The sequence below is a fragment of the Epinephelus lanceolatus genome, chromosome 2 (genome assembly GCF_041903045.1).
Source record: "Epinephelus lanceolatus isolate andai-2023 chromosome 2, ASM4190304v1, whole genome shotgun sequence".
In the NCBI taxonomy this organism is placed as follows: Eukaryota; Metazoa; Chordata; class Actinopteri; order Perciformes; family Serranidae; genus Epinephelus; species Epinephelus lanceolatus.
The window spans coordinates 9,183,644-9,427,436 of record NC_135735.1 but is presented as its reverse complement, the minus strand read 5'-3'; the positions used below and the strand labels follow the sequence as shown (position 1 = coordinate 9,427,436).

The 243,793-nt window shown below is 40.9% G+C and overlaps 4 protein-coding genes across 4 annotated transcripts; 2 read left to right on the top strand and 2 right to left on the bottom strand.

Annotated features, from left to right (window-relative positions):
• Positions 1 to 10,484: 10,484 nt before the first annotated feature.
• On the bottom strand, positions 10,485 to 90,184 carry ddb1 (damage-specific DNA binding protein 1). Its single transcript, XM_033626371.2, has 27 exons — positions 90,013 to 90,184; positions 85,636 to 85,784; positions 82,709 to 82,825; positions 81,079 to 81,300; positions 80,273 to 80,387; positions 79,373 to 79,470; positions 72,752 to 72,910; positions 70,999 to 71,082; positions 68,893 to 69,009; positions 60,233 to 60,335; positions 59,433 to 59,508; positions 59,236 to 59,344; positions 53,701 to 53,879; positions 48,616 to 48,779; positions 45,249 to 45,356; positions 41,724 to 41,931; positions 41,358 to 41,453; positions 40,848 to 40,959; positions 38,684 to 38,807; positions 35,064 to 35,228; positions 34,433 to 34,527; positions 25,173 to 25,343; positions 22,857 to 22,966; positions 21,872 to 22,041; positions 16,865 to 16,967; positions 13,854 to 13,977; positions 10,485 to 11,155 (listed from the first exon to the last, which is right to left on the bottom strand). Exons 1-27 carry the CDS (start codon positions 90,071 to 90,073, stop codon positions 11,072 to 11,074), a joined length of 3,423 nt encoding a protein of 1,140 aa, XP_033482262.1. The 5' UTR covers positions 90,074 to 90,184; the 3' UTR covers positions 10,485 to 11,071.
• Positions 90,185 to 92,779: 2,595 nt separating this feature from the next.
• On the top strand, positions 92,780 to 109,921 carry LOC117249930 (cilia- and flagella-associated protein 70). Its single transcript, XM_033615847.2, has 26 exons — positions 92,780 to 92,987; positions 94,161 to 94,347; positions 95,210 to 95,311; positions 95,494 to 95,579; positions 96,938 to 97,129; positions 97,434 to 97,616; positions 98,284 to 98,378; positions 98,849 to 98,939; positions 100,175 to 100,312; positions 100,927 to 101,082; positions 101,316 to 101,405; positions 101,993 to 102,084; positions 102,613 to 102,673; positions 102,773 to 102,955; positions 103,525 to 103,656; positions 103,724 to 103,852; positions 104,179 to 104,312; positions 105,073 to 105,188; positions 106,069 to 106,290; positions 106,861 to 107,003; positions 107,319 to 107,471; positions 107,718 to 107,879; positions 108,203 to 108,292; positions 108,675 to 108,776; positions 109,161 to 109,208; positions 109,334 to 109,921. Exons 1-26 carry the CDS (start codon positions 92,913 to 92,915, stop codon positions 109,430 to 109,432), a joined length of 3,261 nt encoding a protein of 1,086 aa, XP_033471738.2. The 5' UTR covers positions 92,780 to 92,912; the 3' UTR covers positions 109,433 to 109,921.
• Positions 109,922 to 109,938: 17 nt separating this feature from the next.
• On the bottom strand, positions 109,939 to 119,780 carry LOC117249873 (transmembrane protein 138-like). The gene is made up of 5 exons (XM_078173646.1): positions 119,682 to 119,780; positions 114,967 to 115,474; positions 114,551 to 114,722; positions 112,541 to 112,616; positions 109,939 to 110,713 (listed from the first exon to the last, which is right to left on the bottom strand). Exons 3-5 carry the CDS (start codon positions 114,674 to 114,676, stop codon positions 110,601 to 110,603), a joined length of 315 nt encoding a protein of 104 aa, XP_078029772.1. The 5' UTR covers positions 114,677 to 114,722; positions 114,967 to 115,474; positions 119,682 to 119,780; the 3' UTR covers positions 109,939 to 110,600.
• A 4,048-nt stretch (positions 119,781 to 123,828) lies between these two features.
• On the top strand, positions 123,829 to 162,193 carry LOC117261372 (CD151 antigen-like). Its single transcript, XM_033633811.2, has 8 exons — positions 123,829 to 124,034; positions 130,085 to 130,169; positions 137,393 to 137,584; positions 153,562 to 153,636; positions 158,792 to 158,896; positions 160,250 to 160,408; positions 160,652 to 160,738; positions 160,831 to 162,193. Exons 2-8 carry the CDS (start codon positions 130,086 to 130,088, stop codon positions 160,888 to 160,890), a joined length of 762 nt encoding a protein of 253 aa, XP_033489702.1. The 5' UTR covers positions 123,829 to 124,034; position 130,085; the 3' UTR covers positions 160,891 to 162,193.
• The last annotated feature ends 81,600 nt before the right edge of the window (positions 162,194 to 243,793 follow it).

Below are 243,793 nucleotides of genomic sequence, written 5' to 3'. Positions count from 1 at the left end.
CAACAAAAACACGTGGTTAGGTTTAGGCAACAAAAACACGTGGTTAGGTTTAGGCAACAAAAGCACCTGGTTGGGTTTAGGCAACAAAAGCACATGGTAGGTTTAGGCAACAAAAGCACATGGTTAGATTTAGGCAACAAAAGCACCTGGTTAGGTTTAGGCAACAAAAGCACATGGTTAGATTTAGGCAACAAAAGCACCTGGTTAGGTTTAGGCAACAAAAGCACATGGTAGGTTTAGGCAACAAAAGCACCTGGTTAGGTTTAGGCAACAAAAGCACATGGTTAGATTTAGGCAACAAAAGCACCTGGTTAGGTTTAGGCAACAAAAGCACATGGTAGGTTTAGGCAACAAAAGCACATGGTTAGATTTAGGCAACAAAAGCACCTGGTTAGGTTTAGGCAACAAAAGCACATGGTAGGTTTAGGCAACAAAAGCACCTGGTTAGGTTTAGGCAACAAAAGCACATGGTAGGTTTAGGCAACAAAAGCACCTGGTTGGGTTTAGGCAACAAAAGCACCTGGTTAGGTTTAGGCAACAAAAGCACATGGTAGGTTTAGGCAACAAAAGCACATGGTTAGATTTAGGCAACAAAAGCACCTGGTTAGGTTTAGGCAACAAAAGCACATGGTAGGTTTAGGCAACAAAAGCACCTGGTTGGGTTTAGGCAACAAAAGCACCTGGTTAGGTTTAGGCAACAAAAACACCTGGTTAGGTTTTGGCAACAAAAGCACCTGGTTAGGTTTAGGCAACAAAAGCACCTGGTTAGGTTTAGGCAACAAAAACACCTGGTTAGGTTTAGGCAACAAAAGCACCTGGTTAGGTTTAGGCAACAAAAACACCTGGTTAGGTTTATGCAACAAAAGCACCTGGTTGGGTTTAGGCAACAAAAGCATGTGGTTGGGTTTAGGTAACAAAAGCACATGGTTAGAATCTTACGGGACGCAAACACCGCTCTTTCGGGTGAAAGTCAGTGTTTGTTGGACTCATCCACCACCTCTCTTGCCCACCTCATTCTGCCTTTTGTCACCTTAACTTTCCTCCATGTCCCGCCGCATTTCCCCCTGACGTCGCTGGGCACCATTAAATTATAATGGTAACAGAACATGTATCCTGCCGATATTAAAGGACATCTGGTTTCTGATGCTGCAAGTCACTACCCAAGCACCGGATTTCGACGATTTCGGAGTGAGACCAGGCTTTCGAGGCAGAGGTAGACCAGTAGCTCCTGTGTTCACTGTTTTTCTCAGTGGAGTCCGGCTTCGAAGAGAGCGATATAACAGTTTAAGTACCCCATCAGAAATGAGTCTGATGGTAAAGTAAAGCAGTGAACATATTATAAATATTGTGTACACTTAAACTGATATAGATTTTTTAAGGTGGCTAAAATACATTTTGTTGCTGAACCCGGCGACAGCAGTACATTTATTAGCTTCCGTGTTGGACTCCAGCCTGCTTCTCCAAAGTGTGGGCTTGCCGACTGATATCTAATACACTGACTATAGGTATATACTTCATACAGCCCCACTTCAAAAGATTCGAACTATCTACTACTTATCTAGCTCCACCAGTCTCACTTATTCTTAGTAGTTACATCAGAAAACCTTTCACAACATTCTCTGATCTAGTGCACCTTTAAAGCGTCCTTGAATCCTTAACCTAAATTTGATCAAACTACCCCAACACAGCGCTAATGAAGCAGATTTGCTGAGTTTTTGGGTTTAAGACTCAAAACACTAAAAATAATACATGGGGGTGTTTATTTCCTGACCTTTAACTTCGATTTCTGCTTTTTGAGTCATGAATATTTAATGTTAGAGTAATATTTTACATTTGAAGCCAAGGTTTTAGTAGCTTAATATCTGTAAGAGCACCAGAGTAGGAACCAGCAGCAGTATATGGGGTTTAAATATAAATTCTGGGTTAACCCTGGCCTGTTGTTTTTTTTGTGAAATGAAGCGTGGCCTCATGTGCCCACATTAAGGCACAAATATTCAGGTGCCTGACAAAAAACTACTTGACTGCAGGGCAGATATTGTAGATCAAAACACTGCCTTGAAAAGAGAAAATAGAAAATGAACTATTTATTTGAAGCCGAACTGTGTGCCGACGTCCTTTGTGCCCTGCAAAGAAAGTGTGAAATGGCCTTATGATTGTTGATTTGAGCAAAATAATAGATCAAGACTCCAGGAATCTAAAACCTATTTTAAATCTGAATCAAATCTCTCATTGCCTGCGAACATGAGTGTTCGTCTTTCTGTGTTGAGGATAAATGCGTGTCCTTGTTGGAGCATCACTGCAGAGTGTGAATAAACACAACAGATTTACTGCATTTAGTTCACATAAATCCTTAAAATGAGAAAATCACAGCAGCATGTTTTCCCTTTGACTTTCAATAACAGAATATGTCCAAATCAAAAAATGAATAGAGGATGACTTTAGTGTTTAATTCATTCATACATTCATTTATTCTGTCAGTCAAAGTCACATTATCTTATTTTAGGTATGAGAAAATTTTCTGAGTGGTAGAGAGCACTCTCACCAAGATAAGAAAAAATATCTAATTTTCACAGTCCACAAATTCATGTCCAACCAAAGAAACATAACTTTAAATCTAAGAAACATGAAAAAAAACACATGAATATCATATCATCAAAATTACACTCACCAGCCACTTTATTAGGTACACCTTGCTAGTACTGGGTTGCCTTCAGAACTGTCTTAATTCTTGGTGTCACAGATTCAACAAGGTGCTGGAAACATTCCTCAGAGATTTTGGTCCATACTGACATGATAGCATTACACAGTTGCTGCAGATTTGTCGGCTGCACGTCCATGATATGAATCTCCAGTTCCACCACATCCCAAATGTGCTCTATTGGACTGAGATCTGGTGACTGTGGAGGCCATTGGAATACAGTGAACTCATTGTCATGTTCAAGAAACCAGTTTGAGATGATTTGAGCTTTGTGACATGGTGCGTTATCCTGCTGGAAGTAGCCATCAGAAGATGGGTACACTGTGGTCATAAAGGGATGGACACGGTCAGCAACAATACTCAGGTAGGCTGTGGTGTTTAAACCATGCTCAGTTGGTACTAAGAAAATCTCCCCCACACCATTACACCACCAGCAGCAGCCTGAACCGTTGATACAAGGCAGGATGGATCCATGCTGTCATGTTGTTTACACCAAATTCTGACCCTACCATCTGAATGTTGCAGCAGAAATCCAGACTCATCAGACCAGGCAACGTTTTTCCAATCTTCTATTGTCCAGTTTTGGTGAGCCTGTGTGAATTGTAGCCTCAGTTTCCTGTTGTTAGCTGACAGGGGTGGCACCTGGTGTGGTCTTCTGCTGCTGTAGCCCATCTGCTTCAAGGTTGGACGTGTTGTTGCTTCAGAGATGGTCTTCTGCAGACCTTGGTTGTAACCAGTGGTTATTTGAGTTACTGTTGCCTTTCTATCATCTTGAACCAGCCTGGCCATTCTCCTCTGACCTCTGGTATCAACAAGGCATTTTGGCTCACTGGATATTTTCTCAATTTGGGACCATCCTCTGTAAACCCTAGAGATGGTTGTGTGTGAAAAACCCAGTAAATACTCAGACCAGCCCGTCTGGCACCAACAACCATGCCACATTCAAAGTCACTTAAATCATCTTTCTTCCTCATTCTGATGGTCGGTTTGAACTTCAGCAGGTCGTCTTGACCATGTCTACATGCCTAAATGAATTGAGTTGCTGCCACATGATGATGGCTGATTAGCTATTTGCGTGGACGAGCAGTTGAACAGGTGTACCTAATAAAGCAGCTGTTGAGTGTAGATTATGATTAGAGTAATTATAATGATTGGATTATTAAATCTGACACAGCAATTGTTTTGTCATTGCTGGGTTTTTTATTTCCCTGTAACACCAGTAAAAACACTGGAAAATCAAATTTACTTTGTCTGAGTTTTGTCTTCCTCTTGGAGGCATCTCTCTAATTCTCTGGCTCATGTGTCAGAGTCTTTGCACACAACACAACACCCACCCTTATGTAGTGTTTAGAAGGTGTTACCTATGCTAATCTTATGATCAAGTGGGATTCCACACTGAGCACACCTGGGTAAGAGCAGATCTGGATGGTTAAGAACATTTGGTGCACCTGGAGGTGATTCACCTATATTTTCTCTTAACAGAAAGTTAAAAGAAATGAGAAATTTAAGAGAAGCTGTTTATTCCTTTTACCTTTTCTCAGTGTAATATTTGCAGAACAGAATGACGGCGCCTGTTCCATATATGCCTGTTTAATATATTTAAATTGAGAGAATGGGTGTAAATAAAAGGATGGACTGAGGGTGCAAACAATCTAGTGTGACTAGGGGAAACAGGTAAAGAAACACCAGAGCAGCACAAAGGCCTGTGTGCCTCAGGATGGTGACAGGAGGACAAAAATAGCTCCGGAGAACTGGCAGAGGACGTCCACTGCCAGTCTCTGACCAGTTTGTTTCAAAAACCTCAGTTAAAAAATGCAACCATGCAGAGACTTCTCACTGAGGCTGGTTTGCACTGTCACACTGCCAGCATTTCAGTCTGTAAGACCTGTGATATCTTCAACTGAAAGAGCTGGCATCTTCCATTTCCACAGTGTTAACTGCAGATGAAAATAAATATGCACACAACAGAAATAATGAGGTGCTTGAGGAAACAACGCAAAGTAAAACCTAACGCTTTTTGCAGGTCTGGCCGAGAGAGGAGAGGGAGACGTGTTTAATATCCACACAAACTGATCTACTGATGCCTAATATTTATAATGGCTGTGTGGGCTGCAAGTAGCAAGGCTGCATTAACTGTAAACCAGACCCAAGATCATGTTTAATTTGATAAACGAGGTCAACGACAGCAACTGCCGACGGCCTCTTATTCAGGAGCATTAACAACTCTATACAAATCAGGGTTCCCACACCTTCTTCAGCATCCAAATCAAGGGCTTTTTTTAAAGACTTTCCAGGCCTCATTCTCTCAAATTCAAGGGCTCAACACTGCACTGAGACACAGATCAAGGTTAATTACTCTTACAACACTGAGAATTTTCATGAGAGCGAGCAGGCTTTACAGAAGCTCAGACAGACAACTAAAAAGACGTGAACACTTCTCAGTTGTGCTGTGTAGGCGGTGGCAGGTGGCGAGTGAAACAGTGATGCAATTGCAGGAGACACATGCAGACAGTGGAACACGGCCTACTTACTAATGTGACAGTGACAGGAAGAAAAGAACGATAAAGAAGCAACATGTTGGATTTAGTGGCATCTAGCTGTGAAGATCACAGTCAGATTACAAGCATCTGAAACTTGTCTCATGTGCCAAGCCTGAACTCCCAGTTAGAATTTCTTAAGTATTCATTGTTCAAGAGGTTTTTACTGGGAGCCAAATTATCCACACACGTCTTCTCATCTCCAAAACAAACTGGCCAGATGATTAAAACTGGTAAAAATGCTGAATAAAGTAGTTTCACGTTAAAACAATCAGTGTTTCTCTGACAGTGTTCGGCTTGTCACAGACAGGCTGCTAGCCCAGCACCTGGTAATGTGTGTACCCTCACCTAAGTTTTTACTGGGAGCCAAATTATTCAGAGGTCTTTTTCTCTCCAAACAAACAAACCAGGTGAAAAACATGTCAATCAAATCACCAGCACTGCCTTCTTCCCTTCTTCCACCTAAAAAACGCAGCTCGTCTCCACCCATCACTCTCCCCCTCTGCCGCTGAAACTCTCATCCATGCCTTCATCACATCCAGAATTGACTACTGTAACAGAATCTTTATGGTAGTCCTGAATAAACTCCAGTACATCCAGACCTGCACTTCTGCTCACCCACTCCCACTCCCGAGACCACATCACCCGTCTTCCAGAACCTCCACTGACTCCCTGTCCAACAAGGCGTCCGATTGAAAGTCCTTCTCCTCACTTACAAAGCCCTCCATAACCAGCCCCCCTCCTACCTCACCGCCACACACCTCCCCATAGCCTCTGCTCTTCTAATGCCAACCTCCTGACTTCACCACTCAGGACCAAGCACTGGACCTGGGGTGACAGAACCTTCTGCATAGCCGCACCTCCCTCTGGGACTCTCCCTCAAAACACATTCGAGACTGCACTGACCTCTCCCTGTTCATAACCCTCATCAAAATAACCTTTTAATGTGTGAATGATGCTGTGTGTATTTTACTGTATTCTATTTTCTGATCATTTTTAACTAATCTAAAGTGTCTTTGAGCACTAATAAAAAACGCTCTATTCGAATTCTGCTGGGGTCGACGTCAGCAATGCGGTTGCAAGAAGCTCCCCCGAATCAAGGGCGCATCTCAAGCCTGTTGTACACGGGAAGCTCCAGACATAAAAGCAGATTCATTCAACATTAAAAATCTGCCATTTTCTAATGCTGTTTGTCTCGTCATGGAGGGGCTGCTAACTATGATAGCTAACATGAAAACACAAATGGCCCTATGTAGAGCCACTGTTTGATTTTTTCCATCTGGACTACCATAGAAACATTGTGGTGCAACACGGAGGACTCGCTGGATGGGAACCCGCTCCCAATGTACACTGAATGACAAAACATTAAAACCACTGACAGGTGAAGTGAATAACATTGATCATATTGTTCCAGTGCATTGTTCTGCTGGGAAAGCTTTGGTTCTGGCATTCATGTGGATGCCACCTGACATGTTCCACCCACTCAAACACTGTTGCAGACCAAGTACCCCCCCTCATGGCAATAGTACTCCCCAATGGCAGTGGCCCCCCAGCAGGATAACGCACCATGCCACACTGCAAACATGGCTCAGGAATGGCTCAAGGAATGTGACAAAGACCTCAAAGTGTCAACCTGGCCTCCAAATTCCCCAGATCCCAATCTGAATGAGCATCTGTGGCACGTGCCATTAACCCACCTCACAACCCACTGCACTAAATGGATCTGCCGCCAACGCACTGGTGCCAGACACCGCAGGACACTCCCAGAGATCCTGTGTCCATGCCTCGACAGGTCAGACCAAGAGCCTAATCCTTGGATTAGGGGTACATCTGGGGTACCGGCACATCACAAGAATCCTTGAGCAGATTGGGACCTGGGAAATTTAGAAGCCGAGTCGACAACTTGAGCGTTTTGTCACGCTCCACAGGTCATTTCTAAACAGTTTTTGCAGTGTGGCATGGTGCATTATCCTGCTGGGGGGCCACTGCCATTGGGGAGTACTGTTGCCATGAGGGGGGGTACTTGGTCTGCATCGTTGTTTGAGTGGGTGGAACATGTCAGGTGGTATCCACATGAATGCCAGAACCAAAAGTTTCCCAGCAGAACAATGCATTGGAACAAAATAATCAAAGTTATGCACTTCACCCGTCAGTGGTTTTAATGTTTTGGCTGATCGGTGTATATGGCTCATTCTGAGGTATTTTCAGATGATTATACACTAAAGAAAACATACTTACTATATTTAATTTCTGCCAATATATCCTGCTAAATCCTACACACTGGACCTTTAAGTGAAAATGCATCAACTTCAATATCTATTCTTGTACAAACAAACAAAAAGCCTCAAAATAACACTTTCAAGGACCGATGGGAACCCTGATAAATGTGGAAAATGATTAAAATCTGCAGTCTACATACAAACAGTTGAGTCTGAATAAAGAGACTTTACATTTAGCTCTTTCTAAGGAAAGAGCTAGAAATGACTGCTTTGCCCATGGTCAACATACCTCAAATACCAGGAGCAGTTTACATCAAACTTGGGCTGCAAGTAATTATTTTCACTATCAAAAGATGTCACTGTACATTAAAAATGCCAATCACAGTTTCCAAAGATGATTGCTTGCTTTAAATACCCAAAGATATTTAGCTGAAGCAAATATTCACATTGCAATGCTGATTTAATAGGCGGATGGGAATGTCTCACATCTTGCAGGTATTTTATCATAAATAAAAGTATAGTGACAAAACAAACACATGATGGTGCCAGATGAAAGATCAGAGGATAATCACAATTCATCCTCTGGGGACCCTGAATGTCTGCACCAAATTTTACAGCAATAAAATCCAATAATTGTGGAGACATCTAATTAAAAACCACAAATGTCAACCTCGCAGTGGTGCTGGAGGAAAAGTCAAGGGATCACCACAGTCATTAGTCTCTGTCCTCGAGGGACTGGGGATAGGAATCGTTTCGAATGGTTGTGCATTGCAAAGCAGTGACATGAAGTCTACACTGCTGTACCTTTGCAAAAAGAAGGAGTGAACCCCTAGATTAATGACTTCAGCAAAAGCTAATTGGAGTCAGCAGTTAGCAAACCCTGAGTCCAATCAATGAAACGACTCTGGAGGAGTGGGTCGGAGCGACTTTGACTCATAAAAACCATTCAAACATTTTCAGTTTGCTATTTACAGGAAGCCTCTGCTGATGTGAACGACGCCTCGTAAAAGGAGATCTCAGAAGACCTACGATCAAGAGGCGTTAATTTGCATAAAGCTGGATAGGGTTACAAATTTGCATGTTCATCAGTCCACATTTAGACAAACTGTCTGTAAATGGAGACGATTTGGCACTGTGGCTAGTCTCCCTGGACGTGGGCGCCCAGCCAAGATGACTCCAAAGGCACAAGGCAGACTCCTCAGTGAGGTAAAGAACCCTTGAATAACAGCTTAAGACTTGAAGGAATCATTAGAACTGGCTAACATCTCTGTTTATGAGTCAACCTAACACAGAACACTGAACAGGCAGGGTGTCCATGACGGGACACCATGAAGAAAGCCACTGCTCTCCAAAAATAAAAAGTTGCTCATGCCTTAAGTTTGCCAAAAAGCACCCTCACACTTCACAACACTACTGGGAAATGTTTTGTGGACTATTAAAACCAAGATCGAATTGTTTGTGAAGAACATGGAGCACTATGTATGGCTTAAAAAAGCTCTGAAGTACAGTGGAGGGAGCATCATGATTTTGGGGCTGCTTTGCTGGCTCAGGGCCCGGACAGCTTGTTGTCATTGAGGGGGAAATTAATTCCAAGTTTATCAAGACAGGATAATGTCAGGGTGGCTGTCCGCCAGCTGAAGCTCAAGCTGAAGTTGGATGATGCAGCAGGACAATGACCCTTGACACTGAAGTAAAGCTGCTGCAGAACGGCTGAAAAAAAGAAAAAACACCTTTTGGAGAGCCCGGACATTAACCCAATAGATAGGATATGAAATGACCTGAAGCCATTCACACCAGGCATCTTAAAGATATGGCAGAGCTGAAGCAGCTGTGTGAAGAGGAATGGTCCTCAAGAACTTTGTGCAGGTCTGATCTGCAGCTATCGGAAGTGCTACCTTGAGGTTACTGCTGCCAAAGGAGGTTCAACCACTGTGGGAGGAAGCTGGAGTACCTGGAGAAAACCCACGCTGACACGGGGAGAACATACAGACTCTGCACAGGAGAGCTTCCCCACCCCAGGTTCAAACCAGGAACCCTCTTGCTGTGAGGCAACAATGCTTAACACTGTACCACCGTGCTGCCTGATAAATATCAATAATAAAGACATGAAAAATTAAAATTGTATGTGTGTTATTAGCTCATGCACATTATGTTTGTCTATACGTCTGACTTAAAGATCAGATTACATTTTAAGACCAATAAATGCAGAAAAAGCAACTGATTCCAAAGGATTCACGTACTTTTTCTTGCCACTGCATATAAACCTATATCATAAGTGTGTTATAATAACATTAGCACCAGGCAGGCAGGAACAGCATTTTTTTTATTTGGCTAAGAAAATCTAAATAACAGCAAGTGCTGTACAATTATTTTCTCATTTAACCCCTTTTAAATGATGACAAAACAGTTGTGCTGATACTACAAACCTTTGAGGGCCTACTCTTTTTCCTCACAGAAAACTGGAATCAGTAATCAATAAGGGAATGGACCGATATGCAGAGTGGTGATAATGGCACTGAGTCCATCCTGAACAGGGACCCTGAATATCTGTGGCATCGAAATTTCATGGCAATCCATTAGTAGTCGTTGAGATATTCAGTCTGGACCACAGTCGTGGACCGACCAACTGACTAGTTTCAAACAACAACATATGACGTGACAGTGGAGGAAGACACGATATTGCACCTTTAAACGCAGGCAGTGGTGTACATGGCATTGCACCTGTGCGAGCATTATATGCATCCCGACATGTGGAAGGAGAATACCTTTCAATACTTTCACTTTATAAGCACACAATATTATATATTACCAATCTGTTCTGCTCTGCCATTATATGAATGTCTTTGTCACACATGCACAAATATGGACAAAATGAAACCACAGTGGGCATAAATGAGCCCTAAGGCAACAGCATGGCTAAAAATAGCATTTAATTATTGAAAATAATTGCTGATTATTTGTAAAAACAGAGGAGGAACCTGATTTTAAGAGTATTAAATGTCAGAATAGAGACAAACTGAGACAGAGGAGTTAACAGTACTAAAGCAAAGTTTATTAGAATAAACAAAGAAAACATCACAAAGACAAAATAGCTATAAATCTATCATCTTCCTCATTTTATTTTTCATACAGCGTGGTAACTCCAGACTTCAGTATTAAACTTGAAAAGTGTGAATCAGTCAGATTTAAACTGAACAGTGTCAAGGATCTGCTAACTGCTTTCGCCTGCCTGTTAACGGTCACAAATATCCCAGAGAACGTTTTTGGTGAGGAAAATCTCTGGTTTTTCCTATTTATAGTCACACATTATTCCACACGGACGCAATCACACATGCGCGCACACACACTCAAACACACTCTGACCAATGTCTTTACTTTGGTCTTTTTGTTGTCCAAACAGGATGCTACGCACTTCGCCCAGAGACTCTTGTCTAACTGACAACTGCCTCAACGGTTGACATATCATTGAAGTCTGAAGGACGAACATGCACGCATTGTTTATTTATAACTATTTACAATTCTGCAAAGCCCAAACCATTCCCTTGCTCGCCGTTTTGCTCATCGCTCCTTATAAGGACCCTCCAATAACTCAGCGGGGGTCCGGATGGCGGCTGGGGTTAGTGGATCCTCGTCAGCTCTTCCACAATCTTAATGACCTCGTCCACTGTGGCTTCACGCTTCATGCCGCTGCCGTCATCGATCTGGAATTGAAGGACAACTAAACAGTGAGCCTCCACGGCACAGACGAACCCCACCACTCACTTGCGTCACACATGAGATGAAGATAAACAGGTACATGTACAGAGAGAGAGAGGCACGTTCCTCAGTTTTCAATTTCAAAATCCTTTTTTTTTGGCATTTTTGCTTCAGTTGTTTTGAGATAAGATGAATTCATGAGCTCCTGGGAATCTCTTATGTTGCATGGACTGACCACTGTTTGCTTAATTTATTTTATCAGTGTACTTTTGTATCAGTTTTCTTCTGACTATGTTTACATGCACATTAATATTATTAATATTCCACTACTATTATGAATTTGACACAGGTCATGTAAACAGCATATTCTGTTTGGATATTCCGAGTTAGTTTTCTGAATGTAGCATTTTCCAGTAAAAACATTTTGGATACGCTTGTATTATTTTGACATGTGTACAGTGCATCATGAATATGCGTCTCATTTGGGGTTTTCAGCACAGTCTGCGAAACACGGCCTCCTGACTGTTGACAGTCGGCTCTGTACACTGTCATGGATACGTTGTGCACAAACCCTCTAGCCAACAGGTTGAAAGACTGCTGTAGAGATGCATGCCCAAAAGAAAAGCCGACATTTCTGGTAAGAAGATGAAGAAACGCACCTAATTTCAAACATTATGAAAGACTTGGATATCAACAGGTTTTGGGATATGTGCCAATGGCGCAACGCCAACCTTTCAAAGTAGGTAGCTGACGGAATGGAAGAACAAGTCGAACAAGTTGCCACAGCAGGAAAACTTTGAGAAAATCCTGTTTTGATGCAGAGAAGCAAAATGGCACGAGCAACAGCCGTTCCATGTTTTTATATTTTGAAATGATAAACAACATGTTAGGGCAGGAGTTCCCAACTGGTTCAGCCAGGGTGTCCAGATTTCTACTTAGTAATCAGTTCAAGGTCCACATAGTTTAACATATTCAGCGTCATACTTTCATTTGGCCATGTCGTCAAGCTAGTTTGCTGTCTCTGTTAAGTAGCTGTTCATTATTCACTTGCTCTACAGCAGGAAATGGCACTTAAAAATAGAAGCTCTGTGCCCGATATTTGCTGTAATTCAAAATAAAGTGTGTTTTTTACAAAGCTGATACATTAGCAAGTCACTTGTGGTCCATTCAAAGTGGACCCACCAGCTAGGAACCACTGTGTTAGGTCCCATTAATCGCAGTATGCACGGCTGCATTTAAACAGGAGAATTAATGGAATGATAATTTTCATTAGCAATGTAAACAGCACTGTGGGAATATTCAGTCAGTGTGATGCTGAACTCAAAAGAGAGAGAAAAACCGGACTATCATCTGGTTGTTATTGGCTTTTCTCAGGGAAGCTGCAAAGATTAAAGAATTAACTTACCAGTCTGTTGACAGAATTAATTATAATTAGCAGTTACTTTGATAATCCATTAACAGTTAAAGCCATTTCTTATGCAAATAAAAAATAACAAAGGTATTAGTCAGACGACAGGATTTTGAAAACAATCAGAAAAATATTACGATACCAGCACCAATACCAGAAAGCTCAAAGTGACCAGATGTCACAGGCGTGTAGTACAGCCATGCTTTCAAATGCTTTGATGGCATCTTGGCACGCTTAACTGCCAATTCCATCAAATACACGCACTTGACTTCACCACATCATCGACTGTACGAACTGTAGCTGCTGTGGTGGTCGGCTGATCACATGTTGCACAAAATCGAAGACCACTTGTGTTGATTGGCTGCAAGCAACCTGACAAATAGTCAATTTTTTCTTCATCTAGGTACAAAAAGGATCAAATGCAGGTATTGTTTGTCCAAAGAAGTTTTGATCAACTTGGTACTGGGCTATTTCGGTTGACACCTTAAAGGTATCGAATTTCCAGATCAAGTCTACAATTATTCATCTTAAAAGGTGCCTATTTTCAGCCGTACAAGGGTGCAAGTGAGCAACTGATGCTGCAACACATTTTATTCCAAAGCTAATCTTCCATCTGAAGTAGAACTTTGGCTTTCAACAGAAATTTCCTGGCAAAAAAAACCTTATCTAAATACTACGGACTATCTTTATCATCTGGTCTTGAAGAGGCAAACAGGGAATATTCTTTGTTTATGAGCTAAAAGTGTGATTTGTTTTTAACACCATGAGAGTAAAGAGAGACACAAAGCAGAATATGTTTATTTGTTTATCTGCCAAATGTAATCTTGCCACCTGTTCCTGCCATGAAAATTATTCCCAGTTTGCTCTCACACAGCACAGGAGCAACTAATAAAACTGTCTTCGAGGGTCTCTCAAAGTTCAACACAGCTTCAAGCCAAATACACAAATGACAACAGTTTCAGTTTGCTTCCTCACCAGATAAGCTTGTTATTAGAGCAGAGGTTCAGGCTCTAAAGACAAGATTATGCCTCCATGTTTTTAAACTTGTGCTCGTACTTGGGTCTATTAACAGGTCACCACAAGCTGTGCTGGCAATGAGAGAGCTGTTGAGTAAGCTTAGTGCTTAATGCCCCTCAAATTAATTCACTGCGCTCACAATATTGGAAAAAGTCCCGTTTTTTTTTTTTATTTAAATGTGGGATAAAAAAAAAAGCACAGAAAAAGAGAGGCTCACATTTCGACTGCTTCAAAATACAGTGTATAAGCAGTGGCAGTGGATGAACAAGAGCTCGTACCTGTAGAGTACTGACGACCTCCTGCATCTTGGCTCGACCGAGATCCAGGAAGCTCTCGATCAGATCCCCGTCGATGAATCCTGTGGCCTGCTCGGTCTTTCGCTCCGTGTGGAAGGACCTCCAGGTGATGCGGAGTCAAGGTAAATCAATAAGAAGATGCTGCTTTGCCTGTGGGTCGCACTTTAGGTACAATATCACATATTTTACCTGAGGCACAGTCAACAAATACTTAGCGGTGATGTGTAGAAATCTAATAAAAACAGCACTGCTCAGACAATCAGACAGCTGGTGTTGTCAGTCAATCAAGATCGAGCTGTGGTACGGCTGATCCTATAGAGAGCTGGTTTTTACACTGCAGCTTCAATAGATCTGATCTGAAACATACATTTCTTTAAGGTATTCTAATAGGAGATGTACAATACAAAACCTCCAGTTTATCTGGGTTGTAGGTACAATCACCCTTAAATCTCCAAAGTCTCAATTCTTTAGGTTACACAACAATCCTTAAAATGACAGAAATTATCTGCAACAAAACACTTTGGAAGGAGTTTCTTTGATTTGATGACAACTGCCATCATACTACTCTGTATTACAACAGTTATTTTCATTATTTTCATTTATCATTATCATTTTATTCTGACAATTATTTTCTTGATGAATTGATTAATCGTAAGTCAAAAATATTTCAGAAAAGGGACAAAAACGCCCCTCACACTGACCCATGTACTCAAAAGTACTGCTTTGCTCGACCAGTGGTCTAAAACCCTGCGTATATTTAGTTGATTAATGTAAAAGACTAAAGAAACCTACAAAAATTTCACTCTGGAGAAGCTGGAACTTGTGGCATTTTTGCTTAAAGGGGTGGTAAGCTAAAGCCCATCAAACCAAAGATTTGCAATGAGACAAGATGACACATGTGACTACCTGCAATGCACAGTTCTGCAATGTTCTAAAACCCTGCTGGTTCACACCAATGCAACTAGACAAGACGGTGTATCATCTCTATGCAACAACTCTCTGTACTTCCGTTCTGATTTGCAGCTTTTCAGGCTTATTTTGTGGCTGAATATAATTTGTAGCTTCTTAAGATATGAATGAGGATAGTGATAGTGAGATACTGGCTACAGCTGCATCTGTAGTAGTGATGAAACAGCGAAAAACAAACAATACAAAACCAGCATCAGATGGGCTGTATTCATAATAAATACGCCACAGTAATATAAATAACCATCACCAATTAATCAGTCAATTAGAATGTGTGTGTGTGAGGGGGCATATGTCTATAATTCATCTATACATTTATGGGGCACACCATGAGGACGGAACCAGAGTGCTCAGCGGGGACAGAGCACCTGCTGCAGCAAGCTAACATGCCATCTGCAGTCATTTTGACTTGACCAGCTGACTTCACTACAAATTGATTGGCTATACAAACAGGTGACGTGCTTGATGTTCTAAAACCAGCAATTTGACCTGAGTTGCAGGTGACACCATCAGCCGGCTTGAGTCGAGCTCAGACAGCCAGTTCACACCTCCGCAACTTCTGTCTGTTCTTAATGTTTTCGTCTTGTTGCGAATCTTTGGTCTGAACTGAGCTTTAGTGGGGAGGGCAGCTAAGGCCAACTAGGTTTGCAGTCAATAAAACCAATAGCTGAATTAAAGCGATGTGAAAACGGAAAACACAGAGGCTCTGTGCACTGAACCAGCATGAACCATGGCAGCAACACTCTTAATTATTTTTCATACTGTGAAAGCAGTGCATTACCATTTCACTCCTTTCCACAATAAAAACAACTTAAAAACACTCAGAGAGTTTTGGTAAGAATCACTCAACGAAATAGCTTACACCATCACAAGTATGTATTTTCAGAACTAACCAGGTAGTCCTATGGCTTTGCTCACTCATCTCAGAGGCCTCTCCTTTTTTGATCTGTCTCTGTGCTGAACTGACGTTGAGTGGTAGAGCTGTTAATGCACACAGACAGCCACAATGTTTGTCCTCCATCCCGGTAACATCAAGAGAATCCCAACTAGGTCTCTACTCTTCTGTGAAGCACTGTCACACAAATTTCTTGCCTAGGTTGAAAAATTTCAGCGCAGATTTCATGTCTATGTGTCACTTGTGTTTCCCAGCACAATTTGTGTCTATTTGCGTCTTTGCATGTCATCTCGATGTGTGAAATGCTCGCATCGTATTCGGTGTGAACATACCAAAACAATGTGGGTAGTATGGAATGTATGTAAATGAACTTTGTTAAACTTGCCCACATCTTACCAGCGTCAAGATCTCCCTACTCTGGGGCTGTTGCTTGAACTTCAGAATGTACTTCCTTTTTGTATAACTGCCGCTAACACAATCACAGTGTAACCTGCCCCGCTCTCTTTCTCCAGCAAACTCAGATCAAACTGTAAATCTAGGCAGTGCTGATCAAATATCAACCAAGGTTATGTTACTGTGTTGCTTGGCTGTAATAGGAGAGTTTGTGAACAGGAAGTGGGTGCTATACTGTTTCCTGTATTTTGAAAACAGAGGCTGGAAAAACTTGAAACATTTTGTAACTAACAGCGTAAACGTTATACGAGGTCAATAAGGCAGCCATCATATTTTTATCGATTTTACCAATGAGAGCGTTTACGTCTGGTGCGGCGCAGGGCATTGCGTAAGTTGTGCAAAAGCAAATGCCACAGTCCTTTTTCTCTGTTTCCTCAGGTCATGTAGCACCAATTTCAAAAGTATTTCTTCTAAATAGACAACCCAGTTTACAGAAAAGATAAACTTTCCAGCAGTGAAATACTTATTTAAAAAATACCTAATTTCTGCTCTATGCACAAACCATATCATCATGCATAAAACTACTAATGTTTAATGCATGCCATCTCTACTCAAAACCTTTGGAAGTCAGTTTAAACAAGCATCAGCCCTCCACTCTCCTGGTTTACTGCTTCCAGCTACGCCTGTCAGTGCAGGTTGTAACAGATGGCGAGTCTGACTATAAATATAAGAAGGATATAAGCTGTGCTCGATCTTGCCCACACTCTTGATGACCTTGTTGAGGCGGTTCTGCAGGTCCAGGAGGAGGCTGTACCAACCTTCAGACAGGGACGTCACCAGACCTAACACACACACACAAAAACACATTGGTGAGCAACACAACTCTTTTTAAAGGTGGAAAATACAAAACAGATTTACACCTCACTGCAGCAGATGGTAAAGAAGGAGGACAGAGGACATTTTAAGGCTAGATTACAGGACTCAAGAAAGCTTTATAATAAATAAATAAAAAGATAATTAGTTTGACTGCGCTCCTCCTTATTCAAGTTTCATGCTTGTATTCTGCGACGATGTTGGGAGTAACGTAGTATGATTTCAATACTTCAATAATTCACGACCGCTCCAAAATGTTTTATTTTGAGACTGATTTCTCTGTAAATCTGAAGCGTCGCAGAGCTTTGAGGGAGTAACTTGCTTTCTTCTGTGATAAATATTCAAGTACTGTGACAGTGAGTGCATTATTGTGATGCTCGGGGGAAATAATCTGCACTGACATTGACAGTGTGCAGAAAATAGGCAAACTTGAGAACAAAGGGTGATTTGTAATGTAGAGCTTGATTCTTTGCACACGAGGCCATCAGAGTGTTGGAGTGTTGTTTTTGATTCATGGATTTAATTGTTTTGTTGATGAAATGTCAGAAAAAATGTGAGAAGGGCCTTCACGGTATTTGGGTCTTTTTCCTTCCTTTCCATATTTTAACATCTTTAATAACTTGTTTAGTCCAAGAAGTCACCAACCAAGAGATGTTGACTCAAAGCAGCCAATCATCCCGTTTTAAAAGCTGGTTTGGTATTTTTGCTTCAAATAAAACGCTTGACAATTAACTGATGCTCAAACTTGTGATCAATCTTCTGATGAAAATATGAGACCATTACAAACGAGATGTAATCAACCACTCGCTGAGTCCATTCATCTCCATCTCACTGTGTCATCAGTCAAAGCTATCGACAGTATGTAAAGATGAAAATAATGTGATAGTTTCATCAGGATGGATTCAAGACAGATTTCTTTAAGGTTTTACAGTTAAATATGAATCCAACTGAACATCTACAGAGTCCTGAAGACAACCAGCAGCCAACAGAGTTTTGAGTTTGGATAAAATAATCTGACATTACATGAGATTTCCTCACACACTCATCTCCTTCACCTCTAATGTCCATCACACAACAGGTGCATTTACACTTGTAATCAGATTTATAGCCCAATCAAAATAAAATACCCCATGTTAACACCGTTATTGGAAGAGACTGGCCTGATTCCAGTCTAACTGGAAGGAATATTTAATCTGCTTGAGAGGGGCAGTGTAAACCTTTGATGATCTGTTCAAAAGGGAAACATTAACCATGTTAAATCGCAGGCTCTGTGTGGCTATAGGTACAGCATTGAACTGTACTGTAACCACACACTACTGGACATCCTGACATTCGCCTCCCCAGAAATCTAACTACACACTGCAGTGACGCAGACCTCCTGTAAGCTGAGCCCATTTCCCTCAGTGGAAACAAAGCTTTTATTTACTTTAATTTACCAGATAAGAAACAATAAATTGTGAAGACAATAAAGCCTCCACAAAATGGCATTTTAAGTCTTGTGTGTGATTTATCCTGACTTCATATGAGCAGAGGAAATCTCTGCTTGTTGCTAGGCTAATTTATACAATGTAAAATGCCATAGGCTTGTGCTACAAACATTAGCATGTTGTATTTGTTTGGAAAACGTGTTTAGTATAAGACAGTTGTTTTGTAGGTGAACCTTGTGAGTTGGAATGGAGCCAAATTATGTAACGTTACCTTTGTTAAATATTGCTGTTGTCCCTGGCTTTATATGAGTAGTGGAAATCTTTGATAGCCTCTAGGCTGATTTATACAATGTAAAATGCCATAGGCCTGTGCTAATAACATTAGCAAGTTGTATTTGTGGAAAAAGTGTGTGCAGCAAAAGACAAGTGTTTGTCTGTGAACACTGTGAGTTACAGTGAAGCTAATTTGTGTGTTTGTGTTTGAAACCATCGTCACCACCATTAAGCCATGTTTAATGTGTGTCTTGAATCAACTAAAATTTATAGCACTTCTTCAAATCAAATTAAAAGCTCTGTGCTGGATATTCACTGCCCTTAAAAATAAAGTGTGTTTTTTTTACTAACTTGACACATTTGTCATCTGCGGCCCATTCAAAATGGACCTACCAGTTAGGAACCACTGGTTTATAGAACTACTGATTGTCTGTGTGTGATGTGTTTAGGGAACATCTGTACTTTGTAGCTATAGAAAATAACCTGGGTTACACTTACTTACTACTAAGTTGTATGAAAAGGCAGAAGCACCTCTCCTTCTGTACTATATTTACTGAATGGATTTAATTTTCTCAATAAAGTTGACAAAAAAACAACAACCTGTTTTTATATTTCTGGCAGATTAGACGCCTCACAGCAGGCAGAACCACTTTGCCCAAGCCAAAAAAAAAGTTAAATAAATGCTTTGGGACATGTAAACGCACACTATCAGATCTCATTATGTAGACTCCATGTGGACAGTTGAGTTGGAATCTCCGATCAGAATGATTTCAGAAGCACTGAAGAAATATTGTTGAAGTAACTGCAACAAATGTCCAGATTTTCAAGAACAGACCAAAACAAGTTTTTCAGAAGTTTGTCCACTTGTTGTTTGGCAGAATAATCGTGTGACCTGCAGCTCCTTCCCAGAAACATCTTTCATATCACACCATCTCCAGGAGAGATAAGACACTCTGAAGCCCAGTTTGCTTTGCTGCAGACAGATTTTACTCGGATGTACAATGGTGGTTCTCATTTCCTGTTAAACTTTCCTCAGAGTCTTTTTAGAGAACTGCAGAAGGTGTTGAGATGAAATAATGTGTTGTTGGTTCTGTGAGAGTGCGGGGTGTAAATTACCGCTGTGTCCAAATGATGTGCGCTGCCTATTTTTCAACTCTGCCGTCATTACAGCCAGACTCAAAGTTACTAGTTTAGATCTGAGTAATGAGGTGTGCAACCATGATTTCTTCTCCCTTTCTCTTTTTCTTTCTGAAATGAAAACATTAACTCTGAATAAATGGTTTCGACAAAAGTTTGTGTACACCCTAATTGGACTGAGGTCTCCTTACTGCAGTCTGCTGATTACTGGAAATACTGGAAATAAGACACGTCTCCTCGCTGCTGCCACAAACTGACAGCCAGCCGTGAACTCTTGATCTACTAAAACGTAATGCTCATGCTGATTTTTCTTTTGCTGCGTTTGCTGACTGAAAATCACATTTTTCATGAGATTTTACAACTTAATATGACAAATTATTAAAATTGGTGATTGGGAACTGTTCAGTGTGTTTACTGATGTCACTGTGGAATACATTTTACCAAAAAGAAAACAAAACTGCTCAGAGATGTCCGTGGATGATCCTGAGGAACAGGGACACTGTGTGTAAAAAGACAAGCTGCTGTTGAGCTTTTAAAATGTAATTTTTCAGCGCTGTGAGATCCTCAAACTAGATTCTTTTCATCTCCATTGAATCAAGGTGAAGGCAGAAGTCTCAGCAGTGGATATCACAAAATCTCAGCAAATAAATCCACAGCTGTCTGTAAGGCTCAATACTACCAGAGGTAAAGTGGGAAAATATACTGTTTCTGTGATGTGAGTGACGTAAACCTTTAGGAGGAAATTCAAGGGTAGAATTCCACATTTAAAAGGAATGGTTTGACATTTTTTGGGGGGAAAAATTTGTTACCGGTACCCAACTGTACCCTTTTCTGTACTTTAGTCTTTTAGTGGGCTTATAATAAAAATAAAAATTTTCAACAAGCTGCATTCATTAAACGATTCTGCTCCTCTGCTCCTTTCTAATCACACACAGAGCATCTCTTTCTGCTTGCTTGTGTGTGTATGTGTGTACCTACTCGCATCTTTTGCTCTGTGTCAATGCAACTGCCAAATATGTGAAATGAGTATGTAATTTAAAAAACTCAATCACAAACAACAGTGTTACTAGAAACAGAAAATAAACCAGATAGGCCAAAACTATCAGTGCTGCAGCGATAGTTTTGGCGTGCTAGGAAGCCGGCGGAGTTCCTTGGCTGGCCTCCTGGCTTCAAGGCACTTTGCGGGGCCTCTGCCTCTTTGCCCAAACCAGCAGCACTGCAGAGCTCCACTGTCTCTGCTGCAAAGCACCCCAAAGCCAGCCATGGAGCTCTGCAAGTGGCTTCCTGGCTTCAGGGTGCTTTGGTTGGGACGTTTGAAAGTACAGAGTTTAGTATCCAGCCCTGGCAGCATGTAAACTCTTTGGCTTCATGTGTCACAAAGCAACTTTCATAGGAATGAAACACTGTATCCTATTCTCTTTATACATCCATGCTGGAAACTGTGGCAAACAGTGAGTCTGGCTCTGACAGAATCCACCGACCAACACCACCAAAGCTCACGAATTAACAAGTTAAATCTTGTTTGTTTAAGCGTTACAAATTGAGGTTTTATGGAAGGTTATGTGCTGGACCGTTTCTTGGCAGTGACCAGTTACCAGGCAACCAGAGGGGACTTCAGGAAGTGACTGCATCCAGCCAAGAAATATTCCAAAAGGAACCAAAGCCATAAAAGCCCAAAATCTCATTTGTACACTTTGTGCAGATTAAACAAACAAGATACAACATGATAATCAGTGAGCTTTAGGGGAGCTAGGAGGAGGATTTTGTAACTCTTGGGCAGAGCCAGCCTAACTGTCCAACAAAGCAAAAAATCGTATTCCCAAAATATTGAAATATTCCTTTGAGAGGTTAATATGAACACCTGAGGTCAAATTAAACCCTTTAAAGACTCAAAAAGGCATGATAAAAATGTCTTTTGTGGTTCATGAGAAATAGATGTTTAATACAGCAGGGGTGTTACCTGCAGCAATATTCTTGTGTGTGTGTGTGTGTGTGTGTAAATGCTTCTGCAAGTGTGAAATTGTCCGTGTGCCTACCAATCATGCCGTTAACGGTGCCGAAGAGCACGGAGCCCTGGGTGGGCGTGGAGCTCTCGCCCAGGTTCTGCAGCACCAGCGAGCCGTGGCAGAAGACATTTACAAACTCCCCGAGGTGGAAGACCCCCACCTCCTGCAGGTGCTGCCGCTCCTCGTCTGTGGTGGCCGCACTGACGGCGGGAAGAACAATGGGAGAGAAATACAAAGAGGGTAGAGGGAGGCATTACAAACATTGGAGGAAGGAACGTGGGAGGTAGAAGGGTCACAAAAGGAGCAAATAGAAAGAGGAGCGATCAAATGAAAGCGTAAAAACAAGGAGAAAAAGATGTCAAAGGCAGAGTGAGAGTTTTGGGGGCAAGAGTGATCGATTAAGCAAAAGAAAAAAACAACAGAGAGGGGCAGAGTCATCAGAGGCGTTGGAAAAGGTCAGAGGATGATAGAGCAGTAATGGATAAAAGGGTGAGGAAAAGCGCAGAGAGCAACGTGAAGAGAGATGCGATACAAAAATAAAGGTCAAAAGCATTGAGTGGTCTGACCTGATGTATTAGGTGGATAATAAGCGGTGGCATTAATGTAACACACTCACTTTCAGACCACATCTTTCTTCCTTTTGCATGAAATCAACACTTGTCTAATAGAAAATGACTAAAGTGGGAAATGAAGCTGAGCAGCTAAAAGCTCAGTGGCGAGATGACTCTTAATTTCAAAAACAAATGGGATGACAATGCTGTTAAACCACATTTGTATCAGTGATGTTGCTCTGAGAGGCATCACGGGACTCAGTGCAGAAAGAGCAGCCTCCTAATGACATAGTGTAGAATTCAGAGGATTAATATCGGAGATGATTTAGAAATTTTTTGTCATTTTGGCCACAGAGGAGCAGCTCAGGGCACTGTAATGATTACTGGAAAGGTTGAAATTCATGTGCAGAAAATCTCACTACATGTCAGTATTAATATACAATCAGATTTGATGTTTTTCTCACCTGTCCTTCTGACAGACAAACAGATTGAATGCGTTCTCCGCTCCCAGGAAATTGTCATCGTCCAGGATTTCCACTGCACTCATCCAGTTAGGATTGAAGTCACGTGCAATCTGACACAAAAAAGAAAGAAACATGAGATGTGTCTGATAAAACTGTAAACAACACAGCGGTGTTTGGCTGAAACCTGTGTGGTTCTTGCCTTCAAGTAAACACTGTATTATCTATGAGCAAGAAGTGCTGACTCCACACGAGTGCTGAAACCCAAACACAGTCACTTTGTTTCAGTACAAGGGCGATAGACTTTTTAAATACCCTTGAAGACACTTGCATACCAAACAATGAAGATAATCCAGAAATGCCTGCAACATCTGTTCTACCTTTGCTGGCCTGCTTTTTCTGAGCACCATGATCAGAACTTGTGACAACTGCTCAACCAAAGAAAGTTTTGTAAGGAAAAAACAAACACCAATTTGTTCAGTTACACTATTTGAAAAGAGAGTGCAGAGTGTTAATGTTCGCAGCTTATTGCCTCACATCACTTTAATTAGGTAGTGACATATGTGCCAGACAGTAATTGGATCATTTGACATGTTTGCTTATTTGCTTTATTGCTCAGAGTTACTTCAGAAGGTCGATACTGCTCAAAGGAACAGGAGAGACTGAAGAGCAGAGAGGAAAGTTGAGGGAGCAAACTTCTTAACAAACAGTTGTCTAGAATTTTGGGAAGTTAGGTTCTTGGCCACGTCTCTTGTAGCTTTGTTTTTGGTCTCTGCCAACTCCTGAGGGAAATATCTGACTCTCTAGCTGGTGAACAAAGTGAAGCGTTGAACAGCTAGTGTCTAACTGTGTCTGTTTGCAGTTTGGGGCAGAACAGGGGGCATACAGGGTTGGGTACTATTCACATTTGAGCCGGTACTGGTACCTGGCATTCAGAACAGGTACCCAATGATAACTTTTTCAGTACTTTGCCTTTTTGTCTGCTCCTCTGCTCTTTTCTAATCACACACAGAGCTTATCTTCTGCCTCTGTCTGTCTTTCTGCTTACGTCTGTGTATGTGTGTGCACATGTGTGTCTGTGTATGCTTGTCTAGCAGTGATACTAGGCTATTACTAAAAAAATATAGAAAAGAAAAATGCTGCGCTGCTAGTTTTTGTTCTTGGTAGTTGTAGTTTACTTTGAGACATGGAGACAGCGCTTGGATGCAGGCAACAGATCTGAGCAACACAGACATTTCATATACAAGACGTATATAACAAGGACAAAATGTTTCTCACTCCTTCCCTCCCTTGGCCTCTCTGTTGATGTTCTCTGCATAAATAAATATTTTAATCATTTTCCAGCACCTACTTTCATTTGAAAGGCCAACAGATGGAAAACGACTTTTTAACTCCCCCCCACAAAGATTTGTAATTATTTCAAACTACAATGGATTTGGACCTACTACATACTTTTATACTCATGTTATAGTTTAGTGTCCTGTGCTGCAAATCTTTAAACCTCTGTAGCTCCAGTGCTGTGTGCAAAAACGTTAACGTACAGCCCTGCTATTTATTTTATATCATTTCACATTTACATGTTGTGTAGCTGTATATTTTCAAACAGGGAATAAAATCTCTGTCTTTGCATTTTATTTTGATCACAGTCTGTTTTATAAAAGTGCTTGTGACATCTCAAACATTGCCCATTTTGTAGAAAATACCAAGATGTATATTGTGTATCACCACTCAGCCTGTAAATACTGAGATTTGAATTTCTGTCCGTATCATCCAGCCTTAGTTGTAGGTGAACAAATGTACATGGTGTGATAAGTGTCAACTTTTATATCACGGTATACCTTGAAACAGGTATATCTACAAATTTCTACATTCAATCTAAATTTTTGAAGCTTTCTGCGGTGCATTCTGTCTCTGAATGAAGTCCTTTTCCAAGTCTCTCACGCTTATTACACTGAGCACTGCACCACAGCATGCCTACACACCAGTGTGCATGACTCGTCCTCAAATCTCTTCATCTTTCTGCCCAAATCAATTTGAACATTTTGCTCATCAAAAGGAGGTATGTCAGCTGCAAGGCTTGGCAGAGAGAGAAGACTCATTTATACACCAAAGACAAGTTGAAATGTGCAACTGTGAATAAACAGACACCAACCAAATATCTGTCTGATGTGTGATGGTATCAGAGTATTTACCACTTAGTTTCTAAAACCAGCAGCCTTGGCTGAAAGAGAAAATCTTGGTTTGTGATTTGCTACAGAGCAACAGCGTACAGTCTGCAGCTTGTTTGCCCTTTAGAGTTCTTGTGTTATTTTTCCTCACCTCTTCAAAGTTGCCCTCCATGGGTTTGTACGCCAGGAGCAGGACAGACCTCATTAGGTCTCCCACCAGGATGAAATCTCCTTTGGTCTTCAGGTAGAGAGCCATGATGTTGTTGTAATGGTTACACTCTGTCCTCAGCTCCTTCTCAGCCGTCCACTCGTACAGACGGACCTGAAACAAACAGTCAAGGTGAGTAACTGTCAAAAGGTGGAGGATCATCAATTAGTTATGTAATAAAGGAATATAATGTGCCTCAGTGAGTGCTGATTAACAGCAACTTCCTCTAATTCACAAGGCCTTGTTTCAAGTGTTCTGGAAAACTGATTAACTCTAAGTTGATGACAAAAGTATTCATCAGATACGTGTTAAAATAGGGCTGGCCTCTAATAGTCGACCAACTTCACTTGACCAGAAAGGTCATTAGTCGGCATGATTTCATTGGTCGCTCTGTCGCAGAAAAAAAAACAAACAAACATGAAACTATCAGGAGCTGCGCCTTGTCAAAATAAATCAAAACCTATATGATTGGACCATGTTGGAATTAAATTTGAAAGGACAGACACAGGAAGTGGCCACGCTCAGCAGTCAGACAGGAGTCAGGTTACAAACTAATCACAGCCAACAGATATCTTTCCCTTCTTCTGTAAATATTCAGTCTGATAAACATGGAAAAGTTGGTCATGTTAGTGCAGGGCTACCCAGAGCTTTACATCTGTCCCACAGATGATAGGCCTACACACTTATATTATTATATTATAGGCTATACGGTGCTTGATATGGTTGCACAACCTCAGACGCAACCTACCTCTGCGCTCTTGAGAGCTGGCACAAAAAAGGCACAAGAGTAACGACCAGCGCCCGACCTTGCTTTTTCCAGGTGGTTAAAGACGCATCATGTGTACGGCCCCTAATCTCCAGGGCTGGTACCTGCGGTTATTCCATAGGCTAGTTAATAACATGTCGGGCAGGAAATCCAAAGTGTGGGATCATTTTGAGAAGGTGAAGGACGAACCCAAGGTGATATGTAAACTCATCTTCATTGGTCGACTACAAACATGACGTATCATCTGAAACATGGAAGTAGCTACATGCCCATTAGCCACTTAGCACAATCATTACCGCTTTGCAGGCAACTAGTCGACTAACGGCCCTAAATGGTGACTGTTGGTCGACGAGAAAAATTCCCAGTCTGGGGCAGCCTTGATATATACATAAATACTTTTTCCCCTCCTTTTTTCTGCACTGTTTTTTATGTATTTCTTTGTTTTTATGGGATTGTTTGCCACTGTTTGGTTAGTTTGTCATTTATCTTTTGCTCTATTTTTCTGAGATATTTTAGTTTAGTTTTTTACTTTGTCTTTCTCCTTAAGTTAAGTTGTATAATTATGTGGCTTCCCGTCCTCTCCTGACACATTTCTCATTTTCACGATCTGGATTTTTAATGTGTGCGAGTGAGTTAACAGCTGCCACATAACACGATCAGTTAACAGCTAATTTTACTCACTGTTTCACACAATATGCACCTTCTGACATTTTTGTAACACTGGTTTTGAAGTGACTGGGGGATGGAGGAGTGTCTCTGGATCTAATTGAAGTTCACTTGATGCCAGCCTGATGTCCAAAACACATCCAAGAGGGTACTGTGACATCAGAGATTTGGTACAAATGTAAGTCGTCCACTCAATCTTAGAAGGAGAAGCTCAGTTTGCAGTTTTAGGAGAAAATCAATTGTGCAATGTTTTTACTGTGGCATTTTATCCAATGAAATGTGGCTTTCATATTTTCTTCACGTGGCTCTCACAGTTTTATTTGATTTTCTCACCACTTTTTCCACCATTTTTATTTCACTTTATTGTCTTCCTGTTTACTTTTGTGTCCATTGTTTTGTTCTAATATTCTGTTCAACTTTGTTTCTTCATTTTAATCCTTTCATGTGCAATACTTTAGGCTGGATCTTGGTATGAATGATGCTGCACATGATGATTTTTTAATACTTTAAGAGGAAAATTCTCCTAATTTCACTGACTTATTTAGTTATTTCTTAAGTTTATTTTTTATTGTATTGGTTGCCCAGCAGGAAACCTCATCCTCATTATCTAAAAGGAAAGGAAAAACCCTGCATGCTTATTGATTTTTGCTCAGATCCTCACTTCTTTTTGTAGTCATAAATAATGCCAATGTGTTTTTTTAACGTATCATTAATAGTCTTTTTTACCAAAAGAAAAAAAAAGCTCTATGAGAAATGCTCTCTTTCAGCTAAATCAGGTGAAGGAGCTTGTCAGTGTTTGATTAACAGCAGCTGGAAGGCTGCCAGTGTCGACGTTACAACGTAGGGAATGCGAGGTAAAGTAAAGAAGCTTTCACTGTAGTCTTCATGTTATGGGCAGACAGCGTGTTGTTAGTGGTAGTGACGCGTAAGGACCACCAGACCAGAGTGACATTTGCAGGTACGTTTACGTGCTGCTTAATGTGCTCGTTCAACGCGCTATAGTGAAGAACAAGACAAGTGTTCATGTCTGTAAGTAAGATAAGGACACGTAGGTCAGATTAGGAGAGCTAATGTGGGTTGTTATTCAGAGTCTGTGGCTCTTGTGTTGTGTAGCTGCTGTCTGCTTCAGTGTCAGTGTGACCTGTCTGCTCTGGTGACTGGCTGAATCAAAATAAGTTCTCCATCGATGTAGTCAGTTGCTGGAACAGTGCTCCACTAAATTAATGCAAAACTAGGGGGCGTCATCATGAAACTGAAAATATGATATTAATTACATATTGAAGTGTCCTTAGGGAAGATACTGAGCACGACACTGCTCCTGATGGCTGTGCCAATGGTGTGTGAGGGCATGTGAATGTTTATCTGATGAGCAGGTGGCACTTTGTACGGTTGCTTCTGGCCATCAGTGCATCAATGTGTGTAAATGGGTGAATGGTGCTTGTGTTTTGTAAAGCACTTTGAGTGGTTGCAAAGACTAGAAATGCACCATGTGAATACAGTCCATTTACAGTTTACCACAGACAGAAAAATGTAATTAATTTCAGTTGGCTTTAAAGGTGAGAGTATAAATGTTGGTGTTTGATCCTGTCTGGACTTAAAAGCTAATCAGCACTTGCTGGTAATAAGGCCACACCTTTTGATCACTGATAAATTTAAACAACTGAGAGAACTGTAATACTTTTAAGTCAACATATGCAAATACCCCTGATTTCAATTTGTATTTTCCAAATTGTTTATCTTGTATCGACCACAAAACGTACATACACCAAGAAAGTTAGTGTGCCCTGCAGAGAAATAGCTCCTAATAAGAAACAAACAACCCAGATATAACGTGTTAATTAGCTTTAACACCTGGATATACCAAACCGAAATCAAAGAACCAGTGGTGATGAATGCCGACTGTTGCATCACCTGTGTCTCGGCCAAAAAGTTGCACCTGAACACACCACAAACACTACAGCCATTGGCCAACCAGTGCAGCTGACGACTGACAAGGGCTGACTAGTGCCAGCTGTGCACAACGCACCACAAAAACTAGGGCGACAGATGCTCACTGTCGACCAGATATTAAGCAACGACCCAACTGTCAGCTTGGTGTGTCAGGGTCCTTAGAGCTGTTAGTAGGCAAATTTTGTTTTACCTAGCGAGTCAGGCTAGCTATCCCTCTGCTTCAAGTTCTAATGCGAAGCTAAGCTAACCATCTGTTGGCTGTAGCTGCATATTTACCATACAGACATGAGAGTGGCACCAATATTCTTGTCTCCTTGGCAAGACAGCAAATAAGATTATTACTTTAATGGTTTTCACATTTACATGCACTTTATATACCAAATATATAAAATAATGTGACATTAAATTGATGTATCACCTTGCTTCATTTTTATTACCCTCCCCTCAAAATTTTATAACCTTTATATTAAGGGGTACTTAAGAAAATATGAAGTTTCTGCAAGTGACAATGACGAAGAGTTCACCATTTTCAGCCAAGAAAATGTCAGAGAAAAGAGAACAATGGACCAGTGTGCTGTGATAACTTGATGAAATTATTAAAAAGGTAATTTAAGAGGGCATTTCACAAGCAACTAATGTCAGATCTTGTCACTATGTTGTATTATATTCTACGGAGGCTGCTGTCAAAGGGGAAAGTGATGAATTAGTCCTTAATGACTGTTTTAACCTTGGTGTGTAACAGTGGGTTTAGAGGAAATCATTTGTTCTCTTATTCAGACAAGCTGAAACAAAATAAAAGAAAGTTTGTGACAAGTATTTGAAATTTAATTACTTTCTGTGATTAAACTCTGTTGTAGCTGCATCAAGAAATGCAAGGTTCTGTCACTAATAGCTATTTTAAAATGTAAGTAATTTTGAGAGAAACAATTTCTGTAAAGTCCAATTTGATGAAGAAAATATTAAGAAAAGGAAGTGGTAGGAAGTGAGCTATTGTACTGTGTGATGAGCTCCAGAAATCTGCAACCCATCACTATTTAATTCTCGATATCTTAAGATAAATCTTCCTTTTCAAGTGTTTAATCCTTTTAATCTATCTATAGCTCAGTGTGGATGAGCGTGGTATTACAGGACAGTACGGGGGAAGCTGTTTTCTTTCACACTGTATGTCAAGCGATTTCACAGAGCAATGCATATGGGATAAATCTATTTAGATATTGCACTTTGAAATGACTGAGGAGGCACTTCTCTTCCCGAACAGATCACATGCTTCTTAAACAAATCAAAGAAAGGAAAGTCTAAACACACAAGTCATCCAGAGGCTGACCCGCTGGTGAGAAAAACATAAAGCCTCACAAAAAGTGAAGTTTTCAGATGAACACGGTAAAGGACTGTGACTGTTTTATAATCTAGAAAATGATAAAATATACTATCTCTTTGAATTAAACCTCAGCCAGACTGTGTCAAAGGCATCTGATTGTGACTTTTATGGCTCTGTATTAAACATCAACACTTTAATCTAGACATGCCATCAAAAGGTTCTAAGTCTCTGTCTTGTTAAGTTTTTTATGATAAGATACTTTTATACTAACGTCTTAAAAATTTTCTTTCATTTAGATCTTGTATGCTTTTTTGTTTCTTTTTTCAAAACATATAGGACTGGGTAATATGGCTTAAAAAATATATTGCTATACCACGATAATCACAACATACATTGCGATATTTTGAAATCTCTTCCAAAGTAATGTAGACTACTTGAATACAAAATTATTCAATGAACTACAATAAAGTTAAATAAAGAAGCCACTGTCATAATAAAGCTAAATAAAGTATTGTTGTAATAAGGTTTATTAAATGCCGTTATAACACAGTTAAATAAAGTACTCTTATAATAAAGTTGAATAAAATATTGTTAGAATCAAATAAATCAAAGCAGAACTACTTGTGCTTTTTGAAGCTCCCAGCTCATCTCTGCTCAGAAGTGTGGATGTTTTTTCTGTGAGCTTTAAGTGTCTGTTCAGCAGTTGTTGTTAGCAGTTCGCACAAAGTTAAACTGTTGCCACTGTGCCTGTAAACGTGAGGATTTATTCACTGTGAGCTGAAAACAAACTCACACCTCTCCAATTCATATACTGACAGTATTCGCAAGTTTCCCTGGTGCTCCATGGTCACAAAATGTGACTAAACAGGAGCTCTCTGGAGCCCTGCAGATGAGAAACGTACAGTACAGGCCAAAAGTTTGGACACACCTTCTCATTCAATGCGTTTTCTTTATTTTCATGACTATTTACATTGTAGATTCTCACTGAAGGCATCAAAACTATGAATGAACACATGTGGAGTTATGTACTTAACAAAAAAAGGTGAAATAACTGAAAACATGTTTTATATTCTAGTTTCTTCAAAATAGCCACCCTTTGCTCTGATTACTGCTTTGCACACTCTTGGCATTCTCTCCATGAGCTTCAAGAGGTAGTCACCTGAAATGGTTTTCCAACAGTCTTGAAGGAGTTCCCAGAGGTGTTTAGCACTTGTTGGCCCCTTTGCCTTCACTCTGCGGTCCAGCTCACCCCAAACCATCTGGATTGGGTTCAGGTCCGGTGACTGTGGAGGCCAGGTCATCTGCCGCAGCACTCCATCACTCTCCTTCTTGGTCAAATAGCCCTTACACAGCCTGGAGGTGTGTTTGGGGTCATTGTCCTGTTGAAAAATAAATGATCGTCCAACTAAACGCAAACCGGATGGGATGGCATGTCGCTGCAGGATGCTGTGGTAGCCATGCTGGTTCAGTGTGCCTTCAATTTTGAATAAATCCCCAACAGTGTCACCAGCAAAACACCCCCACACCATCACACCTCCTCCTCCATGCTTCACAGTGGGAACCAGGCATGTGGAATCCATCCGTTCACCTTTTCTGCGTCTCACAAAGACACGGCGGTTGGAACCAAAGATCTCAAATTTGGACTCATCAGACCAAAGCACAGATTTCCACTGGTCTAATGTCCATTCCTTGTGTTTCTTGGCCCAAACAAATCTCTTCTGCTTGTTGCCTCTCCTTAGCAGTGGTTTCCTAGCAGCTATTTGACCATGAAGGCCTGATTGGCGCAGTCTCCTCTTAACAGTTGTTCTAGAGATGGGTCTGCTGCTAGAACTCTGTGTGGCATTCATCTGGTCTCTGATCTGAGCTGCTGTTAACTTGTGATTTCTGAGGCTGGTGACTCGGATGACTATGGTGACTATTTTGAAGAAACTAGAATATAAAACATGTTTTCAGTTATTTCACCTTTTTTTGTTAAGTACATAACTCCACATGTGTTCATTCATAGTTTTGATGCCTTCAGTGAGAATCTACAATGTAAATAGTCATGAAAATAAAGAAAACGCATTGAATGAGAAGGTGTGTCCAAACTTTTGGCCTGTACTGTACTTCACCTGCTATTGCTCAGCAGAAAGTGATCTGGATGGGCAGAGGAGCATGTGTGACCAATCATGTTGGTAAGTCTTTCTTGTTGTGTGTATGTGTCTGTGAGAGGGAGAGAACTCCTGGAATCATATGTTGGCAGCAAAAAAAAAAAAAAGACATTACCATTTATACTCAATGTTCGCGATACAGTCATTCCTCAACTCTTCAGTTAACGTTTGTAAAGTTGTAAGTTGAAGCCAACTCCAGATTCACTTCTGTTTTGGAATGACCTTTGTCCGCTTGGCGTTTTGCCTCATTATAATTCTGTTTTTCAGCGCTGTGTCCACAAATTTCTTTTTGCTTCCTCTTGGATGTGTGCTGCTTACAGTCTGGCATTGGTTGCTGCCTTTTTAAAAAAGTCCTGTCCTCACCTGAGCACTGTGCCCAGGAACATTCAGAGCACAGCAAATCTAGGGGGTCATAAGTGATGATTGCAAGGGATTATTTTGCATGAGTCTATCAGTCACCGTTTTTTAGAAAAATACTGCATTTGAGTACTCTCAGGTTTTTCTAACAGAGGAGCACTCGATAAGGATTACTAATTTTCATCGCCAGCAGACGAGGTCTGGCTTTGCAGTAGGCGATAAGACATCTGTTTACTGGTGTGTCACGTATGAAGTCACAGATGGGCCGTAAAATGGGTTAGTGAAGAGTAAAGCAGCATCAAGGCCAGGGAAAATGTTACAGTGGTTACTTCTTTTTTATATCTCTTACTAATTCAGTCTCTCCTTCAAACTGTGCCGACTAAATCTGGATTGATATTTGAGCTCTGCTGGGGCGGAGACAGACAGCATTTTGTGGCGGCCAGTCATTGCATCTCGCTAGTAAAGGGGCTTAAATTGTTGTGTTCACCTGGGCGTTGTATTTCCATCGCTGCTGTTCAGAGTTGATCAGAGTTGGGGCCGATAAATATCTGAGACTACTACAGAGTCATCTGACCCTAGTGTGAATGCTGATTGTAAACTTTCCTATTAATACAAAAGCCAAAGTAGGTTTTTACATGTAGCATTGACATATTCTCACATTATCTGAGGGAATATGCAGTTTGTCCTCCTGTTGGGGTAAAAAGTGACTTGAGTTATAGCCTCCGAATAAAGAAACTGTACTTTAGCAACTGAAAAGTCTGGCCAGTTATTTCTATCAACCTCCAGTGAAAACAGAGTTATATTACAACAGACAGTTTTCTTGACATATGGGCAGAAAACAGAAGCAGAATCGAGAAGTGGTGATTTTAATCCCTGGACCAGGTGGTGAATTATGATGTGGGAAGTGAATAAGCAACTACTATTAGGGTGGACTTGAAAGGGGCACTTGGTCAGCACTATGCCTGCTGATTACATTACTTGCCCACCGCCCACACGACCGTTTTGCTTTCTTTTTCCCCTCAGTACTAACTCGGAATATGGATGCTATAAGCTGAAAGTGTCCGCTCTGTACAGCAGCAGCAGCAGCAGAGCAGCAGCAATCAGATTTCACTTGAAGTCACCAGAGCTGACTGAAAAGACGAGTGCAGAGGATTTGATGTCAAAGCAAAAAGGAAAAGCGCCCATTCTGCAATATGTCTGATTTAAACTCGATGCTAATGGGAAACTTGATAACGTTATAATAAGGGGAGAGGAGGTGGTTATATCGCTAAGAAGTTGGAGGAGTGCAGTCTGTTGCCTGCAGCTCTTCATCTAGCAGCTCCTGACTGTTCCATTACTCCCTGCTATATTTAAAACCAATCTGCTGTCAACAAATGCCCAAAATGACCGCTGTCTTGTTGTGTACTGACATATTGATGAATAATAGTGAAAACGCTAATACCACAAACAAACATAGCATTTCCTGTGACAGCTACATAATCAAAGTCAACTTGTGTTTCGCCAGTTTAATGCTTGTAATGTGAAGCTGCAGCAGTGGGAAACGTCCGGTTTGCATTACCAGTAACTTAAAGGAATACTTCACCCACAAAATGACCATTTGTATATGAATTGGCCTTTTGCTAAGCCCTGCCATGTCTTTGGAAAAATGAAAGAGTGATTCCAGAGAGAAGCCACCACATCATTGCTGATCGCCACACAAGACAATGAATATAAAGGGAAACTTTGCTGATATTGAACCAGCTGTGTGGCATCACAGTGTGTGCAGATGAACGTTGTTTGGCGTCAGACTTTTTAACAGTTAGTGAATAAAAAATATATAATCAGAGACATGAATTTAATTCAAAGTGTACCTTGAAGCAAAGTTAATGTTCGAGCTACTTTTTTCCTCAACTCTCCAAAGGTATTGAACATGAACACTGAGTGCAGCTCTGCAACGAAAAAGTCAAGTGCTCTGTATGTCTTGCTGAAAAGTCCAACACCTTGAAGCACAACTTACTGTGCTATTGATGCTGGCCAGCAGTTTGCCATTGAACTCCACCATAGAATAGACAGCTCCTTTCACCTCCTTCTCAGCCACGGTTTGCAGCTTACCTGCAAGAGAGAGCACAATGTCTGTCAGTCAGACTGAAGTTAACATTAAAAGTGTTACACGCTCAATGCCAACCTGAATTAGCACCTACAAGATCTTGGTGAGGCGGAGGATAAACCGCTCGACAACTATGAGAGAGATATGTGGAGAAAAAGTGAATAAAAGCGGACGAGGCTCTCACAATGAGGACGATGGTAGAATGAGAAGGAGGATAAATGAAAGGCGAGCAATGCACCTTGAGAGGGACAGAGTATGAAAGAAAATGAGGGGGAATCAGTAGTGGTGAGAGGAGAAAAGTCTGATAAGAAGAGATAAGAAAATGATTAAGTGAGGAGGGAAACAAGAGCACGGTATAGGACAAAGTGTCCGTGGGTGGAAAACAGGACAGAGGGCGGGGAGGAGAAAATTAAACTGTGTGAAGGATAAAGAGAACAAAATGGATGAGAAGACAAACAGGATAAGGTTGACGAACAAGACAAGAAAAGTGGCTTTGTGTTTGTTTTCTGGAAACAGAGAAAGCGATAGAAGAGCTACTGACCGTCGGTGTAGTGGAAGACAATGATGCGTCCCTGCTTGGGCTCAGCCTCCTCTGGGTACACCATGGCGGTGCCGACGATGAAGTACACTGACGGGTCTTTTCCCAGACGACATGACACCATGCTGAGGGCATACTCACTGGGGAGGAACTGATGGGCATGGAGGACTGATAGAGATACAGAACACGGAACTGAGTGTGAGAGCAGAATAATACATCAACAACAACAATACGTTTCTCTGTTTGAGGATTTTACATTCATCTATTCTTTTTTTCACAACTGTCCTTCGATATTCAGTTTGAACCGAAGCTACTACTTTATTCCAACTTACGTTCTGAAGACACACGAGTGGTCAGATACACAGACAGGTTTTTAAAGAAGGCAAGTTTATCCTAGTCTCTATATACAGACTCTACATTCAGTGAATGTGGAGTCCGGAAGAAGAGCGGAAGAGCCCTGGTTTCCAGTTGTAGGCTGTTTGTAGTCCGCGTGATATTGACCAATCACATTTGAGCCGGCTGCAGTTGTTTCCAGGTTAAACGGTCCGTGCGGTGAACTAACAAGGCAGAACATAATTGGCGTCACTGCAAACTCTGAATCCATCGCAATGGTTCAGCATATTTACTTATATATAAACGGAAGTTGGAAACGGAAATTCGCCTCCTCCGCCCAAATCAAACCGGAATGCCAAAAAATCGGGGTCTGCCTCCAGAGGCTGTATTGCCGTCTGCCGGAAGTCAGACGCCGAATACAGTCGATGGGTTCCGAGAATGGGTTTATCCATACTGTCTAAATCCCTTTATTTGCCAGTAAAAACCAAGGTGAACCCACGTCCGTCACAATCACTCATCGCACAGGAAAACTGTGTGAATACACAACTCTAGCAAGTACGGGATGTGAGAGTTGAACCAACTCTGTCTGTGACCAGTTTCCTCTTTCAAATAAGTTATGGTTAACACGGGGGGTTTGTTTACAACTTGTACTAGGTCACATCTTAATTTGTTTTTATTTTAAAATGGTGTGTAAAAACAAAAATGACCTCGTACAGTCTTCGTACACACAAGCCTTTTAAATACAAAGATCTCTAAAAAAATCTCCGTCCATACTAACATGCCTGAAAACACCTATCACATGACCATTCAAATACACTGGGCAGCCGTGCCGATGTAAATGGAAAGACTGTCTAGTCTGCCGTTGGCTGCACGATTACATAAAATACTACGGAAATGGTTAAAGGTAAGACCAGAGATTTCTTTGCCTGGACCGACAAAGAGGTGGAACTGTTACTGAAAGCTACATGTGAGTATAAGGCAGCAGAAAACAGACTGGGAAGAGCTGCAAAGCAAATACGGCGACATATCAGAGTGGTGCCAGAGGCATTATGCATCGACAGAAGAAGCCATAGTGATGAGAAAGGAGTCATTTTACCCAAATTAGGAGAAAATCCCAAAAGGTATGTAGCCCTAGCTGCAGTGTTTTATCTTGACACATCGTAATTGACAAGACCCTATTGGGAAGTGAACGTGGGTCTCTGCATCATTGTTTTCAAACGTCTCTGTTTCCGCCCATCCAGACAAGAATCTAACCCCAGACTTCTCAAACTGAAACAGGTTCAGCATCGTTTTCAAAGGTCTCTGATTTAAGGGTTTCCAAAATGCTGGAGTATTGTAGACACTCAGCATAAACAAGGGTTGGAAATAAGCACTGGCCACCAGCCAAATGTTTGTAAAATATCCAAGTAGCTGCTAGATTTGCTGAGTGGCTGGTCGATTCTGAAGTCCACCAACCACAGTGGCAGGTGGACAAGCCTTAGTGTCTGACTACTGTTTGAGTTTCTATTTTTTGGAGCTGGACTGTTCATTAAGAGCGCTGTGGTTATTCTGAGCACAGAGTTACTACTGGCACAGATGGAGCAGCAGAATGCCAGGCACAGTGAAAGTGAAACTGAACCGTTCATTAATCCATACAGAAAGAGAATGGCATTCTTAAAACAACATCGCTCTCATTGTAATGTTGTCTACAGTTTTTCCAGCCTACTTTAAATGAAAAAGGCTGTGTTCCCATGGAAACTGTGCACCCCGCGGTCCAGTGCTGGGTCTAAAAGTTCGCTTTCACTTGCCTCTGAAGCAGCTGCTTCTCTAATCCATCGAGCTAATCTGATCAGCTCTTATCGCTCTCAACACAAACTGATCAACTGATAAATTATCTACGACTGAAACTCAAGAAACTCCTGCTGAGGAAAAATAAAACTTATGAAGAGTATCGATTTTGCTGCATTCATGGGCCTTCCTCCAAATTCAGACAAGGTACACAGGGACACACAAAAGTTTTGCTAACAAGCCCGTCGTCAGCTACCACCACACATCGATTCCAAGAGATTAAGATCAAGATTAATTATCAAACTGGAATTATCCATGTGCTTTATTCATGGTGCAGAGACACAGGTGTTTTCTGGTACTGTATTTTACCTAAATAGATCCGTACAGTCATTATTTATTGATCTATCTCCCTAACTCCTGTGAGTTTGATTGCTTCTGTCACGGAAGGACATCTTTCATTTTTATCACTGGTATTGCTCATTCTTTTTTTATCCCTGGTACCTGGGGATTAACCTTGCCAGCAAGTGCAGAGCTACTTGGAAAAAAAACATGTTATCCGGGGAAAGGTATAGCAATGGATTACATGTTTAATAACATCAAGACATGCAGATAATTATGGATCCATTAGGATGAAAATTACACAGCTAATGTTGATTATGCAGCAGCTAAAGAACACAAGGCGTCTAAGTGGTGTGTGAGTGAGACAGCAGCACTCATTATAGACAAACCTTATTAGAAATAATAAGTGCTGATTTCAGTGGTGTAATAGGCGCTGAATAACTGATTACACTATGCATATGAACTCCACATTTCCTCACAAATAAGCACCAGTGCAGTTATATACATAAATGTGCATCTATAGTGCCTTTACCCGACACCATGCTGCATAAGAACATCTCCACGTCTGACTGATGAAGACCTCACAACAATCAAAATGAGCATTTCTCCGATTGCACACTGATAAATTGAAGTCAGCTGTGGACACAACGTGCTGAACCAGCCCCTCATTTACATATAACATACCCTAATGTATGCGGGTGTGGTAACTCTTGGATGTTTTAAAAGGGGAGGCTTGGCGCAGCAAAATTTGCATTGCAAAACAGAATGGAGCGAAAACCACGTTCAGTGGGCTTCAGCACGAAAATGATCTGCATGACGCCCATCATGTTTCATCGTTAATTTATACCATGAAGAGACAGATACTGAGTTATAGTAAAAAGCATCATGGAGCACCTTCCTACACACTATAAGAGAGTAACAGGTGAATATTCAAGTGGGAAATAAGAGTAAATTAAGGATGACAACAATGCTGAAACAGATAAATCCAAAATTAACTGGTAAAATGAGTGTGAGCCCATTTTAAGATGAGATACAAGCATCAAAAACTGAGTGTTGGGACCAGGCTGTGGAGTTCTCTCACCTGGTTATTCCCCAAGCTGAGCACAATGTTTTACCATCTGAAGCTCCATATGAAAGCACCAGCTTTGTGAGATCAAATGGAAATGCACATCCGGCTGTCTCACCTTCAAAGGTGTGCTGATCCACGACTAGCAGGCTGTGAACCTCCACCTCTTCGCCGAAGGAGGTCTCGTGGGGAGAAGTGCTGCTGGGGAAGAGCTTGCTGGAGCTCACGCTGCTGGAGAGGGCCTGGAAGGATGTAGATTTATTAAGGGCAGGACACGCAGAGAGGTAGACATAAGATAAACCTAATAAAAACTGTGAAGCGATTCAAATCTCTATTTTAATGTGTGAGCTCGACAGCACTTGTAGGCACCATCTGCAGCACCAGATGTGCAGCGTTTAGAATCAGGTAAACATCTTTCTTGTCATCATGTGTGAGAGGCTCTGGCTCTGCTCTTGTTTCCACAAAGTTGTGCACTGCAGCAATAAATACAAACACAAATAAAGTGCACACGTGTCCCCTTGGGGAAGCTTTAGAGCCAAGCCGAGTGGACATCACACATGCTGTCACTGTAAATCTGGCTGGGCTGGAAGGACTTTTTGATTAGTGCTCTGAGTACAAATCTCTCTAAAATGTTGATCCTACTTTTCTTTCTTGGCAGCTGAAACATCACTGTCAGTATTCATTGACAACACATCAAACAAAAGATTGTTATGTTTAATGTAGGTTGAACTTTTTTTGAACTCTTGCAGCAGCTAAATTTAGAGTGCACTCAACCTCTTTCCTCCACCCCTCCCTGCCACAGACCCATTTTGGTCTTTTTTAGAGGGGACAGCGGATATTTATGGAAGATAGCAAGTTAACAGTATATGCTACATAGAAATGGTATACATCACCTGAAAGCTTGGAACCTAAGGAACATTACATATATGATGGCCATTTCCATGCTCAATTACGTCGCATAAGTTGTTAGGGCAATTATTTGGTTGATACCATTCGTTGCACAGATTTGGTGCTAAATTTAAGCATTGTTGACTACTTGAGAATTTATTAAAATGCTCAAAGATCCCTCCAAAATACCACATTAAGACACCAAGACCTGACGAACACCATCAGAAAACCCATGCAGAAATATTTAAATAGGCAAAAAAAAACACACATTTGTATTGCATGATAAAAACAATGGCCATGCCTGTTTTTTTTTTGCCAAAATTTAGCCCAACTTCAGAGTGTTATTTAGCCCCCTTGCAGACTTGCTAGCATGACCTTGTTGGATTCCTTAGGTCTTCTAGTTTTATATGATACTAAGGCTGGGTGATGTGAACAAAATCAAATATCAAAATACTTTTGACTAAATACCTCAATATTGATATTGTAGGGCTGACTCTGATGCTTTTACATATTATTTACACACCTTTTCAAGCTGGTGCATAGCTGCATATTCCGTCTGATTTAACGGTGACACACATATTGAGACTTGCACTGATGAGGATTTTAAAATGATGATTTTATACCTAATACCTAATTATAATTTCTGTCAAGTCATTTTATCAACTTGTATTGTATATTACAGAACTGTTCGATTTTATGATCTATGGACACATTACTGCTTGTTTTTTTTTTTTTTCTAACTTTGTCATGTAAGGTGTCCTTGACTGCTTTGAAAGTTGTCTATAAATAAAATGCATTATCATTATTATTATTATTATAAGATATGCAAAATCTCAGAAGATACCCAATCTTGTGTCACGATATCGATACTATAACAATATACTGCCCAGCCCTATATGATACCTATCTACACTCTGGGCCACTGCAGCCTCTTAAAGACAGCTGGCCGAGGAGAGTAGAGAGGGTTAGAAAAAAGAGGCTTACTGTCTTTATTTTGACTCCCTACACGTACCTACCTACAAAACCAAGAAAATATATTGTAGAATTTATCATAATAACATTTTTATAACAAATAACCTTTGGGACAATTATAAAGTAGAAACAGAAAAACAACCTGCAGATAACAGCTTCAGTTTTGGTGTTACAATTCTTCGACTTTAAAAGTAAATGACCAATCACAACACATCATCATTAAGATTTAAATCCTGGTTTAGAAAATCTAGCTCCAGTAGACCTGTTAAGTGACTAACAGGACAAGACATTTGTTGTCCTGACAAGCTCCCAGTCCCACGATATAAATAATGTTCTTAGTCAGCACGCCTAGTTAGATAAGAGTGCAAAACAAACAAGCCCTTGGGTGTTTATTAGCCGAACATAACATGGAGCTACAGTACCTGAGTGCTCGCACTGGGGCGCACGGCAGATGTGGTGCCGCTCACATCCTGAATCTCCACCCTGCTGGATAGAACCCCGAAACACTGGGAAACCTCCTGGTAACAGATCCGCCTGGTGGGGCGTTAACAGAGGGGGAGAGAGCGGAGGGGAGTGAGAAAAATCAAAGGGAAGACGCTGGCTGGTAAACATGAAAAGAGCACACAGGGGTAAGCTGAACAAAAGAAGGTGCCCTGAGAGACGGCTTTCTGTTTTCTGACTGGATAATTCAGCAGTCAACCTTTTAATAACTTATTTAACAACCATGAGTCACTGCTGTCTTAAACGTTTGAGCACAAAAACAGGGAACTGAAACGTTTTCAGCACACGTGGAAAAAAACTACAGGAGACTGTCTCTTGAATCAGAGCAAACAGGCAAAGTCACAGAACACACAGCGTATTTGTAAAGATGACGGGTCTGAAATGTTCGTTGGGGGTTCAGTACTAACTCAATATTTGACAGTGGGACTCACCTGGGAGACTCGTAGAGAGGAACAGTACGAATGTGGAGTTTCTGAATTTCGTCGATGGTACCGATGGTCAGGGTGCTGTTGTTGGCCAGAGCCAGACTATAAAAAGACAAACACAGCAACACGCAGCATTAGTGTTGAGGAAAGAAAAAAAAAGTAATACACCCACTTCCCACAAATCAAAACAAAGTTTGACTGGATACATTTCTGTAGTCAACAGAGAACACGTCTGAGCCCACTGTGTCTGCTCCAGGATCAAAACAAAAGAAACTCTTCAAAGCACAGAGGAAGAAACATAAAACAACAACAGTTTCCAACGACGATGCAGACCCATAAAAATACACCAGTTGTGCGAGTTCTGCTGCTGACCTGTCGGGGTATCCCTCGGAGTTGAGTGGGCACATGTAATTGACCTCCTTGAGGTTGACGTTGGAGAAGACCAGCTTGTGGTTGGAGGAGTAGATGACAGTGGGTCGGTCGGAGCAGGCGAAGACGTTGGAAGTGGACAGGGATCTGAAGGTCCTCAGCACAGTGGGCTGGGTGCCGAGGGTGACCTTCTTACGCTCACTCAGGGCACCTGGGGGAAGGACGGGGACACAACTGTAAGTCCAGTTTAAAAGGTGGGTCATCATCGTTTGGAGTCACTCGCTGAGCGTCTTTAGACAATAAAGTTTGTCCTTGTGTGCAGAATATTCATTACCCTTTCTGTGCTCGTAAAACCTTTCAGTGAGCCCTGCATGGAAGCACCTGCCTTCTTTGTGTTTCTCTACGCCTTTATTCAGATTTTCCCTTCAAGAAAAATGTGAAAATAGTTTTTTCGGGGAGCCGTCAATTCTGTTCTTTTGTCAAACTAGTGAAGTGAAAAGAAAACACCAAAAACACATATGTAGGTGTTTAATTCAGCTCAGATCCATGTTCTGGAAATTTATGTAAAAAATGCGTATTTATTTAAATAATGTTTAATTTGCATATCCGAACATAAAATTGAAGAAAACTTGTAATCTAACAATAATTGTCTTATTATAAATCAACTTGGGAAGTGTCACTTACTTGGAATTTATTATTTATTTACCTGATGTCTGTTGTTTTTTGTCTATAAATGTGTGGAATACATTTCTTTAAAGGTCCAATGTGTCGGACTTTGAAGCATCTATTGGCAGAAATTGTACATACTATTCATAATTACGTTTTCTTAAGTTTATAATCACCTGAAAATAAAACTTGACAAACAACTTGATGGTTGGCAACAGGCACAAAATAAACACCTTTATTGTACTGTGTTGTTTAGGATCCCATGTTTCCCAGAATTATCTGTCACTGTCTCTCACTTTTTTCTTACTTCACTTGCCCCAAACTGACTTCCTCCACAGTGTCAATCTGCCTGCTGTGCTCAGATTATGTAAAATAATCATTAATTAGGGATCCTACATACTCAAAGAGCATTATAATCTCATAAAAACAATGGCATGAAAAGTGATTTATATTATGAATTTAAAAAAACAGTAATTTATTTTTCACTACAAACACCTGACGGGCCTAATTGAACCTTATGGCTGGCTAGCTTTGGCCAGTGAGCCTAACTTTGGGCAACTCTGCCTAAGATTGAGCACTTTATATCTTTATGAGGATCGGGTTCTCTTCCACAGAGTCCACTATGATGTTCTACTCTAGCCTAGAATGGACAAATTGAACGCTCACCCTAGATAGGGCCTTCTGCGTCCATGGGGTAAAGAGCTGGCAACACTGGCCCTATGTAACATTGTTGCTAGAGGCTGAATTGTGAAGCCACTGAACATAACTGTCTATCCTTACAAGCAGCCTGATTATGAGACGTTTAGACCAGCGGTTCCCAACTGGTCGAGCCACGGAGCCAGATTTATCCTTAGTCATTAGTTCAAGATCCACACAGTTTAATACATTTAGCATCATAGTTGCGTTTGGCCATGTCGTCAAGCTAGTTTGCTGTCTCTGTTAAGTAGCTGTCCGTTATTCACTCACTCTACAGCAGGAAACGGCACTTAAAAATAAAAGCTCTGTGCTGGATATTCACTGTACCTCAAACTAAAGTGTATTTTTTATAAACTTGTCACATTCGTCATTTGCAGTCCATTCAGAATGGACCTGTGACCCACCATTTGGGAACCACTGTGCTAGACGATGATAGGCCATTTTCTCAAAATCAGTTTTTTCTGTGAGCCAGAAGTCTCCACTTCAGCAGCACTCACGCACCAAACTTTCCAGTTTTATTCCTATTTGTATTCTTCAGTTTTTACTGAGGGGTTTGATCATATATCATTCATAGCGTGATTTATTCAACATTTTATTCCTAAAACATGGAGAAAACTTTTTTTTTTTTAACAGCTACTGACTTTGTTTTCATTATTCATGGAGTGATAGAAACAGATTTTTAAAAATTCCCTCTGTAAAAACCTTTGACCCTAAAATGTCCACAAAATGAAACAAGAATTTTGAACCTGGATTTAACATGTTTAGATATCTGTTCTGGAAATATAGGCAACATGGTGCATATTTAACTGGATGATGCCTCATTTGCATATTTAAACATAACAGTTTGAAAAACCTGTAATACAAAAAATAATGGTCTTAATGTAAGTAATCAACAGAGGGAAGGTACATGGTGATATCTCTTAGTCAAAACTTTTGTCCTACTTACCTACAACTAAGTCTTTATAGCAGTATGTGTAGTTTGCATAGGCTTTAGCTCTAGATAACCTTGTATGTGTCTCTTCAGATCATAGTCATAATGTGTGTGGTGATCAGATCAGATCAAAATCAATGAATACATTGGTATGCATGCTAATATGCTGGGTATTCAATTCAGAGCAAGATGTTTACAAGGAACATTAAATAACCTGATTACACTGATATCCCAGCGTACATGTTAATAACATCCAGGTTTATTATTACTGCAGGGTTTTCTTTGACTGCCTGGACACTGGAAATGATTTGTCAATTGATCGATTAGTCAGTCAACATGTAATTACTCTGCATATTTTTTGATAATTGACTGAATTCAAATATACTATCAACAGAAAGAAGACATTAACAGAGACTGCTGAAACATATAGCCTCATGAGGCTGAATAAACAAGATGTTTTCCCATCTGTGCATCTATTTAAAGGTCAAAAGAGAGATCTGACAGTCAGCTTTAGTTCAAACAGACAGCCATTCAATGATGCAGTAATTGCAAGGCTCTTCACAGAGAGCACTGGTACTCAGCCTGTAAATACAGTCGAATGATGCTTTCTGTGTCTCTTAATGCACTATTTTTAATTTCTGAAATGATATCACCTGGATTTTTTGACCAGATGTCATTTCAGTGATGTTACCCAGCCTTGAGTTTGGAGACTACACATTTTTAACAGCATGCCTTCATCCCAAAGTGGGGGGTGTAGAGTCTGAAACCATTACCAGGCAAGGAGCGTCTCATGATAGGCACTACTGTGCTATAATAGAGAAAGTGAAGGATCAAGTGTTTTGGAGCTTGACCCATACTTGGGAATAAAAGTGTATCAGCCTCTGCTGCTTCCATTTTTACCAGAAATACGAGACTAAAAGAAAAGAAAGGAAGTGAACACTGGATTTACGTTCTGCAGGTGGCAACAAACACGACTCCAGATGAATGATGATGTTGCTCTGTAACAGCTGGATATGTAAATATAAGCAACTGTTTGCCAACGAGTTTGCTGCAAAGTTTCTCCACTACTACATCCAAATATAGTGCTGGGATTTATGCAACTCACCATGAAATAATATTCTAAAAATATTTTCAGACAGCCGCCGGTGGCCCTGCCTGGAGGACTTTATCAGTCTGGGAAGTTTAAGAAGCTCTTATGTTAACAGATGTAGGGATGTTTGGTGTGAGAGACCTACCAGTCTGCAGGTCCAGACCAAAGTAGAAGAGCGCACCATCTCCCAGTGCACACAACAGGTAGTAGCTGCCTTCAAAGGTGGTCATTAGGATTGAGCGAGGGATGATCTCTGAGGACACACACACAGTCAGATGATTTATCCTTCCTGCACACTGGAGTCACAGGCTCATGGATGAACACCAAAGTGATGAATGTCTGCTAAAATGTCTTTGTCAGAAAAATCAATATGGGTTACCGGCCAGACTGGCTGGTAACTTTTAGGGGGGGAAAAATACCATTTGAATGCTGCAGGGTAAATATAAAGTCTTCTGTCTTTTCCGTTTACCAAACATAAGTTTCTCTGACTGAGAGCCAATTACATCAAATCCGTATTGGCTCTGATTAAACGCTTGTTGGCTGACTCACCAAGCAGCAACATTAAAAAAGTCTGCCAAATGTGGCTACTTGAGAGGTTGCATGTTTCCATAGTTACGTACATCAATTATTTTAAGTAAGGGAGCCAAAATATTAAAACAAACATAGGGCTGTGTTCAATTCAGAAAAACAAATCTTTGTAAACATAGTTCATGTTAGCAAAACAAACACAGCGACTGTGTAGTTTTAAAACTCTGCTTCCAAAGACAGAGCTAAAAATATGAACAATTAAAACAGCACATTAGGTTTTAATTTGAAGGTTTACTGTTTATAATGACTTAAGACTGCAGACAGACTGTCCTTGTTAGAGGAGTCAGCAAGAGAACACAGTTTGCAGAGTTTGTGCATCGAGCAGCTGTCAATCAAGCGCACTTGAAAAATAAATTGTGACACTGTGGTAAAGAGTGTGGAAATATTCTTCATGGGTGAAGCAGTCTAATTGGAAAGTAAGAGTCCTGTCTGTGTCAGTTCACCATGTTATGAAACTTTGTCTCCAGTGACTGCTGACTTTTTGATAAGTTTAACCAAAAAAGTAGTCAAGTCCTCTCTTGCATATTTAAACACTCTAAGTTTAAATTCTCCTCAAGCGTCTAAATGCTGCACTAAATGCATTTGGGCTGGGAGCACAGTTAATGCTCAAGTACGTACTAAAAAATGAAGTACTTAATGGGATATACCATTTTCATCTATTAATGAAACTGAAGATACTCTATTTAAGCTACTACTACACTATAAAAGACTCATTCCTTGGACTTCTTTATTGGACTTATTAAGGGAATAGCTCCACATTCTGTCCCCTTAAAAAGGTAACAAAATCTGCCTATCATCACCTCTAAATCTCACAAATTAACACTTTACATCTCATTTAACGTACACAAAAAAACTCCTAAATGTCTCAGGGGTATAACATGCTAATTTGTGAGCTTTAGAGGTGTTGGTAGGTGGACTTTGTCACCTTTTAACAGAGCCATGCAAATTGTTTCCCTCTATTTTCAGGCTTTATGCAAAGTTAAGCTACCCAGCTGCTGGCTCCAGCTTCAGGGTTCCTGCAGCTTAATGCGAGTGGGATTTAAGACTTTGCAAGACTTTTTAAACACCCCCCTGGGATGAAATTTAGGACATTTTTTCAAAAATCTAAACTGAAGAAGAAAAAAACATGAACTGACATCAATGACTTAAATCGAGTTTTGGTTCTACAGGAACCCTGAGCATTTTGTGCACAAACGCAAACATTACACCCCCAAAATAAAATGGTTATGGTTCTTAAATCTTGTTTTATCTAAAGTCATGATCTTCATATTTTTTAATTATCAGTGCCAGACCAATGTCTCCCCTTCTGCTCCTGAGATATGATGATGAATAATGACAAGAAATGTATTTTTGCTGAACATTATGATGTCACAGTCAGGTTGACCTTTGGGCTTATGGATATAAAATGTCATCACTTCATCATTTTATCCTATTAGGCATTTGTGTGAACTCAATTGTCATACTGGCATATGAATTCCTGAGTTACGCCCAAAACCATGTTTTCTGAGGTCACGGTAGTCTCGCTCACCAGACCTTTCTAAACAAAAGAAAGGTCTGGCTGGGCCGACTCTCACTGTGAGATTGGAGGAAAAAAGCCCCGGCTGCTTGTATTTCTTTCAACCAATCACAATCGTTCTGGGCGGTGCCACAGCAATGGTGCGCTTGCAAAAATATTGCCGGGGGGAAACAGGTTTTGGTGTAACACGCCCACAGAAATATCGCCTACAGGATGCAAACCATGGCAGAAAAATGGCTACATCCCCGCAAGATCAAACACCACAAAAGTTAGTAAAGGACGTGTTGAAAACGGTTGAAAACTGCTACACAACCGGAGGTGGTAGGGCGGGACTTCAGCAGGTGGCTTGTTCCACCCATGAGAGGCTGATCTATACAGCGAACTTCCGCCCACTCAGACTAGGTCATGGTGACCTTGACCTTTGACAGTTCAATTAAACTTTGACTAAAAGTGGCTGTTTGCGGCACATTTGAAAAAATTCCCCAAAGGTGTTCTTGAGATACTGCGTTCTCGAGAATGTGATGGACAAGGTCACAGTGACCTTGACCTTTGACCACCAAATTATAATCAATTCATCGTGACGTTCCAAGTAAACATTGGTGCCAAAATTGGAAAAATTCACTCAAGGCATTCTTCAAGTATTGTGTTCACGACAATGACACAGACAAGGTCACAGTGACCTTGACCTTGGACCAAAACGATCACCAAAATCTAATCAGTTCATTGTTCAGTCAAAGTGGACGTTTGTTCTAAATTCCCTCAAGGGGTTCTGGAGATTTCGCGTTCACAAGAATGGGACGTACATACTAACATCCTGAAAACAATGCCTCCGGCCACGGCAATTTATTGAGGCAAAAACATGGTAAAAATGTAATTTTGTTTCTGGCCTTTTGGTTTTGTTTGAAAATTTTACTGTTGGTTTATCATTATTACCAAATAAGCAGCTGTCGGTGCAGCAATACTGAGACTCAAATTACTCACACAGATTGAGCTGTGATGATTTGTGCTTCTCAAACATATAGTTCGTCAAGGTTGAGTGTGGATTCAACAGTACGCCCAAATAAGGTAACAAAACACTCACCTGGCCTGTATTCAGTCTGTGGCTTGTGAAGGCATAATAAGCACTGAACAACAAAAAACATTTCACCCTCCTCCATTTTTTTCTTTTCATTTTCCCCTTTCTATGTGAAGATTTTTCTCTTGCTCTCTGATAGAGCATGAGTTAAGTTAGCAACCACTGCTTTTGTGTATCTGTGAAACCCACTGAGACATTGTATGTGCTACTGAGCTACAGAGGAAAAAAAAGCCTCACTTGACTTGAGCTTATCAGCATCTACCCGTCTCTCTCCACATACAGTAACAGCTTTCCTTTTCTCCCATCAGCTGCACCCTATCTCTTTTCTCTCACCTCCGCCCAGCATTTCCTTGTGCAGGGCTGTGAAGCAGGGCAGTTTGAGCACGCGGGCTGAGATGTCGGTCCAGAGTCCTACGGCGCAGAGCGGTGACTCACCGCCACCCTCCCCCAGAGGCGTGATGTCCAGGCAGGCCACCTCGTGCTCCATCTCCGTTGTACTGAGGAGGGTGTAGAGAACGTGTGAAAAACAGAAGCAAGCTGCCCCGCACATTGTGTGAATGTGGACGACAAAGTTTGACAAGAGTATAAGTTTAAGATAAAAATGTGTTTCTCATGTGAAATGCAAATGGTCATCTGGTGAGCTGAGCTGTGAGATCACACTAAAGCTGCCACACAACAATAATTTCCTATAAAGCTGTGGTGGGATGTCAAGCAATGTGTGGCCAGGCAACAAGATTTTTGTCTCAAAGGTCAGTTGGCCACGAGTGGATTTTTGCTCATTACACAGGAACATCAGGTTTTTGCTCTTCCTTGTTCAGACTCTGTTGTCAGCAGGAAGATCGAGTTTTATGAACAATTCTGTGAAATAGTGATCAGATCTCTTTCAAGGTTCTGTATACGACACTCACAGTAATGATATAGCATCAAAGCTACAGCGTCCTGAGCTGAGAATGAAGTCACACTACCTCTGCGTGTGTTATAATCTGACCTTATATGTTCTTGTTGTGGTGGCTGGTTGGCTGTGCATGCATGTTGTTGGTGGTACATGTGAGTCCCTGTCTGTGAATCCCACTGGCGAGCTGAACGGCTCTACTCTGTACTGCACTCATATGTTAACCATTGATCATGACGTCCCAACTCAAAGTGCGGGGATGGGGATCATCGTGGAAGCGTAATGTCCACCCTCCAAACTCCCCACTGTTAGCACTGTTCATACTGTTAGCTTCATTAGCTGCTAGCTGCTGGCTCAGCCATGAATCATAGGTACGCTCTGAATGTCTGATACAGCTCCTTTAATATTCTGGCTATCTGTCATAACTCATCAAGGTGATGATGTGACAAGAAGTACAAAAGCAGCAAAAACATTTTGTCGAGTGATAATTCATAATGACTCTACTCCAGTGCACCCAATGCCTTGATATTTAAAATCTAATTTGTGGGTGCTTGTCTGGGAGACCCCAAAGGACACACCTTTACAATATCAAAAAGGATACTCATTATACTGAATATAAATGTCTAATAACCACTTAATATGCATTTTCTTCGAGTTGGATGCTATCCTTTAATATCTCTTGTTGTATAAGTCCATTGTGAGCAATGCTGCAAATCATAGACCAAGAATCATTTATAGTATTACTGGATTTTTTTGACATTAATGTGATGAACTATTTTTATATATCAGGTATTTAAACAATAGTCATCAATCCACTTTAAGAGGTATTCTCTCCGACCTCCTTAGAAAATCAATAACAATTTTCATAAATTGGTGAACTACAGTATGTTATTAAGCTGTCAGTGTTCATTTTTAAATCTATAAAACATATTTTGTATATATTTATGAGCATAATTTTTTACTTGTTTAAAAGTAAAAACAAAAATTAACATGAAAAAATATATATTATTTCGCAATTTAATAATTTATGCATGAGGAGATAAAGCTATGATGAAAATGAGCATAAACTTAATTTAAAAAAGGCCCAAAATTCTGTGTTGTAGTAAAACTTGGCTCCTCAATCATGCAAATATAATATAGGGATAATCACTGTGGAGTGTGTTGAGTTCTTACTTTTTAATTGCATTGCAGAGGAGCATTTCCTCCATGTAAACATCTTTTATCCAGCTATGACTATCTAGTATTTGCAGAATTTCAGGACTCACAAAGCAAACCAGCAGCATATTGATGTAAGCCAAACATTATTTCACAGCCCTGGTGAGACACTTCACTCTGTCTCTTTCATTGTTTCATCAGTTACGAAAACTCTCAAGGCCGCAAACAAACACTTTGTGCTTCAAGCGGGCCTGGTGGCCATTTTTACAAGCTGTGTGTCTTTCTCTGCGAAAAAAAAAATACATTTTTGTGTATCTTTCACTTTTTTAAAACAACTACTGTAAAAAAAAAAAAGTGGCTCAAAGCAGTTATATTGCAATAGTGGCACGAAGACAGCCACGAGGGTAAACCACAGCAGCAGTGTGAAAGAAATATAATAAAATCTAAGACTCTACAGTTCTGCTGCAGCATTTGCTTAAAAAATGAGATGCAAATCCCTCATCTCAAACTTTCCCACAGATCAGGAGAGAGGAAATAAAAGTGAAGGTAGTGCAGGATAATAATAATAACACAACTGTGAGTCAGAGACAAAGTTCTTGAACTCTTGGGAATATAAATCACTGTTTGATTAATTAAACTTTCATACAACAGCTGTGTTGGTATTGTGTATCCAACATACATACATACATATATATATATATATATATATATATATATATATATATATACATATACATATATATATATATATATATATATATATATATATATATATACATATATATACATATATATATATATATATATATATATATATATATATGCATATATATATATATATACATATATATATATATATATATATATATACATATATATATATATATATATATACATATATATATATATATATATATATATATATATATATGTGTGTGTGTAAGATTCTTCCCTGCTGTTGTATCATATTAACTATTCAATTAACCTGCAATTCTATTACTCAGATGACTCAGACTAATTTGTTAACAAAAGTAAGTTGGATTGATGAAGAGTCTCTGCAGTCGACTTTATTACCTGAAAAATTAAGTGACTTGGCTATGTGATGAGCTAAAGGGCATCTCTTTTAAGATCACTGCCACGGGATAACTGAAGGGTGTTTTTTTGTTTTTTTTTATCACTCTTAAGCTTTTCTGAACTTGCAAGCTGACCCAGTTTGGAGGCGCCTCACCATCAAACCCACAGACAGATGTGGCAGGGTTTATGTGAATTGTTTGACATTTTGGGGAATAGGCTTATTCACTTTCCTGCCAGGAGTTAGATAAGAAGATTGATAGCCCTCTCATGAATGTAAGGTAAATATGTAAGGTGTATACGGTGACCGGCTGCTGGCCTCAATCTTCTTATCTAACTTTTGCCAAGAAGGTGAAAAAGTGTGTTAAAACGGTTCCTTTAAAGCACGTTTGATCCCTTTTTGTAATGTCGTACCGGGTTAATATAGGTTTATATATAATGTGGTGTATTTATCACAAACAAGAAGCTCTGGGCATGATTCAAAATGCTTATAGCATGACCATGATCAGCTGCATATGTAGTAGAGGAGATTATTGGCAGGTAAATCCAGAGTTCATCAGTAAGTACACTGTAAAATCTAACAAGTTGATGTTACTTAAAAAAAGGAGAAATCTAGAAAACTGATTGCCTTGAAGAGGTAAGTAATTATGACTATTTATTTCAGTTATGTTTACTTTATATCTAATTGTTAAGTTCACTGAAAATGTAGTTGTACTTACTTATCTTTGTGAAGTTGTTGCAGTTGTCTAAAAGTGTAAACCAAGTTAGTCTGACTTAAGTTGATGATGACAAAGAGGATTTTGTTTTGTAACATGTTTTAGAATCTATAAGTGTGAATGACTAGTTTGCAACCAGCAGAATACAGATATATGGCACAATGCAGAACCTACAGTGTTGTTTTGTTAATTACAGTATGCAGCATATATGCTTAATATGCATAATTAAATAAAGTTGCTCTTTCAAAGTGTTAGCACCTTCAGTAAACAAAGTCAGTCTGACTTAATTGAACAGTTGTGTTTACTCAGTGGAATCTAGGAAACTGAATGCCATAGATGAAGTAAGCAAAACCAAGAATGATTAATTTGCAGACTTATTTTTAATTTGAACAAAATTACATTCTTTGTGGAGAGAGCTAAAATTATACTTTCATAACAAATCCACCTTCAAGCCTTAAAAATATGAGCTTTAAAAATGAACTCTAGAAATATTCAGACTCAATCTTTCCCTCTGACTTTACTTGAGATTTCAACAGGGCTCAATTAATCACAAATACTAATATTGTAATATTCTATGCCACGAAAATTCAACTGTTCAATTAAGTCAGACTTATTTTGTTTATTGAAGGTGCTAACAACTTAATTTCATTATGCATATTAAGCATATATGCTATCCTAACTCCACAACACGCAAAATCCTCTTTGTCATGATCAAGTCAGACTCACTTGGTTTACCCAAGCTGCAAACTCCAATGCAGAAAATGAAGCCAATGCGGAAGTGCATTCATGGCCACTCCAACACAGGGTAAAACCCCACAGGCCGCCACGTTAAAATGCAACTTTACAGCATAAATAAACATGTTTACAGCCCGGAACAAAAACGGTTTTGGTCTCTGTATCTAATTTCAACATTCATGACAACTCTACAGGGGGTGAGTTTTTATATAACTTACCCATTCACATTTTATTAAAGCACACAGTTAAGCATAATTAAGGGTGGGCAGCTTTGGGTGACTGGGTGTCTCCTAGTACATTTACAAGACATTAGCAAAAACTGATTCATTGTGTTAGTCAGACTAAAACCGGCCTTTTAAAATACAGTCAGACTTAATCGATGCCCCTCCTGGGCTTGTATACTGGGACAAGGACAGTAGTCCAATTAAATGGCCTGGTTGAGCTTTAACTGTAACTCGATTTATCTGTGCATGTAAACGTATTGAGTGTCCTCGGCTTCTCCATCAGGTCAACCCCTTCCTCCTCCTCCTCCTGGCTCCAAAAAATGCTCCAAAAATGCTCCAAAATGCCACACTCGAGGCTTCACAATGGGAGTCCACAAACCAGTGGGTGACACTACTCATTATTTATACAGTCTGTGGGTTTACCTAAGTTGCTAACACTTTCAACTTTCATTTTAAAGTTGCAATGACTTCACAGACTTAAATGACCTTTTTCAAGGCAATCAGTTTCCTAGATTCTTTTAAAGTAAGATGATCTTAGCAGATTTTACAGTGTGCCGCCTGAAAATATCAGTGAACAGACAATGGGTCTATCATTTGATCCCTTGTGTCTGTATCCATGTCCTACCTGATCTGTTTGAGCTCTCCAGCCAGGATCTGCAGGTAGTAGAGGGCTCGTCCCACGGCGAGCACCACCTGAGTGTGGTTGCAGGCAGCCACGCTGATGTTCCTGCCCTGTGGCTCTTTCCATTCGCTCACTAATGCCTTGCTCTCCTGAAGCACCAGGCGCACAGATCCCGACGTGATCTGCAGGCACACACACAGTTTTTCCCTTTTAAAAAATCTTATTTTGCACAGTATTTCCTAGGAGTGACAGGGAGGATGATGTAGAGACTGGGAGCTAAAATGTGGAGTCATTTCAAAGCAAATCCCACTGTTTCTATGTGGTTCTGTGCCAGGATTGTTGTTGCTCTTTTTTGAATGACTGAAAGGAAATTATGATTAACTGCAAAGAGAACATATGGTGCTTGTACCAGATTCTTGAGTCCTGATATATTGTTTCAAAACAACAAGGACACTTGCAGCAATCCAGGAGCTTATAAAGCTACAATGACAGTTTGCTAACTAGAAACCCTTGAAGAATTGTAATGTATTAAGGGAAAATACAGCAGTTTGATGGCAACACAACTGTTAAGAAATATGGCTTGATACAGAGTAAAGGTCGAATGTCCAGCATTCGTTTGATGCCAAAAAAACCGTTTATGAAACATTAGAACAAGATGTTTGGTTTTCTAGACCTATTACTTTGACAGTACTTGTATTGCATGTACCAAAGAGGCTTGTGAATGCCAGGTAAGAGCCCCTCAGGTTAAGGAGAAATACAAATGTAATATTGAAATTTGAATAATGTCATGGAGAGAGCCACTGAAGGAGGTAGGACAAAGGAAAAAAAGGAGAGCTGACGACGCCTCAGTAACAGACGGCAGCAGGTTCAAACTAGTCAAACTATAAATGGAGCTGTTGCACTGTTAGGGAGCGCACAAAATATGGCGGTGTAATGAGATATGAAAACACAGCCTGTACTCAAGATTCAAGAATCCTACAGTCCTTGAGAGCACTTATGAGGATCACATTGTTCCGCCTCTGCAGTTTGTTTACCTTTGCAGTGTAGTGCAAATCACAGCACATTTGACGAGACCAAAACAGTTTAAATTTAAGTTTTATGTCACAACACATTGTAGGAAAACAGCAAGTTTCCAGAGAAGTGGGAATTTATTTTGTCAGACAAGACAAAGAGTCCACAGCCACACTTGCAGCTCTGCAAGGCTGCACTTAGGCACAGTGGTGCTTTGAGCTGAATACAAACATCAGTGTGCTAACATGCTCACAATGAAACTGCTGCCATGCTGTTCAGCAGGTATAGGGTTTACCATGTAGGTCGACAGTTTCAAACGTTACCATGCAGTTCGTTAATCATAATAACATGTTCACATATGCAAATCAGCACTACACACAAGGTAGAGCTGGGGCTGATGGGAAACACATTATTTTTGCAGGTAACTGGTAACCAAACAATTGGACAAATTAAGATGTTGACTTGCATGTTCTCTCCATATGAGCGCAGGTTTTCTTGACGCTCTCCAGCCTCCTCCCACAGTCCAAAGACATGCAGGTTAATTGGTGACTCTAAATTGTCCGTAGGTGTGAATGTGAGTGTGAATGGTTGTCTGTCTCTATGTGTCAGCCCTGTGATAGTCTGGTGACCTGTCCAGGATGTCAGCTGGAATAGGCTCCATGCTTACAGGAACCCTGAACAGAACAAACAGTTATGGGTACTAAATGAATGAAGATTTTGACCTGATGATGCCACTAGAGAACAAGTCGGGACCTCACCAAAGAAATTGCTGTTTACCCAGTGGCGATTGTGAATGTCTGTACAAAATTCCATGGCAATTCCCCAAGAGACATTTCACTTAAAAAAAATGAAATATCAACATTATAGTGGAGCAAGAGGAGAAGTCAGGGGATTACCAAAGTCATTAGGATTCATCCTCTGTGCATGCTCTTCTTTTGTTAATAGCACCATTGGAGTCCCACAGGGATCAATTTTAGGACCAATTTTATTTAGTTTATATATTAATGACCTGCCCCTGATTTGCCCAGACGTCCATACCCAAATGTATGCGGACGATACAGTCATCTATACACATGCAAAAAATAGAGAACAGGCTGCATCAAAACTCACTGCAGTGCTACACAAAGTCTCAGACTGGCTAACTAGCAGCTGTCTGACTCTCAATGTAAGTAAAACTGTTGGCATGTATTTCTCCAACAAGAGAAATGCACAGCAACAACCTGATATCTTTGACAAAGGAGAGGTGATTAAAACTGTTGACAACTTTAAATACCTGGGCATAACCATTGATTCTAACCTAACTTTTAAAAAGCATATTAGAAAGATATCCAAAAATGTCAGAACTAGTTTAATTAATTTTAGACATATTAGACATCAATTACCCATACATGCTGCTAAATTATTTATGCATTCAGTGATCCTTTCACACCTATCCTAGGCAGGTGTGACTACGCTGAAACCTTTGTAATCTCTTTACAAACAGGCTGTGAAAGTTTTTGATAAAAAAACAAGAAATCACCAGCGCTGTACCATTATAAAAAACATAACCTGTTAACCTTTGACAGTTTTCTTTGGTTTTCTGACATGTGCTTGATGTACAAATTGATTCATGACCTTGCACCACCACCACCACTCAAGCAATGTGTGTCATTCTGCAGGGACAATGTAGGGGTATCCAGGGCCTCAATGAGAGGCGATTGTTTCACCAAATTTAGGAAGACCACTTTTGGGCAATCAGCATTCTCATTCCAAGCAACTGGAAAATGGAACTCAATCCCATTCCATATTAGAGACTGTGCAAGTCTTAACAGTTTTAAAAAGTCTCTGAAGACATGGCTAAAACAGAATCAATCATGCGATCATTGATCTTTGTATATAGAACACCAAATGTATTATGTATTTTGTATAATGTTTACTCTGTAATGTTGTTGCTGTTGTTTTGTTTTTGATATTGTCTGTAATGTTTAGAACGTGTTTTATTGTCCTTTTAACTTCCTGCCCAGGGACCTCAGATGCAATTTAGCTATTCAGCTAACTCTGGTATAGAACCTGTTCTGTACATGGTCCCTGTCAACTAAACCAATAAACTAAACTAAACTAAACTAAACTATGGACTAGGAATGTCCCATCAGGAGTTGTTGATGCTGCAGTTGCTGCATTAAGCAAATTGTGACCAAAGAACAAATTCACCAAAACAAACTACTGTATGTTAAGGCCAACTGTCCAAAGGTCTTTCAGCTCTGGCTTGGTCTCCCAACTCCCCATGACAAGAATACCTGGGGCCTTCTAGATGTCTAGCATCATTTACGGGGCACTTCTTTTGATTTTTGCAATTCGTGCTGGGCAGGTAATACAGAGTCAACTTTCAGAGCTTGTTTGCTGGAAACTGCTGCCTACAGTTTTTTTTAACCATTATTATTATTATTGAAGGGTTTATTAGAAGAGCATAGCTTAAGCAAACACTGTGCAGGATGCAGGGCCAAAATAATGAGGTAAAACAAGGCTAAAGTCCCTTCAGAATTTTGCAGGTTTTTGGAAATGTGGCTGTCTAAATTGTCTGATTTCGCGGCAGCTTTTGTAAAGTAATTGCAGAGCATGTTGCAACGTTTTTATGCGTTTTTTACAATGAAATTGTGGAAGCAAATGAAAACTACAAAAACAGTTTTTTTTGTATAATTCATTAAATATCAAAGGCAACTTGTTCTAGTGAGAAGAAAACTGCACTGTTCTGAGTGTGATGTATACTACACTAACATTACCATTAACCTTATATATTTAGCCTAGCTCACCTTGATTGTTTCAGCACAACAGACCTGGATGCAACAGCCTGCGTCGTAATGATTTGTCTTGACTGTTTCAGCAATTCGACAGGTGTGTTTTGCAGTAGAATGGTATTCGTCAAATGATGACTTCTGTTTGCGTTCCACCACATTACACACTCTGTAAAACAGTTTACACCCACTACTGCAGAACATCAGGGAACTGCCTTGCTCAGTCTTTAGCAGAACATTTTGTTGGTAAATGTGAGATGTTCATGTCACAAATGTCTGCATCCTCACAGCCAGAAACAAGGAAGTGAGATTGGTGACATTATGCAGAGGTATGCTATGACAGGGGAAACTTATGGGAAACTGCTCTGCTTAGTCAAATTTGAGGAGAGGTTGCGGTGAGTGGATCAAATTGCAATGTTGTGCAGAAGTGAGATTGGTTGGCAGAGATTGGTTGAATTATCCTGAACTGTTGTGAAGAGGGATTTCTAAGTCATGATACAATATAACTGTGATTTTAAACGTTTTACAATGTGCTGAGTACTGCAGTAACACATATTGGGATATAATGTGACTTGCTGCCTTTTTTCAACTGGAAATCATGTTCCCCAAAAATTATTTTGTCAACATTTGTTTTATCAAATAGGATAAAGTTTTCAGTCTGTTCATCTGACTTCTGAATCTTTTTTACTGCAGCAAAAATGTACTTATTGCAATTGATTTTAATATTCTAGCCAATGGTTTAATTTGTATTTGCAATATTAATCATTTCTATCATAAAAAAATCAATAATTTGTGTCCATGTATTGATACAATACTGCCACACAAAATATCGCAATGCTCAGCTGTATCAATTTTTCACAACCCCTAAGAGTCAGGCATTCATTTGTGTTGGGTTTAACACTGTGTGCAATCCTTTCATGTTACAGAGTCACTTGCTTTATATTGCTATGTGGTTACTTGGTATGTGATAACAGCATGGAGAAATAATTGTTTAAAAAAAAAAGGGGGAAAGATGTTGCTGAAAATTGGCACAATCTGTGCTGCCTTCAAGTGTCCAACACTGTCCACCACAATGTGTTTTCTGATAAGACCACTGAAGGCCAAAGTAATAAAACTTTAAAGCTAGTGGCCTCAATCCAAGTTTAAGTGCAACTAGCAACTTTTACCATTTGAAGTGAGTTCGTCTTTGCCACAAAGAATGTTTTGTGTCACACTAACGCAAATGTGAAAATGTGCAGTGTAAGTATAGCAACTGTGAGAGGCGAGAGCGTTAGTGAAAATGTTCCTGCCTTAAAACACAAGCAGTGTTGTCATAACAACCTAAAGATTTATGGTTGAGGGTCTAAGAGCTGGCAGAATTCCCAGCAGGTTTCATCCTCATTTCAAGAAGGCAGGCTAAAACTTGAATTTAAATGAAGTGCAATATTCATCTCAGCCATGTGTAAAATACATGAAGTCCTTTTGCGCCGCTCATATTCACAACTCCCCTTTCAATCATGTATGACTCAGCGCCGGCAGAGTATATCTTATTAAATGGGGAAAGGCCGCAGTTGAATAAGTTATTTCTATAATTAATTTAGAATTTGTGAAATTAGATGGTTTTCCTGCACTGAACAAGGATGTACAAATACTCTAAGTTGGCTAATTCTAGACATCAAATGAGTGTCAGTGTTAATCTAACTGAAGCATGCTCTGGTGAAGCATTCTGACAGCAAATGAACTTATGACAGAAGTGTGTGTGTGTGTGTGTACGCACTTGAATGAGTTGCTGGTGCGCCACGTTGCCACAGTAAAACGTCTGCTGGTTGTCCACAAAGCCAGGAAGTTCAGTCTCCTCCACTTCCTCACCACTCAGCATCAACACTCTGGGGGGAAAACACACTCTAAAGATGAGATAAAGGCATTCGGAATTGACTTTACACTTATCTGGCATGCTGCACGGCAAGCACTCACCGTGTTTGACCCACGAAAGACAGCACCAGCATGTCATCTGTCTCTCTGCCTGCCTCGGAGCGGAGCGGCCACAAACCTTGAAGGGGATTCGAGAGAGGGTGTTGGAAAGAAAAGTCACTCTCTGCACCATTCTGCAGAGCAGGAGAAATACAATATCCAACCAGTTTCTGAGCCGATCTTTAACTATTCCAGCTGTCAAATGCCAACATGTTGGAAGATGTACAGGTCACAGACACCTCTCAGAGAGCCATCGATTGGCTTAGTGAATAATTGTCTCTCATCAAGAGGCCAGGGGCAGCAGGCAGCTGCCGAGGCTTTCAGGGCAGAGATGGTCAATAAACAGCTGAAGCCTAACAAGTGCAAGCAGCCCTCACCTGACCTGTGTGTCTCATTTAAGCATCAGAGAACAGTCTTAAGAGAGGAACCTCATTTTCTAGAATTAAGAGGTGTCTGCCACTGTTACACCTGACGGGATTCCCCAACTTGACACTTTGCTCCCGCAGACACTGCAGCGCTCATTGGTTCGCTAAATGAAAACAAATGCTTCCAAAACTAACCTTGGCAATCTTCCTGTTCTTTTGAAAGTACAGAGCCAAGACCTATGACATCTGCGCCATCTGCTCGCGCTCGCATGCGGAGCTTGGACGTACAGCAGCTGGCGTCTTGGCCAGGTGAGGCAAACAGATGTGAGGGTTGAAATGACTCTAGTGTCAAGTCAGTAAAGGAATAAGGTCCAGATAATGTCAAGGCTTGAGAGGGAGGTGTTGGAAGCGACACAAACACATACAGAACACACAAACCTTTGATTCCCGGCAGGTCAATGCTGGCATGCTCATGAATCCCAATGCCGTTGCGAATAATCCGAAGAGAGCCCTCCTTGAATGCACCTGAGCATGTCACCAGCTGAAAGCAGCACAAAGAGACAAAGACGTGGATTGAGATATGAAGGGTGTGATTTTTATTTCTACCTGTCAATGACAATAATGCTGTCTTAATATATAACTCCAGTTTTATACGACCTGGGTCTTACTTAGTTGTCTGGGCATGGTTCTCAACATGAAGGTGGCTAAAGCCTAGTTTACATTACACGATTTTCACCGTGATTTTGAGACCCACATTGGGTCGGAAGAAATGTGAGGAGGGCAAGCGGCAGGGTTGCCACTTGCCACGTCCGCTTATTAGCCGCGACTTTGGGCTTGTTTCTAAAGTGGAGTTGCTTATTTGGGCTTGCTCTCTAAACGTCTCCTTCCTCTATATACAGTCAGGTCCATAATTATTTGGACAATGATACAGTTGTCATCATTTTGGCTCTGTACACCACCACAATGGGTTTTAAATGAAACAATGAATACCTGCTTAAAGTGCAGACTCTCAGCTTTCATTTAAGGCTTTTTTCAAAAATGTAGTATGAACCGTGTAGGAATTACAACCATTTCTTCACACAGTCCCCCAACTTTAAGGGCTCATAAGTATTTGGACAAACTAACATAATCATCAATTAAACAGTCAGTTTTAATACTTGGTTGCAAATCCTTTACAGTCAATGACTGCCTGAAGTGTTGGACACATAAGCATCACCAGATGCTGGGTTTCTTCCCTGATGATGCTCTGCCAGCCCTTTACTGTATCTGTCTGCACTTCCTGCTTGTGTTTTGGGTGTTTTGCCCTCAGTTTTGGCTTCAGCAAGAGAAACGCATGCTCAGTTGGATTCAGGTCAGATGATATGACTTGGCCATTGCAGAACATTCCACTTCTTTGCCTTAAAAATGTCTTTGGTTGCTTTTGCAGTATGCTTCAGGTCAATGTCCAACTGCACTGTGAAGCATCGTCCAATGAGTTTTGAAGCATTTGGTTGAATCTGAGCAGATAATGGTGCCCCAAACACTTCAGCTTTCATCCTGCTGCTCTTGTCAGCAAGACAAGACTTTACTAGAATAAATACAGAGGGTTTATCACAAGATGCAAACCATTGGTTAGCCTTAAAAATGGAAGGCCAGATTAGAGTTTGTCAAAAACCATCAAAAAAGCCTGTACAGTTGTGGAACAGCATACTATGGACAGATAAAACAAAGATCAACTACCAGAATGATGGGAAGACAAGAGAAGGAAGAAGGGAAGGAACTGCTCATGATCCAAAGCACACACCTCATCAGTGAAGCATGGTGGAGGTACTGTTATGTCATGGCCATGTATGGCTGCCAGTGGAACTGGTTCTCTTGTATTTATTGATGATGTGACTGCTGACAAGAGCAGCAGGATGAAAGCTGAAGTGTTTGGGGCACCATTACCTGCTCAGATTCAACCAAATGCTTCAAAACTCATTGGACGATGCTTCACAGTGCAGTTGGACATTGACCTGAAGCATACTGCAAAAGCAACCAAAGACATTTTTAAGGCAAAGAAGTGGAATGTTCTGCAATGGCCAAGTCATATCATCTGACCTGAATCCAATTGAGCATGCGTTTCTCTTGCTGAAGCCAAAACTGAGGGCAAAACACCCAAAACACAAGCAGGAAGTGCAGACGGCTGCAGTAAAGGGCTGGCAGAGCATCATCAGGGAAGAAACCCAGCATCTGGTGATGCTTATGTGTCCAACACTTCAGGCAGTCATTGACTGTAAAGGATTTGCAACCAAGTATTAAAACTGACTGTTTAATTGATGATTATGTTAGTTTGTCCAAATACTTATGAGCCCTTAAAGTCGGGGGACTGTGTGAAGAAATGGTTGTCATTCCTACACGGTTCATACTACATTTTTGAAAAAAGCCTTAAATGAAAGCTGAGAGTCTGCACTTTAAGCAGGTATTCATTGTTTCATTAAAAACCCATTGTGGTGGTGTACAGAGCCAAAATGACGACAACTGTATCATTGTCCAAATAATTATGGACCTGACTGTATATCCGTGTAATAAGTTATTTAAATGCATGATTGTATGTTGGACTGCAGTCCCTTCTTTTGGGCTTGTTTCCATAGCCCTAGCTGCTTGTTTCTCTCCCAAGATCTGGCGACACTGACAAGCCGGCCAGCATGCAACAACAACAATGGCGGCGTCCACAGGATCACAGGGAGTGCGTTGCGTTTGGACCCAGGATAATAAAGAATATCCATGTCTTTACAATGTGTCGTCTCCAAGTTTGGTGACGTCACCGCGTTATCTGGGGCTCTGTCGGCAAGGGCTCTGTGGAGAAATCTTGTGGTGTGCACATACAGGTCGTAACGCAGTTGGCGAGACTCCCACTAACAGAAACACATGTCGCCAGGTATGAACACTCAAAAGATTATGATAGTCTCTGCGACGCAAAATCAGGGTGAAAATCGTGTAATGTGAACTAGGCTTAAAGCGCAAACAGTGCTAACTCCATTTAAAAGCTCTAAACAATGGAAATGGTGCAAGGAGGTGATGATGAGCTAACCAGTGGGTTCATCTTTGGCCTGCAATTATTATTTCAGGTGCACTCGCTTTCTGTTTTACCTTCAAATTAAAGGGTTTAAACCATGATCTGGGTGAATATTAAATTCTGACTGACTGCAGGGTGTTCATTAATTCCTGATATAGGACACTGACTAAGTAGTTCCAGTGAAGCTGTCTGTTCATTGTTATAATTTAATGCGTTGGCCACATAATATCAGCCTGTATCTAAAATTGAATAACCATAGCAATAGGGATGCAGTCAAAGCCTCCGTTTACAACTTATTTCCAACAGTGAGTGCAGCTGTCAGTGCCTCATCCTCTGAACACAACAGAATGGCCCAACTATAACACACAAGCTGCAGGAAGTTTGCTGGCTCTCTGAACTTCCTGATACATGTATCACATCACTGAGTGTCTCACATCTTGTTCGTTATTTCACTCACTATAGCAAACAGAAACATAACACATGGCATATCATTTGTTCATAAAAATGTTGATATTGATTTGGAGACAATGACATGACCAGATGGCTGACTGGTCTTGCTGTAAAACACATGACTGTTAAACACATGACTTTAACAGACCAAAAATAGATAACATCAAAAGAGTTGCCATTTAATTTTCTTTTGAATGACTGCTTCAGCTTTTTGTTATTGTCATTTGCAGCAGTAATAGTAGTTGCAGACATCGCAGGTCGAAGCTCAGTTCTCAGTGGTCAAAGTTCTGGTGGTAAATATCATCCAAAGTACACGTTACGAGAGAAGTGGAGGCTGTGGCTCTATTAGCACTTTGAAAACCAGCTAAACAAGTCTGTTAAAAGCTGCTCAGCTCTGAACTCACAGACCTTGCATTCTATCCTCGGGTCTTCATGACTCTCTTTTATTTGACATGCATACACTTATGATGTGCTGTTACGTGTAGCTTTGCACTGTGTGTCTTCTGTGCTCTTTTTAGTATAACTTTGTTTTATGTTTTTACCCTGTACTGTGTTATTTTGCTGCTGAGGGACTACAGGTGAGAATTAGCTTCAAGCGATCATCTGCTGTGTTGGCTCAAATGGTGACATCTGTGTTTTAAACTGTGCATGGTTCTTCTTAAATAGAATAAATAGAAGTGAGTGTCAAAGCACTGAGGGGTATAGTAATGAAGGATTTGAGAGTCTGTATCAGTTTATAGAAAAGCCTCTCTGAGATTGCCAGTTCAAACATGGTAACAGCGCTGAGTTCCAACACCCTGAAGGTAAATATTTCTGGTGCCTGTACAGTCAGACTGGAGAGCATCCGAATGTTACTTATTCATCCAGTCACGGTACACTAACAGGATTAATACCAGAGCCCATATAATCTCAGCTCCTACCACCTGCCACCAACAGCTTCATCCTAATGGAAATACCCGCTGTGAACCTGGCAACCCACCTAACCCCTCCGAGTGTGTTCTCAAATGCCCTCACACTCTCACGGGACTGTCTAAATTCTCATAATCTGCACATAATATATTATGTTTGTGTATTTGTTTGTCATTTTATTTCATCCTTCATAAACCCCAATCTGGTTTGCGGTCGCACATCTGTGAATACAATCATTTTTCGTGCTTTCTCTGAGAGGGGCCCCGTTATTATTTTTGCCCCGCAGCTTGTGCACCACTCCTGTCTTTACTGTCTTGGAGCGTGTCAGCACCAATTAACCAGGTCAAATGTGCTGTGGATTTACTGCAAATGGCAAATTAAAACAATTATTTTATTTAGTTCTGGGCCTCAGCAGACTAAAATGACCTCGAGTGTGTGGATGAATGCAGTCAGTGGCTGTCTGATTGTGTGCTGGTATGTACCCAGAGAGTGGCTCTGTGCTCTGGTGGACCGCTGCCTTTGGAACAACATCAAGTACCCTGAGGCCTGGTGTCAAACCCTGCCACAAATCCTTCTGTACTGTATCTCTCGCTGCTTCACCGTTTCATCTCTCTAAGCCTCACTGATTTGATACCAAGAAGGACAAATGTTCAAATCAAGAAATGTGTTTTTTTTCCAACTATTATATTAGGAATATGTCAAATAATGTGCCAGACATTCATCATCTGGTTTCATTTAGCATAAAAAGAATTTATATTTTAATAGGAACAAGAAGGAAATTAATTCAAATTAAAGCTGCAAGCAGTGATGAACAGGCCTTCGCACCTTCTCACCTAAGGGGGGGCCAGTGGGACACCAGTTATCACGGCTGTGCATTCCTATGACCGTTGGACACTGTGAGCATTGCACTGAAAATGACATATTAAAAATTGTGTTCTACTTCCTGTGCCTTCTTTGTGCCTTCTTTCCCGTCTTCCGCATATATCAGTCCGTGGTATATATGTAGGAGAAGTAGATGATTTTTGTGTTGGGCTACCCAGAGCTTTACATCTGTCCCATGGACAATATTTTAGGCCAAATACACTGCAATGCCTCGAGGAAGATCAGCTCTGCTCTCAGGACTTTTGGTAAGTAGGCTATGATAAGGTGCTGGTTATGGTCACTTAGCCACCTCAGATGCACCTGCTTCCGTGCTCTTGACGGTTGGTACAAAGTAGACACAAGAATACCATCTAGCACATGACTTTGTGTTTTCCAGGCGGTTAAAGATGTGCCATGTGTACAGACCCTAAAGTGAACTTCCTGTTGTCAATCGCTGGCGTTATGAGTACGAGTCACTACGGGGTTGTTAGGGTTGGGTACCGTTGATAATTGAACCGATACGGTACCAGTACCGGTACTGGTATCTGGAATTCGGTACCGGTACCAAAAGGTATCTTATTTCGGTACCTTTTAACCCTATGGGCCCTAGGCGTTTTTGGGGTATTTTTACTGCCTTTACTTTTAAGCTCATATCACAGTCATTATAAAGGCTACATACACATATGCTATATCTTGTTTTTTTCAGGACAATCTGGGCTAACCAGATTTGCCATCATTTTATGTTCTTCTATGTGCCTGTATTTTATATTAATTTTTATATCAATGAAAAAAACAAATCTGTGTGCCTAAATTGTTACATTTTTACATGTATCTCAGCATAGCAAGTTGGAAAAAGACATATTCTACCATATATGAAGAGGGCAGACTCTCTGGAATCTGGCAATATAAGAACCATGATGCTGGGACATTCTGTCACTTCACAGTTGTCCAAAACATGTGGTTTGTGCCAGGCGGACATGATTGCCAGTATTTTTTCATTATTGCAAGAAATTCCATTGACTCATTCACAAGTCAAAAATGTGTTTTATCTGAAAGAAACATGCAATATTTACATCTAAGATCATAGAAAAATAGTCGACCAAGTGCAATGATGTCCTCCAAGATAATATTTGTTTTTCAGTTTCAGTTATATATTGGGGGGACATTTTGGGCATTGGTGGGGGGGCACGTGTCCCCCTCAATGTATATGGTGACTACGGCCCTGTCAGCATGCATAATTAGGCTACAGTTGTCTGGGTGCGCAAAGGTGAAGTGGCTGGTCTTGTCATACAAAGTTTGATGGAGTGTCAACTGGACAATATGGAGATATTTGCATCTTGAAAGCTGGACTACAAATGTGGATAGACAGGGAGAAACACACACAAGTCTAAGACGTGGTAAGATACGATATTCCTCACTATATGAAGTGACTGATAACAAGATCTGTATAATGGATTGTAAAGAAATCCGTCAAGTTTTTATTTTGTAGACAATTGATCTGTATTTAGAGCGTGATGGGATGACAGCACAATGATGTGTGTGGTCCTGCGCTTTCATGTGATATGTGTGGCATTTCTGTGCGAGCCTGCGTTCGCGAGTAATCCATCCAAGAGTAATGTGTGTGCAAAGCTGTATGAAAGCTCTGTTATACATCAATTTATTGTAATTTTTCACTGTGAAAACATTGGATTTCCAGACAAGTGCTTGGTCTTGTTGGAAAGCTACAATTCTGCTGTTTCCGCTGATATGCGTGGCTTCTCGCTAGGACGCGCGGTCACGGAGAAAATCCACAGAGAAGAACGGGTGTGAATTTGGACGCACTATGCGTCGTTCGGGCCCAAAGTCTAAACTTCTCAGTTTCAACATTTTATTGAGAACATTTAGGAACAGTGCTGCACGTTAACTTTTGTCTGCACATTGTTTTTGTCGCCATTGTTGCTGAGTCTGAGGTGCGAGTCATGCGCTCTCGCTCCGCCTCCACCTCAGGTACCGAAATTTGGCACCGTTTCATTTTAAGTGAATCGGTACTCGGTAGTACCGACGTGAATCGGTACCAAGTACAAAAAGTACCGAGTTTCGGTACCCAACCCTCGGGGTTGTACATGTCTCGAGGCCTGGCCTGTGTAAAAACAAGTTACAACAGCTTCATGTGTCATGTCAAAACAGGGTAATTTGCTGCATCACCATGGTAATGCTGTTAAAAAAAAAAAAAAAAAAGTATAATCAAGGTCTTGAGGCTTTTCTGCCCAAATTTGAGGTGAATCCGGTCAACTTGCTGGGAGCAGTACATCCAAGTTTAAAACATGTGATTGCCTGTTTTGCCAGTAGGTGGCATTATGTACGGTAGAGTTGCAAACTAATTCCTGTTCCATGGTGAAACATGGAAATTCGACGCCTCTCCAAGGCCATGCTGCTATAGGATAACACAAAAGCTTCGCCATTTAGCATTGCCAAGGTGTTTTGACTGTGCAGCCTGAATCTGAAGTCAATCCAGTAAAAATCTCTGGGAGGAGTCTGTTAAAGTACAACGTCTGGTAGTGGCAAAAAATGCCCTGAAAATGAGAGGTTAATTCAAAATGGCTGACTTCCTGTTGGGTTTAGGGTATGACTCCAAGAGACTTTTTTTGTAAGTCTTTGAATGTTACTTGTGCCTCTCCAATTTCAAACCTCTAGGTCAAACATTCTGCGGCGGGCTGCTTTATTTTAAATTTTCTAGGGGGCGCTGTCAAGCCATTTTGTCAAACTCACGCAAAAAAAAACAAACAAAAACCCCATAAAATATCCATATTTTTCATCTGTTCTGATGCACATGTAAATTTTTTGAGCATCTTAAGCTCCTCAAAAATGCAATTACATTTGTGAAATAATTAAAAAAAGAGCAATTTCAATAGGGTCCTCACACTGACCGGTGCTCGGGCCCTCATTACTGGGTAGAAAGATGAAATATTGTCTTGTTCTTGCCTTTTAAACCTGGAGCTGCAGCATGGGTTGAATTATATTATACTCCGAATACAAACTGGTAAACAACTGTTGAAGGTAAACAACCTTAAGTACACAGAAGTGCAAAAGATGATGGATGGTTCGGATACACGCAGTCAGGGAGTGACTGAAACAAGGTCTTCACTGTCAGATTTAAAAGGTGTAAATATTATTAGAGGAAATAACATGCACAGCAATCAGCCTTCTTTTGCGACGGAACCAAAAAGCCAATTTGAGTTTGTGTACCAGAGATGCATTTTAACATCAGGTGCAACTGCAGTGCAGCTAAATCATATCTAGATGCAAATGGGATACCGGGCGCACGGTAATGCCAGGTGTACAGGGAGCACTGTCAACAAAAAAAAAATAGACTAGACAAAAGAAGAACACCCAGACTGCCTATAAAAAGGCTCAGGAAGCTGTTTTTTTTGATGTCAGCAAGAATCTCCTGAATACTTTCACCCTGGTATTCTGGCCAGTGGCAGGTTTGTGCTGTAGAACGTTGCATGCTTAATTCTGCTGACAAAAACACTGTTAACACGACTCAAGAAGGCGGCTGCATTGGCGGTGTGAGCCCAGGCTCCCTGAAGGCTGTGACAAAGAGGATGATAAAGAGGAAAACACAGCTGAAGACTCACCAAAAGCTATAAAGTGCACCCAGTGACTGTTAAGAGAGTATTTGGTAATCACCATGTCATGTCTGCATCCTCTGGCAAATGCCCCAAGAAACCTTTTATTCTATCTGACTGATTTGCTTTCAATATGTAACATGCGTTAGGGCTTTCCCACTTCGCTGGTTGCAACAATAAAACATATTTTTCACTTCACACAGAAACATAAGGATTCAGGTCCTGGGTCTTACCTGGCCCTGGCCTTGCCTCTCCAGGTCTACCACACACATGTCCACAATGGGCCCCAGATTGGTGAATGTCTCCATCACCGCCACATACGAGCCCTGGTCATTGCTGTCCACGTTGAGCTGCGGAGAGACAAACAAGCCTTTTTACAAATCAAGAGAAAGGATGAGAGTACACGGTAAACAGAGGTGATACAGGTGTCATTTTGTACAGATTCCTGTTTTTTTTTTAGGGTTTTATGTCAATCTGTAGCTTTCCAGTCGTGTTCCTAATGTATTCAAACCCAAAAATTCAGCTTTAAGTATGTATGTTTTAGTATCATAATGCTGTTTTCCAAAGCCCTTCAAAAACTTTATTCCACTTGACCTTATGTAGATTTCTGCGTGATGATGTTGCTCAATAAACCCACGTACTGCTGTGGATGTCATGTTAGCTTGGTTCTGAAAGTCACATAACAACAAAAGTCAGCGGGAGACCAGCAATTCTTGTGTGATGTTAGGTAAAATTACTGCTTCTGTCAATGGAGTTTGGTGGCTTTGAAGAGGGCAAATAATAGCTTCACTTCCCCGTCGGAAAGGGTTGTCTGACAGCAACGTAAAGCGGTAACAATAATCTAAATATAGCAAACACTTAAACTGATATTAATTTAGTTAGATGGTCTGTTTTTAGGAGGCTAAAATAGTTCTTGCTGCCACCAGAGTCCTTTGACAGAAACAGTCATTTTACCTTGCAGAACACAAGGAGTTGCTGGTCTACCGCTGCCTCTGATCGATTATTTAGTTTGTGTTATTGTGTGACTTTTGGAACCAAACTAACGTGGCGTCCACTGCAGTATATTGCTTAGTTTATGTGGCTGCCAACTACAACTGCCAACTACTGTAGGTATTACACAGACTATGGATCTATAAATGTGTCTATACAGGGCAAATGCAGTATTTCATTATATTGAATCTTAACGTGTCTTCACCCGTTTAAATAAAGGTTTAATAATAATGAAACTGCACCATTTTCCACCTCCAAGTAATTACTCTACATGTTTACACTGTCAGTGAACTGTGTGTGTGTGGGGGTTGGGACAGAAGGGAGGGCATCAGCACTGTAGTCTACATTCCCGCTCCCGCGATTAAGTGAGCATTTTTATTTGAAAAAACTGAATTTGTTTTTTAAAAGAACGCAGATAAACATCCCTTTAAAGACTACAAAGATGAAAAGTCTTATATTAAGATATTAAAATGCAAATGTAAAAAGGTACTTGAAAAAATGTCAAAACAAGACCGTCCAAAGGAGGGACAAAATACAGCCATACTCCATCCTGTTTCACAATGTTATTCATTACCCGCAGCAAACAATTTTACTGATGCAACAAGTTTATGGAACATTTCAAGGTTATAAAATTCTGGGGCTGTACTTGAGAGTTTGAAGTCTTATTCATAACGTTCACATTCAATTTCTAAACCAACATTTGAATGGTGCACAGCTTCTTTTTGCATGTCTATTCATTCTGTTTAAACCCAGTATTTCTGCACGGTTGAGGATAAAGATTAAGTTACACTAATATTATTGGTATCATACGACTTGTTAAATTAGACTCAAGTGGTGGCTGCGCAGGACTGTGTGATCCAAACAATTCAAACAACTCCAGAGTGTCGCAAAGTAAAAAAAAAAAAAAAAAGAGTAAAACATTTATTGAAAGAAGATAGATGGAATAATTTCCTAAGTACTCAATATTTCTTATCTTATGAAATATTCTGCTTGAATCCAAAAGTTTTGGCGTTTAGCTTTTCAAAAACAACATTTGCTCTCCCGCATCAGTCAACTGTATTAATGGGGCTGTCTGGCACCATTATTTACTTGTATTGATTAAAGATGTTGATTAATAAAAATGTCTCACTCACTTAATCTAATGAATCAATTTTATTCAAATTAGGAATTTTGTTTGATGATTTTTTTTTGGGGGGGGGGGGGGGGGGGGTGATGAAGTCATAAATTATAACAACAAACATTTCAAACTTCATACAAGAAGCTTAATAGAAGCTTTGAATGTAAAAGACATTCAGTACAGCCCTTAATTAATGATTGCAGAAGGTGTTAAACTGTCTCTTGCTGCTTACCTTCACTAACTGGGAGTCACCCAGTCTGGAGCCCACAAAGACCACACCATTATCCAAGTAGGTCAAACACTCGGCGATTGATGTCTGTCATCGGAGAAACACACAAAAATATCTCAGCCTCTGAGGCCATTTCCACAGTGAGGCTGCAACTACTGATTATTGCATTTTTAAGCTACGCTAGCAGCATGGCTCAAGGGATGTCACAGTCCATCAGTCAGTCGGAAGAGAAAAATGGAAATCGCAATTTCCCAGAGCCCGAGGTGATGTCTTAAAATTGCTTGTTTTGTCCGACCAGCAGTCAAAAACTTAAATATATTCAGTTTACCAGCATGTGAGAGAAAGAAAAGCAGCAGGTCCTCACACTGGAGAGGCTGGCACCAGGAATATTTTGCATTTTAGCTTGAAAAATGACTGAGGCGATTAATCAATCATCAAAATAGATGCTAATAATTTCCTGACTATTGATTTATTCAATGTTTCAGCTTCAGTCAACACTAATGCAGACACATTTTAAAAATACACACTTTTAACTTTCTACTTGGACCTTCAATCCCATCAATTCAGCATTTGCAAAGTTTTGTGTACCACAGTTTTGTACTTATGCGCAGTGCTTAAATGAAATGATTCATCAATCAACAATAATTCAATAAATTACCAATTTCATCAGAGATTAGTTAAGATGATCAATTCTTCTGCTTTTGTTTTTCTGTTGGACAAACAAAACCAGATACATGAGACGTCACTTTAGGCTCTGGTAAATTCAGATGGGAAGTTATTATTGCTGTCTTTAACACACTAAACCATTAATCATAAAATAAAATAAAAATCGGCAAATTACTTCATCAAGAGCAAAATGACTATCTGCAGCCCAACTTGAGCGATCGTCTGACAGCGACAATAGAAATGTCACTGAGGACATCTCTGTTCAGATATAATGAAATACAAATTAAGTCATAAAAACGATGACAGATAAAAGGTATTAATGCACCATTTTGTTGTTGCCAAATGGAAGAGATGGAAGCTCAAAACCATTCCTCTTGTTTTGAAATATCACTATTAGGTGTTTTACATATTTTTTTTTAGAGAACTAAAAACAGACAGAGCTCTGTTTGACACATAAATGATGTTTTTAAATTCACCCTCATCAGTGTGAACACAGTCTAATGACATACAATAAAGATGAGTTTCTCTGTCTGATATTTTAATGACGCCTGCTGCCGCCTGTTGACTGAGCAGACTGGTCCCAAGAATAAAGTTAAGAATGATTTGAGAAGCAATCTGTCTCCAGTTCAGCACTCCGACTCTCCTTGATTGTTTCTAGCTCCAGCATCTCTCAACCACACACCTTTCCAAACTCCTTGGCGAGCCATTAGAGGAAGGTGTCACAAGCCAAATGCTGTGCGCTTTTAACATGAGATTTAGCTCCGAAAGCAGTATTGACATACAGTCGTTGTCTAAATCAACTTAAAAGGGATAAGTGACGCTGTGGCAAGCCAGCAACAAAGAGGTGGGATCATTTTTTCCTCATCTTCTGTACAAGTGTAGACTGATCCATTAGCTCCTGTCAGGGCTATAAACCATTAAAGAGTCAATCGTAACAAAGAGGGTATTAAAAGGAAAAGGCAGCGGGAGAAGCAGTGGCCGAGCCAGGTAGACAGAAACAGACGGGAGAAGTGCCAGAGGAAAGGCAGGTGGATAAACACAGGGGAGAGAGATTGAGATAGAGGCATAGGGAACAAGATAGATAGTGGACCTCTCCAAGCAGCTCTACGTGCAGGTCTTTGAGCGCCACTGTGCCGTCCATGAGCTCCTCCTTCTCCAGCAGCAGCATGAACAAACGTCCCTCCATGTCCCCCAGCAGGTAGCGAGAGCCGTTGGGGTCCACCCGGTTGTGACAGACAATGGTGCTTTGCTGCAAACGAGAGTGGAACACAAACAAATCGTTAAAACAACACTCACAATGAAGAAGCTGCAGGAGCTCCAAGAATTACATCAGTGCAAAAGAAGTCTTCATCCTCGCCTCATGCATTATCTATATATATAAGCATGTCCAAGCACAGCCGCAGAGACCTGTCTTCACAATGTTTGTTTTGTTCTTTCTCGTTATGAAAACACACTCCTAAGAGTTTCCCTAAAGTACATCTTAAATCGGACTCCGAGAGCTACACACTGTTCAGGTTGTGCCTGACAAGAAAAGCAAAGATTAAACAAGTCTGAGATCCACAAACATTTTCTGCTCCATGTTTGAGAGACTACAGTTTGAAAGGGGCAGCTGTGGCTCAGGAGGTAGAGTGGGTCGTCCAGTAGTCACAACATTTCAGTTTGACTCCCGGCTTCTCCAGTCCGCATGTAAAAGTATCCTTGGGCAAGATACTGAACCCCAAGGTGAGTGAGCACGTATGTTCACTGACGGAGCAGGTGGCACCTTGTTGGGTAGCTTCGGCCGCCAGTGTATGAATGTTTGTGTGAATGTGGCATAGAGAGCCAAAATTTCACTGGTACTGTTTTTTAAACCTGGGTAAGCCCGCTAAAATAAACCATAGACTCCTTTCCCATTGCCAGTAGACCAGAGTTGTATATATGGCTCTGCTGCAGATGAGAATGCCTTTCTGTGTGTGGGCTTTTTGTTTTTTTTGTGTGTCACATTCCACATCACGGACAGGCTGGAAAACAGGTTTTTTTAACAGTAGAAAGCAACGTGGAGGCCTGTGAAAATGTGACAGTGGCTATTTCTTTTCTTTAAACTGAACTTATTCAGAGTGTCTTTTAAACGCGGTGCAGAATAATTTGGATCGATGTTTGAGCGCTGTTTTGTTGGAGCGCGTCAGTTAGGGGGCTAACATTAGCACGTTCACCCAGGTGTTGCATTTCCATTAATGTCAATCAGAGCCGGAGCCGATAAATTCCCCTGACTGCTGCAGAGTAATTTTACCCAGGTGTGAGTTGTGAGTGCAACTGAAATATGAGTTAGAGTTTGATTTGGAATTTTGAGGCCAATACATGTTTTGAAAAAGAGAGACGACTGGTTGCTCTGTAGATACAAACGTAGATCAATATCTTGTGTCAGGTGATTGTGGCGAACAGGAACAACAGGATCAACAGGAAGTGATCCAGGCACTCCAAAAAATATAGAAAAACAAGGAAGGAAATATTAAAAAGCCCTTATTGTAGTGGCTAAATTATTAAAAGAGCCAACATGTTTTGACCACTGCAGGTCTTTGTCTGGGCTTTCACAGCATACAACCCAGGTATGACCCCCACCTAAATAGTGACAGCAACCAATCAGGGGCCATCTCATGACCCATATAATGACATGACAGGTTAAACAAATAGACAATAATAAAAAAATAACAAGTTAATATAAAGCACAGAGTGACATATCTTAACCCATAGGCTGTGGGAAAAATGCAAAGCTTGTAGAGAATAATGACAAATCACAAAAAACGTGATGTCTAGATCCTCATTGAGAGAATATATCACATGTTTTGAACCTGAAATATGTGATGAGCAAACATTTTATAGTTGAAAAATAACTTGTCAGTGCTCTCTGGAGGACAAAACATGCAACACTGTTTCTTAGTTAGCTGAAACATAACTTCAGTATTTCTCTACTGGAGTATCTTGTGACTTACCAGCTGATATGTGCTGATACCGATACACTCGTGATAAGCTAACATTGGCTGATGATATCAACCTGGCTATTTATAGGATTTCAGACATTTGTGGTCTGACCAATGCAAGATGGAACATTTAAATCTGCAGACACAAACAGAGTTAAAGTAGGGTAGTTAGATAAACTCGACTGATGCAAACTGTAACAGGACGAGACGTCTTTCCATGTGAACAAAACTCCCCTGGGATATTTTCAGAGTCACTCTCAGATTTTGGCTGCCTCACACAACATGAGTCTAGCCAGACTTGGCTTCCCCAAAATATGTTTGGGAGAAAAAAAAAACATCTTAGGAGCTTTGAACCGGAGTTATTGTAGAGCCAAAGTCTCCTGTCTCACTATAAGCTGGTTAGAACAGTAGCCACGATTGGAATTGGCATTAAAATCACAGAGTGTGACTGAGCTTCTTCCACTTTTCCTTCAATAGAGGCTATTGTTATTGTCGATGTCTACAGTACAAGCTGAGCCAATTTCTCACTTGATCGAACCTTTACAAAACTTATTTTCACAATCCTCCAGCCTGTGGTATTGTTTACACCTTCTGTCAAACCGTGGATCCACTTTTATTGTCACAAACCTCGAGCATCCCTCTCCACTGAATGGCAGGTAATTAGTTTGTTGGATTCTACGAGCGAAACCAGTCGACTATCCTACTGTAGACCAGTATTATATGAGTTCAGACACATTCTGCAGACTTCCACACAGGCAGAATCTCTGGTGTCTCACACTTGTTTTTCACGTCTGCGCTCATGAATGACAATTTATTAATTAGCTGCCAAAAATGTTGTTACACATCAAAGGATAAGCTTCTTCAGTGTTTCCTTGAGACTGATGAAAGGTTTGTGGGTGTGATGTTACATTAAATACAAAATTGAGATTTTCTAAAAAACCTTCAACTTCATTTAGAGTGGGGTTTCATTGGTCACATAGCAACAACAGATGCCCACTACCTCTTCTTTCCAACATCTGCTGAGCAATGCTACTGTGAAAACAGAGTAGTAACAGAGATACGACAGCTTGCAAAGCAACTGTGAGCTGGTGAGCGTGCAGGCTGTTTGGAGCTTTTAAAGAGTGAACCAATCAGCAGGACACAGATATGAGCCAGGAGACAACAATGGGACAACAGCAGGCTTGGCAGGATTTTAAGCTACACTTGTGTTGCATTTTGTCTCTCTGTAAGGACGACTTTGATGTGCAGCTAAACAACACTCGGCGAAAAACTAAGGCCCCAGTCAGACTGAGCGAGTTCTGCAGGTTGCAAAACGTAAGGCACACTGCACTGCCTTCTCTTGTTTAACCCTGCCCCAATTAAACAGAACGCGTTTGCAGCTTCCTGTGTCTTTTTTTTTAAATTGTTGCTAAGCAACCACTGCATCAACTGTCCTTAGTTCAACCTGCTATTTTGCTGTGAAGTAAACTCACTGTCTGTAAATCTGTACCTTCAAACTTGCATAAATAGACAGGTGGAGGGCACTTGCTGTGGCTCTGAATGAGGGTGAGAGGTTGCTCCCAAACAGTATTTTGTTCACAGTGTGGGAACATGACCCTCAGAAAGACATGAAATCACACAGAGTACCACCAGCTGGTCCAGGAGCCTCACCTGGACAATGGTCAGCTCCAGGCTTATTGTAAGATGAGTCAGGGAAAGTTTGACAACCTGCTGTGAGTCTTCAGGCCTACTTATGGTTGGTAAAATGCTATGAAGTAGTTGAGGAAATTACCTGTTTAGATACGTCAAGGGCCAACACTGAAAGTTAGCTAATGTTAGCTCTACACAAGCTTCTGCAAAATGCACAAAACAAGCATCAGCAACATGAAAGCAGCAAGCAAAACACTTCACTCTCATTAAAAACTATTACAAAAATGCCACCCAGGCGGCTAAAACATGCTCTGATTGATCATGTCGCCACAAGGTAGAGTAGGTAGAGTATTTGCTTTGGATGAGAGGCAGGGCTAAAGTATGCCGGGAGAGAGGACAAACCCGTCAGTCTGTGTGGGCGCCTTGTCGCACTGCTGGTGTTTTTTAACTCAGCAAAACTATTCGGTGCTCCCACTTTAAAGCATTAAAAAAAAAATTATGGTCTCACGGACCCTCAGGCTACGTTTAAACTGCAAGCCTTAGTGCTCAATTTCGATTTTTGGAAATTCTCATTGTCTTTTTTTTTTTTCTTTTTGTTAATGTGACCAACATTAGGTTCCACTGTGAACTGACCAGCATGCACAAAAAACATTAACAATAACGTCACACACAGCACGCTGTTATATGGAAGTAAACACGGAGGCCACTCAAAAGTCAGAGTTTACATTTTCATTTATAAATTGATGTGCAGAGGAAGCCAGTGAATTCAGGAGTAGATAATAACGAGGATGAGGAGAGAGACAATTCATTTATATGGCTTTTTGTGGAACAATGAACACTACTTCTGTACAGAGGTGTGTGTGTGTGTGTGTGTGTGGATGCAAAGTCGGAGCCAACAGTGGTGGGATTTTGATTCATGAGGTCTAACACCTCACTGTCATAAGGGCAGAAGTGCAATCCTGCCGCTGCCCTCAACATCCAAAAGAAGATGATGTTATTTGTAAACTTTCCTTATCCATATTGCTGGAACAGTAAAGAGACTAACCGAGATGGCTTTGCAGAGTTTAATTTTGTTTCTGTTCAGGGACTGGACGGGGCACACGACAGTATTTGGGCAGACAAGCGCCAGTTAGACATTTTTAGCATATTGCCCAATCTTATTATCAACAAAGCCAATAACTCTGGCAAAGACATCTTTTTTTTCATCATGAACACAAACCAAAGTTGTGTAACTATGATTTAGAAGCAACTTCATCTGAACAACTTAAAATGTCCCTTCCAAAATTTATGAGACCATGGTACCAAAAAGCAGCGAGATAACATTCTCTAATTATAGAAGCGGGATGCTGTTGAGGAGCTCCTTTGGGCCTTGGGCTTTGTTAAATGTGAGCAGAGCAGTACAGACTGCAACTTAATCTTGATAAGATAAAACTAAAAGCAGTGGTGTACTGGGAGCTAAAGTCATCATCACAGCAGTTATAAAGTTGCCTTTAAATGCCCCTTCAACATCAATCACAACGTTCATAACAAATAAACTCTAACGCCTGGACCTCGGGGTCTCCTAAACGTAGAAAAATATTATTAATATCTGCATGTAATACAGATTCTGATGACTACTACCACCATTTTATTTCATTTCATTATATTAAAGAGCTGTGCACCTGGGACATTTCCTGCAAAACCTCTTTTTAACTTGACGAGACTTAGCTGGAGCTTCTCCCATCCTCTGGATACTAACTGAACTTTGCTTTATATTAAAAACGATAACAGTTTGATCCTAATGACTATTAGGAAATCGGGCAATACAGGTAAGAATACAAACTTGTGTCGGTGCATTACATGAACTCTGCGAATGACTTTGTTCCTGCAAATTTTACCTTCTTGCTAGGATGTAGAGCCAGGGAAACACTTGCTTTTACAGCACACGCTAATCAGAAAAAATACTATTAACCACTCCTTCAACGAGAACACAACTTGGTAAAACAGCTTTGTCTTCATATGCACCCTACGCCTGGAATGAACTCCAAAACACCTTAAATCTGGAGTCACTTCCACCTTTCAACATATTTAAAAACCTTTTAAAATCAACCATTACTGAACAGTGCCACTGCTTCTAACTTGGTGCCTTTCAATTGTATGTCTGTTTTACCTTGTTATGTGTTACTGAGTGTAATGTGTTCTCATTGACTTTGTGTTCTAGTGGTTTTAGTGTGTGTCCATTGTCTTGTCTTTTGTGTACTTGTAACTTTTGCCACCAGTCTTGGTCAGGACTCCCTGGAAGAAGAGTTACTGCAACTCAATGGGACCCTTCCTGGTTAAATAAAATAAATAAAATAAAAATAAAAACCATGTGTTTGCGTGTGCATGATGGCTGCATCTCAGATCTTGGGCCCGTTTGGAGCGTTGGTTGTACACGTCCTCAGAAAATAACACAACATGTCCACGAACAGTAGGGGCAGCGTGAGGAACACACTTTCCATTGTCATGACGTGCTTGTTTTAGGGGCCTTACGTAACCTCTATGACGGCACCGCTGTTGCTTTTTGCCATGATCTCAGAATTAACAATATAGTAACCTCTTCAGGTGTCGCTGTTTATTGTTTGTATCATGCGTGTGCCTTCTATTAGAATCCTCCAACACGTGTACTCCATAGTCAAGTATGTGAACAACTCCATTCACGATTCAGTCGGTTGTCTATGCAAACGTGGTAAAAAAAAACAAGTATGTCAATACTTTTACATAACGGAAATGTTTATGGCTTATAAAAACCCTTTAATGATCAATGCCTTTAAACATGCTTTGTTTTAAATGAAGCTCATGTCCTTGTCTCTCTGCAGCCTTCCTTACAGAGTTAATAGCTTCAAATGAAAAAGGACTTTAAGATCTGTCATTTGTTTCACCTCCCAATTACCAAAGTCATCGTTCACATACTGTAAAAACAACATTATTCCCGGTGTGCGACCAAAGACAATGTAAATCTACTCCACAGAAATATAGTGCGACCCAATGACTGCTGAATGGTTATTAATGAGCAGAGGGATTTAGAAAGAACAGCAAAACATTCTCCTTCGTAATGAGCCAGGTGACAAACACACATATCAATACACATTATTTGATGTCTTTACCTTGATAGTCGGTGGTGCAATGGCCAAGTATTTGTCTCCATTGTGGTAGGTGATGGACTCTTGTCCTATGATTATAGCTCCACCAAATGGCTCTGGCACTATAATACAAGCACAAAGGCAGAGATGGAGAGTCAGTGTGCATTTGTAACATGTTGTGAAGAAGGGCTGAAACTAATGATATTTTCAGTATCAATTAATAAACTAAATTATTCAGGCCTAATTATGTATGTTGAATAGTTCAAAAGGGGTTTAGAGAGGAAAATCAAAGTATTTAATATGTATTACAGAAGTTTTTTTTACTGTGGATGATTGCTGTGCTGGTGCTTCAAATGTTTTTAATAACTTTTAGACTTTGTCTGAAAAGCTGCTGACCTGTTGAAGATGAAAAGTGTGAGCTCATGTTGACACACTGATGTCACTACTATCTAATAACTCAAACGTAAACTAAACCATCCATTAAAACAGCTTCTTTTTGTTTGATTAATGTGTAAGACTCAATGTTATCTTTATTCTGAACTTTTAAAAACTGGTAGGAAACAATTCTATTAGTAAAATCCAGGTAAAGATCAGATGAGGTGCGCTTTTAAGTTTTCTGTCATAATGTACTTGTACTCCTATTGTTACTCTATCAGGCACTGTTTTTTGCTTTTGCTCCTTGAAAACACTTCTATCTTGTATATTAATATATTCTTCCAGATATTTAATTCTCTATTGTTCTAAAACTGGACCCAGTGAGTGACCCTGACCCGGAGAACCCACTGGTTGTCTGGTTGTGAATCGTTAAAATTGTGGTTACTGTAATTTGAAGCATTCTCTGGTACAGGAATTTCCTTTGGGATAAATAAAGTTCTTCTGAATTGAACTGAACTGAATAAAACACGCAGTATGAGCTCTGATTACCTGGGATGACCATCGATGCCTCAGCCTCCACGTTCTCCTGTTTCCAGGGTCCCTTGTTGAACTCCTTCTCCCTCAGAGAAACCTCGTAGGTCTTCACATGGCGCCCCTGGGGGTCCTACGACACAACAGGATACATTTTTTTAATGTCTAAAATGAGCACAATCTTACATTAAAAGAATACCTCACCTGCAAAATGACCATCTGTATATCAATTGCTAACCGTCTGTTACTTGACTTCATGAAGAGGACGTATTTCTCGCATGCCTCCACGGTATACGGAGAATTCAGAGAAGGCAGATATTCTCCATCCAACAACGGCAAAACTGCATCTACACATCTGCTTACAAACTCTCACACAAGAGTCCAGTGCAGCCGTGTGCTCAGTGCTTCTCAGACACATGCATTCTACTAAAACACTACAATATAAAACACTTCTGTCTACAGTATCGCGCCATGAGCACGTCTGAGCACTGGTATGCATAAAAGCTCCACTTGAGCAGAGCTCAAACACAGGTGTGTGCATTTCTTTCCTCAAATGTTTTATGAGGAAGGAAATACACTCAAGATATTTGTTAGACCTCGAGGTTACACATGATACGTTTCGGTGAATACAACTGAATGTTAACATAACTTTTGGTTGTTTACAGGAAAACTCCTGCAGGAGCACCTCCATCATCAAACTGCTTGAAAAAGTCAGACAACAAATGCAAAAGTCCCACTTGTATTAATTCACCAACATGGCCATACCTATGCCCTTAAACACACACATACACTCCCACATCAAAGTAATACTCCTCCTCTAGTACCTGGTAGATGAAGCAGACGGTTGGGGCCTGGCAGCCGTACAGGAAGTGAACATCGATGACCTGGAGCTCCTCCAGTCTGATGTTGAAGGCCTTGAGCTCACGGTTATCCCGGTCCAGTGGGATCACCTTGAACAACCCATCATACAGCCGCAGGCCAATCATACGGCATTCTGGGTCTACAATTCCGATAATACCTGTCTCTGATGGACGCCCAATACGATCCTGCAAAACAGCGTTTGGTTGAGGAGAGTTTAAGGTCAGCAGCATGCTTCAGACAAAAATCCCGTTGGCGTTTTCTCAGACTGCTGCTGAATCTTTTTCAGCTTTCATACTTGAAAATGAGACCTAAGAATTCCACAACATTACAGATATAGACACTAAGAAAATAACAACTCCAAAATTCTAGATAAAACATTCCTCTTGATTTTAAAGGTCCAGTGTGTCGGATTTAGGGTAGACATGAAATACAGTATTCGGGACTATGTTTACATTAGTTGATAATCATATGAAAATAAGAATCGTTACGTTTTTGTTGCCTTCTGATGAGGCGGCCCTCTTCCACGGAGTCGGCCATGTTGCCTCTCAGTAGCCCGTAACTGACAAATCAAAAACTGGAGCTGCATCCAAATGTCCACCCTGAGCCCAGTCGAACATATTTTAACGAGTTCACTGTCATCATGTAAAGTCTGTGAGGGCAGAGACTGCAAGCTGCTGATAGACGGCCCTCGAGACTGTTTTACTTATTGTCATCATTACAATAATTGTTACATTCTGTCTGCTCGTCTGTCCCTGTAGATAACAAGATATAAATCCAATGTATAGTGGTGTTTTGTGAGTCAACAAAATAAATTTCAGTATAACATACTGCAGACATTCAAATACAGAGATGATTGTAAATAAGGACTGGGCTCTGACTAAATAAATCGGGTAGGCCTATTAGTTACATCCGCAGATCTTCTTAGCCTATATTTCTACATATTTCTTTATCATGATGTTGCTGTTGAATATTATTTCTGGCCTACATGACTCAAGAATTGTTTAACATCCATATTGCAATGAATTGTGGACAAATAAGTCAGTGAAGTCTGCTGAAGTTGGCACCCCAAGTGGACTCTCTAGAAGTCTGCAGAGTCAGCTTGCGGCCCTTTGTAGACTGGATGAATTGAAGATTTGGACGGGCCTAACCACTCCCAGAGTTCCCAGGAGAGCGCCCGCAAAGTCCATGAGTGTGCAAGTGCAGTGAAGTCAGGAGATTTGGATTCAGCCTGGCTCTACACGCTTGGCACAACTTTTAATTGTGCATCGTCACCCCTAGATGCCACTAAGTCCTACACACTGGACCTTTAAATTACACCATATTCTTCTAACATATGCCGTAAGTGCACACTGAGACTCTGCACAGCATTTGGATGAATTCATACAGTAGTTTAAGTTTGATTAATGATGGTTTTGCACATAAATCAAGAGTGAACTGAGGTATTAAATCAAGGTTAATGAGAGAAGGTCAAAACACATTTGAACTCAAACTGTTGGTCATATAAACCATAAAAAAATGTACAAATTGCCTGAAATTCATGTTTCTTGAATAATGAAGTGAATTTTAATAATCATATTTGTATGTCTCACTCACCTGGACATTGCCGTGGGCACGGGTGATGATGTCAATGCTCTCCCCATTCTGTTTGTATTCTAGGATGCAGGCGTTGTACTTGGATGTGAGGATGAACAGAAGGTCTTTGCTCTCACCCTGAACAAACGGGGGGAAAAGACACCAAAGTCATCAAAGACCCAGAGGCACTGCTTTTCATCTAATTCCACCAGCCTAATCTGGGACAGACTTGTAACAGCTCAGTAACGGCAACTATTTTAGTCAAGTCAAGTCATGCGGAACTTTTCTGTAGAGCCCATTTAAAAACAACCACATTTGACCAAAGTGCTGAACAGGCACAAAATACCAATAGAGAACAAAGGAACAGAAGAACAATACACATAATAGAGAGCAAATTGCAGCACAACAGAGGATTAAGTCAATTACAGTGTCTGGCTCAAATCAATTGTACACCAAAAGGAAGAGATGGGTCTTCAGCTGCGACTTAAAGGTTTCTGTAGTCTGGGCAGTTTTTATTTCAATAGGTAAGCTCTTCTATAGTTCAGAGGCAGGCACTATTTTTGTGTCTGGGAACATCTAGGAGCGACTAATCGTTTCACCTCTTACTGGAATATCAAGACACAAAAGTTTTGCTAGATAAGGTGGCGCCAGATTTAACATATTAAACAAGCACTAAAAAATTAAAATCAATCCGAAAAACGGACAGAAAGCCCGTGGAGGGAGGCTAATGCTGGTATTATGTGATCCCATTATCGTTTTCCAGTTAGAAGACAAGCGGCTGCATAATGTACCAACTGCAGATGAAGTCTTAACTGGAAAAGACTAGTTTTGAAAACTGAACTTATTCTTCTCGAGTTATTGTCTATTTTCATAACCAAGATTCATAATAACCACTAATATTCAGGACATGTCTGATCTTGTTCCCTTTTCAAACTTCCTTTTATTACGCTAACTGCTTTCATCTGACAGCCCCAAACAACAGAGGAATATTTTAGGAGAGCCAATCTAATCAAAATGATGACTGAGGAACAAAATAGACCAGATATACAGTCAGGTCCATAATTATTTGGACAATGATACAGCTGTCATCATTTTGGCTCTGTACACCACCACAATGGGTTTTAAATGAAACAATGAATACCTGCTTAAAGTGCAGACTCTCAGCTTTCATTTAAGGCTTTTTTCAAAAATGTAGTATGAACCGTGTAGGAATGACAACCATTTCTTCACACAGTCCCCCAACTTTAAGGGCTCATAAGTATTTGGACAAACTAACATAATCATCAATTAAACAGTCAGTTTTAATACTTGGTTGCAAATCCTTTACAGTCAATGACTGCCTGAAGTGTTGGACACATAAGCATCATCAGATGCTGGGTTTCTTCCCTGGTGATGCTCTGCCAGCCCTTTACTGCAGCCGTCTGCACTTCCTGCTTGTGTTTTGGGTGTTTTGCCCTCAGTTTTGGCTTCAGCAAGAGAAACGCATGCTCAGTTGGATTCAGGTCAGATGATATGACTTGGCCATTGCAGAACATTCCACTTCTTTGCCTTAAAAATGTCTTTGGTTGCTTTTGCAGTATGCTTCAGGTCAATGTCCAACTGCACTGTGAAGCATCGTCCAATGAGTTTTGAAGCATTTGGTTGAATCTGAGCAGATAATGGTGCCCCAAACACTTCAGCTTTCATCCTGCTGCTCTTGTCAGCAGTCACATCATCAATAAATACAAGAGAACCAGTTCCACTGGCAGCCATACATGGCCATGACATAACAGTACCTCCACCATGCTTCACTGATGAGGTGGTGTGCTTTGGATCATGAGCAGTTCCTTCCCTTCTTCCTTCTCTTGTCTTCCCATCATTCTGGTAGTTGATCTTTGTTTTATCTGTCCATAGTATGCTGTTCCACAACTGTACAGGCTTTTTAGATGGTTTTTGACAAACTCTAATCTGGCCTTCCATTTTTAAGGCTAACCAATGGTTTGCATCTTGTGATAAACCCTCTGTATTTATTCTAGTGAAGTCTTGTCTTGCTTACAAGAGCAGCAGTAAACTTTTTGCTTTGTTTTATGGAAGGAAATCGATGTGCATTCTCTCTCAAATGACAATACTCATTACAAAGTGGGTCAAGAAACTAGTGCACGATGCAACCATGCATACACATCTTCAGTGAGACCGACCAAGGCCCTGATCAAACAGAAAGCGTTTTGCAAGTTGGATATTGCAAGGCACATTGCACTGTCTTTTTTTTTTTTTTTTTGTAATTGAATGCCAGTAGTAAAAAACCATGCCATCACCTCCTTACCCTAAAGTTCCCGTACAATCAATCAGTAATCAGTATCTAGTTCCTAAAATGTTGAGGCAGAGGGTACTTGCTGTAGCTCTGGTTGAGGGTGAGAGGCTGTCAGCAGATAAACAAAGATCTATGTGGGTACATGAGACCCTAAAAAAGATGGTGGATCATGGGGAGTACCACCAGTTGGTCCAGGAGCTTCTCCTGCATGATGGATGTTTCCAGGCATATTTAAGGATGATTTAGGGGCAGTTTGACAACCTGCTGTCTATCATCGGGCTGTATAGCTCTGGGTATCCAGCAACCGCTACCACCAGTTTTTCCTCCATTGTTTACCAACTGTAAACTTCTTGTGTCCACCACAGAAGGCCCGCCTCTCAAATCATCCGATTGGAGAATGGGTAAAAAGCAGAGCTGAGGTGGGGTGCTTTCTGCTCTGAGTTGAAGTTTTTTCAACTCGAGGAGTTCACAGTGCTCAGACAAAAACACCAGGTGCCTAGAGCACAGAAATGCCCTCTAGGCGTCTCCAGCTGCTAAAACACTTTCTGTGTCATCGGGGCCTAACTGACCTTTTTTTTTTCCCCAACAGCCCACCAACTAGTTAATTTTAAAAAATTTTTACACATTGCTACCACCCGCACACATCCTCCACACTTACCTTTGGCCTGAAGAGCTCCATGACAGCAATCTTTCCATACATGCCCACCTCCTTGACGGGCCGCAGCCCCTCTGCTGTGACCACATAGATCTCCAACCGTGTGTTTTTAGCTATGAGCAGATTGAGGTCTTCCGCAGAGGTGAAGTGACCTGTAGACATGTCAGCATTTATATTGTGTTATTTACGCTGTGGTTTAGGTGAGAGGAAGAGAGGAAATGACGACTGACAAAGGTGCACACATAGCAAAGAGCAATGTTGACAACATCAAAAATCCCAATGTTCTTGAGCAAATATTTGTATTTATAGTGTGGTGATATTTGGAGAATAACTCTTATCCATGCCTCTAAAAGATATTTAGATGATGTCTTTGTCACAGAAACCTTTTGCATATTCTGTTGCACTCTGCTCAGAAATGTATCTTAGTCATGTGGATCGCTGATAAAGCTCCCACTCTAAGTCAGTGGCTGCGCACAGTATCAAATATTATCCTGTTTGAAGCTTTCCTCACAGCCTTCAAGGACAAACCCTTTTATACTGCTGGATCTGGGAGCCCTTTGTTAAATATCTGGGTACCACTAAATAGATACAGGTTCCCTGGACTCCCATTTTTAATCTCTTTATGTTTTTATTATTATAAAACAATTTTTAGCGTGGCTTGTTTCTTTTGTTTTACTGGGCTGTCCGTACTCGGTGTTTATTTGTTATGTCTGCATTTAGCTGTGTCTTTTTTTCCTGTTTTGTAAAACAAGTTTAACAAAATATCTTCAGGAAAAAAAAAAAAAAAATACTCAGACTAGAACTGCGACCAATAAGACGTCTCTTTGTAGGCAAGGCAAGGCAAGGCAATTTTATTTGTATAGCACCATTCATACACAAGGCAATTCAATGTGCTTTACAAGAGAAATACGTTAAGATAAAACATTAAAGGAACAATAGATCATTAAAAACAAAAGCTAAAAGCAAGAAAAACAGTGAAGAAAATGCATTTAAAAAGCAAACATAAAGCAAAAGCAACAGCAGACAAATATAAAAACAATAGCTACAGATTATTCTAACAATAAGTTACATATCTAGTTCACTGGTAAGCTGCAGTAAATAGTAATGTTTTAATCCCTGATTTAAATGAGTTGACAGTTTCAGCCGACCTCAGATATTCTGGAAGTTTGTTCCACAGGCGGGGAGCATAGAAACTAAAGGCTGCTTCACCTTGTTTGGTTTTGATCCTGGGAACACTGAGTAAACCTGTTCCAGATGATCTGAGGGGTGTGGATGCTTCATAACGTACAAGTATATCAGAGATGTATTTAGGCCCGAGACCATTTAGTGCTTTATAGACAAGTAACAAGATTTTAAAGTCTATCCTTTGACACACAGGAAGCCAGTGCAGTGACTTAAGCACTGGTGTAATGTGCTCCACTCTCTTGGTGCTGGTGAGGACTCTGGCAGCAGCGTTCTGGATGAGCTGCAGTTGTCTGATTGATTTTTTACTCAGGCCTGTGAAGACAATAGTCAGCAATAGTCCAATAGTCCAGCCTGCTGAAAATGAACGCATGGACAAGTTTTTCTGTATCTTGTTTAGACAGAAATTCTTTTATTCTTGCTATGTTTTTAAGGTGGTAGTAGGCTGATTTAGTAATTGTCTTAATGTGACTATTGAAATTTAGGTCTGAGTCCAGAACTACACCAAGATTTCTGGCTTGATTTGTAGGTTTTAGTGTCATGTTGCAAGGTGAGCACTGACTATTGATCTTTGTTCTTTGGGGCCAAAAACAGCTATCTCAGTTTTTTCTGTGTTTAGTTGTAGAAAATTCTGGCACATCCACGTATTGATTTCGTCAATGCACTTATTTAGTAGATATAGGGGACTGTAGTCATCTGGTGACACTGTTATGTAAAGTTGTGTGTCATCTGCATAAGTATGGTAGGATATGTTATGATATTCCATAATCTGAGCAAGAGGGAGCATGGACCCTTGAAGAACTCCACATGTAATCTTTGTTCGCACAGATTCATAATTGCCAAGTGACACAAAGAAATCCCTGTCTTGTAAATAAGATTTAAACCAATTTAGCACAGTACCAGAAAGTCCCACAAACTTTTCTAGTCTGTCGAGCAGTATGTTATGGTCAACTGTGTCGAATGCAGCACTGAGGTCCAGTAATACCGAAATCTTTGATGCATCACTGCTCAGATGAATGTCATTTAAAACTTTTACAAGTGCAGTCTCAGTGCTGTGATGTGCTCGAAATCCAAACTGAAAGGCATCAAAGGAATTGTTTTGCTCCAAGAAGGTGTTAAGTTGCTGAAAAACAACCTTTTCAACGATCTTTCCTAAAAATGGTAGGTTTGATATGGGCCTGTAGTTATTTATTACTGAGGCATCCAGATTAGGCTTTTTTAAGAGAGGTTTAATGACTGCAGTCTTCGGGGCCATTGGAAAAAGGCCTGACTGAAGAGAACAGTTGGCTATCTGTAGAATATCTGATGCTATGGAGTTAAAAACATCTTTAAAAAAGCTTGTAGGCAGAGTATCAAGGCAGCAGGTAGTGGACCTAAGGTTTCTAACTATGTCTGTCAAAGTAGCATAATTTAATGGGTGAAAAAGTGCCAAATTAACTGGAGTAGCCTTATGAGGCACAGGTGAAATAGCCACTGTGTTGGAGTTACAGACTGTCTGTTTTATCTTTGAAATCTTGTCTGTGAAAAAAGAAGCAAAGTCATTGCATGCCTTGGTGGATAGCAGTTCAGGAGGGACTGACGCTGATGGGTTTGTCGGTCTGTCAACAACAGTAAATAAAGTCCGTGCATTGTTGTTATTTTTGTTGATAATCTCAGAGAAAAAGGACTGCTTTGATTGTACTTTGATTAAGGTTGCAATGATACGAGATTTTCACAGTACGAAAACCGTCTCTGAAAATATCGCAGTTTCACAGTATTACAGAATTTATATTATTATCAGACAGAATGACCCTGAAAGGAATGAAAACAGACTGCTTACTGTTGGTAGAACAAACAATGTATTACTATAATTAAAATGTATTAACCTAGATATATCACAATCTAGAACCAGTAGTCTGTTTAACAGCTTCCTCCCACAGGCTGTTAGGATGCTAAACAGTTAATTCAATGCACCATATACATATTGCACAGCACTGCACATGGTCACTTTAAATGCCAATTGTCACCTTCCTGAAAGTAGTCATTGCTGGTGTGTCATACTGGACTTTTAGTTTGTGATTTATTGTTGGATAGTTAGGGATTTATTATATTTTATTGATGTCTATTTTATGGTATTAGTATTTATTAATTTAGTATTAGAACAACCCACTGCAAACACTTTCGTTTTACCTGCATTACTGTTGTATACCTGATTTGATTTGATATACCTTGACACTGCTATATTGCTGCAGTGCAGTCTTAGTTTTGATGACTAATGGGCATGTCCTATTTCTTCAGCAGCGTTTCTTGACACTCCAGTTGATCAGTAATTTAAGAAATCATTTGAACACTGAATCTTGAAATGATTTGCAGGTTGTATATCTGTATATTGCCCATATCTGACCCCTTAACATTTAAATCCACATCCCTATAATGACATTATGTGTTGAACTATGAGGGAGGCTTACAGAGATATGGTGTCATGAGAGCATGCAACTTGTTAGAATCATATTATTAATATTAAAGGGAATATTATTAAAAGGGAAAAGGAAGTTAGGACAGTCGTTAGTTTGATGTTACATAGGAGTTAAATGCGTTTAACAGTAATGGGGCAGTGACGTGCTCAGCTTCACGTCGCGTGATTCATGGCAGACGTGATAAGATTCAATAACGCCAACTATATGTTGTTATCAGCAACAGTATCTTCACGTATCTTGTATTTTATAACCTATGTACGTGATATTAAACGACAGCACCAGCCTTCCTGTCATGTTTTCAAGGGGGGCAAATTATCTGTCACATGTAACGCACATCTCCCCGCATGTTTCACGCACTTTGAAGCAGCTGTGCGGTTATTTGACATGTTTGTAACCAAGAGAAAACGCATTTAGATCTGTGGTAACCAAACAAGACACGACCGCAGCTAATGTGTGAAAAAGAAGAAGAGCCAACGACAGCTTCACCGGATCGTATGTGCCTTTGAACATACGTGACATAACCAGATACGAAGACGTGTGTGTCATGACTTGTAACGTTACACACACAAGTGTGCCAAGACGAGCTGGTAAACATTTGACTTAGCAAAACAAGAGCTAGCGGCTGGTACAGGCCCGTCTGGAGCACTTTACTTGCAGCGCGGGAGCTCAGCTAGCACGCAGGTGGCAAATCTCCAACCGCTGCACAACTAAAAGAGAAAAACAACAAACAGCGGGTGTTTACCTGTGATGCAGGCGTTGACTGCCGTCGGCTTCTGGGCTGTCACCACGTAGTTGTACGACATTTTTGACAACAACAAAAGACAAACAACAACGTAGTGTTTTAATCTCACACAAGTGACAAAATCATTGATAATAAAATTTCCGGAAGTAGTTAGCTGAGCCGTTTAGGATCGCGAGGTAACGGCAGCGGAGAAGTGGTGACTCTGAGTGAGAGCGCCCCCTCGTGTCGCGGAGGCCTTATAGTCTCAATAGTTACAGTGGTGGAGAGGAAAATTACTGCACTTAACCCTTTGAATCCTGGAGCGACGTCTCTTTGCTTGTGCTGCTTTCAGTCACCTTTCACAAGTATTTAAACCTTTGATACCTGAGCAAATTGGTTTGATTTCTGTACAAAATTCTGCAAATTACAAGGAATGACTAAAAAGTGACAAGAAAATTACCTGAAAATTAACTTAAAGACTGAGACGGAAAGAGAGAATTATTAGACAATTATATATATAAAAAAAAAGCAAGGGAAAAATGCCCACAAAATTATATTTAGAATTATCATAATTATGTATTTATAATTATTATAATTATACATTTAAAATTAGGTAATGGAATATATATACATTTATATACACTGTATGTTTGTTATTATTATTTTTTATTATTTTATTTAATTTATTATTAAATATTAATATTATTATTTCTTATTATTTTTTTATTTTGGCTCCTTTTAAAAATGATTCCCTGTTTTCATTGTTTTAATTTTCTTTTATGTGATCATTCACCTTTTTGGTAACTTCTCATTTATACAGTATCATGCTGATATTTCGGTCATTTCTCATTAAGTTGCTCATTGCCTCCGTTCCATGTTTTTGAAAGAAACTGTGGTACTTCTTATCTTTTAGTGTTTCTGTTTCTTGCAACTTTATCCTTCTCCTCCACTACTACTCAGAGAGAAATACTGTACTCCACTAAATTCAGCAGTGAAGTACTCACACAGTTTACTTAGGTAAAAGTAGCAAAACTGCAAAATGCACTTTAGTTCTTGTTGCACAGAATAGTAAATATAATAGAGTTATATCAAAAGTCATATTATGAATAAACGACTCTATATACTGTTTAATATATAGCACAGTGTCATATTCATATACATTTTTCATGTATTTTGTTTATAACATTTCAGTCTGTATTAATTTTTATTCTGTTTTATTTAATCCTATTTTATTTTTATTTTATTTGCACAGACATGCATAAAATCCAAATAGTAAAAAAAAAAAAGAAAGAAAGAAAGATATGTGTCAGGAGAGGTCAAGAAGCCACAGGCTTATACAAACATACCTCCCCTCAATTTAAGGAGAAAAACAGACTAAAAAGGGAGACAAATAACTAAACTAACATTATACAGAAAAATTCAACAAAAGATAAATGACAGCAGGAAGCACTCTGAGCAGTCAGTGAAAAATAACCCAATAAAAACCAAGACACACAGAGTGCAGAGAAAATAATTATATATATTATATACAAGTCAAGAAATAATCAGCCAGCAAGAATTAAATGTAATGATAATTTCCTTTTAAAATATTCAAAGGATAAAGAGCTATTGACAACATGTACACTGGTGTTCCAAATCTGTACACTACAATATCTGAGGTGGAGCTGATTGACCTGTCTGGGATTATATGAATATATATGGGAATTAAATTTGAAGAAATTGCTAACGATGATGGTAGAGAGCAAGGTAAGGACATATATTTATGTATATAGTAAACACACATATCATCACTCTACTGAGAGTAGTGGTATAGAAGAATAAGTAGCATAAAGCATAAATAAAATTTTGAATGGAGGACTTTGGCTCGTAACAGAGTAGCCTATTCATGCACTGATGTATTGATACCTTTACCTAAGAATAATATCTGTGTCACCTCAGTTGAAATAACCAAATGTGCTCTAATTTTGGGATGAAGGTTTGCCTGTATATGCACTGCAGGACCCATGACTCATAGTAAGAAACTGACTGAGGAAAAAAGGGCGTCAGAGCTTTGAGAAACACTGGTCCCTATTTAGGAATGACACAACAGGCTACTGTGAACTGCTGCACCTCCAGCAAGGTCTGCTTTGAGAGCAGTGACCTCTGCTGCTCCACCAACTCTACTACAGAGCCAGACAGCTAGATTTCCCCCTTCTTTATTGAGAACTTGATAAGTACAAAGAAACAAGCCACACTCTCATGTCTTATCAGCAAATAACTTCTGTCTCAGGTTGAACAAGAACAAAATTAGAAACAAATGGTAGAAAGAAAACATAATAAAATACAAAACTAAATTGTAAATAAAAAATAAAACAGTGCTAAAGAGAAACATCACCTATATTAAGAATTCCAATATGTTATTTTCATGGCCTGGGAAATTTTGATTGATATTTCTTAACATGAGCCACTCAGCGCTGAACATGACATGTATAGATTTTGAAAATGGGCATTTTTCCTCTCTTACAATATCTATTAATAGCTCGGTATCTAATTTCCCTTAATACAATGACAGTAGCAAAAACAAACAAAAACAAAAAATAATGTAACAAGAATGTAACAATAGAAGCAAAAATAATGTATAATGTTATTTTTGTTGTTGTTGTTGTTGTTTTACTCTATTCAGGGGAGTCTGGTGTGTTTTTATTGTTTATTTATTTATTTTTTTTTATCTTTTTTTCGTTTATGAAAAACCCTTTGTAAATTACGTCAGAGTTGAAGTCATCTATCGCTGCTGTGTGTGTCAAACCGCTGGTATTTCAAATTGTAAGTGAACGCACCACCATGTGCAGTGTCGTTGCCGTGGAAACGGGACTGTATCCAACGTATATAGAAACAAGGCTCGTGATAGTTAGCAAACATTAACGTTAATCTAACTTTACATAATGGAGACGCCTGAAAACGCCGCAGAAACAGATTATAAAATTATAAATATAACCGTCACCCGCGCTAATAACCTGGTAAGCTCCTTCAACGTTACTTAAAGTGTAATGAAAGTGACGAACTTCACCGTATGCTTATGAGCTAACGTTAACTAACTTAGCTTAAGCTTAACTTAAACTACGTAGTAAGCTAACCAACGGCTAACTTAGCTTAGCATAACTGACTAACGTTCAAACTACTGTCTGAAGCAACGGTCAGGAGGGCGAGTACAGACTGTGTTGGTTAGTCAACCACACAGTTTCAGTTGCCTTTATCTCCTGGTTCAGTTTTGAGCAGAAGAGCTTGACTTATTTTTTTCTTTTAACTAATTATTTATTGATTAAAAGACAATTAGCACAGTCCAATTAAGACCAACATACCAATAGTCAGACAATACAACTTAACGTTACACTGTCCATAAATGACAGATAAAAGGGAAATATTAAAAAAGGAAGGAAAAGGAATAAGAAATAAATAAATGAAGAAATAGTAATAATGTTTCCAGTTTCTTCAGGGATAACTCTTAGTGAAGCAAACAATGACTCTTGGGGCATCTGTAATGGAGATCAATGTAAATTTCATCCCAGAATGGCTTCAGTTTGTTACATAGATACAATTAGATTAATGGCGGGGTTTCAGGTGTTTCATTTCCCCTTGTTTACAACTTAGCATTCATCTTATTAAAACAGTCATCATCAGCTTGGGGAAAAGCATTCGCAAACTTAGTAAATGTGAAGTGATGCATTCAAGATTTTACTCTGTAACATGTAAAGCACCAGTCTCAAATTTGCAAAATGTTAGGGTAAACTTACGTGTGTTCACCCAGATCACCTTCCTCCATATTTTTCTTCAAAGCAGTTTTTTTTTTCATTTAGTGGCAAACACCATGCAATTTTCAACTTTATGTCACTCTGGGATCAAACCAGACAACTGATCAAAGAGCCTCCTCTGCTCAGCTACAGGTCCTGTGAGTGTTTGGCACACTCATGGGAAATGCTTTTGACATTATTTCAAGCACATGTTACATAAACTGGATTGGTTTTACTAACTTCAATATGATTGAAACTTTATTGTGTAGTTTAATATAAACTGGACTGGAATTTAAATGTCTTGGGCAAACAGAACAACGTTAGAAGACTAGCTAGGGTAAGAATCTGTGTGGATGACAGTATCCACCTGATGCTACATATTCTGTTTCCTCTTCTTTTCAGCAAGGAAATAAGGCAGATGGCTTCCAGAGCTTTCTACAGGTTGAATTGGATGGAAATGTGCTGGGAGAGTCGGACAAGAAGCAGGTCAATCCAGTGGAGCAGTGTGTTGACTATGACTTTACCTGCAGCTTCCACTGCCCCAATAACAATCAGGCTTTCAGTGACATAGCCCATAAACCCGTCATATGTAAGTTGAGTTTGTTGATATCTGACACTGATGTCGGTCTGTTTCTTCTTTCAACTTTCGTCAATTCTTGTTGCTGCTGTTACTCTCTGCATGTTGACCAGCAGCATCTCTTTGATGCCCACACTTTGCTGGTTATGTCCACATGATACCGCAACTGAAAATGTCACACATTCTAAAAAAACAAAACACCTTCATCATGGGCATAGGCTTTAACACATGCTGATGCTTTAGAAATTATAATGCTGATATATGTTATTTTAAAACCTGTTCCAGCCAGCAGTTTGTGCGCTCATATTTTGAGCAGTCCTACTAGTTTTATTAACCTGACAGTTGTGCCCTAAATTCAAACCTCGTAAACTTAAATGAGTGCTTACATTAAGTGTAGTCACTCAATATTTACCACCAGTAGATGCAACTCCAGCTACAGTAAAATCCCAATATGTGGTCTTATTGTGAGTTCATTGTCACATTAGCTAACTATTTTAATTTATTGTTGCTGTTACGTTTCACTTAATTGTGGGGAAAAACCCTTCAACCTTTAAAATCACCAGATTTTTTTCTGCAATTTTGTTGTCAACCGATGGCGACATTGACGACAGAATAATTGGTAGGTTTGTCAACCATGCAGGACCTATTCTATGCAGATATGCTGCCTTGACACAGCAGTCCCCTAAACCAATCCCAAAATAGTTGAGCATATCAACAAGTAAACTGCAGCTTAGACTGAAACAGTTACCACTAATTATTGCAATAACACTGGTAGTAATCTTCTCACTGGTAAACAAACGCAGAGTAAGGCCTGGCCTCTATTACGGCTCTCAGTTTTCACAGCATAGTTTCTTGGTTTTGTTGTTTTGATCAGTAACAGTGAGAGAGTTCCTGCCTGAGAAGACGAGGACATCGGTGCCAGCGAAGACACCGGTGCTGGGCCAGGCTGTGATTGACCTGCTGCCTCTGCTGCAAGGTACAGCTGTACCTGTCAGAAGTGATGTGTTGTTACTGTAATAAAACAAACCGGTGTATGTCTGTGTCTATATGTACCGAATGCCAGTTTCTTCATGTGGAGGTCTGATCAAAGTGCCTTCAAAGAGTTTTTCTTACAGGACAACTTGTTGACTGTTGGAGTGATTCTCTCTTCTGTTTCAGGTCAGTGCAGCTTCTCGTCCTCAGTTCCACTGAATGCAGCGACCAGCTCTTCAGCCAAAGAGTCCCCCCCAGACCTCTGCAGCCAGGTCAGATGGTTACTGACCACTTATTATTAGGGGCAGGGTCATGGCTACATTAGATAACAGAAACGTTTATTCCAGATTAATATTTTTTTTGTTTTTGCAAAGTTCTGCCTTAAAAATTTGTATACTTATTATGTGTATCTTGCCTGAAAGGTATTTTAACTATACCTGTAATCAAGCCTGGATTAGCAAGCAGACTAAAGGCCAAAACACACCGGCAGCAAACACAGCGCATCAAAAAATAAGACTCCATTATTTTCAATGAACAACCCTACACCGGCGGCGGCTAGACACGTGTTGGTGCTCCTGGAAGCACCATCCTGCAGCACTTCACGCCACTGTTTCCAGCCTCATTGCCCCTGGAATTAAATGCATTTTTCCCCCACTCGCTCTCTGCTTGTACATACCAGCTCCCACAGCGGCTCGAACTCTGTAGCTGTTGCTGTGTCTCGTGTGTGGCAAAGAATGGATGAGGAGAGACCCATTGTTGAGGTTGAGAAATATTCTGAGCTAAACGACCCACAATCCCATCGTTATAAAGACATTGGCCAAGAACATGTTGCCTTGCTTGTCATAGCTCTGGAGATTGGCTCCTCAGGTGAAAAATCAAGTTTAATTAGGGGCTGTCCACACATGACTTTAAGCTAATGCAGAGGTGGAGGATGTACAGATCTTCCAATAAAAGTAGTAATAACTTTGTTTTTTCATCTGTTGATGTGCTGCAGCGCGATGTGTCCAGTGTGTATTGGGGTGGCACCTGACGTGCTTCACATGAGGCACCAGTGTGTTTTCAGCTTAACTGGGCAACTGCCCTGGTGGCTTCGATCCTCCAAAGGCCCCAAAAACCCCAAACTCTCATTGTGTCAGTTGTTTGTTTTTTTTGTTTTTTTGGTAATTTGATTAATTGTATATTTGTTAATAAGTTTGGAGCACTGACTACAACAGAAACACAATATCAACTGAGGCAGACTCTGCAGTATTAGCTTATTTGTAGCCTTGTCATGCAGAGAGGCTGGTCTGATACAAAGGTGAAAATATGGGTTATGACAATATTTAGAGTGATACAATAGAGATTTGTCAATCTGTGGACATTTTGGTATAATTCATCCAGAATTTGAAGGCAGGAGTTGAGGCCAGACAGGAGCAGTTGGCAGCCCAAGGCATTTTCAAGTGGAAGAGGAAGGTAATCCCACAGCCAGTTTTTAGGCCAAATAAGAAAATTCCCAACCAGTGTTTGGCAACCAGCACTTTGAACCTCAGGAAGGAAAACTGAGACACATCACAGCCATTAACTCACTAATACTATGATGTAAAAGTTTATAAATAAAACATGAATGTGCTTCACGATTTTACCCCTTTAGAGGTCGACACTGGATGTGTGTGTCAGTATGTCGGAGCCAATACTGTCTGAGGCTGAACTTTCAGCCTCCAATCTGCTGAAGGTAACCATGGAGACAGCCTACTCCATCCCTGAGTCATGGGTTCTGCAATCTGGCCCTGCCACTACTCCCTGCTCATACACTGCTGCCCTGGAGGTCCCCCTTAGTGCAGAGGTGAGTGTTACTCTGTGCTTTTTATGTAGCTTATTTAAGATACATAATTTATGTACATATAAATGGGTCATTTGGAAACACAACCATTTATTTTTTCACGTGATTGTAGACTAGTGAAAACATACCTACTGTATTATATTCCATTTCTGCCAGTATATCCCCCTAAATCCTACACACTGGACCTTTAAATCAAAATGAAACATGGAAAAAAAACATGCTACCCTGTTCAGACTAACATCAAATCTGGATTTAACCAGGGTGAAGGATTTTAACAGTGTGGCTGTATGATTCCTCTGACCCCTAGAAAGATCAGGTGCTGGTGTTCTGTGAGGGGCACCTGAAGGCGGGGGGGCAGAGGGAGAAAAAGGGCCGACAGAGGAAGAGGCCCCATCAGGCCCTGCTGGTCACAGGGAACCACTTCCTACCTGATACTTCTTTTCAGGCAGAGCCCATCGAACAGGAGGATGGCCAGCTGACTGGCTTAGAGGTAACTGCAACTGTGGCCTGCACTTGCTGCGAAATGCCTGGGTGCACTGATAGATGTCATATAAATGCCTTTCATTTGATAGACATGACCAGATTTAAAGGGGAACACCATATAACTTAAGATTTCCAGTATATTCTATCCACGGCAGAGGAAAGTTCAATCAATAATCGTGAACATGTTCTCCTCTCTCTCAAAGACAGAAACCAGAGTCCAAAACCAAATTCTAGAGTATAAAGTAGGGGTGATGACAATTAATCGATTAATCGTTTGTTTAGAATTTGATCAAACAAATAAAATTTGATTGATCAATTGATAGGCTATAAAGTGCTGTCAGAGTATATGTAAAATGTTGTTGTGAGCTCTGATTAAGTAAAAAATGTAGAAGCAAAGTTTTCACGTTTCTTTAAAAATCAAAATGAAGCAATTAATCAGTCGTTAATTTTACCAATAATTGATAAAGGAAAGTGCTTACAACTCCTATAAACCCCTTGCATAAAGTCTGAAGCTGCTTCATAGGCAGTGAATGGGAGCCTGATATTGTGGACCGAATGAATGTTTTTAGCGCTCTAGTTTTTGGATTTGGTAGAGAATGGTTCATGTTTACTTAAATTATTGGTCAGTCTTTGATCATAAAAATAGCGTATGAATTTTGAAATTGTTATTACAGGACCGGAAGTTTCGTACTGAAGCAGAGATCACAAAGCATAGGGTGAGCTGGGACACAGAGATGCGCTGCTTCCTGGATGCAGGAGGAACTACCAGGTCAGCTACGTGCACAGCTCACTCCTCCTCCTGTCTGACCATCATGCTACCTGTAGGCCAAAAGGGACAGTCTTATGTTTCTTGTCACGATGTCTGTATTTTTTTTTTTACAAAATAAATTTCAGGATTATAACAGTGTATTTGAAAACTTGGTTCCCTCATTCAATAAATTTCAGGCCAAAAGATCAGGAAATCATTGAGAAATAATTCAGGGCCATGCAAAGTAAACAAGTTAACAGGTTTAATGCTTTGAATAAATGTCAAATCCCTATGAAGAAAACTGCTTGGGAAATATTGTAGCAAAACCAAAAAAGAGAAAATAATATATTAGGTCAACATCAGAATGTATATGATGTGAACTAAGGCATTGGATGGGTAAATACCAAGTAGAGATTGCAGAAAGAGAGATACAGATACAGATGCAGAAAAAGATGTGAAAATATGTCTATCAGTGTTGACTGCAATTTCAGGCTGCGGCAGAAGATCACTGAGAGCAGACTGTGGCCAGTGGAGATAATGAGGTCGTCGGCTGTGCTCACTAAGGCAGCAGAAACCAAGCTGGTGAGCCGACTTCGTTATCAAAGAATAGGATCAGAAATATGCCCCGTGACCACCAAACACTTTCAGTATGGTACCTTTGGAACCAAAAGTAGCCCTTCAGACATGGTACCTAGACCCTAGCGTTTCCACCGCAAACAGTACCCTTAAATGTGAGCAGGGTTGTTGTCACTCACTGCTCCGTCCAACACTTACTGTATTTCCTTATTACAAGTGACACAGATGGAAATCTGCACCCTGTCTTTTGTTCACAGAACGAGGCTGCACGTCGACATTTTCAGAACAAAACAGAACAGGCTGCAGTGAGAGTCTCTCTCCATGGGATATTTAAAAATAGCGGCTTTGTGCATTTAGTCCTTCTCAGGCAAGCTCAGGGGTTTAGTGTTGACGTAGCCCACAGGAACGCTGCTCTGCAACGTTTTTTTTTTTTCTCTGAGTAAGGATTAGAATATATGCGGAATATATGGATGACGATCCACTCATTACTTTAAGTGTCTGTCATATAGAAACTTAAGCAATCGTCAAAGTTGTCACAGTGAAATTTAAGGTGTGCTGATGGATTCAAGTCATCAACTCATGCATTGAGTAACATTACAAGTTAACGGTCCACCTAAAAAATCATCGACAGCCCAGTGAATTAAGTTATTTTTTACTACAGCTGGTGTGAGAGGCAGCGAAACATCCTTTCATTTTATAGTTACAGTTTACTAATAAAACTCTCCACGGTATGAACAGTGGTTACATGAGCCTCAAAACCAGCCACAACTCTGAGCAGAGTGACCGTACTCTATTGACCAATCAGACTGCAGTGTTCACAGCTCCACCTTTTAGTACTAGATCTGTGTGCTAGGTACCCCAACAGAGGGGGGACCAAAAGTGGGGATGATATGGAACAGTTCCATTGGTACCATCCACAACTTTTCACAGTGCCGTACCGTACTGCCTGCTGGAAACGGGGGCTATATTATAATGTATTGACCCTTCGGCATTAGCCCTCTAGTCTGAACCAAATGTAAGAAATGAAGGACAACATGCACAATCATTTCAGGCAAAACTGCATTTTAGTTTAATCAAAGCTGATGTTGATGTGTGATGTGCTAATAGGGTCTCTAGTGGATAGTTTAAATGAAACATTTTGAGGGTCTATACCATGATTCCTGTTTTAAAAGCTTAAGCAAAGTTCAGTGACAGATAAGCAAATTCATCCAGTCAAACTGTGTGTGTGTGTGTGTGTGTAGCCCGCTGACAAGAACCCAGAGATCCCCTTCCATGGCGTGGCGTTTGTGGACATGGGTCGGCTGCTGTATCCTGGAGTCAGCCGCATCCGAGGAGCATACAGCATTCAGCCCTTCTCTGAGGCTGAGTTACTAAACAAGGTCACACAGATACACACATATAACTTATTTGCTTTAATTTTTGTTGATGTATTCATCATATAATGTCTAGTAGAAATGATCTGTTCAAATAGAATTCCATTAACACTTTCTAGCTTTCTTAACCAGAGCCAGTGTGGACAGAGAGAGACACTTGCTGTTAGGACACGGTATTAGGCCAACATATGACCGGAAAGATTTAAATATGTCTTGACTTAAACAGATTTTCCTGGTCAAAAGCCAGATAACGGGAAGCCTGAGCACAGCAGCTCTGGTGATGAAGCTGCTTGTTGTGTGAGAGTGACAGAGAGAGGGGAAGAGAAGGTGGAAGTTAAATTATTGCACAAGGTTTCTATACGTTATAATAATTCACTCAGAATGCTGCTTTGTCACTTTATGACCCGCCTGAAGCCTGTGATATTTTTTAACAAGCTTACCCAAACCGCCCGACCCACGCATCACTACTGCACAATCCTGCTGTGTCATGCGTTATACATGAATTAAATAAAGACTTGACTCAATATAATCTACTGAATAATATAATAACACTGTTCCCATTGGGTGTGCACTGTAAAGCCTCTATTAAAGTGAGATTGTCTCTGATCATGTACTTAAAGGCCAAGCGGAGTGTCAGTGTGTTAAAGGAGCAGGCCAAGACTGCAGCCAAACAGGTCAAAGTTCGTGCTGGCTCAGCTACAGGCTCTCACAAGGGGAAGGCAGGGAAGAACATGGATGGAAGGGGAACGAAGGAATCCAAGGAGGCAGCCAAAAAGGTCAGCAAGGTTGTGATGGTCAGCTGAGATTCATTTTTACATCAAAGTTTAATTAAGATCACTTCCAAGGGCTTGGAAAATCATATAAGACAAAAACAAGTCCTTGAAAGGCTTTGAAACCTTTCTAACAAGCAAAACCAGCAATTGATTCTATACTTCTAAAGTCTCTACATTTTGTATTTGTTGTGAATATGGGGATTGGAGTCAATTGTACGCTGTTTTTATTATGACAGCAACCTGGCAGTCAGAGCAGGCTGTCTGTAGCCGACAGCGTGGCCGATGCCCTGGCTGAAACTGAGCCGCACCTCAGTACGGAGCAAAATGTAAGCTTCCACTACACAGCAACACAACTCTGCAATCACAAACACAGTAGGCCTCATTTACTGGAAGCTATGGTTGTAGTTACAGTTTAATACAGACACAGTGAGCGCAGCAGCAACATTTTAACTGTCCCACTATCGAAGCTAGTTGGTAAAGGAGATCGTGGTTTTACGGTGGCTGCTCCAGAACTCAGGAATAGCCTCACACTTGTAATCAAATGTTCTCGCTCCACTGACACTTAAGACATAGGCCTACATGTTTTCAATGGCCTTTGGTTGCTCTTAGTGGTTTTAATATTTTAGTATTTTGTAACTTTCTATGTACGTAATCAAGATTTCCAGTTTTATTTGGTTGATGTTACTTTCTAATTTCGACTGCCATTTATTGTTGTTATTGTTATTTCAATTTTAACTTCAATTTTGGTCGACTGCGGTTGTTTTTAAACATGCTGCATTGATAAAATTTATTTTATTTGATTTGATAAGCTTGAACTGCTACTATACATCCTACTGTAAACCTATATCCAGTTTACATGCCTGTTGTTTGTAAAGCCTTCAGCATATTAACCCCTCATTCCTGTTAATGGCAGACATATGTGGAGGCCAGAACCTATATTATCATTGAGATAGCCTTGGAGAAACCGCTGGTACCCAAAACATCTCCAGAGGAGCTGGCCAGAAGGTAACGTGCAGACCCAGACAGAATCTCCATAATTTTTTTAAACAGTTTTCAGTGGTGATCCAGAACGAAAACCTGCAGAATTTAGTGGAATGTTTTTTTGCTTGTAATGTGAAAGATAATATTCATTTAAGATATGCTAATTGTCTTTTTTATTTGTGGAAAATCTGTGGATGTTCATTCTGCTGTTCTCTGCTACTTGTCAGGAAATGAAAAGTAGTAGTTGTCATGTTACAGCCTTGTTATAGTTTAATTTGTCTGCCCTCATTTTCAAAAATTGCTCTTTTTCCGGTTATTGTGTCGACGTTAGAAATACCAGGGTAGTGACAGCACAACTGTGGGTGCTGATTCTGTGTGGGCCTGTTATGTGGTATATGTGGTATATTCTGTGAGCACTAAGTTGTACCTGGGTGTATTGATTTCACTGTCTCTCTAGATTGGGGACATTTGGTCATTGCCCCTTGGTTTTCTGACTGACTGTGGAGCACAAATGAGTGTGAATGTACTGAGATGTGTCTCTATTTCCTGCAGGGTGAAGGCACTGATCCTTCCCAGGTGTCCACATCCAGCAGGTCCTAGCAGAGCAGAAAGTGTAAAACAGATATATATATATACATAAACGGACCCACAGATACACACACACAACACACATCAGTGGATTGTTGCTCACTTGCTGAATTCTCTCCTTCAGGCGGTGCTGGAATACCACAGGCAGATAGGCAACACAGTGGCCCTAATTTCAGACCAATATAAGGAATTGTTTGGAGCAGGAGCCAAGGCGTCTGAAGACTGCAGCCGGGAACAGATGAAGACTGAGCTAATGGGAGCACTTAATGTCTCTGGGAAATACTTCACCTTCAAGGAACAGATAAAGGTCAGAACAACTGCACAAATCCCTGGTGGATGGATAAAACTTGCAGGAACCCTGAAGGAGTTTTTTGGAGTAGATCTGCAGCAAGTGACAACCTCCGGGGGCCGAAAAATAAGGCCAATATGGAATTTCCAAAAACTGAGTCTATAGCCCCTTTTACACTGTCTCTTCTACCTCATGGTTCTGTATGAAGAGGGACAGAGGAAGTAACAACACCAAAATGACGTCTTTGTAAAAGGGACAGTCGGCAGGATGGGTCTATGGACGGGGAAGGTGTGTTGTTTTGACGACGTGTTATGCGTGTGACCCACCTCCAGGAAATTTTTAAAGTAGCTACTAGCAGTTAGCAGCTAACTCAAAGACAGAAAACAGTGGCTCCAAGATGGCAATGGTCAAAATGTCAAACTTCAGGCTTCATAACAGGAGTCCACAAACCGATGGGTGACATCACAGTAGCTAAATCCATTGTTTTATACACTCTATGATCTGTAACCTGTTAGGTGTTTTTTGTACTGGTGGTGGCTTTTCTGTTGTTATTTGACCGCATAAATATGTGTGTTCCTGGTGTGTAGCATGCAGTGGCAGGGATCGTACGTGACAAGATGCAGCGGACAGAGCCATTCACTGACCCTCAGGAGCATAGGGCATTTATCAGCAAGCTCTATGTCTACCTGGTGGACGAGATGCGCTTAGCTCTCAACAAGGTAACACACACACATACTTAGCATGTGTGATATATTCTGTATTTATGTTAATTTTTATCATCACCAGGTTTATTCAGATGACGTTGACGATGACTCCGCAGACGAGATCCAGTTGAGTTCTTCTCAGCTCCGAAATTTTGCCAGAGAGGCTCAGCTTACTGGGGATTATCAGCAGGCTGTTCAGTACTACCAAGAGGTGCGTCACCATGCTTCTGCTCTTCACCCAAAATAAATGAGGAAAAGAACAGAGCAGGGTTGATTTCTGTTTATCCACTCTTTTCAGACCTATAAATCAAGATGCATGCCTAAAACTGATTTAGTCATCAGTTATTGATTTGTCGACATAAAGACATCTTGTACTTCTTCTTCATCTGTACCTCTGTTGTTCTGTTATTCTCAGAGCATATCAGTGTTTATTGTATCAGGTGGCTACAAATCATGTTACAGCAGTGCTTAATGATCTTTATGCAGACAATGACACCGGCTGGTTAAATTTTTCATTGTGAATTTGTTTTCGTGCAGCTGGTGGTGAGGCACCCCAATGAGCCCTCCCACAAGTTTGAGTGGGGAAGCCTCTACATGCGAACTGGAGACTACACGAAGGCTCATGAGTGTTTCCGTGATGCTGTGTCTGTCCAGCAGGCACACCTACCCAGGTTAGAAATGCTTAAAATATCTGTAGAATATTAAACTAAGAGCAAATTATTGGTTTTCAAGAGAGGAGAAACAGAGGCCTGTACTACGAAGCCAGTTCAACTTACCCAGGATATCGGCTCATTACCTGGTTTGACTAACCTGTCACGTTGGCCATCTGGATAACCAATACTACAAAGCTGGTTATCATCCAGCTCAGTCAACTCTGAGTTTTCCTATCTAGCCATGAGCGCAGGGGTATTAATTATGAGTGACATCATCAGAACCATGAATGAAGTAGGCTGCTTCATATCATATGAGATGAAACGGTACCAAAAGTGTCTGCGACTGCGAGACAGCAACATGTCAGTGGCGTGGGATGGAAACGATTGCCCTGTCTCACAAAGCCTAATCATACCTTCAGTCTCTTATCTTGTCGTTGACATGTAAACATTACCTATGTCTCCCATTCCTCTTGACATTGCTCCTCTTGAGCTCTTATCCTATGAGTTAACAATTCTGTATCAAATATTTCGTTCACAATTTTCAGCCATTCATCTTGTGTTGGTGGTTCTGCTTTGTACCATCTTCTCGACACAGTTCCTCCTGTTACATTGCAAAGTACAATACCATGCATGATCTAGGTTTGTCATAGCCCAGAATTTTGATAATGACCATATGAACATTAACCCGAAATGAAATTTCAGTCAATTAATTTGACGTCAGCAACAAAAACACATGAACCGGGAAGTTAACCTTGAGTGTCTGTATCCACTTGTTTAGCCTGATGATGTGTGGGGTCTTGGCGGCAATGTTTGAGCAACATAAGGAGGCCCAGACCTTCCTGGAGAGAGCCATCAGCTTAGACCCGGCCAGTGTGGTGGCCTGGACACTGCTGGGTGAGATAAGTTTGTATTTCTATTCACTGCTGCCAACACAACACATAAGACTGCTAATACTGACACTCTTTTGTCAATAACAGCCAGTCAGTGATGTCTATCCCTCAACAGATAGGAGATATGTTGAAACTTTACTTTTCTATACATTTCAACAAAGCTGTGGTTAATGTGTGGATAGGTTTAGGCATAAAAACACTTAGTTATGGTTAGGAAAAGATTGAGTTAAGGCTTAAAATACCTGGTTTGGGGGCCCAATCCTAGAAGACAAATGTGATGTCTCATTAAAAAAAACCCCACTCTTCATGGCACTTTCTCCGTTGGCAAATCGGGTCACAATAACAACCGGTTTTGTTGTTTGTTGGTGTTGAAGAGTGGACTACAGCTTTGCAGGTGTGTGGCCTAGGTGTCACACCATACACCGTTCCCTCATCCTCCTCCCGATTACGCTGTCAACTCATATACTACATCACTTTAGAAGGATTGATATGATAGGTATGAAACATGCAAATGTAACGTGTTCATGGATTTCAGAAAACATACATACAATGCCAGCATTGTCTTCTGGCGACTTTTACAAGCTGGTAACTTTAAATTTATAAGTCAGGTTTCAGTACAGAGTTTTTTTTTTTTTTAAATGCTGTTTCAGAGGCTTTTTGTGAAGATAAAAGAGGAAAATCGAAAGAAAATACCTCAGAATAAAAATACACAATAATGGTAAATATCAAAGAAACAAAGAAATCAGCACATGTTTAAACACTAAGAAACTTTGTTTGAAAAATATTCATACCACCTGACCCAAAATAACCCAAAGCAGTAAACAGAAGAGATGCATGCTTGGAATTGTATAGTTTCATTTCATGTCTCTGAGTCTGCTGTCCAGGTTTGCTCCATGAGAGCCAGAGCGAATCCATCCTGGCTGAGAGGGCTTTCCTGGAGGCCAGAAGGCAGCTGAGGGCAAAGGAAGCAAAGAAGCAAACACAGGGGGAGGAGGAGAAGATGAAGAGGGAGAATGGCAAGGAGGAGAAAAATAAGCAGGAGAAAGAGCAGCAAGAAAAGGAAGTGATGGCCACGGCAACACGTCAGTCTCCCACTGTTAAACAAGGTGAGCTGAAGTAAACTGTGTCTTCATCTGACTGCAGTGATGTGTTAGTTTTCTCTTAATGCCATCCATGGAGAGAAAAGCTGAATTGCTAGAGCTGACTCTGGTGTTATGTCTGTGCCTGTGGTGACTGAGAAAGGGTATTTTGGGGTTTGGCTTGTACCTGAAGTGTTTCTGGTTCCAGTTCTCCTACGTTCTAATGAATCTGTAATATTGAAACTCTGCTCATATCTTTAATACATCAGGTAAATGATGAAGCACACTGAGATCTGTTAACAGTCACATCCAAAACATTTTTCAAACTGATAGTAATTTTTATTTGTCCATTTCTACAAGGACAAAAAACCTAAAATCCAGATAAAAATATGCATATACAACATAGTCTGTAGGTAATACCTGCTTATACACTGTTTAGATGCACTCTGGCAACAATCACCAAAAAATAAGACTTGTCTCATCTCCCCTGTCTATCATACACTCTCACTGCACTTCAATCTGAAGACCTGTGGCTTTGAGTATGTTTTCCCAGAGCAGCCAGTGCTGCCTAACTATGTTAACCCCATTGTCTTTCAGACCCAGAGTATGGAGCCCAGGACTCAGAGATGCAAAGAGAGCCCCCAGTGCCTAGTGTTCACTCCAGATCAGCTACATGTAAACTCTCCTCCACCATTTTCACAGAGACGGTTCAGTTCCTGCTGCAGAACGTTGCACTGCAGGTAAAAACACAGAGTGTCTGGTGGTTTGGCCATCTGAGCAGCCAGCTGGACTCACACAGGTCACATATGAATCAAACTAACCTACATTGTATAGTACAAATGCAGTGCTATTTTGTGACCCTGGCTTTTGTATGTTATGAGGCAAATGTTTTTTATGTCCATTATTGATGCGCCAACGTCTGTGAACTGACAGTTGGCTGTGGAAAAGTCGTGTATTGTAGAAGTCTTTTCTTAGGAAGTCAAAACACACTAACTTTAATTGTCAGCTGTGAAAGTTTCAACAAAGATTATCAGCGGTCTCTGTCTTGTTGTCAGATGGCGGAGCATGCTCTGTCCCTGGAGCTGCTGTGTTCAGATGGTGGTCGCAGTGTCTCCTATCTTCTTCATCTGGCCCAGTTGCAGCTGCTTAGAGCTGACTACTGCAGTGCTGCCGCCAGCCTGAGGGAGGCGCTGTTTCACAGTAACCAGGTACTCACACTGACCACTGGCTGTAGCACTGAGTAAGGACTGAGTGGAGAATATGACATACAGTATGGTTCACTGCTTCTGTACTGCTCTGCTAGTCTGAGCTGTCCACAGTCTGTGATTTATAACATTTAAACTGCAGAAAATATTTATGTTTAGTTTTGGATTTATGAACATCTTTCACCTCAGTTTCTCACTTGCATCTCTTCTGAACTCTGACCTGAGAAGTGTTGTCCACCTTGTGAGCAGGATGCAGATGCCTGGGCTCTGAATGGTCACTGTCACTACCTGCGGGGGGCGCTCAGTGATGCCCAAGAGAGCTACGAGTGGAGCCTGATCCTTCTGCAGCAACCATCAGACTCTCACCTTGTCCGCCTCCGCTTGGGATCCATCTACCTCCAGCAGGGGAAGGTCGGATATTGAGACAAGCTTCACTGCTGTCTGATCAGTCGGACAGTTTATCGATGTGTGCTGTATCTGCTGATGAATCAACCTGGTGCATTTCCAGGAAGAACTAGGAACTAAAATATTGTAATAAAGTATTCCAGTCTTAGGATGTTTTTTAAAATAATAAAGTCATGAGGAACAATGGGATTATGGGTCAAGTTTCTACATAGTAACCAGACAGAAATCAGTTATTACTGAATTTACACTAAAGCACATCTCAAACATCTTGTATGAAGCAACGAACCACAGTGTAACTAATCTCTTACTTTTGTGTTTTTAACTTTCAGTTTAAGGAAGCCAAGGTTACCTATCTGCAGGCCTGTGAGCAGTCTCCGTCCTGCCTGACCTGGCTAGGCCTGGGTGCCGCCTGTTACCGGGTAAAATCCACCTCCCCCTCCAGAAAAATGATAGAAACCTGAACATATATTTAAATCTGATTTAATTCTGATTTTGATCTTATTCTTATGATATGCCTTGTGACATTCAGGAGTTAAAAGCAGTTAACATTGGGGTTATTCATCACCCCAAAGCTGCTGGGCTCTGTGATTTCAGATAGCATCTTAAACACTAAATACAAAACCAAAGCTGACTGTGAAAAGGGAAGTGATTAACTTATGGATGGAAAAGAACTGTGATCTCTGAGGTCGGAGGTGAAGGTCACGTTACTGTGGAATTGTAAATAAAGTTTATAAAAATGGTTTGGACAGCTGTGGAGTTGTTTTGAAGTGAGCCTGCTTGTGGTTGTGTGTGTCTGTGTAGCTGGAGGAGCTGCGTGTAGCTGAGGAGGCTTTGACTGAGGCCAATCATTTGAACAACCAGAACGCAGAGGTGTGGGCTTACCTGTCTCTGATCTGCCTCAGGGTGAGTGATGATAACTCTTTGAAAACACACTAGACGTGTCCCAGTTTGAGCTTTGCTTCCCCTGAAGTCCATACTTCAGGACAGAATATAACACAATAGGTCAACACTTCGTCCTGGTATCCCACGGTCCTTTGCTTATTGATCGCATGACCTTGTCATATTGTTCAGTGAGATTAGATTGCATTAGAGGAGGAAAACCAAGTCTAGCTGAACACACAGGTCCAACGAAGGACACACCTTTGTGACCTATGTGCCCTCAGGAATGCAGCCTCAGAACTGGGACACATTTCAGCAGAGATTCACTTTTTCAATGTTTGCAAACTCATTTTTCAAGACAGGCTGCAGGGACCTGAACTAACCATGAAATGAACCTTTTGTTTTCAGAATGGCAGACGAGAGGAGGCAGAGCAGTTTTATAAATATGCAACACATGTAAGTTAGTTCAGTGTTTTTATCAATCATTTAAAGTAGGGCTGGGATCAGTTATAGTTATATAGTTTTCATTTCACATAAAGAAACTCTAATATAAAACACTTTTGTCTCTTCCTGGTGTCCAGTTCAAGCTGCAGAAAGAGTCACTCCTCAAAGAGTTCAGTGACCTGAAGGATCAGCTGCGTTTCAGCCATCTGGAGTCCTGCTTTGGAACAAGCTCATGAATCAGATGACCAAGTACATGTCATACAAACACACACATACAGCAGTGTCTAAAGGGGCCGTACACATGCTGCATCTTTAAACGTGAAGTCAGGCACAGGGCACTACTCTTTTGCCTTTTCTGTGCCAGCTGTCAAGAGCACGACGGCAGGTTGCGCCTGACGTTGCTAAGCAACATTAACAAGCACGGTATCATAGCCTGCTTACCTGAAATCCTGAGTGCAGAGCTGATCTTCTTCCAGGACTGTTTGTGTGTAGGCCTGTTGTCTGTGGGGCAGCCATGCACTAAAATGATCAACTTCTCCTCCATATTTACCACAGACTGAAATTAACGGAAGAAGGCAAAGATATCCGTCAACTGTAATTGGACGGCGTCACTCTGCCTGCCACGTGTCTACATTAACAACAGTAAATCTGAAGGTGCAAAAATCGTGGCATGTGTAAGGCCCTTAAATGACCACCATTTCAAATTTTTTATTGTTTATCGTATTTTATTGTATTTTAAGCATTTAACACTTTTGAAAATGAAACACAGCCAGCTTAGATCCACATGATGGGTCAGATGTTACAGACAGTGGAGTTCAGTAACTGTTCAAGTTCCATGATAAAGCTAAACCCTGTTCAATATCAACATAACAAACAAGAATTCAAAGCAACACAAAAGGTGTCAAATGTGTATAAAACAACTGCAATAGCATTAACAAAAAAGAAAAAGAAATAGGGCATGTGGTGACTGGTATTTTGAATCATTATTTCACTTTTCACGTCATTTTAAAATCTGAACAGCAAAACTAGCCTGATGAGACGTCGTTGTTCTAAAACGACTTACCAGATTTTGGCACAGTCCCTCCTGCATTGGAAGGAAATCTTCTGTGGATTAAATTTATTGGCTACGATTCCTCTCAGACAGATTTGGTAGTTCTTGTGTTGCAAGAAATGCATTTTAGATTTGAAAGTATGTCTTATTTTGCATTTGAAAATGAATGTTTCTCAAATGTAATTGTTATTGTTATACATCTCAGAAACCTTTCAAATAAGTTGCATTAAATTATTTATCCATTGTATGGATTTTTATACGCATATGTCATTGTAACATAAGTGGACAATTTCTTTCTTGTGCAATCTACACGTGTTCTGGCCTCAGTGGCTTCATGCTCTGTTGCAGTGGGATCACTGTCTGACCCGAGCAAAGAGTTCTCGCAGCCACGGTGAATCCTCATAGAGGCGAGGGTCGCCTAGATACTCTGAGGTCCTCTTGTACAAGTAGTAGTACAACACAGAGGCTGTGAACAGAAAAATTTGTGAGGAGGTTTTATCATAAAAAAAGCACCACAACATACAGAACATGCACTTGTTTCACCGCATCATGGTCCTGTAGCCAAAAAAATGACTAAGGGGTTTGAAAGATCTGTTGATAAGTACTGATGGCTCAAGGTGCTGCTGACATATCTGCCTTCAAATATATTTTCTGTCCTGAGCTCATTTTTATCATAAAAAAATTCCACCCATCCCACAAATTCTTTGAACTAATGGAGGGCAGTGCTTTCAGTAAACAGGCAGCTGCACAACACATCTGAAACACTCAATGATAAACCAGTTTGTAGTTTGGGGTTTGTACTTTCTGTTGAATCTCTAATAAGATGGTTTAATTGTTCTGTATTGTTGTTTATTATTCTGAGTGTCTGACAACATTATAGGACTCTACTCTAGAGACATGAAACATTTTTCCTCATCTTTCACTGATCTGGTCTGTTTGTTATTGTGTGTAAGTCTCTTTCTGAAATCTTTCCCACACTAGAAACATCAGCTAAATACTCAGCCATGACATAAAAATCTCTAAAATAACCCTAAACTGCACTTTCTGTTCTTGAGCACAACAACAAACTCTTTACACTTCTCTCTCTGACTCTCACTAATGTTTCCATAATGTTTGTGTCTGGTTTTGAGGCTCATGTAACCACTGTTCATACTGTGGAGAGTTTTATTCTCAGTTTGGATGATTAATCAGCCGCTTCAGGTGGGTGGCTCCTGTGTTATGACTTTACACAATAATTACAAGTACTTGAGAAATAATTTGTGATTGTACAGCGACAAAGAAATTGGAAATCCCCGCCAGCATTAACAACTCAGCCCAGCAGAGTTTACAGTGTCTTAAGGAAGGTTCAGAATGAAAGAGAATTTGTGAACAGGTGATGCAACACTGAATCACACACTGAGTAAGCGTCTGGGTGGGTCTTAAGTAGCAGACAAAACAGAGAGACAAATATGGCTCCAGTCCGTTCTCATACTTAATATGGGATCACCTGCAGAGAAGAACAATAACAAGACAATAAATCCTTTTATCCACTTATGAGCTTATATGTGTATGAAAATCACACCCACATGGCGCTGTGAGATCACTGCCTGGAGCCAGAGAAGAGCAAAGACTAACACACTCAGACAAAAAAAAACAATGAGAACTATGAGCTTTCTGTCGCTTCAGAGAATAAAAACTTAAACTGAAATGTCATTTTGTTCTGTTTGAACCATCAATCAAATTAGAGATGTGCACAGTGGTTCAGAGGTCTGAAACCAGGTGACATAAAAAAAGCTCTGATGTATTCCGATAATTTATTTCTCACTTGCACTCTTCATTCCCAAATATAAAAGATAATTTGTAGACATAGTACTGCCTTGATTGCTTCTCTTGTTTCATTCAAACTTTAAATGAAACAGGAGAAGCAATCAAGGCTTGTAGATTTTAAATTTTAAGTTTAAAGGAATGCTTAACTCACAAATGACCATTCATAAATCAGTTAGCGAGGCCGTGTTACCTTGAATTCCTCTTCAGAAAATGGCGAACATACTGATTTATTTATTGACTGGGGACCGTGTTTAACAACAGCAAAACTACATCAAAATATTCATTTACAAACTTGTGCAGAATATCCGAATCTCATTCATCCATTCATATGCTCATAAAGTTTTCTGTACCAACTCAAGGTATTATGGCATGGCCAACTCCCTTTTCTGACAGAAGACAGATTTTGATAAACACAACAGATGCTCTAGGCATTAAAATAAATAGATTCGTATGGCATGATAAAGAAGGTAATAATATGTCGTCTTACCAGCTCTTTGGAAGACAAACAGCACCTGAAGGCCGTCTGTCCAAATAAATCTGTTGGTATTTAGCCAACGCAGATTCTGCAAAGATTACAGAGAAATAATTAATAATCATTTTGATGTCACAGCTTTAAGATAAGACCTTATTAGACTCATAAGATATAACAAGACTTTATCAATCCCACACAGAGGAAATTAACACGTTATTCACGTTACAGCAGCTTAATGTTCCCCTTCAAAAAAGTTACATCCAAATTAAAAGGTCACAGGGGGGTGATTTTTTTGCATGGGGTGTCATTCTGGGTGAAATTTCAAAATCCCAACTTTCAGCATGAAAATCCATTATTTGACCCTGTAATGTATTTTATCCCATCCATGAACCTTCAAGTGGACAAAAATGTCCACCTGTCATTTAGCCATTTGTTATTGTTGCTGGGATAAAAATGCATTACAGGGTCAAATAACGGATTTTCATGCTGAAAGTTAGGATTTTGAAATTTCACCCAGAATGACACCCCCATGCAAAAAATCACCCCCCTGTGACCTTTTGTTGGACACTTTCTAGAAAATGGACATTTTTGTCCACTTGAAGGGTCATGGATAGGATAAAATGCATTACAGGGTCAAATAATGGATTTTCATGCTGAAAGTTGAGATTTTGAAATTTCACCCAGAATGACACCCCATGCAAAAAATCACCCCACTGTGACCTTTTAATTTGTCTGTGAGCGAGTTTTGAATTTTGGAAATGGACAAAAATGTCCAGGGGTAACACAAGGGTTAAGAGTTAGAAGAAAGACAAAAAGTCATTAATTTACATTAAGTTAAGTTAAGTTAAGTTAAGTTAAGTTACACTATATACCCCTTTCACATATAAAGGACTGTACACCCAGATTCATAGTTGCACAGGATGATCATAATAATCAGAAAAGTATAGAAGTACATAAACATTATTGCACAGTAAGTGGTGAAATATTGCATAGTAGGAAATTGTAAAGGAATGTTAAACTTTATGACGTAGAATACCGTGATAGATATAAGAACAATTACACAGTACAAGTATGTGTAATGTGTTTATAATATAAATGATAAAATATGCATATATTACATATTTCATAAGAAATATACAATGTACAAAAGACTGTATGTTCAAATTTAACTCACTCAAATTAGACTAATATTTCTGTATGTGTGTGTGAGTATGTATATATATATATATATATATATGTATATTTACAGAGTTTGACAAAGCAAAACATACCTGTCATGACTCGATAAGGATACAAAGATGAGATTATTTTGTTAAATAGGGTATATATATATATATATATATATGTATATATATATATATATATATATACAGTACAGGCCAAAAGTTTGGACACACCTTCTCATTCAATGCGTTTTCTTTATTTTCATGACTATTTACATTGTAGATTCTCACTGAAGGCATCAAAACTATGAATGAACACATGTGGAGTAGCTCATGGAGAGAATGCCAAGAGTGTGCAAAGCAGTAATCAGAGCAAAGGGTGGCTATTTTGAAGAAACTAGAATATAAAACATGTTTTCAGTTATTTCACCTTTTTTTGTTAAGTACATAACTCCACATGTGTTCATTCATAGTTTTGATGCCTTCAGTGAGAATCTACAATGTAAATAGTCATGAAAATAAAGAAAACGCATTGAATGAGAAGGTGTGTCCAAACTTTTGGCCTGTACTGTATATATATATGAATTTTTAATCTGTAATTATTTTTGTAATTATTTATATCTTGCTGTAAGACAAATTAATTGTAAAATAAATAAATAATTTGATATATTAGAATAGTTACATGTTTGAAATAAACTGCTAAAATGACTACTACTGCCCCCTCATCTATCTTTAAACAATATAATTTTAGCATTTTCATAAATGTAGCAGAAACAAATTGACAATTGAAATGATAAAAAAAATATCCTTAGGACTTAGATTCTTATTTATCTCTGACCATGTGCGCACGTAGAGAACGTACCATGAGCCAGGAATGGAGTATGATACTGAAGGTCAGATAGAGAGCAGAGAGCATTAGCAGAGCTCTAAATCGCTCCAGCAATATGGCCACCAGGCCGATCTGGAACACGTAGGTGTTAAATAGCATCAACAGAATGATGATCAGGTTGAACAGGATGGCAATGTCCTGGATTCTTTTGAAGAAAAGCACACAGGGAAGGAAAAGACAAGAGAGAGGGAAATGTGTGACCAGCAGAAACAAAAGGGACAGAAACAGAAAGATTTACCAGCTTACTGTCTTTACACAGAGCCCTTTCATTTCATTCCAGCATCCCAATGACTCAGTGTAAACAACTGAAGTGTACTATTTTTAGCTTTTCCCCCTCAAGTCAGAGATAATGTCTTGGCTGCTGTAACCGTGAGGAAACTCTAACTTACATGAAAAGTACCAGCTGTACAGCCGGTTCAGTCCTCAGCAGCTCGCTGAAGGAGTTTACGAACAGGTCGAAGGAGAGCAGGCTGAGCTGAATCAGTAACACCAGAGAGTAATTGCTGGTTTGGAGCGTCTCCGGCCCGAAGGCTGGGCGCCCGGGCGGACCGTGGTGGTTCCACGATGGATCCAAGGCTGCACTGCGCTCGCACACACACTACATAGAAACATTAATCCACACACAGCAACAGTCCTGACTGTTTGGGGGTCTCAGTGAGGCATACAAGTGACTCCACTCTGACGCCTGCTTGATGCATTAGGGCTCCATTTTCTTTTGTCAAAATTAGACTGTTCACTTGAGAAAAACAGAAGTCCCTTCAAAATAGGAAACAGCGTCAGGCTTTGGGATGAGCTGCATGGAAATCACTGATGTCAACATGTTGATTTTTATAGCTCCATGAACAGATGTGGTAGCACAGTACAGTCCACAATCCATCCAAGTAACTCCAGCAGAGACTGTGTGGAAAGAGACAGAGGAAACACATTAGTATTCTGCTGGAACACAGCATGCTGAAAAAGTGTATTTACTGCACAGCACAGCTCTCAGTCTGCTGCAGATTTACGAGCACTGAAACCAGAGACTTGATTTGAAAGAGAGACAAAAATCAGATAATGTGAGCTCCCTTCCAAATGTAACCAGAGACGTTCACATAGAATGAACTGATTTAACTGACTGATGCTGATACTTCTCTGAGGTGGTGCATTCACGCTCTCTCTGGTACAATAAGCTTAATGTCTAGTCGTGTGATGCAACATTATTTTCAAATATTGTTGTGTGTGCATGTTTGAGATCAGAGAGAACAAGTGAGAGGTTATTCCGTATGTGCGTGACGCAACCCGATTTCAGAATCAGTTTTAGAGCTCCTGTAGTCTGAGCCTAGGACTTGAAAGGGTTGGTTCTCATACACACTCATTCATTCATTTTCCATAACTGCTTATCCTGTTGGGGGTCACGGGGAGCTGGAGCCTATTCCAGCTGACATTGGGCAAGAGGCAGAGTACACCCTGGACAGGTCGCCAGACTATCACAGGGCTGACACATAGAGACAGACAACCATTCACACTCACATTCACACCTACAGACAATGGGAAGAAGCTGGAGCACTTGGAGAAAACCCACACTGACACTAGGAGAACATGTAAACTCCGCACACAGAAGGCCTCCCCCACCCAGGGTTCAAACCCTCTACCTTGGATTTGAGCCAGGAACCCTTTTGTGAGTTGACATCATCTGCATCACTGTGCCTTTTTGACCTTGTGAACACAGGCTGCTAAAAAGCATCAATAGAGGTCATCTTCAAAAGCATTAAGAGGAACAGGATGACCGAATAAACCATCACCTGGCGGGTCACACACCTGGTCCATTTGTTTTGGAGAGGAGGAAGCGTTTAATTTGGCTCGTGGTAAAAACCTTGTGAATCACTGGGGCCAGTTGCACAAAACCCCTTGAGTTAAGATTTTCCTTAAAGTCCTAGCTAAGGTTTCCTCCAATTAAAATTGGTTGCACAAAACACCCTTAAGTCTTCTCCTTAAGGTTTCTTTAAAATGTTCACTTAAGTTTTTATGTTTTTCTCTTTTCGTCTTTGGTCTTTGGTCTTATACTCAAGGAATCCCTTGATTGTTGCACAAAAGACGTTTGCAACCAAAGCAAAGTAAAAAAAATGAAGGTCCGTCTGACTCTGACTCTTAACTGCAACATGATGGAGTTTGTGGTGATAAAAGAAAAAACTTACAAACCCTGAGAGGAGTGTTCTGAGACCAGGAGAACCCAGTGGATATGCTTTTTATTTTACACCATAAGTTTGACTGAATTCATTTTTCATTCATTTCTTACAGTCAGTTTCTGTTTTCTGGTATTTTGGAATCAAATGTACTTTGCAGTTTGTGCTTTATGTGATTGTATTCCTGCAGGAGTATAATCTTTTCCTCCTCTGACCAGTATGGTTTTCTTGTCTTCTTTTCTTCTGCCATTTTTTTTCACCATGTAACTATACACCAACTTTGTGAGAGATAACAGGCGTCACAAGAATGAGTCCAAGCAAACAAACAATCTCCATGGAAACTTTTACCGCTGTAAAATCTCTTTCAGCCCAGTTAATGAATTAACATTTTTCCTTAACTAAGGGAATCTTTTAAGGGATTCTGTGCAACTTTGCAAGTCCTTTAGCTTAGGAATAATTAAGCCTTAAGTGTCATACTTGAGGTGTTTTGTGCAACCGGTCCCTGAATCTTTGAAAGGGAGGGACATCCCTGCTTCTAGCAGCAACTCATACAGCAGTGACTGAAGTATGAGTAACCTGGGCTGCTCTGAGGCCATGAGTTTAACATTTACTGGCATGTTGATGACTGGATACATTCCATTAAGGAGAGGTCGTACCTGCCAAATGATTAGGACTGGCCTGCTTGGTCATTTTAGTTTAAATTTTTTTATTGAGTAGAAATAAAAAGATATATCCTCTTATCTCTAGTGGTATCGATCCATGCAGATAGTTTTTTTGCTCACATTTTGAGATATCCATCTCAGATTTGAGTCTCTCCTTCACTTTCTTAGTTTTTGTTGGAACAACCTCCTACTAAAAGAAATAGTCCCTCTGGAGATGGTGTTTTCTGTGAGTAAGCCAGACTGGGGCACTGATTCTGGAGAGAGAAGTGTTGTTGAAATGTTATTTTGTCAACAAGCCTACATCTCTGCGTGAACCCAGGGGTCATGTCCCTCTCACTATTTAGAATATGAAAGTAGCAGATGACTTATTTTGATTAAATTTAAGACATTTCCACCTTAATTTGATCAGAAAATGCACAATGTTTTGACTGAAGATGCACAATAATATCAGCACGTCATCAGTATCAGCTGATACTGGCTTTAAAATCAACTACCGGAATCGGCCAAAAATGCTTTTTTAAAGTTGCACAATGAATGAATATTACATACATTAAAACACATTGTATTTCATGTCTCCATCTGCTGATGGGCCATCATGATAAGAGTATGCATCCATAATGTGATGTTAATTCCAGTACAGAAGAAACTTGATCACTAAAATTATTGGGGGAAAAAGTGGATATATCGGTATTGGTTATCAGCCAAATAAGTTGTTATATGTCAGCGTATCGGATATTGGCATAAAATCCAATATCATGCCCTACTTACAACTTATTTAAATATCATTGGTAGATATCTCCCAGGACAATGAAGGCTGCTTGTATTTATTGCTTTGTTGTTGATAAATGTGTCCATTATATCATGAAGGAGGGGTCATGTAAATGATAAGACACAAAAATACAAATATTAATCAGTTCAATTATTCCTCATTTTAATTCACAAAGAGTTGTATGATCTAGGAATATTATCATATGTTAGATTAATTTGCAAATGTTTCTTGTTCACAAGTTAGTATTAATCTTGTTATTACATTAATCAGTAGGGGAAAAGCATTCACAAACTTTACTGAGTAAATGTTGATAGTGGTATCGGTTATTGTTTAAATGCGTTGTTACAAGTCGGCACATTGGATATCGGCAAAAAATCCAATATCGTGCATCCCTAGTTTTGACGCTGAAAATTTCCTGGAGGAGGACCCCAAAACCTCGCCATTTCATAAGGGTCCACCCCCCCATTTTGAAAAGGAAACCTACGCCCTTGATTTTGTCAGAACTGAGAGCACCAAAAATGAAACTCACTGTATTGGCCTGTATATGTCTCAACACCTGGACGAATAAAACCAAAACTATCTGCATGGAAAATATCTTTTAATAATTTCGGTGAACCAAACCTTTCAGCACAACAAAATTTAACCAGAAATCAATGATACTTGGGGTAGTTTTTTTGCAAATATCTTGACATAGCTACTCACATTTTAACCTTTAAAACAAGCCCCAACACTTATTTAATTGAAATGCAGCTAACTCTACATCAAGACATTTAAAACATTAAACATCACTTTAGAAAAGCAGCTTCTCTCTCAAAGGAGCATTAAAACTATTTCTTCACTAGTTTGTTGTGGATTACAGAAACACATCCCCTCCTTTCACTACTGTTGCCACCACTAGTGAAGCAGGTACTGTAACTCTGTGCCTTGGCTCCTCTGGCATCCTGTGAGCCAGGATCACTCTCCAACATGGCTCCTTCATACTGACACCATGCAGGTGGATCCTCTTACAAACCCCGTGCTTATACCGTGACACGGCTGTGGCAGGTGTGAGGAAGATTAGGGCTACTTCTAGACAGTGGAGCATCAACCTGAGGACTACTTATTCGTGAAAGCCGTCCCACTGAAATTGTGGGTTAGCAGAACGACTACAGTAGCTCTTTGGCGAAACATCTTTGTACGTGAACAAAGAAAAGATTACACCAGGCAGAAGTGTTGCAGGAGAAACAAGGCCTTCCAAAGACATAAATGTCTCTTCTCTTTTCTTATAAAATATAATCAACAATTTATCAGTTTGTTAGATATTTCCTTCTCCTTCGACAAGAATAGTGGCACAATTTAAAAAGCCTTTGTTGTTGTTCATGTGCTTCCATCTTGTAGTTCTTAGTACTGTTTAATCTTCTTAGGAAACTCCATAACAGCTTGTTGCTTTACACAGAAGCAACACATCCTCCCTTTTACTATTTCAGAATATAAACTACCACCATAAAACCAAAAAACAAAAGTGTGTGTACCTGTAAATGAAGGTTGATGTCAGAGGCTGGAGTCGTATCTTTCCAAATGATGCATGTGGTCACAAACAACTCAAGTGTGCAGCACAGAGTGACAGCTTGTCTTTCCTAGTCACAGGGTTTATCCCCCACCACACACACACACACGCACACACACACACACACACACACACACCTCTCTAATAGACAGGCACGGGATTTCCGCCATGACATTGTGGTTAGATTGTTTACATGCACCTTAATGACAGCATACTGCAGCTTTTGACTAATGTAGGATTTAAGAGATAGCGTTGAAAGATTGAGAAGATGTCATCAATACTCAATAGATTAAAAAGTTTCTGGGACCTTTTTTGGACCTTAATAAAGATCAATAGGATTGCCTGTTTCGATGCCACGCATAGCAACAGCTTTCCTGTAACATTGTCTTTTTATTTTACTGTGACAGAATTTCTCACCTGACATGAGTTTTCATTAACCAGAAAAAAGTTAAATGACAAAAAATAATGTTGTAAAATCCATTTCTTTTTGTACTTTGTTCGGTAAAGTTGTTTTTTTCTCACTATGGACTGACTTTTATTACAACAGGTTAAGGTTGTGTGCGTATGAGCAGCTGATGAGGTGTTATAAATGGATGCTGTGTGAGCTTTCTCTGGCTTTTTCAGTCACATTTCCATGGGTAATGCTTCTAGGAAGGGTATCTGGAGTCAAGCCAGAATAAACCACTGTCATCTAGTGGTGAGTGTGCATCACTACACACACAAACACAGACAAAGCTGCACTGTTTTTCATGGTGAAGGACTGTAATAATGGACAGAGTGGGCAACTGCCCCACAGTCATAAACCATAAGGAGCCAGCAGTGTCAGTTGTTTTTAATAATTAGATTAAATCTAATGTAGTTTAGGTAGGCCTGTAAATTTAATTGTCATGACAGCCTATAGGGGTACATAATGTGTGTCACCATGTCACCAGATTAATTCAGATTATTTAACTTCAACTATTACCTTTATTTATGATTTATTTATTTATGACTTAATTTACTGATGTACTTTATTACTTCTGTTTTACTCCAAGTATTTGAATTGCTGAAATAAAAAATCAGATTTGAGATTTAGACAGCAGTTCAGAGGTCTGGAACGGGGAAGAATCTAACTTATATAATTTCTAGTTTTAGTTTTATTCTTCATTAGGCATGGTCACTACCTGGAGCTCGCATAAACGGAGCCTTGGTCCACGCTTTTGTTACCTCAAGGCTGGATTACCGTAACTCTCTATTATCAGGTAGCTCTAGTAAGTCCTTAAAAACTCTCCAGCTAATTCAGAATGCAGCAGCACGTGTACTAACTGGAACTAAGAAACGAGATCATATTTCTCCTGTTTTAGCTTCTCTGCACTGGCTCCCTGTAAAATCCAGAATAGAATTTAAAATCCTACTGTTAACTTATAAAGCTCTAAATGGTCAAGCTCCGTCATATCTTAGAGAGCTCATAGTGCCATATTATCCCACCAGAACACTGCGCTCTGAGAACGCAGGGTTACTCGTGGTCCCTAAAGTCTCCAAAAGCAGATCAGGAGCCAGAGCCTTCAGCTATCAGGCTCCTCTCCTGTGGAATCATCTTCCTGTTACGGTCTGGGAGGCAGACACCATCTCCACATTTAAGACTAGACTTAAGACTTTCCTCTTTGATAAAGCTTATAGTTAGGGCTGGCTCAGGCTTGCCCTGTACCAGCCCCTAGTTAGGCTGACTTAGGCCTAGTCTGCCAGAGGACCCCCCTATAATACACCGGGCACCTTCTCTCCTTCTCTCTCTCTCTCTCTCTCTCTCTCTCGTGTCCTATTACTGCATCTTGCTAACTCGGCCATTCTGGATGTCACTAACTCGGCTTCTTCTCCGGAGCCTTTGTGCTCTACTACTTAACTCGTATTGCAGCGGTGCCTGGATAGCATGACGTGTGTGGTTGTGCTGCTGCCGTGGTCCTGCCAGATGCCTCCTGCTGCTGCTGTTATCATTAGTCATATTTCTACTGTTATTATACACATATGATTATTGTCACACATGTATACTATCAGATATTAATATATTATTATTAATTATAATATTATTACTTTCAATAATGTTGTTGTAAGCTACTGTCATTACTGTCTGTCCTGTCTCTCTCTCTCTGTCTCTCTCTCTGTCTCATTGTGTCATACGGTTTACTGTTAATTTATTATGTTGATCTGTTCTGTACGACATCTATTGCACGTCTGTCCGTCCTGGAGGAGGGATCCCTCCTCAGTTGCTCTTCCTGAGGTTTCTACTGTTTTTTTTTCCCTGTTAAAGGGTTTTTTGGGGATCTTTTCCTTATCCGCTGTGAGGGTCCAAAGGACAGAGGGATGTTGTATGCTGTAAAGCCCTGTGAGGCAAATTGTGATTTGTGATATTGGGCTTTATAAATAAAATTGATTGATTGAATTGAAGTAAGGTAAAGGAAGTCATTGGGTCGGTGCAGGGAGCAGTGAGAGCTGGCATTAGGGGAGTGTCTCTGGGACGCCAGAGATCACTGTCTAGCCTCCTGGAGGTGTCGTGGGACCAACTAGACGAAACACTGGTGAAAGGAGGTTCCCACCTGATGACCCCAAAGACATGTTAGTTATCACTGCTCACTGGTCTGTATAGTTAAGCCTTGCCATAATAGCTTATCATAGGGCTTAGGAGGTTATTCACTGAGTGCTGATCCTTTTCTAGAGCACAAACTTCTTGTGTTTATTTGAACTGAACTGGTGAATGTTGCAGCTGTAGTTTTTTTAATGGATGATTTCTTTACTAGAGCAATAACTAGCTGCAGTCCACTGCAGACTATGGTTTAAGACCAACAAACAACAAAACCGGTTTTGAAACCTAACCACACATTAACTTGTTGGTTGCTTTAGTGAACTGGGGCAGCAGGGTGAAGGCAACTGATGCTAACAGACTCAATAAGCTCATCGGGAAAGCTGGTTGTGTCCTGGGAGTGGAACTGGAGTCTTCAGTGAAGGTGTCAGAGAGGAGGTTGCTGAGAAAACTACTCAGTATTCTGGATAACGCCTCTCTTGCTGCTCTGGAGTCCTATCAGAGCACATTCAGCCATAGACAGAGACCACTGAGGAGCACTACAGAACGCTTGCTGTTGACTCTTGTTTGGTGTTGTTTGGTGGATTGGATGAGTGAAGTCTGAAGAAACAAGACATATTGGCAATTTAACAATTTCTTCATTTAACAAACAGGTGCCTCAGTAGCATGTGGATGAACCATACACAGCCACAACAGCCTGGCACCTCCTCCTCATGCTGGTCACCAGCGTGGTCACACACTGCTGTAGGATGTCATCCCATTCTTCAAACACCATTTGTCGCAAGTCAGCCAACGTGGTTGGATTAGTCACTCTGGCATGAGCAGCACGCCCAAGCTGATCCCACAAGTGTTCAATGGGGTTGAGGTCAGGACTGCTGGCAGGCCATTCCATCCTCTCCACTCCCAAATTCTGGAGATAGTCTCTGATGAACCCCGCTCTGTGGGGGCGAGCGTAGTCATCTTGGAGGATTGAGTTTGGTCCCAGACTGTGGAGATATGGGATTGCCACTGGTTGTAGAATTTGGGGCACCTGATTGTCAGCACCTGGTGGTACCAGAAGCTCAAAACAAGAGTCAATAGCAACAGCAAAAAAAAAGCTGTTTGGCACTGGCAGGGGAGATTTGGCAAATTTTTCATGGGTGCAACCCACATACCCAGCTCTGCTGCTCATCCCACAAATGTATGTTCCTTACAATGTGGCACCATTTAAAAGGGAAATAAACAGGCCTTCCAGTGTTATAATAAGGCTTATTGCCAAGAAGCATTGTTACATCAAAAATAATCTGCCAAACACAAATTTCTACCTCTTCCAGCACTGTCTCAGCCTTTTGAAAACGTTTGAGCTATAATTTAATAGATATTAGTTGACTTTCTTGGGACCGTATTAAACATCTGTAGATGCTGTAATATGCTGGTAATAATATTATGAACTGCTAGATTGGAAGATTTTAAAAAATGCATATAAATCCCTCAAAACTTACTTACTTTTCCTCTTCTCTCCGTCTGTATCTGCCTGCATCACAAAGCATCGCCCCGGGACAGAAAAAAAGCAGCCACAGTAAGGTGGCCCGGGGTGGAGTCAGCGCCAGCTCCTGCCTCAATCACTGCCTCAGCTCAGCACTTTGATTCCTGTGGCCTCCAGATCCACTCTGCTGACGGACAGGCCTCTATCAGAGGAAACTGGAATGAAAACAGACTCCTTGTAGGAATATTTCAAACGCATTTGATCGCTTTACATCGGCAGAGAATCAAAGAAAACGGCAGGTAAGTGGAAACAGGAAGTGCTCGGTGATGTTAGCTCCACACTGCGGTGTCGCATTGAGACGAGGCAGCGTTGTCGTCTTTTTCCCAAACAACCGAAACGTTTAGGAGCTTTCTATAAATGCTCAGGTATCAGACAGGTTTTTATCACGCTGCTGCTGTCTTTAAAAGTAGCCAGCCTTCATAAAATAGGTGTTTGTATGTCCGCACAGCAGCTCAGACGTCAGTGAAAGACCTAACAGTTAACTTTAGCGTTAGCTTACACCGGCGAAGAGATGCGCTGCAGCGTCAGTTTAAAATCACATACAAACTATGTTTTTATGTAGCTGTGTGGTAATTTAGATTAATACACAATAGAGGCTACCCTTCGTTTTTAGTATGAGGTTTATAGATAGTTATTGTGAGCTCAAACGTTTCAGAAAAACCACAAGAAGACGTTACTTTCCAGTGGTTTTTCAGTTGAGCCGTTGAAATGTTGAGCTAACTTCTAGGCAGTGCTAGCTAGGTAACATTCAGGTAACACTAGTACACCAAGGCTGCTAATAATAAGCTAATTTTAGTTATGTTCAGTGTAACTTTTACATGGCAGCTACCCAAACAACTGGTTACTATGCTACTGGTGTTTTCCAGGTTACTGCAGGTTAAATCCAGGAGGAAAGGTGTGATTAATATGGCTTTTAAATGACTCATTTTTACCATAACTTCACCTCTGTTTCTCAGGGCAGATGAAAGGTTGTGTTCAGACTGGCAGCATAAATCTGACACTCACTTTGAAACCAGATCATTTGTTTTTCCTGTCTTGACCACAGACTGTGGACTGACAAAAGAAGCCCGCGCCAACTTAAAAAAAAAAATAATGATAATAAAAGATTAAACTTTAAATGGAAACCTATTTAAAACTATGACTTGTGTTTATGACTTTTATTTAGGCCTTAGTCTGTTACCTAAACTGACCAGGAGGGCATCTGTGTGATTATCACCTCAACTTCAGGGATATATTAAAAAAGGGTTTTGTAAATTTTAATAGAGGTGGGTGTACTGCTAGGTAGACGGGAAGGTAACTGAGGAGGTAATGTGTATACTCTCCTATATATTCCAATGGCTTTTTGGCTGATAGGTGCTGATACCTGCGTATTTTGTCTATTTGTTTAACCCATTTTTAATCAAACAACTGTTTTCCGTGCTGCTGTGTTTTTCCAGTTAACTGTTGGTTAAATGTAGGAGATACAGTGTGATTAATATGGCTTTAAAAGTGACTCATTTTAACTAGAACCTTTCAGGACAGATGAACGGTTGTGTTCAGACTGGTAGCACAAATCTGACACACTCACATTTTAATCAGATCATTTGTTTCTCCAAGTCTGGACCACAGACTGTGAACTGACAGAATTAAGTTTTTACAGCAGAGATAGCCCACCTCAACTTAAAAAATGCTAATAATAAAATATTAAGTTTTAAAGGGAAATATATTTCAAACATTAGACCTAGACTTTGGTTTGTGACTTTTATTTAGGCCTTTGATTATTATTGATTTGATCAGGAGGGGATCTGTTTGTTCACCACCTTAGCTCAAATGATGTATTAGGGATATATAAGGGTTTTCTAAGTTTTAATACCTCAGAACAGTGGTGAGGTTGGTGTACTACTGGGTAGATAACTAAGGAGGAAATGAGTATACTATTCTAATGGCTTTTTGGCTGATAGGTGTGTATACTATAAATAGAAGAGGTGGGTATACCTGTGTATTTTTTATTTACTTAACCCATTTTTAACCAAACAACTGGTTACTATGCTACTGGTGTTTTCCAGGTAACTGCAGGTTAAATCCAGGAGGAAAGGTGTGATTAATATGGCTTTTAAATGACTCATTTTTACCATAACTTCACCTCTGTTTCTCAGGGCAGATGAAAGGTTGTGTTCAGACTGGTGGCACAAATCTGACACTCACATTGAAACCAGATCATTTGTTTTTCCAAGTCTGGACCACAGACTGTGTGGACTGACAGAGGAAGCCCACCTCTTTAAACCCAGACAGAGAGACCAGTTCACAAAGCTTCAACTCTTTTTTTTGAAGGTTAATCTGTATACCCTCCACTGCACCACTGGCTCAGATCTAAAGAAGATCCTTGTTGACTCTGATTAAAATGTTGTAGTGCAGGATGCTACTTACATTTTGTTTACCGCACTGGATTTCCAACACAGTCGTTCTCCAAGACTTCAGTGCAGAAGTGACATTATGGCAAATCAGATGATCCAGTTGCAGATGTTGTACATAGTGCAATTTAAATGAAATATTGAGCGTCTTGTCTCTGTATGGCTGCTCAAATTAAACGCAAACATAAGTGTGTGGACACACATTGTATTACATCTCAAGTCAAAATATAGGATTTGCCTGTAGTCTGAAGATATTGAAATTATTTAAAGTAGGGAAGCAACTAAAATTGTTTCCATTAAAAATTACTCTTTGGATTATTGTCTCAAATTAATTGCTTTGTCTATAATATGAAAGAAGGCAGTGAATAATGTCCACAGTTTTCCAGAGTCCAAGATAACATCCTCAGATGTCTCCATTTCTGCAACCAGTGATCCCATACCCCAAAATATTCAGTTTACAATTAAAGAGAAACAAGAAAACCAGCAATTAATTATGCAGAAGCTAGAACCAGACTCAAAATGATTAATTGGTTATCAAAATAGTTGCCAATTAATTATGAGCATCCTGGAAATGCTTCAAGCATCAGTACACTGCTTCTGGTGATGTCTCATTTTAAAGGTCCAGTGTGTAGGATTTAGGGGGATATAATCACAGAAATGGAATAAAATATAATAAGTCTGTTTTCTTTATTGGATTATCACCTTCAAAATAAGAATCATTATGTGTTTACTTAAAATGAATGGTTTATATCTACATAAGGAGCATCACCATGTTTCATCGGACAAATGAGACATTGGCTTGAGACAGGGCCGTTCGCATTTTTGCGTTGGCCAACATTATTAGCAGCCCATCTACGATAAGATGAACAGCATAGGAAAAACACAGATTTTTATTGTGAAACTGCTGTGTTCTGTGTTCTTATAGTTTAAAATCACAGGGTCTGTTTGTTTTGGGGAGAAAGAGACCTCTGCGGATAATTTGGCTCCCTGTAAAAATCTACTGAACAATGAACACTGAAGGAAACTGAACAGGGAGTTCATGCTTGGCACATCAGAGAAACTTCAGCTGGTTGTAATATGTAATCCTCACCGCTAATGCCACTAAATCCAGCATCACACTGCTCCTTTAAACTCAAGGTGTATTGCCAATATTACGTAAAACAATGACAATGTGTAGACTCAGGTGATTTGAATAAACATTCTAGCCCTCTTCCAAGTTATTTCACCGCTGTAGTCTCCTAGACGAGACAGTCATTTTCTTATGAAATGCAGTTTGTGGTGAGTGTGTCAGACAGGTGACATACATCAGCTTTATTTACCAGGCAACAGTAAACTTTAATGTGCCCTTGAGTAAAGATAACACGTCCTGAAACAAACAAAAGCTAATAAGATGCATAATTTTGAAACTCAGCCGTTCTCCAAAGCTAGACCCTCCACACAGAAGGGACATTTCTTTTGTACTGTAAAAGACTTTAAACAGTAAACTCTCTGTATTGACTCAGTTGTTTCTGAACCAGCTCTAAACTGAAATTAAGGAGTTGTCAGTTCAGCCTTGTTTGAATTTAATTAACAAGATCACGTTAAGTGGTCCCACGATAACAGATGGTCACCAGACAGAGCCCAGACACACTCGCTCATTCATGCAGTGCACTCGTGCATTGACAGTGGTGGATGTGGGTGTGGGGGGAGCGGGAGGGGAAGGCAAGCTTGATAAGAGGCAGTCAGAGGAGGGCGAGTCTGGGCTTGACTGGCAAGTAAGCCAAGAAAATTGTGGGGTTAAAAAAAAAAAGGATGTGAGACTTGGGGAACAAAGATTACATGAAGGCAGCAAGTGGTAAGTCTTGTTCTGTGATTGGAATCTATAAATCTTGCAAACATCACAATCCACAGTCGTGTTTAGCATTAAAACATTGTCAGATTTTAAAACGGTATCAATTACAGCGGTTTAAATACAGAGATCGTTTGGATAAGTTTCAATCTGATTTAACTGTGACATTTTTAACCTTTCAACGCAAGTACAAGTAATCATTTTTACTAAATTTATTGATTGATGAAACACACCCTGCTGAAAATATTAATTTGCCGTTACAAGAAGACGCTTTTGCTTCTCGAAGCATTGGATGTTGGGAGCAGGCACCAGGGAAGCGGGTGGTTATAATTTCCAGCCTTTGGCCGACTCTCGTCTCCCACTCAGTGCTTAGTCATGGATCTCTCTGCATACATATGTAATAACTCAGCTCACTGATTCTGCCTACACTGCTGATCTAATGCTTACTCCCCCATGCTCTGCATTAGCCTTGTAACATCTCATTTGTTAAAAGCACCTCGCCATAAAAAGGAAGGTTGGCTTTTATTTCAAGATCTAATTCTGTATCCTCTGTGCCAACTACTAGCCTGCATTGTACTTTAATTATTTGTTTTAGAGTTGTGGGGGGGTATAATTGAGCTATCATTCAATTCAGAGTTGCATCAATTAGTGAATGAACTGATTAAATTTGCAACCATTTTCTTAATTGATTAGAAGTTTTGGTTATTTTTAAGCAAAAATGCCAAATGTTCTCTGGTTTCAGCTTCTCACATATGAGGGGTTTGTTGCTTCTCTTTGTCATATGATAATAAATTGAATATATTTGGGTTTTGGAGTGTCGGTCGGACAAATAAAGCAAAATGAGGCCATCACCATGGACTCTGAGAAGTTATCACTACCACTTTTCACTGTTTTATGCCTCCACAACAACAATGGCCATGTCCGGAGGCATTGTTTATCTATTTTTCCCATTCTTGTGAATGCGATGTGTCAAGAATGCCTTATGGGAGTTTCTTAAAGTTTGGCACAAATGTCCACTTGGACTCAAGGACAAACTGATGAGATTTTGGTGGTCAAAAGTCACTATGACCTCAGCCAGCATATTTTGAACATAACTCAAGAATTCATATGCTACTTATGACAACATTTTACACAAATGTCTAATGAAATAAAATGATCAAGTGATGGAAGTCAAAGGTCAGCTTTACTGTGACATCATGTTTTGTAAGGACACGTTTTGGATTCACCTTGAAACTGTGGTGATTGTATAGATCTTGTGTACTGCTGGGTTGAAGATGTGCGTGAAACGTCCATGTTTTCTCTGCAGCAACATTTATATTTCAAGCATTGTCCACTGTTTTTGCTGCATATAGGTCTGGACAATAGTGGATGTAAACTGTACCTGTAACTTGACTGGTTGTTGAAGGCATACAACTGTGAGGTGGTAATTCTAGTTTTGTAAACATTTCATAATAAAATAATCATTAGTTGCAGCCCTAGTTCAGTTTGATATCTTGACTTTATGACCTTCAAGAAACTAGTTACTTTGAAACATAACCAGTTATCTGGCAATTAAACGTCAATACTTTTTAATACCGACCAAAACGTGTCAATTGCACTGGGTATCAAAAACCAATGAGGGCTGTAAGCTGGCATCAAATGCTCTCTGTGATTAGCACTTCATTTTTTTCATCAATTTTTGTTAAGCTAATTTTACAAATTTTATGAAGTGTTGTATGTAGGCAATATTTTTGTGCAGCTTCTCGTGTTTAGATAGTTATTTTTACTTCCTGTGTTGAATTAAAAAAAGAAAACATTCTCAAAGTAAGGTTTCAAAGAAAGTTTTCAATCTTCATATTGGGACTGGCCTTAAACAAATTACAACCATACCTAATGCTAACACAAATGAATACAAGACACAGATCCAGCCAGCAAGAGAGTCATGTTTGTCACAGTCATTTTTACCAACACATTTCTCTGTGAGAAAGCTGAAGATTTAAGTTTTTGATCACAGATTGTATCGGCTGTGTTGACTGAAAATGGCTCATACTGTAATTGTCATAACTGACTTAAAATCTGCTGTCTTTTGCAGCATGGGGGTCTACGAGGAGAAAAAGGAAACATGTGGGACCATCTGCCTGAAATACCTCCTGTTTACTTTCAACTTTCTCTTTTGGGTAAGTTTCCATTCTGGCGCAGTTGAGCCGGCACAAGGGATTTAATTACACATGTGCTTGTGTTGGTCTGAAGTGGCTCTCAAGCACCTGCATGCTTTCCAAAACACAGGCGTGTCTTAAGACATTTATGATCAGGATGTGTAACTCATCATACAGTCTCTTTTGTCTGTTGATTTGGACATCATTTTTATTGGTTGTAATAAAATTATACTCACCAACAGTAAAATAATTTACCAGTGAGTGTGAGTATGCATGACGGCTTAGAGACCTGGTATAACTTTGACCTTTTGTACTTGCTGCTGTAGTTTTACTCTCATACAGATTTCCTGTGGCATTTCAGAAGCACTCGCTCCGAGTTTTACTTCCAAATAAAGTGGTTTAGATGTTCAGCAAAGTTTTTTACAAAAACTTTGTTTTATCCGTGTTTACACCCATTCATTTATCTCAGGGGTTGAATAGTGAAGCCAATGTGGACGTGCCTTAAACCTGCATTCTTTCTATTGGCCAGCAGGGGCAACTCCCCTGGTTGCAAGAAGAAGTCAGATCGTATAAATATAGAAAATGACCCTACTTCGCTCTTGATTTATTATCTCAGTAAACATTTTCCTCATGAGGTCATGGGCTCAGTTTCTAGTTTCAAATCTTCTTCAATACAGTATGATGTTCAGTTTGTAAATTGATAAAGCAGGGGATGCTTCAGGGTTGGACTAAGCGATATGGCTCTAAAATAATATCACGATATTTCAGGGTATTTTTGCGATAATAATATTCTTGACGATATGACAAATTAGTAAAAAATAATAATAATAATTTAAGAACATAGAATTGCAACAAAATAAGTTATATAGTTATAGTAGGCAGTTTGCCTTCACATATTCAGTTTTTGTTGAGCTGTGAGCGTCACGTAGGTTTACATTACCAACGGTTTATGACAAAATCACTTGACGACACAGACTCTCACGAGAGAGGAGAGGGAGAGACGCTGTGCTGCTGCCAGAGGAGCCGCTGAATGAGTTCCCTCTGAGCAGTAAGTTACTAAAAGAGTCTGAGAAGTCCGGGGCTGTTCATAAAATATTCAGGATGCCACAGTTTATTCCACACTACTGAAGCTGCTCCTTTTTTTGGAACCACTGCGGAGTCAGTAATAATTTTGCTTTCAGCCATGCTTGTTGTTGCCATGGGCGTCAATATGTCAACAGGTCGAAATATGGCAAGTATATATTAAAAATTATACCAGTGTTATCATGAACGAGATGATATGGCAACACCCCTACTTAGGGTCTGGTTACCGTGTTATTGACAAGCTGCTTCCACAATGGCGTCCTCAGGTTCTCAGTCAGATGCCCCACCCTCTTTTTGAAATATGCTCACTTCTGGTCCCAAAATAACAAGATGGCAGCGGCCTAAATGCCAAACTCAAAGCCTCAAAACTGTAGTCTGCACGGTGGCTATGTCCACGTCTTTTATATAGTCTGTGTTTACAACCTTTCTGTAATCTGTTGACTGGGTGTCAAATTATTATAGTGATTTTGTTGTGATTCCACATCTCAGCAGTTGCTTTGGGTGTTTTATTATACCGGACAACTGAATGATGGTCAAAACTATCAAAGTAAAACACAAATGATAAACCAGATTTTCCCTTTTAACTGTGTGGTATCTGCCATCGAGGTGGGTCAGATTGGTTTTGAGTCTAAAATTAGCCCCCCTCATTTGATTGGCATGAAATTATTAATTTTTCAGGCACTTTTCCTCTCAACTTTCCATTTGTATGATTTCACAAAGACATACCTAACCAATAATATTTCATGAATGTAGATCATAGATGAAGTTTATGGATTGTCTGAGATGTTGACTGTGTTGAAAATATTATCTAGAAAAACATTTTTTACCTCGTTTCCATACCTGTTTGTCTGTGTTGATGTGAGGTGTCTGCAGTACTCTACAGTGTTGGCAGTGATTCTGATGTGTCAATTGCTTAAATCCATAAAAACAAATCCGTCTAACTGGTGTTAAAAGAAAGAAGCCAGGGGGATCAACACAGAGGTCTTGATCATTTATCAGAGCCTAAACAAGCCAAACTGTGATATTGATTCAAGTAGTGCGCTGGGCTATTTATGCCTAAATGGTCTGGTTATTGTTGTTCTTATCTAGTATTCTTATCTGCACTATGGTCCTGCAACTGATTTAATATAATTTTAACTGGTTTACTGGTGTTTTTATTTGACCTCTGTATTTGTTTGTTTTATATGCACTCACTTGCACTTTGAGATAGGCCAGTGCAATACCTGTAGTTCCCTTGTTTGTAACCTTACAAACAAGGCAAATGGTTGCACTACTCTTGCAACAGTAGTCTGCAACTGTAACACACTCAGCGCACTATGTTGGCAAATTGTCTGTGTTGATTGTGTGTATGTATGTGAATATTGCAGCTGTTTGCACTATACTGCCCAAGACAAATTTCCCTTGCGGGACAGTAAAGTTTATCTTATCTTAGAAACTATTCAGACAACACATCCAAACCAAATCCTGATAAAGATAAGGAGATAATATTTCTAGTTATAAAATGAAGTGTTTTTCTTTTACAACAGTAATACACATGCTTGCAATAATGTCCTTGTGATGACATGAGAAGTGTTCTTTTTACGTGGCGTAAATAGGAAGAATTAGCAGATGAAATTCTTTCTGAACCTTTCTACAAAGCCTTCCTTTTTCAGGCTGCAGATGAATGCCTGCTGCTATTTCAGTTCATGGAATCAAAGCCAAGTTGCATACTTTTACAGAGGACACAGAAGATGCATTCAAAGCCTTATTCCCCCAAAACTTTCAAATATCAAGAACGTGGTGTTCCGGGAGAAAAGCACTACAAATCAGCGCTTCTGTAATTTGGATGTGCTTTGTGAAAGAAAAAAAACAGAGTCAAACATCAGCGCAGCACCTAAGGAAGAGTTTCTCACGCATTCTCACTCGCAGTTCTGCCCATATGTGATAATCATCTGTCTGCCAAAGAATCGGATCCCTCTCAAATTGGCAGACAAACAACACTGAGCCAGTGTTACAAGCCTATGGATATTTCAGGATATTGTAGTTATTTCCTTGTGATTATTAAATTTTAAAAAATCCTTGAGTGAAGCTACATGAATCACAGTTATTGAAAGTAGAGAGAATTTCTGAACTCCAGATGCCGAAATGAACACACCTCAGCACTATATTAAAAATGTTTTGTTGAATGGCAGCTGTCCATTTACCTCAGGAGTACCATATGTCCCTTTTTCTATTGATGTTCTGTTGGTGTGATTGAATTTTGAATCAAGACACCAAATTGAGTAAAAAAAGAATCAGTGCTGAGGCATTACAGGTGTTACAGCAGGATGAGATGGATTTTTGTTTGTCTGCCTTTTGTGTCTGCAGCTTATGTCGGCAGCGACAAGGATGTTTTTCTTTGTGTTAGCTGGCTCGACAATCCCTAAAAACCTTGGTCAGACATAACAAGTGGCACAAAGGTGGTCATCAACTCCCTGCGTTAATCCAGGTTTTCTTCTTCAGGCTTGATGCACGTTCCAATAAAGCGAGTCAAGTAACACATTCACCATCATTTGACCCTTAAAGTGATCGATGCCTGTGCTGCATCCTTTTACCTTAAAGAATATTTTAAAATTCTTACAGTAAAAAGCAACACTGTTGCTTCAAGTAAGGCCAGACAGTAGCACTCACGAAATTAGTAATTGTGTGAATTCACAAGTTGCACCCTGTTAATTTTACCACTCCCTTTATTTCTAACATGACACTCTAACATTATAGCCTGCACCTCTTAAACTTTAAACTTGATGCAACAGATGTGTTTGCACAATGAAGTTTTTGACCACATCAAAGTAAAATGAATGTTATTGATTGAATATTATCTGTGGGAAATACATCAGTTTTCTAATTGGTGTAATATACTAGCAGTGTAAAAGTCCAAGCTCAAAACCTACTTTTATGGTGTCTCTTAATGTGTGAGTTGTGTACCTGACAGTTATGTTGCCTCTCGTGTGTGTTTTTAGCGTTTTATTCCCTTTGTACAGCACTTTGGTCAGCGTGAGTTGTTCTTAATTGTGCTTCATAAAAAAAGTTTTGTTCAGTTGAGTAAAATGGATTTCAGCAAATCAGGACAAAGCATAAAAACATAATGTAAAGAATCTATATTGCTCATATATCAACTATTGACTATATAGTGACACTGTTTCCAAAGGAGTTGATTAAAAAGGCCATTGTTAGCTGATTTTAAGTTGAAACTCGGAACAAAAACTGGTCCCAACGCGGTTAGCCATGCAGCATAGCTAAGTGAAAAGAGAGCCACCTTTGTGACACAGAAAACTCTGGCTTAACAATCAACATACCTCACTAACCCACTGATCTTGCTTTGCGTACGCCCCTCTGGTGATGCATTTAAAAGCACAGTCAAGGATTTGTTAGGCCATGTTGACTTTGGGTTCATGAACTTATCAACACTAATAAGTAAAACGCTATTGTAAAAATGTAGTTTGGGTTCTTTCAGTGTTTTCATTTGAAGTAGGTCATTAGATATTCCTCTGTTTGAGGTTTTAGGTTGAAATAATATACTGTGTTGGGATTAATGAAACATTTTCAGACCACAGTCTACATCTCTGACGTTTCACCAACAGCTACGTTCAAGATAAGGTTGACTTGAAGATGGAAAATAAACATGACTGGCAATCGGACCTCAAAGCCCTATCTGCGTAAACAAACCTTGTAATCTGGAAGGCCAAGGAGATAGCTTTATGTTAACATTGCACAGCACAAAGCATTCATACTGGCAGCAATGGTTTTGATAATGGATATCATTGTGGCGCCAATTACAATGCATCAAAAGTTTAGAATAAAATGCAAAAAAAATGAAATGCAAATGTGTATTTGTGCATGAAGGCACAGATGTCATGCATTCACTGTATTTTTTCTAATTCATTTCAGTAGCTCTTGTGAATGGGCATATATGCCGAGACAACATCACACATACACCTCAGGGTCCATTAGATCTATTTGTGTCTCAGTTTTTACCTGTTGAAGCCACTAGAGGTCGCCAAAGTTTGTACTTCTGTTGTGCAGCTTTCAATTAGACTTGGACAAGATTCACTAATTCCTGTGGTTTATTGAGTTTTAACAGCAGGTGAAGCTACAGCAAGTATCATGTTCAACACATGGAGTGATTACTGCAAAGACAAAAACCCAATTCTGCTTCTTATGTTTGTGGTTTACTGGGATGGGATCTTTTCTGTGGGTAGCAAGATGATTTTTGAAAAGTTGTGAGATGCTTTGCTCTATGTATGCTTGTGAAAATATATTGTTTATATTGTTTTATGTGGGTAAAATAATGAATATTCTCTTGAAAGCATCCTGAAAGGAAACATATATTTTGATCTCACTAGCAACTGGTTACATGAGGCCTTATGTAGCTTTTGATTCAAGTGGTCATGAGCAAAAACATTGAGAATCCCTGACTCGTATTATTAGGTAGTGTTCTGAACTGCACTTATAAACTGCACCTGTAAGGACTGAAAGAAAAATACTGAAATAAATAGCATATAAAGCATTGGTACAGAAGGTACTGCAGCTAATTCCTGCCAATTAAAAAAAGCACTATGGTTACTTTTTAAAATAGTAATGGTAAGTAAAGAGTGTTGATTAAAGCATCTTGTTTAGCCCTGTTGTGTGTGTTTACCAGCCACACTGTCTCTGGGTGTGGTACAGTCTGAAGCCATCGTCTTCCCTTCTTGTAAATTAAATCTAAATTAGGCCGGCTGTTAGATTGAAGGCTTTGGCACAGTGACAGATCTCTGTTGCAGTGCTGCTCCATCTGCTGACTCGGCACAGTGATATCTTACTGATTTAATTTTCCCCATGTTTTCATCAACCATTATCTTTGATAACGCTGAAGATGTCAGACTGTGACAGTCGTTATTTTCTGGATGGAAGCACTGGTTTTTATGCTGGTTTAGTCCATCCTGTGGGTTTAAGGATTCTGTTGATTTTCATAGTTCCTCAGACTTTAAACTCAGAACCTTTTTAAAAATGCCTATTCCTCAACCAAAAATTAGAAAAAGAGTACTGTTCAGGGCCGCAGTTAACAATCATGTAATTTATAGAAATGAATCTGCCAGTTATTGAGTATGAAATGTAAAAGAAACATTTAAAAATTTGTGAGAAAAAAAATGCTTTTGAGGTGAAATGCTCAGTATATTCACGCTTATTATCAGATCCTTATTATCCTGTCACCTGCCACAGCCTGGCATCATTCAGCTGTGCGTGGTGCTCTCCACAGCTGACCACGAGTGTCAGCAGCACACAGTCCAGCCTCGACCCCTTCCTCTGCACTCCGGTGGTGGGGAATGTGATAATGAGCCAGCTCTAATGAAATACTGAGTGGAATTTGATTTGAGATTTAAGGTGACAAATCTTTCACAATTAAAAGGTGCTTATGGAAAAGTTATGGCACACTGGCACAAACAAAATATCACTGCTGTGTTTAATTATTTATGAAGTGGATCTATAGAAACGTGTGAGATAAATTTAAACGTGTGAGAGGTTATTATACATATAATGATTCCTCTCACATCTAATCTTCGCAATCTGGCTTCAGTTCACCACCTCACCGTCTGTCTTGCCTGTTTCCCCTGTCTCCAGTATATCCCCCTAAATTCTACACAAGACCTTTAAAATTACTGTAATATTTGACAAAGAAAAGCATCTCATATTAGAAGCTAAAACCAGAGAATATTTGGCATTTTTGCTTGAAAAATAACTGAAACAATTAAGTAATTATCATGACAGTTGATTACATTTCTGTCAACTGACTAATTGCTGCAGCTAAATTTCATGTTTTCATCAAACGTGTCACAGGAGTAGTGACAGCCCTGGATTACTGACCTGAGCAGCTCCATTCAGCTCATTCACTAATATCTGCCAGCACAGACTGATTCAAGATTAGATTATCTTGTGTGGCAGCGATGGCTCGTTTGTATCAGGTCACAATCAACTCCTGGCAGGCATTTACTTCTTCTTCATCACGTTGAAGCCGACTCGGGTGATAAATAAGTCAAACCTCTTTGTCACTCTCAGGTTTTGTCTCCTCGGTGTTGTACTTTGTGCCGTTTTGTGGGCCAGAGTCTCAGTCCTTTTGTACCAGTCACCGCCTGAGATCAGACTCTAACCATGTAATCTTCTCCCAGTTGGCAGGGGGCGTTGTGATGGCAGTGGGCGTTTGGACCTTGGTGGAGAAGAGCGACTACATCAGCCTTCTCTCCTCCAAGACCTACGCTGCCTCCGCCTACATACTGGTCCTGGCTGGAGCCATCGTCATGGTAACAGGCGTGCTGGGCTGCTGTGCCACCTTCAGGGAGCAGAGGAAGCTACTGCGAGTGGTAAGAGATCACGTCAGGCAAGAGATATAATAGAAGCTGCACACTTTGGCAAAATGTTAAAGTGTGTGAAACAGAAATCACTTGTTCTCTGCAACCTGAACACAAACAGTGGGATAATAAGAGTGTGTTACATATGCATATTTGGTTTTCTGATTTTTAAAAAAAAAAAATTTCCTGCGACCACCACCCCTCTTTGGAGGACAACTTTATTTTCATGACCAATTGTATTTTCAAATATAGTTGGAAATGAACCAAAAAATAATGTTGGAAGATAAAAATAAAAGATGTAACAACATACTCACTATTCATGAAAATGAACAGCAGTCTTTAGATTTTGATTGGTGTGAGTTAACTTAATTGCCATTAATTACAATTATACGAACTTGCCTTGGTGAACGGACAGTCTGGGCAACATTCAAGACAGCACACTAAATACTAAAACCATTATACAAAAAAATACATTTTAAAATCCACAAAATACCAAATTAAGCTGGAGATAAAGAGCCCTTAAAGATATACTAGGCAGGATTTACCGGTTTAAAACAGTATATGGTTATAGTTATACAGAGGGGATCTTAGGCTGCTTTCGCACCTTGAGTTGTCTCCTTTGGTCCAAATCAGGGACTTATTTTGTTCCAAAGTTGTATAACTAGAGTTGGTTCGTGTTCGCACGGCAGCAAGTGGACCAGATCAAATACTTTGTGTGAGAAAGCTGCTCTTGATTGGTCAGAATTTCCATGTGGGAAAAATCCAGGAAGTAAACAAAACGTTGAAGAAGAGTACACTTGCAAGATAAATGTGACACTTTCTAATGTCACAATGGAGGGACAACTACGCAGGTTGATTTTAGCGCTGCTCATCGTGGACTATATTGCTGTCATTGTTCATTTTAGTCAAACCATACAGTTTGAAAACGAGGCGCGGCTCCAACTAGAAAACAATGTTTTGATGCATTGGATGTGCTGAATGTGCATATTAAGGCAGTACAGGAGGAGGTGCACATTAATAATCCTCCAGGACTGTAACATGCTCATGTTGAACCCAAACAATGTGTCATGTGACTGCAGTTGGTTCAGATCCAGGTCGGACCAGTTCTCACCACAAACAAACTGCACCAGAGTTCATTTGTAACTGGACTGAGACCACCTCTCCAAGAAGGTCTTGTTTCGGTTGTTTTGGTGCACACCCGAATGCCATTGCTGTGTTCACACCTGCCCGAACGAACTGCACTCAGGGGGCAAACAAACTTGAGTTCGATTGAACCAAACAGGTCAGGTGTGAAAGCACCCTTAATTTCATTATGAGTGGCATTAAAATAGTCTTAGAAGCCCTAAATCTAACTTGCCTTCGGCTGTAGGGAACCTGAAAAGATAGCGGCCAGGGCTAGACTGTAAGCACCAACCATCCAAAAGACACAGCGCCAAAAGAATGTAAATTTAGAAAGGCAAAACGCCAAACAAGAGTGAATCTGGGGTTGGCTTTTACTTTCAGTTTCACTGGCAAGCGTGTTTATGAACAGTAGCCAACAATCCTGTGTAGTTTACCTTAAAAATGCCAAAGTTGTACCATTTAAGAGTTGAACAGCCTTGGGGAATGTGCTCTCTTTAAATTCTGTCCCTGCTGGCCCCCCATAGACCACCCCATGTCCAGGTACAACACAAAGGAAAACACGGGTTCTGTATCACACAGGCTTTTTATTTGCTGCCTGTTATTGTGTTCGACATGAAGCAGTAACTCGCACACTGGCAGTCTTTCTGTCCTGTCTTCAGCCAGATGGCTAGCTCGCACATTGTTGGAAGACAAAGCAATTTTCTCATGTGGTGATAATACGCAGATGTGAAGCCTCAAAAGACTTACAAATTAACATCCATTGTGAAGTAAATGAGGGAATTTCTAGATAAAGACTCAACTCAGTGCACTCAGACACAAAACAGGTTTGAATATTCCTTAGTAGGATGAACATCAATTTATTTGGGCACTGACATCTTTCTTTGCACGTGAATAGATTTTGCTTTTCCACCCTAGAATAAGCCAAAAGGTAAATATAGGACACTGTATAACACTTCCAGAAGTAATAGGTCGTTAGAAGGACACCGTGGTGCCACACACACCACGGCCAAGGTGTCAACCTCGGTTGGGTTCAGTTCAGACAAAACAAAAACTTTCAAACATTCAGTTGGAGCCTGTGCCCATATTTGATTTGGCACACTCTGTACACAGCACAGTGTTTTGCCAACAGAGACCTGCATGGCACTAAATATGCACCCAGAAACACTGTACTATTCGCACACCGCTCAGACTCCATCCACACATTTCAGTATGGTACATTTATGCACATACTCATGCGTCATCTTTGGCATTATCCACTCTTCACCGGTGATGAGTCCACAAGAATTCGGCAGAGCCAGTTATTTTCAGCTTGAGACGAGGCAGATGCCAAAATATAGCCAGTTCCCACCAGGTGTATTTATTTGTAGCATTCATGAAGTAGCAAGAACTCTCTAGATGACAAGGATGGCAACCAAAAAAAAGTTATGACACATACTTTTTAAGTTTTCACACAAACAAACGAGAAAGGTGTTGATATTTGTGTTTTTGGTTAGTTACGTTCAAATTATGCAACAACTGTCTCATCTGTCAGTGCTCGTTTTAGTATTTGTAACAACAAAAAATAAACTTGTAATTGTGTACTCCATTTAAGTTTGGTACACCTACACTGGTATCTGTATATATATCTTTTAAACATTAAAACATAGACAGAAAATGAATAAATAATCAGTCAAGGACAAATACAATTGCTGTTTTATTCTTAGAGGCACTGTTCACCCTAAAATCAAAATTACATATAGGTATTTTTCCTCCTACCTGAAGTGCTGTTTATCAGTCTGGATTGTTTTGGTGTGAGTTACTGAATATTGGAGATGTCAGCTGTAGAGATGTCTGCCTTCTCTCCAATATAATGGAACTAGATGCCACTCAGCTTGTGGTGCTCAAAGTGCCAAAAATGCTTTTGAAAAACTCAACAGCAATGTCTCTTTCCAGAAATCATGACCCAGTTACTCAAGACAGTCCACAGACTGTTGTGAGCAGTTTCATGTGGGAACTCTTCTTTCCCTCAACCATGTCACTGCGCAGAAGGAAGTGTGCATCTACTCATGGACAAGAGGCTTGTGCTCGTGACATTGCAAGAAGTTAACATTAATGGTGTCCTCCTTGGCTGAGCTGTAAGGTTAGCTAGCCCAGTGGGGCTAGGTGCGCCAGCAATAGGTGCACATTCCCCTGTGCAGTGTTATGTTTGATGGGTGTAGTCTGGTAGATAGCAAATAGTGCCTACATAAATTTTTGCGATGCTGGTCAGCTAGGAATGAACTAGCAGCCAGTACAGTACAGTCCTCTCTCGGCTGGCTAACATTTAGCCGTGTTACTTACTGATCCATTAGAAAGAAAGCTAGCAGGACACCGGTGTTGAAGCCTCTTTGGTCACGGAGCTCCCTCCATCTCTTGAACGCCTGACTGAGGTTTACTCTTGTTTTTCCTCTTCTTTTATCACTCTGCTTTTTGTGCATCCTCGCCTCCTCAGACAGAGGAGCTCGTTTTCTTGTGGCAGGCCGTTTTTCACTTATCTCCAAACTTTGTCCGTCTGCCATTGTGCTCCTGACTCAACTATTTCATGCCCCGGCCAGTTCCTCATAAGGACCAGCTCAAGTCCCTGATTGGCTGACCGACCAGTTTGGCAATACATGACGCATTTCCTGCCGTAAAGCAGATTTTTTTCCGTGAAAATTCGTCCCCGGTGGCAGAAGCTTATTGCAAAGATTGCAAAGCCATTAAGTAACCTATGTAAACGCTGATAGTCTGATTTTACTGTGTATACTACCCTGTGCAACCCACATTATTTTCATAATGATATATATAGTCAAAAATGCTGTCTGTTGCTACTTTAAAGGTGTATGAGATTTAGGGGGATTTAGTGACCTCTTGTGGTGAGGATCATAGATTGCAACCAGCAACTTCTCCTGGTTAGAATTTATTTTGTGTTTGTTCAGGAGGTTTTTACCAGGAGTGGAATTATCCACAGAGGTCTCTTCCTGTCCATAACAAACAGATTCCGGTGATTTAAACTGGTAAAAACGCTGAATCAAGTAATTTCTATTACTAATAGGTGACGTTGTTTTGCCTATTGGAGACGGGCCATTAGTCCAGCACCTTCTAATATGTGCTCACCTTTTGTCATTGATAAAGTAAGATCCAGACGTTCAAGACGTTTTTACCAGGACCTGAATTATCTGCAGAGAAGTCCTCCTCTCCAAGACAAATGAACCTGGTGATTTAAACTGGTAAAAATACTGAATAAAATAGTGTCAGAGTTTTCAAAATCAGCGTCGCATCACTATGGTGGCCAACGCAAAAATGCAAAGCTGGGCTGCTGTAGAAACATGGTGGTGCAACATGGCAATCTGGGATGACGACCTGTTCCCTATGTAGATATAAACGGCGCATTCTAAAGTAGCGAAAACATGATGATTCTTATTTTCAGGTGATTATTCACTCAATAAAACATGCTAATTATATCATATTCCATTTCTGCCAATATATCCCCCTAAATCTTACACACTGGACCTTTAAAACCAGATATTTTGCTTCCTAGTTGAGTGGAAGTCTTCAAAGACAGTAGTTGAAAGGGTATGCTGATGATACTGTAATATGACACACATAAACAAGCCAAGATTGCTTTAAATTTTATGATTTTTAAGGAAGTTTCTGTTGCTTTTGTCCACATTGAATATTGAAGAAACCAGGGCAGCTAGTCTGGGGATTTTTTTACATTTTATTTATTTATTTTTTGAGGCTTTAAAACATAATTGAAACGTCTGTAGATAGAGCGGTAGACAATAAATTTAGTCCCCACTCTGTCCAGATTATTTGATTTATAACTCGGTACTTGTGTGTAAATTGAGGTGTGTTCGCCACCTCTTGTCCTGTGTGTTGTGTAGTTTTGAAACGCTCTGTGCATCCGGAAGAGTTGAGATTAGGTCGATGAATCACAGTGAAGGAATGAACTTGTCGGCAAGGAGAGATGCTATCGAGATTGTAAAAGAGGGCAAACATAAGGGCAGATTGGTGGTTGGGGGAGAGAGGTAGAGTAATTGTTCTCCTGTATGTGGAGAGTGCCCGGTACCTGCTGAGAGTACATGAGAGCAGCAGTGATTGGCTACACTGTGCTGTAACCTAAAGGTCACAAGTTCTGCAGCAGTAAGGCTTAAATAAACCAGCTGCAGCTGCCTTTAGATTAAAGGGGAGGCCATATCAGACTGTCTGTGAGGCTGTTAGTGATGTTTGTACGGTACAAAGTATGAGAGAGGTCACCGAGATGAAGAGAAAAAGAAGAAAACTCTCCCATGGGAAGAGGGGTGTGGTGTGTGTCTGCAAACACAAAGCTTCATTGTTTTGTAGGAGAAAAGCGACAGAACAGTGTAATGACTCAGGGAGAGGAGGGAGAAACTTTCCCTCCAAATGACAGAGCCAAATGGAAAGCAGTCCGAACAGACGCTGGATCCACCTGTGGAGAAACTGACTTCATGCAGTTTGACCGGACATAATACAAGTCTGAGTGTGTCACTCTGCCTTTCTCTTTAGTTCTCCCTCATTCTCTCATGTCTCTTTCTGTCTGTCTCACTTGATCTGTTCCTGTTTTCCTTCTTCTCTTTTCGTCTCTTCCATCTTATCAGCAATGATTTATCTAAAGTTACAAATTGTATTTATTCTAATTATAACTTGTGGTATTTATTTAGAGAGCTTTCACATCAGGGACTCTGGCCTGGATCTGAGTACACTTGACCCCAAAGTCCAGTTTGTGTGATTCTTTTGAACACTGTGTACCATATCCATGCCCGAGCCCGCTTGAAAGTACAAGTACACCGGTACAGTTTGCATCAGGTGTGAACACCAGCTGTACCAAAGCAGAGACGTGGACTGTTATTCAATGTGACCACAAGGAGTTTTTAACCCGCTATGAAACAGTCTCAGTTTAATACTGATGTCTCTGTAGCAGATGGCAGGGCAGGCCGTTGCCGACACACCCAGATCTGGCTTTATCGGACCTGTAACGTACTAGTTTTGACTTTCTGAAGATGACCTTTAATTATAGCACCCTCTCACACTGATAAGAGTTATAATTCTTGAGCAGAAACTTCCAATAATTGGGGTAAAATGTCATGTGTCTATGATGTACCATCTTTTTGAATCATTTTTGAAGAAAACCGATAAACCAGCACAAACACAATAGACTTCAGCTCTTCTGGCTTAAACCCCTAAAAATGTGACGTCATCTGCTTATTTTTTTAATCAATCAAGCAGTTGAAAAGGACAGATGCTCCATGGGAGCACTTATTCCACTCTCTGTCTCACTGTCTGTCTTTCACCGCCTCTATTTTCTCTCCATTTCGTTTTGTATTTGCTTTTTCTTATCTAACTATATTTGGTGTTTCGCTGTTTCAATTGAATTTTATTTATACGAGGCAACAAGCTGGCAGAGCTGCAAGCAGAAGCAAAGGTTAAAGAGGGCGCTGCTTCAGAGTTCATTTTCTGTCAGGCTGCTCAGCTCGCAGCCCGCCTGTCCTGCAACCTGATGAGTCTTTCATGACTTAGTTATGATCATCGCTCATTTCTCAGGACAATTCTGTAGGCTCCAACAAGAGGAAGAAGAGAGAGATGAAAGGATCTGCATACAGTGTTGTGTGACAGAGGATATTAAACGCCCATTTAAATGGATTTCTTTATGGTGTGTGTGTGTGTGTGTGTGTGTGTGTGTAAATAACTGTGTGACGAAAATCTGTTAAAGGCGGTACAGGTTATATGGTCTATAGTGCAAAGTGGTCATGCTTAGTTTGAAATCCGTGCACACCTTCTCTGTGTGTGTTTTCTGAATGCATGGTGCATCTTGAAGAGTTGAGATCACAGCCATGAATCACGGTGAAGGAATGAACTTGTCATGAGGGAGGGGGGGGAATCACAAGAGATTGCCAAAGATGGAGAACATAATGGAGTTCTCTGTGCGTGTGTGTATGTGTGTGTTTGTGTGTGAGTGTACAGGCGCTATGCTGGTTTTATGTTGCGCATCAAAAGAAGCAAATTCACAGACCGATATTTAGTCGCATTTGCATTTTTAAGTCGTTAGAACGTCTTCATCCAAAATCTTTTATTCATGAATTTTCAAATTGTCCATAAAACTACAGCTGAAATCTCTGGTTTATATTCTATAATAAATCTAACTGATTATCCCTTTTTTATAAATATATATATATATATATATATATATCATCCAACTACATTTGCTGGCTTTATAGTTTATTGTTTCGACATACAGTACAGGCCAAAAGTTTGGACACACCTTCTCATTCAATGCGTTTTCTTTATTTTCATGACTATTTACATTGTAGATTCTCACTGAAGGCATCAAAACTATGAATGAACACATGTGGAGTTATGTACTTAACAAAAAAAGGTGAAATAACTGAAAACATGTTTTATATTCTAGTTTCTTCAAAATAGCCACCCTTTGCTCTGATTACTGCTTTGCACACTCTTGGCATTCTCTCCATGAGCTTCAAGAGGTAGTCACCTGAAATGGTTTTCCAACAGTCTTGAAGGAGTTCCCAGAGGTGTTTAGCACTTGTTGGCCCCTTTGCCTTCACTCTGCGGTCCAGCTCACCCCAAACCATCTGGATTGGGTTCAGGTCCGGTGACTGTGGAGGCCAGGTCATCTGCCGCAGCACTCCATCACTCTCCTTCTTGGTCAAATAGCCCTTACACAGCCTGGAGGTGTGTTTGGGGTCATTGTCTTGTTGAAAAATAAATGATCGTCCAACTAAACGCAAACCGGATGGGATGGCATGTCGCTGCAGGATGCTGTGGTAGCCATGCTGGTTCAGTGTGCCTTCAATTTTGAATAAATCCCCAACAGTGTCACCAGCAAAACACCCCCACACCATCACACCTCCTCCTCCATGCTTCACAGTGGGAACCAGGCATGTGGAATCCATCCGTTCACCTTTTCTGCGTCTCACAAAGACACGGCGGTTGGAACCAAAGATCTCAAATTTGGACTCATCAGACCAAAGCACAGATTTCCACTGGTCTAATGTCCATTCCTTGTGTTTCTTGGCCCAAACAAATCTCTTCTGCTTGTTGCCTCTCCTTAGCAGTGGTTTCCTAGCAGCTATTTGACCATGAAGGCCTGATTGGCGCAGTCTCCTCTTAACAGTTGTTCTAGAGATGGGTCTGCTGCTAGAACTCTGTGTGGCATTCATCTGGTCTCTGATCTGAGCTGCTGTTAACTTGCCATTTCTGAGGCTGGTGACTCGGATGAACTTATCCTCAGAAGCAGAGGTGACTCTTGGTCTTCCTTTCCTGGGTCGGTCCTCATGTGTGCCAGTTTGGTTGTAGCGCTTGATGGTTTTTGCGACTCCACTTGGGGACACATTTAAAGTTTTTGCAATTTTCCGGACTGACTGACCTTCATTTCCTAAAGTAATGATGGCCACTCATTTTTCTTTAGTTAGCTGATTGGTTCTTGCCATAATATGAATTTTAACAGTTGTCCAAAAGGGCTGTCGGCTGTGTATTAACCTGACTTCTGCACAACACAACTGATGGTCCCAACCCCATTGATAAAGCAAGAAATTCCACTAATTAACCCTGATAAGGCACACCTGTGAAGTGGAAACCATTTCAGGTGACTACCTCTTGAAGCTCATTGAGAGAATGCCAAGAGTGTGCAAAGCAGTAATCAGAGCAAAGGGTGGCTACATGTTTTCAGTTGTTTCACCTTTTTTTGTTAAGTACATAACTCCACATGTGTTCATTCATAGTTTTGATGCCTTCAGTGAGAATCTACAATGTAAATAGTCATGAAAATAAAGAAAACGCATTGAATGAGAAGGTGTGTCCAAACTTTTGGCCTGTACTGTATTTGCAGTGCCACATCGTCATGTGGAATTATTAAATCTCACATCATACCTAGGTATATTTCACTACCAGTAGGCTGATATGAACAGCTGTATACGTTATGTTCCAGGGAGAATTAACAGTCGATTTAATGAGATACTGTATGTATTTAGCATTAATACAACGCATTTGTCTTTAGCTTTTGTCAAGAGGATTTGATGTTGAGCGAGAACAATTAATCGATTAGTAGATGGACAGAAAATGAATCTGTAACTTTTTCGTTTTTGCTTCCAACTTCTCAAATGTGAAGACTTTGTGCTTTTCTTTGTTTTATATTATTGTGAATTAAAAAAAAAAAACAAATTTCCGATAAAAATTTGGAGAAGTAACCTTTGACATTTGTGTGGCATTTTTGACAGTTTCCTGATATTTAAAGGTCCAGTGTTAACACTGATTTAGGGGGATTTAGTGGCATCTATTGGTGAGGATTGCACACTGCAACCAGCTGAAACTTGTCCCGTACATGATGCCTTCAGTGTTCTTTGTTCAGGAGGTTTTTTACCAGGAGCTGAATTATCTGCAAAGGTCTTTTTCTCTCCAAAACAAACGGACCCAATGTAAAAACACGTAGCAGTTAAACGTTGAAGCAAAGGCGTTTTTTTCCCGACATTGCTCATTGTAGAGGGGCTGCTAGTCTGAGTGGGCGGAAGTTTGCTGCAGAGATCAGCCTCTCATTGGGCGGAATGAGCCACCCGCTGAAGTCCCGCCCTACCACCTCGGGTTGTGTAGCAGTTTTCAACCGTTTTCAACACGTCCTTTACTAACTTTTGCAGTGTTTGATCTTGCGGGGATGTAGCAATTTTTCTGCCATGGTTCGCGTCCTGTAGGTGATATTTTTGTGGGCGTGTTACACCAAAACCTGTTTCCCCCCGGCAATATTTTTGCAAGCGCACCGTTGCTGTGGCACCGCCCAGAACGATTGTGATTGGTTGAAAGAAGTACAAGCAGCTGGGGTGTTTTTTTCTCCAATCTCACAGTGAGAGTCGGCCCAGCCAGACCTTTCTTTTCTTGAGAAAGGTCTGGCGAGTGAGACTAAGGGGCTGCTAACTACGGTGGTGGAAGCAAAAACAGGAATGGCCCGATCTAGAGCCAGTGTTCGGTTTGTCGGTTCTGGGCTACGGTAGAAACATGGTGGTGCAATGTGGCAATCTTCATGTAAGAGGACCTGCTCCCTATGTAGATATAAACGGCTCATTCTAAAGTAACAAAAACACTGCAGTTCTTATTTTCAGCTGATTATACACTTAAGAAAATACTTAAATTCTCTCTGCCTATATATCCCCCTAAATTCTACACACTGAACCTAAATGGACTGAATAAATAATTTAGACAATAATAAGTAGAATAATTAAAATAAAAGTAAAACTCCTCGTTTGAAGTAAAGAGCACCTCTGTTAATGGCAGGAGAAATAAATCCACTAAGAAACATAGTAAGCTTCAGGAAAACTAGCAGAGCCACTACAAAGACAGCAAAGGCACCGCTTTAGTAAACCATCATCTCTGTGACAGGGACGTGTTGGAGTCGTGATTCAGCCCAGCAGGTGACCGTTGATCACATGTTTACCAAGCTGTAATGAAGATTAGCGTGTTGCAGTGGCTTAGGGAAAGAAAAGGTTCTGTTTTTACACTTTGTGTGAAGAAAAATCAGGCTTTACCACTGCTCAGACACCATGCTGAAGTTAGTTTAATAAACGCCAGCTGCTGGACACAGGTTTATAGAGTTTGCATCTTGCTGACGCAGTTTAAAGTTCTGATTGATTAGCTGCGTGTGGCCAGAGAGTTCACCATATAGGCGAAAGGACTCGGGATGACTCCATTCAAAACCCAGCACATGTCCAACAGCTATCAGTCTGATTAAAGTCACCTTCAGCGTGACTCTGAACTCCCCCTCGCTCTGTAATTGTAAAGGCAGCAGTACACTTCTAATGAAGTCTGAAATAGAAACACAGTCAAACACGGAGCTGCATACAAATGTGTGTGTGTATCCACGCTGCAGTTAAATGTTGCTCATTTATGTATGCTGGAGGAGAGAAGGGGCTGCTGTGAAAGAGGGACACAAATGGCCAAAGAAACTGATCAGATACTTTCTAATAGCCTCAGCAAAATGAGTCTGAGTTTACCACGAGATGCTAGACATTTTGTAGTGTAGCCAGGAAGTCTGAAGCCCATGTAGAGCTTTAAAAAAGGCTCTGTACATATGAACCTGCTGAGAGTCGTTTTGGCAGTAATTACACTGTGCCCTTAACGTCGCCCGGGAGAAGAATGGCAGCTCAGACGTAAAATGAGTCTGTGAAAGAGAGAGTGTGTGCCTGAGATCATAAGGAGTCCTCTGGAGTCACTGTAGTCAGTAATTCAGGCGCCTCTGTCTCTACAGCCAACAACAGGTTCTCTCTGTCACACCCTGTACACATCACTGTCCAAATGGGATCGGCCTGAGAAACACGCTGCTGTCTGTGTGTGTGTTTAAAAAATAAAGCACAGGCAAAGACAAAGTATGGTAGAGTCCGAACACGACAATAACAGTTGCCAGGTTGCCATTTAGAGCTGCATGATATTAAATATTACATTTATACAATTATTTTGACAGATATTGGGATTGCGATATGCGTGGATTTGGTCAATTTTGTGTTTATTTTCACTGTAAAAATATGAAAACAAATTCTGCTGGAGTCTGCACCAAACAAGCATGTTCCCTTACGCCTAGAATATGATTTGTAGGCTGGGGGATCTCTGTAGCACCACAGTGCTCCATTTATAATATTTTGTGACACATTTTACTTTTATGAAAAAAACTGCAGCTCCTGCGATTTGGATATTGCACTTGGCCATGTTGCAGTTTCCATAATATTCTGAATAATTGTGCAGCCCCATCGCCATTGGCATCCATTTTGAGAAATCAGCAACCAACTGCTAGCCTTTGGTTGGTAACCACTTTTTAAAATATAAAAAATAAGGACAACAAACAGCAAAACTTGCACTCCAAAATAAATAAATTATCAATATTTGTTTTGTTACTGATATTTAAATATTGCTGTTATAGTCATAACTGTAACCATCCCACGCTGCACTTCCATTAGTGCGCTTACTCGGGAAAATAGCAGAGCACATTAAGTTGTTTCACTGTGCGGTGAAAAATGATCGACCAGCCCATCACTGTTACAAACTAAAGTGCAAATTGATTAATTTGACAAAGAACCGGATGAACCTGAATGAAAAGGGACATTTTAAAAGCCTTGAGAAGCATATGTCTTGGCATCTTTAAGCTGTACGCAGGCTTATACTGCAAAACATGTACAGCGGGGTGCTCAAAGTCTCCATGACTGAGTGCCAATTTAGGGAGCCAACATATGATTAAGGGCCACACAGGAAAAGTGCAGGTGCGAGCTGGCCACCGAAATCTCTGCCTTTAGCCAACAGTACTAACATTGATGACACCACATCATTCTCGCGACACTTGTGAGGAACCACTAGTTGCCATATAACTGATAGCTTTCTACAAGTTGCCCCCGGACGCAGACTGGCCAATCATAACGTAGCATCAGGCCGGCTCAGACCAACACAGCTGTGCTCCATTGACTCTAATGCAGTCGTTTCAGATTTCCTTCATTTTCAGGCTGGTTTTGTGGATTTGGAGCTAAATGTTGTGTCTGGGGCACGTCGTGTATTAATGATACTCGTTACCTGGAGAGGTTGGAAAAAGATATGCGTTTCCTCCCTGTTCCAAAACCAAAATCAAACCCTGAAAAGTGTAGGGTTAGCTAGCTAGCTACTGAAGATACAGCCTACTGAATGTATACACATGCTACTTTTGCCTTTTAATGATTATAACAGTGAAACAAAGAGCGACCCTGCTGTACAGGAACCAGTGAAGGGAAGCAGGGAAACTTTGCTGATATTCAACCAGCTGTGTGTCATCACACTGTGCACAGATGTACGTTGTTTGACTTACCATGGAGATCCCTGCCTATCCGGGAACACCGTTCATCTGCACACACTGCGATGCCACACAACTGGGTCAATATCAGCGAAGTTTCCCTTTATATTCATTGTCTTGTGTGGCGATCAGCAGTGATGTGGTGGTTCACTTTTACACTGTGATCTGTAGCCTATAGTTCAGCTTTAGCTTCTAACTATCTTTGTCTTTTTAACCTGTTGTTGCTGCTGAGTCAGTTTGACATCCTGGATATATCCTTCAAACACAGACTGTAGACCCCTCTGTCTGCTTCTCTCTGGAATCACTGATTCATTTTTCAAAAAATATGACAATATTTCTTCAGGGAGTGCAGTTAGTTACAGTGTAGGCTCCATGCTTACTCTGACAGCTTGTCGGACCATCACAAAGGGGCGGGGCTTAGCGAGAGGTCAATTGGGCTGCAATTTGAGCAACAATGATGTACAACAACCTAGACATAAAGGATCTGATATAAATTGCGGTCGGATCAAATCCTCACACACCTTGTTTAGTGTCATAAGTTCAACCGTTTAACGTGACTTTCCTATGTATTTGCTATCTATCTTTGTTGCTATGCTTCTTAAACCATCAACACAACATCAAAATGCATCTTAGAGTCTGTTCAGCATTCAGGCTCAGAGCCACACAGAGGTCTAATCAGCCCCAGCTATCAAATCAAAGACCAAGTCCACTTTACCGGCCTGATTTTCTCTCTCTGATAGCAGCAGGCCAGAGGAATTTGGGTCAAGGTTTTCGGGCTGATAGTATCTCCTCTTGTCTTTAATTCTGCAGAAACATGGCACGAAAAGCAAACCTTCCCTCTAACTCCCATGGGCCTGGTCATGAATCAGATACTGGAGATAAACAGCAGAGCTCACGCAAAGGCGCAGAGTGTGAGATGTTAACAATAACTTTTGCAGTTTTGGGTTTTAATAAACCAACTTTGAGCAGAAGAGCTGAACATAGATGGAAAGCCATTAGAAAACACTTGAGTTTGCCTAACGTTAAGTGTCATCATCTGTTGTGAGGCCTCTTTTTATGGGCTGGCACACTTGTACATGTTATATGTACTATTATTAACCGGTAAATTAGTTACACCTGTACAGTGTAATTCAATCCAGAACATCAGCACTCCAATAAATCCTACTTTTATGAGCTTCTCTAGGCCGTACATGGTGCTGCAGTTGATTGCATCATATTTACATGTATAAAGGTCATAGACAATCAGAGATCAGTTCCATACTTTACTAGAAATCAACATAATGTCAAATCACCATGTGAAAACTTTTAGATAGTGTGAAAGGGGTCGTTTGTAGTGATGTACCGACAGACTTACCACCTGAATCTGCAGGGTCTTCAGCTCATTGTTTAACTGTGCAGTCCACAACTTTACTGTTTTGGTTCACTCTCACCTCTCCCATAGCGTTTTTATTTTGCCGCAGCAGACAGAAAACAAGCTTGAGAAACCCACTTTACACTACCTGCTAGGCTCCAAACAGCAGACAGACACGGTTAGAGACTAGCTGGTGGATATAGTGGAGCATTTAGTGGCTAAAGAGAAAGATATTTCCCTCAGGAGATGGTAGAGATTTGAATCAGCTACAGGAGAGTGAATATTGGACTTGCATTCATCCCGTGGACACAAACAAAACTCCAAATGAATTATAATGTTGCTGCTCTGTGTAAATAAGCAACTGTATGCTAACAAGTTGCCCATATTCACTTAAAAAGGTGATGATATGTCTATGTTGCATTCACAGCTTATTTTTAAAGAAATCAGGTACAGGTTTAAGTCTTTTAATACCCAGTGTTTCTCATACATTGATTCATTCGTGGTGGCCCTTTGTCTACTTTGACTCTGATACAGTCGCCTGTCTTTGTCTGCAGGCACCACTCTATAGCCTCACTTAATGTCCCACCCACATAAACGCAGTTTGAACTTTTAATGTTGGGGGTTAAAGAAAATCTAGAGGAACTGTCATGTGTACAACTGAGGCTTTGTTTACATGAATATTAATCGGGATACCAGCTCTAAGGTGCATTTTCATATCCCGACTAATGTGTCCAATGAGTGATGGCATATTGCGACAATTACCAGTGAACCTGAACTTGCACAAACTGCAAAACTTAACAGTAAACCAGATACGGATCCCAGTTTCTCCAGAGTCGACGAGCGTTGCCGGCTCAGAGCACTGTTGGAGTATACTGGTCTGATATTCAGAGCACCACACTCTCAGAGCGGCAGAGCTGTGAATCTGTGATGAACTGAACCATTTGTTAATTCATATAGAAACAGAACATTATATTCCTTCAACCAGCAGCACTCTTATTTAAGCCTAAAGAGTCAGATTTGATTTAGGAATGGAACTATGGCCACCAGCTAAGGGCAGCAGGAGCTGTCTGTTCCAATGCAGGGATTTAAGTTAGTAAATTAAAGACCTCAAAAAAGTTATCTTGTTATCTTGGTTTATTATTCTATCAAGGTTGATATTCTTACTTATTATTCATTCATTACCTAAATGTATAAAAAGTATAGATAAAATAAAGACATTTAAAATCCCTCGTGCATTTTTGGCTTCGTCCACTGGGTGGTTCCAGTGAGCTCCCACAACTAATCCAAACTGTGTCCTGTGGTTACACGTCACGAGTAACAGCCTATCAACACTGAGCTGATAACGTGCCGTTTGTTTAGTCGTTACTGGAAGTAACTTAAGTTGTATGAGAACAAGAACTGCACAGAGAGAAAGAGGAATTGAGAAGGTGTGTGGACACAGCGAGATATGACCAGATGATAATACTTTCTAAAAATCCAAAAACCTGCTGATGCATATTCAGCCCATGCTGGACCCGTTCATGTGAGTCAGCTGTCACCCTTTTTGTCTCTGTGAGAATTGCACTGTAACCTTGGCCTTCATGATCAAGTAAAGTTTTTGTACCGCATCAAAACTTAACCCACATCAGATTTTTAAGCCGCTTTGTCACATCCACTAACTGTGTCTTCTTCTCCTCTGCTCTCCAGTACTTCGTCCTGCTGCTGTGTATCTTCCTGTTGGAGATCCTGGCCGGCGTCCTGGCTTATATCTACTACCAGCAGGTAATCCCCCCCCTAAGGCAAATGACAAAAGAGTTCTTTGAAATGTATCTCACAATGCACCCTGGGATTTGTAATGTATGTTCGAATGCATGTTTGGAATGACGGCAGTGTAGTTGACAGATGTAGGAAGACGAGACACAGTAAAGGTTTGTCATATTATAATGCAGTCGTAACTGAAATGTGTTGGTGGATTACAAAAGGGAATCTCATGAGTTTTTTTTGTTTGTTTGTTTGGATAAATTATCCAGTCTGTTGTTACTGAAGTAAATAATAAAACTATCACAAGTCAACCACAATACAAAAATGTATCATCTGATATTAAAACCTAATATCTGTGTGTGTGTGTGTGTGTGTGTAGCAGCTCTGATGTACTAGACTAAAACAATCAATATGCTTGACACATGTTTTGTGCCTCCTTAATCAGAGCACGTAGTCAGAGGAGTTGTAATAAAACACAGACGACTGTTTTCAGTTCCCACGTGGCAGCTGCTACGCTGTAATATCAACCACAACAGAACCAGCACGATAAATCAGATTGCGGGCGAGAAATATGAGACAGCCCATTAAAAATACAAATATCAGACTGACCATATTACTCATGATACATTTAGTCCAAATGGAATGAAAAATGCCTCCAGTGGTACACATAACAAGGCTGAATGCACTGTGTCAGAGTCATTTAGAAGCATTTTGTTGTGCTTTTGGATTGAGCCACACTCAGACAGAGCTGTTCCTTTTAAAAACAAAGAAATGAAGCACTCTGCTGACAAAGGTCAGAGACTAAAGAGAGTGAAAATACCGCTAACGACTACAAAATGCACTCAGTTAGGCTCACAAGTGATTGTTTTATCTTATGCAGTCCTGTTGATGTAAAAACTAAACTAAAATTGACATTATATTTATGACTGACTGCATGGCAAGCAAATGAGAGGCTTTTTTTTTTTAACTTGCGTTGTATTAACACAACATTGCTCTCCACCGGCGTCGCTCCCACCCCGACAAATCTCAAAGCCTGGTGGCTTGTAGCTCAGCAACAGGACATTTTTTCAGTCTGGAGGTGCACTGCTTTCATTATAGCGGCCTCATTCATAATACACAACTCGTCTGAACATGAGCAGTCGCTGAGCTCCACGGCTCTCTCCTAAAGCTTTAACTCCCGTACTCGCTTCAAAAGATTGTTGCATTAATTAAGTGTTGCTAAAATCTCTAAAGCCTCTCTTTTTGCCTCCCTCTGTTCTTCATCCATTTTTATAATTTCTCTTTATTCTCTCTGATAATTAGTTCAGAGCTTTTTATTTCAAGATGACTAAAACCTCATGAAACCAGCATGTAACTCACAGGAAAACACACTTATCACATAGAGCAAGCTGCAGATTCTCCACACGTCAACTTATGCTGGGTTCACACCACACAATATCAGCCCGATTCTAGCCCTACGCAGTGTCGTACGGTGTTGGCTCAGATCGTGAACGACAATGAGTGCCATACACGATAATCCATCGTTTCATCTCATGTAGTATGTCATAGTACATGCAGTATCTGGGACACGTCACGATGTCCTGACAGAAAGTCTAGGATGTTTGATTTTCTTTTTGTCGTTCATGACTTCCCCCGTCATAGCCGTCACTCTGACCAATAGAAACACAGAGCGATCTGCTGCCGTAGACAACTGTGCGGCAACAACACCCCAGAGTTTTAGATATTTCCTCTACGGACGTTACCACACAGAGTAAAAATGGAAAAATGAGGGCGTCAAACAGCAGAGGCACTTTATCAACCCGCTGAGTACTGCCATTAGCATCAAGCTAGCAAAGAATGTTATTACTTCATAATGGAGATGGACAAAAAGTATTAAAATTAATAATAATAATTAATAAATAATGGCGGGGCTTTTACTCACCACAACTGCAGCGGGTATCAGCTTAATTTTAAAACAGACTGAATTATAAACAGGCCGTTATTTATTATTCCCTCTCTATTTTTCTATTTTTACTTTTTATCCGCTCCTGTTTGCCTTAAAGTTAAATGCATCGCGCTATCATTTCAAACTCAACACTTCCTGTATTTGTTTTAAACGAAAAGCCCCTCGTCATTTTGGTTGAGAGAATCCCTTCATTTTATAAAAATGTTTTTATTGTGAAAAATTGGCAGGAACTTATTGTGGAGGATTCAGTGACTTGCATAGTTTGCATTTGGTACTTCAGATGTAGCTCCGCCCATCTGGTGGCGCTTTTTATGTTACTTCAAAAACATTTCGGCTGGCACATGATCAGACACAGGGTCCGAAATAATAGTAATGATAATAAAAACAGGACAGGAACAACCCAATGACATCACACACATCGTGAAAGACAACCAGGGATGATTGACTGCGAACCAAAGTGTAGTCTGTCATGTCTGTCAGCCAAGTCACGGCACGATATTATGACTCCACAATCACCTGATCTGACATAAGGACTGTCGAAACAGACAAAAATGTCACGTAGTGTGGGCTGCACACATGTCCAAAGAATGCTATTAATACCTGACTAATATGAGCATATCCCACATTGCATCATTAGGAAATGTTTCATTTGGGAAAAGGCGTAATGCAGAATATCCAAACTTGATGTGCTGTTGACTGAATGCTGCCATTTTCAGAACAATAGTGGAATATTAGTGTGCTTGAAACGTCGTCAGTGTTGCCTCCTTCAGGCAAAGAAAGTAATAGCTGCTCAACTTTTCTCCGCCGCTGATGGTAATGAGTGCTCCATCTGCCATTCTTTCTGTTTTATAGCTGCTGTTTTCATTATGTGAGGTTTTACATTTCATAGTTATGCTGTCTGATCTGTCTTTGTATGGCCTGAAATGAACATAAATCTTTGTCGGGTGCTTGATTAGCAGACTGGTGAAGCCAAATGAGTCCAGAAATAGTCACTTGTCCAAAGAAAACTATTCTGCAAGTTAACAAGAATGTGATCAATTTTAATTTCAGATGTTTAGCAATCAATTCACCAATCAACATTCACTTTTTTCTTTTCCTTTGTATCCCAAACGTAAAGTTTGTTTCTGGACAAAGTTTGGTTGAAAAGTTCTTCCCCGAGGCGCCCAGTAGGTCAGTGGGTAGAGCTGGCGCCCCATGTACAAAGGCACTGTCCATGTTGCAGCGGTCTTGGGCTCGATTGCAGCCCATGACCCTTTGCTGCATTGTGTCCCCTCTCTCTCCCCCTTTCACGCTTGAAACTGTCCCGTCATTAAAGGCAAAAAGCCCCAAAAATAATCTTTAAAAAAAGTCATTCTCTTTTCAGAGTAATTAACAGTACAGTTTGAGTGAACTGAAGACACTAAAGAGTAGTGTGATCTGTACATTTTGCAAAATATGGTGTCAGTTTTTCTGAGGCTCCGTTAAAATACCTGCATTTTCGACAGCTGGTGTTTCCCACCCCTCAAAACTTCTCTTCTAACCAGTCATCATGTATAAGTTTACATTAAGAAAGATAAAATATCATTTTGATGCACTGATTAAGCATCCCACTTGTAGGTAGGCTATGTGGGCTCAATTCGATGTCACAGAAATATCACTGACCAACAATTTGTCGTTCTTTGTGGTGTCAAAATATTCTGAACACAGCTTGTTTGCCTGATGAAGTTCTAGTTACCAAAACAAGCAGCATTAAAATCAATATTTTAAGCAAGTTAGACAGTGTGCAGGAGTTTTTCTTCCAGTCGTGCTCTGTTCATCTCTCTGTTATGCACCTGTTGGGAAGTAGATGTGCCAAGTATTCCTTTGTTCTGGTCAAAATATTCTGAAAAACAAGTTTCAGATCATATTTCTCACCTGATTCGTTTCCGTTGCTCTTTGTTTTATTGTTGCTCAGCAATAAAACACACCATGTTGTTTCCACCTTACAATTTAAAGATCCTTAACACACCAAAGTCAATCAATCAATCAATTTTATTTATAAAGCCCAATATCACAAATCACAATTCAGAAGAACGATCATCTGAGGAGTCAGTGAAAGCAGCATTGGCCTTGGCTGGCAGAGGTCATGACTTGAGATTTAATCAGTCCTTGCTCGTTCAGTCAGTGTTGTTGCTGTGCTACGTTAATAACAGTGAGTGGGCAAGTGGGAGTCAGGGATTCATGAGCACTCAGACGTTTGACAGTCTGACCCGCTGCATACCAGACACTAAAAAGAGTCATTCAGAAAGATTTATTTGTTTATTTTTGCCCTTCACTACCCAGCAGAAGTATGCTCATCAACAAATTCTTACATTTTACGAGTTTAAATTTTTTAAGATGTCAAAAACCAGCCCTGAACAAGATAAATATTGCAGCTGTAGCAGTCACATGTTGTCAGAACAGCACATGCTATAACGGTCCCTACCTGCAGATGGCACACATTTACCTGTCAACATCTGCAGGTCTAAACCGCTGCTGTTGTTACTTTTCTGTAGAGTAGCTGGTCCAGGTTGGACTGGAGCTGCAGGGTTCAGACCTGCAGCCCTGGTTTCATAGCCGTCGCCTCAGTAGATGCTTGAACTCATGTTTGCTTTTATTAGTATCTGCTTAATGCCACATAATGCTGTTTACTCACACACCGGCTGTTTCTACTTATTGAGCCATTTTAAACCTCGGATTGCTGTTTTCACCTCGCTGCCGCAGTGTTTCCAAAACTGTCAACAGGTAAAATGAAAAGCTAACCCCCTCCCTCCCTCCTGCTTCCTCATCCTCTCCTTTCCTCTTTGTCTTCACCTCCCGTCTCTCATCTCTCTCCGCCCCTCCCTTCCTCTCTTCATCATTCATTCCCTTGATATCTCCTTCACGCTTTGATTTACAGTGGTTTCCCAGCTGGCTTGTTGCCATAGAAACTGAGCCCCCCAGACCTCGCACTCCTCCAGCGAGCGTTTTCTGCCACTGGTCTAGAGAACAAAAAAAAAATCACAGACTTCCTCTGCCATCGCCCCGGCTCCGTCCTCATCTGCTCCTCTGTTGTTAGGTCCTGCTGTCCACGTCGTGTATCGTCAGGAGGGCCTTTAAATTCTGTGTGCCGTAAATCTCATCAGGAGCAGAGTCAGCAATTACAACTCCTTTTAACACTTGGCCATGCTCTGTGCTGGCCTGAGGTATTTGTGTTGCTTTTTAGTGAATGTATGTGTCTGTGTGTCTCAACAGCTGAATGAGGAGCTGAAGCAGAACCTGAGAGACACCATGACACAGAAGTACCAACAGAGCACTCACGAGCACATCACCAGGGCTGTGGACAAGCTGCAGCAGGAGGTGAGTGTCTGCATACCAGGATGGATAGATGGATGGATACAACCACCTATTTCACAAGGAAGAGGTTAATGTCATCTTATTTTGAATGTGCAGTCACACCCACAGTTTTTCTTTGACCCAAAATACTGGACAGTAGTTGTTGAACCAGAGCTTCTAAGTAAAAGTCACATGGACTCACACGTGGCCTGTTGATTGGACAGTGTTTTGGTAACCTATCATCCCATCAGATTAGAGATTTTGGTGATGAGGGCGAGTCAAAACAAATCCGATTCCAGTCGCTCTGACTTCAGCTAAGCATGATGGGCTTGTCTGCACCCGGTGCTGTAATTTACCATCTCTTTTGCTTATACCCGTTGACAGCACATGAAGGAACGGATAAATCTGAGCAGCAGTCGAGACTCCAGTTAGTTCATTTTTTATGCTCAGTGTTTTAAATATGAGACGCCCCGGGCTGTCAGACACCAACATTTATTCTTTGTTCTTTCTTCTAAACTTTTCAAAAATTAGTTTGGACTTGTTACATTTTTGGGAAATACGTTTAGGTCCAGTCCCATTTCATATTTTTACCCCTTACCCCTCTTTTTCGAGTGCCCCTTTGCCTCTTGGAACAGAGATACAAGGGGTAGTGGTTGAAAACTTCAAGACCCTGATGCGTCATCGTTGTGCTGCTGTATACGTAAACAGATGTGTTATTGCGAGTATGCCGACATCTGCAGTTTTTATTTCTTTTGCGGTTGTCAAGACGCTTGTGATTGTTCCTAACTTAAGTTTGAGCGGTAACAAGTGCAGCAACTTCACTGCTGGACTTAAGTTAAATTTCAAGTGTCATTTACCATCTAAAGGGCTAATGTGACATGGAAATATGCCAAAATGCGTGACTATCATGCCCACATCAGCAATAACAATGTAACATTAGTTAGCTAGCTAGTTAGCCACCAAGATAACAGCATATTAGCGATTTCTAAAAGAAAAGGACCAATACATTAAGATTCAAGTAAGATAACACGATGGTTATTTAATTTTTAAATCTGTTTGAAGAAGAAAATAAGTTTGTGAGTTTCTGTTGTTGCTCATGCAGCCATCTTGCCATTCATATTTACTGTACAAATATCAGAGGTGTATTGATCTCCTGATGTAACCATCGGTAAGAAAACAAATAAGCACAAAATGTCAAACTGTGTCTCCAGCAAATTGCATTTTGAGTCTTTTCTTTAGTGAAGTGTGGTATTCAAATGCTTTATCCGCTGGGATAAAACAACTTCTGATGCTTCACATTTCTTTTTATACTTCTTTGCTGCCATCAAAACTCCCCATCTAAAGATAGAAAATGTGTCTTCCTCTGTCTCCCGTCAGTTCAAGTGCTGTGGCAGCAACAGTTCATCCGACTGGGCTGAGAGCGTCTGGATTCGCTCCAGAGACGCAAACAGCAGGATGGTGCCTGACAGCTGCTGTAAGACTCCCACTGAGCTCTGCGGCCGCAGGGACCACCCATCCAACATCTACAAGGTGGAGGTGAGAGGATGAAGGGTGCCGAGGGGGGGCGTCGACGGGGTGGACTTCTCAGTGCCGGCGGCTAGATCGGTATTTCTGTCATGTCTCAGTATGTCAGCGTTGAGATTGTGTGGTGTCAGAGTAGCAGAGAGAGAAGAGCCCTCATATCCGAGCTGTATACATAACATTTGTTTGCAGTGAGACTCCAGCAGCCCTCCCACATCAACTGATGCAACATGAAGACACTCTTTGTTTTTCATTTAGGGTGGCTGCATCACCAAACTGGAGAAATTCATCCTGGACCACCTGAAGATCATCGGAGCGGTGGGCATTGGGATTGCTTGTGTACAGGTGGGCAAAGAACTTTTTCAAGAAGTCGCTTGCACATAAACAGAGATTTATATCCTAAACTATGTTTTCCTTCCCCACCATCCAATCCCCAGGTCATAGGCATGGTGTTTACATGCTGCCTATATCGAAGTCTAAAGGCAGAGCCGTACTAAGAGCAGCAGCAGCAGAAGAAGAAGAAGAAAAGTGTGTGGGTGAAGGAGGTAACTTCATCACCGCATGCCATACTCAAATAGCCCATAGGTTCTTTTCTTTGCCTTGCACATAGGGGAAGGAAAATTTGGCGAGGGATCAAAATCGCACATCTGAGGATCTCATTTTGGTAAACAAAGGGTGGAAAAACACTACAAGGTTTCTTGAAGTAATTAGGCACTCAAATTGCAGTCTCAGCTATATCTTCAAGATCACAGCGCTGTGAGAAAAAAGCCTCAGAGAGCAACTGATGGGAATTTTAACACAGATTGTGTAAATTAGTGTGGGACAGCCTCCCTGGGACTCAAAACATTGTAGTTTTCTTCCACTCCGATTCCCTCGATGTACATTTGTTTGCGGACCAGGTGCTTTGCCGGAGAGTGCCGTAAAGACCATCGGAGTAAAACTGGCACTTCGCAGGAAGTGTTAATCCCGGCCGCCGCAGCAGCAGCAGCAGCTTCCCCTTCCCCAGCAGCGTGGTTTAACAAGCCTACCTCTGGGGCCCTCTTCAACTGCAGCAGCATTTTGTTTCCACCTTAACTAGCCAGTCATGCATTTTAATTATTTGTTCGATAGAGGCCTTTTAAACTTTTGAACTGTTAGTCTTTATATTTTGTAAATGATTGTTTTCTGTAACACTTGAGGTGCTTTCTTATGAGCTATTATTTTTGCCTTCCCAGCAACACGTCAGCGTTTGATCATGATTTTAATCAACTCTGCCACCCTGACGACCTCCTGAGAAGCACACAGTATCTGCTGAGTGAGGGGTCACGAGTTAGTGCCTTCCTCAACAGCGTAACTGGTGCCATTTGACACGGCAACGACAGCGTTTTAACCCTGAGGTGTAAAGGCTGATGTTAATGAAGTGATTATGTAAATGTTACAAGCAGTGCCATTAATATCGCTCATAGGAAAGTGCCTCATGTTTGCTTCTTTTTTTATACAAGGGATTTATCCACTGATGCCAAAGTTGTCGACCGTAACTTTGTGTGAGGACCTACTGTATCTCTTCCAGCCTTATTCACGTATATACTGATGTCTGCTTAGATTGTTTTCATAAATGAAGATTTTGTTTTTACTTTTCTATAAACCATGAATATATTATTGTATTTAACAAGACACATCGGTAGGAAATGATAGTCACTCACTGTTGGCGATGATCTTTTCCCGTGTGCCTCAAAGAGGACACTGAATTAATCTGCTGTATTTCTGTCTTTGTGATAATCCAGGAGTTATTCTAGTTTGAATAAACGTTGATCGACACTACATTTTGCTTCTGCTGTGTTTGCTTCCTCAGGAAAAGTCAGGCGGCAGTTTGCAACATGAGCGGTGTAAAAAGAACATTTTTCTTTATTCAGTGTGAGAGATTATGATTTGTAAAAACGCTAACTGACAAATATACCAAATATTGTAATAGTTGTTAAAGGAGCAGTGTGTGAGATTCATGGGGGGATTTAGTGGCCTCTAGTGGTGCGGACTGCACATTGTGAAGAGATGAAACTTCTCCCGCAGACTTCTCCAGAATTCCTTTAGTGGATATTAATCCTGAGCTGAATTATCCGCAGAGGTCTTTTCTCTCCAGAACAAACAGACATGGGGTCTCATTTATAAACGCTGCGAACACACAAAACGAGGCCTGAAAGAGGCGTACACCACTTCCCAAGCAAAAGTTGTGATCTATAAAAACAGATTTGACGGGAGAAACTTTGACCCGGGCTTATGAACATTTTGGAGACGGGAAATTGGCGACACAGATGGTGAGGTAGAAGCTTGAGAGTAGAAATTGGCAAATACTCTTTGCCACACGCCATTTTTGGCTTTTGTTCATACGCACATTTTTAGTACAGATCCTACGCATTGTTTTATAAATGAGACCTCTGGTTATTAAAACCGGTAAAAACACTGAATAAAGCAGCAAAATGTCAGTGCCAGAGCCAGTGTTTGGATTGTCTGTTCTTAGTGAGTGTAGAAACATGGCAATGCAAAATGGCAGACTCCGTGGACAAGGACCTGCTCGTTATGTAGAAAAACGGCTCATTCTAAGGTAACAAAAACACAGCAGTTCATATTTTTAGGTGATTATACACTAAAGAAAACATTTATTGTATCATCCTAATCCTTCACTAAGTCCCACCCTCTGACACAGACGGGTCAATCATAACGTAGCATCAGGCCGGCTCAGACCAACACAGCTGTGCTCCATTGACTCTAATGCAGTTGTTTCAGATTTCCTTCATTTTCAGGCTGGTTTTGTGGATTTGGAGCTAAATGTTGTGTCTGGGGCACGTCATGTATTAATGATACTCGTTACCTGGAGAGGTTGGAAAAAGATATGCGTTTCTTCCCTGTTCCAAAACCAAAATCAAACCCTGAAAAGTGTAGGGTTAGCTAGCTAGCTACTGAAGATATAGCCTACTGAATGTATACACGTGCTGCTTTTGCTTTTTAATGATTATAACAGTGAAACAAAGAGCGACCCTGCTGTACAGGAACCAGTGAAGGGAAGCAGGGAAACTTTGCTGATTTTCAATCAGCTGTGTGTCATCACAATGTGTGCAGATGTACGTTGTTTGACTTCCCCAGAGATCCCAGCCCATCCAGAAACGGAGGTCCAGATGCTGGCAGCAACACAGGGGCGAATCCAAACACGGTTCATCTGCACACACTGCGATGCCACACAGCTGGTTCAATATCAGCAAAGTTTCCCTTTATATTCATTGTCTTGTGTGGCGATCAGCAGTGATGTGGTGGTTCCCTTTTACACTGTGATCTGTAGCCTATAGTTCGGCTTTAGCTTCTAACTATTTTTGTCTTTTTAACCTGTTGTTGCTGCTGAGTCAGTTTGGCATCCTGGATATATCCTTCAAACACAGACTGTATAGCAAAAGGTCAGTTGTCTTCCATTTCTGCTAGTGTATCCCCCTAAATCCGACAGACTGGACCTTTAAACAGCAGCACCGCTGAGCGACGTCCTTCACCTCACAGTTATCAGTTCATGTCATCCCAAAAACTGCCAAAAAAAACCATTGTGTAAAGACAGAACCATGTGCCTGTAACCAGTGGCCCTTACACAATTGGCACCAGCTTACAGGTGCATTAGTGTATTAACCCACAGTCAATTCCCTAATGTTACTGTACTGTAGTGATTTGGGATGTGAGCCATATTACTGACAGCTGCTGCTGTAGTGTATTACCTATACCATGACAGCTATATGGTGTGTAATGGGAGTTATTCTGCTGCTGGGTGCGAGACCAGCTCATTTGACCCCGTGTACATTTGAGAGTGACTGTGCATGGGTGTCATTACTGCGAGTGGCAGCAGTTACTGCGTGCAAACACAGGGAGGCAGCACCCGCCAGGCTTTCACCACCATGACACCGCACTGATGAAAACAGCTGGTGAGAGTGTGTGCAAAACACCCAGAGGCGATTGAGGATTACCCCCTCCCTAAACACACTCGTGTCTAATTCAGAATGGCAGAAAAGCTTTAATATGGTGTCCCAAAGTGTTCAGGAAGAGGGGAAATGGAAATGTGGCTTTTTAAATGTGCACACAATAAGAAATATCACCTGGACGTTGAACTTTACCTGCTTATTTGTTTGTGTAAAACACACAATTCATCCATCCAGAAATATGCGTCTCAGTGTGCTAGAAATGAGCTGGGAAAAAAAAAATCAAATGGCAACTGGTCAGCTCACAGCCACAGACTACTAATTGGTTTCCGTTGGGACCGCTAACAATGCAAATGAAGCCATTTCTCTGTGAGGTAAAAACATGCGCCCTCTGTGTAACACGTGGTGAAATGAAACAACAGAAATCCGTGTGTATTGTCACAGCACCCCTTGAAGGTGCTCTCACAGCACACCTCGTGAAAGCTGAGTCATCCCTGGCAAAATGAGCGGGTGAGTTGTGTTTTTTTATTTCCTCATAGGGAGGGGGGGGGGGGGGGGTTGAGCAGTTTCCACTGGAGTGAAAGTATTTCAGCACATGGCAGTTTTTAACAGGGCTCTTCTCCAACGAGCAGACATCTGTGGAATGCGAGTCCTGCTCTTGACACAGCCTCTGCCTTTGCTTGTTGCTTGAGTCTGACTTTAAATAGACGACAGAAATTATGACAAGCCTTTGAACAACCAGTGTGTCCCAACCGATTGTGCCCCACTGATGAAAACCATAATAAATCTCCCTCCTCCTCCTCGCCAGCCGTGCAGGCCTCCCCTGCCTGCTCTGCCTGCTTGCTGTGACAGCCCGCATTCAGGCTAACACAAGGGGTATGTTAATAATGCCAGTGCATGACATTTCCAAAATATCTCCTCCAATACTCAGTTGTCCATTCAGTGCACATGTCACCCGCCCGCTGCACCTCGACCTGTTGGCCCATCCAGCAGACAGATATGTTATTTTCAGTCCGGGGGGGCTTGTACGCCCATCTCCGTCCACCTTTTTTCCTGGGGGGTGATTCTGTGCAGACAGGGAGCTGTGCTACAGTTTGCAGCTGGTGACAGTAGGAAGAACATGCAAGCGTTTGTTCCCAGGGTCACCCAAAGGCAGGGGAACCCAAGGGTACAGGAACCTGTGTGTGGGAGTCTAATTTTAGGTACATTAACATAATTTTCTACCTTAACTTTATTGGCTGGGGACACCTCGGCTGCTGAGGAATTTGTTGTTTCTGATTTGGTTTCACAGCAGTTACATAAATCACGAGCTAAAACGGTTTCTGTCGGCGCGGGGGTCGGGTAAAGGGTAAGGTTAGGTAAGTATAGTTAAGTTTAGTGTTTCCTAAAAGGAAATAAGCGTTAACACTGCAGAGGTTCCCAACCTGTGGGTCAGGACCACCCAAAGAGGTCGTGAGATAAATCTGAGGGGTCGTGATGATTAATAGTAGAGAGAAAACAATATTGTCTGCTGCTCAATATAGTGTTTCATTTTTCAGCCTTTCCTCTTTTTTATGTGGTTTACTGGATAATTCTTCCTCCTCATGCCCCTAAAAAATAAATCAATCTTAAATTAAATGACCCTTTAGCTCTCTGGCTCTCAACCTGGGGGTCCCGACCCCCATTACGGTTCGGACATACTTCCTTCGTTGAACATTCATGGACAGCTGCGGTCACACAAACATGCACGTGGTTCTATTCATAGTACAACTGTGGGTCCATGTCAGCCCTTAGCAGTAAAGGTGAGGGCCAGGAGGTGAGCGTACGGTCCTCCTAAAGCCGACATCGGGTGAAAGTGAAGCTAAGAGGACGCTGCCGGATCTGGAGTGAACGGCTGATTTTATGGGGTGTAAGAAAACATTTTATAAAAATATACAGGAGGCCTGTATCTCCGTATGTCATTTATTTTTGTAAAGAAAAGCAAATGAAATTGTTATTGTTATAAATTCAGATAATAATTCAAGATATAAACCTAAAAAAACTCACAGAATAAAGGCACAGTGAAAAGCTGAACACAAGTTGTAACCACAGAGCCTTAACTCTGTGATAAACAGCCTCGCTCTGCATTAGCAAAGTACACAGTTAAAACAACTGTAGAGAACAATGGACAAGCGACATGGAGAAAACATTGAATGTGTCAAAAGAGAAGCCCATACAGTACATTTGACTGTTAAACATTTTAAAAATACAGACAGAATTGTATTTAAGTTCCTTAAAGTCTTAGGAAAACTAATCTCTTAAGAAATATTCACAGAAAATGTGGGTGAATTGCTGGACGAACCTACTGAACACAGACACAAAACAAACACAAGGACACACAAAGTGGCCACAAAGAGACACAAAACCTCAAAAAAGAAATGCATAACAACTACAAAGAGATGTTAAACCACCACAGAGTCTTTGTGTTTGGCTCCTGTGTGGGAGAGGTGGTGGGACCCTTTGCATATCTGTGCCCAGGGGCCTGTTGTCTCATAATTTGCCCATGACAGGAAACAATCTGCTCTAAATTCATGGATGAATTACTGGACGGGTTTACTGAGCACAGGCCCAGGGGCCCACCTGGACTTGAAAAAAATGAAAATGACCACAAAGGGATGCAAAGGAACTGCAAAGAGACACAAACTAACTACAAATACGAGCACAGCAATCACAAAGAGACACTGAATGACAACAAAGAGACACAGACAACTAGAAACAGACACACAACAACCATAAGGACACACAAAACCACAAAAAAGTTGCAAAACGACCACAAAGAGACACAAAACCACTACGAAGAGGCACAACACAACCACACAGAGTCGCTAAATGACTACAAAAAGAAACAAAATGACCTAAGGGAGCATTCACACCAGGATAGCCTGGGGGATTCGGTTCGATTGGGCAGGGAATGCCGAAAAATTTCCAAACTTCATTTGGTTCGGTGCACTTTCACACTGCACTTTTTAAAGCGGACCAAACCACCTGGACAACGTCACGCAGTTACAAAAGCTGCTCATTATGGGGCAGTATTGCACGAAACGACTACTGAGCAGGAAGTCCATCCTCTTCAGCCGGTTTGGTCTCCACAAAAACACCAAAATGCACTGCACTCTACATCACTTCCTCTCTTTAGTTCACTTCCTCTCTTTGGTTCGCTGGATAGTCCGTTTGCATTTCCCACTGTAAGCGAACCACACCAAGGTTCACTTGCAAGTGAACCGAGACTCCCAGTTTTCAAGCGGACCAGGGTTTGCTCATTTGGTCCACACCAGAGTTTGATTGAGTGTTCACACCACTCCAAACGAACCGAACTATCCGTGGAAGCGGACCAGGGTTCGTTTAAAGCGGACCAAATAGCGCCAGTGTGAATGTGTCCTAAGAGACACAAATGACCACAAAGACATACAAAACAATGCGTAATGACCATAAAAAGACACAAAACCACAACAAAGTGAAACAAAACGACCACAAAGTGACACAAAAGACAGGAAACAATCTGCTCTAAATTCATCCACATCGCTCGTTTTATAACTTCCTGCAGTTATTGTTCTCACTGTTTAGGTTAATTGCACAGTTTATCAGTTGTTCTGGTAAAATACGTCACTTAGGCAGAGGGTTGTCAGTTTACCTAAAGATAGAAAAGCAGTCTCTCAAGGCAAAAAGCTGGGAACCCCTTCAGTAGCTAACTGGCCACACTGGGTAAAGATATGCAACCTTTGACAAGGGGGTGCAAATAGACATTACATTGTTTGAAGAGGTCACATGCCACAAAGGTTAGGAACTACTGAACAACTGTGTGTCAACATCTGTGTGAGTACACTCCATACACAGAGACGGTGATGTCAGACACGCACTACAGGTGATTCAGCAGGCAGGATATTTTACGAGGGCTCAACCTTCACAGCTCTCAGCCAGCTCAGCCTGCGACTGTTCCTGCAGGAGGTCCAAACATAATCTGCTCTCATGTTTCGCTGTATGTATGCTCTGCATCCTGAACGTCTCCGCTGCAGGCAAAGATATCTCAGGTCATTTTCATTCAAGGCCTTGACTGTTTACATTGTGTGTGTGTGTGAGGAGGGGGTTGGGGGGGGTAAGAGATGTGATCATGAGTCTGTAGATGGCAGCAGCACTCTGGGTCAATCTGTCTCAATAAAATGGGGAAAAAAAGAGTCTATTGTCTTGGCGGTCAATGGCTGCCAACTGAAATTGAAATTAATTGGAATAATCCAGCATGAAGAAAAAACCCCCACTGTAACCGTGAAACAAATCCACTCGCTACAGAGAAGAGTTGTTTCGCTGTCCGCTCCTGTAAAACCTGTGCACATATACGGGCCAAATGTGTGCACCGTCACGCTCCTGGTACATATTTTTAAGAAGCAGTGGTTTGGATATTTAGTTTATTGAAACCCACAACATGCAGAAATGGATTAATACGATATGAATAATACAGAGTAACAGCTCCGACTTCACCCACATGATGATCATGACTCTGGGTCAGGGATAAGCCTCATTATGCAGCAGAGGAAGCCACAGAAAATGTCACTTCTAGTCTGCTCACTTGGTCGAACCGTAAATTGACTTGCTGAACATGACTGATTATATTTGGCTATTTTTACACACTTATCAACAGTGTTATTAAGCGCTGACTTCACAGTTTTTTGGGGTGTGTGTGTGTGTGTGTGTGAGGAGGGTGCTGCTGATTATGTAAGTCATTTACATTTCCTCCAATTTGAGAGTGACTGGCTCAGCGAACTGAGGGACTTTGAGCCTCGGTAGCTTTCAAGCTCCCCTCAGCCTAATACTGAGGAGCTGTGTGAAATAAAACCTCTCACTGAGCTGCCTCTCGGCTTTTAAGAGATGTCACCGGTGCATCTGTTGAAAGAAAAAAAAAAAAAAAAGAGGAGCGACTACAAGGACGCACATCAGGGTAAAGCTCCTGTGTGCTGACAAGAGGCTCACATGTGGCTCTTATCCCTTTGCATACAGATACAGTACCATACTCCACATATGTCACTTCGCCTGTCACTCACTTGCTCGCTCGGGCTCACTTCAGCCCTTTCGGTCGCTCCCTGAAGCGTAGCGCCTCAACATCTGGCCCTCCATCCTCTCCCTCTGCCCTCTTCTGGGTCACATCCCATTCAGGCAGAGGAGATTCTGAGTCCTGGGGTGTTTAGACCTTCTCCAAGGTGGTTTGACCAGCTGGCTTTTGATCTTCCTCCAAGGGGATGGAGTGTATCTGGGGGTTTTTTCGGGATGGGGGGTTGTTACTTTTGGGATGGCAGCAGGAGGCCATGCCCTTGGATGTGGCACTACAGCTGGGTTGAAAAAAACTCTTTACATATTCCTATGTTCTGCCACTTTGTGTGACATAACCTTGTGAACACAATAACCCAAGAAACACTAGAAATATTTCACTTTATTATACAGTACAGTCAATAGTCATGCAGCAAAGTTTGCATTTATTATGCTTAGAAAGGCAACGCAATTGCCAGAATAAATGCTGGCATTGTATGTTTTTGCAAACCAGAGATATGCATGTTGTTATGTAGCTGATACATTGAAATGTTATGGCAAATCAGGGGGCATAATAAAAAGTAAAAGACAGATGCTTTTAGAGCAACCATCTCTGCAGGAAAAACAGCCATGTCTCTGTAAAAGCAATAGCCTTTTGGGCCACTATCTTGGCAGAAAACACAGCAATGTCTCGGTATAAAACAGTTGCTTTTCAGGCCACTATCCCAGCAGGAACATTGGGGATGCCTCAGTAAAAAGCAACTGCTTTTCGTGCCACTATCCCCACAGGAAAAGCTGTGATGTCTCTGTAATAGCAACCACTTTTCATGACACTAGCCCAGCAGAAAACACAGCAATATCTTGGTATAAAACAGCTGCTTTTCAGGCCACTATCCCTGCAGGAAAAGCAGCGATGTCTCTGTAAAAAACAACTGCTTTGGGGTGTCGGTGGATGAGTGGTAGAGCAGGCGCCCCATGTACAAGGCTGTTGCCACAGCGGCCCAGGTTCGAATCCAGCCTGTGGCCCTTTGCTGCATGTCTCTCCCTCTCTCTCCCCATTTCACACTTCACTGTCCTGTCAATTAAAGGCAAAAACTGCCCATAAAAATATCTTTAAAAAAAACAACTGCTTTTCAGGCCGCTATCTCTGCAGATAAAGCAGTAATGTCTCTGTAAATTACAACCACTTTTCATGCCACTATCCCTGCAGGAAAAGCAGCAATGTCTCTGTAAGAAACAACCACTTTTCATGCCACTATCCTCACAGGGAAAGCAGCGATATCTCTGTAAGAAACAACCACTTTTCATGCCACTATCCCTGCAGGAAAAGCAGTGATAACTGTAAGAAATAACAGCTTTTTGGACCACTATCCCCGCAGGAAAAGCAGCAATGCCTCCAAAAACACAACTGCTTTCAGGCCCCTGTCCCCGCAGGAAAAGCAGCGATGTCTCTGTAAAAAACACTACCCTTTTGGGCCTAAACAGCTGCTGGAGCACAGCAAGGACTTGCTAAATCACAAACAGTTTTGTTGTTTGTTGGTCTCAATTAGTAGTCTGCAGCTTGGCCATCACCATGACAAAGTTAGCCTATATATTACGTGTCTTTACAAACATTAATACGATATGTACGATATGTAAAATATGTACGATATGTGTGATATGTAATATATCTGTGGTTTGCATAAACGTACAATGACAGCATCTGGGCTGGTGAAGCATGTGCACAGACACATTTTGCTAAATAACATTACAGTAGATGCCATCCAGTCAAATCTAAGAAACACATTTCTACATGGGAAAGGTCATAAATTAAAAGGGCAGCATGGCCTCATTTGATTAACAGCTGAAACGTAGCTCCTTTTGAACTTCTTTCACTGAAATAACGTTAAATTAACCATCAGATGAAGCTTCAGAGAAACACAGTACATTCACATTAGAAAGGAGCAAAGGGCCATGAATTAAATGAATATGGTTTTCATTTCTCTATATGAAACCTTGACAGAAGGGAGCATTATCTTCAGTCTGAACTTCTTTTCACTGAGATAATGTTAATTTGACCATCGCATCAGATTAAGCTGTCACTTCTTTGCAGAAAAAAAGGCCATGAATTAAAATTTCCCTCTGAAACCCAGACAGGAGGGAGAACATGTTCATTTTGAACTTCTCTCACTAAGTGAAACTGTCGTTACCTCACAGTAGGTCTAAGAAACAAATTTCTGCATTGCAAGGGTGTGACAGATAATAAACTGAAAGGACAGCATGGTATTAATCAGTAGTAGAAGAAGCACTCAGATCATTTACTTAAGTAAAACGTGTAATACTGTAAAATACTGCATTACATTAAAAGTCCTGTAAAAGTACAGAAATACTGGCAGCAAAATGTATTGAAAGTGTGAAGCATGAACCCCTGTCAGTGCTACATTATGATATACCCAGATCATAATGCCTTAGGCATAGGTGATATAAATAAACGCTAAGGGTGCCGTCATCCATAGGGGGCGCCCCCCTCCCCAGCTGGTTACACTTTACCTGCACTCTGGGGGAGATGGGCGATTTATCAGACCTCACGTGAACCTCAGTTGAGGTGGTTCGGGCATCTGATCAGGATGCCTTCGAGGCACCTCCTGTTAGAGGTAATCCAGGCATGTCCAACTGGTAGGAGGCCCCGGGGCAGACCCAGAACACACTGGAGGGATCACGTATCTCATCTGGCCTGGGAACACCTCGGGGTCCCCCAGGAGGAGCTGGAAAGCGTTGCTGGGGAGAGGGACGTCTGGAATACTTTGCTCAGCCTGCTGCATCCGCAACCTGGCTTCGGATAAGTGGTTGAAAATGGACATCCTCTTAGAAACCACTTGTGTTTCTTCAGTTTTTATAGACTAAAGGGTTTTAACAGTTCTTTTAAAAGTTGTTGTTTTCATTTCTTGTCTGATTTAATTGTTGACACATAAATCACCTTGTAACTCTGTTTGGAAATGAATAAAGATTATTATTAGTATCATTAATCTTACCAGTGACTGACTAAGGGAAGTGCTTAATCTGCTGATTATTTTCTTGATTAGTTGTTTGGTCTACCAAGTGCCAGAAGATGGTGAAAAATGTCTCAAATGTCTTGGCCTCAAACCAAAGACATTTAGCTTACTGTTGTAGAAGCTTAGTCTATTACTGAAGCTACTGTGATGTTTAACCTGGCCTGACATGGCTGACGCACATGCCTCGGTTGACGCCACAGCTTCTTCAGTTGTGTTGAGTTCAGACAATAAACTGTAGGCAACAATCATTGTATTTATTCATACCAGCATGCGTTAGGTTGAATAAATGTCCATTTCTTCATTTTTCATCCAAAACTGAACACTGAACTTTAAGCATTTTGAACACTCCTCTGTGCCACAGCCGGCAAAAACCATTTACCCTTCCAAGGTCAAACACCTGACAGCAACAATGACCTTCCTACCTTAGTTTACCAAGCTCAAATACCAATACAGCACCACCCAGTGTGGCTCTTAAAACTGTCATAGAGGAGTAAAGAAACCAGGAAATATTCAAACCAATGCGATTTTAAAATTAGCTGGTGATCACTGTCGCTGTAGCTTCAATAAAGTGATAATCATGAATTTCCAAATGGTGATGATTTGTAGAAGAAGTCATGGATTAAATGTTCCTTTTAAAAGTCAAATTTGTTTCTTCCTCTTCAACTAAAACAACTCTTTTAAACCCTCTGAATTGTCTCAAAATAAGCATCATCATAAATCTTAAAACTGTTTCTTCTAAGTTTGTGAAAAGTTAATTTTTTGGAGATTTGTCTTTTTCACAGGACAGTGATGATGATGAATATTACTGCACTCTATATGTATTTCCAATTACAGGCTGTTTGAATCTATTAGCTTCAGTAATAATGACAGGGCATTAGTGAGTGTGTGTGTGTGTGTATTATAGTTATAAATGTTTTAAATGCTGCAGGTGCACTTGATTTATCTAATTGAAAGGATCTCGACAGTGTTGAGGGTCAATGACTCCACCAGGAACATTAAATGTGCATTAAAAGATTCTCTAAAGTGCATAATAAAATGCTTATCGACATGCTCGGATTAGACCACGGGGCGAGATGGGGATGTAGATATATTTTTCAGTATCTTTAACTTTCAATCAGAAAATGTGCTCATGCAGGTTAAATCATAATTAAAGACGGACCGCGGGGCCAGAAAAATAAAGTGCCTGCAACACATGCCTTTGTGTTATTACTGAAGGTCTGAGCTCTGGATGCACCTGCGCTCTGCAGGTGCTTGAAGGGGAGGAGATACACTGGCTGCATAATGACACTGAGCCATGATTTTAAGGTAAAGTCCTTTAAAGTTTGCAATACAGATACAAGTACTGAATGAATACATTTATGTAAAAGTCTTCTGGGCTGATGTTGAATATGTTTTTGAAATGTTGTGTTGAAGATAAATTTACAGAAAAGAGATTTTTTTATTATGTAAAAATGATCTGGACAGAGATCATGTCTTTATTTTGCATCTTCTCTTTTTATGTGAGAGTTTTTCATCCATTAATGCAAATGGTCTGACAGGAAGCCAAATATCCACCACTTCAAACGTGACCTTTAAGTGTATTTGTTCCCCTTTGTCCTTTGTTATTCTTGTTATAAATTGTATTCCTCCATCTTTTTGTATCTTTCTCAAGATGATTGAATGAAGGAAGTTAAAAGTCTGCAATATGGTCGCTGCAGAGCCCACTGGCCTTTTAAAACTGGGCACGCATGCTGTACTACAGGGGGAAACAAGTGTACCCAACAACTAGAAGCGGTACTGGACTAGAAGACAAGAAAGTAGGCTGAGCCGGGCCTACACAGATTTGATCACCAGTGATCACTGAAAAATTCATGCAGATTAGATTTGTGTCTGACTTTATCCTGACATGCTCTGACCTCATGCAGGCGGCTACAGTTTTTAGAGCCAGGCGCTGCAGTTGCTCTCCACCGACTGCAAGGCTCAGCAGTTGGGAGAAATTTTCCTTTAGGGCTTTCTACCAGAAAGGGATCTCTTGGTTAAGCCTAGGAAAAATGTAGTGGTTTGGGTTAAAATGATTCTGATGATTTCTCACTAAAAGGGCCTTCTTGGAGAAAGCCTACAGGGAAACTGTTCAACTTCAGAAATGTGAACATTATAGTGTAAGAGGTGTCGCACACCTTTGGTTAAAAAGTTATTTAAATAACAGATATCAGTTTGTAAAAATCAAAAATACTGAAACATATCTTAGAAGAGTAACCCGTGGTGTTCCACAAGGTTTGGTATTGGGACCTCAGTTATTTATACTCTATTTAAATTATATTATGAAGGTATCCAATATGTTGAAATCTGTAACATTTACTGATGATACAAATGTATTTTGTTCAGGAGATGACATGAAAGAGTTGAAAATCAAGTTGAAAAAATGGTTTGCCGTTAATAAGTTATCACTAATTGAAAATAAAACAAAATTTATGGTGTTTGGTGGCATTAGGGCTAATTGTGAAATAAAACTGAACTTAAATGGTGTTGAAATTGAAAGAGTATATGAAACAAAATTTGTGGGAAGTGATTATAGATCATAAACTATGTTGGAAGCCACACATAGAACATATTAAATGAAAACTATCTAAATCTATTGCTGTTCATTATGAGACAAGGGAGTTGTTAAATAAAAAATGTTTGCATATATTGTATTGGTCACTTGTAATGCCATATATGTCCAATTGTGCTAAAATCTGGGGAAATTCATACAAAACAAATATAGATTCTATAATCAAACCTCTGTCTGTATTTAAAAAAATGTTTCGATTAAGAGAAGGTAATTATAATTTAAGAGGGTTGCTTATTTATGAAACATGTAAAGTAAGAACTAATGTAAAATACAGATGTGTTTCAGTTTTGGGAGCTCTCTTTTGAGTTTTAAAAAAGCCTTAAAATGCAAAATGATTATGGATTATAATGTAAAATGATCAAATTGTAAAAGAGTTGAGGATTATAATTGAGAGTATAATGTATTGAATTATTCATTTATTTATTTTCCTTTCTTTGGTCATGTTGATATGACTGTGAGAAAATTAATGTCAAATAGTCTTTGTTTTCCAGATGTATGTAACCGAAATAAAAACGATTCATTCATTCATCCATTCACTTCACCGTGGGTTATATCACCGCCCCCCGCTGCTGCCGCCGGCTCTCCCCGGGATTCATTTCCAACGAACCCATCATGGCGGAAGAACTGCGGTCTGTCTGATGAGGAAGTCAATAAACACAGTTAGCACCGTTAGCACAGTTAGCAGTGGACTTCACACGACAGTTTTCACAACTTGGATTAATATTTGTAAAAAATTATTTTCAGTCTTTTATTCGGCGGACGCGTACGGACTAAAGGAATATAAATAGTCGAGGAATGGACACATATTCGGACTTAAGGACCGTCTCAAAGGTAGGAAGTTAGCAGTTTGTTCTCCTGTTTAGGTGTGGGAAAATCTGAATAAATTAGCATTCGGTGGTCATGGTGTCCATAAAATTAACTTACCAAATAAATTGCGGAGTATCTAATCAAGCCAAGAAGATGTAATGTGTCCATATTAACAACAGCTTAAACATTTAACTTTACATATTATTGCGCGATGCTAAGCTAATTAGAGCTAGCTTAAACTGGTGGGTTATGCCATCAACATGAATTAGCTGTAATTAGCATAATATGGTGAGGTGTGTCAAGTCTGTCTGACCCAACCTGTGGCACATATTCATTCCTCTGTTACATCTCAACAGGAGTCATCTCAAAAGCCAGAAAACAAGAAAGCAACAAGTGGAAATTAAGTAGATGTTTGAGTGATAAGTGATAAAATGTGACACATATGTGTTAACATAGTAGTTTTGCTGTAAATATACAGTTTTAGCTACCAAGAGAAAGAGGCAGAGCTGAGACGTTATAGTCAAATACAGTGGAAATTAATCATGCCGACATGTGCAATAAGATAAACAATTATGTCCAAGCTTTCAAATGAAATACTTTATTTTATCGATAGTGTGTAAGTATTATTGCAAACTGTAGATCAAGCGAGACAGGTTGAAGTTTCTTGTGATGTAACTCATTATATGACAGTCAGTGCAGGATACATTACTTCAAAATCTTTAAATTTAAAACACAGCTGTGATTATTGAGTGCAACAGCCATTTCACTGATGATGTGAACAGGTGGTTTTCAAACTTTTTGTGCCTAAGGCATGCGAAAGGGCTGTATTTACACTGATCAGCTAAAACATTAAAACCACTGACAGGTGAAGTGAATAACACTGATCGTCTTGTTACAGTGAAATGTTTTGCTGGGAAACCTTGAGTCCTGTTATTCATGTGAATGCTACTTGACGTGCTCCACCCACCTGAACACCGTTGCAAAACAAACCCCCTCATGGCAAAGGCACTTATCGATAGCAGTAGCCCCCCAGCAGGACAGTGCACCACGCCATATCACAAAAACTGCTCAGGAATGACCCAAGGAACAGGACAAAGAGCTCAAGGCCTTAACTTGGCCTTCAAATACCCCGGAGCCCAATCTGACTGAACATTTGAGGGACGTCCTGGTACCTCAGAGGTACCCCAGATCCATGGTGGGTCCTCTTTGGGGGGTACATGGTCTGCACTGGTTTTTAAGCACCAATAACATATCCATTTCACTTGGATTTGCATCGGCACACCAATTGAGAACCACTGGTGTAAACTATAACACAAAAATGACAATAACCAGCATAAACCACCATGTTCTGAACATACACATTATAATCACTGATAGAAAGCGACATTTTGGAACATAAAACAGCAAACTTAACTGCAAACTACTAACTTCTCAGTCCAGCATAAGGCATGGTGGTAAATGTGGGCATCGCTACATTATACAGTCTAAACTATTGCAGCTGTTTTAATCAAGTGAAAATCATGTATTTCCAAATAGTGATGATTTGTAGAAAAGGTCCAGTGCTCCACTCTTTAAAACCCATTTCGATTATTCTGTCCATGCAGTCCTCAGAATGACAGTATGTCACAACCCAAACCAGTGAACAATATCTAATTCAGGTAAATGCAGAGATAAGTGCACCAAGATGATATTAAATATCTGTACATGACTGCTTTATTCAAATATAGCAGATACCATTGAGACGTTTTCTCTGTGACTTCTCTGACAGAGCAGCAGTGATACAAAGGTCCCTCCAGGGCATCTGAATATTGGCACAGTAATAAAGTCAATGTTCTGGGACATTTTCCCTGCTTAGAACTGGAGCTTCTGTTTTTCTGGAGGTAGTTGCAGTCGGATTATGAAATGTTGGTCTTTATCTTGTTGGGAGTGACTCTCAGGCATAAGACTGTCTATGTGCACACACACAAACACACTGAGTATGATTATCTAAATCCTGCTTATTCACAGATCAATATAGGCTACACACACTCACTGTGATTACATGTACAGTGTGAACTCTGTGCTGATGTGATGAAACAGATTAAAGTAATTAAAGTATTAGAACTGACCCAACATGGCTCTCAGTCCCTCTTTAAGTGAAAGGTGTAAAAAATATTCCATTGCATGCACGTACATTTCCAGCATTCAAAGTCTTACTTAAAGTGGTTGTAATTGAGCCCCTTTTCACTGCCTGTTCAAGGCGGGGATTTCACTCCCTTTTTCTGCCTAGCGTTTTGTATTAAAGGTACGATCATGGAAGTGGGGGGACGGAGTTGTCATGCCGGCAGCGGAGGTAGTAACATCTCTGAATAGACGTCTGTGTAAAAGACACAGCCTGTAGGACGGGTGTGATATTTTGATAACGTGTTGCATGCGCTGACGGTGGATTTTAAAAGCAGCTACCAGCACTTAGCAGCTAAACAGGGATTTATACTTGTGCGTCAGCTCCATGCAGAGCCTATACCGTAGCCTATGCACATGGCCTACGCTGTTGTGGTCATTTATACATGTGCTGTGGTCTGCCTGTGTCAATCTATGTCAATTACACCTCCAAACCACTAGTCGGCGGTGTAGTTTCTGTGAATCAGCTTCACAATAACTCATTTTCCCCACAAATTCAACATGCTAATGTTTTGAGCACAACCTCATGGCATTTTACATTGTATAAATTAGCTTAGGAGCTAGCAGACATTTCCTCTATTCATATGAAGCCAGGGACAACAGCAACATTTAACAAAGGTAACGTTACAAAATTTGGCTCCATTACGACTCACAAGATTCACTGACAAAACAACTGTCTTATACTAAACACATTTTACAAGCAAATACAACATGCTAATATTACTAGTACAAGCCTATGGCATTTTACGTTGTATAAATTAGCCTAGTGACTTGCAGAGATTTCCTCTGCTCATATGAAGACAGGATTAATCACACACGTCTTAAAATGCAATTTTTGGGGACTATATTATCTACACAATTTATTGTTTCTTATCTTTGAGATTAAAGTAAATAAAAGATTCGTTTCCACTGAGGGAAATGGTTTTCAGCTTACAAAAATAAGCTGTATTGCAGCAACATATAGTTACATTTCTGGGGAGGTGTACATCAGGCTAGAAAGTGTTGCCAGTGGGTATGTTATATGTCACACTGAGGCCAACGCTCTTGTGTTACATGTCACGCCTGTCATGCCTCTTTTGCTTCCACGATCCTGCATGTTATCTAAAGTCACACACTGGAGGCGGTTGATTCTGCCCACCATTGTTTGTTTCTGAGTGAAAATGCAAAGGCAGTATGAAGAAGGGACTTCGTAGTGTGTTTTGCTCATACTGATGAACCTACAGTGAGTTATCTCTTGAATCTGTAGCTTCCCTTGGCTTTACAAAGCTTTACAGTGACCTTCAACTAATTGTTCATCCGTCCAGCCATAGCTTTACCATTTAGGTTCACTCTTACCGCTCTCAGAGTGTCGTTTTTGGCCTAAGCAGTTCAGTGAACACAGTTTAAATACCCCCTGTACACTCTCTGCTCAGCACCAACAGCAGACAGACCCAGCTAGAGATTAGCTGGTGAACATAGTGGAGCATTTGGCAGCTAAAGAGCCAGATATTTCCCTCAGGAGTTGGTCTGAGACGGAGTGAAAAGAGAGTGAATATTGGACTTACATTTATAAGGTGGACACAACTCAGAACTCCAAATGAATGACAGTGTTCCCTCATAACTGCTGGGTGTTAAATAAGCAACTGTTTGCTGTGCTTGAGCAACCGTTCGCCATGTCAGCGTACAAGGTGATACTATCTAGTGTGTAAATGTTGTGCTCACTACTCGTTTCTCCTGCCCACAAGTGGCTAAAAAAATCTGATATTGCCGGTTTGAGGCAGCAGCTCAGTCTGTGGAGATTCGTCGGTTTAAGTCCCCGTACGGACAAAGAACAGAGTGAGGACTGGCAGCTGGAGAGGTGCCAGTTTGCCTCCTGGGTGATGCCGACATGGCCACAAGCAAGGCACCCAACCCCCAACTGCTTAGGCGCATGGACATGGACACGCTCCTCGCTCTGACATCTCTCCATTAATGCATGTATATAGGTCCTATTTGTGCTCGTGGGTATTTTTGGCCTGTGTGTTTCTGATGTGATTTTCCCTTGGGGATCAATAAAGCTCCTTTCCCGCTGGACAAAAAAAACACTAACACCCACTAACATCTGGCTTTTGAATTTAGTGGAAGAGGTTATAATCTGCATTCATTCCCGGGACAAATGATTCTGCAGTAGCCACGGGTTTTTATTGGCTGCAGCTCCGATCGGCTGCCATCAGCAGTGATGGAAACATGACTCCCAGATTGATGTGATCATGTTAACCCTTTCTCAGAGTGATTCAATGACATGCCGCTAAAATTCCATCTGTCTCCATCCAAGCAGCATTCGAACATCATTCCAAATTAGTCTGCATTGAGTGTGAAAGAGAGACCAAATAAGAAACAGATAAAAAAGATAAACCATCGGAACATTTTCACTGGCCTCCATACTACTTTCTACAGTTTACTAACCACTTCTTAAGTGACACTCCAGAAACGCACAGGCTGTGTTCACTGCTCTGGTATACCGGCACTGGGAAACGAGTCCATTGCCTATTTTTAGTCATGGTCACGTTTAAAAACCCCACATGTATGTGCTGATTTTGGTGGTAAAAGAATATGAAGTATGTCCTCTTTTTCTTCTTTAAGTATTGTCAGCTAAATGTACTTAAAGTATCAAAAGTAAAGGTACCTGTCTGGCTGACAAATGGCCGCTGTCAGTGATATATTATTATGTACACTACTTTATTAGACCATAGGCTAATACTAATGCATGAATATGTATGTAGAATCTTGTAACTGGTCTTGTTTTATTACTATTAGGTAGTTCCTTGGCTCCCAACTGAGGTATAGGGCCCCCTCAAAGGGTCTGATCAGAGGACTCTCCTGGGTCATGGTATTATTAATGGGGTATAAGGAAAAAAAAAAAACTTCTGCCACACAAATCCTATTTATGACTAATTTATAACATTTTTTTTTTTTTAGTAGAAAAGAAAGAAACAGTAAGTTTACCTCACAGCGCACAGGAGTTCCTGATCTACCGCTGCCTCGATCGGTCAGTTTGTTTGTGTTATTGTGTGACTTTCGGAACCGAACTAACGCGCCACTACTAAGAGGGTGTTATGTAGCAGCGTCATCTTTCAGAAACCTATGTTAGGTCACGTGGGAAAAGTTTAAGTATTTAGGACTATAGCATTTTCACGCTGAGTACTTTGACCAGAAGTTGAATACGGACATTCCACCAGATCCACAAACTTCCTGTAGCTGTAAACAGGTTAGACACAACGCTGAAAGATCATCTCCAGAGTGTTAGCACGAGCTAATTAGCAGCTGCGGCTTACAACACAGAGCTTTTAAAAGGTTCAACTCTGTTATTAATAACTGCTAGCCATGTGATGCTACAGTTTGCAAATTTTATTTGTTACCTGACCACCCAGTCTGGGTTATTGTATTCATCTGTAGTGTAGGGTTATATGGGGGCAGGGGCATTGAGGGTCGACCTAATGCTGGCAGGTATGGAAGAGTCAGAACTGTTTTTGTTGTGTTAGCAACAGTGATGTCAGTTTGATTTGGTTCGGCCACGGCTATGGAATATTAAATCAGCCATATTTTCTCACCACATCTCAGCCTTTCTTACCTTTAGGTGAACATGAACTACAGGTTATTCACTTTTTTTTTAAAAATACTATAGTGTGACATTATCAGGTATCCATATCGGTGCATCCCTAATTATTAGTGCAGAAATGTAACAGTCTTGTAAACCATCAGTATCTTGCCTCACCTCTTTGTCCTTCCCTGAGACTTTCCTCCTCCCTCAGATTCAGTCAGGGTGGAATATGACAGTGCATCATATTTCTGCAGATTTGGCTTTTTCTTTTTTTGCTGTTGTTTTTTTTTTTCTTGTTTTTTCCTTCCCTGCACGGGAAGCCAGGAGCTGTTGATAGACTGTGCCTCCAATCTCTGTGTGCATGTCATTGATGGAAAAAGAGATGGAGGAGGAGATGGGGGTTTGTGTGTGTTGGAGGCGGGGGTTGTGAATCGCTGGGGCGTAAAAAGTCCACTACTATTTGTCACCATCGACTGTGTGCCTGGCTGTCAGCGGTGCCCGCCCGCATGCCGCAGCAAAGGCCTCTGGGAACCCTGCGTCTCACTGCATGCATCTGCCAGGCAGGAACCTGAACGCCTGTTGATCCCTCTGCATGAAAGTGTGTGTGTTTGTGACGGAGAGGGTACAAAAGAGGAAGCTTCGCCCTAACTACTGTCTACCTGTGTCAGCCCAGTAGACTCTCGATGGACTTGCAGTGATTTGCAAGGCGAGGATCATGTAACCAACAGTGGCAGCAAATCTGTGAGACCGCTATTAGGTGTGCGAGCCAGCCAGTACAGTATTATCTAATTGACCACAGTGACTCTGGGTTTGATGATGTTGCTTTATGAGTTTTTTAATTAAAATAAGAATGGTCACATTTCAGTTGGAACTGGAGCCTAGCCCGCTGTCATTGGGCAAGAGGCGGGGTACACGCTGGACAGGTGGCCAGAGTATCACAGGTCATTCACGCTCACATTCACACCTACAGGCAATTTCAGATCACCAGTTAACCTAACCTGCATGTTTTTGGATGTGGGAGAATGCCGGAGAACCTGGAGAAAACCCATGCTCACATGGGGAGAACATGTAGACTCCACAGTCTGCTTCCAATAAATTGAAACGTGACTTGAGAAGATCCTTAAATCTGGGGCAGACAGTTTAATTTTAGCTTCACTGGGGAAAAATCCCACAACTAACCTCGAGCATATTGTAATTTAAGTGGACTGAGAGAACAACTTAACTTCTGCACCTCCTCTTGGCTCTGTTTTCAGGCTTTAGAAAATCTAGTCTGTGGTGAGAGACTTGGGCCAATCACAGGTCATTTCAGAGAAAGGGTGTTCCTGTTGGCTGTTCTGGAAATGCAGATGCACGTCCCGTTGATGAAAACCTGATTCAATGGCAGAGAATCCTGCAGAGAAAGTGGCTCTTCTAGCATTGGCAACAACTCCCTACACTGCAAAGCAACCCAGAAAAAGCAAAATGGACATATCTAAAAGAGAGTCTGATGATAAATGAAACAACACGTGTCAGTATCAGTCAGATGCAAATAGTTTAGCCCTCTGCTAACTGGAGCTAAAGGCTCATGGCTGCAGCTTCAAGTTCACATTTATTCAGCTAACATTAACCAGAGTCTCCATTAACAGTGTGTCCTCTGCCTCACTCCTCACCTCCACAGACCACCTTGTCAGGAGGAGAGCGGGCAGCAGCTCTGGAGATGAACCGCAAGCCAGCGGCCACAGAAACCTGAATCCAGCCACGAAAACACCAGCTCTGGGGGACTGGACACACACAACTTCCTGTTGGATCATCAAACTTTCTGTTGCTGCTGTCATACAGGTTAGACTTGAAGCTGCCGCTGGCCACCACTTTGTTGTTACACATGGTGTTGCGGGGCTTGCACTGGTCAAATTGACCTCGGGAAGCAGTCCAGAGTGGTGGGGAGTGAGGCAGAGGGACCATGGGGTGGTTAGCCAGCTAATTCTTGTCTCATTTGTGGTCCAGTAAACAAGGAGAGTGAGAAAGCAGGGCAAGATGGAGCTGAGTGAATGAGCTGCAGGCATCGCTAGAATTAAATATGATTTAATCAGTCAGTGCATGGGAAACACTGGGTTATTGTGTGAAACATGTGCACATGCCCCTGGTCAACCTGATGGGAGGGGCTTAGGACAGAAAGGAAGGAGCTGCACAAGGAGATTGTATTTTCATGTCCTGACGTTTTCTTGTGGTACTTGCAAGGATATGCATAATGGACATATAGTCCTATGTTGGTCCTTACTTTGCTCCTCTCATATTCATCGAAAAAAATAAAGAATGGCAGCATGTTGTAGTTTTTCCCCTTTGCTGTAGAGGAGAGTGTCACACATTTCCACGGACAGATGTGTTACAGGTTTCCTCATTCTTCACTTTCTTTCTTCTGCACAAGTAAACATGCTACTGTAGGAACAAGGCTCCTGAACACCAGCCTGCTGATGAGTCTATGGCTCTCTCTGTTGGTCACATGACCCTTGTCTTGCAGGTCGTAGCAGTCGGAAATATGAATCCAAAAGAAAGAACAGTGTGTGTTTGTGTTTTTACAACAGGGGATTTGTGGATTTACTTCATGTAAAACATCAGGCAGAAATAGAGACATGCAGCAACATCTCCTTTACACACACACACACACTCTTAGGCGAGTGCTTCCTGTCCACATGATTCATCTCTCTTGACACACAGGTCATCAGCTCAACATGGTAATGAATGAATGAATTCCCCAGCATGCCGAAGTAAACGGCGATCACAAGATGGGCCCAGGATGTCTCAGTCAAGCTGTCTCTTGCATTAAGGTTATATAACTGAGGGAGTGGAAAAGGACATGTATGTGTGTGTGTATTTGTGTCCTGTGTGTGTGTGTGTGTGTGTGTGTGTGTGTGTGTGTGTTTGGTTCGAGTGTGTTTGTGTATGTGTGTGTGGGGGTGCAAGCTCAGTTCGTTTTATTCACAATTGCATTCTGACTTTGCTCTTTTGAGGATTATGGAGGTGGCAGATAGCTTCAAAGAGTATCGTTTCCAAAGGTCATTATGACTTATTCTCGCGCTCAGGTTTTTGATTTCGGAGAAAATAAAAGAGGTTTTTTTAGACTCACTAAATCTTTATCGAACCTACAGATTCTATTGTGGCTCTAATATGGCTCAACTGAAGGCTTTATTTTTTATTTGTCAGCCACCTAAAACTGCCCGACAACAAACCACAACTGAAGTGGAGAGATTAGGGAAAGCTGAGTAGCCACTTCCTGAGGTCAGCTGACCCTTTGCCTTGCCTTTAGGGCTGAACCTCACCCCCTAATTAATTTAATTATGACTTAATATTGATAATTTGTTGGACAAATCAGAACATGTTTTTCTTTATATAAAATGTAATCAATAGTGAAAATTTTCTGTCTTTTCAAACCTTTAAATGACCCAGTCAAAAAGTATGAATGTAGCCACCGTGACGTCACCAATTGGTTTGTGGACTCCACTTCTAAAGCCTCAAGTTCGGCATTTTAACCTTCGCCATCTTGTTTTCTTTTTGGAGCCAGACCCACCGGAAACCAGTCATGCTGAGTGATGTCACAGGCAGCATAACGTTCACCATGGTGTCTCCAGACTCTTGTGCGCCTGTCACACATGCTCAGTGTGAACGAGCTCTCATCTGTAAAGCCAGTGATGGCGGACCTGCAAAGTCAATCAAGCTGCACGGTGCTGGGCTGCGAGCACAGGTCCCACTAGAGGACGTCAGGCCCTCATGCCACCCTCATGGAGTCTGTTTCTAACAGTTTGGTCAGAAACATGCACACCAGTAGCCTGCTGGAGGTCATTTTGTAGGGCTCTGGCAGTGCTCCTCCTGTTCCTCCTCACACAAAGCAGCAGATACCGGTCCTGCTGCTGGGTTGACGCCCTTTTACGGCCCTGTCCAGCTCTCCTCTTGTAACCACCAGTCTCCTTGTATCTCCACCATGCTCTTGAGACTGTACTGGGAGACACAGCAAACCTTCTTGTGACTGCACGTATGGATGAGCCATCCTGGAGGAGTTGGACTACCTGTGCAAGCTGATTGGGCTGCAGGTGCCGCCTCATGCTACCAGTAGTGACAAGGACACTAAGGACACATTCACACTGGCGCTATTTGGTCCGCTTTAAACAAACCCTGGTCCGCTTCCAGGGGTAGTTCGGTTCGTTTGGAGTGGTGTGAACGCTCATTCGAACTCTGGTGTGGACCAAATGAGCAAACCCTGGTCCGCTTGAAAACTGGGGGTCTCGGTTCCCTTGCAATTGAACCCTGGTGCGGTTTGCTTACAGTGAAAAATGCAAACAGACTATCCAGCGAAACAAAGAGAAGAAGTAAACCAAAGAGAGGAAGTGAGGTAGAGCACAGTGCATTTTGGGTAGAAAAAAAAAAAAACAAAGCCAACAGTGCAAACTGGGAGAAGCAGAGGTAAAAAGAGAACACCAAAGTATAAACAGAAACCCCAAGACTGCATAAATTTGGTGTTGCTCCATTGTTTTTGTGGTGCCCAATCCAGCTGAAGGGGATGGATTTCCATTTTCAGTCCTGGCCAATCAATGAGCCAGGTTTTCGTCTTTCTCATGCTTTTTTTCTTACTGGTCAGTGGTCATTTCGGGCAATACCGCCCCCAAACAAGCAGCTGTTGTAACTGTGTGACATTGTCCAGGTGGTTTGGTCCGCTTTAATAAGTGCAGTGTAAAAGTGACCCGAACCAAATGGAGGTGTGAAATTTATCGGTATTCCCCGCCCAATCATAACAAGTCTCCCGGTCTATCCTGGTGTGAATGTGCCCTAACAGAAGACAAAACTAGTGAAGAGTTAGTCAGGAAGGATAAGGAGAGAGCAACTGTCTGTAACCACCACATGTAAAACCATTCCCTTTTTGGGGGTTGTCTTGCTTTTGCCTCTCCATTGCACCTGTTGTCACTTTGATTTGCACCAAAGCAGCTGAAGTGTTCCCTTAATTTTCTTGAGCAGTGTATTAAGATAAAGGCAACAGGAGCAAGAGGGACATAATATTACAAAAGGGGTGTATTTGCGTTGGTGTTGAGTTCAAATATCAACAATCTTTATCTAGAATTGCTGGGTTCATTTTCTGTTGATATATTTTATGTTTTCAATCATTGTTTTTACCTTTTCAACTGTCATACATACACTGTTTTTCCCATCTTTAATGTTTTTGTAGTTAGTTTTTCGCCTCTTTACCAGAGTAATAAAACATCTACTGTACGATGTTTGCCGAAATTTGACCGACATATCGGGGCAATTGTTTAAAGGGAAATTTCGGTTTATTTTAACCTGTCTCCTATCGTCCTAAATTTGTTTCAAGTGACTAGTGACATAAAAATAATAGTTAGCATGTTAGCCGTTAGCCTAGATACAGCCGGGGCACATAGTAGCATCAGACCTGTTAAAACGTAAGTGAACGGGCAACCTTCACGTGCAAAGTTAGTCCACTAAACAAGCTTTTTTTCCAAAAAGACCGCCTCATATCGTTAGGATAAATGTCAGAGAACATATAGAAAACAACATGTAAACGTGTTGTCTTACCTTACCGGTGTGCTGCCATGTTTGTTTACCATTTAGCTCTGCTTTGGAAAGCAGAGCTAAACATCCAGACCTTGAAAATAAGGCTGCAACCGGTCCCATTCCTTGCAACAGAGGCATTCCTCTTCTGTGGGCACTGGGGCACAGCATTCACAGGTACACCACCAATCTCCAGAGCTATACAGCCTTGCAGCAGCCATTCCTCCTCTCTCGTCCTCTAACGTTACCTGTTGCGCCTCTCTCTCTCTCCTCCTCCGTTCTTCAATTTCACGAAGCTCTTCGTCAGTGTATTCTGGCTCAAATAAATAAGGGCGACCATCAAACTCTGCAAAATCAAATTCCTCCTCCACAAAGTCGAAGTCTGGCAAAAAGTCAGCCATTATTCTATAAATCTTTCATAAAATAAATGAATGAACTTTTCAGGCTACTGTCCGGTTCTGTGTTCCAGGTGTTGCTGCTTGTTCAGGCACGCTATGAGATCGCTGCTTGTTCTCGCGATATTTCGGCCGCGATTTGGAAAGCAGAGCTAGATGGTAAACAAACATGGCAGCACACCGGTAAGGTAAGACAACACAACACGTTTACATGTCGTTTTCTATATGTTCTCTGACATTTATCCTAACGATATGAGGCGGTCTTTGTGGAAAAAAAGCTTGTTTAGTGGACTAACTTTGCACTTGAAGGTTGTCCGTTCACTTACGTTTTAACAGGTCTGATGCTACTATGCGCCCCGGCTGTATCTAGGCTAACGGCTAACATGCTAACTATTATTTTTATGTCACTAGTCACTTGAAACAAATTTAGGACGATAGGAGACAGGTTGAAATAAACCGAAATTTCCCTTTAAATTTTGGTCCAGCTGGGAGTTACGCCCTTTTTGCAACTTCATTGAATATCCGCTGGGTATTTTGCAAGGCCAAAAAAATCATTTTAACTTAAAATGTAACTGAAAGGACTAATATCTTTGTGTGTAACAGCAAACAGGAGAGTTGTTCAGCACCAGCGAAGTCCTTGCCACTTTGTAGGTCAGCTCGGGGTTCCCCAATGTGTCAGACTGTGTTCACATCCCATTAACTCGCTGTTCAAGTGCCTCAAACCTACAACAACAGCTCCTGTACCCTGTTTGTCCTGACTTTAATGGAGTTATAGTCTTTCTTGGTCATGATAGGAAGCTCTTGTGCCATGTGACTGCGTGTGCAGCTAGGGAAGGTCCTTGCTTGCATGTGCACATGTGTCATTTGTTTGCTTCCCCTGTCGCTTTACTAGCTTGGGGGGTTGAAGCTGCCAGCTCTGACTGCATGCAGTGCCTCTGAGAGAGAAGTGTGTGTGAGTGGGAGTAATGTTGAAGGGAAAAAACCCATAACAGGGGTTTGTGCCTGTGTGTGTGTATGTGTATGAGAGAGGGAAGAGATAGAAAGAGTGAATGAGTGTTTATATTTGGATCTAGTGGTCGAGTAGTGTTTGGAAGGTCTGTGGAAACATGATCACAGTTTCCCCAAACTCAATTTTATTTCATTCCTGGACTCCAAAACTGCATTCTGGCTTCTTCCAGACAAAAGCAACTGTATTAAGCCCAATTCTTGTGTTTCAGACACACTGTTTGCACAATCTGAAAGCTTTCAGAAGGTCACACATGATGGGCCTGTGTCAGGGTCCGAAAAGAACACCCACCAAGTGCCAATTGCGGGTAGTTTTTCTGTTTGGGGAGTAAATCTTAGAAGGCTTTTCACCACACTGTGGATGTTTGTACCAAAATAGTCACGTAAAAAGTATGCAGAGAGTCTCTACCGTGTTTTGGTGTCATTTACAGACACATTGCCTCTGTCTTTTTCTGTCCGTCTGTGCCCAAGATGAGTTTGACAATCATACAGCCACAGGGACTTCGTGGTGCATTCATGTGCACCTTGTAAACATCTGTAATCTGTACTGGAATGGCCATATAGGTTGTTTCAAATGGGACAGTTTCTATTTTTTTTCCTTTGCTGAAATCTGTCGTTACATTCATGTTATTTCACTACAGCATTTTTAATAAGATGCTAAAAACATTCATTGACAGATTGAAAAAAAAATCTATTTCAGAATCAAATCAAGTTGTTATCAGCAACTAAATCACATTCCGATATCCATCTATCCATCCATCCATCCATTGCCGATTATCCAGAATCAGGTTCATGGTGGCATCAGGCTAAGCAAGACAGTCCAGACGTTCTCTCCCCAGCAACTTTTTCCAGCTCCTCCTGAGCGATCCCGTGGCATTCCCAGGCCAGATAAGATATATAATCTCTTCAGTGTGTTTCGGGTTTCCTTCCACTATCAGTCAGACAAGCTCAGAAAACCTCCCAAAGGAAGGCGCCCAGGAGGCGTCCTGATCAGATGCCCCAACCACTTGAACTGGCTCCTATTGACATGAAGGTGCAGCTGCTCTACTCTGAGCTCCCTCCGGATGTCTGAGCTCCTCACCTTATCTCTGAAGGTGAGCACAACCACCCTACAAAGGAAACTCATTCAGGCTGCTTGTACCTGAGATTGCGTTCTTTCAGTCGCTACTTAAAGCTCATGACCAAAGGTGAAGGTTGGAGCATTGATTGACAAGTAAATCAAAAGCTTTTCCCTCCAGCTCATATGAAGGTAGATTTTGACCTCCATCTCTTACATTGTAGGGCACTACTACGTCCCAACGCGTATGTATAGAAGGCGCAGTTATGGCTGCCAGTAACTCTCTCATGTGGGAATGATCGGGTAATAGAGCTGGGCGATAATAGACCCTTTTTACAGAGGACATTTTGATCCCTTGCAGGGAAGCACAGGTGCTACAAATAACAACTACAATGGCTTTGTTGTGTTTCAGTAAGCTGTTACAGTGTGACAGTGAGCCAGCATGCACAATACCAGGACCCTGAAACTGAAGCAGCTAATTATTAATATAATAATTCACATAGATGTAGATTTTGAGGTGCACACAGGGGACATGTCCCCCTCCCGCAATAAAAACATGAAACTAGCAGCAGAGGACTTTAATTTAAACAAAATATAAGACATCTAAACCATAAACTGGTGCGGAAAAGGCACAAATTGGTGCATATAAATTCACAAGAATGCAGAAAGTTACTATGACGTGACTATTGATAGTATAATTGTACTGCTGTATAATTTGATTTTACTTATTCAAAGCAAGGTGTAATTGAAATTAACATGTTTAATATGTTTTGGTTTTGCATGTGTTATTCATTATAGAACAACACATTACACTGCATTGAACTAGGAGGCGGTGTAAGTACTTGAGTACTTGTTTGGATGTCGGTATTTGCTCAACGTATAGAGCACTCACTGCCCCTCCCACATGTGAGCATTAATTTTACGTTTTACTATTTAAAATGGGTAAAATCTTATCATTAAACTCTTATCATTACCTAAAGTTTAATGGGTTTAATGACAGAGTCAAACTGGTTCGTTGTTGTTGTGGCTTTGTTAGAACTGTTAAACAGCTCTGTGTGGGACATTAGGTGCTGTTGTTAGCTCGTGCTACCGGGCAGATGGTGAACTGATTTGGGGGAGAGTGGCTCGGAAGATGGTCCTTCACTGCTGTGTTTAACCTGTGTGATGTTAACATTAACGGCAGTGACAGAAAGTTTGTTGTTAACTCTAAATTTGTGGTTTAATAGGTTAATTGAACCTTGGTTGTTCAATAAATGAGTCTCAAATCACACTTGTTTAGATTACATTAGAGTAGACAGGATGTAGTAGGGCTGACACCTTATAATTGGTTGAATGATTGGTTGGTCGATGCGCTCTTGTTCGACCGCATTCCCATTGGTCGAACAATTGCTGTTGATACTTTCATTGGGCAGTCAGTCCAACAAAGTGTTTTTTCCCAGCTGTAAATGTCAGGCGCTCCTCTGAAAACACCCAGCTGAGAGCAGCACAGTGCTTTTTAGGTGCCGTGTTTATTCAGCTGACATGCTTTGGATGCGCCTGGTTACTATGATAGGGAATATCATTGAAGTAAAATGGTGGCACAAGGTAGAAAACTTCTCTGGTCTTTGCTCTGGGTGAAGGGAAGGAAAAGAGGACGTGGCCATCGGTATTAATTTCTCCTCCATTAATCCTCTGCTCCGTTGTTGTTGTTGTTGCTTAGCACTCCTAAATGATATGTCTTTGTGGTATTTGCCCTGCCCCTCCTCCACTGTGATTGGATAGCTGAAGTGACAGTGACGAGTGCAGCATTAAGCCATTAGGCCACAAATTAATTAATTCCCTCCCCGCTATGTCTACCATCATCTTCTCTACCCTCATGTGTAGCAGCTCTAAATAAAACCTCGGCTTCTCCAACATATCGCCTGACCTCCTCCTATAAATTCCTTTTTTCCGCCTTTATATATATTCATGTGCAATTTGTTGTCGGCTCCTCTGAGTGCAGCCTCCTCCCCCATGTTGAGCAAGAAAATTACTTTCTAGGAGTGCACATTGCACCGAATCGTTCAGTCAACAGTAAAGTGGACTCACACGAAGACGTGCAGTGTATGTATGTACACTGCGCCTCGGGGAAACTTGCAACAGCATGTTTGTTATACATACACATCGACATCCATGGACGGCTCATTATTATAATTCATTGGTCCTGAAATGAGAATGTGCAGCTCAGATCCTGAGGCTGAGGCTTAGCTTGCCTTTCTCAGTTTAATGCAAATCATAGTTTAAGTTTAACAGTGTGAGCTGAGGACCAGTCGGCCTACTGCGAGAATATATTTTTCTCTCACTGATCAACTAGAAGTCCACTTTGTAAATCTTGTTCATGGGATTCATGTGTTCAATTTCAAACTGGAAAGGCCAGTTGATTTGAGAGTTTAAGAAAAGGCCAACCAGACATCAAATTAAAAGGAAAAATCTTAACACAAGTGATATTTCCTTTCATGATTCTGTACAGGGTGTGGGGAGAGGAAAAGGGAAAGTCCTGGACATTTTTCTCTTGAAATTAAAGAAGCTGCCAGCTGACTACACTCTGACATTTAGGAGTGAATCAAATTTCATGTTTTATTACTACTGCAGCCTTCAGACTCGCTCAGGAGAGCCGCAATCGGCTAAAAACATACACATTTGCATACACGCATTCATAAACAGACAAACCTATTATCCAGCAGCCACACAAACAATCACATGCACTTTACCTCAACAGTTAAGCAGGAGCCTCCCTGAAAGAGCGGTAGGCTATTAAATGACTGTAATTTGGAACAAGTGGATGGGAGCAGCCAACTAATGATATCTATTTAATTTTCTCTAAGCCTGGGTGCTCAGATGTAGGTCACAGGGTGATTCATCGCAGAATCATCCTTGCAAAAACAAAAAAAAGGAACGACATTATGGAGACGTTAAGTGTGTGGGAGCTGCATAAGCCAGTGAAATGCCTCCCTCCATCTCTGTCTCTCTCCCGGTATCTCCCTCTGTCTCTCTCGGTCATTTTCATTCTGTTTGCAGCTCAACGCCCTCACCATTTGTCCACACGACTCTGTGCAGTCATCCTATCTGCCTTGACAAGGAGGGTCTTGCCAGACGCTCATTTGGAAATGGGTTAGGGCTGCATCAGTGACTCAATTGAGATGCATCTGAGGATGTTAGTCTTGCTCTGGGCCGCTGCAGTTGTGGGTGACGCGGCTACAGCTTCGATCAGAAATGAGACGGTTTTCTATTCGTTCAGACGTGCTCATTAATGTCAACCTGACGTGACAGCAAGGACAATTTGCAGTACTGTTTTTCTACACACTTTGTTCCCTGTTGTGCTGTGCTGTCAAACAAGTATTTGTATTCAAAGTAGTTGTGACAGCTGAACTTTTCCCAACAGTAACATTCATTGAATGTTTTATGCACATAGGTGGTGTGTTGTGGCTTCGACGAATGTTGAGTCTTTAGCTCAATGTCGTAAAGATAAGGTGATGTTCGCAGGCACTTTGTACTCTAGAACCTCTTTTGTATCCTTTGTTACATGATACAGTACGTACGTACACAGCCACAGTCCTAGACGAGTGGACCGATTCTCTCCCAGGGCAGTTTTATCTGGTTGAGTGCCAAGCAGTGATGTAACCAGGCGCTGACCTCACCAACTAACTCTCAGTGGCAGGGAGGGAAGCCTACATGTAAAGCCTCCGGGCTGGATGGGACTTGACATCATTGTATGAACCTGTCAAAGCCGAACTCATTTCAACAACATTTTCAAGATACAGTCGGCTCTTAGCAGAGGTGTGTCCTCGTGTCACATGACTTTGACTCAAGTCAGACTTGAATCACAAATTTGATGTCCTTAGACTCGACTTTACAAATTAAAAATACGTTCAACTTGATTTGGACTTAACACCAGTGACTCGTGACTTTACTTATTTTGACTTGAAAATACTTGATACTTTTCCCCAAACCCAAAGATTAAGATGTTTGTTGGGAAGAAGGAACGAATGCACTTGAATGAAGTTAAAAGCCTTTATTCACAAAACATGGCTGCTTACATTAAAACCCCGACCAGTTCCGACCCCAAGGTCTTCATCAGGGTGCAAAAGGGTGGACAGGAGTTAAGCAAACATTTTATAAGCTTAGCAGGGGCTGTCACACAGTCCTTTTCTTGAGCCTCATATGACAAAGACAGTCCTCAAGCATACTTCTACCTCATTCTCCATTAAAAACTGTGCCATCAATCCTTTCCTTCCCTTCTCCTCATTTCGTGAATCAGCTAACAGTAACATTATTCACTCCCACAAGTCAACACAAAATACCTCAGGTGATCCATTTTGGTTAACCAATCTGACGGCATCCAATCAAGTCGTAGGCAAGAACCATAAAGAACTGAGAACCAGTCGGAAAATGTATTTCAAAGAAAATTTTGTTTGTGTTCAAAAACTACGGGTGGTCATCAAAAAAAATTGCAGTATACAAAACATGCAGATAGAAAATGACAGACAGAACAAACTTGATAAATACAAATTGTAAAGCAGTCATGAGCTTTGTGAATTTGAATACTGTCACTCTGTTGTTAAAGTGGCATCTCATTTGGCAAAGAGCACATCATGTCTTGTTTGGGACCCGAAACTCAAAGTGTGGACTTGGGAATCAATTTCGGACTTGGCTGTCTTGACTTGGGACCTGACTTGAGACTTAGTTGTGACTTGCAAAACGATGACTTAGGGTGCGTTCTGAATCAGATACTTACTACTGTCTCATAACAATACAGCCTGAACTTTGACCCTCTTGCTTTTATATCCGTTACCTTGGAGATAAAATGAACGCCAATTACCGAGTTCACCAGGGACAGAGATCAACCTGGAGAGATCTGCTGTTGTTACTTTGCAATGTGTGTAGTTTAACTTAAGTTAGAACTGCACAGAGTGTAGAACAGATTATATTTACCACAGTGAAATTACATCTGCAGTTCTCTGTCAGTTATTTTTATAGATATGACCTGTTGTTTGTAATATTTATGATTATTTTGTTCACTTAAACAATTAATATTCCACTTATTACTGTTCTGGTCATCAGTTACTTGAATACGCTGTCATCTGTCATTGTGACTTATGACTGCTGTCGATGTGACGTATCGTCCGCTACGCAGAGGATTGTGGGTCAGAATAGCCAGCAAAGCATGTTGGCTTGCATACTGCAAAATCCGACCGCATGTAGTAGCATTTTTAGCATACTGCATTTAACTATACTGCATTTTACTGTATTGGGACATACTAAATCTTTTTCTGGCATACTATGTAGTACGGAAGTATGGGCACTGGAACGCACACCTCGTCTCACTTTGGTTCTTAGCATATAAGTGTCAACCAAACATATAGTAACATATTAAGAGTGTGCAGAGAGAGGAAAATAATACATATATAATTTTGATGATTAATAAATCATCTTAAATGTTATTATTTATTAAATAAAAAGTGAAACATTAGCTGGTTGTAAAGATTTGCAGCCTCTCTCTGTTTCACATCAGTGTTAATTAAATCCCTGTGGAATTTATAACTGTTGTTCAGACACAATAGCTTGAGGTGGTTTTTGGGGAACTTGAAATGAGAATTTCATTATTTATATATTTGATATTAGTTGCAGACTCGGTAAACTGTGAACATTTATTTTCTGTTGGCTTGTTTTAGTCGAGCGGGTGGGGCGTTTAGAAGGATGGACTGTTACTGGCTCATTATTTAGATTTCTGTTGACTGTCCTTTGCTGTCTTTATCATTCATTGTTTTATTTTGTTGTATGTGACATTAGTTAACATGTACATGTATATATAAATATGTTGTATTTGCATGTATTGAAAGTATAATATCTGTATCTGTACCCTCAATACTACTGTACACAGGTTAGACCCGTCGCTGCTGCTGTCCATCAGCCCGCTGTGACACACAGCTCTGGGAGCTTTGCCCTCGCCAAATTTGAGCCACTACGGCCGCTGACCAAAGGACAGCCTCCAGAGCTGCTGCCTGCTCTCCTGAGGGCGAAGCAGTCCACAGAGGCGAGGAGCGAGGCGGAGGGCTAGGGGTTAGGCTATTAAGCTAATTCTTGTCTAATTTGTGATCTGATGAACAGTGAGAGAGCGGACCGAAGAGGGGCTGAGTGAATGTTAGGGTTAGTACAGTTAATACGATTAAATCAGTGTATGGGAGAAACTGGGTTACTGTATGAGGCGTGTGCATATGCTTGTGTTAGTCAGGTGGGAGGGGACAAAGAGGGAGGAGCTGCAGGAGGAGGGTGCACGTTAGAATTCCCTAAACAGGAACCCTCTGCTGTCTCCGTGGCTCCGATCTGCTTAGAGCCTTTCATGCTTCCTACTTACAGTATGATCTATTGTGTGTCTTGTCTCTGTGAAGTTTTTAATAAGGCAGAAACACTGCCTTGGAAAGAGATCCCAATGGGCGCTACAGTAAAGCATGGTGGTCCCCGTGGAAATATTCTGGAAAATCAGCTTGAAGAACTAATTTCTGGTTACTTTACTTTTTACAGCGGCATGTCATACTGTTTACAAAAAGAAAACAGGGCAGGAGAGTTAAAGCTTTTTGAAACAGCAGGCTTATGCCAACAAGAAAACCTTAAAAAAACGCTGAGCAAACAGCTGCTAAATCTCATTCTTCCATCAGTGAGATTCACATTCAGTTGATTACATAAAAAGATATAAAGTGTTTTGCAGTGACAGTGTTTAGTGACACTTTCACAGAATGTGGTTTTGCAATTGTTTACTCATAACAAGATGAACTTTTTAAGCCCTCCTCCCCATTGTTCTGAGATCTTGTCATGTTTTTGAAATTGCTGAGCAGCATGCCTGCTACTCCATAAGATTAATATGCAATCCAATGAAAGTTGACAGGTATCAAATGAAATGCAGCATGATGATATATGAATTAAACACAGTGTGAAATTGAACAGCTTCAAACTGAAATTACTGTAGTTGTTTATCAAGACGGATTTAAAGAACCACAACAGTGTCCTTGCATGTCTCGGCCTATTTAAATCACATAATTTTTATTTACATTACTGTTGAGTATTTTCCACAGCACACCCCTGTGTTTCACTTTATTTTTATGATGCATTTTTTTTTAAACCTTCCAGGTTTCCTCTGGTTTCCATTTATGTTTGTACAGTATGAAGAACAAGTTTTAAAGTACTGAAGCTTGCTTGAGGCAATCCATCACAGTGAGCATCATGTCTGCTTTTCGTGTTGTCAAAGTTATGTTCTTGTTGTGTGATGAATCAGTGCAGACATTTAGAATCAATATGAACTTGCAACTGTGTCATCATCTAATGATAGAGGAACTTTGACAACAATAAAAGTAGATTTAAGGTGGTGGGATGCTAGAAAAGAAGTAGTACATATGACGTGTCAGGAGAAGACAGAAGTCACGATTCAAGCAGAAATCAACTGATGTAACATGTCAATGGATTCATCTTTGTGACAGCTGAGCAAACTCCACTGATGCAGACTCCATAGCAAAACCCTCCTTGAACGCTTTGGAAAAACATTGCATCTGTGTTAACTGTGCAGTTTTCTGTTAGTATCCGTAGTTTGTTTTTTTTTAATCAAATATTCTTTTTCTCTTTCTGTAAAACATTCCTGAACTCAGTCTACATACATTTATCAAATCAAATGTGATATGGGGCTACAAGTTAAACCCATCCATCAACGTCACTTGACCGTGAGATTGAGGGTTGTTGACGCAGCTAGGACAATGATACCATGGATTAAAAGTGTGTGTTTGGGTATGCGTCGGCAAAAACTTTTGTTTTAAAAACTGTGTGGGCTGTGGTGCCCCCAGAATTTTTTTCTAGAGATGGCCAGATTGGGCCACTGAAAGTTCAAAAGCCATAACTGAACTGCAGGAATCTGACTACACTGTTGAACTGTATACAATAGGCTGGTTGAAACTATGTCAATATACAGTATTGAGTCAAGGAATCACATACTGATATACTTTGGTTTCTTATTTTATAGTTTATTATCTAATGTGCATAGACTAGTACTACAGTTAACATTTTGAGTACCACAGAAATCCTGTTATTATGCCTCGGCACTGGCGATAGCTGTGGCTAGAGGCATTATGTTTTCAGATTGTCCATCCGTCCCATTCATTTGAACACCTTATTTCAAGAATGCCTTGAGGGAATTTCTTCAAATTTGGCACAAACTTCACCAACTAAGGCTAGTAAGCCCATAACTTAGTGCCTCTTCCCTACATGTTGCATTAGACATGAGAAATGTACCTGGACTTCCCTGGGTGAGTATGACCATTCCTGTCTGGGGGTTGTGTGTGGTTGACTCACCGACAGGCCACCACTCTCGATCCTCGCAACCAGCTCACTTGGACGGGGCGACTCTGCTGGACACCCCTCAGGTGCTTTCTGTTCTCTTCTGCGTGGTTGTTTAGAGTAAATGCGTATTTACATGGATAATTTGTGGTGGCATGTCAGACACTTCCTCATTCTGTTTTAGGTTTCAGAATGTCTTGCCTCCGGTATCTTCCTCGGGGCGTGCCCGTTCAGCTCAAAGGCCTCTTCAGCTCTCTCTAAAGGTGCGGCTAATAGCAGCTAATGAGTCAATACCTCCAACCCCCAAGTGTGACATCAGTGCTGACCCTACCTCCTACCACCTATGACACCCACATCTACAAGGCATTCATTAAACTACCAATAAAGCTATCATAACAGTGGTCAAAGGTCAAGGTCACTGTGACCTCATCTTCTCATTCTTGTAAGCTCGGTATCTGAAGAACACATTGAGGGACTTTCTTCAAATTTGGGACAAATGTTTACTTGGACCCAAGAATTTGGTCGAAGGTCAAATGACGGGTGTGATGTCATTTACAAGAATTCATACACTAATTATGATGAAATAAAATTTACACAAATGTCTAATAGATAGATATTTGGTCAGATACTGAATTGGTGACACTAATCTTAGGTGTCCATCTTAAGACAGTGCTGATTGTATAGATCCTCTGTGCTGCTGGGGGGAAGATGTGTTTGAAGCATCCATGTTTTCACAGACATGGAAGTAAGGTTTGTGAAGGCATACAAACGCAAGGCGGTAATTATTCAGAAATCTTCAGGTGAGAGTTTGAGCAACCCCTTTGAAAATGACCTTTCTAATTGTTCCTTTGCTAAAATTGAGCCTAGATATGGAGTGTTATGTAACCATGTTCCCAACAAGCTATGCCAACATGGTTGGTACCAATGGATGCCCTCGGTTGTGTAGTTTGATAACACAATACCACAACCTTTGTGCCCACTCTTAAAATGAGCATACCCACTCAGGTTGGCCTCTACCAACATCCGTCACAGCTCCACATTGCTCTTCAGTGGCTACTTTTGCTTACTTTTGAGACATCCAACTCCTTTTATAAGCACTGTTTACTCCATGGACATCAAAGTTCACTTGGAAATACTTCACATTACAAAAGAGAAAGATGCTGTAACTATTGTTTCACAGTGACTTTGAGGCAACACAGACAAGAAGTCCAACAAGAGCTGTGGATGACTGGTTACAGCTACTGAGCATCATGTCATCGGAGCAATCTCCATGCCAGCTAATTGAACTCCATCTGCTGATTGATACTGTGCAAGGGTGTTGTGGTTGAGTTCATTGTGACATTTGGGGTGTGTATGTGTGTGTCCTCTGACAGAATCATGCAGCAATTTGTGCCTTTTCTGCATCAGTATATGGCGTAAATGTCTTTAATTTAGTCAAAATAAAAGTATTTAGTGCTCTAAATAATGAAGGGGATATGTCACCTGCACCACCACCCCCCTCCCGAAATCTACACCTGTAATACTGTGTGATGCAGTTGGAATCTCTAGAAAATTCTACACTTGTTTCTAAAAATGGGTGGCAATACACCTCAGGTAATCTGTAGCAAATGGAGTGAGACTTGAAGAAGAATCGTGTGGTCCATTGATTTCTATTTTACAGGATCAATATTGTCCAAAGAGAAGGTACAAAATGACTGTCTAATAGTGTTAAATAGAATCACACTGCATGTATTTCAGTGTGGCTATTTAGTGACTGAAACTGAACTCATTTTGCCTTCAGGAATTACAAATGAATCCGTTCAAGGTTCTAATTATGTTGAGCAATTTCGAGATTCACTTTATTGATCGCTTGGCATGCTTCTTTGAAATATCGTTGATATGCAGACTGAAAGCAATTAGACCATTATATGAAAATGGAAGGCATAAATACAGAAGATTAAACCTGAGTTGCTTGACGTTCTCCATCACGAGGAGCAGGTTTACATTTCTTTCTATTTCTCTCTGCATCAGGGAGTCAACAACAACAGCACAGAGTGTGTTGTGCTTCAGATCACTTTTCACATTGTTGTGCAACATGAGTCAGTTTAAGACAATCTGTGGGTTTTGAGATGCTGTCAGAGAACACAGCTCACAGATTGATGAAACTTCTCACGGCTGGACATCTGCCTCCTGTCACTTCAGCGTTCCCCCCCTCCCTGTCTAATTTTGTGGGGTTGGAACATCATGTCATACACAATATTACAGCTACATTACAGCCCGATGGACTGTTTTTATCTTGCTGTGATCAAATTAATCTGGATGGGTCTGAAACAATGAATGATGATATAACAATCTGGGCGCCGGCCACTTGTCGTTCCAAAAATCAATTGGTATTTGGCCAGAACAAACGCCTGCACAGAAAATCCAATGTGGTGTGACGGGACACTTCTGAGTTAACAGGCTACTGAGGCAGCACTGCAGAGAGGGTTGTGTTAGTCAATTGTATTTTTAAACCAATAACAGTTAATGTTCTGGGAATGTAATTTACATGTGTTGCATGTGTGCACTATGTTTATGGTGGCATTATGTGGTGATGCAGTTTCTAGTTAACCCTGAGTAAAACACTTAAAACACATCTTTTTACTTACGTATAACCTACAGAATTACTTTTTTCCCCCTCTATTGCTGTGGTAATTATCATTGATATATACAAATATCTTTTTGTTTGATTCACTAATGGACAGAAAAACAAACTGTAAGTGCAACTATTGACATATTACCATGAGGATGGGTGAAGAGAGCGGCTCGGTATATCGATTTTGTACAATATATCAATATAGATTTAGACAACACCGTTTATATCGATATAGGGTCAAGTTGCATTACATAACGCACACCAGTGTTTATCTCTCCTCACTCACACACTCAGCATAGCTCCGCCTCACACACTCACTCACAGTTTCACACACTGAGAGAGACACAGACCTCTGTTTAATCTGTCTGTTCATTAGTCTACGGTGACATCGGTCTGTATGTTGCACTAAATCAGTCTGTGAGATGAATGAAGTTACAGCAGTAGCACACGTACAATATTGTGGGCCTTTTTCCTCTGTAACTTTTAGCCACGTCCAGTCAAGCACTGATTTGTGTTTCTGTTATCAGTTTAGACGGCTGGTGCCATGCCGAGCTGCGCACCTATACCTTCTCCAGAGTAGGTCCAAAAGCCAGGCCGCCCGCACTTGAGTGGATAGACGTGGCGTCTTGCCGACCGTAGCCAACACCCGACCATCCCCATTTCTCCACATCAAACAAGTGTGTGTGATGTGAGACTCTTCTTACCTCTGTCTGCAGGAGACCAGAGAGGATGGTGTGAAAAAATTTACCCAACACAAATTTTCTTACTTTTTGTGCTTAGTGTATATATGTGCTGTATAAATGTGCAAAGAATGCTCCTAAAACCTGAATAATACTGGCATATTCCATGTCTTAATCAGAAAAGGCTTCACTTGGAAAAAGGTCTAATGCCAGAAGTGGGTGATAGTGTGCTTGTAAACAAAGTCACAGCATCACGTTCTGTTTAACATAATTATCTTATCAACATCACAATCCAAATTATAGTGTTAACTAATCTTATGGAGTCCAGAGTAAATTTGTGGTGAGCAGGCATATGGAAATTGGCGATATGGGATCATTACTCGTGCTGATTAACAGGGTTCAGTGAACGGACATGCCGCTCCACCAGAAACATCTCTAAATACTCATTAGGGTCTACAGAGATTATTTTTCAAATAACTTAGTTCTGATAGTAGTATAACTTAGTTAAAATGATCTCAATTGGACCCAAACGTTTTCATTCTAGGTTTCCATCCTGACACTCATCTTGCATCCAAGAAAGATATTGTTGTCTTAAATTTCTGTCTACTGCTTGCAAAAAGAGTTATATCAACCACTTGGAAAAAGACAAGCAAACCAAAGACCATTAATTGGCCTATGGCTAAGCCCCGCCCTCAAACACAATGAGCCAATCACAGTGCGTATAGCCATTCCCATACACTCGGACATTCTCTGCCTGGACGTCCATTGAAATGCATTACAGAAAGTCAGTTTTGTTCGGTTTTATGAGCTTTTTCTGAGATTTGAAGTTTAAAAATGGTCAAACGGTGTGCATGGGGTACATGCAACTCCGACACAAGGTATCCTGAGAGGCTGGGCGACCAGGTGTATTTTTTACCCTTTCCTAAACCACATCTCAACCGAGAAAAGTGTCTCCTTTGGATAAAGTTGTGTGGTAACATTAGACCACAACATCAACTCAACGTGAATAAGATTAACAATGATGTCTACATCTGTTCTAAGGTAAGTCAACATTGCGTTTGAGGCAACATATTGTCACTTTGCTGGAAAGAAATAAAAAGTTATCTTTAACATCTCTAGCTAACATTAGCTAAAGTTAGCCTAACGTTAGCTCCTAGCTGCGTTGTTCATCATGTCACCTTGTTTGCTGGGAGTTCATTAGCCTATTTTGTTCTAGTTTTGTACTTTGGTGATCGTACATCATTGTTAGCTGTTGTCCAAAGGGCTCTAGTTAAGCTAACGTTAACTTCTGGAGCTTAGCTTCATTAACTTATCTGTAATGGCAGAGATAACAAAGGTTGGCAAACGTTATGCTGAATGATTCAGTGTAAATACTGTAACACCAAACTAATGGAGAGACACTCTTGGCAAAGATGGTAAAAAGGCTGTTATCCTTTTCTCATATTTTGAGCCTAAACCTTAACTTCAGTGGCACTTTAACTTGTTGTCTTTGATGGTGACGGCAAACAGATGCGGTTTATCACGCTTACACTGGGACCTGTAAATTTTGGCTTGTAATTTAAGTTTTTCATCGACCTTCTCAACAATAAAATGATGAATATATCCCTCAATGACATCTGATTGTTATGTCCCCAAAAATCATCAATTGCCTCCTGTGAAATGCCGTGTACTGTGACACCTGCCATAGCACCAGTCACTGAATAGATATTTTGTCCGAGTGAGTGAAGGGGGGCGTGGCTTAGCCATAGGTCAATTGGATTAAAGAGTTATCCATAACTTTACCTTGGAAAAAGACGACATACATCATTAAAGGGACACAGGCACACTTTAAAATCATTTGGGGTCCTTTTCTACAAAATAATGAGAATGTTTTTGCAAAAAAATAAATAGATTAATTCATTCATTCATTAATATTGCTTGAAAGAAAAAAACTGTCTCAATTTTGGGGTAGGAAAACCCAATCATCGATCATCTTCAACTGTCCATGTACAATTTGAGTGCCTGTTGGCACTGATATAAATATCTCCTACTGAGTGGATGGTAAATCTGAGCTTTCAGTCATGATATTGTTTTTGTTTTTGTTTGTTTTACAGAGATAAGATGCTGCCTGAAGGTCACACCAGTGTCTGTAAGTAGAAAACATTCACTGATAGAGTATGAACATTTACTAATATGGTACTTGAAGGTGTAAATTACAAATCACTTTGCTAATCAGTGTAAAGACTGTCAAGGTTAATAATCACTTCAGGACTTAAAACTGCAAGTGAATGCATTGCTGTTCGAGTGCACTTTATCCCTTTAGACATACAAATACAAAGCAGTAGGCAGACCCTGGCCTCAATCTATCACTAACTGTGGGTGTGTTGCATTGAACACGTAGTATACATACTCTCCTCTGGACAGACAGTTGTTTTCTGGCATAGCTTCTGTGCTACACATGAGGGAGTGCTTCTTTTTTATCACCTAGGATATATTAAGAGAGTTTGTCTCCAGAGTAAAGAATATCTTTGTATGAAACTGTTTTAATTCAACAGTAACGCGAGAGCAAGCTGGCAAGACAGATCAACACTGTGGTCCTGTATCTGAGCTGGAAGCAACAAACAACCCTGTGCTTCTGTTTCTGTGGGCATTTAAACAAGCGTGATTGGCTCTCACCTGGTTGTCACCCACATTTTGTCAGAGGACATTTGCATAAAGTAGAGCGTTTCTCCACTTCCCCCTGTAGTGTCGCTGGGGGCCTTTTAAATCTTTACAGCTCAGCAGGCTGCAGTGTGAGGGCCCGTTCACAGTGAATAGCAGCCTATTGCAGTCCCAGCAAGTCTGTATGACTAAGTGAGAGCATCACTTTTCAGCACTGATTCAGACTGACTCCAGTTTGGTTGTACGCTCAGTAGTTTGTTGGTGGCTGTTACATTTAGTTGAGTACCAAACTTTCCATTACAACCCTGTTTATGAAGTGAAAAGCTCTGCAAATTACAAATTACATTTATCACGTCGTGACTGTGTCTGTGGTTTTCACGGATAACTTTGGATTTTCAACCTGGACCCTGTTTCCCCGTGTAAATTGGTCAAGATGTAATGAATGTGTAAACAGTCAAATAAAAACCATCGCTGCCTTTTTTCTCTTTCTCCTCATCCCCTCTTCATCTGTATGTTCCGTCACAAATAAATACGGCGGTGATCTAATTCAAAGGCCTGTGCCACTTTGTCAAACTCAGGTAAATAATCATTCATGACATTAAACATCTTTTAGGTAACACTAAACTATCTTTACCTTCAAGTACTACACACGTTTCCACTGTTGTTTTCCTGCAACAAGTGACATCTCGTGATATCTTGTGATATTTCAGATCAAGACTTCAGCTTAATGAGGCAATTCAGACACTTATATTAACAATCTGAGCCGCACTGTGGCAAAATTAACCTTTCTTAAATTGACATTTTGCTCCTAGTTCAGATTAGGTATACTCCCAGCACAAGAGGAACTTTTAGTGACGTCAGTGTACGTTGATTGGTCAAACACATGAGCCAATGCAGCACTGGCAACTGGCATTTTTAACTACCTATTGGCTATGTAAACAACACAAAACACTGACAAATGGACCAACAGGGAAGTCCAGGCTTTACTGAGCATGTGCGGTGGTGGACATACAACACAACTTTGACTCATCACTGCGAAATATAAGAATCTTTGATAGCCTGTGTTTGTCACGTCAGCATTTCTATGCAAACAGAAAATTGCCTTTGAAGGTATAAAGTTCAGCAGGGAGCTCTGCAGTTTGCAGTTCCTGTCAGGGAGTCCCCAAACTGTTTGGTCATAAAATACCTACTATATAGAAATTTTAAAATACACAGAACAAATACACTGCTCAAAAAACATCACAGTATAACACCAAGTCAGTTAAACTTCAGGGATATCAATCTGTCCATTTAGGAAGCACAAGTGATTGTGAATCAGTTTCAGCTGGCGCAAATGAAGGTGCAATGGGGAGGCAAAAACAATCCTGACTGACTGAGTCATCTCTAGTTTTGTGTAGAGACGTGAGGCATATCCTTGGAGGGTCACACAGACCTCCATGTCATAGCCAACAGTACCCTGACTGCTCTTAGGTACCAGGTTGAAATCCTCAGAGCGACTGTCAGACCTTACATTGGTGCAGAGGGGCTTGGGTTCCTCCTGGTGCAGAGGGCCCTGGGTTCCTCTGGTGCAGAGGGGCTTGGGTTCCTCCTGGTGCAGCGGGCCCTGGGTTCCTCCTGGTGGAAGCGGGCCCCGGGTTCCTCCTGGTGCAGAGGGGCTTGGGTTCCTCCTGGTGCAGAGGGCCCTGGGTTCCTCCTGGTGCAGAGGGCCCTGGGTTCCTCCTGGTCAGGACATTGCCTGGCCTCATGGGGCCAGAGTGTGTAGGCAGTTCCTGGATGATGAAAGCATTGATGCCATTGACTGGCCCTCTCGCTACCCTGACCTAAATCCAACTGAGCACCTATGGGACGTTATTTTTTGGTGCATCTGATGCCGCAAAGTACCATCACAGACTGTCCAGGAGTTTACTGATGCCCTGATCCAGGTCTGGGAGGAGATCCCCCCGGACACCATCCGCCGCCTCATCAGGAGCATGCACAGACATTGTTAGGAGTGCATACAGGCACGCGGGGGCCGTACATACCACTGAGTCACATTATGAGTTGCCGCAATTAAATTCACGCAAGTTGGATCAGCCTGTGATTTCAGTTTTTTACTTTGATTTTTCAGAGTGATTTTAAATCCAGCCCTCACTGGGTTGATGATTTTGGTTTCCACTGACTGTTGTTACGTCATTTTGTTCTCAACAAATTATACAGTGTACCTCAGTAAAGATTTTCAACTTGAACAATTCATTCATCAAGATTTGATGTGTGATTTAGGTGTTCCCTTCGTTTTTTTTTAGCAGTGTATATAGAACTAAGACGTGAAGTGTGTAATATGTTAAGTTTTCATGTGTTGTTTAGGGCCTATGGCCCTTTTTTACTAATAAAATCATACTACTCCGTTTTGACATCCTTCTTAAACTTTGACACAAAGTGTTTTGTGATAGTCAAAAAAATCATTTGTATTGCTTTGGTTTTTTTTTTAACTCAAAAACAAGTTGTGTGAGCTCAGGTCAATCAGGCCTACAGGCCATAAAGAACAAAGACAAGTCAAGCTCAGATTCAGACTCAGATAGGCGTAAAATACAGCTCCCTCTGGTGCTGTTTGACTGTGGTGTGTTTATGGGCTGCAACATCCAAAACTCCAGGCAAAAACTTATAAATGCAAAATTATCAATTCGACAATATCTGTGTTTGCTTAGTGTTGAACAGGCAGCTACATAAATAAATGTGTGTATGATATCCTTAGGCCCTAACAGTAACCAGATCATGTCTGCAGATGTGATGTCATGTTAGTTTTACCCCGGGCTACCTGTCTCCTCAGCTGATAAGCACTGACTTCTGAGTTCTACTTGTGTTTACAATTGTGACTCTGGATCAGCGTTTTATTTGTGTACAGTGACTCACTGTGTTTGAGGGGAAAATTTGAGCACTTCACCAAAGCATCTCAGGCATTCTGATTGTTTTGACAGTTCTGAAAGTATTTATACATCATAAAACAAAATGTTTGAATGAATGTGTGTTATTTAAGGACAAGCACAATTTTTACAGTTGCTTTTTCTGCATCACAGCAATGTATACAGTGGGTGTTTTACTTCTTTTTTTTCTTTTCGAACTTGTCTATGGCAGAAATGTAGTACAAAATGATAAGTACATTTTATTAAGTGTATAATCATCTGATAGATGTTATGATACCAAAACTGTCGCACATTCACATATATGTAGATTTTTTTTAAGCTGCGAGCGTCACGTAGGTTTACATTACCAAAGGTTTATGCCAAAATCACTTGACGAGTGACGACACCAACTCCTGTGTGCGCACGGCGAAAGAGGAGAGGGAGCCGGGGCTGTTCATAAAACATTCAGGACGCCAAAGTTTATTCCACACTACTGAAGCTGCTCCTCGTTTTGGAACCACCGTGGAGTCAGTAATAATTTTGCTTTCAGCCATGTATTGTATCACGATATGTGTTTTTCATATCATATTAAAAAAATATACTCGTATTACCATTCACGAGATATGACGCCCCTAGTACGGCCAAAAGTAAAAAGAAAATGGCGTACATCAAAAAATATTCGACACTGTCTACAAACAGGCTTCCACCTCACTATCTGTGTCACCAGTTTCCCATCTCCAACATGTTCATAAGCATGGGTCAAAGTAACATAACTTTTGCGGGGGAAGTGGTGTACGCCTCTTTCAGGCCTTGTTTTGTGTGTATGCAATGTTTATGAATGAGACCCCAGGCCTCCAGGAAGTGCACTGGACTTTGAAAACAATTTTCGTAGTAGCCAAATAGTGGAATTACAACTTCCTGGTCCGTCGGGTGATCCACTGCAGCCCAAAAAGACTTTATCCCATTGATTTACATTGTCAAAGAGGCAGCTGTAAATCCATGGATACATTTTTTTGAGTGCCACAACCCCTGCAAAATGACTTGTTTCACCATTAGGGTTTTAATCCATTTAGTTTGATAACATTAGGAAAGTCTGGAAGAGCAGCACGAGTGAATTATTTTGTCCCCATTCAAGCCAGCAGAGTGCTTGATTTTATCAAACTTCATCAAACCCTAATCTTATCTAATCTAATGTTGGATGTAGGGTAAAGAAATTTTTCATTAATTTGGGGCGTACAACACATTAATGTAAAACCTGCAGGTAGTTACAGTCTTATAAATACAGTTTGTTTGCTTTTATTTTTTATATTTATTTTTGTAGAAGCATATGCCAGCTCAGTGCATTGGTCCACTGTGTTCACTGTGCAGACACAGTTTTTGTCCTCAAAGCTGTGATGCATGTCTGTAAAAATAAACTTGGGGCGGAAGAAGCTCCAGTGCTGAGGCTGCCAAATAAACTGGATGAATGAAAGAAGAAGTGTTGCTCAGTCAGGTGTTGGACTGAGCCGCCTGTGTTGGAGTTGTCGGAGTGACATCATCAAGTGCATGAGTCAGAAGGCCCAGACTGTGAACGCTGGCTCTGAGACTCCGACAGCCATTCAGCCAGACAGCTGGAGGTGGCTGCATGACGGTGTTGTGGGGAATTGTCCATCCTCACTGCGCGACACTTGGGCGGACTCTGACAGATAAATGACCGGACGTGATTAACAGCTTGTCATGCTGATTCTGGGGCATGTGGGGCACCGCCGGCGCCTGCAGGACGACTCGCTGCACAGCAGGAGATTTTGCTGACACCTACAGCACTTGGATGTGACACGAGTTGGCTCCAGAGAATAATTTCACATGAGCATTTTGAATATGACAGAATCATACGGAAACCAATTGTTTTCATACTTGACCACAGCAGGCTCTGCAGGGCGAGCATCTGTGCAACTTCTGACCTACATAGCAACTTCAAATCCAGACATGAACTCATCATCTTTAACCTGTTTTTCCTGCAGTAGATCCTCACTCTGTGTTGTTTTGGATCAATACGTTCATCAGAACATTTATACTTATTGTTTAGGACTTCATTTGTCCAGATTTCATCAAACATTTAGCTTTACTACAGGCTTTAACATCATCATCTCTCATTCAATGCAGCTAATGGACCGTGTGTGTATTAGCTGTCAGCTCTCTGGCTGGTTGTTCCATTTTTCTTACCTTGCAGTGTGAGTGTTAAAAACTATTGGCTGCCTTTCTGAACATGCAACCACATAAAACAAAAGCATATACTCAGGTGCCAGGCTGAGCAGACTTCAGAGCGCTGTCATATTTCATTGTTTATATAAGCTATTTAGAGCATTTTGATAGCATTTGGGATGGTTTGTGAGCGTGAGGAAAAGGAGCAGCAGTGCATTCACGTGTTTACAGATGTGGCTAAATGACATCAGACCATCAGCTGCCAGTTTGCACAATCAGAACCATCTTTTTTATCCCCCTCCAACTAGAACTCACCAATATGTGTGTGGAAATGATTTGACAGGTTTTCATCTGCCATACCTAAATGTATCATATGTAAATATGTACAGTTTAATATTAACAGTTTAATATTTTGACATCTTGCCCATACAAATATGTGTGTTCATGTATGTATAATACATGTATTGCAGTATGTCACATATTTGATTATTTATATACATAACATAGATGTATTTTATATGTGTAATATACAAATTACATGTACATGTCATTTGTAAGAACATGGTGCACACATTAACTACTCTTACTAAAGACTCATCCCAACCAGCACAAATGCCAGTGTTCTTATGTGAATAGCAAATACAAAATATTTTTTAATCAATGTAACTTATCATATAGATGTTTTTAAGATATATAGATATATAGCATATATTTATATTTAAGACATGTATGGTATGTACATAGCCATCCCAAAGCCCATGAACATGTTATGTAAATATAAAAGAGGCATATATGGAAAAAAAAAAGAGAATAAAATAAAAAATAGAAAAACATATAAGCATATATATGTATTTTTAGGATACACTTGAATATATGAATTAAATATATATCGTGAACATATATAATTGCAATATGTAATACAATATAAAAATGTATCATACATATTTTTTCTATATATGTAGTGTCCATCCCAAACCCCATAAATATATGTAGACATTATATATCTAAATGTAAAAAGTAGACATGTATGTATATATATATATATATATATATATATATATATATATATATATATATGTACATATATATATGTATATAAATTAAATTAAATTAAATATTCTAATACCATATGTGTAATATCAATATTTTGTTAATATATGTTGATATGTAATATATGTTTATATTGTAGACATATATGTTACGCACATATTCATCTTAAAGCACATAAATATATGTAAATTTTAAACTAAAAAAACATTAGCATACAGAATTTTTGGATATATGTTGTGTTAATAAACTTATACATATATATAAATTAAATACATATTTAACATATATGATAACAACATATACTTAGATAATTTTGATATAAGTACCTATTTGATCTATGCTTATGGACATATATAATGTGCACATATATATTCTAAATATATGTTGATATTAATATGTTAATAAAAAAAGTGTATAAAAAATGCACTTTTGAAATATATGCTTATATTGTATAAATGTTACTTACATATATCCATCCCAAAGCCGATCAGTATACCTTAATATTATATTTATCAATATAAAAGACAGACATGTATGTCAAAACCTAATAAGAAAAAATACAATATGTTAGCATCTTTAACATATATGGTAGTAGCATATAATACCATATAAAAATTCATTATATAGATAGTTTTAATATTTGTTCATATGCAAATTTTAATAAGGGTATTATAAACTTGTATCATTATACATTGAGAGGATATATAAGTGATAAGAATATATCACCTTATAAGGAATATATATGGCAACATCACTTTTGATATGGGGGCATATTTATCATAAATTGCTTTTACATATATTACTCTTCATCATTGTGTTATAAGCTTTGGATAAACTCAAGTTTTAATAGAGTGTGCCAGGGCTGACATCAAAACCCGGAAGTTTAGCATCGCACTGGTTCCCGGAAGAGAAAGTGAATGTGATTTTTGCATTGTGTTTTGGATTATGTCAGAAAATAAGCTCTGTGGCTAACACAAGTTTATGATAGTTACAGGTTTTGTTCAGCGAGATAATCTTCACATATGAACACCTTTCATACCACATTTGAAGCTTAAATGCGATCGCCAGAAGTAAAAAGCTAACGTTAGGCTTTAACGGACTACATGACTACTCCACGGTCGCGTGACTCTTGACGTCACCGCCACTAAGCTTTCAACTGATTTCGGCCGCTTTCTTTTAAAAACATTGTATAATGGGGAAATCGGACTGTTTAAGCTAAATAAGAAGCTGTAATGGCGGACTGCCAGCACTCTCGCCTGTTCGGGGTTGATGACGTTTAATGTCCCTGACAGGGTTTGTAGTCGTATTGAGCAACTTGCTAGCAACCATCTTTTTTACGACACGTAAAAGCTTCAAAATTCACAAGTAGGGTATTTACTGACATGTTTTATGTCGTAGAACAAAACCTGAAACTCGCTTAAGCTTTTGTTAACCACAGACCTTATTTGAGGCATTTTACCAAAATCCCATTCAAGAAACGTATTGACTTTTAGACGAGAGAACTGGAAGTGCTACAAGCGCTAACAGAGTTCCGGGTTTACTGACACACTCTATTGGTGTATTACGGTAAATATCTAAATCCACCAGTCTATTAGACCAGAAATGTTGTTTATTTCAAAGTGTGATTTTTGAACATGGTCAACTGTCGGATCTTTTTTTGTGTCTGTTGTTAAATTCAAAACACAGTATTTTATTTATTAATTTATTTATCAGTTCCCTGTGTTAAACAGTGGTAAAAGTGAGACACCCAGTCTGCATCATACAGAACGGATTGTAAATTTGTCCTCAGTCATCTTTGGGACTTTCTACCAGCAGGGTCTGTGGCAATTGTTATTTTAAGAGCTTTGGTTTTTCCATGTCACGCACAGAGAGAGGTCCTAGAGCCAAAAGACGGTGGGGGGAAAAAAAACAAACAAACGCTACACATGGAGGCAACCACCCGCAGGTGATCCCAAGATCATCCCACTGTCACTATACACTAGTTTGCCCTCTCTGTTTTTTCTGTTTGTTGAAAACAACAAACGGATGCTGTTATAGTTGTAGTTGGGGGAAGAAAGAACAGGACTTAGTCACGCTGCAGAAAAAGTACCTAAGGGGAATCCACTTCATCCAACAGGCAGCTCAGCTTCAGTGTATTAAGAGATGAGGAGGATGAGTAAGTTTGATGGGCTTTCACAGTAAATTCTCTCAGTTCTCTCCCTTCAAAAGATATCCTAAAACCTGTTTGGGGGGAAAATATTTTTATTGCATTCTGTTTTGAGATCTGACTCTTTGGTAAGCCTCTACGGCTTTGTGGGAGAAACCTGGTACTTCAGTGTGTTTAAAGGAGCTAAACTTAAGGTTCTGATCCAGAGGTAAGAAAACGTTGTTTCTTGAAAAACAATCTGATAATGTTGTTTGTTTAATGGGTATGTGTTTAGCGGCCATTTCTCAAAAGCCCCACACCATCGCAGACGAAATGAAAATCTTGGGGTGACACACCAAAACCAAAGGCCGTAACTGAATTTCATGAGTTCTATTATGCCTGTGAAGTATAAAGACGAGCTGAAAACGATGTCATTATAACAGTTAAGGAATACTGATATACTTTGGTTACTAATTTCACTGTTAATATTACTAATTTTCTGATGTGCTTTAACTAATACCGGTACGGTTAACATTTTGAGTTCCGCGACAATCCTGTTTTAATGTGTTAGGTTTCTATAAATGTCAAGTGATTCATTTATCTTCAAACAGCCTGAATGTCCTTTTCCTGAAAAAGACAAATATATAGTTTAAATTTGAAGATGTATATTCACTTGTAATGTAAATGGTAAGTGGATTACACTTGTGTAGCACCTTTCTAGTCTTCTGACAACTCAAAGCACTTTTGCACTAAATGTCACATTCACCCATTCACACACTGGTGGCCAAAGCTACCATACATTTTTAATTTTATATACTTTATTAAAGGGAAATTTTGGTTTATTTCAGCCCGTCTCCTATCGTCCTAAATTTGGTTCAAGTGACTAGTGACATACAGATAATAGATAGCATGTTAGCCGGGGCACATAGTAGCATCAGACCTGTTAAAACATAAGTGAACGGGCATCCCTTCAAGTGCAAAGTTAGTCCACTAAACAAGCTTTTTTTCCACAAAGACCACCTCATATCGTTAGGATAAATGTCAGAGAACATATAGAAAACGACATGTAAACGTGTTGTCTTACCTTACCGGTGTGCTGCCATGTTTGTGTGCAGCCGAAATATCGCGAGAACAAGCAGCGATCTCGTAGCGTGCCTGAACAAGCAACAACAGCTGGAAGGCAGAACCGGATGGTCGCCTGAACGGAAGAGGAGGAGAGAGAGAGAGAGGCGCAACAGGTAACGTTAGAGGACGAGAGAGGAGGAATGGCTGCTGCAAGGCTGCGTAGCTCTGGAGATTGGTGGTGTACCTGTGAATGCTGTGCCCCAGTGCCCACAGAAGAGGAATGCCTCTGTTGCAAGGAATGGGACCGGTTGCAGCCTTATTTTCAAGGTCTGGATGTGACCGAGGACGGGACACCTCCACCTGGAGTAACGTTAGTATCCAGCTGGGCTTTATCTAGAGCTGGCGAGATATATTTCGGCTGCGCTTTGGAAAGCAGAGCTAGAGGGATAAACAAACATGGCAGCACACCGGTAAGGTAAGACAACACGTTTACATGTCATTTTCTATATGTTCTCTGACATATATATGTTCTATATGTTCTCTTATCCTAACGATATGAGGTGGTCTTTGTGGAAAAAAGCTTGTTTAGTGGACTAACTTTGCACTTGAAGGGATGCCCGTTCACTTACGTTTTAACAGGTCTGACGCTACTATGCGCCCCGGCTGTATCTAGGCTAACGGCTAACATGCTAACTATTATCTGTATGTCACTAGTCACTTGAACCAAATTTAGGATGATAGGAGACAGGTTGAAATAAACTGAAATTTCCCTTTAATCCTCCTGAGGGGAAATTCAATTTTTTCACTCCGTTGTCATTAACACACAGGTTCGAAATACACACACATGCACAAACAGGACCTATACATGCACAAACTGGAGAGATGTCAGAGTGAGGGGGCTGCCTTGGTCAGGCGTCCTGAGCAGTTGGGGGGTTCAGTGCCTTGCTCAAAGGCACCCCGGCAGTGCCCAGGAGGTGAACAGCCACCAGTCCACACTCCGCATTTGGTCCGGACGGGAACTTGAACCGGTGACCCTCCAGTTCACAATCCAAGTCCCTATGGACTGAGCTACTGCCGCCCCCTGGTGCACCCTGCCACACCCTTACATGGTGCCACCTGCTACTCAGTAACCATTAACACACACTCATACCCGATGGAACATCCATGGAGCCATCTGGGGGTTCAGTATCTTGCCCAAGGATACTTCGACAACCCAAGCCTTCCTCAGTTTAGAGGAGACTTGTAGTTACCCATAGAAACATTTTCATTCAGATATCTTGAGGTGAGAGTTCAAGGGACCAAAAATGGCCATGCCAGTTGTTCCCTCGCCAAAGTTTAGACTATCCAACTATCTATGCGGTGTTACCTGTCCCCCTTCCTGTAAGCTACCACTACTTTCTTCTAAATCTAATCCTACCTAAAAAAATGAGCCCACCACAGTCTCTTAAAGACAATGGTAGCCTTGAATTATTTTCACCGATGCCATGGCTCAACAGAAGAGGCAATTCCACATTTTTGTAATAACACCAGACCCCACGACTCCCCTTGGAAATGTAGATAACAGGAATAATGGAAAATATCTCCAATGTTAAGATATTGGTCATTATTTCAGATATTTTCTAACCAGTTGTTATTAGTATTATCTTTTTTAATCTCATGTTTAATATAAAGTCTTAATGTGCAAATTAATGAGATGAATGTTGTGGAGCAAAAGCACGAGGTCTCCTAAAATGGGAATACCAAAGTAAAGTACCATCACCTCTAAACTAAAGTATTTGAGTGTTCCTCTTTTCCCACCTTGCTCATACTAAAATGTTTCCACTTCACACGCATCGCTTCATTTGAACTCAAATCACCAACTGAGATGTTGTTTTTACCATGTTGGTAATTTGAATAAAACATCACCAAATGGTGGACATTAGCAAACTTGTTTTGCTCTGACGATTCTTGTCAGGCGTCCCAGTGCTGGACAGCGAGCCAGCCGGCATCATATTGAGCAGAGGAGGCAGGTCCATTCATCACTGGCTGGTGCAGTCCGCTCAGCAAATGATACATTGGCAGCTGACAGATGTGGGTCAGTTTTATTGGCCAGAATGATAATCGTCGTCTGTGCCACCATGAATCTGATGTTGGAGGACTGAAGAAGGTTGCTGAGGTTCCCCCAAAACAAAGTCACAGTTTATATATAGTAACTGAGGAGTTGTTTCTCAGCTCATATCTCTTGGTAATAGGCCTTTTTTCAGACGTTGTGACATGTAGCAGTAAAGGCACAAGGGTGGCTAATAACATTTACAATGGCTCTGTCCTGGGCTCATTTTATAATACGACAAGTCAAAATGTCTGCTGTGAAACAGGCCCATTAGGAAACAATTGTTAAATGGCTCATATCACACTGGTGTAGTTTTTTTAATTACATATATTTATTAAAATCAAGCATAACTAAAGGCAAGCCATTTGGTGGGCCACTCACAGTAGGTGTTGTGCACTGAGGGCAGCATGACTCTGGTGGAAAATAGGGAGTGGAAGTGAAGTTGAATAAATCAGTTTCACACACAGCAGTGCTTTCAAGTTAGGCAGCCTAGCAAGATTTGTGTTTGCAACGTGAAATATTTTTTACTGGTAAGAAACTAGAAATAGCCCAACTTGGAAAGAGTTTGGTTGGAAGTTGAAAAAAAGATTTTTCAGAAAGCAGTAGTACAATCAGGAGAGACGGGTGATTGAAGTAAAGATAAATGTGTAATGCAGATTATAGGTGTACAGATTAACAGTTGATACGCAGTGATCATTTGACAGAAAGACTTTGCTTCTTGGACTCCAGAGGGAGATTTGGCATCTGGCCCAAGAAACAGCAAGATAAGTCTCCCATGGAGTCCAGACACTGGTGATGGTGGTGGCTGATGACTCTGCTGAGACTTGTAGGCTGATGAGGCTGATGACGCTGATCAATCTGTGAAGGCTAAGCGGTGATGGGGAGCTGAAGGGTGCGCACAACTGCAACAATAATGCACTAAAGGCAGAAATTGGGTCATATTTAAAAAGACAGCGAAGAAACTGGTGGTAGCAATTGATGGATACCCAGAGCTATACAACTTTACAAACCATAGTTACCACACTCTGAATGGAAATCAACAGGCGTGGAAGTATAGGCGAAGCTCCTGGAGCAACTGGTGGTACTCCCCATGATCCACCCTTTTTTTTAGGGTCTCATGTACACACACAGATCTCTGTTTATCTGTGCCCAACAAACTGTTGGCCTGCTGACAGCATCTCACCCTCAACCAGAGCTACAGCAAGTACCCTCTGCCTCAACATTTTAGTAGTCTCTATATACAGACTCTACATTCAGTGAATGTAGAGTCTGTAGGCAAACCCCGGAGATCCTCCGGAAGAAGAGCAGAAGAGCCTGGTTTCCGGTTGTAGGCTGTTTCTAGTCCGCGTGATATTGACCAATCACGTTTGAACCAGCTGCAGTTGTTGCCAGGTTAAATGGTCCGTGCGTTGAACTAACGAGGCGGAACATAATTGGCGTCACTGCAAACTCTGAATCCATCGCAATGGTTCAACATATTTACTTATATATAAACGGAAGTCAGAAACGGAAATTCGCGTCCTCCGCCCAAATCAAACTGGAATGCCAAAAAATCGGGGGTCTGCCTCCAGATGCTGTATCGCTATCTGCCGGAAGTCAGACGCCGAATACAGCCGATGGGTTCTGAGAATGCCATTTTAGTAACTAGATAGTAATTACTGTGGGGAAAAAACAATAAAAACAAACAGAAATAGATTGATTACATAGGAGGATTAGGGTAAGGAGATGACTTTTTACTAGTGGCATTCAATAAAAAAAAAGGAAATGTGGTGTGCCTTTGGTTTTTTCTGTGTGATCGCGGCCTGAGCCTAATATCAGGTTGACAACTTCAAGTTGCCAAGTTTGCTTCCTTCTTATTCCTGTGATAACGTTAAAGGGTAGATAGGTTGGTTGCTCTCATATTTTCAAGATGACATGAATTATTGTTAGCTAGAAAAGATCAAGGGTCATTTTGTCCTGCTCATAACAGTTAACTTCATGAATATGTCCTTCCATCACATACTGTAGTCCTTGCTCTTGGCATCTTGAAGCTTTACTGCCTGACTTCCAGAAACTATCCAACACACTGCGGAAGCAGAACTGACATCTGTTTCTTTTTGTCAAGCTTGTCTGACTTAGCAGCAGTCACTAAGTGGGCAGGATTTAGGATCGGTCAATTGACTTATTTCAATGAAATAATGTTCAGATCAAATTAAATTTTGTTGCTTATCTAACCGATGCTTCTTCCTTTTTATTTTCTTGCTATTAAGAGTGACACACTGGTTTCATGTTGTGTGGTGAGCTTCAGTGATTTGGATAACAACAACAATGATGTCAGATGTAAAAGAAATTGAGCAGCAGCACTGTTAGATTGGGTTTTAGTTCTGGGCTGGCTAACTGCTCTGTTGGTTTTAGTTAGCTCTTGTAAATTTACTTAAGATTTTCTTTAGTTTCATGCATTTGAGATCCACTCCAACTGTGATCCACTAATGAAACAGGGCTGTAGATTGCTCCAATTTTAGAGGCACAATGCAAGATTTCTCTGAAACTCAGGGGAGGTTGATGTTGACCTCTGTAATGTTGAAGTCACTGTTGTATTTCTCATGTTCTGCTGAATGAAATGACATCAACTTAGCGTGGGAAAGCCAGGCTGCTGTGAACCCATTCAAACACAAACTCAAAGCCTATTAGTGACGTCGCAGTTTCCCCATTGACAAGTTTAGGCTTTTGTTCACTGCAACTAATTCATCTTTTGTGTGCAGACTAAAGACATGCAAAGTACACAACATACACAATACGAGCCCACAGATTATCCCTCATTTCCACAGGATGACAACTGTCTCTTTACAAAAAATACTCTGCAAAACAAAGCAGCAAATACCCCCCAAATGCCCTTGCTGAGGGATTTGGTGGAAAAATGTGCAGTTTTTCTTGTCTTACTGTGTTCAGCTTGAGGCAAGTTATACTGTATTAGCCTTGTTTTAAGTAAGAACAAATGAAGAGGGGAACAATAAAAAGAAACAGGTTGTTCCATGTGATAATCAACCAGCTCCTTTTACAAAGCTGATCAACCATCAGAGATACAATGCCCCCTTTTCATCTTCAGCCTCAGTACACACAGGTATGTTAAATGTAGTGCAACTCAATCTGGGCTTTTTACTGAGCAGCTTTATGGAAGAATTGCTCATTCTGCTTGTGGAGGAGGTCAATGGATGGACATTGCCTTAAAACGCTACATTTAAGTTTGTATTTGCTTTGACAGAGGCAACAAACTTGATGAACTGCGTATTTCTATGGTTGAGGTGTTTAGATATATGCCACTAAATATCACCGTATTTGTGACCAAATACCCCCATATGAATATTGTGACGATATCAAAGGGTTGACCATTGATGCTTTCACTGAATGCTTAAACAATGAGACTCTTAATAAATTACCATCAGTAATATGGATGTAATGACTGAGGCCCTGTGGCCACCAAAGCATATTTCCCTAGCTGAAAACACCAGGCACTCCTCAGGGAACACCCAGCTGGTAGTGCTTGAGTGCTTTGGAAGCCATGATACCAAATATCAGCACAGGTAAAAATGTTGGTGTAGGTAGGATACTTACTGTGGATGAAGGAAAGGCTGAAGCACAATGGGAGAGAGGACAGACCTGCTAGTCCATGTGGGTTCATGAGAGAAAACATATAATATATATACATTATATTTCCATATTTCTCCTCCATTGTTGTTGTTCAGCACATTCACATATATGATGTGACGGTTAGTCTTCATGGTATTTGTCGCTGAAGTGACAGTGAAGAGAGCAGCATTTTACCCAAAGTTGAACATATTTTTAACTCTCAGTGCAGAGAAAAAATGCCAAATGGGCAGTGCTCAGCACAGAATGAACGCTCAGTGCCTGGTCACGCTGTTGGCGTTTATAGCGTAGTGTAACTATGCTCTGCTCCCATCGCAAAGAAGTATAAAAATACACTGACCTCAAGAAAATAATGTTTAAGTGTGTAAAGGCAAATAATAGAACAGCTAAAACAGTGTGGTAAGTTCAGAAAATTATATAATTTTACTGTAAAGCCCAATTTATACCAATGATTTGTGGCTAGATGAAACCGTTTTAGAACGTTGCAGAGAAAAGTTGCAGCGGTGTGAACTTGCCAGTGTGAACTCAACTCAGCTGGTTGATGGTGTCACCTGCAACTCAACTGGTCAAATCACCTGTGGCTGATTTTAGAACATAAAGCTTGTCACCTGTCTCAACAGCCAGTCAGCTTGTAGTGAAGTCCGCTGGTCAAGTCAAAAGTACCGCAAACATTGGGTTTGCTTGTCCCAACATGTGCTCCATCCAGCCGAGCCCTCTGTTTCCATCCTGACTGTGTACTGGTGTCGTACTTGGAGTTCCTGCTCCTGCTTGCTGTATGTGCTTCTGCAGGTACAGAGAGTTGTTGCATAGAGATGATACACCATCTCATCAAGTTGCATTGGTGTGAACTGGCAGGTTTTTAGAATGTTGCTGAACGACGCATTGCAAGTAGTTGCCTGTTTCAACTGGTCTCGTTGCGAATCTTTGGTCTGAACCGGGCTTAATGCTCCTTTAAAACACAGAAAAGACAAAACTTAAGATATGACTATATCCAAAATTGAAGACGACGTCTAGTCACATTGATATAGCAGATACACTGCCCAGCCCTACAACCAAGGATTATAATGTTGTTTATAATACAGAAGGTAAATAATTAATTCACAGGATTTAATTTCCTCCAGTGCAATATTGTGAATCTCTGCAATTCCTCTAAATAAGCTTGATGTAGCAGTTTTCAAAGAATCACTTGTGCTCAGGTGCATGATGTAGTCTTGTGGGACTTAAAGTCCTTGAGTTGTATGTGACCCAGTACTATAAGACAGAAAAATATTATACGCTTATAATAAAGTAGCTGAATGTTAAAATGCATACAGTACAAAACACCAAACCATTTTTAGACACATAATTTCCCCATGATTTTTAACACCTGAGATGTTTCTGCGGCGTTCTCTCACATCTTTGCACTTAGTACTCGGCGATGCTGGGAGAAACAGTGGGCGCTCATGTCCTCTAAAATCAAGATTTTACAGCCGTTGCTTTTCTCTTTGCTGCTCAGGTCCACTGTGTGTGGGAGCAAGGGATGCTAACTGAATGTCCACTGTGGGATTTCCAATCTGGCCCTACCTCAACATGCAGGAGCTGTTTTCTTTTTCCTCATAATTGTTCTGTGTTTTCTCCTTGATGAAGCAACTATACCAGTTGAACAGGATGTTCCAGAGCAAAAGTCAGACTGTGTATTTGTACGATGATTGCTACCAAGCCACTGTGATATCTCTATTATCTGTTAATGAACCAAATGTCACTTAGACTCCAAAATCAAATTTGGCAGATCCAGTTGGCTGCCCACAGTTGTTAACGCTGTGCCATAAAATACTATGAAGACAGTCATTAAGCTTTTTTCTTTCCTTTTTTTAAGGCAATGGCTTCAACTTCCTGGGGCCAGGTTCACAAAGATATTTTACAATGGTCTGTGGTTATAGACCGTTGTTCATTTGTTAACTTGTTGTCACATTTATAAGTTTCTCAAAAGTAAAGACTGACTTTTTTTAATCATAAAAGGTTAACCACCACACCCCCAGGCTAACTTAGAACTAAGAGCCACATTTCAATGGTAACAATCAGTGACAACTGCTGAGCAGTGGCACCAAATGACAAAGGGTTTTAGAGACCGCAGTAACTCATTGGAAACATACTGCAGATTTTGGTTTTATTTGCCCAAGGAAACTACCCTGAACCTGACTGATGAGTTAATAAAAGTACTGAGTCAAGATACATTGAGAAGCTACAGCGTCTCAGCTCTGTTACAGGCCTACACTGTGCAGAAGTTTTCAGTATCTCGGGGTGTCGGTAGCGTAGTTGATAGTGCCGGCGCCCCATGTACAGAGGCATTGCCTTGCTGCAGCGACCGCGGGTTCAAATCCGGCTCGCGGCCCTTTGCTGCATGTCAGTCCCCACTCTCTCTCTGTCTCCCCATTTCACCCTCTGCCCTGTCAATAAAGCCAAAAAGCCAATAAAAATAATCTTAAAAAAAAAAAGAAGTTTCCGGTATCTGGGGCATCGGTGGCTTAGTGGTAGAGCAGGCGTCCCATGTACAAGGCTGTTGGCGCAGCGGCCCGGGTTTGACTCCAGCCTGCAGCCCTTTGCTGCATGCCACTCCCTCTCTCTCTCCCCCTTTCACGCTTGTCTGTCCTATCAAATAAAGGCTAAAAGTTTGGCGCACACACACACTACAGATGTGTTTTTACGTGTGCAATGCCACGAAACTGACCGTCTTATGGGCATTCACATTCACATTCACATTCACATTCACGGTGTAGGGTTAATGTTCCTCCGTCAGGGATCGGAGAATCATAGTAAGAGGGGGGGTGGTGGGTTTACACACACTGTAGATACGCATGGCGTGGCTAGTGGGGCCCGGCCCTCCTGGGCTGAGGGTTGGAGCCAGGGAGCCCATTTACATCATGGTGGTGTGGCTGGGTTCCCGGTGTCTGGGGGGTCCCGTGGCCCTGTGGCGGGTGGGCTGGGTGGCGCCCTGGGGGCTCTGTGGGTTCCTGCCGGGGTTCTGCCTCCTGACCGGCTGTGGTTTATGGGCCCTCTGCCAGAGGGTCCCGATGGGAGATTGACTGCTCGTGGCGGGCCGCTCTCTCCTGTGTGTTGGTGGGGGCCCTCCTGGGGGGTTCGGGCGGGTGGCCCTTCGCGGTCCACTGGTTCCCGATGCGCCGGGGACATATGCCTTGCAGCATCGCCTCCTTGCCTCCCGCGTCTGCCCGGGCCTGGGTGGGCTCTCACTACCGTCCGGTCCGGCATCTGCTGGTGGCCGGCGCCTGGTGCGGGCCTGTCCGGTGCGGTGCTGGTTCTCTCCCCGGGGGCGGTGCCGGGCCCCCGCGCCTAGCTCCTTGGGTCGGGGGCGGTCCCTGGGTGCGTCCGTGGGTGGGGGCGGGCGGGTGGTCGGGTGCGGGTGGTGGTTGGGGGGGGGTGGGGGCGGTGGTTGGGGGGGGTGGGGGCGGTCCGCGTCGGGCGGTGGGTGGGCGGGCCCTCCTGCCCTGCCTGTCTGGGGTGTGTCTCTGGCTCTCTGGGGGTGCCGGCCATTGCCGCCCTGGGTCCTTGGGCCTGCGTGGTGTCCTGCGGCCTCTGCGGCTCCCTAGTCTTGGGGTCTGGGCGCTCCTGCGGTCTTGGGGTGCCATACCGCCCCCCTTCCCCCGCAGGGCTGGCCCTGGACCCTGGTGATGGTTTTCATAAACACATTGGGAGGGTTCAAATACACGCATACATGTTCGATACTTCAGCTCCATGACGCATCGCAAAGAACCGATGGGATCACTCCAAAGGGGCCCACTTGCTTCTCAAACCTACCACACCGCGCTGGCAACTCTTCTCTGCAATCGGGCTTTCCCCCTCCACCAAGACTCTCACATTTTTGGTGTTCAGTATAGACTTCTCTTTTGTTTTTGTTTTTCAGTACAGTATAGTAGACATGTATATGTTTATTTTTGATAATCTGCATGGAGCACAACCACCTCAAGGCCACAATACATCAGCTACACTGCCTGTTTCTCCCCTGTTTTTTTTTTCGTTTGTTTGTTTATTTGTTTGTTTGTTTTTCCTCCTTCTTCTCCGCATGTACTGTCACTATATAACTCAGGACTTAAGCACCTGCCCCCTCCCCCTTGCTTGTTCCTTACTTTCCCCTTAACACACTGGTGTATCACGGCCCTCTCTGACTCATATTAGGAAGTTTTTCCAATAAAGGCTGATAGGCTAGTCTCCAGGGAGGGTGGGTGACGGTCACAACCACGCATTATGGGTATAAAAATACTTGACTGCAAGATTAACAGTGCATCAATCTTCACAAGAAGCTTACACCCTTTAGTGGCGCTAAGCTATGAAGACCAATGCAGACAAGTAGGAAAAATAGAAAAAAGAAGAAAGAAAAAAAAAAGAAAGAAGCTGACTGTCTTAAGGGCTCCTAGTTTTGTGGCACTGTTGACTGTACCGGACATCTGCTCATCTGCTAAACTATCACTTGCCGTCTGCTTGCTGCAAACTACGATGATGCTAATGTGTAGCCACGGGTTAGGAGTTTTTAATGTCTTTATTGCCTCCCACATTGTCAGTGGCAGCACATTACAGCTTAACAATTTCCGTTCTTACCTTTCACAATAAAAGCTTTTACATATAGGCTACACTGCATCACTGCTCACCAGACAGAACTTATTCACATGCTGAGGCTGTGGTGATGAATGGTTCAATATATTGAAAAGATTTTGCTTCAAATTTTGCTCTGGCCTCTGGACTCAGCGTCTGAAAAGGGAAGAGGTGTGGGACAGACCAGCGGCTTGTGACAGTTGAAGAGACAGGGTCCTTACAGCCTGGTCCTCGTGACAGAATTAGTGGGAAGTTTCAGTAATCAAAGATACAAGTTTTTTGAGGCTGAGTTTGACTAACGTCAGGCTACTTAACGCACTGTCGAGCATTGAGGCTGATTAGCCAACACTTAGTCTTCAAATTCACATCGATGTAAGTTAAAACTTAGACTCTCGGGCTGCCTATTGAAAGACTGAGATTCAAATTATCAGTTGGACACCCCTCAACTGACTGAGGTTGCTTCAAGTTGAGCAGTTGGGGTTGCACTGTACTTTTGCTGTCGAGTGAATGCTCTTGACTTTCACGCTACTCTTTGGTACAGACAGCTGCAGACACAATGTATGGAGGAGGAGAGACTTTGCTTTAACAGCAAAAAATATTGTTGCACAGTTATGATGCCGCTGTCACACTGTACCTCCTGCTGAACCCCGCTCAAAGTTTAAAACTCTGTATGAAAAAAAAAAAATTGTTTTAAACAGCCAAATCTGATTTGACGGACATAATTCTGAGTAGGGAACAGCCTCTAATAGACACTTTGGTTTTTATTATCAGTGTCTTTTGTTTAAATGTTTTATTCCATGTTCACACTACGAGCAACAGAGTTACAAAACACCCAAGCGTGGCCAGATAAATTGTCGCTGATTTGCTGTTGAAGTGTGCTGCAGGTCTGTCAGTCAGTTGGGTTGATGTTGGTAATGCTAACGGGCTTAAGATTGTGTTTAATAATCTTCTGCAGTACACAGTGCATAAAATAAGCACAGCAGACACGTCGGATTGGTCAGACAACTGGTATTTAAGTATATATCTTTAAACACTACAGTTAGAGCTGAAAATGACAGATATAAACAAGTTTGCAGATTTCAGGAATCTATGCAATTGAAATCAGTTGCCAGTTGTCCACAAAGAAGTGATTGTTTTTGTTAGCGTGCAACACGGTGATTTGGCTTGTTGGTTAGACCAGTGGTCGGCAAAGAGCCATTTTTGGTCAAAAATAATTTAAATTGTCTGGAACTGCAAAACATATAAAGGGAACACAGCCTTTTAAGTCGAACGTAGCCTATCATCATTCCCAATACATCTAGTAGCATTCATTATTTGTTTTAGCACAAGGTGGCTATTCCTCAGTGGGCTGTTTATGATAATTTGATACTTTAACTTTGCCGTGTTGCCAATGAAAGCAAACAAATTTGTCCAAGTGCTATTAAATTCTCTATTTTCCCCTGAGACTTTTCCCTTTTTGGATTTTGAATCAACAGTGCTAGGATGACTCAAGACTACTGCAGCCATTGCTTGTGATCTTTTTAGAGGACAAGGCGCCAGGCCACAGACATATGATGCACATTTTGGTTGACGAAATGTTAAAACATGTTTTTTAATCGGTGTATGGGCTACACATCTTCACAGTTGAACAATGAAGGCATCACTTCAGGCCTACAACAATAAATGAAAGTGTCATTTCCATATAATTTTCTGTCCAAAGCCACAGAGAGTCACTGGAGAGGGGCCAAAGAGCCGCATGTGGTCTGGAGCTGCAGGTTGCCTACCCCTGGGTTAGATTTAAGCCATAGTCAAAGTCTGTCTTTGTGAATCTGGTTCCTGGAGCTCCTGTTGGAAGACAGGCAGGAAATGCAGCTTTGTAAGGCCTGTTGCCCTCAGTGTCCTGTGTTCATCGTTGCTGGTTTCCCCCCAAAAATACCCACTGGAACAGATAACTACAGATTACACTCACCAAATTTGTAGATGACATGAAAATCCCACTTAGGAGCAGACAACAGTGAAAGGCACAGGAAGAAAAAGCTGTCAGCTAATGAGTTCTATTATCACTGAGTGAAAACAGTAACAGTAGCACCTGTGCTGTTACTGCTGCCATGTTTATGCTGGCTATGCTGATGACAGTATGACAACAGAGTGAAAATTAGTTTGATGCTTTGTTACGTAACAGTTTTGTGTCAAAATCTCTTGCACATTTCTATACAAGTGTAAAGAAAGAGAGTACAATTACATGCTTACTTGTACCTCCGTGGCACACAGGGGGTTTAGTATTGTAGTGTCCAATTCATAAGGCAAACCTATAGGGAACAGTCCTCATTGTTTGTGCTTTAAAGCTTTATGATGATGTCTCGTGAAGAAGCTGAGGCTCTGCTCCTCTCAGAGTCCACTTTTAAAAGGAGGATGTACTTGATTACAACCCTGGTTTTTCATTTGTGTCCACGGAAATGGCTCAAATGCAAAAATTTACAAAATATTTCTGTGGTCATTTTGTGGGCGGGTGTGGCTGCATCTCAGCACAACCAAGGAAAAAAGCATGCCACTTGAAGTAATGGGCACTTTTTAAACTCTGCACCATTCAGCAAAATCCATAGAGAGAGCCATAGAAGGTAGGGTGGTTTAGGTTGTGCAGTGAGTCCACTTATATTCTCTGTGCATGCGTTATTTTCACCCCTAAATACTTGACATGTACTGTAAAACAGGCACGAGTGAATGAAAGCCTTTTCATAGTCTAAAATGCATTACAGTACATCATACAAATGTGTTTAAATGCATTATGTCGTACTGATTGTTTTAGGACTACTGTAAGTGCATTTTACCCCCTCTGTTTAAATCAATTCACGATTTAATGCTTTATGTCACACACATTTATTTAGATATACTATACAGTACATCATACACACAGTCTTCAGAGTGTACTGTACAATTCCCAGATGAAGCATTGGAATTTTAATTGTGAACAGTCACACTCCAGGTGAGAAGACAACAAAGGAAGAGCTGAAGCTTTGAACACGTACAGTACCTTGTAACCAGAACCAGTCCAGAACTCATTAGATGGTCCATGCATAAAGCAGCAGAGACATTAATTCTTCTGCAGAGCCAGTCTAGGGACCTGGACCAGCACAGCATCACTACATCCTGCCAGTCTGTCTCCTCTGATGATCAATAGCGGTGAACAGAAGGCAGCTGGAAGCTCGCTTCTCAAAACTTCTGTAGTGTGCCAACTCATTTTGGTTGGCACTCCTCGATTAGTCTTTAATCTTACTGGCCTTTGCTAAATCCTATTCATCATTGATAAAATAAACTGTCAGCTGAGAAATCGTAAGCCTGCACAATAAAATCAGGACACTTTGGATACCTCTGCAGGTTATTTATGTTTAAGTGCAAAAAGAAATCACTGAGTTAAAACAGTTGGGGTAGTGTGAATGGTGGTGTGTGCTGTAGGGCACATTAGTTTTGGTTGGTGTTTTTTTAAAAGGCTTCATTTATTGTTGTTTATTTTGAGTGTCAGTGTTGAGATTGTCTGCAAGAAGACAACAATTCAACATTACATGCACAACGTTATGTTTTTATGCCTCACTGCTGGTGATAGCTGTGGCCAGAGGCATTATGTTTTCAGGTTGTCAGTCTGTCCGTCCATCTGTCCCATCTGTCCCATTCTTGTGAACATGATATCTCAAGAATGTCTTGAGGGAATTTCTTCCAATTTGGCACAAACGGCCACTTAGATTAAATGATGAACCTATTACATTTTGGTGGTAATAGGACAAAGGTCAAGCTCACTGCAACCTTGTCTGTCACATTCTTGTGAACACAATATCTCAGTAACATCATGAGGAATTTGGGACAAACATTCATTTGGAATCAACAATGAACTGATTAGATTTTAGTGGTCAAAGGTCAAGGTCACTGTGATCTTGCATCCATCTTATTTTTGTGAATGCAAAATCTCAATAAGGCCAGAAGGGATTTTTCTCAAATTTGGTACAAATGGCCACTCAGACTCAAAAATGAACTGATTAGATTTTGGTGGTCAAAGGTCAAGGTCACTGTGACCTCATAAAACATGTTTTTGGCCATAACTCAAGAAGAAAAAGGTCAGGCACTTAAAGTTAAGTTACATACTTATGGTAGAGATATGTAGGTTAAGAAACTTGGTAACGACGTACCTTAAAACATCTCAGTGTTCACTTGGTCTTACACAGGATACAAACACCAATCTCATTGGTTTGTGTGTTTGTTTGGCCCATTCACCATCAGAAAAAGATAATGTTTTGGCTTAAAAAAAACCTTCATTTGGTGGCACAAAAATTGCTAAAAATGAAGGGACGGGTCTGTGAAAAACATCCAGGGTCGGTGGCTCAAACGCCGCCGTGAACGCCGTCAAGGATTGGTAGAAACAACTGGGATAGCTCACTTCTTTCGGTCTTTCATTTTGTTCAGTCATTTGTTCACAGATTCTAATTCTGTGGGAAACACTGGACATTTTTCAGACTAGTAGGGCTACAGAGTTTTAGGCCGTAAGATCAATGGCATGGCACTGCTTTTTGTGGTTCTCAACAAAATCGTCTAAGTGCATGAGAACCGCCTGTTTGCATAACCAGCAGCTTTGTGTCTCTCCTCCCCATTTTCTGAATTGTCTGAGACTGACTCTGAATCACAACAGTTATCGGTTAGCATGCTCATGTTGCTTAGACTCAACAGACTCAGCTAAAAACACAACATAGCCTAAGTGGAGCTTGATGTTGCTTTGAGCAAAAGTTGAGCTAAAAATGACAATCATAGCTGAGTTAGATGTCCTAAATTTGCAACCACACAGGCAATAAAAAGTTCATTTTGGTAACAGACTTCCACTGGTGCCTAACCATATTTTTTATTCCCCTACTTGCAGTGAGAGCATAGCAGAGCAATCGCCCCATTTTTCAACCATCCAACCATATTATTGTCTGATGTGTAATGAGCATTAAAGAGCTCATGAGGCTGTTAGTGTGGCTATAGACCTTTCATCCTGCTTCTATGTAATGGACAGTTATAATGAGCATTTCAGGTGCACTCACTTTCAGTTCCAGATATGTGGTTTAGCTAATGACTTACGTAATCGCTTGTGTCTGCTGTTAAATTGTTGAGTAAAATGTTACCGTAATAGATAGGAAGGACGGCGGAAACTACAAATATAAGACCCAACTTATAACCATTAACAAAGATAGCTTTCTTGTTCCATCTCTTGACCTTTTCAACATTTACCTAAGATTGTAGGAGCTTCAGTGACCGAACTTTACCCATATTTTAGCAGCATTTCACACTGATATTGTTGTCAGTGTGTTATATATTCAGTACAAAGATATACTGACGACAAACATAATCTGTTTAATCAGTTTCTCCCCAAAATTCACTTGTGTACAAACATAAAGCACAGGACATAAAGCTGCAGTGCCTCTCCTGGTCACCTCTCTGTTCCCAGCTTCACAATCATCGTGTCTTTTATGTTACTGATGCTTTTGCCCTTGTGCACGGATTCATAAAAGATAAGATGAGATGAAACTTTATTGATCCCTGTGGGGAAATTCTGTCACTGCAGCAGCAGAGAAATGGGGTTCAGCGGGAAGAAAAGAGGAAACAGAACATAAGAACACAACTAGAATATAAAAAAAAACAACTAAAAAATAAAATATTAAAAAAACAAAGAAATTTATAAAGAGTATAAACATTTGTGGGGTTTTGCAATTTTAACAGTAGATTGTTAAAGTGGGAAATGCGGGAGAGAGATAGATTTGCCAACATTAATGGATTAATTTGCACTTGTTACAGCTGTCTTGACTGCTTACATAAATATTGATTTGTTGATTTGGAGTAAAAGTTGTATATAAAAGCAATTTATCTGTAATGTTTGTTCCCATTGTTAAATCAAGTCCAATTTTTCCTCCATATAAAGAGCTTTTAATAGAGTTTGTCAGCCTCGTAGAAAAAAAGGGCACAAATGTGAAAGGAAGTAAAGAATAATAAAATAAAGGCTATATGTGCACACTGCAAGAAGAGCTGAGCATTGCCAAACAACCAGTGAATGCCTCGTTTTGTTTATGTGCATGATTTCAAGCTTCCAGCCAGCGGGGACTTGGTGTGTATTGGTGTTTGGTTTTGTCTAGACGGGGAGGGTCATGTTCGCTGCAGGCGTACAGCTCACTGCATCACCCCCCTCCCTGCTCTCTCTGCCTGTCTCACTGTTTCTGTCTCCCTCTGTCTTTGTCTCACTGCCTCTCTCAGTGTCTCTGTATCACCACATTCTGTCTGAACAAGGGGAGGATGACTGGGAGTATGTCATCCTCTCTCTGTCTCTGTTATCTCTGCAGGGGGGTGTCAGTATGAACAGGGGGGAGTTCTGTCCCTCACAGCTCCTGAGCTGGCAGAGTTTGACACTGTTGGAAAGAAAGCTCTGTATTACACCTATACTGAAGTGTCACACATGTGCTTTATGAGAAGTTTGAAGGAGACAAAGTGGTTTTTTGGTAGAGTTTGTTCTGCAGGAGGCTGCTGGTGGAAGCTGGTGCTGGTGTACGAACAGGTGACCTGCAGAGAAATGTGCATCTGGCTATCTGGCACAGCTGGATCCTCATCCTGTAAAGGCCTGTCTTTTTTGAAAACAAAGTTCTGTTTTTCCACATGTTTGTGTAGTGTTACTGTCCGTTGACACCAACAGCGACCAGAGCTTCCAAAATGGCGGAAGTCATTCATTTTCAATGAGAGCCCGGTGACTTGGGCGACTTGGGCGACTTGGGCGACCTGGTCGTCAGCCGCACTTCTTGGGCAACCAAAGCATCCGGAGCGGTCCGGAGGGGAGTTAAAACTCGTTCAACTTTATGGTAATGAGCTCTGACGCGGTTCTGCAGCAACCACTTGGAATGCTGACGTGCTTCGATGAAGATGGTCCTAGAGAACAAGCCATGTAACTTTGGTTCCTACAGCATACTTGTTCCGACAGTGGATATCGAGAAGTTTATTAATTGTGTTCGTGCCCATTCAGTCCTTTATAATGTGTCGCTGTTCGGTTACAGAGACCAAAATAAAAAGAATGAGGCTTGGGACCGCATCGTAGAGGTAGTTGGTTGGTCTGGTGAGTTTTAAAGTGTGTAATGTTACTAACAGAGGAGAGAATTGCAGGCTAATGTTGTGACGTAGCATACAAGTCTTCCTTGCTCGGTTTGAATGGGATGACATACGTTTTCTGTTTTCATTGAACAAACATAGCTTTCTGTAGGCCAACTATGAGCTTTTTAACTGGACAACAGCAAGCAGCAACTACGCTGCTTTCAAGCCAGCAGTCTGCCAGAAGAGCCAGAATAGAAGGAGTCATGGCTCAAAACTTAAACTTTATCACATACCAGCCGCCACTGCCCATCAACAAAGACAAAGACAACTATAGTTGAATGTGATAAGACCAAAGGACTGGATGGAGACAATCATGAAAAAATGCTCACATGTGCAGTGCACACTTCAAGGGTTATCATGTCCACCTCATCAGAAACTGGGGAGGTATTGATTTTGACTGATATCTCCGTAACGCTAACTTTTTGGTGCATTAGCTAACGTTAGCTTCGATAGCAAATTGTGTCGTCCTCCTTTGTAAGATTGGCAGAGTAATCAGCCACAAAGCTTCCTGTGACATCATCCATCCACTGAGTGAGAGCATACGGGTCGACCAGTCTGGTCCTGTTGGTCAGTGTTTACGTATTCAAGTAACACTCACGGTCCCGGATATATCTGCTTTGATCTGATATCATCCTGGTCAGTTATCAGTCAGCTCTAACTAGTAGGGTTGGGTCGGTATGATAAAAAAAAAACGGTCTGGTTTTTGTAAAAAAAAAAACACATCAAGTCGGTAATACCGGATTTTCGCCACTTGGGGGCGCAGTTGACTCATTTAAAATATAAAACGACCTTAGGACAGCAGAGTGACAGTAACAAGTTGTTTCTTTTATTCCTTACAAATAAATTTTGCAGCTTACTCAATCAGTGCAAACAAGGGTTGCCTCCTTCGTCTGGCTCAAAGCCAAAGTGTTGCCATAGTGGCGCATTCTTTGATTTCTTTGAGACTAAATTGTCCGCCATTATCGACTCCCCGTCACTATTAAACAAACTCCAAGCTATAGAAGCCTCGGCACATGCGCACTCACACCCCCTAGCTCAGTCCCCGCCCCACCCCCCTCTCTCTCCTGCTCGCTGTGCACTTGGCGAAGAGGCAGACACAGGTGCTCACAGACTCGGTGGAGCGGACTCCGTGTAAAAATGTCCGTGAAAAATCCCAGCGATGTGAAAAATTTGTGTGAAACTGGTGCGTGGAGCGGAGTCTGTGCGGTCGTGCTTTGCACGCACAGGACTTGCAGACGTCCACTTTTACCTGGCGGACCTCCGCAGTGTCCGCTCCACCTATGTTCTGCCCAAGTATGCGGTCCGGTCGGTCTCAAAAAAAAAAAAAAAAAAAACGGTCCAAGACAGAGTACCGAACCGAAGTGGTATTACCGAGAACCAACCCAACCCTACTAACTAGTAGGGATGTTGACACTTGATTCATCATTGAAGTTGTTCACGTTCTCACCAAAGTACAGTACAAAGGAAACACCCTCAGTGCTGATTAAATTGCTGTCTGCTAAACTGAAGGAGGAATCATACCAGGGGACACAAAGGTCAGATGACCCAAAATCAGTGTTTGTATCAGGGTGGCTTTATGTTGAACTGACTAACAGTTTGGATGTTTTAGGGACAGGTTGTGCATTGAACAAGTACTGTGTTCTGTTTCTCCCTCCGCCTGTTTCTCTCCCCCTAAAACCTCTCAGCATTCATACATTTCACTGTCAGCCTTTCATCTACACTCTGCAGCACCTTCTGCATTAGTAATTCGGTACACAGTAGATCATTTATAAACATTAAAATTTCAGTACCTCTAACTTTTTGCCCAAGATGGTCTTGGCAAATATTTGGATGTATGTGCACAGGAAAAAATGCTGTACATAGGTTTGGAAAAAGCATGAATTTTTTTTACAGGAGAGTGTTTAACAGCATATTAAGTAGTTTTCTAACAGGAATCAGATCTCAAGACTGTTGAGACAATGTTGCATGAAAAGAGACAGAGTTAGCAGTTGTGCATTTTTAAAAGTGATCTGTAAGATCTTGGCTGAACTACGAACATTCACCTCAGTAATTCATTCAAAAATAGTATTTATAATGCCTCATGAATTTAACAACATCTCATAAAGCACTGAAATCGTAATCCAATTTAAAACTGTTTCCCCAAGATGGATGACAACATAAGTCGTTTCAGCAAGAAGACGCTAGTAAATGTTTAGTGACAAAGCCCTCTAGTGGCCGTGATGGTTGAAAAGGAGGGTGACGTTATTATAGAGTGACAAAATCTGCTTAGAGGTCAGGATGAATGGGTTAAACAAAACATCAGACTTTAACACAGGAGTTAGCTGTCCTCTCTTTCTGTACCTTTAACCACGTTTGATTGTAACCATGACGATTAATGTCCCCAATTAATGAAATTATTTTAACTTAAACCATGATGTTTTCCTAACCTTTACAGTCATGTTTGTGCCTGATCCAAAGTCTAGTAGTGTCACAAAATAATGCTATCAGAAAACGCTGTGATGTGTTGTTCTATAGAGCGAGAAAAAATTGGGTTCTTTGTCATTTACTTTGAAGGACTTGTTGTAAATGATCATTTCTAGCTGACTGGCAGTTCTCTTTAAAAACAGTATAGAAATACAGACTGTTCTAATGCACTGTTTGTATGTTTTCCTGCGAAAAGTAATGCACCAGAGTTCAAACATATCCTGTGTAGGTCAGATGTCGGGGTGGTGGATGGGTCAAAAAAACACAGGACTTTCCTCAGGAGACTGGTGTTCGGAACTGGGTGAACTTCGAGTCATTTTAAAGTACATTGTCATCGTGTTTCTTTTCCCTCAACCTAAACACAGTAACTTGACTTGCCTAAACCTAAAGATGCCCACCCATATTTCGTTTATTAAACCTAGCCACCGTAACTTTATTTGCCTGAACTTTTCATTAAGTACAGAACATCATTCGTGGGGTGCTAACTCTTAGGATATCAAACGGACCGTTATAAGTGAGACACAAACATAGTTTACATAAACTACAGTTTAATTAGAGTACATTAAACTGCAGGAAACCATGGCAACAGTAACTGTTACAATTTATGCCCTGTCCAAATACCCGCACTTGCACCCTGAGGTCTTCCCTGAAGTGCACTTGCCAAAAGTGCAGTTAGGGGCGTAAGTGCGCAAGGGATCGATGCTGTTTGAAAAGGAGAATTGGGACAGTTGCGTACACGTCACTTCCGTTTGGGTCCAGCTGGTCCGTCTCCTAGGAGACGAAACATGGCGTTAGAGGAAATAACGTTGTTCGCAGCACTGCTGCTGCAAATGATAAATAGATACAATCAGCGAATGATGAGGAGGATTAGGAGCCGCAGGAGAAGGCGGCATCTACATCAGATCCAAGTAGCCTATTGATGCTGATGCCCAACCAACAGGTAAATTAAATTAAATTTTACTCTTGAATTTACCTGTTAATAATGTGTATATTAGCTGTAACATCTTTTTTTACTCTACCGTTTGGGTAGCCTAGATTACCGTTATTACTATTAAAACGTTTTTTGCTTGGATAAATTGTGGTAAATTGTGATATAAAATAAACTATAAAGACATATGGTAATAAAATAATAATAATTAAAGACACAATCAAAACTGTAAAGTGATGTGGACTGTCATACAAACCTCCAGTCAACTGTAAACTGTATATTATTTCATTATTAACGCCCTGTCATGTATTATTAAGTCCACACAGCGTGTTGTTTGACGTTATGTTCCTCTAACGGTTGTTGTCAGTTGGAGTTAACGGCGCGTGGACACGTCAGTTACCGTTTGAAGATGGTGAGTTGTACCGGCCAGCTGTACAGTGTTACGGCGTCACGATACTACGGAGGATTCTGGGTAAAATCCTTCAGCGAAGTGAGGTCTGATGTGCACTTTCGGAAGGGGTGTATTAAGGGCGCAGGTTTGCACCCCTTGATAACAATAGAAGACAATTTGGACACGCTACGCACTTGCGCCGCCTAGGGGGAGGGCGCAGTTAAGGGGCACAAGGGCGCAAGTGCGGGTATTTGGACAGGGCCTTATTTGCTAACAGTTAAGCTAACGCTTCCTTGTGAAAAGAATCCAACCATTGGTTTAGCTGACTAAAAACTTTAAAGGGGACCCATAATGCTTTTCCTTATTTTCTGTCATTTATGTAACGTAACTATTACAAATGTTTATATTAAACATGGCCAAAGTCTTAAATAATGAGGTAAATGTATGTAAGAGTAATCTCTGTTAGCAAAAAGCTCAGGCTTCACACTGTTCTGAGCGCTATTTCTAATGTTGTTTTTTCAACTTTAGGACAAGTAGATGTCAGTTCATCATGGATTTCTTGATATGCTCATCTGCTCTATAGGCACACTACTGCAAGTGTTTACATTATGTACACTCCTACATGTAGCTACATGCTAACGTTAGGGAAGCATGTAATCTTGGTTGCTGATATTGATAATTTCTCCCTGATTTTGGCTCATATTCCTGCCGAAAAATGTCCTGTTGTTGTCCTGTTTAGAAGCTTTTATTGATGATTTTTCATGGTTGAAAGTGCCTGGCTGGCCTGGCTGCAAGTACACTGCTACATGTGGCTACATGCTAACATTAGGGAAGCATGTAATCTTGGTAGCTGATTTTGGCTCATATTTCTGCTGGGAAATGTCTTGTGAAAATTTTGGTTGACAGGGTTTTCCCTGCCTAGCTAAGACAAAGGCGGGCCGCCTGGGTGATTTTGGCTGCCGCCTTGGTTAAAGCGTGTGTCTGTGTGCATGGGGGGCGTTTGGATGTAGCATCTTTTGTGCTCACAAACCCAACCCAAAGCGATGCCGTAGTGGCGCGCATTCGGTGCGACCGCTTGTTTTTTCGTCTAGCGCACAACTCCACGGACCTGCTCCTCCCTATGGTGTTGTGTCAGATCCCAGTTCTGCATCGGGCTGTATCTCTCCTACTGTTTCCCACGGAACTCTGCCCCATTTGAAAGACGAAGGAAGCGCGTATGTGGAAAGACGTCGCCTCCGAGATGTAGAATGTGTATCATAGAAGAGAAACACACATTTCAGGACCGCTGACTTGTATCATCAGAACAGACATGTCCTGGGATTTTCAGCCTCCTTTCATATTTAATAAAGGGGGGACAATATCTGACAGTGATATTCTCAGCTGTCAGGATGTGCCTGCTGTAAAAGGTAAATATAATCATAGAAGGCTGACAGCAGCGTAAAGCTCAAGCATGTGGGGCCCTCCTTTCATATTTAATAGAGGGGGGGACCGTATCTAAAAGTACAGCTGTCAAGATGCCCCCCACCACAGGCCTGTGCCACCTTGGTCTTGAAAAAAAACAGGGAAAACCCTGGATTAGAGGAATAAAAGGTCTTCCAGCACAGACAATATGAGAAAATTTAAGGGTTTTTTGACCATTGACATGTAAGCATGCTCTAGTTGAGTATGAGCACAACATGTTGTGAATGTGATACAAAACATAACAGACAAATAGGCAAATTTGGAGGATGCAATGATGGCGGTGTGCCAGAGTTTTCTCTGTTGTATATTCCCATTTCTTAGTTTTCTTTAAATAATGTCACTAATATTCCTCAACACAGAAACAAAGGGGTTTTCCTGGACTATAGGTTTATGTTGTGGGCATCAGTTATAATTATTTTAATCTTTTCTCTGTGAAATCATCTTTTTCTCCATGAGTTTGTCATGGCAGATGGGTCTAAATACTATGATGCCCTTGAACTTCAGCCAGTGTTGCTGTGGAGAAGAGGCCTGTCAGAAGCGAGAATCAGAAATGGAGCAAATTCAAAACTCTTTGTTGTTGCTTTTTGGGGGGAAAAAAACACAGAGCCATAGTTACCAAATTCATCCAAAAGTGACCCAGAATCTGAAAGTGAACTGATTTTAAACTACTGAATGTTTAATCAGGTTTCCACAAAGCAAAATCTTTAGTTTCCATTATAACAACAGAATTTAATGCTTAGTGATTGTGTTCAGAAGCAGTGTTCGCTCCTCTCCTTCTTTTATTGTACCTTTTGACTTTTAATCAAAGAACCAGATACTTTTTAATGCAGTTGCTCATCTTTTGTAGCTTCATACTATGCAAGCCCTCAAAGTACTACTCTATAATCTCAGTGGAGGAAATGCCACTTGTCACCTCCATCTGGTCTGTTATTATTGTATACGAAGACATCTTGCTGTGTATTGTTGCACACTTAACCCACCTAATCTCTTGAGCATGAAGCTGTCTTCTAGTCCCTGTATTTTTAGAGTATGTCATATTGTTTTTAAAAGATGACGAGGCGTGAGAACGGCCTCGTCTTCAGACTTGTACCCAGTTATTAAATAAATCCATGAAAATTGTGTATCAGATAAACCACTTGACTTTGAACCATGTAAACATCAGAATCGATAAACGCTGATTTAGGTGATTTCTCCTGGTAATTGGCACCGTGGTTTGCATGTAAATATGCTCAGTGTTGAAAAAAAGCCCTCCTCAAACCCATACCACATCAAGTGTGTCAGGAAAAAGGCCTGTTGACATTTTATATTTGTAAGAGCAATGTGATAACAGAAGAAGAGTTGGACTGGATCGCTGTAAGTGCAGATGGAACATTGACCACCCATCTACAGTGTAAAGCGGAGGGCAAGTGTTCATTTAAATTCTCTCCGTTGTCTACATGCAGCAAGTAAACAGTGCAAAAGGCCACCTCGTGTCGTTTGGAAACAGCATCTGTGGAAGCCAGAGGTCAGGAGTCTTATGTACCCAAACGTGTGGTGAAAAATAGCTAGGGGAGGCGATTTTAACATCACATATCATTAGACCTTAATTAGTAAAGTGGGCTTTAGGGACCGCGCTTCCCATCTGTCTCGGTTTGACATACCTCGTCCTTCACGTCTCAGCCAGCAGAAGAAAGTTGGAGTGGCTGCCTGTCACTGAATTACCGCATGGAATCAAGTTTATCTGGCTCATTGGGGCCGGTGAGTGTATTAATAATGCAATTTGTGTTAACTGCATAACATCTGTCCCGGGTTGCTGTACGGTTGGCTCCAGGTGCACCTGCTGTCTTTCATCATTTATTCCTCGAGTTTAGTTGCCCAGAGGGAAACAAAAGCACAGTTCTTTTTAAAAAAGAAGTGAATAGGTTTTTTATTTGAAGTAAATACTTTATTTGAATAATCTGTGACTTGTTTGTGAGGCTGGACCATGAGTCAGCTTTGTGGTTTTAAGTGTTTGTGTGGTTTTTGTTTATATTCTATTATCTTGTGGACTTTGTTTTGGGGTTTTCTGCTTGTGTCCTTCCTTGTTTCATGTTATTCATTCATGTTTATTGTGTTTCCTGTTTTATTTTGTAGATTATCTGTGCCATGTCTGGATTTACTTCCTGTCTTCAGGTAACCATCACACACACCATCACACCTGTCTTCCTTCAGTCTCGTTAGTCCCTTCACTGTTCCCACAGTCTTCCCTTCACACCAGTTCTGTATTAGTCTTGTTTGCTCCACCCTAGTGTTTCCCACCACGCCCTTGTTGTTAGTCAATCCCCATTTCCCTCCTTTTGCCTGTACCAATATCTACCTGTGTGTTTCCTTTGTTCCTTGTCAGTTCGTCTGTGTTCATGGTGGCATTCCTTGCTCCATTTCCTGTCTGGTCTCTTGCGTTCTGTTTTGGATTTCATAAGTTTCATAAGTGTTGCTTTTCCTGGTTTTAATAACTTTGTTACAGTAAAGTGATGTCATTTTCTGGACTTAGTGTTGGACTGTTGTAGCCGATCTGTTATTAGCCTTTACCCACTTAGTCATTATATCCACATTACTGATTTTTTTAAATAAAAAAAATCTCATTGTGTAGAAGTATTATGTGAAAGCATTATAATATACAATATAGTCTCTTTGTCTCTGTTCAAAAGACACGGTGCATGTAATGAGTGTAAATTGACACACCGTCCCTGAACATTGAAAAGTGATGCAAGAGCGGTATGGTCGCAGGACACTGACCAAACATTGGTATTCAACAAGTTGGGAGTGAGAATGTGTTAGCGTTTCAGCACCCCAAGTGAACTGCCATCTAGTTTCTTTATATTCGAGAAAAGGTAGACATCTCTACACCTCATTTCTCCAACATTCACCCGAACAGTCTAGATTGATAAATAGCACTACAAGTAAGAGGGGAAAATAGGTATTTTTGATTTGGGGGTGAATGGCCCTTTAAATTAATCAAACAATGCCTTAATCGTGTGTATATAGACAAAATGAAATATGATTCAGAAAGTTCAATCAGCACAAACTCATTTGTGTTAATCACTTTGGCTACGTTTTTAGAAGCTGTCTGATTATATCTTTATAAGAATGTATTTACAAACAGGATTTATCTGTGTCGCTGTATAGCTCCACTGTATTTTAAATCATTTTCCTGCCAAAGTGTCCTCCACAGCTTGAAGAACGAGCTCTTCTCGCTCCACTTTGCTGCTGTGCTGCTCTGCTGCTGTTGCATCATCAGAAGTAGCGGTGGAGAAACAGTCCTTTCCACCTAGTACTCGGTGGGCCTACCACCATCACAGTGTCTGCTCATGTTGAACAAAATGGACAGAGGAGTATCTAAAGGCTTATCACTGGCATTGTATTACCCAGAATTCTTTTTGCCTGTGTTATGCTCATCTCTCTTGCTCCTGATCCACATTTGGCATGGCTGGATGGTCATTTTGCCAGGGGAGAATTGGAAGAGATTGTGTGCAGGCCTTCAGTATGTTCTCCCTTCAAGTCCTCTGGATGTGTCTGTGGAGCAGGGAAGCAGCTAAGCAACAGTCCAGCGAGAGATAATTGCTTCCCGGTGATGAGATGAATTGACATTCGCTTTGCCGCCATGCTGTTTATTTCCCCATCTGCCCTCTCCGCTGAACACAGAAGCCAAGTCAGGAGTGTGTGTGTGTGTGACTGAAATGCATCACTTCTTTTTTGAATTAATACAATAGATGGATCTGTGACTAGGCTATTCAAATAGATACAGAATTGTCCATCCAAAGTGAAGGAGAGTGGTTTCTCCTTGGTTAACGCACTCTTTGATGGTATCTCTTACCATCATGCTTCGGTGCGTCTGAGCGTTCCTTGCCTCCAGACGCAGTGAAGAGAAAAGAACACATCCTGCACAACTGACAGGGTTTATTCTTTTTACTGTCAGAGCTATTTGTAAAACAACTCATTTTTGGTGACAATTCTTTGAATGTTAACAATGTGCACTTCATTTTACACTTCCTTTTTTTTTTTTTTTTTTTTTTTTGAAATCTCCACCAGAAGCTTTTACTCTATATAGTGAAAGCTGAATGCAGGCAACACCAAAATAGACTGACAGCTTCTCTGAGGTTTACAGATGTGGAGGCTGCAGGTTGGGGAGGAATAGGACGATGAGGAGGAGAAAGGGGGAGAAACTTCTGACAAACATTTCTCTAACATTACCTTCACAGTGTGGCATTCGTCAGCTCAATGACTCCTCGTGCCTGCTTCTTGTCAAGCGCTGCCGTCACTGCTGCTGCATGTTTGCGGCTTTACCGCAAAAATTCATTAGCAGGGTGGGAAGCTGAAATGAAAGAAACGTCTTTTCCTGCCTCATCAGTAAGATTCAAACTGAGCGTGAGTTACGTAAGCGCTGCTAAATTTATCAATGCTCATTTTATGCAAAGCCTGAGCTCCCAGGCGCAGACTGTGTGATGTTCAGAATGGGGGAAGGCTTTTGTTTCCCTGCGAGCCATTTGATTTCTATTTTTGTGCCTGGAAAAACAAGATTTTAAAAAGGTCATGCTAATTTTAGCTCTGTTTTCTTGAAGGAAAGGGAGATGTGTGGCTTTACGCTCAAACGCGCACAGACAATCAAAGCAGACTTCTGACAGTTTACAGCTGCGGTTGCGCAGGGGATTACAGTCAGGAGTGAATGGCAGGCACATGCTATGTCTGCATGCTGCTTTCTTCAGTCACTCTCTTCTTAAGCGCGCGCGTGTGTGTGAATGAGGCAGAGAAGAAGAGTGTGTTTTTCTGGTGTGTACCAGGTGTCTCTCAGTGTCTCCACATTCGCAGTGAAGTCTGAAAGTTGTCAGATCCAAAAGTGGAGAGTCCCAGATCTCACACAGGATCTTTGTAGACAAACAAGGCGGCTTTCCTGCTTTTTGATACGCTGTCTCTTCCTCCTCCGTGAAACACACAAACACACACATTTGTCTCACTACATTTCTGGCGACCTCCACTGACAGCATTCACTCTTTAAACCGTAACCTAAACCCTGCCTGTTCCTAATTCCATGCTTTAATCCCCATCCTAACCTAAAGTTAATCCTAATTCTGTCAGTTGGCAGGTTATTTTCCATTTCAAGCCTTAAACTTCAGGACTTTATATGCGTCACTTGTGTGAGGTTTGTTTAATTTTTTTTCATCCATACATCAATCATTTCTATCCACTTATCCAGTTCAGGGTCGTGGGGAGCTCGCACAGGGCAAGAGGTGGAGTAAACTCTGGAGATGGCCTATCTATCAAAAACATATAGAAAGACGATCAGTCACACTCACATTCGCATCACCGAGCAGTTTAGATGTCTGTGTCTGTGGGCTGTTGGAGGACATCCACACAAACAAAGGAAAACAAGCAAATTCCCCATTTTCATTGCTGTAATTTAATGCTAGCAACCGAGCCATTGTGTCACTCTTAATTTAAGTTTTGGACTTTTCTATTTAATTTGAAAATAATGAGTATCAGAGAAGTAAAACAAACCTGGTCATCATTTACTACCCATGTGGAAATCTTAACATAAATATAATATAATAATTGTGGTATTCTCGTGACTGTTGACAGGTGAACTGGCTGATAAAGGGAAACACAAATAACATTTATTATCTTAAATTAGTCATGGAATTCTATTAATATTTGTCATTATTTATTACAAGCTGTGTATTGATTTAACCTTGTGAGTGCGTGTGTGTGTCATCATGGGAAAATGTGGTCCCTGTGACACTAGTTGTAGCGGAAACTACCACAGTAGCTATTGTGAATATTTTGCCAGGTGTTTATACTGTCTGTCTGTCCGTCTGTAGACAGATTTTGTCGACACGATAATGTCGCACTCGTGCAAGATAGGGCCCAGTTCAGACCGAAGATTCGTGACAAGACAAGTTGAAACGTGCAACTACTTGCAACGGGCCAATCTGCAATGTTCTTAAAACCTGCCAGTTCACACCAATGCAACTAGATGAGACGGTGTATCATCTCTATGCAACAACTCTCTGTACTTAAGTTCTGATTTCCAGTTTTTCAGGTTTATTTTGTGGCTGAATATAATTTGTTGCTTCTTATATTATGAATGAAGATAGTGATATTGAGATACCGACTACAGTTTCATTTGTAGTAGTGATGAAATGGTGAAAAACATGAGCATCAGATGGACTGCATTCATAATAAATACACCACAATAATATAAGTAAGTAGCGTGAATTAGTTAGTCAGTGAGAATGTATGTGAGGGGGCATAAGCACATACAGTGAGCAGCAGCAGCGACCCACCGTCTGACACCTGGCACACCGTGAGGATGGAAACAGAGAGCTCGGCTGGGATGGAGCACCTGCCACAGCAAGCGAACACCCCATCTGCCGTCATTCTGACTTGACCAGCAGACTTAACAAAAAGTTGATTGGCTGTAGACACAGGTGACGTGCTTTATGTTCTAAAACCAGCCACCGGCGATTTGTCCAGCTGAGTTGCAGGTGACACCATCGGCAAGCTTGAGTCTAGCTCAAATCAGCCAGTTCACATCTCTGCAACTTTTCTCTGCAACGTTCTTAAACGGTTTCATCATGAATCATTGGTCTGAACTGGGCTTTAAAGTTAAATGATGTAATTTTCTGAATGCTGTTATATTATTTGTGGTTTCGTCTCATCACGAGTCATTGGTCTGGACTATAGATTGGTCTGGACTATAGAGTCACAAAACTTTACAGGTGTGTAGTTGAGGTCAAAACGAAGGCTGAGTTCAAAGATGGCTGTGGTCTGAGAAAGGGATCAGGAAGTAAGGAGCAGCCCCCAGCCACCACCCACCCCACTTCCCCACCCCAACTTTACACCCTTGGCCAACAGTTGCTTTTACTCGCAGATCACTACATCCTGGCTAGAGTCTAGTGTAGGTTTGTTTTTCTTGTTTTGAGTATGTATCCATGTTTGTAGTTCTTCTACAAAATAAAAATAACTTAATTCAACATGGATAAAACCAAGCACTAATAATCCCTAATAAAATCGCTTTTAGAGTCCATTTAACTTATGCAATTTGATGTAGATGCTGGCTTGGGAAATGTTTCTCAAGTAATTGGACATCAATAAAGGACAGATGTTTTTTTTTTACTTGTGGCAGTAAGTATTTATATTTTAAACTTGGTGATGACACACGCAGCAAAGCTCATCTTTTATCCAGGACTATAAAAAAAGACATTTGACATTTACAGAAAATGTATGAGTAATATGGCAAAATACCCAATAGGTTGTCCTTTTAAATATCACTCCAACTTTCAGACCATTGCTAGGTAGCCTCTTTATTAAAATGAATAAAAAATAAGTCATGCAGTCAAGATTACTTAAAGGGACGGTATGCAAAAACCTGTCAGTTGTACAGACATGGCTCTTAACATAGTGATGGCCGAGCTGGCGGCTAGCAGCTAACAGTGCTAACTCCATGAACAACGCTAAAAACAAGCAACACTGCTAACAGAGCTACCAGTGCTTCTGCAATGTCATCCAGGTTTACCACAACAAATCACAGAGAAGTGAAATTTTAACACACACAGAGGTTGCGTGAGTTTATTCTCTGCTCAGGACGCCTTTACTCCACTATTCTTTACACAGCAAATAGTAGTTTGCTGCTGTATTAATGCTCTGCATGTCATATACAGAACCTTTTAATAAGGATATGCCTTCACACTTAATAACTGCCTCTCAGTCTGTTATGGAGTTTCCCCACCCATTGATATATTCTGATTATAAAACAACCCCAAAGTGGCAATTTTAAAAGATAATATAATGTAAATGCCACCGATACTTCTTTATACTTCTCTTGTCCTTACAGCACGGGTTATGAGACCCTGCAAAAAGCAGGAATAAGCAGGATAAAGGTTCAGATCCTGCTGATTTTAGTCCTCCAGGTATCTACCAGCCCTGCAGAGACACAGTGTTAATTCTGCAGAACTGCCCACTGTTTAAATGGGCTGAGAAAATATTTCTGTAATCCAAATACATAATTGCAGTAACCATGACAAGTTAAGCATTCACAAGTCACTGAAA

Bases quoted from the DNA above. Each gene is read 5' to 3' on its own strand.
- LOC117249930 (XM_033615847.2), top strand. From the start codon at position 92,913: ATGGAGACGCCTGAAAACGCCGCAGAAACAGATTATAAAATTATAAAT. The intron at 106,291-106,860 runs GTGAGCTGAAGT...ATTGTCTTTCAG, and splicing joins GTCTCCCACTGTTAAACAAG to ACCCAGAGTATGGAGCCCAG. The intron at 107,472-107,717 runs GTACTCACACTG...CCTTGTGAGCAG, and splicing joins CGCTGTTTCACAGTAACCAG to GATGCAGATGCCTGGGCTCT.
- LOC117261372 (XM_033633811.2), top strand. From the start codon at position 130,086: ATGGGGGTCTACGAGGAGAAAAAGGAAACATGTGGGACCATCTGCCTG. The intron at 130,170-137,392 runs GTAAGTTTCCAT...ATCTTCTCCCAG, and splicing joins CTTTCAACTTTCTCTTTTGG to TTGGCAGGGGGCGTTGTGAT. The intron at 160,739-160,830 runs GTGGGCAAAGAA...TCCAATCCCCAG, and splicing joins TTGGGATTGCTTGTGTACAG to GTCATAGGCATGGTGTTTAC.
- LOC117249873 (XM_078173646.1), bottom strand. From the start codon at position 114,676: ATGCTATTTAACACCTACGTGTTCCAGATCGGCCTGGTGGCCATATTG. The intron at 112,617-114,550 runs GTACGTTCTCTA...TAATCTTTGCAG, and splicing joins TACTCCATTCCTGGCTCATG to AATCTGCGTTGGCTAAATAC. The intron at 110,714-112,540 runs GTAAGACGACAT...TTCTGTTCACAG, and splicing joins GTTTGTCTTCCAAAGAGCTG to CCTCTGTGTTGTACTACTAC.
- ddb1 (XM_033626371.2), bottom strand. From the start codon at position 90,073: ATGTCGTACAACTACGTGGTGACAGCCCAGAAGCCGACGGCAGTCAAC. The intron at 82,826-85,635 runs GTAAGTGTGGAG...CCGTTTGTTCAG, and splicing joins TGGAGCTCTTCAGGCCAAAG to GGTGAGAGCAAAGACCTTCT. The intron at 80,388-81,078 runs GTACTAGAGGAG...GTTGTGTCGTAG, and splicing joins CCGTCTGCTTCATCTACCAG to GACCCCCAGGGGCGCCATGT.